Below are 288358 nucleotides of genomic sequence, written 5' to 3'. Positions count from 1 at the left end.
CTTTCTGTTGCCTGAAGAGCCGGCATTCTTCTCAGCCAAAAGAAAGCAAACAGTAATATGGAATACAGAAGTAGTTCATGAGCTGGTTTTCTGTCAGTGGAATCTTTAAAAATGAGTTGGCAAATGCTTGCGGTGGTATTAAGCAATCCCAACTCCCACTAGCATTATGCTTTCTCCCTTGAAGATATTCATTCTGTGTGTTTTTGTTGCTATAAAACACAACTGGACCACACGTATAAATCAGCATTTTGGAGAAGGGGGAAAAAAAACCCAAGAAAAAGAAAAAAAAAAAACAGGAAAAAACCCCGCAATATTGTTACTTTCAACAGCCACAGAGAGCTTTTCTGTTGAATTTCATTAAAATTTCTTCATTTTTCCTATTGGCAGTCACTCAAGGACTATCTTGTTATGGGAGCAGAAGAAAAAATACTGTGTGTATCCTTTTGCCCAGCTAGTCACCTCTCTTCCCATGCCTAACTATGTTAGCAACTGACCTGTAATATGAAAGTTACAGTAAAATACTGGTGCTGTGTTCACTGAGTTATTGGGCTACATATAATATTTTGCCTGGATTTTGGTAATGAAAACCAGCTCTCCACCCACAGGAAACACAGCTGCAGATGGCACAGTAAGCTGCTATGTTCCAAAGTAAATTAAGTTTATTTTGAAATTCTTTGAATTCAAATGCTTTCCTTCTCTGGATTTCCATGTGCTCTTTTTGTCCTCTGTCTTTTGTCTAGATTGCATATGAGTATCCACGTACTCTAGTGGTCACGGTCATGATCTGTTGGGGTTACCTGGCCCACAGCTGTGTAAAGATGGTGACCGTGGGGTTCTCAGGATCCTGCAGTACACAAGGACACAGAGGTTGGAGCTTCTGAGAATTTCTTTGTTACAAATTACTACAAAACTACTATTAGTAAAAACAAATAAATATAAATATATGCCACAAGTGACTAGGAAATTACCACTATGAAAGCAAGTATATGTATATTACAAGAGTAAAGCAAATATGTGTATATTAAAAGTTCTTGCAGAATTCCAACTAGTGAAGCAAGTATATACTTATGAACCTTTACCTGTGTGCACACCTATAAATGTATTACACGAGGTGTTACTGGCATGACACTCACCAAACCACTCCCAAGAGTGGGGATAATCGATGACGGAAGAAGTCTCACTTCAAGATGATCCACATCACGGAGTCCAGAGTCACCCAGGCATCCCCAGCAAGGGTCCAGTCTGTCCAGGAGATCTCTTGCAGACAGTCTCTTGCAGAATAACTCTTGCAGACAAGCTCATTTTGGGTAGGTAGCAAGTTACTTTTTATACCTTTTTGGCATAAATACCTTTTTGGTAGATACATAAGTGGGTGTAGGACATCAGTTCCTGGAATAGTTGTTGCTGACTCCTGTTTTCATGGAAGGTCCTTTCATTATCACAGTTTCTTTGTCTTGCACCCATCAGGGTTTCTTTGTCCTGCCGACTACTCCCCATCAGGGAGGTTTGGGTTGAATTTATCAGGGGCTGAGCTTACCAGGGATGTCCTGGGACTCTGACTAAGCAGATATCCTTTGTCGGTATGTTGACTGGGTCACCTTTGTGGCGGCTCTGGTCAGGTACCTAGAGTGTCAGAACTTCCATTCTGCTGTGTGGTGAAGTGGAGGGGAGAGAGGAGCACACAGAGGCAAAAGGTGTAAGAGGTAGAGTGTGAGGGATGCCCCCACTCTGACTGGGTGAGCAGTACTTTGGTTCAGGCATCACTGACAAGGAGGCCTGACAGAAGTCAGCCCTGCTGTGCAAACCTTGAAAACTGTGCAAGGCCTTAACTTCTCAGGAACTAAGGAGCCTAGACCATGTCTAAGCAGGAGCTAACAGTACCAGCCTGAGCTGGGACTAGACAAAACTAAAAACCGCCACAGCTGCACTCTTGCACATACACCAGACGGGGGGTTTGACTACAAATCAATCACTTTACACTATAAATATCTGTAGCCCCCACCCCGAGCCCATTGAGCTCTCCTGTACAGCAGCAGGCTGCATGGCCGCGACCTCCCCTTGAGAAGGAACGCCTCTCGAGGATACTCCTCAAGGCTGAGAGACCCCTGACCCAACATCTGATATCTACAATGAGGTAAGCAACATTTTACATTAGGCCTAAAAGTATATTGCATGCTAGCAACATTTATATGTCCAGCTATAGCTTAATTATTAGAAGTGTAATAAGTAGTAGACTGTTTGACCACCATCTAAATTATCATTTAAGTCATCATTTAAATCATTGTCAAATCATTGTTTATTTACTATTCAATGATTGTTTAATCACCATTTGATTACCATTTAATTTTCATTCTATCATCGATTAATTATCATTTGATCATGGTTTAATCATTAATAAAACCCTTTTAGTTAACCCCACAACGATGACTCCTCTTAATAATTCACATGTGACAAGGGTGGCACTTAGTCTGCACTAGGGAGATGAAACCAGTTATAAAGCCTCGCCACCCAGAAGATTAGAAGAATTCTTTGAGTACATCTACTACTACATCTTATGGCTCCTGCGAGGACCATCCTCCAGACCAGCTTCCCGGTTTGTGGAGGCCATAACTATGTCAAGCATGATACCTTGCGTAGATTCAGGGCATCATCCAGAGTGCACAAGACCAAGCATGCACAGTACCTTCAGATGCTCCTAGATAAACACAGAGGGATATCTAGGGGCTGTCCAGAATGACAGAATGACAGACAAATGAACTGAGAGAGTGTGCTGTGCTCATGGCCTTTCCTGATACCTCTCTTTCAGAGCTTTGTAAATATACCCTTTTTGCTAAGACACTTCTTAAGTGTCATTTGCAACCACCCAGCAATGATTAGACTAATTTTCAAGAGTGTTTAATAACCGGTCAGAGATAGTTCAGCCTAAACTGGTGTTGTGCTATTGTGGATACCAACAACAGCAAACAGTCCCATTACGCTTCTCAATCCTCTCCCATGGTAAGTGACTTTTCAAAATCTCCTGGATGGCTCTGGTCGCAGCTGAGAGCTGGGAACAATGAAAAGGGGTATCCACGCTACCTTCCCCCCAAAACATGTCCCAAACTAGGATGGTCCACACAGATGAAGAGTAGTTCTACAATTTTCAACAGCTCATGTGCCTGGTTTAAACAAGTCATTGTCTGATGGGAGTAAGTTAAGTGTAATGGATGTCTTCTGATAATGCTTTTAGGAGGAGAATTAATGTGATAGATAAATAGTACTTGGCTAAAAAAAACCAAATGCTGAAAATGATCCAGCTGAGCAAAGAGGGAAAGTGGGAACCATTTGGGGCTGTCTTAGGCTGTGGTTTCCTGAGAAGTTCTGGCTTTGATTTTGCTGTTTTGTATTTTAAAAAAGCACAGCCCCTAAGAAACATCCTGAGTCAGAAGAAGTCTGTGTTGTTAATGCCAAGCTTTTCTTTCAATGAGCCAGACAGAGATTTCTTACCTCTTTGTAGTAAACCAGACTAAATACAAAATCTACAGGTTTATTTCTATGCCCTGGCATTCAAGGTAGTAAAACAACTAACCAGCTTAATATTTAATGTTGGTGAACTTAAAGGGTTAAGGTTAAACTTAAGAACATATCTTATACTAAACTACTTTCTTCTTCTCTTCATGTTATATGAAGTCAGTTCACGCCCCAGGCAAATTACCAGGTTCCTATATTGCACAAGTTTTAGAAACAAACCAGAACATACATCCCGTATGCATCCTGAGTTCAAATAATTCATCGTGACAACAGATGAAAATCCTTCAAATAATTTGACTTGTCTCCACTGCAGCTGAAGCTTTTTTTTTTCATGAGATGTCAGGCACAATAGAGGGTGATAGTGTAAGAAGGCTGTTGCCAGCCTTCCTGCCTCCCAGCATCCTACTGGAGGAAACAGCTTCGTCTGAAACACCCAGACCTTTCTGCAGCAAAGTGTAGAGCTTAAGTCAACGCTGTAGAAAATAACAGTTGGAGATTCAAGTGCTGGAGTCCCCTTAATTATACAGTTTTTTGATTCTAGTGCCCCTTGCATTTTTAACAGAGCTTTACCATTATATGTATTATTTATGATCATAATTTTTATAATATTGCATCCCAGTCATGTCTTGCCCCATTATGCAAAGCAATGGGCAAACAGCTGGGATGTACACCTTTGCCCAAAAGAGCATGGAATACGTGTGAAATTAAAGGATGTTACCAATAAATTTTTGTATGGGAGGACAAAGATGGCAATAACAATAAATGCGGCCCCACTCTGTGGTCTTCCAAGGAAGACAATGCAGTTTGTTCCAAGCCCCCTGTTCTGAGATAAATCTGTTTATGTTTTGATAATTTAATTCTATAGAAAGTATTACTTCTCAACCTTTGTCTTAGAGCTTTGAAGCTCATCAGATCAGCCAGATTTGTACAAAGAAGAGGAAAATTTGAGCAGGACCTGCATGGACAGTCAGAGACAGCCTTTTGAAAAAGATTGTATTATGGTGCTGAGTGAATGGTGAGAAGAGAGTTTGTATCAGCAGGGAGAGAGGAGTGGAAGAAAGGAGGGTGGGCCAGATTTCTGGGGCCACATCAAGAAGAAAGATTAAGAAAAGTGAAGTGAAATATCATTACAAAGTATAGCAAGTAGAGAAAAATTTCCTCATGATCCCCTGCAAAAGAGCAACCAAGAGTTTTAAGAACAAGCTTGTGACAAGTGTTTGAACTGGAATCCTAATTCAAATCCGTCATTCAAATGTCATTGGGCTGCTGTGGCAGCAGGGTGGAGCGGTACAAACAGCAGCTGCAGCTTTGACTCAGAGACTAACCACTGTTTTACAAGTGAGTGTAGCTGGAGAGTGAGAAACGTGTCACTGAGCTTTGTTACTCTTTCCATTTCTTGTTCACTTCAAGGCAACTGAGCTCTCTGGATTTGGGGGGCAGGGTGTCATGATTTGTCTACATGAAGTATCAAAAAGCTGTTAAATAACCAGGGGGACCAAGTGAGAGAAATGTTGTTTGAGGGGGCCTAACCTTATTTACAGGATCCGAAGCAGCTTAAAGGAGATGGTCATTGATGTGAACTTGTTTGGGGTTTTTTTGTCTTTCCTTTTGCAAAGAAAGCTTGCAACAGGATGTAACCTCGTAACCTCCAATCAACTAGTTGCTTGCGTTCATTCAACAATAAGTGCTATCTTTTACTGCTATGATGAAATCCACTTTTGCTGATTTAACTCTTTTTGAAAGACTTGGTAATGAATTCAGAGCCTCTTCATTCACTGTTGCTCACAGCAGCCTTGATGTTTTCCCAGCTCAAAGCAACCACACTGAGACGAGGAAGGTCCAGGCCTGTGAGATTGAGCAATATAACCAGTTTAACATAACAACAGAAGAGAATTTGCAAGCCACTTCAAGGCTTTCTGCTTTGGGGCATTCCCTAAAAATGGTGCCAAATAACTGTCTAAGAGGGTGGTCGTTTAAACATTGCAGATGACCAGAATGTCTGATAGAAGAGGAGGCACAAAATCTGGATTAGGGACTACCATTTAAATAGTATCAAACTGGTAGTTTGAGCTGATTGTAGTTTAAGGTATTAAGCTGCTAATATAAACCTCTCATGAGTGCCAAGCATGGAGTTTGAAAGTGAATTAAAATGGTGTCCTGGTTTTGGCTGGGATAGAGTTAATTTTCTTCCTAGTAGCAGACATAGTGCTGTGTTTTGGATTTCGTATGAGAACAATGTTGATAACACACTGATGTTTTAGTTGTTGCTAAGTAGTGCTTATGCCAGTCAAGGACTTCTCAGCTTCCCATGCTCTGCCAGGTACACAAGAAACTGGGAGGGGGCACAGCCAGAATAGTTGATCCAAACTGACCAAAGGGCTATTCCATACCATATGACGTCATGCTCAGTATAGAAACTGGGGGGATTGGCTGGGGAGCAGCGATCGCTGCTCGGGAACTGTCTGGGTATCGGTTGGCAGGTGGTGAGCAATTGCATTGTGCATCACTTGCTTTGTATATTGTTATTATTATTATCATTATTATATTGTTATTATTATCATTACTATTTTACTTTATTTCAATTATTAAACTGTTCTTATCTCAACCCAGGAGTGTTTCTCACTCTTACTCCTCCGATTCTCTCCCCCATCCCATGGAGGCAGGGGGACTGAGTGAGCAGCTGCATGGTGCTTAGCTGCTGGCTGGGGCTAAACCACAACAAATGGACAAAGCAGCTGTGCTTTTTTAATGCTTGTTTGGGATGCATGAAAAAATTCAACTTACTGTAATGACTGATTGCCCCCTACACTCCCTCTGGCCCCACCGGGTCTCTGGACACTCTTTGGAGAGGTGGGAAGGTGATACCATGGGAGGAAACATCTCTTCCATCCCTGGAGCAAATGGGAGAAGCAGTTCTGAGCTCTGAATGCTCCCAGCCTCCCTTATGCCACCAAGTGATGAGTGAGCTTCATGTCCTCCAGATTTTGGTTTCTTGCTCTTTAGCAGAAGCCTGAAGAAAGGAAGAGGAGTCAGACCACAGCACTCTGCTTTTTGTTTCTTAAACAGGACATACCAAGGGTGGGAATTCACATTGTATACAGGCAAGCTGGAAACAATAATTTTTGTTCACATGATTCAACAGTAAGCACTCTCTTTATTTCCCCACCCTTCATTCGTGCTGTGTTGCTCAGCAGCATCGCAGGGAACAGTTTCAGAATGATGGCTTACTTGGGAGAAGGAGCAAATAAGGCAAACGATACAAGGGAAAGGACAGAGCTAAAGGAAAGAAGACAAATCTGTACTTTAGATAAGCTGTCTCTAACATAGACCTCATTGTAGAACAGGCCTTGTCTCCATATTTAGAAAGTTAAGTGCAAAGGTCCATCAAGTTAGAAAACTGGTATTTTCCCTTGTTTCACTTAGCAGAAACTTGTCAAAGCTTGTTTTGCTTTCTTCAAGAGCAGCTTTTCAAGGACGTGTTTCAGTTTACTGAAAACATTACAAATCTGACACATACTTTTATGCCGACTGGGTGAGGTTGCTTATCGATGCTGAAATGCAAGTGGCGGGGAGGGGAAGGAGCATGGTTAGCAGGCTGTGCCCCACTCGGAGGAGGCCTTTTGCCCCTCCAGGGGGTTCTGTGCCTGGTAGGTTCCTCCTCTGGACTGCCCCAGGACCTTTGCTTTATATACCAGCCATTAACCTCAGAGATACAGTCATTGGGAAAGATGGAGTAGAGAAGGGAAAAGAAAAAGCATTAGCAAAGCTGCATGGCCTTGATAGACTGCTCTGAAGGAGCTACAGTTTAGGACAGCTTTCAGAGGCACCCTCAGATGTGGGAGAAAACAGCCTGTGGCCCCGGCTGGCCTCGGACAGAGCAGTCGCAGGCTGTCTCCTCACCTTCCTTGCACTGGTATCTACAGCAGTTAGGACCCAGAATTTTCTAGGTTTTCTGGCAAGGGATGGCATCAACGACTTATGAAGACGATGTTGCAATAACGTAGCACTTCCTCTCTGATGGCACAGAAACCGAGCTCCAGGAGCATAGACAGAAATCAGATTAAACATCCTAAAAGAAAACTATTCAAAGGCCTTAGCTGGTAACTCTTAGCAAATATGAGCACGTGTGAGACGAAATATGCAGTGATTTATAAATTGGCCAAATCCACATAGCACTTCACAGAAATGCAAGATACATGTCCCTAACAAAGATTGTATTTCTGTTCCTGGCTTTAAAGCATGTAGACACAGTGTTTTTCTACTTTAACCTCATTTTAGACATTTCTGAATGGATTTAGGTGACTTTCCTTTTTTAAAAACAAGTTTAGATTACTACGAAGCATAGAAAATCTCTGTCCAAAGGGATAATTTTAACTATATTAAAAAGAGCTCACTCAGGAACTTACAGAGTTTCTATCAACCCCATCCATGATACTACCTATTAATTACTACTGCTGTTGTAACTCCCCTTCTGAAGTCTAATGCCAGCCCATTATAACAGCTTGAAATAAAACTGGCCAAAACACGTTCTATTTACAAATCAGTTGTATATGAAAGATTGGTAGGGTTTTCTGTATGGTTTCATTACAATGGCTACTTGAAAAACAGTCTTTGAAAAATGTTCCTAGGAAAGCCTGTGCTGAAGTAAGCTAGACAGCAATTCTGTTGCTTAAAAACCAGTTATTTCATCCTGGTAAGGCAACTGGTTGAAGGAGCCTCCCACAGTGCTTTTGGGAACCTACACTTGTTGCAATGTTGGTCACTAGTTTTGTTCAGTAATAATGATTTTCAAAGTAGATCGATTAGATTAAAAATACAGTTTTGTTGATAACAAATATGTTTTTAAAACCTGGAAAAAAGTAGACCACAGGGAAAACAGCTCCTCACTGTAAGTGTAAGAGTAATTTTGCATGGAAGTCACTACAACACTCTTTGAATTTCTCATTCAAGAGGTTTTCAGCCACAAGTGAAGTTACACAAAAGCAAGAGTGTCTCCTACATCAAATATAGGGCATAGTAGCAATCAGTGCAGCACTAGACTGCAACTGGAACATTACTTAAAATGTACCAGCACACTGTGCTTATACTTCTGTGGTTTGCCAGGCTTCCTGCCTCTCCCTGTAACACTCAATAAAGGAAGAACTGTAATATTGACAAAGAATAAAAGTAGCATCAGCACTTGCAGATGTTGCAAGTTTGTTTTCTGTTGAAGAGGTGATTTAATTTTACCAATATTTTTTGTTCCACATTTTCAGATATTTCATAGTATTTGGCTGCCTGGGTCCAACAGGATGCTAATGCCCTGGTTACCTACAACAGATACGTGTTAGTTCACGTCTATGCTCTACTGTGGGTTGGGTCCACATGTGCAGTATGAACGTGACCCATGTGAGGACTAGCAGCTGGGACCCATGGGCAGATGCTCCTTTTCATTCCTGAAGTTGTATTTCTTGAGCATTCGCCTTTCTGAACAGGTGGCAACCACCTGTAGTCCCTGAGTTTCATGCATCTCACCTTTGCTTGGCCTTTCCTAGTTTTTATTGTTTAGTTGATGTCATCTCTTGATGCTAAGATACCTGAAATACGTAAGTTTTACTGGCAGATTTATGGTGTGCCTTTCTTTTCTTTGTCAGTGTTGTCAGCAGCTATAAAGAGCAAAAATTGCATTCAGCGCACAGTCTTGCCCTGACTGAATTTATAGCATGAACTCACTGTGTGAAAAGAACTTGACTGCAAAGTCAGTGCTGGAAAAAAAAAATGGTGAGCACCAAAAAGAAATCCATGTAGAAACAAATATTTTCTGAGCTGGGCTTGAATAGAAGACAAGAAATAAGACATGGGGATGCTCACTGAATTACCAGGGAGAAAAAAATGCCCTGACTACATGATCATTAAAAGAGAGTGCTTTCTTTCTTGCCAACAGAGCCAAAGACTTCATAGAAGGTACAATAGTATGTGACTAAATAATTATAACGCTTGTAAAAGGAAAAAAAAACATTAAGACTGCATAAGCAACAAATAATTTTGACTCATTCATTTTGCAATCTTGATGATGTCAATCTTGATAATATTTGGAGAATGAAAGAAATGCCAAGCTAGACCATACCAAAATGTCCCATCTGGCCCAGCACTCTGTCTCCAGCAATGGCCATGGGAGAAGCTATTAAGGGACATCATGCAAATCCGGCCACTAGCTACGGTCCTTTCTTCTCATATAACCTCCCATCCAGGATTGCTGGGAGCTGTTGGCAATTGCTCTCCCTCATCCTACCCATCTCCTACCTCCTGCCTTGCATTTGGAAAAATCACATGGATGTTGCCCCTCTCCTGGGATCACCCCTCTCCCACCGCCATGGCAAATGGGTGCCTTGCCCATGGGTAGGGTGCTGCCACTGCCCACCTTCCTCTGCCGGGCTTCATGGCACCTCTGAGTTTCTCCATTGATGCAGGAAGGGGGACTGGCAAAAGAAGTCCCCAGATACACCACTGCCAGTGGTCCTTCACACCCAGGCATCCCCTCACTTTGTGTGTGGCACTATGCAGGTAATGGGGTCAGCACAAGCAGGCCAACTCAGCTGAAACTGCCTGCCGTGGGGAAGCAGGGTTCCTGGGGAGGGTGCTACAAGGGACACCCTAAAGTGAGAGCAAGCTGTTTGCAAAGGCAGTCAGCTCCCTCCCTTGACCCTTCCTCCTTGAGTCGTGCCACCCAGGATCCCTAAGCTGAGACCACTGGCCCAGACCCTGGCAGGCAGTGCAATCCCATCTTCAGGGCAAGCATAAATTACAGATCCAGGCCCCTCTCTGATGGGAGAGGCCTCCTCAACACATCTGAGGGGCTCCTGACCATGACCCACAAGGGAGTCCAGCAGGCAGAACCAGCCATGGGTGTAACAGTCAGGCAAGGGGGCAATGCCACTGTGGGACTAGAGGGCACGTTGATGTGTTTCCCCAAGAGTATCTAGACCATTAGTCTAATTCCTTTTTGAACCTACTGCTACTGTCTGCCTCCACAACCACCTGTAGCAACCATTTTCAGGTTGGTACTGACTGTGCAAGGTACTGTCTTTTTTTTAAGCCAAGAGCCAGTTACAATTAAAATCCTCTAATCTTAGTACCATAAAATTTGGTGTATAAAAGTTCTACATCTTGCTTATTGCCTTCAAAATTTTGTAAGCCCCAACAATATATTTATTCTCCCCCTACCAGCCACCTTCTCTGTAAAACAAAAAGTTTCAGCCTCTCGTCTCCTTTCATGGGACAGCTGCATCATCCCCTTAATCATCATTTTGTGTATTGCACCTGTGTCCTCAAGTAAGGGTACCATACAATTCTCAGCTGTTCAAACAATACTCCGCACAGATGCCCCAAGGTTTTATAGATTGGCAAAATGATGCTTTCTGTTTTATTCTCAATCCATTTAGCTAGGTCCTCTGGTTTCTTCTGCACATTGAGGTGGTTCCTTCAGAGAACTGTCAATGATTAGTCCAGGATTTCTTTCTTGAGCTGTAAGTGCCTCTTCTGTGTTCAGAATCGTGTAGGCATGGGCTAGATTATTTTTATCTATATGCATTATCTTACAACTACCTACATTGAGATTTATCTGCCTCCTTTTTGCCTACTTTCTCAGTCTGTGAGATGCATCTGGAGTTTCTTGTCACAGACTCTATTTCTTTGACCTCTAACCCCGGTCGTAGTCTCCTCTCATATGTAGTCTCATTCCCTTCTCCTCCTTCAAAACAGATATCCCCAGTCTCCCTGTCATTTTGCTGTTTCTGGAGGCTCCCACAGTATAGCTGTCCATGAGCTCCTCCCGAGTGGCTGTCATGCCCAGTCCCTTCACTGACCTCCTCCTTCAAACATCTTCACCACACCCTCCCTGTTTTCTAACCAGTTCCCAGTTTCCTCTTCTCTAATTCTTACACCCATTTCTTCATCTCCCACTCCCTGTATACCCATCTCCTGTCAAACTCTCCCCATGTTGTTTCTTTCTTCCTACAAAAGTGGCTAATACCAGTCTCCCTGTCTACACAATCTCCACCTCTTTCAAAAACTTCTTCTCTTTATCAGGTTCTCTTTCCTACCCACTTTACCTATTTTCTGTTATTCCTTCAAGCTACTCACCAGAGTATGAACCACTTGCTCCTAATCTAACTTTAATAGGAGTTAGTCCACTTCTCAGTCTTATGCTCCATGTCCAGCTCACCTCAGTTCTCCCACTCCCCAGGCACGGCCCTCAACCTCTTCGCTGAGATGCCTCATGTGCTCTTCTCCACTCCTTTCCCTCTGGCCCAGGTGTAGTCCCCTGTGCACTCATACAGATTGATTCCTGCTGCCTGCTTACCAGCCAAGGAGAGTCAGGTTTCCTTCTCACAGTAGCAGTGTCTAGTTTCATTGTAGGGTAGTAGAGTAAATACAGGGAATTTCCAATTTTTTTCCTAGACTGGAGGGTCCTATTGCTCTGCAGAGTTGTTCTGCCTGCTCAGCACTAAGAGCCACAAAGCAATGGAGCATGTTCAATAAGGCTGAAATCTTCGGAGTTCTAGGTTCCTAAACCTCAGAAGACTCTCCTGAACACTGTACTGTGGAATTTTCCATTTTCTATAAAAGCAGGAATTTGACATTTAACATTTGACATCATCTCACCATATTTCTCAAATGTATTTCATCAGTGAGCTATCAACACTGAAATTTTATGGTATTTTAGTTTCAAAGTTCCTAATTTCTCATAATGATGAAAACAAGCGGGGCTGGATTAAACAAATTAGAGAAGGAGAATGGGAAGGCAAACCTGATGTAAAAAAGAAGAGGGCAAAAAAGAGTATGTGAACTAGTAAGGAATTGAGGATACGAGTACAGAAATGCCATGGGCGTGTAGCTTCATCAGAGAAGCAAAATGAAACACAGAACAGAAATAAGCAAGACTAAACAGAAACAAAAGATTGTCTAAAGAAGTTACAGAAAAAGGTATTGTTTTAAAAAAAAACCCCAAACCCAAACATTTAAAATTTCATATAAAATAGCAGCTGAACATAAAAAAGATTTTTAAAAGGGAGTTTTATTTTAAGATGATAAAAAGAAAAGGAGAAATAACTGAGGTAAAGAGGAGAAAAATGGAACAGAAGGCAGGCGATGGATGTAAAAGGAACATTAATGATTCTGGAGTGTTTCAAAGTATTGCTGTAAAGTACACCAGCTGTAACTTTCTGAGAAGCCACCAAAGGACACGCATGAAGAGGAAGTGAAGCATGTGCCTTTGTGGTTAGCTGACCCAATTAGTGATAGAAATCAACCTGATTTAGTAAGCAGAAGATATGCTTTTATAGATCACTGTCTTAAATATAATAGGTATTTTACACATTTTAACAACATAGCTGTGCCGCCTTTGATGCTTGATTGTGCTTTCTATTGAAGATGGCTTGTTGGGGCATTTTTCTTGTACATAGCACTAAGCAAGCCAGTAATTTTGAATAAGAGCTTACTTCACAAAGTCTTTACTAAAAATAATAGACTGTGCTTTCATTAGGTGAAACACTTTGTGAAGTCCTTTGACTTACAGATCAGATTCGTTGTTCATTCTGAGTAGGTCAGTCTTGAATAAACATTTGAACCCATTTCAAATACAAATGTTTTCTTACTTTAATTTTACAAGAAATAGCTGTGAAGGATGACATCACTTAGTCTGAACCCAGAAGGAGAGCAAAAGCCTGCTCAAAAAGATTCAAAAGCTCTTCCTTTGTACACCACTGAGCAAAAGGTCAAAGTTCCATAATTAAAACGTAAACTATAATGGTCATTTTAATCTAGAATTTTCTTCCAGAATTACAGCAAACTACATTAGACAATGCTTTTAGGTAATTAAATGAGATCATTTTTATACAATATAAAATCCAGCTGTTCAACAGGGAAGTGTTGTGTCCAGGCTATAATAAGCACTACTTAAATCATGCCATGACATTGCCAGTACTCAACTGGTTTTGGCTAAACCTTGAAACATGTGCCTGAAGTGTCGGTCATCCCATCCCTTACGCATCCTTTTCCTTCCCCACCTTATCCTTTTCCTCTTTCTTTCATGCCTTGGAGTTTATTAACCCATGCATAACTTACAATTTAGAAACTCTGAAAAATCCCTTAGAAGTTGGAAATTGTCATTTTCACTGTATCAAATTATGAGCAGCTAAGATTGTTTTGAAGTTTCTTGAGATGGTGTTGGCTCTACCCCTCTGCACTTCTCTCCCTCATTTCCAGACAACTGGAAAAATACATAACAATAAAGGGATGTGCTGGAGATTCCTGTTTTATCTCCTTGTTTCATGTGTGACAGGGAAAAAGAGAAGATGCTGCCAAACTGTCTTCCTCTGTTTTCAAGTTCTGCATATTTTTAGATTTGAGCAATAGCTTTCAACTTGAGAGCCGTTCCCTAGCTGCCTAAAAAATTGCCAGTGTGCCTAAATATTTTCCAAATTATCACAACATTCACATCCCTTACAGGTATTCCTTTAGTCCTCTTACTGCTTCAGAATTGGCAAAGTGGCTCAGTGCTCCTTGTCCCCTCATGCTCCACATCTCTGCCTTGATGAGGGGGCCTGGAAGTGACCCCGAGTTGCCAGCTGAGTGGCAGTCCCAGGCACATCTTTGCTCCTTAGTGCCGCTGCCTCCATCAGGGTGTGCATCAGCTCAGCCTTCCCTGTAACCTGCTTCAGCCTTGTGAGAGAAACAGAGGCCGCCTACAAAATACTACATCTAAGTGATGAGGATATTTGCACCTCCCAGCAGGTATTTGTATACACACTCTAAGAGGGTGAGCAAAAATCTCTGCTATGCCTTGACAGCCCAATACTGGCAAAGTTGACCACGCCTAGCCTAATATTAGCCTAGGCTAGTAAGGTCATCATAGTCTTTATGAAGGCTACAAAGAATGAACTTACTGTACATGAGAGAGATGCAGATTGCACTTTTTGTTGCTCCAGCTGGATGCCAGTGTAATTAATGGTGTGGAATTAGCAGTGTAGCACACAGCACAAATTCTTTTTAGATGCAAAAACTTTTCTTCATCTCTACTTGGGAGTTACAGCTTTTTGCAGCTGAAGGAGCATCATATTGCAGGCTTCAAAACTGCATTTCTTACCTTTTGCCATGTTCTTGCCCTGCTCCTTTATCTTTTCTGTCATAAGAAAATACAGTTTTCTCAACAAAATTGAAAACTACTCCATAGACCTGCATCTCTGTGACTGTTCACTCAGCTCCTGCTCAGATTTCGGCTAACACACAGCTCACGCTAAGGCCTGAGGTTTGCTGGGAGCAGCACCACTAGTTCAAAGCAAGGGCAACACATAGGCAGGACATGGTGGCCAGGAAGGGCTAAAGGTCATTATGCAACCACTATCACCTGCAGCTTGCTGTCTTCTGTAGCCATCATCCTTGCATATTGATTGTCTGGCAGTTTCTTCAGAATCCAGTAACTCATGGAAACTGTATAGACCGAACTTCCAACATGGAAGGTATAAATACGTCAGCTTACCCCAAAAAAGATTTTGAAACAGATCCAACTGCTCAGGCTTTTGGGCTTTCTGGTGTGATACAGGGGCCATCCACACCATCATGGAGGAGGAAGGATGAGCACTCTCACCATCAGCTAGGTAACTGTTTTGCTCATAGGTGCACGAGTAACGAGTTGTGACTTATGAATTAGAGAACTTGTGAGTTAGAAAAATCATGAATTAAGTGATGAATTAGTGAGTTCACATGGTAGACTAGTCTGCACAAAGGAGAGTGAGGCTTGTTTGTTGGGTTTTGTTTCTTTTCTTTCCTAATGCTCATAAAATAAAGCTTAAGTACGTTGTCCTGTAAATTTGAGAGATCCAGATCAACTGTGACAATCCCCAGTTACCCTATCACAAATAAATAAATGGGCCAGAGAACAGGTTGTCTGAGGTCTCTCTCCATGTGGCTAAACTAAACTCCAAAGGGTGTCCTCAGCTTCACTTCTGACTCAGAAAAGTCCCTAGCCTGGGCTCGTCCCTGCACCACAGCAGGTATTTGCTAGCAGAGTGCTAGCTGGCACAAGTCAGAATTGTGCCAGGGAGCACACAGGTAGAAGAGACGGTCATGGGACAGCGTTTGTGCCTCTGCTGTGGTGAACCACTTTCATGGTGCTTCATGAAAGTGGTTTCATGGGCACATACGTAGGCTCCCTATCTCAAAAGGGATTTCTGAACACCACCAGATAACCTTTCAAACAAAGGCTTTTACCTGGAATTCTTCCATATACAACAGAATGAAAAATAAAGAGCAATAGGCGTGTGCTGAATTTTTAAGATGTTTCTAGCTTTCTTTTTCAAGTTTGTTGATACATGTCCAAAAGATTTTTGAAGGCTGATAAGCCATAGAAGCTGAAGCAACAACTGTTATGCTATGAGCAGCAATTACACTCCATGTTGCACCAGTAGAGAAAGTAACAAACAGAAAAATGCAGTAAGCAATACAAATCAAAATAATAACCCCCGTGTGTTTCTTGCAGGCTAGTAATGAACCAGGAGTCAGGTCACGCTGCAGCCTGTTTAAAAAAGGAGTGGGAAGGGAGTAATTTGGCTTAATATGAAAAATGTCAGGAAGTGATAAAACTCCTGATGTCCTCATCCCCTGCCAAGAACTTCATACAACTTTAGCAAGCACACACAGAGCATGAAAAAGACTTACTTGTTTGTGCTCCTTCAATAGGAGGAATTTAGGAAAAAATCATTATCAGTTTACTTCCAAGCAATACACCAGATACTTTTGCTATGCACATGACATAATCTAATTCCCAAGTAAGCAGATTTCTTCCTCATGAAAATTGTGGGGGAAAAAAAAAAAAAAAACCAAACGCAAAGCAAACCCAATGAATCCCTTTCCCAAAGAGATGGAAGAAATCTTGTCATTCGTGGTCTGCTTCCACAGCCAGAGAGCACATTGGTCTGATATTTTAGTAGATGTGAACGGATGCCATGTACAAAGCTGCCTCTGCAATATCAAAACTTTAACTTGGCATGCACATACAGCAGAAATAACAAGTCCAAATCTGTACAAGGCGCTCAACTGACGTTGATTTCCCCAGTTAGATGCTGAAACAGCTATTTGAAATGAGTCGCTGGACTGACTTGAGTTACTGCTTAAGCTCAGCAAGATAAATGAAGGTTGAAGAACTTCAAATCATCTTAATGGAGAAATAGTATGGAAATGAAAGGCGGAAATAATAAATAATTTATGGTCATCTTTTTCACTTCACTGATTAAAACACCTACAGAGGTAATCATGAAATCCTCTACATTAACCATGTGAGCCATGGGATTATATTGTGTAAGCAATAGCATCATCTCATCTGAAATAACATCTGCTTTTAATTGCATCCCTGTACATAGCTATGAATTTTGTTTTCTTCTTTTTAAATTTATTTCTATGTTTTGAAAAGAAACTTCTATTAACACAGAGCTAATACAAATTACAATATAAAAGAATGAATTACAAGTTGTAATACGAATTTTTGTATATACAGGAGAAGCTCATGAACCATTTGCTTATTGACTTTAACAATTTGAAGACATTCAGTACAATAAGCTTTTTTCTTAAAAATCTTTGAATGATCAGGGTCCTGCTGATTGGAATCAGAACCTAATCCTTGTAAAACTAACTTCATAATTTTTTCTACGTTTTTACATTGGTTTTGCTTTTCACCCTTTTAATTGAGATTTATGTGACACACCATATTTGAGATCTGACTTCAGTTCCAGTTCATTGCCTACAGTGCACTACTGTGAAGGTTTGTTGAGTATTCAACTAAAAACTTCTTTATCTTAATTTAGAAAGGAAGATCATATGAATGTCATGCAAGAAGGTTTAAGGTTAAATTGCTGGTATTCCCAAGAGGAAATGTCAGGTGTGACCAGTGCTCAAGCCTCCCAGATTGCAGAGTGTATGGTTTCTACCTGCCTTTGTTTTAAAATCAGACAAAAAGGATGGCTTGGGACCTTTCTTGGCTAGAAAGGTCCTTTTGGAAAGGGTTAAGGCATCTCCAGGAACCCTCTGTAAAAATGTGCAATATTTCTACACAGCCTGAGCTCAGGCTGAGTTTGAAGTGCTTGTAAGATGCAAGAACAATTTTGGCATCTCCCCTAGTCTGGTGCATTCCCAGGAGCCCTCAGCCAGGCACAGAGCAAACTCAGCTACCTACTGCCACAACCAAACTCCCCTGCATTAAGCACAGTAGTTCTGTGTAAGTCCTTACAGGCTGAGCCAGAAATGTCATTTTCCCAAGAACAAAACTATTCCAGCCTCTTTCAAAGATTCTGAGTTCCAGTCCATCAGTTGATTTGAACATTGCAAAGTAAACTGTCTCTCTCTAATTAGATTTATTTTTAACAAAAGCTTATAATACATAAAACAGAAAACTATAGCAATAATACAGGTTTTAATATATAGTTTACATATTGAACTGTATATTTAAATAAAGCCTAGGAAAGATTTACAGAGAAAAAATGTATCAGATCATTTTAAGCACCTTTTTTTAAAAATCTGCCCCATTTATTCCATTTCCTGTGACACTGTGTTTCAAACTTATTAAAAATAACTCAAGGTGATGACTAGACTCCCTTTGATTACACAGGGGAGAGAGAGGCTCTGAAAGAGCACGGCCAGGCAGGCAGCCTTCTGGCATTTGTAAGAAAACAGTAATCTCAAGAAGTAAAGTACAGAGCGTACAGTCACTTCAGGACTTGCAGGGCTTGCATCTCCACCCCCATGCCTGTGAATCCAGGTGAACTGAAGAACTAACAAAACCCCAGAAAAAAAACCTACTGAAAATTAGCAGAGAATTCCACAGGACACCACACTTTTCATTTTGCAACACTCCGTCTCATTTCTTTTCTTTCATATCTTAAGTACATTTAGTACTTCATCTCATCTCTTCTGACTTCATCCAAGATTCAGGGTTTTCCTTCTGAAAACACTGGGGCATCATTCAGCAAAAAGCAGCCCTTGCTGCTCTGCCATGCCCACGGATTCCCTAGAGCCTGCATGCATGGGTTTTGCTCACAGAAACCCCCACTGAAGAAGAGAGTGAAGGAGAATTGTTTTTATGCTATGTTCAGCTTCTTTCCCTTTTTAAGTTGACCTTGGAACACTTTTTCTATTCTGCTAGCTAAAACCTCATAGGTTCAGTCTCTCCCTCCCCCAGACTTTGTTCAGGGTTCAGATTTGGAGTTTCCTGTTGGACAGCATGAGCTTAAAGACTATTCATCCTTGGAGTTTTTCCATCCTCTTTCACAATCCTGATTCTGCAGTGTGTGAACTGCACAGAAAAATATATTCACAGCCCACATGGTGGGAGTGCTTGGTGCTTAGGAGTCCTTAAGCGCTCTGTTTCGTTCGGCCTCCAGTTCCAGCAGGATATATACACTTGCAAGAGCATCATAGCATCTCTCCCACATTCTGTTAACACTCCATGCCCTCAAATCCATGTCTGCTGGATGTCCCTGTGGTCACGACTCTGACCTCTGCCAGCTGTCCACCCCAAGCCTGGAAGCCCTACTGAATGGTGGACTCTGGGACTCAACCTCGTCCCTTTTTGTAGCTCTTGTATTTTACCCATTTTTCACAGAGCTTGAGCGCAGAAGACTACTTTCTGAAGTCCCACAGTTCTGTGTCCTACATTATGTCTCTTCTTCAGAAAAGATTGCTGGGACAGAAGTAGACTCTTAGAAGAGCTCTGCGGGAAAATGTAGCAAACACTATAGTGCTTTCAACTGTATGGTCATAGGCCACACAGCATGTAGAAACCGTCACAAAAGCAGCAAGGCATAAAATATGTGGGAATAGCTTGTGGAGCTCGGACTGTTAAGAAGCAACCACAAAAGCTATGCAGGTAACAAGGTGGAGAAAATGTCTGTCTGGAAAGGTCAGCCATCAGCCTTAGGAATGTTTGATGTCTACAGGCCACTGTACAGATTTTCTTAGACAAACAGACAGATCAGTATCCCTTCTCTAATATAGCTCCCTGCCAGGTGTCAGCTCTATAAAACCAGAAGATAATAAGTCAGGTCAACAGTGCTGTCTGGAGCCATCCATTCCTGCAATAGATACCCTCTCTGTCATTTGCAGGAGATGCCTCTTAGGATGCCAAATCCTACTGGGTTAAGGCAGACAGACCATTTGTTCTGCCTTTTCTCTGTTCTGCAGCCAATTCCTGGCGACTCTGACAAGAGTTTCAGTGCTACAGGCATTCTAGTTTTCTGCTTTCAAGAAAATACTACTAGATGACAACCTGTGCTTTTGCACCTGCTGTTCCGCAACACAGCATTGTTGGGCAGTCTCATTTCACAGGCTTGCAAAAGACGCTTTCCTGGTTTGACGCAATTTTCTGTGAGCCCACTGGGTCAAAATAGCAATCAGTAGTAGTGACCAGTCTAAAGCTCGACTTTCCTGCAAACAGTTCAAGCACAACGACCATCGAACTTCAGCTAGTTGTGAAGAAGTTATATAGTAGATACATAAAATCTGGAATGCACAACCACATTTAAACTATATTTCAAGAATAAATCTAATGAACTATCTAATAAAACTCACTCAAAGAGGATTTGGAGCTGTGAGTAAGAACAGTTTCCTAGCAAAGCACTCTGCAGTCAGGAAATAAGACTTTATTTGCAAAACATGAACAAACAGAAGTGCATGAAAGATATCTGAGTTCATCATCAATCTCTCCTCCAGATAGAGACAACCCACAGGATGCCGAATTTTGGTTAACCAAGTAGGTCAAAAAAGCAACACAAGTGAGAAATTGTACAGGTTATTTTTGGAGTTTCAAGAGATAAAGTGATCTTTAGTCCCCCCAAACTGGAATGGAAAATTGAACTGGAAACCCCATGAAGTGGCTCAAACACTACCATCATTCTGTTCTGTGTATTCCCGTGGGGATGGCAGCATTTCTTTCTGCACATAGCTTTTATAACATATAATTTTATAAGGTAAAGATATTAACAGTAGTGGGACCACATAAGCCACAGGGAAAAAAAAAAAAAGGTTTGTTGGAACAGAAACTCTTTTGTGCAGCGTGGCAACTGAGAGCACGTTATAGCTGTAAGCATTTAAAGTTTCCTGAGCAATGTGGGCTGATTCTTGTGGAGAAGACCACAATTTGTAAGAATTATTTTAAACTTAGCTTCCAACTGTTTTTGTCTTCCTCCTGGCCTACCATTATTGGTTTATATTGGTTTTGTGAAGACCTCTATAGCTTATTGCCTCTAGTCCTGAGGTTTCGGCACCTGAGAGTTGAGTGGGTCCCTGTGGTCCAGTTGCAGGCCTCAGCCATGCTTTGAGCCCGTATCAGGTAGACACCCCAGTAAATGGTAAGGAGACACCCCCATCCCTTGTTTTCTATGGAAAATAAACCTCACTTTGAGGGCTAAAGTGATACTCTTCCTTTATTCAGATTCACAATACGAATGCCTAGAAATCCAGAACTAAAAGAAGTGACACAGCACGTGCCTCTTGAGTCTAGAGAGAGGCTGAAAAGGTTAGTTAGTTAAGAGTTTGGGTAGTTAGCCAAATTCTGGTTATTATATTATGCGAAATAGTTCACACTTTCACCCTTACCATGGATAACTTGATGGGGACCGAGAACCAGAATAGAAAATTTTAATTGCTTGTGAGATTGAACTCATATTGGCAGTATCACGTGATTGTCCTGTGCTAATAACACAGCTGCAAGGTTATGCTACAATGACAATTTAAACATAGTAATGCGTTTATACTTAAAGGAAAACAAACAGAGTAAATCTGAGCTGACAGAAGGTGAGCTATGTGAACTTATGCAGCCCTGAAGCTCTGGGCTATCTGGTGCATGATTTGGGGTTTAAAATGGTGCAGTTAGTGTTAAATCTTTCCCATAAGAATGTTTCTGTAACACCTGTGGGTCAGCCTGTCCAACATCTATGAAACACCATAGGTCTCTTGCATCTTTTGCTCACTAGGGTACTTCTTCTAATTTTAGAAGGAAGAGTTGACTCATGTCTTGTTTGATTTTCATTGTGCAGATGTACAAAAACCCCATTAACATCTTCCATGTGTTTGTTCGGAGTGGAAAAGGACCTGGCTAGCAGCTGCCATGAGGTGACAATTTTACCCCAGCAGATATCAGGGGCATATCTGGTATCATTCTCACTGTTCGTGTATTTATCAGGTATTCATATGTCACTATGGTAGACTATCCTTAGTCTGCCTTCCCCCACTCACAAGTCACACACCCTCATTTAAGCCAATTAGCTGTATATTCCTGTTATAATGCCTACAGTGATGACAAATCACCAGAGAATATAAATTCAATTGTACATCTATATTTACGGCTCACAAATCTCATCCCAAGTCTACAGTGCAGAGGAGAACTCTACTGTCTTCCAACAGCTCTGGGTTAGCTCCTAACCAGGAGCCAGAGGACACCATAAAAAGCTTGTCAGCTTCAAAACACTCACAAAAATGTCAAATGTTTGATTAACATTACCTAATGCAAAGATCATTTTATCACAAGCAGAACAGGATCTATATCTTCACTTCATTGGTTTTTTCTTGCGTGACAGGTCTAACTTCCAGTGACGAATGCAGAGCTGTGGCTGGTTATTTAAAATAAGGTAATGACCAAATCCATGACAAAAGTCCTTTCATTCAGTAAAGATTAAAATGCCCTGTGCACAAACTTGTGCAGTCTGGATATTGAAGCATGCAGGCAGCACAGTGTCTTGCTTTTGTGACTGCTAAAAATTACTGCTGTGTTTGGAGAAGAGCCAAAGCAGAAGAGAAAGTACTGTCCAGATAATAACTCCTTCATTATGCTGCTTCATTTACCACTTGTATCCTTTAGGAAGTCCAAACAGGAAACTAAGCCAGCCATGTCTCTAAGGAGCCCCAGAAGATGGCAGAACATAAGACGTTGTTATGTTATGATAACCAGGAAGCAGCACAGTACGTTGTTCTAACCTCATTCACTTATTTGTCCACAGAATAACTGAGCAAGAGTCTGTTTTAGGCACAGACTCATGGCATTAATCTTTAAGGTAGATTTGAACCCTTTTCATATCTTCTCTCCACTGCTCTGCCTTCCCATTTTCCTTTGTGTTGATATGCACAGATAGGGCTTTATTTGGTCTCATGCTGATTCTGTACCTGTTTCTAGTGAAGCTAATCCTCACTTTTTCCAGCAGTCACTGCTTAAATCACTGACCTGCATTTGTTCTGCATATTAGCTTATGGGTTAACAAAATAGAAACATTTAAAAATTATTATAGAATCATTGAATCATAGAATGCTTTGGGTTGGAAGGGACCTTCAGAGATCATCCAGCCCAACCCCCCTGCAGTGAGCAGGGACAGCTTTAACCAGATCAGGTTGCTCAGAGCCCCGTCCAACCTGACCTTGAACGTTGCCAGGGATGGGGCCTCCACCACCTCTCTGGGCAACCTGTTCCAGTGCTTCACCACCCTCATTGTAAAAATTTCTTCCTTAGATCTAGTATAAATCTACCCTCTTTTAGTTTAAAACCATTACCCCTTGTCCTATTGCAACAGGCATGACTAAAAAGTTTGTCCCCATCTTTCTTCTAGGCTCCCTTTAAGTATTGAAAGGCCTCAGTAAGGTCTTCCCAGAGCCTTCTCTTCTCCGGGCTGAAAAACCCCAACTCTCTCAGCCTTTCCTCATAGGAGAGGTGTTCCAGCCCTCTGATCATTTTTGTGGCCCCCCTTTGGACCCGCTCCAACAGGTCCATGTCTTTCCTGTGCTGAGGACTCCAGAGCTGGATGCAGTACTCCAGGTGGGGTCTCAAATTGTCATTTGCTAAAGCCAATGTGACAGAAGAGCAGACATATAAGGCCAAATCTAGGGGCCATACAGCCCCTGTGACAATCTCTTGTCTCTGACTATGGCCGGCTGCAGGTACTTGTAAAAATATTAGCTGAACAAGGCTGATAAGAGTTTGTCTGTATTTGTTATACTCTGCTATTTTCCAGTAAAGGCATTTCAGGCATCCCGTCAGCAAAAGGTCATGCCCATATTCAGTGGTTACTAATTAACTTTCCCACCATAGCTCTGTCTAGTCCCTTTTTAAACTTCTTATCTTTCTTGCCTCCACGACATCCCATGGAAATGACTTGCACATTAATCATTAAACACTAACTTCATGCTGTGATTAAAAAAGAACACTCCACTGCTTTTTCTTAATCTGCCACTCCATAATTTAGCTAGGCACCCTTCTCTCTGATTATGTGAGAAAGAATGAACACATTTTTTGCTGCTCACTTTCTCCATTACCGTTCATGACTCAGAGGATCCTCTCAGCATTTCCAAGATGAAGAGCCTTCTAGTGAAGCCACCCCACACCACCCATCATCTGTGACACCCTCCTTGGTGCTATATTTCATTGGTGATGGGAGGATGAGAACTATATCCTCTTTCCAAGACACTGGTGCACCTGCTTTGATGCAACCACCTAATGTTATTTCATGTACCTAACCCTACATTGTATCTTGACCTTTTTAGTGCCATTCTCCATTCCTTTCCTAATGTATTGGGTTTGCGTGGCAAGGTTTGGGGGGGGTGGGGGGAGGGGCGCTACAGGAGTGGCTTCTGTGAGAAGCTGCTAGAAGCTTCCCCTATGTCCGATAGAGCCAAAGCTCCAACATGGACCCACCACTGGCCAAGGATGAGCCCATCAGTGATGGTGGTAGCACCTCTGGGATAACATATTTAAGAAGAGAAAAAAAACCCAAAACACCAGGGACACAAACTGCAGCTGGAGTGAGGAGTGAGAATATGTGAGAGAAACAACTCTGCAGACACCAAGGTCAGTGGAGAAGGAGGGGCAGGAGGTGCTGCAGGCACCGGAGCAGAGATTCCCCTGCAGCCCGTGGTGAAGACCATGGTGAGGCAGGCTGTGCCCCTGCAGCCCATGGAGGCCCACGGTGGAGCAGAGATCCACCTGCAGCCCGGGGAGGACCCCACGCCGGAGCAGGTAGATGTGCCCAAAGGAGGCTGTGACCCCATGGGAAGCCTGCACTGGAGCAGTCTGCTCCTGAAGGACTGTACCCCGTGGAAGGGACCCACGCTGGAGCAGTTCATGAAGAGCTGTAGCCCGTGGGAAGGACCCACATTGGAGAAGTTTGTGGAGGACTGTCTCCCGTGGGAGGGACCCCACACTGGAGCAGGGGAAAAGCGTGAGGAGTCCTCCCCTGTGGAGGAAGGAGCAGCAGAGACAACGTGTGATGAACTGACCACAACCCCCATTCCTCATCCCCTTGTGCCACTCAGGGGGAGGAGGTAGAGAAAAATGGGGAGTGAAGTTGAGCCCAGGAAGCAGGGAGGGGTGGGAGGAAGGTGTATTAAGATTTGGTTTTATTTCTCATTAGCCTACTCTGATTTGATTGGCAATAACTTAAACTGATTTTCCCCAAGTTGAGTCTGTTTCACCCATGACAGTAATTGCTGAGTGTTCTCCCTGTCCTTATCTCGACCCACGAGCTTTTTGTTATATTTTCTCTCCCCTGTCCAGCTGAGGAGGGGAGTGATAGAGTGGCTTTGGTGGGCACTTGACATCCAGCCAGGGTCAACCCACACACTTAACAATACCAGATAGCCCATCTGACAGACTGCTGCTCATCGCTGAGCTGATGCTTTCAGAGAACTAGTCACAGTGATATCAATGTGCTTTTCCTGAACGCAGACAGCTGTTCGTACAGCTAATACTGGTTTTCCACAGGCGCAAAAAGGCTTTGCATTTTACTACACTAAATTTAAATCTCTCATTTTATCAGACAGTTCTGTGAGAAGATTTAATAAGACCCTTCCATAGCTCTTACAGCATATGTTAATGTGTTTGACTAGCCTAAATAATTCTGTAGCACACACAAAGTCTGTCACCTTGCCTTTTTGAGAGCAACAAGCTGAAAGTCCCAGTTCGCAGCACAGATGTCAGTATGATCCCCCTGAGAGCTCTCCTGGCAGGTTAGCATCAGCAGTGACCTGAACCAGCATAAGTCAGACAGTGTGATATGCCATCATTTTTTGATTAACAGCACTCAAAGGAAACTGCAGACTGACGTACTCCTATCAACAGTGGGATGCAAAGAGGATGCCGGTCTCTTCTCTCCCTTGTAGGAGTCTGGTGCTATCATTCAAGAAGAAAAGTGGTTCCAGTCTAGAAGTGATAGGACCTTGCAGCTTGTCTCAGGTTCAGATGGAGATGAACCCCCTGTTACTCTACAGATGATGGAGGAAATTCTTGCTAGACAGAAGAAAAAAGGGGGTAACATGCAATATCGGAAGCATCACGGAAATCACATTCCCATGGCATTTCTGGAGCTCAGTGATCAACATGATAAGCCATTCTGGTGTGAATTGCATTCATCCTGCAGCCGAGTCATAAAAAAGTGCCAAGTGTGATGTTGCAAGAAGCACCAGTGTTTCCACACTGTGACATGCTGAAGCTGCTCCTGGTCTATGCCAGCAATGTTCCTGCTATTACAAACTATAAATGAATTCTCAGACTGAAGAGGCCAAGTGAGTTGTGAAAACATTGTTCTTTCTTGTTGCCTTATCAGTACAAACGGAGAGGAAATCCAAAAATATCTGTGGCAAGCCACACATTCTAATAATTCCTTGAACTTGGACATGAATTGGAAGAGCAACAACAGTAAATTAACTGAATCAGTTCTAAAAGCCTGTGGACTTTCACTCCAAAATCCAAAGAATTTACAAGGAAACAAAAAACATCCTTTCAGTGAAGATACCAAAGAGCTGGATATTTCTTTTCTTAGCATATTAGGTTGAAGAATACATCTTCCCGAGTTTTTCACCAGAAAGCTTAAAGGACATCCTAGGTCCTGAAGAAAAGCCAAAATTGCAGTGGTGAGAGAGATTCAGTCTCACGCTTCACTTGCTTTGGGACAAATAATTCAGCCCGGCTCTGAAATGTTGCAGGCAAAGGTTCTTCCTGGAAATTATTTTGGCCAGAATTAATTCATTTTTTAAACAAGTTTGGGTGTTAATAAATTGGCGTTTTCCAGTGACTAAAGCTTGAGTCAAGAAAACTCTGTTCTCAAATTACATTGGCCTCTACCATAGTGAAGAAGAATTTGACATCTTATTTTATGAAGTTGCCTAATTAAGTAATTTCCTTTCTCTCTTCTATTTTTAAAGCACTTGCAGTCAGAACAGCTTTGAATTGAGCCTGCCCATACCAATATTTACTCGTTGCACTACATACATAGCCAAAAATGATCCTAACTGCTTAAGGGCTGACGCCAGCTTCTTCTGTCTTTGTGGAGCCTGTTAAAACCAAAAAGTCCTCTGTTTTTTTACCATTTATTTCATTTGACAGTGACATACAGAAAAGAAAAAATGTACTGAGGGACTGATCTTCTCCTTCCAATATGAGTTATGAGGACCTTAAATGAGCCACAACAAAACCAAAGCTCTGGTTTGCAGTACACAAGCCCATGTTATGGCAGGTAAAGCCTACCTGGAGCAGCAATCACCTGTCCTTAAGGAAGAAATCTTTCATTCTCTTGCTTAGCTGCAACCTTCATGTAGTAGGAACTTAACAGTTAAATATTTCAAGGGCTGATAAGGAAAAGTGGGAAGCTGCCAAACCTACATTTATGGGAGTATAAGTCAAGTGAAGGCTTGCTTTTCTGCAATCTTATTGTCACATACTCCATTCATACTCATAATCTGCCAACAGGGCAATTCTCATTGTGCGTATGCATGTGGGATAAGGGGCTGAAGTTAGTGGGAGCTTTGCCCCTATTTTGAGTGGGAATAGGATTGTACCCCATTGTATGCCTCGAGTATCATTCATCCCTAAAAACTGTATGCTCCATTCAGGTTCAGCGTGGCATCTGCTCATGTGTCATACCAGTGACTGGGAGCAAGATTTCCTTTCTGGTAGCTGACTGCGTATGTTAATTATTGAGACAAACCTTTAGACCCCTCCTACGCAAGAACTGCTTCAGCAAGCTGTTCTCCAGCATGAGTCCTATTTGTTCTGAGCCTTTTGTGCAAGAGTTTTGTGCAAATGGATTTACTGGAAAAGGCATCTGCAAGGCTTCCTTATAATTCTCAGAAACAGTTGTTTAAAGAAAGAGGTGTCACATGTCACAACCAACTGCTCTTTAGGAAAATTCCCCAAAAAAATGTTATTTGTTTTTTTTCCTTCACTGTTGAAAGCCAGGCTCATTGCACAGTTCCTCTTTGCATGCGAAAGTACTATGTATCCCAGTGAAGCACACGTGTCTTTCATGCTGCTTCTTTTACTTACAGACCTGATCTGCTCTGACTAAAGTTATTGGAAAGGCTCCCATCACCTGCAGGGAGATGGTGATGGAAAATTGGAGAATGATTGGAGTTTTAAATAGGTTTGAAGTGAGCCAGAAATATGCATACCTGTATAAAGCAAGCCAGTTTCTCTTTTGCTACGTATTCTGTGAAGTACAGAAGGCAACCCTGATGCCCCTTGGGATGCTAACGCAGTGGAAATAATGAGTAACTGTGAAACTGCTTGAGTGCAATTACTAGTGTATATAGATTTTGTGCAAACTGCAGCCCACGATGATAATCCACAATTGCTCTTGAGAATCTCAGGCTCAGCTGGAAACGTGCACAGTTTCTGCTGAAGATGTTTCCACTGGTTTTCAGAAAGCCAAAATTCTCAGCCCTTATTCACTACATGTCTTTCCTGACCTGAATCTTCTAAAGCCCTTTCGCTTCTGGGTTCAAGTTATCCACTGAGCTCATATACCCACTGAGTCCTTAATCTGAAGAGAAGTGGCAATGAAGCTAGAACAGGACTAAGAAAAAAAGACCCTAGGAGGCTAATTGAAAACCTTTAGTTACCCATACTCTGATCATGTTCCTGCCAACCTGTCTTCCTTTCCTCCAGGCATTGCGTCTTTCCAGAATCACAGTTCTGGGCATGTTTCCAAACTTTTGTTTCATTCCACACTAAATCCTGGTTTGCTTTTGGACATGGTTGGTTTTGTTCTGCCTGGCCACATCTAGCACAATTTGAACAGTACTATCTCACAAGTATTTGATTAGGTACTACCACCAAGGCTGTCAAAGTGGCATGTCCCTGTCTCAGAGCCTTCAAAAGTAATGCAACTTCTGAAAAAAACAGCCCAAGAGGCTTATGAGCTGTGCTGGGACAGGGTAAGGCAGTGCTTGAATGACAGGCACATTTTGGTCAACAAGCAATCAGCAGACTAGGGATGAACTGAAAGGGCAGCTGTGTGCACTTAGGAATAGAGGCAAGCTGTCAGAAATGAAGAGTGAGCTTCTCATCTCAGTGTGTTTCAGGTTTAAGCGAATTAGTCTCAGGCCAAATTCCCACTGAACGGTTAGTGTTCAGCCAAATTACTACCAAATTACTACCGAACAACATCTTATGACACAGTTCTATTTTTTGAAGAGAAAACTTGATGAGAACTCTGGGATCTTCCCCAGCACACTCCATTGCCATCTGCATCACCTAGTCAAAAGCTGCTCCATCCTCTCACACCTTGTTCTTTCCACTGCTGCTGGCGGGGACAGCATTGCACCACACTCAGCTGCAAATCACTGCAAATTTCAACCAGACTTTGACTAATCCTTAGAAGCATTTCAGCCCCATGTAACCCAACCCGGGTTGGGTTGGGCTGGGTTGGGTGGATGCCAAGCCATGTACTTGCAGCTGGTACATTTATGGTATGTTCGGCAAGGATGCGCAGGGAAAGTGCATGTGGACAGGAGGAGGTTACGCTCTCCCTGGAGGCTCCATCTCCTGTTTTCCCATTACAAGGCTTTTCCAGAACAGCTTCTTTCAGCCCCTCAGTCCAATGTGCCAGTTCTAGACACAGCATTTCTCTCTACATGCAGGTGGGAGCTCATGGTTTGTACCATCTGCAGGTTTATAACCACAGGCCAACCTCTGTCACTTGACCCTCTGCAGAAGGGTGGGGGCGAGGGGAGGAAAAGTTCTTCTTCCTTATCACATTGTAATTGTATTTTTCCCTAGAATATGACTTGAGTTTCTTCCAGGTGATTTTCAACTTTGGCATGTAAAAGTCCCATAAATCAACCAAATGTGATAAATAAAAAAAAGGGGGAAAAAAAGAATTTTATTAAAGGAGTTTGCTTTACAATTGGCTTTGTTAGGAAAGGTTCCTCCAATTATCCGATTAGCAAAGATATTTCTTATGGCGATAAAACCATTAGAAAGTTGCATACTGGCTGTGACCATGTAGTTCTGAACTATGAATTTCAGTTCCATTTTTTTGAAACCATTTTTTATTGCTTTTTCTTTTTAATTTCTTCCAAGTGATATCAGGAGATTTACGGTACCTGTAACTGAAAACGCAAATGTGCTTATTTGAGACTGGTTACAAAATTACAGGAAGAAAGTCAGAACCCAAATTCAATAGGAAAGCCTTGAGCAACTTTTGCAGGCTGCATGATTGATAGAAGTGTCTATGTCAATAACCTAACCTGTTTTTTAACTAGCTGCTGACGTCCAAATTCCTGCAGCCAAAACAGTCATTGTGTAAGTCACCCAAAAAACAAACATTGAAGGAAAGAAACTACAGTGTTTCCCTGGTTAAAACAAATAACATAGAGTGAAAGCTTATACTAAAAGAAAAAAAAAAAAAAGCAAAAGGAAATGTTAAATAAAGGTTCTTTTGGAAATGCAAAATCACAAAGGTAATTATATAGCTATACTGTTATTTGATCTGTGAACCTGAACTTAAATTGAATTATATGTTTATATAAAATGTGTATTTGTGTCCACAGACTTAGAAAGGTAGCCTGCGGAAGAGGTGCTAAGGTTAATTTTGCATACTGCTATTTGTAAAGGTCACCGGAGGCTTCCAAAGAAAACCTCTCAGATTTTATGCCATACTGGGTTCAAACATTCATCAATGAAATGCAGCCTCACAGTACCAAAAGTACACCTGGTATTTACTTGAAGAGGTTAGACCACATATCCGACCCTAGCCAGAACTGATGGGAAAACTTGGGCTGCTGGAAGGTGCTCAGCTCTCCCTTGCAGACTGAGTCTGTTTTTTGCTCACTTAAGCTTTTCTTTTTAAGGAATGTTTCCAGCATGGATTAATGGTGTAACAAAGAATCAAAATTTTCTCTACTTCAGTGAACACAGAGAAAAGGTTAATTCTGAAGTAGTCCACAAAAACTCTGATAAAGCTGTTGGAACTACAGACAGAAGCCTGTTAAAGAAAGACCTGACAAATTAAACTGATGCATGAGTACATTGCTGCCTGGGGGAAGAGGGAAAGACTCCACAAACCCTTGCACAGGACCCTGGAGGAAAAAGCTGGAATGTAGCTTGAGGGGACTTCACAAGGCCATCTTGTCTGCGCTTTTGTCCTGAAGTATGGCTGGTAGATCTGCAACCTCCTGACAGATATTTAACATACGCATAAAGATTTCATAGTTCCCCCCCATTGTAGTCTATTTCTGCACTTAAACTAGAAAAATTTACTTCAGCTAAAGGGTTTTTCCTAATGTAGAACTAGGTTTCCTTCATATAGTACATAAATGTTTCTTTTCCCATGTAAAACTGAAGAGATTACTGATTGTCCTGATCCAGCGAACATGGAAAACAGCTGTCTGCTATCTTCTTGCCATTTTAGAAGTCTGTTATCATGTTATCAATATTCCCTTAGTCTTCTCTTACATAAAAAAACTCAGTTGTTTAAATTCATTCCCAATAAATCATATTTTCCAAAACTCTTCTTCCTGGACTTCTGTTCTGGATTCTCTGCAATTAATGCGAATCTTTCTCAAAACATGATTCCAAAACTCAATGAAGTTTGAATGCCAGATAAGGTCTTCCCAATAAGAATACAGCAGAATAAATATCTCTCATGTTACATGAAAAAGAACTCTGTTAGTACATGTCAGTACAAATTGTCTTTGTTGCAACTGCTTTGCATTATTTTTTCTTAGTGTTTTCTTTCTTGGATTTATGCTCATCAGTTTTGTACCATCAGCCCAACATACCAGACTCACTTTGACCTTTGCTGTTTGTCTTCAAGGTGTTTCCACCCTTTCTTACTGTAATTTGAAGTATAAATTCATGAAACTATTCCCTAGTCCATGACCAGCATTGTTAACCTAAATGATTAGATTAGGTAGAGTCAAACCGTTTCCAGGACTTAAATTTGCAACATTGCCTTGAAATATCCCCCGTTTCACAGAAATCCTTTGTTGACTACTCCATGAGTACGGTTTTCCAACTAGCTGAGCATCAACCTTGCATTTCCATCATCTCCACCACATTTCCTAGCTTATTTATGGCACTCCTCAAAACCCTTACTAAATCTGAGATATACCGCAACTACTGCTCCCTTTTTAACACTAAGACAGTCATCCTGGAAAAGAGGAAACAGAACTGGTGTAAGGCATGTTTTGTTCTTGGCAAACCCACATTGGTTTTAATCAGCTTTTTGTCTCCTACATGTGTTTTTGTTCCTTAGCTATTCCTTGGAATTTCTTCCAAAGATATCCTCCTACCTGTCTGCCTCACATCGACTCAGGACTTCCTTCCTTTATTTGGAAGTCTATTGTTTTGTAGTCTCCTATAACTCACATTACTGTCTGACCTCTGGCTGAATTGAATTTCAAACAGATTTAATTACTATCCCTTATCTATTAACTTCCTCTGCTTCTACAATAAAAAGTTGCCACTAACACATTCCCAGAACTTGCCACACCATCCCTGTCCTCCTGTGTTTCCCTCCCAACAGATATTTGAGTAGTTCAGATCTCCACTACTGGCAATTCCTTAACTCTGTCTTGACTGTGAGACTGAATCTCTTCTTTTCCCTTTCTATTTTTACCTAAAAACATTGAACAAGTCTGCCTTCCATCTCTTTCTGGCCTTCAGAAGAATCATATACAATCTGACTGTATAGCCAAAACCCTCTCATGTACCTTTCTTGTTCCCTGCTGCACCTTTGTATACCAGAATCCTAGTATAATCTAGTGATGTTATTAACTGGCAAGATTGCAATAAAATATCTCACAGTATATTGAGAAAAATAGAAGAGGAAGAATTATATGAAACTACAGAGTAAAGTAAAAAAAAATATGGGATAAAGATATAGGGATAAATTGTATATTACATAAATACATATATCTGTAGTGTTTCTATAGTGTATGTATATATAAAAAATAAATTCAGATGGAATGTCTTTTATTTGAAATAATGGAACATTAAACCTTTGTTTAAAATCAGATATTAACAGCTAAAGGTTTTTTTAATGTTTATTTTGAAAGGCTTTTCTCATGTGGAACATATTTAGCACTCTGACACAATCTGTGAGCCGGAAATTAACAAGCACAAAGTATATTTCTCACATTTCTTCCATTTTCTCTAATTGTGTCATTATGTATGGGGAATAACATAAGTCAGTACCACAAGTTGTGGGAGGCTGGGAAAATCTTTGATCCAGAAGAATGCAATCAGCCTAGTATCCATTTGGAAGGAAATCTAAGGCTTTTCTAGGGAAAAGTAAGGAGTATGGAAGAGCTGCCACAACTGACAAAACCATCAGACAATCTCAGTGCAAAGGAAGGTTTTAAGGTAGGTAAGGACCAACAAGGTTGCATAAGGAGCGCTCTCATGAGTTTCAAATACAAAAGGAACTGTACAAAAACTACAGGGGCCACCAACACATACGGCTGTGTCAAAGTCCAGCTTTTCAGGCTGCCCCTTCGTGCCAAATGTTTCTCTGCAGAAGTCTGAATATCAGCACAACTGTAATAGCACATTGCTCTACAACACACACTTCTCTGCACGTATCAGCATCCAACTGTAGGCACTTAGGAAATTTTCAGGCCACATAGAATTAGATCTGGAGGGTTAGAAAAAGCTAGAAATTAGGAGGTGGAGTTGTTGTTGTCTTGGATCTAGAGACCAAGGTGCAGGATGCGCAGAACTTAGACATGCTGCAAGTTCAGGGAGTCAAAGTTCACATTTAAAGAAAAAGATGGTATTTCAGTCTGTAGGTCTGGTTGGCCTAGTGCAAGTCAGAATGGAGAATGACAGATGAATTCTGTCTTGAGATGTGGATGAGAGAATATATTTCAAAGCCAAACACAATCTCTCCTCTTTGTATGTGCAGAGACATGCTGTATATGCAGTGTGGAAAGATGCAAGTTAAGATGCAAAGTGCTTAATAGTTTCTGAAAAAAGCAGCTCGAGAACCTAATGGCCTTCAGCATTAGCATATGCCTTTCCTAGAAAAAGTGTAGATTTGTTCCCAGACAAGGAAGGAGAAGTACCTCTTTATGGGAACCAAGGAGCTATTTTCCAGTTTAAGCAGTCATCAGCTGGCAGATGTTTGTGGAAAAGTTTTCCTTCTCAACTGAAGCCAGGAAAGCAGTACAGAGATACTGAGTGAGAACATATGGCATGATTTCATATTTTATGTCCTCGTAGACAAATTGCAGGAGACGGCTAGCCCAAAAACAGGAAGAAGAGATGCGAAAAATGTCAGGGTGGAGGTTGAGACTGGGTGCAGTCAGAAGCGGACCGAGGCAGGGAGTCATAAACAGTAGTCGAGGGGTCAGGATTGGTGGAAGAAGTAGTCACACAAGAGGCAAACAGTAGAAATTACACCATAATCCCAATTTTGAATAGCAGTATTTTTCTGTGTCCACCCGCAATAAATGTGTTATACACCGCAGACACCATTTCTCTAATTGACATCCTCCATCCCTTTGACTCCAGCCGGTCCTGGCTTGACTAACATTCAACTTAAAACTGTGATTTTTAATAAACAAAACCTATTTTAGAAAAACATACACACACAAAAAAGTGTTTGAAGAACATAAATAAGATTGCAAAATCAAGCCTTCTGAAATTACACAATGTAAGAATTGAGGATTCAGACACATTAAGATATATTCTTTAAATATATGATGCTTTATATTCTTGTCCCCGCCTGGCAGAGCACAGGATGGACCAAGCCATGGAAGTGAATCAGGCCTGCACCATACAGGAGGTTGTTCATGGTAGATTCCTTTCTTACTCACTGCAAAAGCTGACAGCTAGTAAGGGATGAAGCAGAGGTTGGAGAAAAAGAAAGAGAAGACTGATTTTTTTTTGTAAGGATGAGAATGTTGCCCTTGAGAATCAGATTTCATCCTTAGCTCTGCCACAAAGCTCCTGGGGAATGACAAACAGGTCACTTAAACCAAATATGCATGCGTGATTACTAATGCTGTGTCCATCCTTTGACACCCAGCTGGATCATTAAATTATTTCTTGAAAAAAATGCAGCAAAAAACCTTTGAATTTACTGGTCAAAGAAGGTTAACTGCATGTATTAGTGAATGGATACCTTGTTGTTAATGTCCCTGATAAACACATAGACATTGCAGATAAGCAACAGTTTTGAGTACCTTAAGAAAGCTTTCCTGAGTTTTTTTCTTTTTTATTCTGCAGTAGTATATAATCAGAGTTATTCTGTTGTCCAAAAAAAAAAAAAAAAACCAAACCAAACACACAGAAAAGTTTTCATAAGTTTCATCTAGGCAAAAATTAGAACTGTTGGACACCTTCTTTCTTTACTTCCATCCTGCACTTGTGTGTATTCGTTATGAGGTACAGAAATTGGTTCCCCACGTCCATAGAGCAAACATGGCTTTGAAAAACAGCATTTGATGCCCTGTCTTTAACCTCTGGAGAGCCATAAAGTCCAGGCAGTGGGTTCAGGAGGCCCGAGCATTTGTGATGTTCTGAAATGCTCTCTGGGGCCTGTGAGAGCGCAACAAATAACTCAAGTTCATTAGTTTGTATTTTTTTAAAATAATGTATTAAGCTATTGAATAGTAAGTTGCAAAAGTCTAAAATACTTCAGAGGGAAGTATATGTCCCTCAGGCTAATGGCATGCCAAACTAAAATATCCAAGCTCTAGTGTTGGGTTTAGTCTAATTCTGCTATGGCAATGAATATAAATGTAAGCAGTCAATGACTTTTGAATGCAAGGAGGTCAAAAGGTGAGCAAACAAATCACATGCAGAAAAAAATAACTGTGCTAACTTTAAAATTGCCCTTTTCTTCAACCAAAACATGCACACATTAACTGTTTGTCCTAAAAAGACAAGTTCAGACCAAGTGAAAAAAGCTGCAACTGTTAGTCACTTCTTAACAACCTACTGTGTTTCATTAGGAGTCTGACATTTATTTCATGACCTAAATTTCTCCATCTCACATGAACCTGGAGTCATCACTCTTACAGTGTATAAATGACATGAGAAATGCCAAAGTTTGAAAATACAATAGTATCAACATCTGCATTTTAAAAAAATCCATTAAAAATGCCTCAGCTCACATTATTTTGTTGTAATACATAAATAGCGTGCTGTCCCTGATCCCACGCATTAAAGTTTTACTCAGGTCACATGGAAAGGCTGAATGACAGTATATGACCACAAGCATCCGTGAGTTAGTGACATATTTTGGTTGGTGTTGAAAAAATGAATTACGTGCCCAATTTCATGTTAGTTATATAGCGAGAAGTCAAAGGTTCCCACCTTGTGAGCCAGTCTGAACGGCCTCATCCCTGAGGAAAACATCCTTATATTAGGAACTGAAGTCAAAGTAACTGCATTGAAACATCCACACAGGGACAGGAACAGCTAGGCCTGGGGCATGGTTGGCTTGACATCACCTGGGACTTTGGCTGACCAGAGAAAATAGCCTGAAATGAAGACGGGGCTATGCCATGGAGGTAGAGATGTACCACTGGTGTAAAAGGGCTTTCCCCTTTCTCACAGGAGATAGCACAAGAGTTGGGGTCTGGAGGGCAGGCAGGGTGCCCTGGCCACCATGAGAAGTGGGATGTAAGAGAATGGGAGGTGGGGGAGTTGTGCTTCTCCCAAAATAAAAGCCTATTTGTTTCAGGTTACAGTGACATTGGTCCAATATGCCTGTGTCAGCAGGCCACATGTTTTTAAATCCTTTTTCTCCCTCTCTGGTTTTTCTTTCAATGAGTGAGCAAAATGCTTTGATTTGGAAGGAAAAATTGAGTGCCCAGAAACTCAGGGGCTCCAAAGATCTGAAGAGAGAGCCTGCAAAGCTGCCAGGTCTTGGGCTATGAGGTCTTGTCTGTACCACACCAAAACACCAAGACCTGACATCTCCACTCAGGTCTCCACCCATTCACCATGCAGGTTCCTCTGTTTTTTCCCCCCATGCAGGAAGGTGGGTCCCACCATGTGCCCCCTCCCATTCTCCTCTGCCCTGACAGAGCAGAAGAAAGGAAGAAGTGTGAGAAGATGCAATGGAGTTTTCTTTCTCCCCTTGGGAAGATGTCTTGGGAAGAGAGGAAGCAGAAGGACTACCACTCACAGGTGAGCTGCTGCCAGGACTGGTCTCTTTGCTCTCCCTCCCCATCTCCATACTGAAACAGCCCCCAGGCAGGAGGGAAGGGAAGAGTCCTGTCTGCTTCTGCTGGGTTTTCTAAATGGTTGCTCTTCAGTGGAAAGTGGGTAAATGGGGATAGCATCCACTCAGAGAGGATTTCTACCTCTCCTGAGCTCATCTGCAAGAGTCCTAGCTCATCACGTAAGAGTCGTACCAGCCCCAGGTGAGGCTTCATGACCCGCATGGAAAGCTGCATGGATTTGCAACACTGACAAAGGTACACAGCTGAATAAAATGAACCCATCCCACCACCCTGAGCAGGCTCGTTGTACAGTAGGTCCACTTGCATCCACTTTGTTGAAATATATGCTACAAGCATAATAAATGAAAGGAAGATGGAGAAAAAGGAAGTGCTGAAATGGGACCAACTGCCTGGAGAGACCTAGGACCAAGGATAATCTCTGTAAATTGTTTTTTGCCTGTGCAAACAAGCTGTAGCATGCTTAGACCTCCTCAGAGCATTGCATCATAATAATTTGTTTTTAAGAATAACAAGACTGAAGTCCCATGATCCACTTTTAAAAATCATTATATAAGTAGGATTTAATTAGTTTTCTTAATCAAAAACAAATAGAATGAGTGCCTATGTTAAATATTACAAGTACTAAATCTAAACTGCAAAGTTGGTGACTGATCTATACGCAGTCTCAAACTGCCTCTGCGTAACTAGCTTGTCCCATACTGGGTAGACAGTTGATGAAAAACTTGAGTTACTTATTGAAGGAGGGGCAAGGGAATTGCTTTTGGGTAAATCAACATTCTGCTTTTATAATTAAAGTTAAAAAAACCCAACATCCAGGCACAGGCACTAATCCAGAAATGTGATCCCATAAGCTATAAAGCATTTCTGTCAAGCCTCTAGCAGTTGTGTTTCAGCAGCTGGTTTCTATGTCCTAAAGCACTCTTCCGGGGCTGGGAGTTGGACGCCACTGCCACTTATCATTACTGCGCTTTTTGCTCCTTGTCTCTAGTGACATGACATTCCCAACAAAGACTTCACTCTTGCTGCTTGCTTGCAGTCTAAGAGATCCTGCTAGCCTTAGCTAGGAAGCTCCTGCGACCGTTGCTGGGGCAATGTTGCTCCATGGTGGTTCCCAGTGCACAGCCAAAAGTGAATGCCACAAAAGCAGCCATTAAACAGTAAAATAAACAAGCAGAAAGCAACATTCATGAGACTGAGTGAAAAAGAACAGAGTGGAGCTTAAGGGCCTCCTCCTCCTCTTCTCTGCATAATGCGGGCACTTGGTCATATGAAGAGCTAACTCATCTCTTAAAACACAATTTTGTTTAGAGACTGGATCACTCCCTCCAGTAGGAAAGCCAAATCTCATTAAGAGCTATTTTCCAGGGGCAACTGGCATCTCCTGGCAGAGTTTAAAGCAGATTAGGACTTTGGATATGTCTACAAATACACATCCAGCAATTGTGTTCAGTGTTTAATTCTTTTGATCTTCCAGCCCTTACAAGCTTGAAAAGGCTGTAAATATGGGCACTGGAGATTTAACTGAGGAAATAACAATAACACAATAATTAAACTCTTAGATAGCGGGGTTTTATCTTCAGCTGCCCAGCCCTTTTTCAATGGAAATGAAGAGCACAAAGCCAGAGGACATGATGCAGCCTTGCAGGAAGACCCCCTGCTGTCACACACGTCAAATCCCTTTCATAGCTGTACCCAGCTCCAGGTTAAAAGTCATTTCTTTTCCTAGCCATTACTCCTGCTGAGAAGATCTTTCAGGACCTCACTGCTGGAGTGATTAGCAGCCAACTTAATTTTGGTTATGTATTTTTCATCCCAGTCTCCTTCATTAGCAGAAATAATTGCATGCCCTTGCTTTTTTACTTTCCCACTGGATATGCTTACGGACAGTTACCATGGCCTGTCTTTGCCTTTCCAGGCAGAAGATAAGCTCGTATTGCCTATCCTCACAAGTTCTCCTTTCCCCAAGTGTCCTTGCAGCACCTCACCCCGTGGGAAGCCACCCTCTTCCACTCATCCTTACCTTCTCCCATGCAATCCATATTTCCTACATGGCACCACATCAGCATGGTAATTAAAAAAAAAAAAAAAAAAAAAAAAAGCTTATACATTCTTTCCTAGCAAGAAGCAATCAGTCATACAGCTCTGCCACTCTTTGGCAGCAATGTGAATCTCTGATCTTTCTCTACTGTACTTCCTCCTGCATTTTACTGGCTTAGATTCAGCAGGTAACCTACCCATCAGCTGTGATCAAAGGCACAAAGTAGCTCTTGTCTACTCACAAGAAGGAGGCCCTAGTATCCAGCATCCATAAGCTAGCCATGTTATGATGACGAGAGCTGAGAAACCACTGTGGCTTGCCCACTGTCTCCTCTGGAGAGTTCTCAAACCGGCTGAAGACCAGCCATGGTAAGTCCCAGTCAAAAAGAAAAGAGTGACAGAAATGTATGGAGGGTACATGTAGTGATACCCTTCAATTACTTTGTTCATCTGTGTCCCCAACTTGAAAGCCGCAAGTTACTTGAGAGGGTTTTTTTGCAAGTAAACAAATACAGTATCAATGATTTCCATTCATAGTCTGGCCTCCCTAGCACTTATGACGAAGCATATTTGGGAGCCAAAGCAAGCAAACAGGATGATTCATTTATCCCACAGCTTAGCAGATGGATGAATCCTCTATAACCAAGGCAAAACAGGACCTCCAAGGCTTTAAACAAATAGTACTGCTCAAGCCCCGTGAGACAGAAATGCTGGCAATGCATCATTGTCTGCAAAGAAATCAAGACTCACATTTGTATGAAATTTAAGTACATACAAGTGAACTTCCTGTGGCACTACTCAACAGATGACAAACCAGTAAAACAGTGAGAAAGAGAGGACCTTCACTTCTTGCCAGGACTGAGAGATCGACTTTTTCGCATGTTACAAAGGACTTTGCTGTTTACACCTGAAGTTGTCAGAAGGTTCTGAGACGATTTAGACTGTTGCAAAAACCTAGAATTAGTAGGAGGGGCACACAGCTATAAGAGCCAAACTACACTTTGCAGTTAAAGATTCTGTAATGGATGAATTTCCCAAGTTCTAACAAGTGATCTTGGATCTATGGAGTTTTTAATTTCCCCATTATTATTAGGTGCCTGGCTCTCCTTTGAGGAACTTCAGGAAGATAATGATATGTCCTTCTTGAAAACTGACCAGTGCTATATTTCATCTGTTTTATTAAGCTCTTTACATCGTGGATACTAGCCAATGTATAGACTGATATAACACACTAAAAGCAGACTAATGAGTTATATATATTTGTAGTGGTTTTCTTATCGACAGCCTGTGTTTGTCCACTGGCAGCAGGCTAATTTTATGATATTTCATTTGTGCATAACAATATTTTTTCCGGTCTGCCGCTGTTGCCCAGCAGTGCCTGCTAGGAGCAGGCAGGAGCTGGCTGCAGTGGGAGCTGAGCTGGCTGAGCACTGTGGAAGGGCTGGCAGCCCGTGCTTGCACTGAGAGCCCCCGGCTTGCCTGCAGTCGTGCAGCAGACTTCCTCCTGTCCCAGGGAGGCTCTGTGTAGTTCAGCCTCACACACACACAGCAGCTCTTTCTTTTCTTCCTGTAATAGCTGTGGCACTTCATGACCACATGGTCCGTGAGCCACAGACATTTTTCCAAGGCATTGACCAGACATTGTCAGCCTGTCTCTTATGTTGGGTCCCGCAATACATACCTTTGTGTCTGCCTCCCAGCGTCTTACCATATTTTCATTTAGCATGAGCCTGTGTCCTTGCTCTGCACAGGGAGCTGCCAGCATTAAAGTAATTTCCCAAGAAAGCCCAGTAGCCTTGACTATATGTCCTGGCCTTAAACCTGTTTCTTCTCCAATAACCTGAAATCAAGTTGTCCACAAACAATCATTCCCATAATCCTGGGTGGATTTGTCTCACTTTAACTGGTGGAAGAAGACAGGCATCTCTAGATGGCAATTCATCCCATTTATTTTAGGCACCAGAGAGAACTCTTTCTCCACGGAGTGGAGAGTAAACATCAATGGTTAGCTTGGACCAGCTGCATTCCTTTTGGCTGCATGAAGGCTGGATGAGAGGCACCCAACCCTAGGCTATCTTTAGCAGCTCCAAGGTTACGAGTTGAAAGGGAATTCTCAGCTTCCAAACATAAGATCTATTCCTTACTTTGTTTTGCTCTCCTAAGTCTCTTGCTTTGCAGACTTGAGTCAGAAAAATCATCAAACACTTTCATCAGCTATTCTCATATTTAAATCATTATTCCTGGCAACGGTATTTCACATTTCTTGTCCTCCTGCATGCACACCATCCCTCCCCAGCTACTAGAATAAAAAAAAAATTAACCTTCTTATCTTGATCTGCCAAGATCAGCTCTGTGCACAGATCCAATTCTTATTTCCACTTGCTCCCACATTTATACAAGGGTTTAGTTTGGGAACTAGGAGATCTAGTTATTTGATGCTCTCCACATGACATGTTTACTTTGTTTTAGGTGCTACTCTGGTCAAACATTAGTTATGCTGTCTATTTAGATGAGTAGCTGACATCAAGATCATATATGCTGAGTAAAACAAGAAAATAACTGTTAACTGAACTCACGTTTCCTGGAAAGAACTACTTCCACAGGAGCAGCCACTGTCCTGGATGCTAACTCATGCCAAGACCATGGGACACCAGTCTCTTCCCCTCTGTAGATGTTCCTTTGAAGTTGTTGCAGATAGATGAGCTCTCTGGCAAATGTTATAAACTCACACAGTTCCAGGAACAAGGTGGCCTAGTCCTCCTTACATCATTAATTTTTCTGAAGAGAAACATTGTGGTGCAGAGCCCTGAATTCTTGATGTCAAGTGGTGTTCCTTAATACTGTATTTCTTTTCAGGTCCAATTATAAAGTGGTACAAGTCCTCAGTCTCAGTTTGCCTTGAGATTTAGGACATTGTCTCCTCAAAATACATTGAGGCTAATGACTCTGAACTTCCCAGGATGGACCTACACAAAGCACAGCAGCAACCAAAGATCTCTAATTTTAACAAAAAAGGAGACAAAAATTTTGCCTTTGGGAAGCTGAATAAGACAGACCTCCCTGCCCAGGGAGCACATGCTAAATTCACACCCCCACAGTGACAGTCTGTGTTAACCTACATTTCCAGAAGTCCTCCCACAGAAGTCAGTGGAGGGACATAATACGTCAATGGTTGGTAGCCAGAGAGAGAAAGATCACCCAATACCACGTGCCCAGAGTGAGCCCAAACACTCGGGGGACTGCGGAGCAAGGACAGCCATGAATGTGGTGGCAGTCAGGAGAGGAGCTTGGCCCATCAGGGTTTGGTCTCCCTTGAGTGTGACAAGGCACAGCTGCAGGGCCAGAGCAGAAGCAGCTGAAGGATGGAGCTCATCTGCAGCCCCACAGAGCAGGGGTCACTGTGCCCCCAGGGGACGAGCCCCTCTGCGGCCGAGCACTGGAATAATCACAACTCTCTGGGGAAGAGCTCCCACCGCAAAAGAGCCATCTCACATCTTCCTTCCCATCCAACTCACACACCAGCACTTTGTTTTGGTTTTTTTTTATTATTATTATTTTTCACATAACATTTTCAAAAACAATTAAACCCTGTTACCCTTGTTTATAACAGTACCAATCAATGTAAACCATTTACATTGTGTAGGTCACTTCTTCAAGTCTACCGGTAAAACATTAACACTATGTAGTTCACTTGAACAAGTCTACCTATGATGAAAGCCTTCAGAATATTACTATACCAGTAGTCAGAGAAGCAAATATCACGTCATAAAAGATAAACCTTTGCTTCTTTACATTCCCCGTGTATTCAAGATGACACTGAGCATGTAACATCAGTTCTCTCTATGCCTAATTTTTACCTCACATTCACATTTCTTTCTCCTTCTCTAGTTTGGAGGAGGATCTGAGGTATTTAACTTTCTTATGGCACCAATACTGCTTATACCAAAAGTTCTACTTCTTTTCCACTACTCAGTGAAATCCAAGCCCGCACCTACATCCAGATGTTATCACACTGCTCTTGGAGGATACAGATGGATAGGAAGAACAAACCACATTTTGAAAGGTTACACTTACTGGCAAGCCTAATTTGTTCTCTCGTTACAGACTGTCTGTTGCTTGATAAAAATGAGCATTCCTGATGTACCTAAAACATTTTTCATGTTCCTTCCAGCAATGGTCAGTTTGTCTATAGTTTTTTTCCTTCAAAGAGCAGATATCCAAGTGATTTGACTGTTTTCCACACTTGCAGCCACCTTTTTCCCATCTGCCCCAAAAATATATGTATTCTTTGTCATCATGTTTAACACCCTGCACTTGGAAACAGTAAGTCCTGTCATCTTGTTTGGTTGTCATTGACTCACATTGAGTCAGAAATCTAATCTGTGTGCTGGTATCTTCACAGCAAACATTTAGGGTATTTAAAGGAAGACTTTGGCTTAAATCTTATAAAATGTGGATTCTTGCTAATAGATTGAAGGGTTTCTTAATTCAAGCTACCTCTGAGTCTTTAAAATCCTTCCAAATATATATTGGGCTAAACTCAGAACCAGCTATACATGATGGTGCAAAGGAATTAGATTATGGCCTCTCCCAGATGGATGCGAGTCATTCATTTCTCTAGTTTGTGGGACCACATGCAGTTCTAACATTCCTACTTTACAATTTGTTTCTTTGGAGCCAACGTTCTTCCTGACTATTTTTTTTCCTGCAAAGTTTGAAAAATCTCTGGGCTGATTTACTTGAACAAAAAGCTTTATCTTCAGTGTCTATGAGAGGTGTCAGTTACAGGTCTGTAACAACCTAGACCTTAAGACTGGATCTCTTCCCTTCCCATACAGGTGGAGATAATACACATTTTATATGATGGAACTATTTCTCAGCTATCACAAGTGTTATCTTTTGGAAGAGGAAGTAACCAAGTCATTCTGCTCATTCTGATCCTCAAAGTACAACATGGTCACTGATTATTTATTGCTCCCTTCTGATTTATGTCAAGACTGGAATCCAGTTAGATTAACCTAATGGGCAGTGTTTTGCATCATGAGTAATCAATTTGCACACTTCCATCTAAAAGACACAAGGTTCCTGAAGCTGCAACAGCTTTAGACTGATGCAGACTCATTGTTTATGGGAATTGATGACAGACTTTTATACTCACATCAGCAAGGAGAATTAGGCCAGTCATGAAAGAGTTAGAGGCACAGAAGAGCAAGACTGTACATTATTACTGGTAATTTGTCCAGTCACTTCCAGGAATAAAACTTTGGTTTATGTCAAATGACTCTCAAACCCTCAAAACACTAAAACATCCCTCCAAATTCTTTTCTTGGCAAAGATGACAACATGTTGCAGCTGCCTATGAATCTCTAGCTATGAGATACTGGTAGATAAAATAGAACTGAATTCTCCAATGTACAATTATCTGTTACGCTGATGTAGTTATTCCCGGAGGAGGGAGTTAATTTAAGCAAAGAGTGATCCAAATTGTGAAAAAAATTTAGATTTTCTGTGAAAAAGTTTTGTAGATATACAGTTGCCATGACAACTGTATTTGGCTCTGGAAAAGGGAAAAAAGTGGCTGTTTTTAGACTGAAGTAAACTAAAATTAGTTTGAATGCTTAAGAAAACTGCGTTTTCATTCTGGTGTAGAATAGTCCTTCTGAGCAAGCTTTCTTAGTTTCTGTTCTTAGATTTTAGGGTTTTTCTTTTCCTGTTGTTTTTAAACAATAAGACTATTGGAATTACAAAGGGTGAGAGCACCTTCCTTTCCCTACCTTTCCCATATCCAGGGCACATTCCTGGTATTCTGTGTTCCAAAATGCTACAGATTGCACCCTAGCTGCAAGATAACAGAAGCAGGTTTCCTGCATCTAGGCAGCATAAAAATGCAAACTTTTATTTATAAGTCAATCAGATCATAGAAGACTTGGAGGAGAGGAAAATATCTGATATATCAATCTGCTGGGAAAGCAGTTTGATCTGAAATGTCTCTGTGTCTCACGTGAAAGATAGCCAGGATGATTTTTGTTCTGTTGGCGGCTGAAGAATAAAGCAGATTTAAACCTTCGCTATTGTGTATCCTTTATCGTCTCTCTGCTTCCAGCACTTGTGTATGCATATCGCCCCCAAGATCACGCAGGCCAATGCGACGGGAATCATTACAATGTACCAGGACAAGCCGACAGCTGGAAAAGTAAAGAAATGAAATATTTCCAGAAAAACTTCCCAGGAACATAGCTCTCTAAGTTCAAGGAGGAAGAGGAAAAATCACAATAAAAAGGATGTCTGCAAGTTAACCTTCCAGCAGGGCTGATCACCTGTGAAAAGAAGAGGCCTACTGATTGAGCACTCTGGGAAATGTGTTTATGAAGATGGGAGGAAGAATTGGAAAACAATAGAGGGTCAGAATTTAAAGTTCAATCCTTTTGCGTATATATGACTCTTCCCAGCTCCTGCTCAGAGCGGCTATGTGTTTTCTATCTTAATTTGGTGGAAACAGAGACACTCCAAGGAGGAAAGAAAAGCACCGTGTGGAGAGGGAGTACATAACATCTGGTCTGCCCTCAAGCTCTGTGAATAATTTTCTCATAGAGAGCGGCCTGTAAATTACTAATGATCAAGCCAAAACTCTGAGCTTTTTCCCGAAATACAGCTAATTTCCAAGACCAGTGTCTGTCCAGACCATTTTGGATTATTCCGGCCTATATTGGTTCATGGATTGCCTCCTCTGTAGTAATACCTGTGTAGCTCATGGAAGACAAGGGCAGCACGTCATCTAGCAAATGAGTACAAATCCCTCATCATAGGATGCTCGAGCGAGTCATGAGTTATAATTCATAATGAAGACTGTAAATGTTCATGTGCCTTTCTAAGACAGTGTGAGCAAGCTTTGGTGATTCATCAATGTCATGCAAAGAAACAATTAGCATTGCTTCACTTTGTTTTTACAGCTGGTTCTTGGCCAATGGTCTATCACACTGCAACATTAATTGCATTGAGCTTAGGGCTTCTCTTCCTATCACTAGGAGCCAAAATAACAACACCCATCATAATTTGCACTTCTTGTTATTTTAGCGGTAGTCTGTGCATAAGGAGAAAGAACACTCTGATCTTTATTCTGCTATTGTCTTTTTTTTTCCCTGCTTGTTGAGGAACTGGAGGAGATCTGGCCCTTCTGCACCCAGTGGGAGTTTGCCAGTAGTCTTCCTGGAGCCATCGTTTCACAAAGTGTATCTAAATTTGAGCCCTACCCAATGAACAGATATACCAGCACAGATCTTTATGCCTGCAGAGGATGTCATTGAATGACCCACAGAAATTGTATTTTGTGAACAGGCTATTCCAAAGTCTACAGGTGAAAGAGGCGACCAGTTTTTCCCCAGGCAATAAGTCATCTCGATACTAGCTCTGACAGTATGAAAGGCTTGGGTGATAATTTAGCATTAGAATAATTATAACAATTATCCCAAATAAGCAGTCAAACTACTTACCTTCCTGCTTGACCCTTGTTGGCAGTGCTTGGAATCCGTATGTGTTCTGGGCCAGACACGTAAAGTCTGTGTAAAAATCCACTTCTTCAACAGAATCAAAAATCAGTGGCACTTCAATGAAGTTTTCACCATTTTCTACAATTTCTCTGGAAGAGAAAGAAAAATTTAATGTCAAGTCCTTTTATAAGTTGGCTTTTCTCTGTTTGATGTTGTCATTCTAACAGTACATTGCAAGAAAATGCATTGGATGTTTGCTCATTTCTGAACTAGCCTCTCGGCATTAGAAGACACCTGTGTCTTCCAGCCCAGTTATGCCAACTATTTGAGTCTCAGTGGTCAGTGCCCATCCTGCACTTGAATCTTCCAGGAAAAAAAGAAGACCTGGATTTGTCTTGCAAAAATAAAGAAAAGGGAGGGAAGAAAGGCAAGCAGAATTCTGTATAACTTTGAGCTCTCTACACAGCATCATGGAAGAACCTAATTCCTTCTGTCTGACCACCTATTCATTTCTGAGGTGAATTCTTACTGTCAGCTGGAAGAGGACATATGGAGAACATAAACTTGCAAATGGTCACTCAGCAAACTGAACCACCGTTCCTGTCTATCACGTGCCCAAAGCCAAGAGCTCAATACAAGAAACTGTCTAGGAGGTTTCCAGCTTGTTTCAGCCTGATTGTTTCATCAGTCCAACTGTTTAAAAGTAGTTTTCTAACTGCAGTCAACCATTGTCTCTTGATATCATTTAGTCATTGCTGGAGAAGTTGTCCGGCTGCTCTGTAATGATCTGATCATGAGTCTGTTATGCACTGCAGCAATGGAGTTCCCTGTGTACTCCTCCAGGGACGGTACCGCAGGAATGCAGCTAAACATCAGTGGGTGATTTGCCAGAGATTTCTGCGGGGAATTTGTTTTCCCAGTGGCATTTGACCTGTTTTGCCTTGCTGCCATTCTGAGGCTTCCAGCAGAACTCACACTCCATGGGCTCTGCATGAGTCCTAGCTGGGATGGTCCCTGTCCTTGTGCAATTCTATAATAATATATAACAGTAATAATGACAGTGATAGTATTAATAAAAATAATTCTTAAAGTCCAAGTAAGAAGGTACATGTGCTGCTCTATTCTAAAGCCTGCAGAGACTATAGCCACAGTACGTTTTATGGCTCCTGACCACAGGTTTAACGTACTGTCACTTATCCATGTAAACAACATTATAAATTAATGGTCTCAATCATGCTGTGAGGAATGTGAAAACACATAAGGGCTTGGGCATACAGCTGAGTTACCATGTTACCTCTGGCTGCAGCTATGCAATAAACTAAACATGGCCAGGTTGTTATCTGGCACTGATGGCCACAAATGGCCAAAACCAGCTCACATCCATAACTGTTAAACACTCTTGTCCCTCAAAATAGGGATGCACATCCCCAGACTCTGTTGGGAGTAGACCCTGCCCCCCACTAAATCCTAATTGATAGCCAAGAGCTCTTTGGGAAGGTGCTAGCTGGTGAGTGACCAGTTTAACCATCAACAGCAGAGACAATGGTATCCCAGAGCTCAGGAACCTTCCCAGCATTGTCCACCAGTACAGGCAGAGCCACTGGGACCCAGATGAGGGTGATGATCTCTGTGGACACATCAAATGAGAGATAAAACACGCCAACTTAGATCTCAATGAAGAGATTTCAGTCGGTAGGTTTACCTCACATTTGCTAAAGCACTAGGAGCATGCCTGAACGTAGCAAGTTAGCGCTGCGCTGGTGACATGTGACAGGTACAGCAAACAGATCTTTTCTCTCCTTTCCTAGCAGGAGAAGCCTTGAGGCATGCAGCTATGAGGCAGCTGGAAAAGCCTTGAGGCATGCAGCTATGAGGCAGCTGAGAGAAGGCTCCGCAAGATGGGGAGAGACAATGGATCAGTGCAAGAGGATGTGGGACATCCTGCTTCACCTCCCACCAGCATCCCCTGCAGTGCTTCCCTGGCGCCAGCTCTAGCACTCACTGGGTGTCTCTGTGAGTCAGTTTAACTCACTAATGTGGAAAACAAGAACCCTAAGCGGAAAAACAGTTATATTTTAAAAAAAACAAGATACAAACCACTGGATAGTTTTCTGTTCAGTTAAACTCATGAATGTCATGGAGAGGATGTTGCTGTTTCACTGGCACGGGACCAAGGAGAGAGATAAGAGAAGCACTGGGAAGGATCAAGTCCCATTGCTTTCCACTGCAGTCAACTCTTACATCAGCTCAGCTGCCCATGAAAATGTGCTTCAAGTTTAACCCTCGAAGCTGGCTCATTTGCAGCATACCATCAATAAAACCCAGAGATAAAGAATTGATTTAACACTACATGGGTTGGGTTTGGGGGTTTTTTTGCTTGCCTGCCTGTTTTATTCTCAGCTCTCCCCTTCACTCCAGATCTGCCCATATGCCATTTCATTACCTAGCATTCAGCTGCACAGAGAGCCCCTGTAACACTGCAGATTAAAACAACAAGCACGAGGAAACACTTTCAGCCAGACTTACTGTCGTTCCCCCTCTGTAATTCTGCTTTGCTTGTAAACCACGTCAACGGCAGTGTCGTTTGCTAGCCATTCCACTTCAGTATGGAAGTGGCTGCTCAGGCCGACAAACACTTTGCATGGGAGAGTCATCTTAGAACCTGTTGGTAAAAGAAAGAATAAAAAACCCATTTGGATATATATGAAGAACTACTCTTTCTCTTGGTGAAAACCAACATCTCCAGCAGGAGATCAAGTTCCCACACACGTCAAGCACCACTACATTCAAAACTGAAGTCCCAGATTGCTTTTGGTCCCCTACTCCTTGGCAGCACGACCCTTCAGTTTGGCAGTCCTTCCCACTGCTAACGAAATTATTTTCCCATTGCGAGAGTTACCAACTCTTGCACTAGACACATTCCTCAGGAGGCAAAGCTGTGTTCTTGTGGCCTTGCTCCTTCTGACGTACTACAGCCCAGAGGGCACGGTGTAATTTACCACTCTGGAGCAACTGCATTAGCCAGCAGTGTAGCTTCACTCAGGGGTAGCTTCACTCAGGGGTGCTGTGGACAAGGACATTCAGCTCAAGGTGGGACCTCCAGAGATAAAGTGATCGGGAAAAAATTCAGAAATTTTGCTATAGTTACTGTAACTCAGAGCTAAGGATAAAGAGCCTACAGACTGGTGTGTATCTATATTATATGGAAAACACAGGGCTCAATAATGCATACAATTTTATTATTATATCTGTGCAGATCGTGATAAAAGGGATATAAAACACTCCACTGAGCTAGATAGGCAAAAAAAAAAAAATGACTAGGTAGTCCTACGCTGATGGAAAGAAAAGTGGCAGGGAAAACTAAGAAGTCATTGGACACAGCTGTGTGTAAATTACCCAAGTTAAAAAAGCTTAGTGTAAAATATGCCTGGCATTTTCTGGGAAAAGGTAATGCAACAGAAATTCTTTGTCATAATGTAGTCTTCAAAGAAAAATTGAGATCCTATCAAGGTACTTTCTAACTAACAACTGTCTAGTTCAAACAGTAAAAAGCAATGAAAAAATGTCTCTTCCCAGAAGAGCTAGATGGCTCATTCAAAGCCACCAGATAACTTCGATCAATTTGAAGGAATATTGAAAACAAATAGTTCTTAGTGAAGGGAGACTGTGAGCAGCTGATCTAAGATTACAAACATGCTTTTCTTGCTTTGTTAGAGGCTAAAATCTACAGCATTTCTGTAGCTTCTCCTACATGAAAGATAGCAACTAGTTGTAGACAGTAAGAAGGAAAAACTACTCAAGCACTGACCCTCAGCAAATATAATCAAAATACAGCAATTTATGCCAACAAATTACACCATAAGAGGACCTGCTCTAATTTTTCTCTGATGAGATGTTGCCAAAAATAATGTTGGGCCTTACCGAGGGCAGCTGATGTCGTCTTTTGCGTTGGATACACAATTATTGGGGTAATTCTCTTTTCTTGTTCTGGAGAGAGAAAGAGAACACAGACTCAGTGCTAGCACAACAGAAAATTTGGGCATCGCCCCAGAACTATAGATAGAAATGTGCCACGTTGCTCAACATCTTTCATCTCCTAGTAAAACATTTGATTATTAAACCCACTGACAAAGAGAGAAATTCCAATTTCAAGCCCAGAGATCTGTGTTTGTGGCGACAGACAGGATCAAGCTCACATCTTGATCCTGAAAGCAAGTCATATAGTGCACCCCGAGGACTTTATGGCTGCTGAGTGCCATTTGGAAGCAACAGTAACATTAGGCACTAAGCACGGTCTTTTTTACGAGCGCTGAGCGCCGAGAGCCTTGCACGCCCATTTCATTCTCGCGAAAACAGAAAAGCCACAAGCTCAAGCAGAGAACGCATGTGTGCGTGACCGAAAATTACACCTTCAGCACTCCCACACCAGCGAGGCCTTCGCGTTTCCAAAGTCCCTTCCACCGGCGGCCATCAGTACCCAGCCGGGGGAAGCAGCACTCTCTTGAGGCCTGCCTGTTGTGGGGCGGGGCCTGCCTGCTGCGGGGCGGGGCCTGCCTGTTGCGGGGCGGGGCCTGCCTGCTGCGAGGGCCGGGGTGAGCCCGCGGGGCGGGGCCAGGGGCGGGGCCAGGGACGCCCGGCCACGCCCGCCCCCTGCTGGCCTCTCAGTGCCCCTCCAGGCACCGGTTTCACCCATTTGCGAAACAGCGGCTTCCCCCCATCCTGAGCAAGTATTAATTGTTTTCTTTCCTAAGCCCTCTGAAGTAATTCGCAGCGATCTCCCCCCGCCACCCAAGACACGGATTACTCGGATTAACAACCACAGGCGCTTGCAACATTGAGTTCTTGCCTCCCAGAACTCTGCTGCAAGTCAGGCAAAGGGGTGACCCCAGCCCTGCTGGGGTGCTGTGGGAAACCCATCGGTGCCGAAGCAAGCACCCACGGCCTCCCCCTGTCCTTGGCAGTCCTGAGAGGCCAAGCATGAGTTCCTCTCCCGAGAGTCATTAACAAAGAAGAGATTTTTCTTAAGTCCTGTAATGTTTTCAGGTGTCAATATTTACCAACAGTCTCCAGTTTAATTGTTCTGGTGATTTCATACGTTACACCTTCATGGGGAAATGACATCTTGCAGGTGTAATAGCCAGCGTCTGTTGGCAGCACAGAAGTCATGATCAGAGAAGCTGAACCTTTCAGAATTACAAATTTTCCATTGTCGTCTTCCAAAGGCAGAGCATCCTGGAGAAAGGACAACAACTGGTGTTATGGCTCAGATGATAGGTGTGGTTACACTCTGTGTAACTTCCAGACAAAATTACTTATCCTTGTCCTTCTGTTATTAAAAGTTCCCTTATCACTGGGAAATCTGAGCAGTTCCACTTTCCCACCAAAGAGCAAGTTCTTCAAACATGTATGCATCTCTAAAATGCTCTGAGGCACTATATGAAGTGCGAAGAATCATTATTTTAATCTATCTATAATGTGTGTATAGCTTTTCAATAAAATGCACATTTTCGGATGGAAAAGATATAGTAGGCTCTTCACTGAGTTCTCTTAAGGGTAGTCATCTAACACATTCTTCTAAGACAAAACCATTTTAGTAACCATGCAGGTTTTCACAACACTATTACTTTCCATACATGACCTCATAAGAGTAATATTCTAAGACATTCTTCTAAGATAAATACATTTTAGTAATCATGCCGGTTTCACAAAACTATTAGTTACCCTACATGACCTCATAAACTGTGATAAATTCCTGCTCTGTATCACTAAGGCTCTGTTCATACATGGGTTGGAGCCCTGCTAGGAGCAATGATGTTCCTTGTCCATGAAGGCAGGCTAGCTCTTTCTGACAGCTGTAGCAAGAACCATATTGAGGGGGGCAGCCCTTTACTTAGATAAGTAAGTAGGTTATAGCCTGCTTCTGAAAGGAATCCTGAGCAGAGACATTTTGCTGGCATGGTACCAATCACGACATAGGCACTGCTGTGTGAAGCCAGCCTAGGTATTGCATCCTATGACAGGAATGATAGCTGCACGAGACAGAGCATACGATCATAGTGGGAGTGTAAATAAAAGCTAAACCAAGGTATTGTGAAAATATAAGAAGAATCCCAAGCTGCCCGGTGCGAGATTGTACAGCTGAGGATGATCGAGTGAAGGATATTTGCCCTTACAGGCAAAACCAAGCTTGCCTATTTGAAAAGCCATGGACTGGCAAGTTAGGCAAGAGAACACTATAAGCATTGTGTCATAAATCCAGTATTTCCAAATGCTGTATTGCAGCTGATTAATGAAAGCTACCCCATCTGAACAGCTCACACGAGGGAAGCGTCACTGGGAGGTCCTACTTTATGGGATTCACTAGAGGGGCCATAAAAAGAAGCATAGCACCAAAGAGAAGGGCCTAACCTGAAATGGCAAACCCTGGAGTCAGGGTAGGTAATCTAACCTTAAAAATAGTTACACTACCTGTGAAAGCATACAACATGTGGAGCACTTCACCCTGTGCTGAGTCCACTGCAGAGAATCCTTCTTAAAATACATACATCTGCCCCAAAATTCCCAGTATATTATGCCATGCTCATGGCTTTAACAGCATCATGTTCAGCAGAAACAGAAGGTGGAGATGTATGTGCCTTTACAAACAGATTGCAATCAGGCTTTGCACAAAGGGGAGGTGAAAGTCCTACCTTGTACCACTTGAGCTCCAAGCTTGTCCTATTTGGTGTAAAATCCCACAGGTCAGGGCAAACAATCTTTCCAGAGGTGAAAGTGAAGAGGACCTGGAGGTAGGCAATCTCCCGAGCAGCTGTTTTGTCCACAACCGTGAGGTGGATGGAGACCTCGGCGCAGTAGGAGGAGTTCCTGCACACAGAGTGGGGAGAGGTGAGCACCCACCAGCCACGAGGGGAACTCAAGTGACACCCTTCATTTCCTCCTGGCTCCGTCTCTGTCCTTAGCTGTTTCTAAGAGGTTAAGACTGAGATCATACCAGGAGGCATCCTGGAAAATCACTGGTACTTTTTTTTCAGCACAATCTAAACATGTTGCTGACACATGTCTGCCCCGGAGCTTCAGTTTTTTCTTTTTTTTGTACACCGAGTTTGCTGTGCACCCTTAGGCTAAGGCATGATGTTAATTTTGCAAGGAGGGGGAACATGTCTGCCTAAACAGTAGCAGGTGTGTCATGAACCCTCCACCATTTCCTTGAAAGAGCTCTTGACTGTGAAAACCCTAATGATTGGGGCATAAAGATGAAATAAAAAGCTTAAAGCATGTATTAAAATACATCTGCAGTTACTATTGCACAACCAGTAGGCATTTCCGTGAGTGCGTATTATTTTGCATAGAAAAGAAGGCCTTGGAAGTTTTACAATATTTAACTTTTCTTTCTGGCCCCAAGCAACAATCGCTTCCAGTCTCAAGGAGGACCAAGCGGGGGGAGACAGGTGCTTAAACCATGTCCTTTCTGACCTCTGAAAGCCTGCCTCGGAGGTGCCTTCAGCCAGGGCAGTGCCTGACCCCGACGGGAGCCAGCAAAGCCAGGGGGTCTGGGCTGCAACCTCCTGGAGAGCAGCCGGGGGCTGCGAGCAGACAGACTCACACTACTGCTGGGGCACTGTGACTGGCTGTCACCTACAGATAGGACATCTAAATCCAAAATACTTGCTCAGCAGAAGCAGAAATCTGTGATAATTTGCTTCTACCCTCATTTTACAGAGTGTTGAAAAAATCTGGTGGCTTCCCTGTGGGATGATTTGCAAAGGAAATACAATTTGTTTGTACCTTATTAATCCTGTAATAGTGTTAGAGGTGAAGCTATGTAGTTGGCTCTTGCATATCTTTTTCAAATGGGTTTCACAGCATTTTACTAAAGCTGTCAGTACCACTGCCACAGTGTTATAGGTTGAGGAACTGAGGCAGAGTAGTTCAAAAAGGGGATTAAAAACCACCCTGGGAGGTCTCAGGCAACTACTCTGTGCTCTAGGACAATACTTGCAACCTTTTGTTATTCTGGCCTCACTATCAAAGTCTTCTCTTCTGCCCCATCACTGCAATTGCTGCCGAGACACGCGAAGAGCCAACCCAATGTGCTGCGCAGGATTTATTAACTTGAGTTCTGCCTATCCATCTCTTCTACTGCTGACACACGTCACTCACAAGGTGTGCCTTGCCAGGAAGGAAACTGCATTCTACACAGGCAGCTCCAGGGATGTAGAGATATTTTCCACTACAGACCCCAGAGCAAGGTGCCAGTTGCCAGGGGTGTACTGGGAGGCCAACTGGATGGAGGAGCTGGCAGGGGACAAGGACCTGGGACACCTTCTGGAGTTCAGGCTGTAATGGTGACAGGTAGTTTTTGCCTTCCTTGGTCTGCCACAAATCCAGACCCTGGTACCTCTTTCAAAACTGTATAACAGGCTGCCAGACTGTAAACACTCAGAAAAAAATGACCAATGGGGCTGAAAAAAGCTGTGGCTCAAGTCTCAACCCACTGCAATATCACAAGTCTGGTACCAGTCCAGTAAATACATCTCATGAAAGATCTTCCAGCAATACCAAGGAAATGAAATTCTGGTTTAAAATGTGAAGCAGAATAAAAGTAAAGACTGGGAAGAAGGAAGCCACTGCAGAGCCACTGTGCCTTGGTATATGCTTCGTAAGGCAATCTGAAGTGCCAACAAGGCTATTTGCTTCTCTGGAGCTGTAACACGAGGGTTGCGTTCCACAGAATCCCCTGCCTGCAGCATGTCCCTGCTTGCCATAGCCCTGACTGGCTCATAAATAAGCCAGAACAAACTCTCTGTACACTGTATCCTCGTGAGATTGTAGCCAGAGCAGTAATACTGTGTCACGATTTATCCAGATTTCAGTATATATATATATATCTAGGAGACACACAATGCATTTAAGAGTTCTGACTTCCCACATTTTTTTCTCTAATGAAGTCGGTGACGAAATGGTCTTATACAGACATGCTCTGAATGTAACTGGAGTTTAGAATCAAGCTAATGTATTTTAGACATAGTCATCTTGTTAGTGCACTGGATTTTCTTTTAAATACCCACCTTCTGGTGCAGATATATACTCCTGAGTCTTCTAGCGTTGCTGGTAAGAACCAGAGTGCATCTCCTTTTGCCCAGATTCTTGGAACTTCATCTCTTCCTGATATCATGGGGTTTGAACCATTTTTATACCATGTGATATTAGGGCTCAAGGCAGAAAAATCCAAATGTTTATATCTGGGGGAAGGGCATTTCAGAACCACAGATTCTCCATGCAGTTCATAGTAGTGTTTGAAAAACACGGTGTGATCTGGGCAGTTTTCTATATAAATCAGAGATATTTTTACATTACTGTCAGTCAGGAATATTAAAAAGAAGGGAGAGGGAGACAAAGGGGAAAAAAAAAAAAAAAAAAAGCATGCCTTTACCTGTGCTTTTGATTTGCTGGAGTCTGAAAGCGGAGGCACCTGCTGTGCACATCACCAGGAGAAAGAAAAGCCCACACATTTTTTCCCAGGGGAAATCAGAATGAGAAGACTGAGAGAAAGCGTCTTGAAATCTACAGGGAAGTTTATTACAACACAGAAGATACAATGAAAATACTCAGCGTTATCTTAAGAGTTAACTGCTCTTTTCCTCACTCCGGACCTGGTGAGCTTTGGTTCACCCTTAGTGAGCAGAAAGGCTTCTTCATCCCGAGTTTATGGGGGCTGACTTGTGGAACAAGAGCATCTCACTTGGCACAAACACATCACTTCTCTCCCTTTCCTTTCACTCCAAGAAATGCAAACAACATACCACAAGATGCTGCTGTCCCCACAGCTTTTCAGTGTAACAGCTACGGATGGAAAAAATCTAGCTCTGCTTATTTTGCAATAAGATGTGACTGAGGCAGAGGTCAGCTGCTTTGAGTTAGCCGTAGTGTAGTAGCTTGGGTGAGCACAGGAGCAAAGATGCAACAGGATAGAGTTTAGCTCTCTTAAGCAGTCACTTAAGGTTGTATAAACCTCATTAAATCCTGTGTCAGTTTGTCTTCCCCACTGTGGCTACCAAAGTAGGCCAGCTAGTGTAGATCAGGCTGCAGGCAAACTTCCTGCTATAGCCAGAGCCAAGCTTTCAAAGACTCCAACAAGTGTTTCTCTTGGGACAAAAAACTTGGACTCCCATGGCATGAACACCCATCTTGCTGTTGGTGCGCAAGTGGGTTTTCAGTGTGGACACTATTACCATCTGTGCTAAAAAAAGATGAGGAAAACCCGAACAACTTCTCCTAAAAATCAGACATGGTGACACTAAGGGGAAACAGAACTATCTGCTGCCAGTCATTCATTAATTGTCATCTGTATTGGCCTGGCACGGGCAAGGCAGCTTCTGCATACATCGCTGGATGCTTTCTGGTCTGCCACGAGGTTTCAGCAGCTGCTACTCAGTTGGTTGATCATGTGTTATCTCAGTGTAGCACAGGCAAAAATACATAAAACATGCTATATATAGGCACCAGTTTATGCTCTACATAAGGTATTTATGTGCAATACAGTACACATGCACATAATGCATACTATTTCCATTTTATATACAGAAATGTAAATTGCACATATTTAATGTTAGCCTAACACTATGATTGTCCCATAGGATGAATATTAAATGACTGGACAACTACTTCAAATTGTACCCAAAAGCAAAAACATATTTCTACCAATATAACACAGTCATATTCATAGGTACCCACCTTCAGGCATCTTCTGTGTATCCCATCATGCTCATATATAAAAGGCATTCTTAATCCAAATTTCTCCCTGTTCTAGTAGCTATATCTATCTGACATCTGATAGTTTGATTATAATAAACTATTTCCAGCTTACTGTTCTCTCTACACCACCACAAAGCCAACCGCTTGCTCAATAATACTGTTTCATAACCACAGGTCATCTCCCCTACCGCTAGATCTGCAGGGGTTTCCAGGGCATTGACATGGAGCTGTAGCCCCACTCAGGGATACACCTAGACTAAGTGCTAGTGGCTTCATCTGCGACATTAACAAACCCCATGGCTCACAGGTAATACCCTGTAACAGGGGAGTTTCTCTCTTGTTTGAGCCTTTGCCTGATGAAAATCCTTGGTTATGTTGTTCAGAGCTTTCCAGTCCCTTTGGTTTAGTATCTAGCAAACTCCATAAGCCCTACACAATCTGAGGGTTTAGGGGAGGTTTTCATTCCCAAATTTCCATCAGATTAACTTACCTGTGGTTCTGCAGTCTTTCAGCCATTAGCTTCTCATGAAAAGATATATGACTGAAAATTACTAGTGAGGATCTTATATAGGGTTTAGCTCAACACACAGCGGAAATTTGTCTCTCGTTGCCCAATCAGATTTGTGTCAGAACCAAACAACATTTTAGACCCACCTTTCTTTCCTTCCGTAGGGTGAGGATGAGGGAAACAGAGACACAGAGAGAGAGAAAGAATATGTATTTGGATTTCCCAAAAAAGGGGAAATGACTGCTAAATATATGACTAAATTTCCCTTTTTCTGACGAACGGTAGTTCGTGTACACTCATGTCTTCACATGACTATTTCACGCTCTACCTCAAATAAAAAATTCTCATGGGTAACAAAAGGTGTCCTGCAGCATAGTCAGCAGATAAATAATTGCAATATTCACATAATGTGGTTTAGGAAGTTCATCATGGACAACATAAATCTTCTGTGATTTCCCAGATAGCTTGTGAATCACAAATGGGTTGATTCCCCTTTCCTTCCATAACATCCATTTTAGTGTCACATCTTACATTAAGGCTCTCCTTGCAACAGAGTATAAAGAATTAACAGACACAAGCAGATTATGGCATCCAGGCTCATGAGCAGAAGCAGTAAGAAATGGGTTATGAATGGTGGCAATGTTGGCCTCCACCCGTCTAGAAGGGGGCAATCTAGTGGAGGACTTCAGTCTGGAACTGGACCACAAGCCAATTTTTCCTGTGCCTTGTCCTGACATGTGATGCCTCCTGCAGGCAACCCTGCATTTCTTACAGTCTCTTCATCGCTCAGGGAGCAGCTGTCATGCACTGCCTCATTGCTAGCCCAGGCAGGCAGTGTGTGGTGTCCGGCTGACCTGCCGGACCTGGAGTCAGCACACAGGTGTCTGCTAGCAGACCTCAGTAACATGTCATCCCCTCCCCAGACTTCGTAAACCTCAACTGAGCAGCCCTGGTCTGGAGCACTGGGGTCCTAGCCTAAGGCTCAGGCTTTGTGGTGCTCTCACTAACCAAGTAACGACTGAGTAATAAAGACAACATAGCCATTTATCGTGGTAAGCATGTAAGAACCATATTTGTTTAACTCTAACATAATTAGTTAACTCTTTCTTTAGCTAATATCAGCCTCAGTTATACTGGAGACCTCAGAATATTATTTAAGAGATGAAAAATTATCAGGTTTTGAGACCATGCTGCCAAGTACTATGGAGAGAAGAAACGTATAGATGATGACATCTATTAATATGCTGCAATCTTTGGGGATGTGTCATATGCTTGGGTTGCACATATTCTTTTGTGCAGGCAATATCCACCATATTACAGCAAATTCAGTAAATAAATAAAAAAGAAAAAAAATCACAAAGCCCCATATTTCAATCTGTAATGGTCTTTACAGTTTCTATATCCTGATGTATGGGGTTTGCATGGCAAGGTTTTGGTAGGGGTGGGGCTACAGGGGTGGCTTCTGTGATAAGCTGCTAGAAGCTTCCCCTGTGTCCAATAGAGCCAACACCAGCCAGCTCCAGGATGGTCCCACCACTGGCCAAGGCTGAGCCCATCAGTGATGGTGGTAGCGCCTCTGGGATAACATATTTAAGAAGGGGGAAAAGTGGCTGTGTGACAGCAATTGCAGCTGAAGAGAGGAGTGAGAATCTGTGAGGGGAACAACCTTGCAGACACTAAGGTCAGTGAAGAAGGAGGGGCAGGAGGTGCTCCAGGCGCCAGAGCAGAGATTCCCCTGCAACCCGTGGTGAAGCCCACGGTGAGGCAGCTGTGCCCCTGCAGCCCAGGGAGGTCCATGGTGGAGCAGATATCCACCTGCAGCCCGGGGAGGACCCCACGCCAGAGCAGGTGGATGTGCCCAAAGGAGGCTGTGACCCCCCCATGCTGGAGCAGGCTCCTGGCAGGACCTGTGGAGAGAGAGGAGCCCACGCTGGAGCAGGTTTGCTGGCAGCACTTGTGACCCCACGGGGGACCCACGCTGGAGCAGTCTGCTCCTGAAGGGCTGCGCCCTGTGGAAGGGACCCATGCTGGAGCAGTTCACAAAGAACTGTAGCCCATGGACAAGACCCATATTGGAGATGTTCATGGAGGACTGTCTCCCATGGGAGGGACTCCACGCTGGAGCAGGGGAAGAGTGTGAAGAGCCCTCCCCTGAGGAGGAAGGGGCAGCAGAAATGACATGTGATGAACTGACCGCAACCCCCATTCCCCATCCCCCTGTGCCGCTCAGGGGGAGGAGGTAGAGAAAATCGAGAGTGAAGTTGAGCCTGGGAAGAAGGGAGGGGTAGGGGGAAGGTGTTTTAAGATTCAGCTTATATTTCTCATTACCCTACTCTGATTTGACTGGTAATAAATTAAACTGATTTCCCCAAGTCGAGTCTGTTTTGCCCATGATGGTAATTGGTGAGTGATCTTCCCTGACCTTATCTCGACCCACGAGCCTTTCATTATATTTTCTGTCCCCTGCCCAGCTGAGGAGGGGAGTGATAGGGTGGCTTTGGTGGGCACTTGACATCCAGCCAGGGTCAACGCACCACACCCGATCAATGCAGTCATTGCAAGGGTCTCTACAGCTATCAGCCCCACACATGGCTGCCTGGTTTTCCTTAAGCAATCCTGTTATCCATAAACCTGAAAGGCTGATAATGCAACTAAAGTTAGTTACTGCCCTGTAGTGCTCCACCTTCTCTGCAAAAACAAGGAACTAATTTCCATTGATGATAAACTCCCACATTTGCGCTACAAAGCCACTGGTCTTGCATTCTGGAGCCCCTGCACTTCATTCTGAGAATCTGACCCCATGAATTATAAAATTATTTCAGTCCTCCTTTTTCCAGTTCACTGTATGGCAACCAGACAGAAGGGCTGTCGTATGTTATATTAAGTCTAAGTTCAGGCGATTACTATATGAGTGACTTACGCAATAGAGGTGGGAGTCTCTAATGGTAATCCTGGTCACAAGAGCCAAGCAAGTTCCCAGCAGATAACCCAGACATTTACCAGACTCAAAAAGAACAAAACTGCAGGAAATTAGGTTTGATGTCTTTGGAAAGACTGTACCTACCAACTGCTGCAAATACAGTCATTGCATTCGCTGAGTAAAGCCATCCGACAGCAAGCTGTTCAATGAGTAGCAGAGCTGGCATCACTGGCTTTCCTGGAAATCTATGCCCCATGCCCTGACACACACACACACACACACACACACACACACACCCTCCACTGTAGCCACTTCAACTCTCCCCCCATGGCCTTTCCCCACCACACCCCAGCCCTTTCCTTCTGCCCACTTCATGTCCTCTGCTCCCACGTCACCCATGAGTAGTTTGTGTAGGCCAGGCACAGCACATCCTCAGGCTCACTCACAACTACATCGATGCTAACTGGTCAGCTTGTCATTGCCCATCAGCACTTGTAAGGACTAGGCTCTGCCTGACTTTGCCTCCATGAGGCAATGCTTTGGGTTTCCCATCTGAACACACCAGTAGTGACCAATTTTCATCATGCTTTTACAAACCCAGACTCTTTGAAAACACAGCCTCTCAGAAAATTACAGATGAAGCGGGCTAAAGGATTCAAAGGGAGTTTATAGTGCAGTAACATATGCTGTCCTGCCTTAGAAAACTAAACTAAAACCAAATAGCTACAGAGTAGCAGAGCAGTTCCCAGGTAGCATAATGTCCTCAGATACACCTAACAAGGATCAACACTTTTTATCAACTTTCTTCAGAAGAGCTCTCTCCTGGCTGCCTTTTTACCCAGAAAATGTTCTGATCACATGCACCCGTACCAGGACTTCAAGTTAAAATTATATATCTGGAGGTGCAAAAGTCTGGTTTAAAATAACTCAGGAAGAAGTGAAAGATAGAACAAGTATTTTTTTAAGGAGCTATCTGCTGAGAAGTCCGTGTCACTTTGTGGTCAGTTATTACTGAGTATTTATAAGCAGAAATATGCAAGTCTAGCAGCTATATATAGAGAGACACTCTTTTAGGGAAGCTGGTGTCATTCTGTGGTTTCTCTGTGCTCATGATTCATTTATACAGCTCAAGATGCTGGAATATAGCTGTGAAACTCCTAACTTGAAGACCAGGCTATTCTCCATATGTCTCACCCATTGCTCATCTCAGTAGATTGCTATTTCCCACACCAGGGCTACATGTAGCTGCCTTGCCACATTTGGGTGGATTTTGCTCTCCGAGGACATCCCAGTAAAATAACCAAAGTCTCAAGTAATATTTAGTGTTCTGGCAGTTCCTTGCAAGGTGTGTCTGTTCATTATCCCTAGCCCATGGAAGGGCAAATGAAAATTCAGGCACCATGGAGTGGGGATAAGACCATTTCTATAAGGGACAGTTAAGGTGCCAGATTTTTCTAGCGACTCCCAGGTTCTGCTGTCTGTCCTGGAGGTACTCATCCAAGTGGCTCTGCGGCTGATGACATTTGGCATCCAGGAACTGCACTCACATGGACTTTGCTATTTATTCTGTTATTCAGTTTGGCTGAGGCAGATTCACGCAATTAAAAACAGGAGAAAATGTCTCTGGTTCACATAAGAATAAGGTGGTGAGGCATTAAAAAATATTGAATATTGAAAGCTGATTGGCAAGAGGATGCAAAATAAACCACAACTATTGCACCAACACATGTTCTTGGGCTTATTGATATGGGAAAACCTGGGTTTAATAATCTACAATGTCCCTGTGCACGGTTCCCACATGGGCTCTTGGGGAGCACAGAAATGGATAGGGAAGAAAAGAAGCTACCCAACTCCGAGAATCACCAAATAGATGGGACAGAAAGAGAAAGACTAAATAGAGGAATTAGCCCAATGCACAACGGATGCCAAGAATACAGGAATTTGCATGCTTATCCAGAGAAATAAGTGCTGTCATACACAGGTTGTGTATGACTGACTGGGAGAAACAGGAGGACATGGGCCAAGAGACATACACTTTGTCATGAGGGAGTGCTCGTTTAGCCAGAGCAGCGACAGCTTGGTTACAGATTGCCTCCCTGCTATGGGCTCCTGGGATTTCCACAGACCCTTTCACTGCAAAAGAAACCAGGCAGTCTGTGAAGAATAATTACACTGTCAAGAGCTGGAAGGGGCAGGGAGGAGGAGACCCTCAGTGTAGAAGTCAACAGGCTGCAAGGGACAAAGTAATGGCTAGAAAGGCCCAGAGCCAGCGGCAATGAGGCCAGGAGTACTTCAAGCAACAAAAAATGACTCATCTGCCCTCATCACAAATGGAGTTTGGGTTGACTGCATCAGTCATCTGTGATGTAAACATCACACCCATGTTTGCAATACCTGTCTGGGACACTGGAAGGTCTTTATCTTGCCCACTAGTGCTGCACGCAGACTACAGCCGTAGACTGGTGAAATAAAGACATGCTTTCTAAAAAAGTGGGATTTTTATTTAAGGAAGAAAACCATCCTTGGGCACAGTCTACATGACATATGATGCCACGTGGACAAGCAGTGAAGGAGGATTGTGGCAAAGCTGAGTTTGTTGAAAGTTGTAGAGGTAAAGTGCTATCTCTGTCCCTATACACTGAACTGGAGAGGGTAATCTAAATGGATAAATAGTGACAGTCTCACCATCACCACATCTGAATGCCTCTCTAAAATTACAATAAAAGTGAAAAAATTATCTTTTACTGCCCTTCCCTCTCCCATGGATAAAGTTATGTATAGATATGCTGAATTTTGTTCATGATGTGTCAAATAGTGGCTTCACTAGTGTACGGCCTCAGATGCTGATAATTACACGCTGCAAGTGAAACCAGTAGGAGCACTGTTGAAATGCAAGCATGGATGCGTGTGTACTTCTTCGCAGATCTGCAGATGATGACTGACAAGGCAGGTGGACCACAACTTGCAGCTCAGCTTGAGCACTTCCCCAAGCTACTAGATGGAAATTTACCCTCCCCACTGCTCAGATGGAGTAAGCCTACAGCATACATTATCTACCATGCCTCAGTGCAGGGCTTTAGGCAAAGCCGCAGAGCTGACATGGTCACTCACCGTGTCAGGGCTGACCAGTGGGGCTGACTGGGAGCTAACGATGCTGAGGAGAACAGCGAGCAGACACTTCCCACAGTTATGGCATCTTCTTAGACCACAGGCAGTGAGTCAGTAGAGGCACTGGGGACATGCTAGAAAAAAACAAACCTGAGATTGCTGAGTAGCATTTTTTCCCCTCCACTTCCAAAATCACAGTGTTTGCTTGCAATCATGATCAGTCTTTTTATATATGAAGCAACATAATGTGCTCTGTGGTCTTGCATGTGAAAAGCATAGAGGGATTTAAAAACACAACAGTGATTACAAAAAGCCCATGGTAACAATAGATGGGGGAGGAACTGTGCCCAGTTGAGGAGCATGAAGTCATAGCTACATGAGCCAGAACAACAGGGACAACATAAGATTTCTAAGCCAGTTATGGTGCTTGGTTTAAGCAGCCAACCCAGCAAACAGGGAATTCCAGAAGCAAAGACAAAAATGGATGACAAAGATTTTTGTTCATGATTGCCTTTTTGTTAGCTGAACTTAAATGTAATTGGTAAAAAGTAACTTCATAGTTATGAAAAACAGTGACAAATATATGTCCTATGATTAGGGAAAAATTGAGCTGGTATGGATCATACATTACTGTAGGTGTGCTGGGAAGGTAATATTAGCCATTCATTTTTATTACATGTTCCTGAATGAAATCTTTGTCTCACCAAGAAGATGAAGTCATTTATTTAATGCAGGCAGTAAATCTTCTCGTTTATCTTAGTTTTACTATCCTTCTGAACACCTAAGTATAATTCACGCACTTGTTTTAAGAAGCAGGATTATGAAATACACTTAGTGGATACAGTTACCCAAGGTATTTCTTTCCTACTCCACTACCTTGATGTGTATGTAATTCATTATCACAGGAGCTGTGGGGGGCTGGGGTGGAAGACACAGTGCAAAACATATGAAGGTGCATATGGTACAGAAATAGACACCAAAGATTCAGTTGTACCTGGCATTCTTCCTTAGTACTTGTCCTGTGTTCAGTGTCACAATGGTCAGCAATTCTCACTGGCATCAAGAGTTGCTTGAGAAAAAATAAGACAAGATAGACTTGTTCTGGGTCAGTGATATAATGGAAGAGGGGGTTACAAATAAATAAATAATGAATAAATAGATGCAACAGATACTGCTTCTCAATGGCAGAAAAAAGCATATTTGAAAACAGGAATTAGGATAAATCAAGTCAGTTCAGAAGAAAAAGGGCCAATCCCAACATCACTGTTGTCCTCCTAAAGATGAAATGCAAGAGCAACCTAAAGTGATGCTGCAAGATCACATTTGCTTGCAATAAAGATGAGGTAGGCTTAGTCTTTCTTTTTATCTTCTATTTTTCTGTTCAGTTTATGCACATACACTGTGAAGCACTGAAGAAAGTAAGATTTTGCACCATCCATTCAGGTTAATGAACACATTTGTTTTTATTAAAACAGTTACCATCAGCTGAGCTTGGAGGGTTCTGTTATATATATAATGGCTGACCACGTAACAGGAGTACAAATACACATGGGGCAGCAAAACTAATATTAGGATGATTTCAGCCTTCAAATGCACTAAGCTAAGCCCTTCTCCAGCACATGATGTTCTGTACCAGCCAAAAAGGGAACTCATTGTTTCAGTAGCTGTTTTTTAAAGACTTTGGGAGGATTTACACATGGTGGGAAGCCAAGGCAATATTTAATGTTATTTGTTTAAATTGTTGCTATCAATTCTATTTTGAAAAGAAAAAGAAGGGATTTTTACAACAATATTTCTTTGCTATGCAAATTTGCCTTAATCACAAGCTGGAAAAGCGTTCATTCAAACTTAGTTAATTGGAAGTAGGGAGAACCCAAAATGAGGATTTACCATTTACAGGAAAATTTGGGTAATTTCAATGAAAGATTGCAAGGAATAAGTGGTTTTTTTCCTTCAAGACACCCCTGGATTGAGAGCTTCCTTCCAAACAAAACTGACATCCCTTTTGGTCCTTCTGGCTGTAAATTCCAGGATCTGTTATCTCAGAGGCATTTATTTCACTGGGGACCCAGCAGAGCCCTGCACTTACTTTAAGGACAGCTCATCAAACTTGAACTTCTCATAAGTGCTAAGCTGTTCCCCTTGTCTTCACAGGAAGCTGAAAAGTCTCTGGACCTTTACAAGTTACTATTTTGATTAAGTACAAGTTCTTGTGAATAGGCTTCCCAAGGAGAGTGGTTTCAGCAGGGTGTATGAATAATTTATATGTCTCTTGAGTTGATACCATAGTTATGGGAACAAAAGAAAAAATGGGGAACATAATTTAACCATTTAATACCATAATGATATGGCAGCACTGTTTGGAACCTTTAACCATAGTTGGATCCCTTGAAGATGCAACTGGCCAGCTCTGCACAGCAAGGATGAGGCACAGGGTATCTTGCAGCTTCTCAGTGGTTCAGAGTTGCTGCCTGTTTTATGAAATTGGTCTGAGATGAGAGGGATGTAACTACATGTCCCATGCAGAAGTCACAGGATCTTTTGCTGGATTTTAAAATATCCAAGAGAAATCCTGGAGATAAGAGATAAGAGATAAGTGAGAAGGCACATACGCCTTGGCACTCCAATGGTAATTTTTAGATTCATTAGAAACTCTGTCTCTCTTTTGATATGTAGATTGAGACAAAGAGAAAGAAAAAAAAAAAAAAGAGAGACAGACATATACATATCCATACATGGAGAAATATAGAGGCTGCCACCTGCTGAGAGGAAAGGGTTGTATTCCAGTTGCAAAAGTCCCCAAAAGAAGGGTGGAAATTAAAGCTCTACAGGGTTTCTGTTCCTGCTCTGCTGTCTGTTTTTTCATTGTCCCATGCAAAGTGGAACAGCTACAGGATGCTGGCTGTGCTCACCAGGGGACACCAGAATAATCTGGCCAAAACTGTTTAGTGTAAACTGGCAAATGTTTGTGGAAACTCAAAACTATTTCACAGCAAAACACCAGCAAGAAAAAAGTTGAATTATTAATAACATAGCTAACAGCATTTTAGTGAAGTTTACATGTATAGTGAGAACCCAAGGACTACATTAAAAAAGTATTTACTTTATATAGTTCTACAACATTAAAAAATTCAGTAGCAGCAGTGCTGTGTCATTTTAGGTCAAAATCCGTTAATGAGTTTTCTGGTGATACCATGTTTATTAGAGGTTGACAGCTTCTTGCAGGGCCCCTGCAGCTAGGCACTTCACAGAGCCATCAGAACTAGGATGCCACCCTCCAGAGCTTGCTCAGACCACTTGTCTCTTCATCTTAGGATAAATTTACTTCTTCATTTTCCAGAATCACTGCTGTAATAGAAAAGAATGATTTTTCTAGTATATCCTCAAATCATCAAGTTATTCTTATTTCTGAAGGCTTGGTGGAACAGAGGAAAGGTCTGAAATCTTCTGGCACTGCAGTCTGCCAAAGGGAGATATGCAGTGTTTTCTTAACAACGTAAGCAGCCACTGGTTTTAGCACTCTACTGAAATGAGTGTTTCAAAACCTTGTAATGTTGTAATGAACAAAAGTGTCTGGCTGAACTGTTCCTTGAGGCTGCGCTTTCTGAGAAGATGAAGAAACAGCACCTTGAGGAAAGGATTCTGTTAATGTGCCAACTTTGATGTTTTTGTAAGAGGGTTTTTCATCAGAAGTTGGTGCACAGGAGGAATAATGAACTACAGAGGCTGTGCTTTCAACAGGCTTATGGCTGACTCAGGTTCTGTCATGGGTAAATTCAAGTTGCTTTGGGTTCAGCTCTTTCACGTTCAATAAACAAAATGCAGGGTTTGCAAATCCTGTAGTATTTTATGCACATTATCAAGCCCCTTTCAGAAACAGACCTTTCTAGACAGGAAACAAGTTTACCTGCAGCGAAGTGGATGTAAATTCATCTGCACCCTGAGCCAAGTTCTGCTGTGCCTCTGATTTGTGTTCTTGTCCATGTCCTAACTTGCTCTCCTCCATAACCCTCACCTCTCTGCAGACTTCTGTCCTCTCAGCGCACTTATCAGTCATGCCCAGGCTGCTATAACTAGATCACATAGTTAGATGGGGGGGCTTTATTATCCTTTGGTGTTAAAAGAAGCTTTATTTTCTACAGAGGTAAGTTACCTACTGATATACCCACAGTAGAAGGTAGGTCATGAGCAGACGTAGGGCCAGGACACAGAAGATGGACAGTGCACAAATGCAGGAGAGGCTTTTGTTACCATAAGGAATTCAACTGCATCATTCTCCACCTTAGAGATGCCTCTCAGCCATGTACCTGGTTCATTCATGAAGGCTGCCCACATCAGAGCCAGCAGCTCTCATGATATGAAGATGTTTCTCGGCAATGTTCAACCTTGATCACAAGACCCTGTCTTTACTTTTCTGTCCTGCAAATGCATGCTTCATTGCGTGCATATATACACCTATGTACACACTACAGCTTACTCAGGAAATAGTTAACTCTTTTGCTAGTAAAAGGCTTTGTAAGCCAAGAACAAAAGGTGTTCTGGACCTTCGAGATATCAGGAGAAAAAAACAACACATACATGTATGGGAAAAAGCTTCTTAATAAACAAAGTAGTGGAAAACACCTCCAGATCTTCTAAAGACCCCATGACCCTTCATAGGCCATCCAACAGCTAGGGATCATATAGAATCGTTTAGGTTGGAAAGGACCTTTAAGATCATCAAGTCCGATCATAAGCAACACAGAGAATTATCCATGACAGCTGAGGAATATGAAGCCATAAGAATGTCAGACCAGTCACAGTAGGTCAAACTGAAAGTCCACGTAGCCGTGTATCTGGTCTTGACAGTAACCTGCAGCCAATGTTTAAGGAGATGTAAGAACATGGCACATGTAGTGTGACTTTTCCCTCTTGTATTTTCTGGCAGCCAGCAATTAAGGTCTTTCAGAGCCTCCAGAAAGGATTGATCCCAACACCACCTGGCTTCCAGGAATCTGGAATACCTCCAGCCCCTAGCCCTGGCCATATCCTCCAACTGCCATCTCTTCTCTGTGCTATCAAGTGTCTAACCTTGCTACAGGGAACACAGCTCTGGGTCCTCTGTCATTCTTGCTGCCCATGTGTGTACATTTTGTAATTTTATACTGCACTTGAAGTAGAACAGCCAGAAACACACGTATGTGTAATATGAATTTTAAAAGTTCTGTAACGATGTTTTCTGTTGTGCTCTTTATTCTCTTTCTACCGGTCAAATCCAGCACTGTGCAGCCCCAGAAGTCCAGCTGTGTCTAGTCACGAACAGCTTCCTCTTCGCCACTTAGTCTTAGTGCTGGGCTAAGGCGCTTTATGGTGGCATTGCACATTCCCCTGTCATGCATCATCATCATCTACCAAGTGGGTTAGCAAACAACAGACAGCAAATTTGCAAAGACCAAAGGCTACATGCAGGAGTTCTCACGTTGGCAGGCCATTGCAGCAAGCTCTTTCCACAGCCCAAGGCAAGTGTCTTTTGATGTAATGGAGGTCTTTCCCTGCCATCCCATCCCTCTGACCCCCAGCACTGTGCCCCTGTGCCTGCTTTTGGTTGACCCATCTCCAGAGGTAGGACTAGCTGATTGCTTACATCTTTTTCATTACCTTCAGATTCAGCTACTTGCCAGTCCCCTGTTTATATGCCTGACTGCAAAGACCACAATGTACATCAAGGCTTCCTCCATGCAAGGAGGCAGAATTTTAAAAAGGCACTCATTTGCAGGAGTGGTGGAGTTGCAGGAATGACACCAGTGGGCCCAAGATGTCCTGTGCTTTCTAGGGCGCTGTGCCGAACATGCACAGGTTTCCTGAAAACATCCAGGATGGCGCTGGAGCAATGCTTGATGGGACAGCTGACCAGAATACACAGCACTTATCGGCAATCTGTGTTCATGCAGGTCATAGTGAAATGAAACCTGTGGACACTGATTGCACAACAAAATGTACTATACGTGCACTACTCACACAACCATATGGAGCTCCAGCACAAATGTGGAGCTGAAAATGCAGATGTGCCCTCGAGGGCAACCTCATGTTCGAAAACAACTCAGCCCTTGCCTCCGTCTCATGCCAAACCTCATGCTTTGCATTCTGGCTCATGAAGTTGTAGATGTCAGGTTTTCTAGGTGAGTGAGGTAGCCATAAGGTACACAGAGTTTACTGTACAAAAAGCATCCTATTACTAGGAAGTAATAGGAAGACACACTTGTGAAATAAGACCCTGTGACCGTGTTTACTTAGGCAACATCTTCGCGCAAGTATTCATTGATCTGTTGTCCCCGGGGGCTGTCCCAGATTGCGTGTCGGCTGCCCTGTTCCGGAAGAATTGCCACACATCGAGAGGCTTCAACTTGCTTCCTCTTTACAAATTTTATTTTGATAAGTTTGCTGCTCCCTTGACAACAAAAAGCTCACCCTAGTTGAGCCGGTCCAGTTTTCAACTGGGGCAAGTCACCAATGCTGGGGAATGAGATGAGAAGAAAGCACCTGAGAACAATTAGAATTCACTTCTGGAAATATGTCCTGGAAGATACCAAGCCAAATGTCCATTATAATTACTCATGTCTTAAAGTTTAATGTGGCCTGTTGATGTATATTTTCAAATTTTTCTGCAGTCCCTAGGATATAGGAGTTTGGGAATCCTGGCTCAAATTACTAATTATGACATTCTGCAGGATGTCTATTACAACTGACTTTACCTGCATGGTTTTTTTTCCTAAAAAAAACATGACAAGGAATTTGTTCCACATTGTGGGATGTTTCCAAGCTACGTTTCTCCGATTTCGTCAGATGTGGGAAGTGTTTTCTTTTGATGGCCTCAGTCATCACTGCCTTCCACACAGAAGTGCAGAGAGCCACAACACGGCGGTTAATGTGAATGGCAGGCACGTCAATATTGTCCTAAATATGACCCAGCTCTTGTTAGCTAGACTGGGTGGTAGCATGACCTGCTCAACATAATGAGGTATCAAGGCAGAACGTTGGGGTTTTTACAAAAATTGTACACCAGGTTTCCTATATAACATTCCCTTCCAGCAGCTGAAGGAATATACTGTTCTATAAAGATTCCTGCTGGTAAGGTTATGAATATTGAACAGTGGCTGTGCATCCATCCAAATCTAGCTGTGTTTTGAATGCCAGTACAGCGGGGAAGGCAGCTGCAGAAGCGGACACACAGTGCGATTTGTCACATCGGTGTTTCACTTACCTCTCCTTTCAGCCCTGGCTCTTCACTCTTCTTCTCCTTCTTTGGGGTTTTTTTTTTTTAATGCACTGTTCTCTCCACTTTGTCAAGTTTGAATATGTGATACAAAATTAATGTTTTCTAATGGGTGGTCTTGTACTTTTTGATCCGCTGCCAGTTTTCTTTTTGTGAAAGATTCAATCAACATTTCAACAAAAAGAAGCCATGTATCATTTTTGCCTGGCTCCAAAAATAACAGTTCCCTTCCCCATCTCAGATACACAGTAAATACTCATTTTAGCATGTACCCAGAGGTTTTTCAGCAGCACTAGAGACTGAAACAACTTGAAATATTTTCCCATTTTAATATTAAAGAAAAACATACACTTTACACGAAATGCGGCCCTACTTATTTCAGGGGGAAAAAAAAAAATCTAGGTTTCATGAAGGTTTTCAGAGATATTTTTTATTCTACAAGGTTAGCAGTGTTCAGTTAAAGTACATTCTTCTTCCTCAGTTCGTATCTTAATATCTACCAAAAAGACAGCTGGTACCCATCTGTCTGTGCACAACGGCATTTACACTGCTAGCTTAACTAGCTCTGTTTTTAGCTGCTTGTTCCTGCCTCTCCTTTCACATATCACACACATCACACACTGTTCACTTCAAGGATGCCATACTTTCTTTAAATATGTCTCAAATACATCACTTTTTAAAAATAATTCCCAACAGTGATGAAATAAATAAGTTTCAGTCCATCAGTTTAATTAAATCCAACACACCAGCACAGACTTGAGGGGGAAAATAAGTCCATTCATTTCTCCACATACTCACAAAACCTTACACAACAAGACTAAATAGAGATGACCCAAACTGAGACGTTTGGCCTAAACAACGTTAAACCTGGGCACTGACAAAATCTGAACCTGACACTCAGAACTACCTGTCTCAGTGCTGCACCAGCCAAAGGGGGAAACCTCAGCCAACCATGGCCAAATGAGTTTTTGCTCAAATCCAGTTCTTGTTGTGCAGTGTAAATAATTCAGACATATCCTCTCAATGAGGAATAGTCTAGGTCTCTAGACACGGTTTATTTAGGCAGCATTTTCATTTCCCTGCAATATCTTTCAAGTATCATAAGTAAGCTTAATATCAATTTTCTTGCAATAAAAAGCAATATAAAACTATAAAAAGTAAAGCAATATAAAAAGTGCAATGGATCTATGTGAAAAGCTACTGACATTTACACTTGGGCTATTTTAAGGTTAACTTGTGAAATTATACACTCGCATTTTTACAGTACTCGAGAAATAGCAGACTGGCTAGTTACTACACCTGGAGATCAGAAACTTAGCAGAGAACAAAACACAAGATCTTTGTAGCTCAAGGGGACCCCTCTGGTAAATGATACCAATATGGACTACAAACCATCTGTTTAAAATCATGAAGAAATCCAACAACCAATGCATTCTGCTGAAAGCAGAAAGGGTTAGCCACTGTTTGGGTGCCATAGTATACTGTGAACAGCACATCAAGTCAATACGTCAAGAGCTTGCCTGCTCTCCTCAGCAAAATTAGGCACCAAGCCTTTCCAAACTGGATGGATCTGACACTCAAATCATACTCAGCTGAAGTAGGCTGAAGCTTCTAAGTGTAGTGAAGCGAGAATTTTAATCTCGTAACAGATGAAGACACCAAAATGGATTCCTAACACATTTGAATGATAGCATTTAGACAAAAACCTTTGGGGTTTTTGGTGTTTTGGGGTTTTTTTTGAAGGAATAGAAAGAAGAATCTAAAGCAGACATTAAGAGGATGTCTCTGGTCTTACCTGATGTCTCTTTTAGAGGCTGTTCCCCGCCAGCTTCTGCAGGCAGTGTTGTTCCACTGATCTTAGACAAGTATGAAGGGGGAAATAACAAGGAGCCACAAGTGAGTTTGCATGGTTAAAAGCTTGCTCTCTTGAAATTTGCTGCCACAATACATAAAAACATATAGTAAGGAGATGACTACATTCCATCTAAAGGACTAAGACCGCATTTAACATGTACTGTACTTCTACTGGAAAAGGATTGTTCCCTGCTGTTACTCAGAGTTTACCTGAACTAATCATCAAAGCAGCAGTACAGCAGTGACCTTAAGGGTCCTTCCAGGAAAAGCCTCCCTACTTTAGGAAAACCACAACAGAAATCCCAAGTGCTAGAATTAATTAAACTTCTTTTTAACTGTGGGTAAACGAAATTTTGTTTTTCTTGGAGGCTTTTTTAGAGTAGGCTTAAATGTTAAAATCTTATGAATCTGAGAATAAATACAGTCATCATTAAAACTTTCCAAGATGAGATTCACAACCTCTTCATGTCTGCATGAGACAAATACCATACACACTGATAACAAAATCGCCAGCCCCAAGCAACTCTCAAGTCTCCATGGCCTGTGTGAAAACTCTTACTGTGAAATAGCAATGAAACCTTCTTTACCTGAGATGTGAACTTCTCTAGACTGTGGCTTGAAGTTGGCTATCTTAATGTGCTCATCAAAAAAAAGTGAAAAAAAAAATGTTAAATACTCGCGACATGCAGAGTGGTCGAGATACTGCAAGAAGCAGAATTTGTACATTGTGATTAGAAGTATTTACATGCACAGCATCAATGTTATTCGCCTGACAAAGACACACTCTAGTTTTTTATCTCTAACCCATTACAACCTCAAAAAAATCTTTACTGCCACTGCCTCTGCAAACTTCAGAGTTTTGAGCATCTCCCAATCTATTCTCATTGCACAAAACCCCCACAAGAACCTATCCTGGGTGCCAGCAAGCACTCAGCATCCGTGCTGAGACATACGAGCTCAGCCCAGATCTTACTGGAAGGAAACTGGATGCACTTTTCTGATGGTCACCTCTTCATGAGAATGGTGTTTCCTGGAGTGAGATTAGAACTTGCAAAATGAACTTGCTTAATAGCACTGTATTTCAAATCCAAAAGGAACTTCTAGGTCTTTGCATTTGGGGTTTGAGAAATGTTGGCACAGACAATGCTTTCCAGAGCAAGTAGTGAAGACGGCTATTACAAAACTTCATTAGTCAAGCCTCAGAGTTACCATGGTCAACTTAAAACCAAGTCACGTACGTGAAATTATAGCATTTACTGATATGAATTTTGAAAACAGATGGCCAATTTAGAAGCAGATTTGGATTTGGCCTGTTCAAAACCTCTTCTGCAGCTTCATCCCTTTGTGCAAATACTCTATTATTTGCACAAATTTACATATTAGCCCAAAGCGGTTTGATTAAAAGCTAGAGTGTCTGCCCATCTTGGGACAGTTTGCACTGGGATACATGCACAGTTACACACTGCAGTGCAGAAATGCAATCCCAGTACCACACAGTCACATATTTTCTAGAAGTAGCAATAGCTGCATCCACTGAAAAAATCTCCAGTGTGTTGCATCAACCCATTACACTGCAAGACAAACATTGCTTTGGGCAGAAACAGAAGTATGATAGCTACTTAAGAAAGGAAGGAAGGACAGACAGCAGAAAAAAGGGAGCAGAGAGAAGGAGGAGGGAATGGGCCCAATAACACTTCTCCAAATAAGATTGAACTTGCAGCTGCTGCAAAAATAGAAGCCTCTCAAACTTCTGAGAAGTTAACGAGTCCTGCAGGCCCTAAAGGCATGGTTGCTAGAGGGAAGAAAACTGCTTCTCCTGCAGCAGATGCAGCCAGGTGTGGGATGCCTAAATGACAGGTCTCACCGAGCAGTGGGATCTGCTGCAGGGAGCTTCCCCAAGCTGGTGGCACTCAGCTTGGCAAGCCCCAAGGTGCAGCACCAGCTGTAAAGCCTCACCAGCCTCCCCAGACTCTGCGTCCTCCGGCTACGGGACGCAGCCGTGGGCAGCACCCAACCCCGGCTCCGCTGGTGTGCAGTCCTTCGCGTCCCTGCCCTCTCTCCTAGGGGTGTCAACAGCGAAACCTGAACTCTTGTATATGTGGCCTCACCACGCAGATGGCTCCCAGACACTGGGAAATCACGTCATCCTCCACCCAGTGCTGCTATCACAAAGGAATGGGAAGAAGCCTTAGGATCTGTTCTAGCCATTTCAGCAACGGGAATGAGAACACAACACTCTCCATGACTAGAAATAAAACTGAAACCGAAAGGTTTGGTTCTATTTATAGAAGTGGGGCAAAAAGAGATCAACAGCTTCACTTTGTTCATTGTCATGACCTCTCGCTCTTCTTCCTACTCTCCATGGCAGAGCTGCCAGGGGAACAGGCCCAGCCCAGCTCACTACAGCCGCCCTTGGGGCCCCTGGGGCACTGAGTGGCAAAAGCAGATCCCTCGCCCCAGCCCAGGTCACCCACTGTGGCAGTCCTGCATAAGGAGACCGCTGAAACGCATGGGTCTAAAAGCACCACCTTCCATGCAGAGGGCCAGCAAAGGCCCAGGTGGGCTTACTGGTGTTGCTCTGTGGCCAGGGGCTGGCCAGCCTCCCATCAGCAGTGGCTCCAAAGGGTCTGGTGAAGGAGGTTTGTCTGTTCTGCAGGAGCAGAAATCAGCAGATCCCAGGCACAGGGACGTCTGTGGGGGCCATCTGCTCCCTTGCTTTGGTGCGTACAGAAACTCACAAGTCGGGTTTGGAAGTAAGTGCACCGTGATCCCTGGCTGTATACTCTGGTCACAGGGTGCATAAAAATCAGACAGCACGAGATGGAGCTCACCGCCTTCTACCAGTAGAAGGCAGGTCTCCATTGCCCATTTCCTCACAGTTCACCTGAACTAACTTTCATTGGCCTGAGGTACCTGGAGTGCAGTTGACTTCAGAGAGGAGCAGAGGTTTCCAGATTTCTTCTGATTTACACTCCATCCAATTTCCTGCAGAATCCAGATTCAGAGATTTCACTTCCAGGCAATATTTCTGTCTGCGAAAAACCTGTGAGGGAAGGTTTTAACTGTCAGTCACTCTCTAGACCTGCCATTCTGACTGGTTTTTTTAGGAACAAATAGTCTGCTGCAATGAATCTCAGCTGCAAAGTGACCCCAGAGGATCAATATATTGGGTCAATCTCAGTTAAGAAACACAATTGTGAGACATTCTCTGTGAAAGCATGAACAACAATGCTGAATAACGCTCTGTTTGGTTTGTAGACACATGCACACATGCAACAAGGAGCACAAGGGGAACTACTCCTTTTGCCTGCATGTTTCGGTGTGAGGGGTTGTGCCCACCTCCCATGTCATCAGTAATGCAATGAATCACTCTTTAAAAGCCCCCAAGCAGAATTTATAGAAAAATCTATTTTGCACTGACTTCACAAAAGAAAGATCAAGGTATGCACCTTGCACCTTTAGGCAGAAGACACGTTTAAAGGCAGTGAATAAATCATCTTCCAAAGACAAGTCTGAGAAACAGACACCAGAAATCAGGGCCCCGTTGTAGATGCTGGTTTTATAGCATAGCAAAATCACCCTTTTCCCTCCTTTTCAGCCTAAACCTCCCTTTGTTCTACTGGGCATATGTTTTTCCTTAGGAAACAACCAGCTTATCTCCTCTCTAACAGTCATCTACCGCAAGCTCTCTTTTCCCTCAGTGAGTGGAAGACAGAGCTGGCTGAACTCAAAGGACTTGTTCTCCGCTTGTGTTCAGCGCACCTGAGAAGGGCTTGCATGCTTGGCAGAGTCTCTGAGTTGTTGTTGCTTCCCCCCCCCCCCACCAAATCTCAGTTGTTCTAACAAAACCCATCACTCCCAGGCACCTACCCAAAATACGTGCAACTGGCACTTGTTTGTCCACAAGTCTGCAGCTGAGATCTGCGGGCGCCGTGGCCTCAAAGCAACGAGGGACTTCTCACCTGGGGCAGATAGCAAGGCAAGGGGCAGCTCATGAGTGAAATCTTCGGCCAACTGGACAAAACATTGCTTCAGTTCTTCATATAAAAAAATCGCGGGGGGGCTATGCATTTTCTATCTGAATCTATTCCTTTTTAATCAGAAAATTCATTTGCCATTTAACTGATACTTCCCATGGGAAAAATGCTAGGCTTGCGAAATACATATACTCTAATCAAGGAAGGTGAGAGGTAAATTCTGTCTGAGGTCAGTTTGACCAAGACAGAGTATTTTGTTTAATGGATACACTCTGAAATACTTAATCAATGCCATAATATTTATAAAGCATTTACCTATCAGCACCTTCTCTCACCCAGCACATGGGTTTTTATAGGTATACCCAACCCCTCAAAAACATAAATATAACATGATGTAACATACTTCCTTCGGAGACAAACTTTGTGCGCTGGACCATTAGAGCAGTTGTCCTTTCAAAAAGCACCACATAGAGGGATGATGGATGCAGGGAGCAACATGAAAATACCTTTAATATTCAAATTACAGTTAACATGATGACATGCTGGTCGTTATTACAGCAAGCAAAATATTACAGTTATTAGAGGTGGAGAAATAAGTTTTGACCAAATACTGCAATGTTTCACTTAGACTTTTCTGAAACAAAATGGTTTTTAAATTCTTTTCCATAAAAAAATCCAACTTTTTGTTCCTTATTTCAAGTTAGGATAACAGGGGAAAAAAAATGCTTCTAATGATAACCCTCCCTCACTTTACAGGAATGTACAGAAGTTCATTAGTATTTGTGAACCATACTGAGTTGATACAATTTATGAGAAAATGAGCACTTTGGATGACACCAAGTAAGATATACATAAGGCTCCAAACTAATTAATGAGGATAAAGAGACTTTCTGAATGCATATCCCTCCCATGAGGACCATCTGTTGTAGAGTGAGTATGGCACCTCAAGAGAAGTCTATAAATGTAATTAAATGCTGAGCAGTAATAAGAGATGTCTGGGTTAAGTTTAAGTTAGGAACATTAAACCCTGTTTTTTTCCAATTTTTCAGCATTTTTTTTTTAAAAAAAATCTTTTCCTACAGATTTGTATTACAGCATCAACTGGTTAATTTGCGCAAGGCAGTACACAAACACGCAACGGATGACAAGCCCTGCACTGGGGAGTTCAGCGTCATGACAAATGTGTTAAAACCTCTGATGGGTTAAGGTACCTAAACCTGAGCATGCGGTTCCCTTCCAGATGTCCATGGTATCTGAGACAGCCCCATCACCTGGGATCCCCAGCACTTCTTTAGCAGCATCCAGGTTTTAGGGACCCAGAGTAATCCCTCTGCAAATACCCCTGACTACCTTGGGTCATTTGTAGAGAGAGTGCTAGGAGCAAACCTAGAATTCATTTCCTTGCTCCTTTGTGTGGGTTACCATGCAATGTAGAATCATAGAATCATAGAGTCGTTTAGGTTGGAAAAGACCTTTAAGATCATCCAGTCCAACCATTAACCTAACACTACCAGGTCCACCCCTAAACCAATTAAGGGTAGAGTAGCAATTTTGTGTTTCCTGGCTTGGTGGCTGGATTATTTTTAATGAAAGTAAAAGGCAAAGTCAACCTCTGTCTGAATTTTGTGTTGTCACTTGTAATGTCTGAGTTTGTACATTGGTACCAGTACAGAGTTACTCTCCAGCTGCAAAGTCTTCAGTGCCTTAAGATGGAGAGAAGGTGGCTCGCTGCCTTTCTGGCTCATTGTTTGTAATGCCACTGCCATCTCAGGTCTTTGATTTCATGAGCAGGGTTAATGGTCCTTCACACAGCACACCCACTCATGGATCAGCTGCTCACCTGCCACATTTTACAAGGGCCCTTTTAAGGTAAGGTGACATAAATGACCATTCCTCTCAGTTTTGTAAACTGAAACTTTTAGCAGCTGATTTCCAGGTTCAACCATCTCAGCACTGCGGATTGAACCAAGAACGCTGTTGGCTGCTCTAAACTGTGCCATCCTTGCTCTGAATTAAAGCCCTGGATTATCAATTTACCAAATCACTTCATCTTAAGCATGTGAAAAACTCTGTTGAACCTGATTTCTGGCTTATATGATTGGTGGTAGGCATGGGTTTATGCACTTCACTGAGCCTGAGTTTAAACGATGCCACTGAACAGCTGTGTGACATGGAATAAATCACTTCATAAAAATCCCTGGTGTTTTCACTAGTGTGAAACTGAGATCTGTCCCACTGGCACATTTTGAAAAGCACTGGAAAAATGTTTTTATCTGAATGGCAGATAATGGATGAATTCATGCTTAACTTGCATTATTCCATTTTAGAAAAATTAGTTTAAAAAAAACCCTATCATAGCAGCATAGTAATGATAATTGCAGCTTAATTACCCATAACAGATTCTTTATGCCCTGAAATAATTTATTCTCCTTTTATACTTGTCTCTGATATCCATTAGAGTCATTACAACTGTGAGTCTATAATTACATACTTTGCATTTTAACATTCTATGCCAGTTTGTGCTCTCTTCTTATCTTTCAGTTAATTTCATTACTGAAACATCGAGAAAATTTCCATATGAATTTTCCAGAAGTTCCTGTGATTTGATTTGGGTAGGCTTGGGACTTAATGAAGCCCAGTGAGCCCGTTCTTAGGTCAGAGCACCTGTACATGCGCACAAATCTGGCTCTGCCAGCTGCTCTGTGTAGTCTCTGCACCATGGTAGGATCCATTGATAGGAATTCCATGTTCAGGTTTGGGACTACACTTAAGCGTTAGGTGGAGGTTAGGACCCAACTAAGTACTTGGGAGAACGGAGATTAGATTATGCTATGTTATGTTTGAAGTTAAACAAATGCTTAAGCCTGCAGTGGAGTTGACAAGGCTCTTCTAGGAGGACCCAGGTCCACTTTCTGCCTCGTGGCACCACCAGTGAGAGACAGAGAGTTGCCAAAACCCAGGAGCCCTCCTTGTTGCAAGTAGGCATGCTCTATACCATGTATAGGCATGTGTATGCTCAGCACTGGTGAAAAACTTGGTAAAACCATTGCAACAAAAGAGAAGAGGAAAACGTGAATTCCCTGTATGCTTTGCTTTCTCACAGGTCTAGCCTCGCTAATGGCTTTCTGTCTGAATTGGAAAAGGTTAGTAAGTATGAGTATCTGGCCCAGGAAAGTGACCCTGTGTGTTACACTCTATCATCGCCTTCATCAAACACCAAGGGAGACAGCCGTACCCCAAGGGGCTAAGAAGCTTTAATGGCTGAGGTGAAAGATCTCAAACTAAAATCTCAGTTTTCTTACTATCTGATTCACTAAAAGCTCCCAAACACACCATTTACTCTCTTCAGTCTTTCAGCTTTGCCTGTTTGTAAGACTAGAGTCTTGCTAACTATACTGATGGGACTCTACCAAAAATTGTCTATAATCTCCCCATGATGAGAGCCGAGGCAAACAGTATTTTACAATTCCTTCACTCCAACTGTTGTTTCACAGCCAGGAAAGCATTTTTTCCATGGCTAACATGGCATGGGCAAAATTTCTTAGGAGATGCAAATATTAAAATAAAATGGAAGTGTGGTAATGCTTTTTAATGGACACATTACGCTGAATGACAAATACGAGGTTGTGCAATAAAAATTTCACACATAGGGCAAGTAAAATTTGAGCTGTGTACTGCAGTTGGAACAAATTAATCTGCCTTTCCCATGCCACATATTTACCCCATAGAACCACAAGAGCCTGAGAATGAAACGTTGAAGTGAATTTCCTGTTACAATTTAACAAAGGTAAAAAAAACCCCAAATGTCATTTCCTTAGCTGGAATGAGCATACTTTTACTGAGTCAGGGATTTATTTTCTTAAACAACAAAACACCTTCCTCCCTGCTCCTCTCCCTAGTTTATTATTGTTTGGAAAAAGAGTGGGATAAATCAGGGAGATAAGGAGAAGGGGTAAGATGGTTGGTATTTCTAGAACAGAGTTTTTATCCTTTATCAGAGCATATGCTGTGTGGAGCCACATGATCATGGAGTGAAAATTAAGTGCCTGCAATTACCTGATGTTCTCTAATTCCCCCAACCAGTAACCTCCACAGCATTATATGCAGCAATACTGGTGCCTGATCCTGCGCTTCCACACCTCCCTGAGCAGCACCAACACCGCACTGTGTTAAAAAAACCTCTTAAAAAAGGAGGTTAAGTCAAAAGAAGACAGTTGTTACCACCTTTCCTGGCTTTAATGGGTTGGAAATAGGCCAACATCTGGGTGCTGGATCTCAGCAATGAATTTGTGCATACTGGAAAAGAGCTGCAGCCAACGTTTTTACAGCTGCTGGGCGCACACGGCTCTTTGAACTTGCGTCCCTTACGTGCACCAGAACAGCCCGACAGGCAAGGGACTCCCTTCACGTGCAGCTGAACTCTTGGCCGTAAGGCACGTTCCTCAGGTAGCAAAACAAGCCTTCTCACAGTGAAGTTCCCAGGATTGCTTCCCTGCTGGACTGCCTGTGGTTTTTAAGGCAAAGTAAAAGCCTGCAGCAAATGCAACAGGCTGGCCATCACAAGCGCTTATGGAAGGAATACTGCACAAGCTGATTTTTCTTCAGTGAAGTTGGAAGAAGAGAGAAACAGCTTTGGGCTGAGATGCTCCAGCTCACAGGTGGGTAACAGAGCACTGGACACTAAGGTGGAAACACATTCGCATTACTGTTAGCAAATTCGTTGCTTTGGATCGTTTTGATACAGCAGAGTCCTGTGTTGAATACACTGTGCCGAGTCCCCTCTAAGCCATAGGCTCTTTTCTTGCGTTTGAAGTTGTCTCTCCAAGAACTTCAGTCTCTTTTTAGCAGGCTTCATCCCAGACCACGGTATACATACATGCCGAAGCAGCAGCCCATAAAACTAGACCTTCCCCCTTTCATATAAGGTCCTATACAATCCTAATGCTCTAGCATGTGTGTTTCAGCAAAGCAATCCCCTTAAGAGGGGTTGTTGCTCTTTGTATCTTTTCTGACTTGCAGGTTTTTTACTTTAATCTCATGGGTAAGTGTTCTGCCCTTTTCATTACTAATATTTAACTTGCATATTTAAAAGCTTTGGAAAAAATTGTTTCAAATGCTCCTCTTGACTTGATAATTTCTTTCTTTGGTTTGACTACTGCAGTTGTTAAATTTTGAAGATGCATGTGTTCTTTTGCTGTGCAATTTGTTTTCTTCTGTCCTGCGTACATCCCTCCTCCCCTCACAAGGTACAAATTTGGGCCTGTCTCACTACCACTACCTACACAAGTCCCATAGAGGAATGAGATCGGCTGCTCAGTTTCCAATGCTCTCATTTTTTTATTTCCTTCTTCCTGTAAATCACTGCAATTGTGTCTTTCTTCACCGGAGCGTGAAGGTTTTGCACGTTCTCCATTGCCTCTGCTGGTGCCCACTGTGAAGCTCACACCTGGGGTTGCTGCTTTCAGTTACTTACTATGTACCGTAACGAGCAACAGCTCGTATTTATCTTCACAACTAGCTAAGGTGCTCAAATATGCTAAGTGTGTTTAACTTAGGGAAGTCTTCAACAGGTCAAGAATGACTGAAGAAAGCCAGCAGCTCCGGAGCAGCAACTGGAGTGGAGCTGGCAGGGGCCTGACCAGCAGTTGGCTGGTCCTGCTAGTGTTTTAAGCTCAGTCAGTATCTACGCTTGCAGAAGCGGAAAAGCTGTGGGGCTTGAGGATTTCAGATACCATTGTCCATAGGAAGCAAGTGAAACCCCGAAACATTTTTCAACTTACACCACATCCCTTGCCTTCTGCAGATGAAAGTGAGAGGAAAGGCCCGAGCCCAGGAACGTGCGACTTCCTCCTCCTCTCGCAGAGACCAGTCTAGTCGGAAGGAAACATCTACTGCTTATCTCCACTTCAGAAAACAGACACAGCCCATGGAAAAACATAGGCAAAGGCCAACAAGAACCCTGGAGTGGCAAACAGCAGCTTTGCAACAAACCTGCTCAGTACTCACGGCTTATGACTTGGAAAGCCTCGAGTTTTTTTGAGCCATGATTTTATGCCGTGCAAGAATCTGGCTCAGGATTCCCGTTCATCACACTCTCTCGGCAATAAGTAATGCCAGCTTGCAAAAATCACGTGCCCGAAAGTGGTGCGGTGGCAGGGCACGTTCACAATGCACCCAGGCTCTCCTTTGTGCAACTTCTTCTTTCTGAACCACCGGACACTCGCTAACATTTCTAAGCTTTTCACTTGTCATTTTTTAAAGGAAAACTGTAATTCTCGAAAGAGCAACTGCACCAGGAGATAGGGCTTTAAGGAAAATAAAAACAACAACAACAACAAAGCCCTCAAAAGCCCACGTTTATTGTCAAAGTCTCTAAAATGACGAGATTTGACAATAAAGCTTTTGTTCTTACAAACACATGCAACTAGGCAACATGCAGCTTGATTTCTGCAGCCAGTAGATATTCAAAATACTTTCCACATACAATAGGTGTCAATTTGACTTTATTTAAGGAAAAACGGGGAAAAAACAGTAATTTCCATAATACACAGAAGACAAGTTAGATAGCACTGCAAAAAAAAGGCTGAGTGTTTTACTTGTCACCAGTCTGCTTTGCAGCTCTATGATTAGTAATTTTAATGCAGTTTGTCATTTCATATTATTGTTTAGCATCTTTATAATCAGCAGAGTTGGGGGTTATAAATCACAAAAAGTGTACTACTACTACGAAGAAAAACTAAAAAACCCACAAAAATCACTTTCAAATAAACCATAAATATGTGATGCACATTAGTGTAACAAAACCATTTTTGTAAACATTTTCTCCAACATAACATGTGCATAAGATAAAAAATAAAAACACTGCAGTCATACAAGTTAGGGTTACTTTGACTTAAAGATACAGAAAATTATTACTTATTAAAGCTTAAAACTAAACCTAGGAGCTTTTCTTTTCTTCTTTGCTTACAAAAGCACTGTTTGAAGAGTTCGATGTTGGTATACATAGTGGTTTTGTAATACTGTTTTTACCTTGCCGTGTTGGCACTTCTGTGGAGGCAGAAGCTGCCAGGCAGGCAGCCCCACCGAAGGAAGGAGATTCCTCCCCCCGGAGCCTCAAAACTTCAACAGCACGTATCCGTGACCTGGGCATCCCTACAGTACTGGAGCATCTTCCTCTAGGTGAATAGCATCAGCTTTCAAGGACTAGATTAATTTTTGACCACATAGCGCTGGAAGATTTAAATCACGCAGACTGACATTCGATCGAATCAGCTTCGGCAAACTACACTACAGGGCAGCTGTGTGATTACACCCACATCTACCATCACGTTGCGTTTCCGAGTCCCCTTTAAGTTCATTATAGTACAAAAGGTTGATCGTTCTTCTGGCTGACCACACCGGGCCTGAAAAGAACACATCCTTCACCTTCAACGCTATCCAAAAGTCATACAATAAAAAAAAAAAAAAATAGTTCTAGGTATTCCTCCGCCAGCAAATGTAAGGCTTTCTTGAGTTTTTATTCTTTTGGGGGCGTGTGGGGGGTGTGTGTGCACGCGCGTGCGCCGGCGGTACGCATTTACCACTTGCTTTTCAACCGTCTATGATGTTCAAAGGAGTCTTCAGCAGCAACGCTGATTGGGGTTGAAGGATTTACAGCAGTCAGATTTGACACCAAAGAAGGGTCTGTCGAGTCTGAGCTTTGCACACTCGGTGCTCTTAACTGATTGTGTGACCAGTCACTCGAGCCATCGGCTTGACTGAATTGAAGAATACGTGTTTAAAAAGCCCTACCTGTCATGCCATGAAGGAAAGTTAACCGCAGCAGAAGACAAAGCCCATGAAACACTGAGAGCCTGTTCACTGAATGAACAGCTTAAGGCAGCTGTCAACAAAGTACCCCACCAAAGGAATTAAAAAAAAAAAAAAAAAAAAAAAAAAAGTAGTGAAAACAAAAAGGAAAATGGCTGAATCGTGACACTGTGCATTATTACAACACCAACAGATTATTATACACTCAAGGTTTCTCAAGTAATGAACATGTAGCCATTAAACAAATTATTATTCTCAAGACATTTATTACAAATGTCAGAACTTATTAATAAAATAAAACTGACAAAAAAAAAACCACAAAAAAAAAAAAAAAAAAGAAAGAGAAAAAGCCAGAGCTGGGATCTTACATCTAAACACAGGTATACGCTGTTTTTATGAATAAGCAGTATTAACTACATTCTTAAAAGAGTTTTAGTGCATTGCATTCTTAAAAAAGAAAAACATCACCGCCCCAAAATGGTTCCTACAACATTTAACAGTTTATAGAACTAGCCTAGTTATTTTTACCTGCCTGTTACTAAGCCCACATGTTAGAAGAGTGAAACCTCTGGTTTTAGGCTAAATTCAGTCTTCTATTAAGGATGAAACTGACTGAAAAAAATGCTTGCTTTACCAAATTTTGTAAGCAAATTACATTAATCAGTGTCTCACTGCCATACCGCGACCACTATTGCCCCAATGGACCACTCTCTCCTCCTGCTGAAACTTGCTACGCAATAACAGTCAGAAACCTTTCGATCTGGTAGTTTTGGTATTAAGATTAAATTAGACATTAATGGTTTTCATCTAAAAACGTATAAACTAAACCACCTCTTTTATTTTATGCATTAAAAACAATGAGGTAGGCACAAAAAATAAACATATGTAGTTTGGATTTTATTTCTCTTTTTTTTTTTCTTTTTCTTTTTTTTTTTTTTTTTTTTTTTTTTAGTTCTGTGAGTGCAGACTGTGGTAAAACTGTTGTTGCACTTCTAGGTTTAAACAAAAATTAAACCTTTAACTGAGGCAGTGCTAATACTGTGACATAACCAAGTTCTGGCCTAACACAGAATCATTATAGAAAATGAAATCTTTTTTTTTTTTCCTTTTTTTCTTTTTTTTTTTTTCTTTTTTATCATCTGCACATGTTTCAGGCAATACCTGGTACACAGAAAATGACTAAAGTTATTGGCCAGGCCAAAATAAAACTGCAGAAACAAAAAAACCCCAAGAATTCCACCCCAAGCCCCTTCCCACCCTCCCTGTCCCCAAAAAGAAGTTATCCTAGTCACTGTGTCTTTCACATTTTATAAATATTAACTTCTTAAAACCTCCACCTTCCTCTTTGTCCACATATTGTCACATTACAAAAAAGAAATGTCAATTAAATACATTGTTAACATTACTAGACTAGATCTGCCCTCTGTTTCAGCCAGTCTGACTCTCTGCACCACTTCTCACCTTCTCTTGCCTGCCTCCTGTCCACTCAACAGCATGTTCATGATAAGTCTGGGTTTTTTTCCTTTTTTTTCCCCCCTCTCTGTTTTAACACTAACAAACAGAGTCCTTCAAAGCCTAGGAATCCTGGAGCTGAAGGGAAAAGACGACCTGTAGCTTTCTAGCGTGATCCCAAATCTCAAAGACATTGTAGCACCTGATGGCAATATCTTTACAGCACCAGCTGCGTCGCAGCCTCAGTTGAAAAACATAAAGAAACCTAACACCAGTGATGCCTGCACACACATTTACACAGAGTGCTGCATTAGTGCAGGTCTGTACTCCAGTTGAAAATAATTCCGAGTTATGAAGATCTCAGACTCTGGATGTCAGCAATTCCTCGCCAAATCCCATCGCTTCTACCAGCTCAGAAGAGAAGTCCTGCCAAGGGTCATGAAATAGACTTGACTGCTTCCACCTGACCGTACGGAGGCAAAGAAAACCTGCGGAAAAAAAAAAGAGGTTGATAAATTCAACAGGTAGGACAGCAGAGGCTCTAATTTGCCTTTACTGCCCCTGATATTTACAGTGCAATCGCAGTGCTGTGCTGGGTCTGGCGGGGACAGAGTTGACTTTCTTCACAGCCGCCCATACGGCGCTGGGCTTTGCGTTTGTGGCTGAACAGGGTTGTTACCACACCAGTGTTTTGGCTGCTGCTGAACAACGCTTGCACAGCATCAAGGCTTTCTCTCTGGCCCCCTCGCCCCTCAAAGGCCAGTGGGCTGGGGACGGCAAGAGGCTGGGAGGGGACAATGCTGGGACAGCCCACCCAAACTGACCAAAGGGATATCCTGTAGCATGTAACGTTATGCGCAGCAATAAAAGCTCAGAGGAAGGGAGAGGACGGGGGGGCGGTGGGACACACTGTGGTGATATTTGTCTTCCCAAGCGAGTGTTACGTGTGCTGAAGCACTGTTTCCCAGGAAGCGGCAGGACATCTGCCTGCCAGCGGGAGGTGGTGGAGTCCCCATCCCTGGAAGTGTTCAAAAAACGGGTAGATGTGGCACTTCGGGACGTGGTTTAGTCTAGTCTACCCTTGATTGGCTTAGAGTAGACTTGGTAGTGCAGGTTAATGGTTGGACTGGATGATCTTAAAAAGGTCTTTTCCAACCTAAACGATTCTATGATTCTATGAATTAATTCCTTATTTTGCTTGGCTTGCATGGGCAGCTTTTGCTGTCCTTACTGAACTGTCTTATCTTGATCCATGAGTCTTTTCGCGTTCCTTCTATTTTATCCCCATCCCACAGGAGAGGGGAGTGAGCAAGAGGCTGGGTGGGTGTTTGGCTGCTGGTCGGGGTCAACCCACCACAAGTACCCAGTTAAAGTACACGTTTACTGTCTTGGCAAGAAACTAGGGGGGCAGGAATTATACCTTGTCATTGCGTTCGCATAAAAACTTGAGTCTTTGCGCCCTTTTGTGCATGAACACACCATCCAAGTGTCCAGTTTCCACCGATCGTATTTCGATAGCTTTTTCTCCCCAGCCCATAATCTGGTTGGATCGGATGTACGCTTTGGAAAGAGAACACAGCACACAGGCCATTAGGACAGGTAGAGGGCAACGTGGAGGAACTGAAAAGGCAGAGGAATATACTGATGCACTCCAGTTAAAAATGACCTGCATGTACTTATTATAACTACACTCATGTTCAGAGTGCTATTTCCGTCTTCAGCATCTTCATGATGCCTAAAAATACCTTTTGTTTTTTAATTTCCCCATGGGTTTTCCACATTAGTAATACGCATCTTGCCTGAGCGTTCATGACACAATGGGAACCTTCCACTCTTCAACTAAATGGAAGGAACATGAGTTTTTATGTAGGCTTTTTCTCCCAAGTTTGGCAAAGAGACAGGCTAATTAGGTGTTGAAAAGGAGAAAGGAGAGCCCAAAGTTTAAACAGACTAAACCCATCCACCCTGATACGTCCCCAGCACCAGCTCTGTGTTTTACAGTGTTATCTTCTCTCCTTGAAGGAGTTTGTCAGCAAAAACAGAGAAAGGGGAGAGGGAAAAGGAAAAGTAGAAAAAAAAATGAGCTAGCCTCCTTTAATAGGAGTAATACTTCAAAAACCTGCTCTCCTTCTTGAGAAAGCAAATTGGTCTGAAAAGTATTCTGTGTATCTTAAAAGAGGTTCATCTTAAGCTCTCCAAGTGGAAATTACTATTATTTGTCATACTGCTTTCCTCTGTGCACAAATAAAGCAAAAAACCAAGCATTTTTCCTTAAGGGTGTCACTGGGGAAAACAGATTAGTAGTAGCATGAGGAAAAAAATCTGTTCTTGATAGCAGTAAAAAAATCAATTAAAGGAGAAAGTCACTAGCATTATGAAAAGGTATATTCAAAAAGCAATTTGATGGATAGTCTTAGGAATGCTGCCAAAAATAACATATGGGAACTTAGTGAAGAATAAGCTGTTGCCTCTGATTTGCATCCATACTTAACAGAAAAATAAAAAGAAGAACAATAGCTCTTAGCAAGCAAAATTCAAAAATATTTAATTTTGAGGTACTTCCCTTTTATAGAATTTTTCTCATTAATTTTCAGTGAAATTAAATCAAATTATCTACTACAGTATAATGTACACCTATAACATCACATATACCATCATGCTGGAAATTTACTTATTTTTAAATATGTCACTAGTGGTAACTGGGCCAAATTGCTGCTGAAAACTGTCAGATGAGATATTCAGATGGTGTTGGCTGCCTCTGTGCCATCTACTTCACAGACACTCCAGTCCCCAAAGGCTCTGCAATTTGCCAGCTGATAAACGCTGCTTGCTTTTAGATCTAGTCAAGAGTTAATCACCACAGGAGTGAACATGCTGTGCATGGAACTTCTTTAAAGTTCCTCCTCCATTATTGTTCGCGTTGCTCGAACAGCTATCAGCAGTCATCTCCCAATACATGCATCCATTCCAAAGCACGTAAAACTCAATGTGTTTGCTCGACAAAAAGAAGGTTGTGACCATAGCCCATGCTACGCTCAGCACTGAAATACGTCAACACAGGCAGTAAGAGGGATCCTGGTGGGTACTTGTGTCTGTAACAAATCTGCACCCATTTTATTACACTCGTTGCTCCCACTCTCAAAACTAATTGAAGTGAATTAAAGTAAACACATCAAATCAGATATACAGCCACTATCAACACAGAATTACCCATAATAATATCTTACCCATATGCCACCTTACATGTCTTTATACTGAAAGGTTTCCACAACTGTGTGGTTGTCTAGCAAAAATTCTGTAGCTGCCCGCTGCGGCCCTGCTGTTTATTAAACGAGTTTTTCATTCCTGAACTCCACAACTTGCTTGTTTGGATTTTGTTCTTAAAACCTCAGCACAAAACAGATCCATATGATCACTCTCCACTCTCCACTCTGCGCAGCTGTTTTCCAGAATACTACAGCATTGCTGCTTCTGAATCTGAAGTCAAACCTGATGCACCTTCCTTCTGCCTGCGTGCATACGCTCACACTCCCTAACAGCACGCTGCCTTTGACACTGCCGAGGCACTTACCAACCGAAGTCGGCATTTCTCCCCACTGTAGAACCACATCCTTGGTGATCCTTCCGTACGTGTTGACATAAACTCCTTCATCCTCATAGCAGACCAGTAGCTCCATCCCATCCGTGTTTGGGAGAATGATGATTGCATGAGGTTGGATACTGCTCTGGATCTACAGAGATGGAAGAGAAGAGGAAGCCTTTTTGTTTTAATGCCACGGAGCCTGCACTGGGAGAAAGGGTTGGGTGATTTTTTGATTTTGGCTGACAGCACATCAGTGATTCACTCACTTTAGAAGTGCTAGCCCTGCTCTCTCCAAGCTAGACACGCCACACAGTGACAAAAAAAGACCTGGAAACCTTTGGGGCACAAATGCTCCCATCTTAAGGCAGACATCTAAAACCAGCAGTGCCCATTTCTTTCCATGGGCAGAAGGGAGTCTGGGGCAAGCAGCCCACATGCAGACCTCAGACCTCTGCACTGTAGTGAATAGTGCTTGGGGAGGTGCACTGCACACTGCAGGCCCATCTGACACCTCTGTGTACAATGAACAACAGGAAACCTTGGCAGCTAAGGCCACCTGGCCTTTGCCAACCCTGTTGAACATTATCAGTGAGCTGTCATGTCATTTGTACTGCCACCTTCCCCGCAGCCCTTGCCGGGCATTTGCAATGCACTCGCCCATTTAGCTGCTACCCCTGAAACAGTCATATTTGCCCACATCAGATCTGAGTGGGCAGCCCCCACCGGAGACATACTGACCCTGAGGAGAGGACAGAGAGTGAGGCACAAGCCCCTAAGCACAGGTGGCCGCATCTGCTTGGACCCCTCCACCAAATTTACCTCTGACAGCATTTGGCAGTGATCCACAGGAACAGCCTGACATGTTGGTCATCTGAGGAAAGGAAGGGGTGGGGGGAACCAGAAAGAAAGAAAAAGCCCGACCCCAGCAGCAGCTCTTACATGTGTTGGTAGATAAATATCATAGACCGATCCTGAATCCACATCAACGGCATGGAAGCCAGCGCAGGAGCCATAGATCACTTTTAGTCTCTGACCCTCTTCTACGGTTAGATCCACCAGCAATGGCTTATGTACCAATTCTCCAAATGACTGTTAAGACAACCATCAGTGAGATTTATTTTACTGCTTAGAACCACTGTGGATATTATAAAAACATGCTCTAATGCACATATTATGGGTTTATTCCTCCCACATCCCTCTGGCCCCCATGCACCAGACCAGTCAGGCTAACATGTCTCTCATGGACAAGGACAGATTACTCTGCAACCTCTTGCATTTCAATCACGTAGTATTGTAAGCTATTTTCTGTGGGGTTTACTTTAGTTGGTCTGTTTGGTTTTTTAGTAAGAACTGTTTTCCCCAAAGTTCAGGGCAATTTGACACTCCTGTAGTGTTTACTTCAATCTGCACAACCGACAGTAACTGATTGTCTGCAAATCAGTCTGGTAATTATACCAAGCCAGCTAACTTCATTCACGCTGCATTCAAAAAAATAACAATGCTCAGTATCACTTAATGACTTGTTCTGCTCAGATGAAGATGTTTAGACTCATTTCACTTCTCTCTGCCTCATGTTTTATTTATAGAGAGATGAAACAAACAGTTGTGATGCTGTGTCATTTCGATTATTAGTTTATGCTCAGTTACAATTTAGAACTTTAAATGTACTGCCTCTTAGAGCTGAAAAAGCTCTTAAATTAAAATATAATACGAAGTTCACGGCAGATTTACCAAAGAACTTATAAGATGGCCATGATAAAATGCTGGAGCATTTTTGTAAAAGAAGTAACTGCAAGTGGATATATGAAAATCCTACATATGGCTGAAATATACTGTTACCTTAAAGGCCATAAATTTATGGTATGGCTTTGGTGCCCATGCATAGACTTCCACAGAACTCTTCAATGCAATTACCAAGAACTTGATTCTTTCATATTTTACTGAAATTAAAACAAAACAAACAAACAAACAAATTCAGCAGTAATTCCGAAGTCATTCCAGTTACTTCAGGAAAGCAGAAAATGACAACATTTCTCCATACTTCCATACATTTGGACGTTTCTAGTAACACTGCATTTTGGGATTGCTAATTCTATGTAGTTTTTTGACATATTTATGCTACAAAAATAATTATTCTTATCAGTAACTGAACCTGTCACCACGTTTTGAATTACCTAGCTGGTATACACTTATGTACACTTACTTTCTTCAACATTAGACAGTGCTTACTCATCAAGACAAGAAAATTAGTTTTCAGACAGGGGCATTTCCAATAAAAGAAGCCTATGACTGTGGCAGAATGTATTGGCAGTTCCAGTCAGAGCACTGACAGTGGTATTTTGAGCTGATAGCAAAATTCCCCAGGGAAAGGAGGCAAAAAAGGGAACTGAAATGAAAAATTAAGAAACAAGTCCATTTCAAAAGCAAAAGGCAAGTTTGATAGTGGAGCACTTTTCTTTGTCCCTGAAGCCTGAGAAAACTCATTAAAAAAAAAAAAAATCCACAGAATTTATCAGAAATAAAGTGTCATGAGATGGCTGATCCACAAATTCTCAAATAGACCTCTGTTCCCACATCAAACAGCTGGCTAAATTAACCATCAAAAAAAGCTCTGTTCACTACTTCTGTTTTCAAGAGGAGACTGATAAAGTCTAGAAACAGCCATTCAAGAGGTGCTGCTGGATCTGCACTTCCAGCTGCCGCCTGGATTTGGGGAGGAACAGATCATGGGTACTTCCAAATGTTGAGGTTTGTTAACCTCTTTCCAGCACTCTTTTTGGGGGAGAAGAAAAAAATTAGCATTATTTGCATGCCATTGAGAAACCTCAGGAGGTTTCTGGTATCTCTTTACCCCAAGTTTTAGGGGAATATGACACTTTTGCAAAACAATGAGTAATTCTGTGCAGCTTCACCTTCTGCCATTATTTCTCCCAACCAAAACTGATTTTGAAACATGGCAGGAGTGAAAATCTCAGACTTGTGAGAAGAACACTTCTTTAATAAATACGATTTCAATGCCTTTTAGATCTCTTACTACTGCACAAGCCTACAGTTGTTGTCTCTTGGTAGGCAACAGGGAGACAAAGCTACTTGCTCCCTTTTTACTCTGCAGGGAAGCAAGACTACTGAACTGTAAGTGTTAAACGATGTGACAATTTTTCAACAGACAAAAAAAAAAGTCTCTCAACCTCCACAGCTGTACCAACTGAAAAACAGAGCTTTTGTTCAGTCTTGTCTAGCTTACAAGACTTCTTGGAATTTTTTTCTCAAGGAAGAGGGGGTTGTCGAACAAAACCACCTTATCTGTGAAAGGGGACCTTTGGTAATCCTCATTCTTTGCTCTGGGTGCTATCTGGGAATTCACCCAAATCTTAAGTCTCAAAAGAGCAATTTATCTTTTAGAGGAGCCAAAAACTGCCTGAAGCAACCGAGATCCATAAATACTACTTCATTCACCCTGACATCCGAGACCCCTGTTGCATCAAAGAGAAAAGGAAGCGATCAGTGCCAGCTGCCTCGGCGGCAGCCTCCAGACCGCGAGCCCAACTATTGGCAGAGCTCATCCTTCTCAGGAACTGAAGCACAGCTGTCAAAGTGGCCTCTCACTACCTGAAGAAGCCATCTATGGTTCAGAGGGAAGTTCAGTGCCAGGCTGCAGCCCCGGGTAACAAAACCCTCTTCATCTGGAAGAGAATGCTCTTTGTATCACACGCTTCCCTGCTGGAAAGCCTCCTTTCAATAGCTGTTAATGTATTGTTAACAGGCCACTTCATTATGCTGCTGACACCCTGGGGTATGATACCAGAGAAATACATTATTAATTGTTTTTGGGGTCAAGCTCCTGGTTCAGCAGTCACTTACTGCCATCGTTACTGATTACGCCCCACTAGCAGGTTTTTCCAAGAGCACACGCGTGACAGGAGGAGACTGAGCTCAGTCGGATTGCTGCTGCTCCACATTGACTGACACAGCTGGAAAGGAACCGAGCTGGCTCTTAGGAGAAAACCAAATCAAAGGCAACATCCAGGGTCCATTAAGATGCATCACGAGACTGAAGCAGGAGAAAGAGCTCTTGGTTCATATCCCCACCTGCAGGGCAGCAGGCTCACTGCATACTCTGCTGACAGTGAATGCTACATGTCTTTCGCTAGTTTTGGTGAAAGTTTCTAGGCCAAATCCATTTAAATGACTTAAAACCGCTCAAAGGCACCTGCCTAGTGAAAACACACTTCATCCCGTAACTGTGCTGCAGTGGATATGAGATGGCATTAGGAAATTTCATGAGCTAACGGGAATCAATGAGTCATCTTGAAGTTAAACGTACGCTTCTGTTCCCAGATGCCTCCCCAAAGCTCACGCACTAGCTGGGCTTGCTTTCTCCTCCCACTCTCTTTTCTTTTCCTTTTCTTTTTTCCCCCCGGTTTTTAAAATCTACATTAAAGAGGAGACTTTTTTCATTCCGTTCCAGCATGTGATTTCATCACGGTACATCAGGGAAACCTGTTAGTGAAGAGAAGAGCTGCTGGCTGACAAGAGTCCCTCTGTTACCTAGAGGGTCTAACAGAGGTGGCAAAATGTTACCACAGCCCTCACTGGCCGTATTAGCACTCTTCTGGAAGCTGCATCCGCCACGGGAAGGAGACAGATGGGCATCTGCACCCGCTCCAGTTCACAGCCCAGCATCCCACCACAAACCCTCTCCCATGTTCAGTTTAACCCAGTAACTTGCCACCTATTCTGGCGCTTCGCCAGAAAAGTTCGCCCTGAGGGACAGGGAAGACAGCTAGAAATAAAACCCCATCTTAAGCCCAGCAGCTATGTGCACTGCAGTTCCCTTTCTCAGCCGGCTTTTATCCCGACAATTTGATTACCGGATTCGCTACTCACCAACTTTATAGTGCACACAGCCTTCCAAGTCGCCCACTGTTGTCCAGCCCTGTTTCTTTTCTACCTCAGGGTCGTTGTGAAGGATTTTATTTCTTAACCAGGACAAATAGTAGACTCGCAACTTGTTCTTCTTACCTGGCCACAAAATGAAAAAGATTGGTTTATCTCCATAGGAAGGTAAGTGCAAAACAACGCTGCCCAAGCAAACAGAAAGCCCTGCAGAGCAAACCAAAATGACAATGGAGAAGCTGCTGCAACCAGAGATCTCCCTCAGTTTTTACATCCACAACAGCTTTACTCCAGACTCCACCCAATCACACACTTTCCCAATAAGCAATGACAGAGACACATGGTAATACTACATGAACCTAAAATAACAAAATCAAGGGAACAGCTCTTCGGTTGTCTGGGTCTTAGGATGCAAACAACATTTTTAGAAAAGGGTTATACTCCCACAACAAAAGCACCAGAGAGTCATGCACTAAGATTAAAAAAAAAAAAAATAGCTGAGTCAGAAAGTCTCTTTTTTGCACAAAACTGTGAGAGAGCAGCAGGATGGAACCTGAGGCCCGATATTATCTATACAGCTATCAGAAGTGAGTAGGACTGGTTTGAAAGGAGGAAGCAGAAGTGAAGAAGAATACGGTGATGAAACATATTTTACAAATTCTTTCCAGTTAGTGACCAGGACATTTCCATCCCTTATAACATCCTTGGGGACACAAACCGATAAAGTTTTATTAAGATTGTTCATTATTCCCCTGATGGAAAAGCACATAGCACAAACAATTTCATGACGGAACCACTTTACACCAGTTCTGTTGTAAGGAAAAATATCAGAAATTGCGGTGAGAGAATTTCACACGGCCCATACAAACTTCATCCGCTTGCTAAAAGCTGACGACTGCTTTGTCAGCAGCCCTTCCCTTGTGCTGCAAGGGGTGTAATACTTATCAGGCTGCACACAGAAACTGGAAGAGGTGTTTCTTCTCCACAGGTGAGAGAATCTACTTGCCCAGGCTGCCCTACCTTCAACTGACAATGCATCTGCCACGCTCATCAAAATACAGCTGAGAGTCTTAACTCTCAGTAGGAGAAGGCCTCCTTGAATGCAGAGCAAGGTTCATGATAAACTTTATCAGTGATTCTTTCACAACTAATGGCATTTGCTGAACTAGTTAGAAGGTGGCCCTAATGCACATACTCAAAGCTTGCATCCTCCTTCCTCCAGCTGCTTTGCTGCCCGAAGCCATTACAGTCCCACAGATGAAACTGGAGGCAAAGAGAGATCGTCTCTGCTTTGACTAGGAGCCATTTAATAAGGCTCTATGAGGTCTCTGCGGAAGGAAAGGAAATAGGAGATGCTCTCAGGGACCCAACCCGTCAGTGGAGTACTCCCATGCTAGTGCTTCACCAGCCACGATGAGGAAGCCGTGTGACTGCGGATGGTGTTTTACGGCCCTTGGAGCTGAGAGGAGACAGCTGCCCCGTCCTGCAGCCAGTGCTGGGCTGGCCAAGTGCCACAGTACTGCTCTACACTGCAGAAAGCCACGACCTGTCAGGACGGTCCACCTGGCAACCTGCCAGCCAGACCCAGCTATAGGGTTTAGCTAATGCCTTTAATTTGTCTTCTAAATTTTCACACAATGCCTACCAATGGATCAGTTCATGGATGGCTGCTCATTTCGGAGACGGGGATGGGTGTACAGCATCAGGGGATACCGGTTACGGCAGGACGTGAAGCCCCAGCATTGAGACCGTCCTACTGCGCCCAGCCAGCTCTACACTGGGGGCCTGGAGCTGGCGCAGAGCCCCAGCCCTGATGCCAGGGGATCCCCTAACAGAGCTGGGCTCAATGGGAAAAGCAACTCCAAGGGCTGGGGCAGCGCATGGGGAGGCACAGTTTGCAAACAGGCTGCTCCGTGGACTCCAGCGCCACAAGTCTTTCTGTTGTGAAGACACACAGCCTGAAAGATCTTTTCATAATTATTTGGATGGGGAAGGGCAGGAGGAAAAGAGGAGGCAGTTTCAAAGTCAAAAATCTGTTCACTGGGCTTAAATTTAAAGTGGAATTAGAGACTCATTTTCAAATACTGGACCTGCTATTTAATTTTAAAAGCCCCTCTGCTCTAACTGCACCAAATGAAACGTGAAGTAACATTGCACTGTCCTTTGTTTACCTCTACTACAAATGTGAAAGCGGATTTGGCAATAAGTGAGCACCCTGATTTATTGCCTGACTTCATATTTATTAAGCCAAATTTCATAAATGGATAAAGCCCCGCCACTGCCATAGCTCTGTAAGATTTGGAAAAGGGACCAGAGCACGAAACAATATCCCCAGAAGTCCCACATCTGACCAAGGAAAAGTCCTCCCATGAAAATACTGCAAATGATAGCCACAAGGGCTCTTTCAGAAACACTGAAATAGGGAACACAGTCCGGACCAGAAGGCACTGCAGTTGTGGGTGAGGAAGAGCTCAGAGAGCACAGGAGAGCTGAAGGTCAGTACAATGCATCCAATGTTTTTAAAACAAACACGAGTCCCTGTGCACCAGCAGACAAATTCTCTCCCACATATTTCCATGGCTTTAGCTTCCCCAGTAGCTTAGTCAAACTTGAAGACTCAGAACAAACAGTACACACGGGAATTTCCCAGCACGTGCCTAATTTTTTTTTTTTTCTTTTGCTTCACATGATGTGCCAGGGTACTTTTCTCCAACCAGAAACATTTTTCAAAACAACAACAGAGAAATATCTCAAGCGTGTTCCCATTGTGTTTTAGTGTCTAGACCACAAGGAAAGTCACAAGACAGGAAATTCCTCTGCCTTTCACCAACCTGACATGAAAAGAGCAGGAGCAGTTAGTTATATAAACTTGGCTGTGTGTGTATTTTAACAAGTTATGCTGCTCTTAATATGTGTATTGGGAGCGAGGGGAGATTAGATCCTTCTGCTTGTAAATCTCTACCAGTTAGTTTAAAACGCTCTCAAGAATCTGGGGGGGCTGTGGGGGGGGTGGGGGGTGTTGGTCCAATTGTTATGGCCATGAAATAAGAATGAACACTCTGCTCCAGCCATCGAATGAACTGATCAGCCAGTGACTTCTATGAGAACTCACAGCTCTGGTTCTGCCACAGACATCGTTTCAAATGCAAAGTCCCTTTTCCTATATTGAGTTTTTGTTTTTATTGTTACTGTGGGTTTTAATTATCAAGCAGGCAGATTCCAACCAGTTATTCTACTCTGTCATCCCTTGGTACCTTCCCGAGTGCCACCATCAGCCAGCTGGGCTGGCAAAACCTTCAGGGAGCCACAAGCAGAGTGTGTTCTGTGTGCACATCATCGCTCTCTCTCCCAGCGCTTTTATGACTCTCAGCACTGTATTACCTGAATAGCTGAAACTGTGGTTTTGCCTCCCAACAGTATGAACTGAAGAGCCGATTAACTACTCTGCTTTGACCTGCAAAGCTTTCTTGGACTGACTGTAGCAGCTCAGTGTCTCAGTATCAAAAGCTTTGTTATCAATAGGTTTGATATTTGAGGTATACATTGGGGGAAGAACTGATTTCAGGTTTCCAGACTCAAAAGAGCGTATTAAAAGCAATTTTAGGTGACGATTCCCTCGAAACCCTAATGCACCGCAACTACTTCGCAAAATGTGGTGACACTTTTCAAACCTCACCACCGTCAGCACATCACTTCCCAAAAAAGACGAGGGAACATACAGCCAAGAGCGCCGCAGAGAGCTGAGCAATGCTCCCAGCAGAGCAGTAGCAGTCCTGGGACAAAGCTCAGAGGCAGCTCCGTAACCAAGCTGCCAAAACGCACCACGTGCAGAAACACGTCCCCATGTCAGCGTTTCCAGTTTGTCTGGAGAGGTGGAGCAACTCACTACAAATAAAGACACTAAGAGAAGTCCAGCGTGAGGGTAGCTTAAACTGAGCACTGAAGCACAGAAGCCAGAACAGGAAGGTAAGGGGCACCTGAGCATAAAAGCATCACGGTTCCACCAAGTGCGCTCCCCCTGCCCTGCCTCTCGGTGGGCAGGGATGCCTCTTTCCTGCCTCATACTCCAGTAATCTCCCACAAAATGCAGGAGATGGGACAGAGACGAAGGCATAAACCAGCCAAAGATCAGCTGATTTCTTAAGGGTTAATGTAGCGTGTCTCCACAGAGGAAGCAATAGTTCTGAAGGAAACAAAGAAAACGGATGTGTCAGGGTACTCAGATTGTGACTGATGTGAACGTAAATAAACCTAAAACAATTACACACAAGATTGAATCACAGACACTTGTCATCTGTGTAGGATATGCTTCAAACCAACAGATTTCACACAAGTTGGATTATACAATATTTTTGTTTATAAGGTCTACTATAGAATAAACTATCAAATGGTGCTTTTCAAACAGCTTACGTTTTAATGTACCGTGTTAGACATCAAAAGGACACACAGCAGGCTGTGTTTTTCTAAACCCTCCTTGATTCACCTTTTCATTTCACAGCATAGCTGTAGCTGAGAATGCAGCAAGCAACAAGCCAATAAAACATGGATGTTCTAGACAGAAACAAAGTCCCATGTTGACAACACCAGCATGGGCATGGTTGGCTCTTTGGACCTGTAGCAGTATAACACCACTAATGCATTAAATTGCATTAAATTCTCTAGGCGTGTCTCCTTTTGCACAAGTGCTGGCAGAGCCAGAGAGCTCCTCCCGTGGAATCAGAGGGGCTCTGGAGACTCAGCGAAATTTTGTGTGACTCTGAACACCACCACAGGGGCCACTGTGCAAAACCTCATTTAACATCCTCATCCTGTCACACATGCGCAGCGTAACAAAGGCTGATTTCACAAACAAACTAAAACAAAAGGAAAGGTAAGTGGCTGAACGACACCTGTGAAGAAAGATTAACAGTGCACCACATCAAGTTGCTTAACAGCAGGATAACCTTATGCAATAACTCTCTGGAGCCAAAGAGTCTGGAACCTCAAGCTTCACAAAACACATTTTTCATTGGCGCACACAAAACAAACACAACAATCACCACCACGCTTCATCTCCCCTTGCTTTGCCGTCTGCAGTTGCATCCAGTGAGAGACAAGGCCAAAAGCTGCACCGATCTGCCTTCTCACACTGATAATTTCCACATCACGTACACATTGTACTCCCCTCTTTCTCAAACACACACAGACTCACTGCACATCACTCTTATTTCCCTACTTCGCAAGAGCATTTCCCATTCTACAGATTTTAACACACAAGATGTCTTTAGACCCAAAGAGCAAATTATGTTTTGGTTAGGAAGAGGCCAGGTTGAAAGTATTCATGACAGAAGGAAAGAATGCCATTTTTACAAACTTCACAAAACATTAACTTACAGCTCCCAAACACTGAACAAACAAACAAAGCTGGACGTTTCCCCCAAACCCATGCAGCATTTTTAAAGGCCACCCCACGGGAGGAAGGACAGGGGGCAACCAAGCACAGGGTGTTGTGTGGAAAGTGATTCACTTGCAGAAACGAACTGTAGACTCAGAGAGGTGAAATGATGGAAAACCCGCTGACTTCAGTCAAGTCAGGACTTCCCCCTCAACACATAGGCTGCCAAGAAAAGCATTCTGCCATGCCATGCCAGAAGGGGGAAAAAAATCATGTTGAAAAGTTAACTTTACCAGAAATTGTCACCAAGACATTCAGCCCTTCAAGTACATCCATTTGCTGGAATCGTCTTCGATTGATGAGTGGATAAACCTTCCCCTGACCGCTTCTGTCCAGCAGCATCAGACCACTCTCAGTGCCCACTAACAAGTTCACTCCTAGAAGAAACAAGAACAGAGATCCAAGTTAGTAGGCAGATTTTCCACATACTCTGATGAACTGATGCTTGATATAGCAACTGTCTTGTTTCAAGCAGGTCTAACCACTGCTGGTTGGGTCTCAGCTGCCTGCAGCCTAAAAGATCTCGTGATGTAGAGGCTGTTTACATTACCTGCCTGCAGTGACTACTGACGCCAAACTGCAGTGTTCAACAGAGTGAGAGACTGGTAGACCATGGAGAGCTTTCTAGAGCACCAGTTCCCAAACAAAAAGAAACGCTAATGTTGGAGCAGAGGTGAGCCACAAAGTGGTACCCAAGCTTATGTACTCCAAAGATGTATCAGCTATTGGTAGGGACGTCGGTAACAGATTGTTCTTGACAAGGACAATACAAAAAAGCAGTGGTAGGGGCTTGGTCCCCACTGGGAGAAACAGAGTGTGGTGCAGCCCTCCTGTAAAAGGATAGGCACAGGGTTGGTCCTCAGCTTCCCAACAATCTTTTCCATCTAAATGTTAAAACTAGAAGAATTACAGTAATCTTGTGTTTCCACAGATTTCTCCTAAAGATCAAGCAAATACAGATGAGAAAAGTCAGTAGGCCAGTTTCTTTCTACAAAGGTCCACACATGCACTGGAACGCTTTCTAAGACACCACAAAACCTTAGTATTTAAAACCAACTACATTTTTTTAGTAATAAATACATATATATGAGACTAGGTTTTTAAAAATCTATTAATGTATTAGCACTCTTAAATTTCATGACTATTTAATTACAACAGTGATTCAGTCTAGGACCCCACAAATTGTTCTGTGTTGCAATCCCAATATAAAACTTGTCATCCTTAAGCATAATAAAGTAATGAAATAAGAAAAGCGGAAGTCACGCAAGGTGTTCATAGTTATATTGCTTAACAGCCTTAATCCCTAGTCAGATAATTAATCCTCAGATATAACTATACTGGTGCCGATGGATGTATCATCTGGGCTGATTCTGCAACAAACCTTTTCTAATGCAGCACGTGGGCCCAATACACAGGAATCTGTATCTCGTTGCGGTCTGCATCTATGGCAGTGACATGCCTTCTCAGTATCGAAAAAGGGCATTGCTCACAAGGACAAGGAACACTACCTAAACAACACCCTGGCCACCAGAAACGGGAGCAGTTTGCAAAAAGGAGAGCATGTTCACCCTGACCCAGAGGGCATGGGGTGTCTCCCAAAGGGGACAGGGTGTTAGAGGGGAGCAGAGCTGCAGCCAGGAGGAGGTAATGATGGGGAAGGGCCCTGAGCTGCTGGTGCTGGGGCACTCTGAAAAGCCTCTGGCTGGAGGAGAAAAATAGACGTAGCCCATGGAGAGGTCAGAAACCATCATGTACCTCTCTTGCCTTTTCAGTAAGGAAACTTCAGAGGTCCCAGCAGTTCCCGCAAACCATCCCCTCTCTCTGCTCAGATTTGCTGCTCTGCTACTCCTCTGCCTCCTCCAGGCAGGAGAGCCCGCAGACGCCGGCAGGCGCAGAGCCCATCTTGGGAGAGGGCCCGCAGCCCTCCTGGGCTCTCCTGCAGCTGCTGACACCTCCTCTGTCCCCTTCCTGCCCTCCTCCTGCCTCTGCATCCCCCACACGGGTCTGCACCTGCTGGGTCCCAGCCCGCAGCCCCACATCAAGTGTCTCCCATAGTGAGAGACATCCTCAAACTGGGAAGCGGCAGAAGGAAGCAGGGAGAGCGAGGCACGCACTGAGGCAGGGCTCGGCACAGGCTGCAGCAGCACCAAACCAGCCAGGGAAGCACCCAGCAGTCGGTCTCGTTCCTGCAGCTCCAGGACCTGTTGACTAAAGCTGCAGGTGATTCAGCTTCGATAGGTATTTTTGTATTTTTTCCAGCACGGACTACAATTCAAAAGCAAGCCTCATGCAAACTGCTCCTTCAGGGTCCCTTCCCCTCTTTGCGCATCAGGGCTCAATCGCTCCCGCCTCCACCCTCATCTCTTCCTCTGCTGCCTTTGCGGTTCAGCTGTTTCTGCTTTGAGTTTACATGCACGCCCGTCCCCGAACCCTTCCCTTAGCTATATGCATTTTGAGATGAAACTAATGAGGTACTCTGCTGGTGGCAAGCAGTGCCTGTATTTTAAAACGCAGGCGCTGTCTTTATTCACAGCCAGCAGAGCTCTTCTACTGCCACCCTACAATTAAGCAGTTCTGGTTTTTCAAACAAATGGAAATGCTTCCTGAAAAAGCACAGGCTCTCTGTGGAGGCTGGGTGTAAAAATCTATGCTACTGCATCCATGTGATTAACACTGACTTTCACCACTCAGAACTAGAAGAAACAGCATCATAGACCTAATGCCATCAGCAGCCTGCCAGATACTATGGCTTTACCACTGGTAAAGGCAAAGCGAAACAAAGCAAAGCAAGCCCCCCTCTTTTTGCATAAGAAACATTACCATGAAATGGCTTAATTTGCTTAAGGGTAAAGGAAGCTAAACCTTATCAAGAAATAAGCATGTGTACCAGCTTGCATCACCATCAGTTTGGACCTAAATGTTCAACAAGGAAGTGCTTTGTTACAGCTGTAAAACACCCCTAGGATTTTATACTTATTCTTTAAATCACCATAGCAGTCAGATACACAGATCAAAGACATATAAAACTATTAACACAAATTGCTACTGGCAAAACAAGGCAGATCAGAGAAATTATGAGTCATCTTTACTGATCCCATATGATTTCTCTCTGCCTTCACCCTCTCACAGCCTGAAAGTTTACATTTTCACAAGTCTTCATTTTATCAGAGAATTATTCATATGAATACATGCAGAAATAGCACTGGGGTAAAAATTCTTACCAGTAAATTCTAGAAATAAAGAAGACAGCAAACATGAAGATAAGGTGTCGGGAGAGCTATTTAATTGACGTGGCTTTGCAGGCAAGAAGGATAGGACAACAGTGCTGTTCTGATAAACAAGAAATGCTGGAAATAACCCCAAAAGAAAACTAAAGCCTTGGAAAGAGCTGTGCAAATGTAAACAAGGAAAGTGCACTGTGTTACCTACACAATCATCGTGTGACTCAGGAGAATGGCCAACTCTCTTCCTCATAGTTTTAAAAATGACATGCATGTGTATTTACAGTCTGTTAAGTTTAGGGATGCTAGATAAATACATACGTGATATACACAAGCATCACCTATTAACAACTAGATAATGAAAAAATTCAGGTGGGCCCATAGATTCTGTCCAAGAAAGAAATGACAAAGCAGAGAAAAGCTTTTGCTGGGTGTTGCAGCAGTGATTCCACATGGTAGCAGGCAACAAGCACTCCTCTAAGCCTTTCACCAGTGTGGGATCCTGACTAATTGCCTGACACCGACATAAATTATCCCTTGTGACAAGAAGGCCAGACACACTTGGTCAGCTGACATCCCATACCCAGCTTCCCCCTGCACTAACCACTCTTAACGAAACTAAGCCACACTCTCACACTGGAAAATGTCCCTCCTACCCTTCTCTTTTCCCTCTTCCTTCCTACATAAACTGATGACTGGGGTGGAAAGTCATCTTACGAAACACATTTTAATCAAGCTCCACACCAATACATTAGCAAGAGGCTCAAGAAGATGATTATTTTTCTAACGTAATACCCTACGTGCACCAGGTGTACAATGCAAAGATGACCACAAGTTTCCAAACGTTGCAAGAGATGAACTAATGGGGGCTAGCAAGAAAAGGACATCCTGATCAGCTGAACGAAGTCTGAACTGTGCCATCAGAAGCATATATACAGCAGTGGGAAATTATATCAAAGCAGAAGCAACATAATAATAATAATAATCAGCTCTTGCAACAGAAAGATGTAAACAAGCATTGAATAAATGCAGAGAAACAGCTAAGGTTTCAGAGATACATTCTCGAAGCCCGTAAGCTCATACTGACACGTCTGCACTTCAGAAGTGCAGGAAGCAAGGGAGGAACAGGTTCACATTACCCCATAAGGCAGCACACAGTATCTCAGAATTGAATCTCTTCTTGTATTTGCGAATCTCCGGGGTATCACTCTGTGGCCGCGTATTCGTGGGATTCACATTGACAACTGATCCTTTCCGTGTAGGGTCTTGCCTTATTGCCTCTGATCTCATTGCTTCAGTAGGAAATCCTACTGCAAAAAAGTAAAGTAAAGTGCATGTAATAACCCTTAAGTGCTAAATTCTGGCCATATTTTCTTTACAGCAAACAACCCAAATCAGTAACTGAGACTATTGAGCAAGTCTTTCTTTTTGTAAGAAATGTAAATGGAAAAAGAAATAAACTATGCAATCCATTGCAAATCAAATAAAAAGCATGATGGTAATATTCGTAAGTACTTTAAAGAGCCACTGAAGTCACTGAACCCTTTTTCAATTGTCGTCTTCAGCTACTTTACTTACCCACAGAAGTCACAGTTGTTCCACTAGATGGAGAAATCTGTAGTAATCTGGGGTCTATAAAAGGTGTAAAGGAGGAGGAAGATTTGTGTTTCTGGAGTGTGTTACTAGCGGACTGAGTCTGCAATGTAAATTTCAACTTTATTAATATTAATGACAATAAAAAGCACGGATAACAACAACCAACATTTTTAAGTCACTACAGAATTATGCTACAAAGCCTCCCCAAGCTTTTATACTTCCTTTACAGATACACAACGCACAGCAGGCACCACACCTGAACTAGATACATATGCACACTGCACGTTACAGCGAAATGTATTTGGCTAAATTGTCGTCCCTGTCACCTCAGCTGCTAGCGAAGATTTTTAGGACTGGCCGCTACAATCAGGCACAAAGCGAGGGAATGTCTCTTTTTTTAAAAAAAATCTGCTTAAACGTATGTATACTATCTTATCTGCAAGCTGTCCACTACCTACAACTTTTGAATTTATGAAGCATCTCCTAAAATGAGCTAGTTTAATAAATTATGAAGTTTGATCTCTTGGCTTGTGCAACAAAATCAGAACCATCTGGGATCAAGTGTTCACTTCTATAATGGATTATGTTTCAATGTCCACTACTGTTCGTTCTCCCTATTTTGTTTAACCTGAGCCTCTTGCCAGAAAGCTGCAGCAGGTTCTTCCACCTTTATGTGACAAAGCAACATATTAAACCTGTATCGAACAAACGGGCTCATTAGTGTGGAAGGTGTAGCAAACGGTGATATGAAGCTATGGATACGCAGTGGATAAAATCACTGGTGCTTGCTGAGTTATGTGGTCTAAACATGAAAAAACATGAAGAAAGGAAGAAGACAAATGAAACAATGAACTGTTAAAAGTGGAAATGGAATGACCTAAAAACCCTTGCCAGTTTAGTATTATAGTGACAACATTGCATACTGAAGCAGAATGTGACAAGTGGAAAAAAAAAAAGTATATATATAAAGGGCGTGCATGTGGGTAAGTTATACCAAGCAGTGCTGGGTTTTTGCTCAGCTTTATGCAAATGTAGTTAGAGACACTTCTTTATCATCAACTAATCTTCAACCTCTGATCTTTCTAAGCCTCTTACTCTCTGCAGAAAAAACAGCAATGGGTCTTAGGAGTGTACCACTCCCCTGCACAGCTCAATACCGAAAGGCTCCTTCGCCACCAGCCACTGCCACAGCCTCCACTTCCCAACCTGAGTTAACTGAACCCTGCTTATTTATTGCTTAGATCAAAGTAATGAGCAAGCATATCTCTGGATCAATCAACTGATCTCTATAACCTACAAGAGTGTCCTTTTAGAAAGATCAAAGGCCAATGAAGCATAGCTGAAAATTAAGTATTACGCTAACCGAATTTCCAGGAGGAAACCCTCCCACCCACCTGCCTGCTACGTGGTTCAGAAGCATTTTTGATTCTGTGGTAAACACGTGTATTGCCATCAGCCTACCCAGCTCACCGCAACCTCTCCTTCTCGTCACACCACTTGCATGCCTACATGGCACGACGGCTCTACCCTGAGAAGCAGCAGCTTCTTTTCACTGAGTTTTGCTCACCCTGTACCACTCCTGCTTGCATACAGAAAGAGGCTCTCCCCGAGAGCCAGGCTGGCCACCCAGCTGGGAGTGGAGCCACCACACTGGGTTCCTCGCTTATTGCTAGGGTTGGTGAGGGGCGAACGATGCCCTTCGTTCACACGTGTGCATCTCCTCTGCGGTGAGGGGTTAAACACACGTGAAGGACCGGGCTTGTCCACCAGTGCTTGGGGAACAAGGGAAGGCACCATGCCGGGATCAGCCCAGCCTTGCTTCTCCACCTGGACACAACCAGCACTGGTGGAGAACAGCCAACTTCACACAGCTGCTTTTCAGAGTACATACGTACTTGGAAAAAACCCAAAGATCTTCCCTCATTCATTATTCCAAAACAACAATACACCAGGTTTTTACAGCACTCCCGGGCAACACCTGATTTGTTCACCCAGCCCACGTGGCAAGCTTTAAGAGCAAAATCCCTCCATGGCCGCTGTCGCTTCCTCTCCCAAAAGGTGAGTTTCCACAAGCAGCTCCTCATACGTGCGGAGTTACTAGCCCAGCCTTTACTGACAAAGCCAAAATTAACCGCTAATTTTTAAGAGGCACACTGCTTGCAATTAGCTTGCTCCCGGAATAAAACAGAATTAAAAAATAAAAGAGTATTGGCTTGAAAATTCAGTAGTCAAGTTTAGTTTAAAACAAACGCCATGCAATTAATGACTCACTAAGAGGAAGCAAAAATAGTAAACTGGCAAGTTTGGCGTGGGACTGCTCTAGAGTTAAGGGCTTCTTACACAGAACTGAAATGTGTTATTTGGGGGGGGGTGGGAACAAAGGTCACAGAAAAAAAAAGCAGGGGAGATTGGCTGGAGTTCCTTTGCAAACTAGCTACTAGGCAATGCTGCTATAACCCTACGAAAGCAGCCAGCTGTGGTGTAAGACATACCTCATTAGTAGTTAGCTTGTCCTGGGGTGTCTGTGGGGACATGGTGGGTGTCGGCTGGCTGGAGGATGGGGAGGAGGAGGTGGAGGAAGTGGAGGAGGAATGGCTTTGCTGTAAGAGATCTGGCAAGAGGTGAATGCGCCCGGCAAAGCCATTGCTCTCATGATGGCTGGCACGCTTTTTGTCAACTGTACTCTGTAGAAAAAACAGGCACACTTGTCTTGCTCAAGTGCTGCTTAAAGGTCTATATCCCTAACAACCTCTCTCCTTCTCTCCCTCGCTCACTTCCTACCTTTTTACATTTATTTATTTATTTTAAAAGTAAGCTGATAATCCATGCCTTGATGCCTGGATGGAAAGCGAAAGTGGGCAGAGCTACTAGAATTCAGCAAATTCCCACCTCTTCTGGCAAGCAAAAGCTTAGTTCATGTGGTTGACTCGCACAGCCAGTTCCACTAATTAACAGAAGAGTAACTGCGCCGGTGAGTCTTCCACCACAACGCAGACAAGCACATTTATGGGGGTGACGGGAGGATTTCTTCCCCTATTGTTTTGTTTAAAGCTAACTTAAATCCTATACAGATACGAGCTTGGACTGTTTGGTGAATGCCTTCAGCTAACTATTTAAGACAATAAGCATGAAATCTTAATTTTCAAACCAGAGGGCTCAATTAAGAAATTGGCATTCAGTTGTAAAATTCAGAAATGCGATTACCGAGGAAACTCCTATAAGCTAGCACGCTCATTAACACACAAGCTCATTTAAAAGCAGGGAATCATTATCTTTCAGAGGCACAAGAATGCCTATATTTTCGGAATATTTTCAGAATCAAAAGGCAACAACACAGCACTCTAGCTCTGTCCACATTCTCTGCCTCGCCACCTATTTTGCTTCTCCATTCCCCACACTAACTATTGCATGTATTTGCATGTACATGTGTATGTGTGTATGTCATCTGGGTGGTCTGTATGCCCTCAGCTACAGGTTCAAAACAATTTAAAAACCAGCCCTGAACGCTTCCCCCCAGACCCACTCCTGAGCACCACATTTTGTTCTATGGCAAAACTAAACAAAGTTCTTGCTCCAGGTACTTGCTCCACACACCTGCAGCTTTTCTACCCTTCTCTCCCACAGACTTTGAGGTATGCTGCATGGTGCTGCCATGGGTGTCACTGGAAAGCATGCAAAACAGTAGCAAGGGGTGACGGACTACTCTCCTCTTTGCATGCACCAAACATCTTGCTCATCTGAAATTCACTACAGCTGTGTCTTGATAACACGAACAACAAATATAATGTAGAAACAGCATGGGTGAATGAGCGAGTGGGTTAATGAGCACAGAAAAGGTGCAGCACTGCACAGGGAAGGAAAAGCAATACCTGTCGGACAATTAAGGTGCCCTCCTTAGAAGGGGTCAAGGCAGGCTCACTCTCCACATCGTCATGGACAATCATGGTTTTCACTGATTCTGTTTCACCATTGCTCAAGTTCAATGTTGACCTATTTGCCAGACAAGAAATAACTGGAGTGAGATAACAGCATTTGCACCCTAGCTTTCGCTGCCCTGCACCAAGGCACACTCAAAATTAATTTGCATTGTGACTAGAGTGAAACATTTATATGATCTGCCTAGAAAGGCTCCTCTATTTTTTAAAAAAAGAAAAAAAAAAAAAAGTCAGGAGTTTGTTAAACACCACTTCTTGTTTTATAACAAATCAAAGGGAGAAGAGAGAAAGGACATAATTTACAGAAGCCTACTTTTTGAAAAGATTACCCTCAGTGTTTGAAAAAGTGAACGTACAAGGCTGCTATGTCTTGCGCAAACATTGTTGTAAGCTGAAAGAACTAATATACAAGCCAAAATACCCAACGTCCTTTTCCTTCAGCCCAGCTAAGAGGGAAAACAGAAGCAAAACACAGAAGAACTAACACTGCTCGGACATCATCTGGTCCAGAAGTAGATTCGTCTGCTCCTTCTTGTTCCATGTCATCATCTTCCTCATCTGTCGTCCCTGACTCCTCACTTGAGGATGAATAATCCGTCACTTTATGTGGAGGTCGCACATCCTCTACTGCTCGCAATTCCTTTGCCAATGCAGTTAAATCCTGATAGGAGGGGAAGGAAAAAACTGATGTTGCAAGGAAGAGAGAAGATTTTGCAAGACAACCCCACTGGATTAGTGCCTGAGTTTGCTCACTTACCCACTGCTGTGTTTCCATAGCCCCAGCAGTATTGTTTCCTTTCATTTATTCACTCCTGGTAGTTACCAAAACTCACCTGATAAATTAAAGCACTGAAAGACTCAACCTAAGGAGGCCCCGCCGTATTATAGAAAAATGTGTACACTCTGAATCCAAACTGTCTTGATTATGACTTCAGTTTATCGCATTATACCATCTGAAGGACACATATAAGCACCCAGACCCACTCTCACACAGTGGTTGACTGTTGCAGTTCCTAAACTTTGCAGGTTAATAGCATCCACCACAAGAAATCTAGGCAGCAAGGTAGCAGAAAGATCCTAAGACTTATTGAGCCACCCAAGGCACAGTTGCAGAGACCTGATCTCCTTGAAACCTTCTGATCCATTTCCAATTGCATGGATCCATGCTAAGGAGTTCATCTGAGAAGTCAGATTCATTAGCACCAGCTCAGTCGCACACGACTGTCAAATAGTATGGGACATAAGCTCCTTTTCTGTCTGCAGCTTGGAGTGTGGGCAAACCACATTTGCAGTCAGTGCAACCTGCTCTCAATTGTGTAGCCATGCTTTATTTAGCTGCATACAGTTTATGGCAAATACTTCACACATTACACTATCAGAAGTGAAGGACCAACCTCTGTGTTTCTTTAAGGAAGCAGCTTTAACTGACAGATTTGGGTGCTAGTGCAGTATCATACTGGCAAGAGAAAAAAGTTTTAAGGAAAGATGGAAATACTGTGAAAACCCACTGTGATACCCCAGATGCAACTGGACATAGAGCTGTAATCAGCTGTAACAGCAGTCAGATAAAGAAAATGTCAGAAATCTTAGAAAACAGCAAGAATTTAAGGTCTTACCACTTCTCCCTGCACCATTCAGCCCAGCATTGGCATATTCAGGTCAAATGCATGATCATTGGTCCAGCCCCAGGAAGGAAGCACAGGATTGAAAGAGAGAAAGGCAAAGGTTAGGAAGGAAGAAGACCAGAGAGCAGAAATCAATTCCAGAAGCAGCGCAAATTCTAATGTTCAAAGTCCTGTGATGTATGCAGGCAATTGCAGAGCCCAGGACATGCTGCTGGGCCCACAGATACAAACTCCAACTCAAGCTTAAGTTCACCCCCAATGGCAACATGAATGGAAGCTCACACTGTACTTTTTGTGGGCCTACCTGAAAGAGAGAGGGGACAGGGGAAAGTGGATACAACTTACAGCAGGCTTGATAGGTCTGAAGACTTCCTTTTTCTCTTCAGGCTTTTTAGGTGCACTTTCATGACGCTGTGATGGCGAACCCTCTGATTTGGATGATGCTGCAGGTGTCAAGACCCCGAAAGGAACACAGAACAAAACAGATTTAGCAGGGAGCTAAAATGTGTTTTCTTACTTCACTTTGGAGTCGGGAAGAGAGGTGAGAAGGCTATCAGGCGTTGCCTGACAGCAAGACATAAGTTTCACTGGTTCACTATTACATTGTCCCTGAAGAGCTATACAAAAAAACCATCATAAGCTGTGATCTGTACAGGTGCAGCTGACCTATAACTGAAGCCAAACTAAACTGTCACACAGTTGTAAATCAAAGAGGGGAACTCAAGTGTGGCCACAAGCTGGAAAGCCTACACTAGCACCCAACATACCCCAGCTGAGACCTATCTGTAGCAGTCTGCACCCCTTCAGCAACCACCGATGTGATAGGCAACAAGCATCAAAAGGTGCCCTGGCACATAGGAGGAAGGGAGCTATGAGAGCATGGAGACTGGGCTGTTTGCACATGGGAAAATGCAGCAGTGACTGAACATGAATCAGAGAACATGGAAACACTTTCACAACAACTTCTGCACCCACTGTCTTTCCCAAAGCAAGGATGTACAGCCAAGGGGGGTACTGGAAGCTAACCCATCTTTGATACTGCATGCTCAAAGGTCTTTCCCAGTGAGGGTTATCATCCTTCATTATTGAGCGTTGCACAACTCAATAAATTTATAAACACGACGCTACAAATGGCGGGGGAAGGACTTACATCTCATCCGGAACCGCTCTCCAGACCCACTTTGAGAGCCGGGGTGGGAGCCCGGCTGTGAGCCAGAGTTGCTTGAACCTGAAGAACTGCCACTGCCCGGTCTTGGTACGAGCTTTTCCACCCTTTCCCACAGCAGACGAGGCTCTATATTGCTGTATCAGGGGAGAGAGGAAAGTCTTTGTCAAGCACTTCAGTTTCAGATTCCTGTTTCTAAACGCAAACATCACTCTTCCTCAGTGTTCTGCTAATAACTCATCTGCTAATAACTCATCTGAAAGAGCACTTAACACTGAGCAGAGGGCATCAGTGATGCTTCACAACCCAAGCAGTGGCTCCCTTTGAAATACCTATTACCTTATTTAGGATGGTAAAAAAAAAAAAAACAACCAAAAAAAAACCAACCAAAAAAAAACTACCAAAACAGTTTATGTGGGTGTAAGCTATTCTTTTTATTTGGAACTGGCTACCTGCCACTCTTACGTACCTAATCTAAAGTGGACAGCTCTCCCAGCCTGCATGCAGCCAGTCTGAAATTGGCTCAGAATTGCCCTGGCCATGCAAGCACAAGCCAAAAAGCCAGCACTGCCTGTCCCTCTCAGAATACCCTCACCCTTCTCCAGCGAGCTAATTCTGGGGTGGTCTGTCCATGATGCTCTGCTGAGCTCTGGAGGCAGCTCCTTCCTCTCCCCTTTCCTGACCTCAGATGCTGTGTGTCACAGCTCATGGACACTTCTCCCCCTCTTAAAGTCTCGTTCTGGCTGAGAGGCCAGAAGTTTCTGAGATCTCTTCACTTCAGATGTTACAAACACTTCTGCTGCCAGTAATCCCCACAGTACACCCAAGATGACCTGTTGCACCAAAAGGCAAGATGTTCATGAATGGCCACATTTTTTCAGTAATCTTAAGGATATTTTGAAATTATTGCAAAAGTTACAGGGCAGGCAACTCAAAGCAGGAGAGGGAAGAAGAAATTTTGCCAGTGTTTGTTGGCACATGTGCTACACCAAGGGAAGTTAATATTAATCACTACTGAAAAGGGATCCAAATTCATCCTCCTTTCACATCCAGCAGACAATGCCAAAAGCACTCTGAAAACGCCTGGCTTCCCACGAGCCTTTTCCTTCCAATGCAAGAAAGGCGAGGACATGGAGGCTTACAAACCTCGTGGAGTTTCTTTGACCTGCTTGGTTATTTTGCTGCCCACTACCCTGCAGTGGAGAATCACGGCGGGACAGGACTGGTGATCGGGACGTTGTTCTCACAGGTACCTTGGGAGAAAAAAGGTTGTGTTAAACCCATGAAGAGGAGAGAGAGAAGAGGAAGATTAAACCTCTCCTGCTACAGAATATGTTCTTAAGATTGTAACAACACTTAATTCTAAGTCCAAGCTAGCATCAATGACCAAAAGCAATAAACAAACACCCACAAAACCAAGAGCCTTAGCTGGGACGCTGTTCAGATTCTGAAGAGAACTCAACATTTAGTCTCAACGTTAACTAGTGTTTAATAGTTACCACACAAACACATACACACCCCGCTACACTCCAACTACTGAGACATTTAAAAAGAATATGGCATTTTGACTGAAGCAGGGGAGGCACAAAGCAATTTGCTGAAACAGCATGAGAATTAGGAGAATAAGCTCAGGGGAACCAAACAAATGCCTGGGAATGGATCAGCAGAAGGCAAAGACTGGTGGGGGAGCAAGAATATACTCAGAAGAAGCAAATCCCAGTGGATGGGAGTCGGGGGGTGGGAGCGGGGAAGGAGGAGGAAGTATATTGAATGTTTCCTTTTTGTTCAGTTCCATCTCAATTTTAAATAAAATGTGTATGATTCATAGTTTGGGTTGCTAACAGATGAAGAGGAAAATTAACTCTGAGCAATAACCTCAGGGATATTTTAAATTCTTTCCTGAATACGGTAACAATTTGTTAGCTTTGCATAATAAATTGTCTCTCTGAAATAGCTGCATTCTATAAATAATTGCCAATTTTATATGAAGCTTCAATATTGTACTTAAGGTTCATTATCATTAACCCATTGACTAAACACCTACGTTATGATCTGCCTTCTAAAATACTGTTACCAATGCTGGCACAAGGGCACGGTCTTCCCAGTGCCCAGGGTATCACATCCTTAAAAAAATAATAATTAATAATAATAAAAAAAAAATAGCACACATCTGTCTTTCTACTCCTTACCCTTGGAGGCACCTCGTCACTGTCTGATCTAGCCCAAGCCTTTTGGGTGGGGTCGGGTACCTCCGACTTAGAGTCAGAACTCTGATTTAGCACTTCACTGCGTGAAGGTGGATATGGGTCCTGGGAACGAAGATGGTGATGAGCAAATTTGGGAGAAGGGTCACTGAAGGAATGGGATCGCGAGACAGGGGAAACATTGTTCTTGAGAGATGCCAGATGGGACCACTGTACCTTACAAGAAAACAAAACATAAAACATTCAATGCGCTCAGTATAACTGGCTTTCCAATTAACACAGAATAAAGGCAGGTGGGGCGGGCAGAGACAAATTGGTTACGGCATTAGGTAAGCGTGGGGTGGAATCAATGCACTTAAAAGCAAGGCAAGCGCCCAAAGAACGTAACAGACTGAAAATATAGCACATATGCATTTTTTGTGAGATACACTCTCCACATACACATACACTGGTGCCCAGAAGAAAAAGGGACCTAATATCTGCACTGTGAGCCTGAGTCCAAAGGCTACGCAAGACAGAAGTCGCCTTCTGTGCCCCAGTCTTCAGCAGGCTTTGGTCAGGTCTCATGGCAGCAGTGGTGGGTTGGGAAATTTGAAGCAGATATCCAATTGAAGAAACGTACAAAATTAAAGAATGCTGTGAATTGTGCAAACCGACAGACATTTATGTTACTTAATAAATTTAGGAACTAGATACAGTTCCACACTTTTAGAGAAAGACCATAACACAAAAGCCTTTATTCCTTTACAGTCATTGCAACATATATAAAAAAACCCATAATATATATTGTATATACTATACATATGTACAATGCATATTATACTTACACCATATATGTACCATATACTGTACATATATACATATTTATACACAAACTAAGCACACACGTACACACACACATATTCAATTACACATACTAAGGCAGCACAACAGTGACTCCAGAGTTAAAACTGCATTGGGATTTCCATTGAAATCCATATTGACCCTTCAGCCTACTCCCTCCTTGCGCATAAACCTGCGTTTTGGAGTGAACTTCTGAAGCTAAGGAGGAGAAAAAGTCATAACTGAGGAATACACTGTTTTCACACCTAATAATTAAGCAAAACTTTGCTTTCAACCCCAGTTTCAGTAGGCTGGTTGTTATTTGGTTTTATATGATTATTATTTTCTCAATTTTAATACACACAGCTGTTGAAGAGCCTGATTATCCTTAATATGAGTGGAAGACCCAGACTTTAAAAGTAACTGGCACAGAGAGCATGAAGATACAAGTCCAATATTTGAAATAGTCATAGAGGTTTGAATAAAAGCCAGGAATTAATGAGTAAGAGATGAAGTTCTGTCTTGATTTCTCCCACTCTCCCGTCTGTTCAAATTCTCCCGTTGCCCAAAAAAGCTGCAGTATCTAGTCACAATCAGGGATGGTTTTAGCTTGCACTGTCATCAACAGACTTAATTTGGGAGAAAAAAATTCTGCATGGAACCAGAGGAACTGAATGCAGAACTATACTGTTTAATTTAGCATACCTAAATTGCTCAGAATGTATGTGCTATGTCTAAGTTTTAGACAAAGGTTAATTTTTAAATTCATGCTGTAATTCCAATGAGATACAGATACCAAGATCTGGAGGCTCTTCATTAGAAAACAACAGAATGATGGCAGCCACACAGCTCAATGGTTTCAACCTCTTTTTGATTTTTCCAGGGGTGGTACAGAGCTCTATTTAGCAACTGTAAGCCTACTGACAACAGACTGGCTTTTCTTAGTCATGTTTCGTAAATCTCTTTGAAGCAGTGCTCATACTATTAAAAACCACTTGTTTAGTTAGCTCTTTCTACAAGAATTTAGAAAAACAAGCAAGCTCACTTCTTTCTTGAGCATCCTTTTTGGTAGTAAACACCTTGCACAGATCAAATTCTGAGTTATAAAAGCGCACTGCAACTGTCATCAGCGTTTAGCCCACCATTCCAGTGTTGCACAGATAGTAACGGAATACAATAATTCTAATCTAGCTCTAATATTTTAAAAAAAACCCAAACCAAACCAACACCAAAACCACAAATCCATTAGTTTATCACAAAATAAGCAAAAATAGACAAAGCAAATCTACTGAACAAGCTGCTTTGTGTAACAGTGCTACCATTTACATAAGACTTTCTAAGGGCGAAGATCTGAAAATTTGAAGGAAACATGTTGGGACTTCTGAATCTCCCCCAGGCTCACCAAGATTCTCCTAGGCACTTACCTGGGGCTCCATCGGCCTCTGCAGGGCAGGCTGAGCAGGTTCTGAGTTTCCATTGGAAAAGGACTCTGATCTTGAAGGCACTGGTGGCTCCAACACTTTGCCCATCTGCTTAGACTGTGCTTCAGGGGAGCCCTGATTAGTTTTTCTAAATCTCTCCTCCACCTAAGCCAAAATGAATGGAGGTTAAGCCTGGAGTCAATAAAACCAATTACAGTAGAAATATGAAAGCGAGTACCACCTTTCCTTTACCATAAAGAAACCAAATACATTTAGGGCGTGGCAGGATTTTTTTCCTACCACATTCACCAACACTGTAAAACACAGAGTTAACTACACCAAAGTGGCAAGTATGCCAATATGGAAAATCCATATTAGGAAGAGAGGATATAGCAGACAGTTGGATGTGATGTGACGAAAGACTATTAGGGGCTTCTTTCTGCCTAGACTAGTTACTATCCATCTGTATTTTCCTCACAGACAATAAAAAGTATATATGAAAGCAGAAACAACTTTACAATATAAAAGTACATTTCCCATTGCTATCCCTTACTGTATATACCCACCTTACTCAGCCAATATTATTTGATTATCTGCTTTCCTGTGCTTGTCTCTTTGGTGATGCAAGAAGAGATAGGATATGCTTCTCTAACTGGTAATACTGTTCGGCTTTAGGTACGAAATTGTAGGACTGGTCATCATCTCTTTTATCAGATAGTCCCAACATGACCTCACAGGCTGCAGAGAACAGCCCCAGCAGCTTGTTTCTGGTTCTCAGGGAGGTGCAGAAGTGATTGTACACTAACCTCAAGAGCCTGTTGAGGGGAGGACTAAGTCAGAAAGTGCTCAGTCCTCAAAAGAATATCAAGTGACGTCCCCATGCAGAAATGTCTCCTCTTCCAAGGCTGCAGCATTGTGAAAAAAGCAAGGGGTACAAAGGACAAGAGATGGAGGGAGGCTCCAGGCAGAAAGGAAATATCGTCCCATTTCCTAAGATGGTCTGTTGCTGGAATCAGGGCAGTGTGTGTGTTTCTGCCAGGGAGCTGCCACTGAGGAACGCTAAACTCCCAGCACTTTATCAAAGCGTCAAAGAACGATCAAACCGGCAGCTTGGGATGATTTCATTTGTTGAGATTCTGCTCACAAGATTTGCTTTAACCCTTGCACCTGGAGCACAAAACCAGTATTGGGGTGGTCTGCTAATTGCTCCCTAGCAGTGATGGTCTGGAGAGACTGGCTGTTCATATACTTATGTCAGAAGACAGAGGCAAGTCTCCAGGACTCCTCAGCTGGGGTGCTTTACAAACCCAACCTGCCTCTGCTTTCCAAAATTTGAGGACAGTAAGAGTTTGCCTATGGGAACAAGCAGACGAGCTTCTGCCAGGTCTACACAAAATACACCATGTCTTGGGAAATACAACAATGACGGAGGCAAACATCTTCACCATACAATCATTTTCACCACCGTGTTCAACTTCACAGAGCCATCCTTTATAGTTTAAAAACCAGGACAGACTCCTTGTTATGAATAGAACAAGGAAAAGCCTGAAGTCTTTCTGTCTGAAGGAACAGGCTTTCATGTCTCTAGCTGTAGATGATAGGAGGTTTCCTCCACAAAGCACACAAACTGCATGAGCCATGTGTCCTTAAAACCAGGGAAGAGGTGGGAAGGAGATAGCCAGTGCATCCCTGGACAGAAACAGGCCCTGTTCCAGTCATCTGACTGTCTGGACCAGAAAACAGTATTAAGCCTCATTTCTTGCTCTAATCTCCCCCCTGTTTCCCAGAGCCAATCTTAGAAGCCCTTTTCGTTACATTGTCATTGCCACTGGAATGGGGAAAACCCCCTTCATCCCCCAGTAGACTTAGCCAGAACAGGAAAGGTAGCCCACTTTAGCTTATCATCTTGACGGTCAGCATTTCCGTAGATGGAGACTTTCTCTGGAGAGCAGTATGAGGCACAGAATCCCCGCTCTCCAACTCCAATGTCAAGAATGACATCAGAGTTAATGCCTGCTTTTAAGATTAACTGGCATTGCTCCCACTGCCAGGCACCAAGATACATACCATGGCTATACTTCTACCACACATGCGCAGCAATCTCTGGGAAGATCTGACTACTAACACAATCTTTCTGTGCCTTCACTTTACTCCTTCTAGCTAGAGCAATCACAAAAGAAAAAGACCACGACAGAAAAATAGCCGAGTCAGTCGTTCTGCTAAAGAATATAACGCTTTGAATCTTCAGGAGTTTCTCTCCTTTGCAACTCTGAAAGGAAAACAGGAGACGTGGAACAGAGACAGCTGTGCATCCTTCCAAAGGCAGCCTTAAGGTGGGACAGTGCTGAATTGGCACTGTGCTTTCATGGAGGCAGGTCAGGAACAAGAACAGGAGGGCTGGTTCCATGCCTGCATCATCACATACCAGACAAGTCTGAACGTCTTCCAGGAGAGAGTAATGTACCAGGTACTTCAATCATCAAGAGGAATGGATGAGATAGCACAAACATGGTTTATTTAGAGCTTGGACAATAGCATCTACAAGAAAATGAGTTTGTGCTCACCAGCCCAAACAGCAATACTTCAAAGGCAACGAAGTGCTACTGGATGAAGGTGGACTGAAAGCTATTTTATCACGTTCAACAGCCCCAAGAATTTTTTTGTTCTTGTTCCAGAATGTATTTACCTAGTTCCCACATGCTGGTGATGAATGCCATTAAGAGCTTTGACCAGTATTGCCCAGTCTAGTGGTTTGTGGGCAGTATGGTGCTCAAGGGAAACATAAGAATAAGAGCGCTGAAAGGCAGGCAGGTATGCATCAAAGAGGCAATTACTTGCTCAGCAATGTTACCCGTGGACCAGTGAAGACAGGGGACCACTCACTGAAACAAACAGCACTCTGATGATTTCAGATCGACAGGTGAGTGCCAGAAGTCCAAGAAGGCAGCACCATAGCATTTCGTAAGAGCAGGATGTGATCTCAGAAGAGAATACTTAACACTTCAAAAATGAAACTAATGAAATTCAGGTTTGTGTACGAGAAGAGTATTTCCAAGAGCATGGTCTAAAGCACCAAACGTGTAAGCAGGTACTGTGTGCAAGCACCCCTCATAGGTTCGTGCTTTCCAGTTGCCTCCCAATTTCCAACCGCCAGTACTTCCCAGAGACACAGATCACCAACTGCACCAATGCTTCCTATGAAAACACGTCTGACGAAGTGCAGATGAGATTAACTTCCTGACATGATGCTTCCAAAATCAGGTCCCCTCAGTCTGCAGCATTCCAGAATTTCTTTCCACCATTTATATGTCAAAACTCTGAACTCCAATGATTGCAGCAGAAGTACTCAGAAGTATCCCTCGGGTTTGGAAACCAGCAGCCAACTTTTTAAAACATCCCGCCCCTTACAAGTGATGCTTTGGCCTCCGACTGTACTACAGCAGAATCACAGTCACGATGATGCCAACAGGCAGGGGCAGAGAGGCAGGTAGCAGATTGCTGCCCGCAACCAAGACTTACCTCACGCGCTCTTTCAGCAGGCTCATAGTGGGATTTTGGCTCAGGGGTATGATAGCTTTGTTTATTTCTTTCTTGCTGCTGCTGCTGCTGCTGCTGCTGCTGCTGCTGCTGCTGTTGCTGCTGCCGCCTGTGATCATGCTGCAGCGACAGGAGGTAGGCTTGCTCCTGCTGCAACTGGCGCTGGAGTCGCTCCGCCTGTCGGTGTTCCTCCATCTCTCGCCATCTGTATTCCTTTGAGAGAACGCGTGAGTAATTCAAGACATGACATTAACTGTATGGTGGATGTGTCCCTATCCATCCCATTAAAAATGCACCTTTCTGGTTGTTGTTGCCTTTTTTTTTGTTTTGTTTATTTCATTGTTAAAGTGTAACCAAGAGCTAAGTGAGACCAATATGGTGTGTGTCTCGTGTTGGGAAAGTTGAGAGTGTACTGTTAAGCTTGACATGATTGGAGAGTTATGGCAAAACTGATTTTTATTAAAGGAAAAAAAAAAAAGTGTTATTTATACTAAATCCAGTGTAAAGTTCATAAAACAATGATTTAGACCAACACTAGGCCATTGTATCCCAGGGTGGATTTACATATCATGTGTGCTTTTGATCTGCAACATAAGCACTCTAGTTCTTCACTGAATGCCAAGGTCTGTTCAGAAACTCGACCGCCACACCAGAACTGTTCCACTTTAACATAAAGCCTCCTCTTACTGCCCAGAAAGCAGTGTGACCATACAGCACTTCTCATATGTGCCTGTCAGCCCACGACGCTAGCATAAATGGCCTTTTAATCAAGCTCCTTTGTTGTCATACTGTCAGTGCAGCTGTGCCCGACTGAGGGAAGCCTAGGACTGGCCGGATAAATGGATCCTATAGCTACTGAACAAAACAGATACAGTGCTTTACCAGTAACATGGCCTGCTCCTGGAGCAGCTGCTGCTGTAGAATTTCCAAGTGCCGCTGCTCCTCTTCTAGCTGTCGCCTGATATACTCCTGTCACATAGAAATTACCCAGCAATAAATTTATTCAAAAGGAATGCATCAGAACCCCCTGGGTGGAACACCACACGCTACTTCCCCAGTTCAGCTTTAATGAGAAACGCACTTCAGGATGGATTAGTGCCTGCAGAACAATTTAGGAAGCCCTGCCTCCTGAGCATCGGATTTTGGCCCCTTCCATTCTGAAATTTGGACTCCTGCAAATGTTGCCAGCACGGGCCAGAGCTCATTTATGTATTTTGGAAGTGGTTTCAAGAAGCAGCAAAATGCACTTGAAGGTTTTGGAAAGTTAAAACACAGCAAGTCTGACTCAACATAGCCAACACAAAGTCACATGCAAGTTGTATTAAACATTAGTTTGTTGCACTGGTGCGATGAACTGTTAGCAACAGCTAGAGCCAGGCTTAGTGTAGGCAGACCTGGAGCAAGCTCCCCCAGAGGGACTCTGCCAAGTGCAGTTGGGACCTGCCCTGCTGTCTCCCCTGCCGCCCTCACCAGAAGCTTCTCCTGAGCAGATGCTGCCAGCCTTGCTGAATTATGCGATGGTTATGACACAAACAAACATCCACCAGGAAACAGGTATTAGACCAAACTCGCTTGCTCTTGCGATCTAGCCATCTCTTCACCTGCAGCCTCAAAAGGTTGAGAGGTTTACCCGCTGCTTCACCTGACCCCCTAGAAGAACTCAAACTCTGAAGCACCAAACCCAAGCTGGTAACATCCTATCATGCAATTAATGGAAGTATGTAACATGTGCATGCGCACACACACAAGCACACGCACACATTTACAGTGTATGCATAAAGAAATTAATGGATCAGTGATACAGTGATGGGAGCTATAGGAAGTCTTGTGACAGACTGATGAGGTACACTATACTGCTGTTACGCACATTGGCTGAGCCATAGTTTGGGTTAACAAAAATTCTAAGAGGGGGCATGTCTTTTCTTCTAAAAAAAAAAGAAAAAAAAAAATTCAGAGTGGTTCAGCTTGGCCACATCAATTAACCATTTGTCATTATCGGCACTGTGCGTAATTAGCATTTCAACAGTTTAAAAAGCAGCTGGGGGAATACCCGGTGTCTGCCCAAAAGCAAATTGCTGTGCTGTATGTAATTAGAGATTTTCCATATATATTTATTCCCAGTGGTTAGTCTTCTCTCCTTTTGACTCAAAAATCTTTGAAATTTATACAAACACAGTAAAATTCCCCAGTAACACAATCATCAATGATCTCAAATACAGTGACTTTATGTAAGAAAAAGTTAAGGTATATCAGGCCAAAACTAGCATTCCTGAAGTTAATGGGAAATTTACAATCAGCCTCTAGGACAGTAGTTTTGGCCCTTTATTTGGTACCAGTATTTTGCAGTACATGCACAGTAATTACTACCCTGATTATCACCCTGATTAAAGTTTTTAAAGGATTTTAAAACATGCAGATTTCATGCATAAATACAGCAGCTGAATTTCACAGTTTAAAAGGTTTCTCACCTGTACTTTTCAATGTATTAAGGGCACACTGACGCAACTTAAGATATACTTGCTGCCTGAACTGGCATACATTATTAGAGCTGATTTTAAATAGACAGAGTAAGAGAGAGAGATTGCATATTTAAGTTTTAGGAAGGAAAACCCTCTGCAGCTCAAAGGTTCCATCTCAATTTCAGAATATTCAAAGTTTATGACGAGCCTCTGACCAATTCCGGGTGCCAGAAGCTGACACACAACAGAGCTGCCCTTCCCTGGGAGGCCTTCTGAACAGGGGCATGTCCTGCAAGAACCTCTGATCAGCAAGACAAGTCTAGAAACAATTTTCAGCCCCAGTGATGATTTCACCAATTCTGATGGATTTTAGTCAAGCCCAGGGGCACGAGCTGAATTTAGAATGAGTACCACAACAAGACTGCTTTTTTTGAGGGAATATTGAGGCTGCCAGAATTTTCCATAAAGTCCTATGATCCATGTTAGTGCGTTTGCTGTCAGAGACAACAAAGATGAAAGGATCAGCATTAGGTTGCCTCTAAGCTGCTTTAGGCTTACTAATTTTTAAAAAACTAAATTAGAATTTAGAAGAAACAAACTTATTGCGCATGTATCTGTATCATGGACTCACCTGCTCCCTTTCTACCCTCCTCTTTTCTTCCTCTGCTCTTCTTCTCTCTTCCTCTTCCTTACGCCTCCTCTCCATTTCTTCCAGACGTCTCTTTTCTTCCTGTTCTCTCCGCCTTTGCTCACGCTCTTGTTGCCTTCGAGCTTCCCGTTCTCTTCTTTGTTGCTACAAAAAGGGAAAAGAAACCACAAAGTTTTACTTTTGTTGTTATCAAAGAAAGAGGTGGGGTTGTTTTCTGCTGTGAGGAGAGGGATTTACCAGGACTGGCAAGCTCTGCAACTGAGTGACAAAACATTTTATGCAAGTGTTCCACCAGGAAACTAACTCATACCCAGCACACAACTATCCCTAAAAGCAGCTTTGCTTACTCTCTCTGGTTTCTTCACACACAAACACAAAGTCATGTCCCGTATTTCTGACAACCAAGGTGTGGAAGCTCACTGCTGCTCTTCAAGAGAGGCTCACACCGGAATCTCAATCTTTCCACAACTGCTGAACTCAAATCTTAATCAAAATGACAATTTTCTTGACTTCAACACATTATCTAAATGTTGCTAGAAGGGAATTATCAGCCCCACTGAATGAGCTAAAACTCAAATGACAACTATCTGAGCTTTCAGTAAGTAGCTTCTCTCTTAACACAATTCATGGTCTGCCGAGAATTTGGTGGTGTTGGCCCAACAACCAAGCTTGATTTAATGCACTGCCCAAAACTTTGCTTAAGAGAGAAGGAAGGCTGACCAACAGCACCTCAGCCCCTCCCAGAACATCAAAAGCACCTATATGTAAAAGAGGAAAAACAGCTGAGCGCAGCTTTTACACTTACATAGATAAGCTTTCACACATGACCCAAATACCAACTGGTGCTGTTAAGTCTGCTCAAGTCTGAAAAGCACCTGGAAAACAGCTCTAGAAAGCATGAACTGACTCATTTATGTCTATAGAACACCACATGTGACTTCAGAGGAGACATTTTAAATGCCCATATAGTCGTGACCAACTCTTCCTGCACTTCTACAGAAGCATCCAGTTACTCCACCTACCTCGAAATCCCAGGCAGCCTCCCACAACTGCCTAAGTGTCAAAAGACCCAGCTGTCTCCTGTTCAACCATCAGCTGGGAATATCTCTAACAACATTTACTTCCATTACAGATTTCTATAATAGGCTAAAAAATTATAGAAGAAATATAAACAAAAAAAAAGCACACTCAAATTTAATCCCAAGAACAAAATGGAAACCGACATTGGTTATTCCTTTTCACATTTAGGTTAAGGTTAATACTATCGTCAGTTTCTGTTGAAGCAAAGCTGCCACAGATTTGGCCAGTCTTAAGGCACTCCGAGTAGTCTTGCAAGAGCACTCAAACTAATCTTTTATTTGGGTTCACAAATCCAGTTACTGGTGTGCGTTTCACAGTTGTGCTCAAGTGAACAAGCAAAGGACAATCTGCACTCCCTGCGTTACTTCATGGGATGAACATGACTACAAAGCAGTTGAAAGCTCAACAGCCTTTTCCATCTTCTGGAATCGATACTGACATGGCAGTGGAGAAGAAACATTGGGGGAAAAAAGATGGTTAATAATTAGTAGTACTTAAAGAAAACAGACTGCTTTCCGACTCTCTTTAACTAGCTGCAGTTTTGGGGAAGATGCAACGTTCTTGACAACCACTGCTCAAATACATCCACTCTGTAACTATGACATCTTCCTTCCTGGCCCACAGCGTCATCCTGGGTTCACTACCACCTTCCTGTGCCATAAGACATAAGCTCTTTTCTCCCCCCCCATATTCTGTATCTTCTCAGAAACACAGCTTCCTTGCTCTTGCATCTCCTCTCCTAACTAAATGCATCTACCAGCCTTTTCCCTCTTGCTTCAGCAAGCTCTCTTCAATGAATGTAGATACAAAAATAACAAAAGTGCTGCAAGGCAGCTACGGCACACGGTGCATTTCATAGCTTTCACTGCTCTCCCTCCTTCATTTTTTCAGCACTGTAAAAGGATTAAGTAGGCACTTTTATTCCTGAATATACACATCTGTGTCAAACAATTTCTATATTTAAGTCAATATATTCAGGTGCCTCTTGGCCAATCAAGTCTGACAGGCTCTTTGTTTAAGAAAACTAAGATGTGAAACACAGTAATTCTGTTGCCCTGAGGATGCAAGAGACAGCACACTGCTGACTGGTTAATATGCGCATTTATCAACTCAAACACTTCTTAAACATATGAAGCCTGTCTGTCTAACTATAGTGTGTTGACATTGTTAAGTGGATATATTGCAGATCTTGGGATGGCATCATTCTCACTACAAGGAAGATGGACAGAGCCTAGGTCTTTCAGATGAAACCAATTCATCGCTTCTTGAATCAATGGAGAAGTATTCAGCCATAATTATAAATAACTGAACTTAATATGAGAAAAATAAGTTCCAAATTGACTATGAGAGCTGATTTTCCAAGGCATCATGAAATAAACAGAATCAGCTGTTAAAAGACAGCCAGATTGCTAGCTCAGCGCTGATAGTAGATATTTATTACCCAGCAAAAGAAGGAAAAAAAAAGAAAAAGGATTCTCTGCCATCAGGGTACGTTTAAGTCAAATCTCCCAAAGCACAAATGTGCTACTGTCTGTACACCAAAGTACAGAGAGAGATGGGGTTTCTCAGCATCACTTGTGCCTTCCCGTCAGACGCCTCAGCTCCTCGCCAGGTGGGTGGGAAGGGAGGCACCCGGCACTGCAAGAGCCTGCAGAAACACCCCACACAATCCGCTTATTCCCAGCCCTAGCTGTAAGAGAAAGGTTTCACTTCCTTTGCACATGGCCTTTGAAACCTGAGCATCAAAGTGCTGCCCACTGACAAAGTGGAATTTAGTTTTAACAAGCCCAGGGAAAGGAAACCTACAGTGACAAGCATCTCTCAGGTCCTAGTCTACATCTTGGCAAAGTGATGGCAAAGCTGGTCAGTGGCAAGTCGTCGTTGACCCAAGCTGGCTTCAGAATTAGCCCTTTAGCTGACTTCCTACCATCCTTCTGTCGGCACAAGGTCACCTTCCTGACTGCCTCCAGCAACTCTTCCATGAGGACACACTAAGACCCTGGTCACCATGTTCTGTTTTGAAAACTTCAACTTCTGAATTTAATAAGTCTGATTGTCAGATATTGTAATTCTTACCACACACTGCAAAAAAGGTCTGATGTAATAACACGGTTCCTGTACATGCCCAATAGATAGCAGATACAGATCTGTATTCCCTGAAATTATGGATGCATATCCAGATCTTTATTTGGATATGGTATTACCAACTTTCTTGCACATGTCAGATGAAAAGCTTATTTTCAAGGAGCTAAATGTTAACCAGAAGGTAAGGGCAGCAACTCTTCAAAGAAATTTCAGAGATGCCAAAACAGAATTTTGATAGAGCCCATATTGCCTCAAATTTCTGCATTTCACAAAATTGGCATTTACTATGCCAACAACAAAAAACCCAAACAGAACATACAGTGTCAATACTCTGTCTCCTTGTCCAGTTTTAAGGTGCATTAATGATGATCTCGTAATGGTACCCAACATCTCCAAACTGGAAGACCATGCAGTAGAGCATGACTGACCAGGAGGGGGCAATGCAACTACACATGCAGTTGGTGTATACCAACGAATTCAGGACCTCCTTCATACAGTGAAATGCTGAAGATAGATCCTCTAATTTTATATTCATAAAATATTATTACTGTCTTATATTCAGATGAAGGTTGATAAATACATACATTAATGATTTCTTTCGCAAAGAATTAGGTAGCCTGTTACCAACTTAGGAAGAGGATTGGAAAGATTAATAGAGACTTTTGGTTTGCCCGCACTAGAGATAAAGCAGAAGTAGAACTTCTTACTCAGTACCAATCCAAACTACAACAATTCAAATTAAGTAGATACGAATAATCTCCCCTTCCGTAAAAGAAACAAAGCCCTGGCAAAAATCACCTGCAGGTACACCTACATTAGCATCTTGGTTCAGATCAGTAGTGCTCTTTTGAAGTGAATCATCCAATCATCTCCACTTACCAGGTTTTGTTTCGTATTTTGAAGATGTCTTGGAGTGCCAACCACTCCTTTTGGATGAAATTAAAAAGGCAGATGCACTCCAACCACAAGCAGGCACGCAGTCTAGACCTCAGCTAATCCAAAGAAATTCCTCCTGTCTTCAAACATATGGAGTGAAGTCTTTGGGTCCTCAGCACTTTAATTATTGTGCTCCACAAATCTGCTTCTACTGGACTGTACTACTTGCCAACGGAGCTATAACATACCACTTCAAAAATATCCATCTTAGTTTCTCATAACCAGGGATAGAGACATCATTTAATTAAGTTATCCTGAACTGTGGAGGTCCACGCAGAATGGGATTCCACCATGGCTAATTCTGAATTTCCCAAACCAGAGTCAGTTTTGCAAAGTTTTGAAATTTGAAATTGAAATTTGAAAATACAAATGCAAATGCCTTTCCATACCCATCACACTGAGCACTGGTGTCTCCACGCTGCTGAACAGAAACATAGACCCATGTCAGAACAGCCTAGAACAGCTAGGCTTTCTTGTTTTAACCATCTAAACACTTACATGACATATAGCTGTATTTATGCAACTATCTTTATACGATTTTTTAAAGGGGGGGGGACGGGACAGGATGAAGGGAGGGATGACACACGACACAAGTAATCCCCTCCCCAAGATGTTTCAGATAATTATCTGCACTTTGACCACATATAATTTTCACCTCCTAAGTAATACACAAATTATAAGGTTCCTGCAACAATAAGTTTTAGAAGTCACCTATATGCCTTTTAAAAAGTAATCTTTTCTCTAATACTGCTGAGAATTACAGTTTTTGGCAGATGTCCTGAACACCGTTCCTGTTGCAGTCTCGGTCAAAACTGTCTAGGCTCTGTGCCAGTATTGTAAGAACATGCCCTCAATTTTCATTTAGGAAGCTGGGGAGGGGAGGAGCAGGGGGAAGTATAAGCAACTTGTCCAGGGAGATTATCTAATGCATAAAATTCCTCACAAAGAATGTCAAACAGGTATACCCAAACACACACTTACTCTACCCAAGGAAAAATTACAAGAAAGCAAGGCTTGGTAAAAATGTCAACAAACTGGTGGAAGCCCACGGATTCAATGCCTGACATTAATCTTAACTCACATTACCAAGTTTTTCATTGTTTACTGGCTTCATCAAAACAGGGGGGTGAGTTAAGGACAAAGCGACAGCATTTCAATATTTTGGCCTTCAATTGTGTCACAACACTGATGTTTATCTAAATATGTGTCTACCACCCTTCCCCCATCTTAAAGAGCTTGTTTTCGCTGTTTGTTAAAAATCACTTGGGATCACAGAATTTTCCAACACAAGATCCAACAAACTAAGTGGGGTTTTTTTTGAAAACTCAGTGTGAGCCCTTTTCTTAATTTACTTTAAGAACAATACGCCTGCCCCATCACCTGCAAAAGGAACCCTTCATAGCTCGTAATTCGTATTCATGTTTCTAAGGGAACCAGGCTGAGGTTACAGAGTCAATAAAAGGTAAAAGCTTTTCTCTTACAAACTTTACATGGTTTACTGTGTAACCTTATTCAGTAATACATCAACCTACGTTACATGCTGTCTTGTGGTTGCTAAAGTTGTTAGTTCTGTTTTGTATTTGAAAAAGCAGGACTGATTAAACATAACTTTCAGGTAACTGCCTTTTCTTTTTAATTGCTCATTAAATTATGATTCCTGCAACATCCCCAAAAAGTTCAACCCTGTGCAGGTAAGAGGTGCATTGCTTTTGCTTCTATTACTAGCAGCAGCAACTCCTTTATTTTAAAAAGAAATTCCAGATTTTAAAGGTTGCACTGATTACTAAAGTTAAATGACCTAGATAATTTAATCGTAACCCCCTTTCTTGCCAAAAAAGTACCGCCTGCAGAACCTTAGAGATTAAAGAGCATTTAAAAGAGCTCATTGACTACCATACCAAGAAAAATTTTAGAGGCTAAGCAGTCAACTTTTGCCCACCTTTGACAATATCAATAAAGTATTTTGTTTTCATATTTTCCTAGCCTCTTTTTATTATGTGCTTCCCCCACAAAATCGCTACAGAGCCAGAGTCTAAAAACAGTTGGAAGAGCTACGATGTTTATATTGGCGATCTCAGAAGGGTGGGGAAGAAACAGAAGAGAAATGGAGTTTATATGCCTCCCCCGTGTCCCTCCTCCTGGCTTCACGTGTGGCTGAGTCTTTGCTACCAATCCCTCCTTTACAGCAGCACTAAACTCACTTGCACATTGAAAAAGAGGGATAAGGAGCATAATGTGACCTGGAAAGCTATTTGGAATTTTGTAAACACGTCACAGAATGCAAATCAACATTTGGTTCTGGTTGCATCCTCATTAAACAGTACCAGGATTTGGAAAACCAGACTGGGTGTAGTTTTTCCATCATTGCTAAGTGAACATTTGAAACAGCAACTCAAGCAAGAGGTCATTTAAGGACAACTGGAATTTGACCCTGCACTTCCTGAGGAGCCAGAGAATTGGTTTCACTTCAGCTCGGTGTCATACCCAGCTCTGTCCTGAAGAACTGTTTTGAAATTCTCCTACCTCTGAAGCTCACACTGCATATTCCATCTACATATACATAAACACACACAAGATCCTAGGAGGTGAAAAGTATGACAGAACAATATTGTACATGTACATAATTTTCTTTTATCTTTGGGTAGTGTATGCAAATTGCATACTTACCATATCACAAAAGTATGATTTACATATTTGTAATTTTTGCAGAATTATAATTTAAACACTGATTTATAAATCATATTTATAAATCTAAGTGGTTTTTAGTCATCATGCTACTATGCATGAGAGAGTAATACATAAAAAAATAGGCTTCTACCTACCATGAATGAGTGCCAAACAGAGATGTTTGAGAAAGCTTTAAAGGGAAATCTGAAGCATGTCATGGCCCCAAAAAAGTAATCTTGAGAAAAAAAATCCATCTGGGAATAATTAATGTCTCCCTTTCTTTACAGCTACCTAAAGTCTAGACATGTTGCTTCGTCTTTGGAACAGAGACCAAGACACAGCCTCCCCCCAAATACCTTCAAACAACCCAGCTTTCGCTCCTGTGGCCTCCATAGGAGCTGCTGGATATTCAAATGCTTTGGAAGATGGCTCATATTCAAGTAGCCAGACATGGATTTAAGTGCTTTGCTCTACGTTTGCCAGTGGATTTGCACATGTTGTTTTCTTTCCTGAGGTGTGCTGGGGCTACAGGGAACTCTTTTTAAATGGGCACGGGAATGGGAAATGCAAGCAGAAGAGGGTATTTTTTGCCCCCCAGGCTCCAGCCTCCTGTCTCTACCTCTTCTAGCCGCCTCCTTTGCTCCTTCTGCTGCTCAATGCGCTTCTGCCTCTCTGCCAGCAGCTGCCTCTTGTACTCCTCCTGCTCACGGAGCTGCTGCTCCTGCAGCAGTTGCTGTCTCCGAAGGGCCTCGGACCGTTCCTTGTTTTCCTGCTGTAGTCTCAGGAAATCACGTCGGAGAGTTGATTCTCCAGGCACATTGACAATGGAACTGCAACAAGAGGAAGTTAAAGCCTCCTGTACAATAAAGCCTTGATGGGCCATTAAATACCTTTCCCAAAGCTGGGGAACATTAATAAAATATAGCATGATGTTAAATTTTCATCTTGTTTCTTTCGGAGCGAAGACACTGGATGCATGTCAAATACTCGCTCTCAGTGGAAGGCGCGAAATGAGGCCAAGCAAAATAAGGACCAACTCTGACACTGTGGAGCCCCTGACCAATCGTATTTGCCATAAGTCTCCCTCCATCCAGAGCTCGCTGGCTCTAAGCCATGTGAGGGGGAGCTTTAAAACCTTTAGCGGTCACAGAATAGGTATTCAAACCCTTTGGGTGGTTTGTGCGTGCACTTAGTAAGAGACAGAAATTTAGCGTGCTCCTGATTTATAGTCACAGACCTTTAGACTTACTCGGCATGGACTGCCTAGAGCTCTCCCAAAAGCAGTTATTACCTGGGCTCTCCTTCTTGTTCAGGCACTTCCTCCTCTTCTTCCTCACTTCCACTATATTCATACTCCGTCTCATCTAATGGGAAAGAAACAAAGGCCTAGATAGTGCTTATCTTTAATTTTAGGACAGTGGGGAGTTGCAGTAGCACCTTAGTGAACCGGTTCCTATTTCCCTTCAGTGAGAAGATCTATCGCAGACCCTAGAACTCATTCTACATATACAAGCCCATCTTCCCACACTTGTAAAGCAGCACAGTGCTTTGCAGCAGACTTTCAGCAAATTCCCTGAATGACACCAGGTTTTATATGCAAGACAAGACACCTGGAGAACCTTGGCACCACCTGAATAAAGAGAACAGACTGCCCAAGACATTTGCTCCATAGCTCTTGTGATGGGTTATTTCCTGCAAGTCTGATTTATGGCACCATTCCAGGAATGAACCTACCACAGACCAAAAAAGGGAGAGGCATATATGCCAATATCCTGCTAAACTGTTTAATGCTTTTATGGAAGAGACACTGGCCCAGAAGCGAGTAATTTTATCTGAAAATAAGACACCTGAAACTGATATTCTCTCTGTAGAGGACAGAACAAAACCTAAAAGCCTGCTGATAGTCAAAATATGAATTAAAAAAGAACCTTCCAAGGGTTTTGGTTGTTTGGAGCTTTTCTAGGGGTGGGGATTTAGAATGGAAAGCAGGACAAAAATATGTATTTTTAACAAGCTGCAATACTTGATTTTTAGAAGCTGCATACCTTTCTCTCCTCTCTTCTTCCTGGTCCTGTCTATATGGTCCTTAAGCTGGATTCGGACTTGCCTTTCATTTGGTTGGTCACGTATAAAGGGATGTTTCAAGAGTTGTTCTGTAGAAGGTCGCTGCATGTAATTCTTCACTAGACAACCTTCTATAAAGCTGAAAAACTTTTTTGACCTGAGAAAGCAGGGAGGGGGGGAAAAAAACCAAAACAAAACAAGATCACAGGTAAAACTCAGCTCAAACATTTTTTCTGTTCTGCCTCAAAGTCCAATTCCTTTCCTCAAAATGCATCATGTCCCAGAAGATGGTACAAGTGCTGTCTGCAAGTGTGCCTCCTAAACAGAGCTGAGTGTGCTCCAGCTGAGCACTGGGCTAGACGGACACAGGGCTGGATGGACACAGGGCAACACCAACATACCTGCAGTGCTTAGGCACAGCCTCACAGTAATGTGCCCTCTTTCACAGGCATAACTGCCCCGAAAGGCAGGATCTATTAGTGAAGGCAAATCATGCAAACCCAGCTCTGCTACTTCTGGACCAGAGCTGGGTAGCATCCAGCTTGCTTGGAGCACAGGCAGGGCAGCTCTGGTGTGTCTCCACCTGCCCATGCTATCTAAGGGCACATCTGCTTCAGAACAGCCGTACCGAAAGCCGCAAGAACTGCGGCCAACATTCCCCTGACACAAGCAGCGCTGCGCTGCTTTTGTAGGCACCTGGGCTCACTGAGATAGGTCTGCCAGAATTCAAGATTATTTTATTTTTTACCTGAAGAGCCACACACAAAAATATCCTCGTAGAACAACAGGCAGGTGTCAAGCAGTGTTGTCTGTTCAACACAGGCACTTGGGGTCAAATTCTCACTGACACAATTTAAGGGCATGAACTGAACTGAGCTCCTCCTGCACACCACATAAAGTGACAGGGTATGGGAGTTAGCTAAGATCGAGCACCACCTTTCTAAATTTGTACTTCATTTGAACTCTTGAAAGAGGACCCCTCCAGATAGAAGTCACCAAACAAGCCGCCTTGCAAAACACCAATAATGGAAATAATCAAAACTGCATATTTTCTCATAATCTGCCACCAAGCACACTATCAAAACAGTTGAGTCACAGCAGCAGTGGCTTTGGCCAGAGTCACTTTTTGATTGCCAGGTGCTCTCAACCTGCTCCCGTGCTTGGGCAGCAAACACCTCCACTACATGGTTAAGTGTAAAAACAACAACGGTTTCTATCCATCGCTTCACTTTCCTACTGCAATCTGAGAGGCTGAATTCAAGGTAACTTTGCTGGGTTTTTTTATTCCTCAAGCCTTAAATGTTGTTATTATTCTAAGTAAAAAGGTTATTGAAAGGCCTATGCAAATACTGTATATGCATCTCTTTTCCTTTAACATGCAGAAAGCATGAATGAGAGAGGGAGAGGGATGCCTTGACAGTACAAGTGCATAAAAAAGTCAATGTAGGCAAAGACCAAGCCCAGCAAGCAAGCCAAGTTTATATTATATTGATATTGAATAGGCAGTCAAATCACTTCATTATTTTGACAGGATCACAGCATCCTTTGATCACATTCAATCTATACAAAACCTGTTTCTAGGGAGGTTTTTTGTTTCATACGCGCCAGTTGTAACCAGTAACCGCGAGGAAATCCTCCGATACTAATGGATTCTTCCAGGCTGGCAAGAAGTGCACACTCAGTTCCAATCGTTTACAATAATTATAGTAAAAGCCTTCATTAGTTTTAATAGCTCCTTTCAACTTAGCAACTAGAACACTATAGTACTGTTCTGTTTCTGTGTTACGATACATCTGAGAAAACATACTGCATATTAAGAGTGCTGTGGGAGTTTATTTTTTAAAATATGGATCCATTTGTCACCTTAATGCAGACGCCGCTTTGTCAAGAAAAAAACCTTGGTTTTTATTTTCACACAATTCGAGATAAAATTTCCCTAGGACAAACAGAACTAAATAAACAACGGACGCTTTTTATTTTGTGCTTTGATTCAGTGGCACAGAAGATAACAACAGGGTGATTTTTCCTAACTTAAATTGCTTTACAGTTCTGTGGAAGCAGTAACAAAACAGCATGTGATGAGACACAAGAAAACATCATGCTACAGAAAGGGCTACAAACAAGATAAAACTAATACATACCATTTCTTGGATTTTAACCGTGGGGGAGGGTTCCTGGGTATCAGAAAGAGTGCCCTCATGGGATGCATGTCACAAAGCGCTGAAGGAAAGAAAACAAAACCAAACAGGAACGTAGAAATGTTGGTTTAGTTGCTCTCTGTCAATACCACAGCTTCAGCTTCCCCAACCAATCCCACTGTCCTGACTGCCCATGCAGCAGATGCGGACAGCAACACAACTAAATGGAATTAGCCTGAAATGACAATTCCACAGCTCAATGTGCCAAGGGTGGCCCCAAAAAGAGAAGGAGATCGAGGCATTTATTAACCTTCAGACTCAACCATGATGGGAACTTCTATGTGCAGCCCTCCTCCAGCCCCAAGTCATATAACTTATGTTCCGGTCAATAAAATACAGGGAGAAGATGATGGTGAAGGGAAGAATGACACAGTTACTGTCTCAAACAAACTTCACTCCACCTGCCCTCCTCTCCCACTATGCAGGCAATTAAAGCAGGATGCCTCCTCCTTCTCTCCAGACTTGGAGCTTTTCTCTATTCCAAGCCCTGATGGCTTTGAAGCATGGAGGGTCTGTATCAAAAAAAGGATTCCCTGCAGAACCAAAATGCAAGCCTACGACTTCTGTCAAAAGAAGTACCCTTGGTTTCAGCAGACACTTAGTGGGAGTCCATTAAGGACAGCCTTTCCTCCTCCTCCAGAGCAAAAGGACCACAGCAGAGCCAATGCAGGGAAACAAAGGAGCAGGGAGGGAGGCTGCCCAAGAAAGGATGCTAGAAGCAAATACTCTGTTTTTACCATATTCCTATGCTTGACCTCTTGCACCATCAGTCTCAGCCTGAACGATCACCGCAGGAAGAGGTAACATTTTCCACACAGCAGAAATTCAGGAGAAACAGACTGATGTGAAGAGGATTCTGGATGCAGAAATAAGGGGCCACAATCTTGGCAGAGAAGCCCCTTGGATGCCCTTGGATGCCTGTGGACCCCACCAGACCACCAAGCTTAGAGATGGGCCCTTCAGCCGCAGCTGAAAGAGGAGGCAGAGCCCACATGCCAGAGGACAGACCAAGGCAAGAGCTGTTCAGCATTTACGTTGGATCTTTGCTAACCACTCAAATGCCTCTCTTCTGCTTTTACAAAAAGGGACTAAGCTCTGCTTCGGTTTGGAAATGAAAAAAATATTATTGTCCAATTCCAGGCTTACAAAACCCACACACACAGCTTTTAATTGAAAGCCACCTGGGCAACCCAATGCACTGAACAAAAAGGTACAGCAAAAAGGAGGTCAAGTGGTAGCTCAAATGCTGTTAATACAGTGCTGTCTGAGGTGTCCTGGGAGCAGCTCTCACATGGGCATTCATGCAAACGTGCAGTTAGGAGGGGAAAAAAAAACCCCAAACCATCAGACCTCCTAAAACATGAATCAAAACAAGAGCATTGTTCTTCGATTTATAAATTTTACATTAACAACAACAAAAATCAGACAGCAGCTATAATGAAATGACCATTTTTTAGCTAGGAAAATATCAATACTTAATTTCAACATGATTATTTCAAAGACAGAGGTTTCAAGCTGGGCTGTGGTGTGGTGGTTGTTTATGTGTAAAAAAACGTAATTAACTCACTTTTAGGTACCTTAGGCTGTTATTTTTTAAAAACAGAGCTCCAGGTGGGGTTGAGGGTAAGCGTATTTGCTAGTTCAATACGGATTTTCATAAAAATTACCACTGAAAGCCAAAACATCATGCCTAATTTCTTTTATTTTTAAATCCTGTCTTCCTTGCACCTATCTGCTGTTTGCCTTGATATTTAGAAAGAGTAAGTATGTGAGGGGGAAAATAAGCTATAAAAAGTTCTGCATTTTTGGTTTCCAGGTTTCTGTCTCAAAACTACCCATATCAGCTGATGAGTATTCTCAAGCAGGGAGCATTAAGTTCAATATTCTGTGCTGAAAATGGATTTACAGTTTAAATCATGCCACTGCTAAGGAAGATCAACACCACCCACGAACGAGTGGAAACAAAAGGAGAAGCAATGTTAGCATTACCTAGACCGACAGAAAGCCGACACAGAAACAATTGCTACAGATGCTTTTTTCATTAAGGTCGGATTTCTTGAGGCCCCACTGCACCTCTCCCCGGCTGAGGTTTCAGCATCCCAGGCCAGGCCATACACAAACTGGGACACAACTCCAAAACACAATATACTACCCATAGGAAGGAAGTCTGCAGCTCAATTAGCTTCCAAATATTCCTGCTATAGAAATTAAATTACTGCAGTCTGCACTGTATTGCTTAAACACAATCCTATCTTTATCAAAAGCATTGCTATTTATGGGATTTTATATTTATAGGGCAGGCAAAACCAAAGAGAACAGAAATAACATGAGGATACTTTCAGAAACCTCAAAACTAGGCTTAGATTACAACCAGCATCTCCCAAGTATACATTTCAGTCTTAATCAGCCCACTGGAGAAGCACACGTATCACTTACGGGGAGCTCCTTCTGCCATCTCTATGGCTGTAATGCCGCATGACCAAAGGTCACTCTGCATAAAAAGAGAGAGACCATATGTTAGTAGGTGGATCTACCCATTCAGACAGTAAGACAGTACTATTTACAGAGGCCCTGTAGGTGAGACTGAAACCAAATACCAAGGCTATTTAAGTAATATAAGCTACGGTTTTTTGGTAACATTATCATAAAATCCTACTTCTATAACAGAGACATATATATACACAAATGCACGCATGTATTCATACAGAGTACGCAAACAACCTTTTCTAATAATACATAAAAATATATATTCACATTAGGACAATGAAAAATACACTGGCCCCAAAGCTAAGTCTATGAAATTTTCAATCCTTGTTTACAAAGGACTGAACATTTCCCTGTGGTAGATTCACAGAAAACACTGTACCCGTTCCCCCAAAACAAGAGATGGAGATATGAAGACTGCGGGGTAAAAGAAACCAAACCTGGCAGGTGTTTTTCAGTGTCTAAACCAGAAAATAAACAAACAAATACAGATTAGTGGAATACATCCAGACCTGAACTTTCTTCTAGTCCCAATAATCAAATAATAGTTTTATCTAGGGGAATTGCCATCACTGCTAAACTTGCAAGAAGCCTCTGTTGGACACATTGCTTGGAGCCAAAGCAAACGTTCCTCCCCTACCATCTCAGCTTTGCTTGAAATGTTAGGGAACAAGAGTCCTTCAGTGGGAGCCTCTCAAGATCCCACCTCTGGCCAGCGCCCCTGACTAGGGAGAGCGTGGGCAAGCGCCAGGAGGGTCCCACACAGGCAAGAGCTGGAAGAGTCTTGGCGAGGAACCAACTCCAGAGACTGCCGCAGCTTAAGGGGCAAAAGACTGGAGGAGGCTGCTGAAAGAGAGCTGTTCTTCAGCAAAGCAGTCCTCATTTCTGGTCACAATAACGACTTTTTAAAAAATTAGTAAAAACTAACGAGCAAATAAGCTCTTCTTGTACTACAAGCAGAGAAGCATTTCTAATGATTGCATTTTCAGACCTAGCAAGGCAATCTTTTCTCTTGATCCAGTCCAGCCATTTAAGCTAAACTGCACAGCCTCATGATCTCACAAAATCTTTCAACCATGAATTTTTTGGGGGTGAGAGCCCTACAGGCTCCACCAGGAACAATAAACAGGTGTTTTCAGAGGCAAGAAGAGTTATTTTTTACATCAGTACTGCATTAATAAATATTGCAGAGAGTTTTTCTCCTTTATTACATCATTTAATAGCCACCCTTCCTTCCTAATAACTCCATTTGCAAAGATATAAAGCATTACCTTTAGTACAACAAGCTGATGGATGTAAAAAACGATTAAATCAAGAGAAATAGGATCAATCTGATCAACCTTAGTCAAAAGGTACAAAAACACCAATTCAAATAATCTGTTTTTTTTAAATAGATTTAGACATATACAAACACACTGATAGCTAACACCACTATCAATCTCAGCAAATTGATATAATGGATATTCAGCTCTAAAATGCATTGTAAGGCCTTAATCACAGGCTTTCTGGTATCTTTGTTGCCCTTCTTGGTTAAAAGTTGGAACAACTGCATTAGTCTAAGTGAAGATTTTTTAAAAAGCGTATTTTCACATTTTTGCTTTCCTTGTGCTTTCATGAAAGCAAGCTGAGAAGAACTTCTAAGATTACAGGATGCTTTCCCTAGAGAAATTTAACTTTAAATACACATACATAATATTCTTAAGGGCAGTGCAAATACCATCAAGCCAGTTATGGTTTTTCAGTAATTAACTATTTGGTTTGCAGCAAACTAGGTAAAACATTATCTTTGTTGAGAAATGTTGTGATGGATAAATTTTTATCAACATGTACATGTATCTTGAAATCAGGAATAGACATGGTTTAAAGAGCTCCTTCTGTACTTCACTGGCTCTCCAGACGGTGGTTCTATTTAAGGCAACACCTAAAATGCATTGTTCTGGGTTACTACAATAACTGGGACATAGTCTAACACAATTTAAAGTACAATCATTATACAAATTGAGAACACGAGCGTTTCCAGTCAAACTCTTTTTTGCCTTGTCTGAGCACCTACATCACACTGAAGTCCTTCTCCTTATGTCTCAAAGCGATGATGATACAAGTAATGGCAGCTGTTGAAGGTCACAATTTGGCAGTGAGCCATACCTTGTACTCCTGTAATAAGAATATACCTAACAAAATACTATTACTCCTACAAAGCATAACAAGTCTCAAAACCTGCCATTGTTCATGGGTGTTCATAGTGCAAGTGTAGGGGTTTTGTATGTTGGGGTGCATTTTTTCTGTGAACAGAACTCTCTTACTCTGTAATCATACGTAGCATCTGGATTTTCATCACAGGCAATAACTTCTGGAGCCATCCAGTACGGAGTTCCAATAAAAGTGTTTCTTCTGCCAACTGTCCTGTCCAGCTGAGCGCTCACACCGAAATCCACTGTGGGTGGGAAAAGAGTAAAATAAAATAAGAGGGGAAAAATAATGCAGTGATTACTTCTGTAAGGTGATTTGGAAATAAAATCCTGTGGATGTTCCACGTGGGAAGACCATGCTGAGGAGAAATATGATGATTAATACTGAGGCAGCTGGGCCCTTGTGGTTCACATGCAATGTGCTTGGGCCACAAGCATCAAGAGACACGGCAGCATACGACCACCTCCCCTGCACCTCTCACTGGCCTGCCTGTATAGAAAGGAGCGTACAGCTGCAAAAATATGGCCTGGGAGGCTGAGGAAGGGCTATCCCCTTCCCAAATGGTGAAGCCAAGCCACCTTTGCCTATAGAGAGGGAGCTGCTTCCCAAAGGTACCTCTCATGCTATGGGAAAACCACACGCATGAACCCATCTCCTTTTCAGCTGTCCACCTTTTCTGCTCTAAAATTGGACAGCAGAAATAATCTGTTGCTCAGCGAATTGCTCTCTGCTCTAATGCACTGAGCAGATGTGTCGATAGGAGCAAAAGATGAGGATTATTCAAGAGGTGCCAACTTTGAGCACAAATGCACACACGCTGCAAAAGAGATGCCCATTTCATTACAGGGCAATTACATTACAAGGGTGTTGTCCTCCCTTCAGTTCTCCCGCTCACGACAACAGCGATATATGCCTTTCTATACCAGTAACTGCATCTGCTCTAGGAGGGCTGTGTCAGCTTCACTGCATCCACCCTCTGAGCGACACAGACGAACCGGTGTAGACGAGCTTGGTGTGAGCAACGGTTTGGGAGCTACCGTGCTCCACTTCGGACCAAAAGGAGGAAAGCTCTCCCGAGAGCTTCCTCCTCCAGCAGCCGGGACATCTTCCCATGCCTCGTGCAGCAGGAAGGTGTAATGCAAAACAGAAGGGATGTGGGCTGGGTGGGAGGGCTTTGGTATGGCTCTATATTTAACTAAAAAAAGGTGACGAATGTAGCGTGATACAAATACAGAAGGTTAAAGTGTGCAGTAACTGGAAGAGACGCATTCAAGAGAAAGAAAAAAAGAGTTTGTCCACTTGGAAGGGAGAGAAGAGGCCAGGGATGAGCACAGTTTTCGGCAGGCATGCCAGAGCTGGAACTGTGTTTTGAACTTGATGCCACAGCTCCCTCGAGTGTGCCATCCAGATCATATTTTTGTGTCCAGAATCTGCACAGCAGGTGTTATTTTAATTAAAGCCAAATAAAAGAGTGACTCCCGTCACTTCCCAACTCCAGAATAAAGGGAATCAGAACCAACTCAAGTCATGCACTGCTCGGTGGGGGGCACAAAACAGTCCCCTCACCGATTCCAGCATGAAAGCCAACATCTTCTAACAAAATGCATGCCATCCCCCCCAAAGCAAGAGGAAATACGCACAGGGCCTCGATTCACATGGGAGCAGTGACAGAGCGCACATGCTACAGAACATGTCACAGGGCTCTTAGAGGATAAAGTCAGTTTGGGAACATCAGAAAACAAAGGTTGAATGAATGAGGAAGTGGACATGCATGCCTACTTACCAAGTTTCACTTCTGCGTTCTCTGTTAACAACACATTTTGCCCTTTGATATCCCTGTGAATCACATGATGGGCATGAAGATGTGCCAACCCCTGCATTAAGAAGAGGAGAGGAAGGAGAGGACATTGAGAGTTAGGTTCTTGGCTTAGCAACAGACTACCCGTACCCAGCATCCCCAAAGCCCGTAACACTGGGTCTCCGGCTCTTAGAATCATAGAATCATAGAATCGTTTAGGTTGGAAAAGACCTTTAAGATCATCCAGTCCAACCATTAACCTACACTACCAAGTCTACTCTAAACCAATCAAGGCTAGACTAGACTAAACCACGTCCTGAAGTGCCACATCTACCCGTTTTTTGAACACGTTTTTGAACACTTGAACTCTTGCTCAGTGGTTGGGTGCAATGGGACCCACAGGAGCCTTGTAGCAGCACGCCGCCCACACAGCTTTTGGTAACGGAGCAGAGACACAGGCCCCAGGTTAGGCACATGCGGTACCTAAATACAGCCAAACATCTGCACTGTGCAAACACCTCTCAGCTATCGCGTGAAGAAAGTTCAGCTCCCAGAAACTCTCCGTGCATTGATGCTGTAAATTACATCAGTGTCAGGTACGTCACTGACATCTGAAACACACAGGGTCACCCAGAATTCAGTCTGGGGGAGGGGGGTGGAGGGAAAAAGGAGGCAGCATCAGCATGCATATATGCATCCCCGGGAAGGGGGTGGGAGGGTGATGGACTGGCAGTTATGTTTGAGGGCGAGGGACAACTGATGACAAACAAAAGCTCTGCTGCAAAGTTGCAGTTCTCTTCTCCAGCCTCCATAAATATGGAGCCAGATAATTGTTCCTCAGGAAAAAAAACCCATGCAAATAAAAAAAAAAAGCAAAAAAAAAAAAAAAAGGCAGGAGCATTATACTTTCCAAAGGAAACAAAACCTCCTGGCATACAGTGCTTTTTGTTGAGACAGCACCTGGATGCATGCCCCAAAGCGTTAGCCATGTGGAGGGAGGGCTGAGGAAGACATATGTTGCATTTTACTCTCTAATGTAATTGGGAGAACAACAGGCAACCCTCTTAGCAACTGCCTGTATTTTGGTTTCTCCTCAGCTCTGTGCTCGGAAAATTGTAGTCTCCGTTGGGATCGTCTTGCCTGTTCGTGTTGCCCTCATAGGCTTTTAATGTTTTATGAAAAATAAAGAAATAGAACCTTTACAGCTGCAAGAGGTTAAGAGAGTAGTGGTTGCTGTAGAGAAATATTTCCTAACACATGTTCTTCATTAAATGATCATTTACCAGTTTGCCTACATAACCACTGGGCTATTTTCTTTTTTTAAAACAGTTAATGAGCGTGACAAAAAAAACACCATCCACAGCTCTTCCCCACACAGGTCACAAGCAAATCAAGTGAACGGCTGATGTCCCCAAGACCCTTCGCTGGCTGCTATGCTAAGTGTGGTCTCATTTTTCACAGGAATGAAGGCTTTTCCACAGCTTCACACAGGATACTTTTTAAAGCCTTCTGCTAAGCCGACCCAGCCAGAGAGATAATTGTCTGTTCTCTCCAGAGTACCATCTAACCTTACTGAAAAAACACATTTGGGTTTGCGAAAGGCTGGGAGGAGACAGAAGGGCACATCTCCATTCTCCTGCAGTCCCCAGGCCCCTCCAATCACACAGAGATCCACTGGGTCGACCCTCACCTGTGTCTCCACCTGCACCAATCTTTGGCACTTAGCTCATTTTAACTTTCTGTTACACAACCTCTGTCCTCCATCTCTGACAAACTCAGTGTCGAATCAGGTTTCGCAATGTGAGTTTAGCATTCCTTTTTTCCAGATATTCCAGTTCCTGCTAGCAAGCAATTAAGGCTCCTTTTGCAAATCTCTCACAGGAATGAGAAAATAGCTTTCACCTAACTGTTTTCTGAGGTAAATCATTTTTTCCTCTTCTCAGTGAGCGTGACTACTTTACCTAAGGAGAACCTAGGATGAATGCAACATGGCATGCAATACCTCCAAGGTCACACAGTTCTCAAATCAAGCATAAAGATCAGTCCTGCAGAAGTTAGCTTTCCTCATATTAAAGCATCCTATCCATCTGATTTGAAATACAACCATCAGTAGGTATTCAACTTTTCTTCTCCCTCTTAAACAACTTAAAATGTGCCAGCCCAAACACCAGCAGCCAGACTCTCTCCTATCATTTGGAAATACAGCAAAAGACCAGAATCGTACGTTTCCCTCCCTCCCCATCTTAAAAATCACCAAGAAAGAGCAAATGTGTAACACAGACAACAGCAGCATTGATTTATGCAAGAGCCAGTGGTGGTTTCCTTTAACACAAAGCCCTTCAGAACTTCATTTATGATGAGGCAATTGAACAAACATACTGTGTAGTGGTATGGGTAGGAGGCAATTTGTTTTATAAAGAAGCACGAGGAAAACCATACCAGATTTACTTAGCACAGCAAACAAATGCCAATTCAAAAAGCACTTAAACTGTACCAACTGGAAATTAAATATGAAGAGTAATTAGTTAAAGCTTCAGTTTTAGAAAAACTGGTAAGTGGCATCCCTCTTCCTGAGAAACTTTTGCAGCACCATCTGCCAGCACTCTACAGCGCACAGCCACATACGACGTAGCTGCTTGCTCTAGATAAGACTGCAGGAATATACAATATGCGAGCACATCGCAGCACAGAAGTCCTGACTGCTGGCCTGAGCCAACAACTCCCTTCCTCCACAGCCTTGATTAGGAGCAGAGAAAAGACGGCTGCAAGCACATTTGGAAAAGCCCATTCCACACCCTATTGTGTTGTGACACTGTTACAACCTCAGGCTTCTCAAAAACAGTGTCTTATGGACACTGCTTCACAGCTTCTACAATATGTAAGGTCACTGGTTCTCCCGCTGGCTTCTCATGACTAAAAATTGCTATTTTCTGCAAAGCTGCTGTTACAGTACAGTACAGCTCACACCGAGTTAAATGACGTGGAGGAGACATCTATCTGCTCCTACGCACTCTCCAAGTGATGACATGGCTAACGGGATTGATCAGAAACAGCTTCTTGCAGACCCTCAAGCTAGGCTACATCTCTGTAAGACTGTTTCTGTGTTTTCAAGTGGAACAGACTATTTTCCTTACCCGAAGAATCTCTCTGGAGATATATGCTATCCAGTCTTCTTTCAGAGTATTCCCTTTCGTGTTCTTCACAAGGTCTGTGATAGAGCCTGCTCCACAAAACTCCATAACAAGCTGCAAAACAAACAGCAGCATACAACCAACATTAAACACAGTTCCCAGCTGTCTAGCAAAGCAAAATAACCAGGTTGCAGCACTGATTTGGGAAACCCTTGTGAAGCAGAGAATATAATTTATTTTACATCTCTGCCTGGAAAATGGATTCAAACCAAATGTCTCCAATGTGTGTCAGACATATACGGAATATGTCTCACATTAGTTACCACATTTTCAAGGACTGATTTAATCACGGTAATTTAATGCTGGGAATCTGGATTTGCTCAACTATGCAAAATGCATTAGCAGCAACAGGAGTAAGAGCACACCCAGTGCTGAAGGAATCAAATTGATCACACCATTGCAACACATCTTATTCTTTAACTCACATTTATTTATGGAAGAACATGCACTCGTGTGTGTACCCTGCCATTCAAACCCAAACTTCAATCCTCTAGAGGGTGTAGATGAGGTGTGATGAGAAATGTAATGGGTACAATTCTCAAGTGCAGCTTTCTTTTTACAGCCACACATTCTTACTGCTCAGCTCATCTGCCTTGTTCCCATGAAACATGTTACTATCCATCTGGGAAACGAGGGAAAAAAAGTTACTTAAAGAGCAAATCCATTGCTAATAGCAAATCTTGGTTCAGCCATCCTCTTAAGGATGCACGATGAGCCTACGTGATTCACTTATCTATCTGTTCAGGCAAGCACCAAATTCTATTAGTGTGTCTTTCCATAATGTGGTATTTCTGTCATCCTCAAACTACATCCAAAAGGGAAAGGCTTACGAACATGCTTGAGACATATCTGCTTACCCACAGTTGGTCATCATGTCCTGGAGGACTTTTCTTAATGAAAGCACCATAATAAGTTGCAATATTTCTATGATGAGAATATTTCTTTAGCATATTAATCTCCAGTTTGATTTCTTCTTCTTCATCCTTTGGAAAAAAAAACCAAAAAAACATATGTCTAATACACCACGTGCATTATTTATTTCCTCTTCTCTTTCACACAAGTAGATTTTTAAAAAGTTCAATTTATAGCAGCATCCTGCTCAGTAAACACATCCTATATTCATGCCATCAAAATCCCGTCTATTGAGATGGTCTAAAACAGACCTTTACTTCCCCAAGTTTCCAGTAGTGCAAAAAATCAAATGAAGGATGCACTGGACTTCATCCAATGATGGAGCAGGACACGATCTGTTTAAAAACCCTGTGTTTGTAATACCTTAAGCAAATACATAGCTAGCAGGCTTTGATTCTAGGTAACCCAGAGAACAAGAAAACTGGAAAAGTCTGTGGATTTACAATAGAGGAGAATTATTTCCATCTTCCTCATTTTTTTTTTTCCCTTTAATTTTGAAAACTGCAACCAGTTCTATTTAAATGCCAGACAGCGGCTCAGCACAGCCGGCTGCCAAAGCGGGCCCTCCGAGATGGGTCCCTCCACGGTGGGGACCGCAGGGTCCCAACCTCGGTGCCAGCACGGAGCTGGCGCAGGAAAGCAGAGGTGGAGGTCAGGAATTCCCCTCACTGCATGGACAAGGCGTTCGCCTTGAGCACAAGTTTCCTCCTCCTCCATCTGCCTCCGTGCAGGAAGAGCAAGTGCATCAGGAAGAGAGGGCCGGGAGCCCGGGCGGTAAACAGGATGCTGGGACACAAAGGCAGAGGAAGGATTTCCCCCGGCTCCCCCCACCTCAGCGAGGTGCCAAGCAGAGAGCAGCTCAGGTGAAGGGAGGTCACCCCTTTAAAGAGCTGGAACGGGTAACACTGTGCAACCACTCCTTAAAAACACCCACAACCCGCTTCTGAAGCGACAGCAGGACGTGTTGCATGGAAGGATCCACGCACGCTTTGAGGTGATGTCTGAGCAGGCAGCCAGCAGATCCCGGAGGAGAAGGAGCAGACACCATCCCACCCCCAGCTCTCCCCTACCACACCTAGACAGCGGGAGCCTTCATCTAGCACCTCTCAAGGCAACAAATGAAAAGGCAGCTAGTTTACCCCTTTAGGCACAATCTTTATTCGCTCCACAGTTTTCTAGCCTGAGATATCCAGGGGGAAAATGTCTACCTTAAATTGATTCCAGGAAGAAACCGAAACCTCTGTTCCCTAGGGTGGCTGGCTGATGGAAACGGTAGCACATATTTTGATTATCCTGTAATGTCAAAGCTGATTACATGAGAAAATTTTAAGCCTTAAACTTCCTTGCAATTTGTACCACGCTAGCAATCAAATATTCTATTCATGACATATGCAGATGTTAATACTAAGTACATGTTAACTATTTATACGCACTGGTACGCATGGCTTTAGCAAAAGAAACCACCCTATGCTACGAAGCAAACAATTATTTCAATTACACTAATAGTGGGATGCAGTGCTTACTTGTAATTTATTATGAGAGAATTCCCAAAATGCACCAGGGATAAACTATTCTTAAATCTTCTCATGACGCATCTTTAAAGTAAAATACTGTGTATTTCTGGAACACTGAACAAAATAGTAAAATAATCTTGCAAATCAAAGTTCCCAGGGAACAGCAGCCCTGGGAGAAAGCATTATCAGGACACCTTTTTGAGCCAAAAGCTAACTTGATGCTTCCTCAGCTGCTTCAGTTGCCCTTGCTGTTGTGTGATTTTTTTTATTTATTTAGACCATATGCCAAAAAAAAAAAAGAAAAAAGAGTACAGGCTTATACCAGAAACTACCACACTGAACTTTGAATTTAGGCAAAAAAAAAAAAGTAATAGGAGATTTGTTAAACTTAATGCTTTGGGACTTAATCGCTGATAGGTTAATATGTATAATTGGAATAATCTGCTGTTTTGTGCTGACTTTTTATATAAAAATTATTTCCTACCCTCAGCACAATAGCTTTTACAATACAATGGGCAGGATGTCCTAAGTGTTGTTCATGTTTTTGTATTGTAACAGCCAAAATGACAATGCTTAGATAGGATCTATTTCTGAAAAATAAAATAATTGGCCCCCGCAAAAAAACCCCAAAGAATAAACAACAACAAAAAAGGCGCACACAGACCCAGCAGACTGCAGGCAGTTACTGCTCTTTCAGTTTTTCCTTGCAGCTGTGTCAAAGCACCTGCTCAATGGCCTGCAGCAACTCCAAGCATCTCCCTTAACTAAGGCTAATGATGGTCCTACACTCCCATTTCAGCTGTCATTGAGCATTTGTCCACAAGACAAATAGCATCTCACCTACAGTTCAATCCAGTCCAAATTCCAGCCTACAAAAATAAATGGATTCAGTAATTCTTGCAAGGCTTTGGAGGACTCCACTTACTTAGTGTGGATCAATAACTTCCTGGCACCGAGTCCCGAAGACTTTGTGGCGACAGGAACTATCATGAGGATTAATCAGCACAGAGAAGGCTGCAGTACCACTGTGGTACAGCAATTGGTGTAAGATTTAAAAAAAAAGAAATTAAAAAAAAACGAAAGAAGGTGGCCAGACCAAAATTGTTCTGTTCCAGATTCAGGAACATTTATTTCCAGGGTACAACTGATCTCATCCCAATGTGGACGTCTGAAAGAGGCCAAACAATGTGCGCCCTACCGGTGTTTACTTCTCCCCACCAACTACAAAAGGAGGATGAGGTCATTAGCCAAGATCCAGACACCACTCTTGCAGATGTCTCACATCAGGGCGAGATGAATCCCACCCAAAAATCTCACCGGATAAGACCATTTCCGCACAGGTCTCCTTATGGACAGATGCGCTGCCGGGAGGGCAGGCTGCAGCCTGCAGCCGGGATCCTCCTGTGCAGAGGGAGGTGTTTCGGCAGCCGCCTGGGAATTTGGATGTGCGAGCTGGCCTCAGGGACAGAAGGTCCCTCATCTCCTCCCGACAACACACGCGCTGCACCACCACCACTAACAGTCCCTCCGTTTGCAGAGGCGCCAGGATCACAAAAGGGGAAAATTAAAACCGACTGAGGCGAGAGACTGTCATTCTCATGAAGGAATACAAAAGTACATCCTTTTTTCTTGGAGGAGAGAGGCAGCTGGTGAGCCCTTCCTAGTGATTTTATGCAGCTGGCATCAATTACCACTTTAAGCCATTATCTGTGGATACAAACTCCCATTGAAACCTTCTTTGTCTGGCCTGTGATGGGGCTGGTGCAAGTGTTTTATACTTACACATTCGCTGTCTGTCTGTGACAGCATGTCTGATTACTGGTAATTTTTGCAGTAAGCTATACTTTTGCAAGACTCACGTGGTTAAATCAAGCTTGGAGCGGCTTTCCTCTCCCTTCCCATGTGTTTCCCTTCAGAGATTAAGTGGACGTGTCAGCATCTCTAAGGATTTCTAACTGCAAGGCTGTTTTATCAAAACGACTTTGCCTGCAAGATTAAAAACTGCATACGAGGCCCACACAGAAATCCACCTATATATACACAAAGGTCATTTCTAACCATTTGAATTAGCACATTAAAAATAAAACCAGGCGTGTTACCTCTCAGCATGCCACCTAGCGGCGCCTGATCAGCTTGCTTATGGCTGTAGCAGAAAATCTCCACACCGCTCACTCTTCCATTCATCACTGCACGCTAAATATCAGAATTTTTTTTTTTTTTTACACACAGGCAGCAAATCAATGACTTGTTTTCATTACATCACCATTTACAAAACTGTGATGATTTAAGTATCTGAATGATTTAAGTATCTGACTACAGTTGCCACTGGAGTAACTCCCAGTCAAATAAAAGCTACTAGAGCAGATCCATGTCAGGAATATTAATCTGGACAGCTCAATTATGCAATCTCAGCACATTTTCCAAAGGTAACCTGCATTATTATTGCAAGAAAATCCTGCTTATTTATACAAATTCTTAGAAGATGAAGAATTCAGAACTCCTCTCTGACATCATGGTAGGGAGGGAGAAAAAGGGAACTACAGCTTAGACATGCCAGAAACAAGGAGGATATAACCAAAGGAAAAGAACAATCACTCCACGCCTGCCCTGTTTTTATGTACTTCCCTAAACATTGTTGTGTAGGTGCCTCAGGAGCCCCAGCAAAACAGTCCCAACCTGCCCCAGCACTGCAACTGGTACAAGACCCCTACAAGAATCTGTCTCCGAGAAAGAGACCTGGGGGAGGAAGGGGGAATAACACTGTTTTCCAAGCTCTGTAGTACAAGGAAATTATTTCAGGAGCTGAATTTAAAAAAAAAAAAAACCAAAAAACCAACCCAAACCACACCTAAAGGTACAGCGAGGAAGTATCCCAGGGCATGTAAGCGGTGAGTTTCCATCCATACTCCTCTGGGTGGAAGAGCTGCCTGACCATTGCTCTTTGCCAGCTGTTGATTCTGTCCTCTCAAAGGATGGCACATGCTGGGGAGGAGAAACTCAGGACAATTGCAGAAGATTTTGTTTACCCTAGCAGTATGATGAAGGGCAAGGTGAATGATGAAACACAGCCAAGCAAGGATAAATCAAGACAATGTTCGGTGATGAAGGTAAGAGCAAGTTTACCTGCCCTGCCAGATGATTTATATGCTGCCCTAAATCAGTTTGCAGAGGAATACAAATTGGTCCCTTCAGTAACTTTCCTTTTGGATTTAAGAAATGAGACAGTGACAAATCTCAGCTCTCCCTGCACAAACGGCATCCAGTGATTTTAAGCTACAAACAAGTGTTTTAAGAATTAACACCACTTCCCAACACGAAAGCCAAAGGCTCAGGCAAAGGGGGATGGGAAAAGGGAAGCCTCCAAGCCTCCTTTCCTTTGCTTTCTCCCGCGCTGCGCCCGAAGCTCTGCCTGCCCATACCCAGGGAGCTGCAGTGCCTGGAGAACGGCGGCTGGCGACGCTCAGCCTGGGGTTTCAGAGTGAGCTGAGCTGCTGAGGATCACGAGCTCCAGCGGTGGCTTGTGGGATTTGGGAATCTTTAAATGACAGGAGAGCTGGGATCTGTGTGGAGCGGCAGCCAGCAGCCTCAGCCCGTGAGAGGGGAGAGGGAGCACTAACCCACAGATGCCCAGAGTGGTGGAAACTGGTTTGCCTTCAGAGGCACCGGAACCACGGTGACTCGGCCTTTCTTTCACTGTCTCCCCCCAACAGGCAAGTTGAAGAAAAACAGGAGAAACCCACAAGAAACCCAGTTTATTTTCCTTTCCGCTTCCTCTCACTTTTCATTTCTGCTCTCCACCCACATTAATAAAAAAAAAAGTCCTAAAAGGCACCAAATGCAAACAAAAATCTTCCTGGATAAATCACGACACCAACTTTTGCAAACCACAATTCTGCTTGTGTGTCACATCCTCCCTCCTCCCCGCACCCCAGACCTGGCCAGCATCCATTCGGAGCTGAATCCGTACAGGACAGGGAAAGTCTGAATAGCGCCTAGTACAATAGGTGACCTTTTCTGGTGCTGGAATCCATATTACACACACTCGTTAATAAAGTTCTCACACACAAGGGAGACATTTTGGCAAGAAGAGTTGGGGCAGTATTGCACACAGCGTGGTAGTTGAACCAGGAGATGTGGTGCTGCCTCCAAGCCGGGAAACAGATTGTAATTTCGGGAGGAACCTAACCACAAAAGCAATGAGACTCTGAGTGTCGGGCAAGTCCCTGCCAGCGCCTGCCAAGGTAGGAAGTTCGTATGAAGCAGAGCAGCTAGCAGTCCTGAGAGCACAACGCGGAGAAACGCGATCCGCTCCAACGCCACAGCGGAGTGTCGGAACTGGGAATATGATATTAAATAGTTCTTAAAAGAAAATACCCAACACAAGCTTCTTGGGAGGGAAAGCCTAAACTGTTTAAAAGAAAAGACTTTAATCAAGACATGCAGTAAACATTTAACAAGTCCATATACAGTCCCTCCTAAATCTTAACATCCAACTTTCTTATTACATCCTGTCTTTCTTGAGAGTCTGTTATGGAGCCTTTGAGCTTTGTTCCCCTCAAGCTAAAGACCTCATGTAAGTTTATTTCCCTTCTGTCTCTCTCCTCTGTTGCCTTCTCACCCCCAGCATTCACTGTGCCTGTCCCACTTCACATGCAAGGTCTCTCTTTCACGGACCCCTTACCCACCGACTCTTCCCACCCTGGCATCAGCATGTTCACTTCTCTGCACCGTCCTTCAAGTCCTTCCCAAACGCACACTTGCTCGAAGGCCTCCAGGCTGTTCGCCCGTAAGAAAATGCATAGAATCATAGAATCGTTTAGGTTGGAAAAGACCTTTAAGATCATCCAGTCCAACCATTAACCTACACTACCAAGTCCACACTAAACCAATCAAGGGTAGACTAGACTAAACCATGTCCCGAAGTGCCACTTCTACCCATTTCTTGAACACCTCCAGGGATGGTGACTCCACCACCTCTCTGGGCAGCCTGTTCCAATGCTTGACCACCCTTTCCGTAAAGAAATTTTTCCTAATTTCCAACCTAAACCTCCCCTGGCGCAGCTTGAGGCCACTTCCTCTCGTCCTATTGCTAACTACTTGGGAGAAGAGACCAACACCCACCTCACTACAACCTCCTTTCAGGTAGTTGTAGAGAGCGATAAGGTCTCCCCTCAGCCTCCTCTTCTCCAGGCTAAACAACCCCAGTTCCCTCAGCCGCTCCTCATAAGGCCTGTGCTCCAGACCCTTCACCAGCCTTGTTGCCCTTCTCTGAACACGCCCCAGCACCTCAGCATCCATCACACCACGCACTCAGTGACACTGGAAGAGCACTAGCCATCCAGAAGGCAATAGCATGGGTGGTGCCCACCATTGCTGTGAGGGTGCCCCTCAGAGTTTGCCCCTTGTCCATGTATGCAGCCCACGCAGAGAAAGCCCTTCACAGGCTTTACCATTTGCGAGCTTCCTGGAGCCCCTCTTGTCACTATGAGCTGCCCACCAGCCTCCGAGGCGCTTCCACCGCCGGCACAGAGCCGCACTGCCAGAAGCAGCAGAGCAGCCACACTCTGCTCAGGCAGAGCGATTGCAGAAGATGGCTGTGATGCTTTTTCAAGGGTCAAAAAAATCTTAGTTTTGTGAGAACTGGCTGGGAGAACAGGGCTGTCCTTATGACCACATTTGGTTACCTTCAGCCACAAGATTTCATCAAGCAGGTTAGAAACACACTTCCCAACACATGCAAAACAGAGGCTGCTTTGTCTCCCCTTGGCACAACATCCTCTCTACTGCATGCTAAAGGCACCATCTGAAACGAGAGAAAATGAGCCAAATTGTTCTCAACAGTGCCATCGCTGAGGCTGCAGCCATAAAGCAACAATTAAATTAACTGGACAAAAAAGCATGAGGGACAGCTAGCTCTTAAGCAGGGTCCCAGCACTGCCCGAAGGAGCCTGTGTAGCAGCTTTGTGCAGGCACAGGAGATGGAATCACGTGCAGGCAGGAAGGAGCCAAAAACCACGTGAAGACAATGCTTGTCTGTTGTCTCCCCCCAAACCACCTCCTCTGCCAATCACTCCGACAACAATATTTTCTTTCTTGCCTGATGTGCCCCTGGTGCCTTTGCTGGTCACTGAATGAGCTGGGCTGAAGGCACAGAGACTGCACTGCTGTCGACCTCCCCCAGTAAAACCCCAGGAGGCCACGGTCTTTTCCAAAGACAGCCAAGAGAGAAACCTCCTAAGGGCAAATCCCTTCAACCATTTCCAAGGCTAGTCCCTTGATCCTGATGATGATTACTTAAAAGAGTTTCCTGCTCAGATTGCGTGTTTATCCCAGCTATACAATTCAACTGTCCGTCCTCATCAAGCCTAAATTATTTACAAGTTATGCAACAAGCTAGCCTTGTACTGACATCTTCAGAGCTCTCATAAAAGAGGGAAGGTTTAATATCCTACTTCCATTACTATTATTCACACTAAAAATGCTTGTTGCTATACAATTCTACATCCAGTCTCATCTCTTTGTGATCCGAACAAGCCCTTGCTAGCAGATATGAAAAGTAAGTCTGTGTGTGAAGGAAAGAAATTAAAACAATTTCCTTTATGCAAAGCTCCGGGCTCAGACAATAAGAGAAGACATAGATGCCGGAGAGAAAACAGGGTTATGCACAAAGCCAAAGAGCTGCACAGCTTTTCTACTTCCAATCTCAGTGAGCATCTGATGCCAAGGAAAGCAGTATCTCTGGGGGCAACAGAGCCAGGGGAGGCTCTTGGCCCCCACTGCTTGGCCCCTCTTCCCCCCGGGCAGTGTGAAGCCCCAGCATGCCACCACTCCCACCTGGAGGGTAGATCTTCTTCCCAAAGGGGACCAACACATGGGTCCCTCTCTGCGTGTGCAGTCCAGACACTACTGGGCCACAGTTTGGACCTGGGAGATGGAAAAGGCTTCCGAGTCCTGCAGGTTTGATGCAGCTGAAGAGATTCAATGCAAAACTAAAGTTCTAGTTTGACACTAAGTTTTAACTTTGAGGGGGGTGGGCAGAAGGCAAACACCTGCAAGAACAGAGAAAACCAAAGGCTGAAACAACTGAAAGTAGATTTCCTATGTACCAAATGCCACACAGAAGCTATACGAGCAAAAAGGTAAGCTGGGAAGGTAAAATACAGTAAAAATGGCAGTTCTGGCATAACACAAATGTTCTTCTAGTATATATGTCATGAAAACCTATAATTACATGAAGACACTGATTCTCTTACAGGACAGATTCGTTCAGTATATAGCCTCACGCCCACACTGACCAACAAGTCTTGTAGACTAACAGTGAAGAGGGATTTACTAACAACCCTTCCTTCATTTTGTACACTGAATGAAACCCAAATGCTAAAAAACAAACAAAATACCCCAACAGTTTGCGATCATGAACCCAAAAGCTGTTACCATGCACACCCGAATAGGAACAGAACAAAGGAGGGGAAGGAAAAGTAATTCCACTTTGACGTTTCCTTGGGGCTGTTTCACATAGGATCCTTTGTTAAAAAGAGATGGGGCTGGAGAAGCAGCTGACAAGAGAAATTCAGAAGCTCCATCACATGCCACCATTTCTCTGCCTGACAGTGATGGAGGGCTCGGCAGTGCACAGTACCTAACATGATTTAAGCCAAAAGCAAACAGATTTCAGAAGCAGAGGGAGCATACTGGCAATGGTACTCCAAAATCAATCATATGTTAAAAAATAAAATAAAAAAAAACTTTTAAAAATATGGGGGAGCGCAAACAAGCACCACCACAATTACCAGCAGTGAGCAGCTGGCAGCCACAAAGCAAGCACCTCGCACTTCCAGGAGACACAGTCCCACCGGTGACCTTCACCCCTCTACGGAACAAATTCCACCTCAGGTGGACAGACCTGTCCCCTTACAGGTACCTTTCCCCCCATGCTAAATTGTGGGCGCCCAGGGAAGCTACACTGCAGGCTTCAGCACAACCCCTACGTGCCCAAAATGAGACTGGATGAATCCAGGCTTTGGTCATCGGTAGCATCAACGGTTAAGACCAGCAAACAGCCGCTGGAAGACTACAAGTTTTATTACCAACTTTGTCTTTTGAACCCAAATCAACTGGTAGGTGGAAGAACAACTTTGTAACACATTGCTAATCCCTCAGCTGTCCACATTCCCTAAGTCTTCTAGGCTTTAATTAAGCAAACCCTCCTCATTAAAATGTTGCGAATGCTGCAGTTTTTCCTTCCAAATATTTAAAACTCCGCCTGCAACACTAACAAAGCCCCGCATTTTGTCAGAAAATGAGTACTAAGAAAAGCCCTGAAAACAAAATTACTGCATTTTCTTTGCAGCCCATCAATCCATTTCTACAAAGTGCCATTCTTCACTTAGCCCATCACTACGAAGAAACAGATTTAATGCTTTTTTTCTAAAGCGGTGTACCTCTGTCTGAGGTACACCTGCCAGGTGAAACAACATCTAACAGCCATTACATCCCCAAACATCGAAGGTAATACATTGGCTTAGGAGCTAATAACCATGTTTAATGCCTGCTGTACGTGCTGCTGGTAACCTATGCTCTGTTTTACACCCACAAAAGGAAAACTTCAAATTTTGGGCTACACTACAGCCTCCAAAACCTCCTTGTAAGCAAGGACTAGTGTGAGATCATGATCTGACTTATTCAACACAAGATTTCTTTTGTGAAGCAGCCAAAATATGTAAATTACCCAGGAATAAAAGGAATCGTCCGATCTGTACATGTGTCTTACAAACACAGTTGAACGACACAGTGCGAGTGCACAAGTCCTTACAAGTTTTAATTTCAGGTAATCTTTGCCTAAAGGTTAAACACTTCAGCTCCTCTGGTCCAATATTAGTCACTGCTCAACCCCTGTTGGTAATCCACAACCTTCTCCCCTGCCTTACACAAAGAAAGTACTGCAAATGCAAAACACCAGGCATGAACAGGGAGGACGCAAGAGGTCCAAAGGCCTGTTGCTCTCACCAGACGAGGGGCAGAAGGGATCGCAAAGAAAGCCGTGACACCAGCCCACTGTGGTGTGTTCGAGAAACAGGCTGAATACACACTGTCTGTGCAGATGGTGGGTGGCTGGGGTGAGGAGAAGGGAGATCTGACCAAGCCCTACAGGCTTGTCAAATTCCATTTTCAATTTTAAAAATAACACAGAAAATACCTCTGTTTTCTTTCACTGGCATTGCAAGCAAAGACCGCTTTGAAAGCTGGCAGGAGGAAGCTTGCTCCTCCTCCCTTTGCCACCATCTCCACCTTCTCTTCCTTCTCTCTCTGGTTTGGTGAGAACTGCTCCTCCCAGCAGCAACAGAGCAGAAGATCACCATCAGGTCAGTAGCTGAGAGACAGCCAGCCCTACACACGTCTATGGAAATACCCTGTCCAAGCCCTCAAACCAGCTCCTTCTTCCTGGAGGCACAGGCTCCTTCTGCAAAGGGCAAACCCAGGCCCGTGACTGATGCCAGACCAGACCTGGGGCTTCTGCTCCTCCACGCTCTTCTGCAGCATTCCTGAAACCTACAACCCAACAGCAGCTTTGGGGGTGAAAAAGCACCACCAAGCTCAGCTACTCTATGGGAATGAACACAAAAGAAATAACTAGAAATATATGGGCTGAGAGCAGCTTTGCTGTAGCGAAGACCTCTCCTCAACTTGCTTCTTCACATGAGAATGAGATCCACACTTACAACCTGAAGGGTTTTCAAAGCAGGAAGGAATATGGATATTATATTTTACCTCTAAAATACACTTGCGCTCAGAAATACAGCTCTTTTTAAAAAAAGGAAATCCAGTACAGAATGATTTACAACTGACTGACAAGATGATGAGGATGACTCTGTAATTATCAGGTCCAATCACTCAAATTACAATTTACCAGCAGACACACAAACTACTTGATTCACAGCTAACATTTTCTTCAGCACACACTGGGTCCTTCCTAAAACAAGAGAAGAGACAGACAACCTCTATCAGTAATACACAAATGCGGCTGCTGACAAGAGGAATTCAGGGACGTCTGCGAGGGGCAAATTTCCCTTCGTGTTTGTGCCAAACCCCTCCGGAGGACAGACAACAACCAGGGCTGCGACCAAAAGGCTTTTTCCTTTGTATTCGGACAGGAACAGCTGTTAGACAGGTACAAAGGTACGGCCACATCTGGGCACACGTGATAAGTGAGTTCTTTATAAAACCAGTTGCTGAGGTTTTGATTTTCTTTGATAGATTAATGCTGACTTATGCACAGCATTTAAAATCGCCCTGCGCTGCCAAAGCTCTATAAAGGCTGTGCGCTTTAGTGTACAAGTAAGTGCATTTGGCGTTACGCCACTATGTACAAAATCATTTTCATGCAGCTGCCAGCAGAAGGGAACTATATTCTTGGACCAGATGTTTTTGTTGTCGGTGCTGCCAAGCACGCCTGGAAACCTCACAGCTGAGCGGTGCTGCAGGAGTGAATTAACAATGAACAGAACCACAAGATGCTCGTGTCCATCTATCAGACAGGGTGTCACGGCCCCCTCTCCGAGCAAGGAAGCTGCCGATAGCCAGCTAATTATTTACCTGCCCAAGAAGAAAAGCCCTTCTGCCTCCACCAGGATAAATAAAAGCAACAAATACTTGCAGAAAATATTACACCCCAGCTGCACTTACCCTTAGCTGGGCAAGTGACAAAGAGACCATGATTAACAGCCAAGAAAATAGGACTGGAGAAAATATAAATGGTCCTAATACTACAGTACATTTGTTTTTGCTGCTGGGCTGTTAACAGGCTTGCGTTTATTAAACGGTGTTTCACCTCAAAAATCAGAGCCACTATGGCATCTCACTCTCCAGTTTAAAAACAAACAGCTCAGACCCCAGCACGAGTCTCTCACTTTTGAGCTGAAACCCTGAGAGCCCTGGCTGGAGTTTGGGGACAGGAGTCCACCTCCCAACCTCGGCACCAGCTCCCGGTGAGGCTCGGCTGCCCTTCACCTTGCTGGCCCCCGTGCTGCAAAGCAGGGGCTCCCGCCAGCCCCCACCTGCCGGCCTTGCCTTGCCTTTCGCGACTGCACCACGACTAGCAGGGGGGACCCGTGGGGGCTACAGGGACAGAAATACTAAATCCTCAGACAGCTGCTTAAAACGGCGGATGTGTACGCACAGCAGGCAGAAAGCAGTCTGAACAGGAACAAGGGAGCCAGGCACCGACACCCGGGTGCTGATAAGAAAAAAATGAGGTTTACTTGGTCCAAAACTCTCCTTGACAGGCCCACCCTAAATCAACCATGAAGTCTGTAAGAGAAACCTGAGAAGCCAGACCAGCTCACCCAGAAAGAAAAAACCCTGCACCAGGCAGGGAAGAGGTGGAAGCACACCCACCTCCCCATCCTGGCTGCAGCCCTCCCCCGGGCGGCGAAGGGCAACGCTGCTCCTTTGGGTTTGTGGTGAGGGCGTCACTTCTTTGTTTATTCCACTCACTGGGCATCACAAGTGTTCAAAGCGAAAGGCGGCAGAAAAAGGATGTGTGTGTGTGTGTTGTGAGCCTGCTGGGACCTGCTTTGGGGTCTCTTTCCTTAGACAGGCAGTTCAGAGAGACGCAGCCCGCTCCTGTGCTGCAAGCCACTGTTAAAAAGCGACACTCGGCAACTTGACTGTAGAATAAACACACGCCTAACGTGTTTTACTGAAATCCTCCTACACAAAGGATGGGGAAAAGGCTGAGGTATTTAATGTCTTCTTTGCCTCAGTCTTTAATAGTCAGACCAGTTGTTCTTGGGGTACCCAGCCCCCTGAGCTGGAAGACAGGGACAGGGAGCAGAATGAAGCCCCCATAATCCAAGGGGAAATATTTAGTGACCTGCTACACCACTTAGACACACACAAGTCTATGGGGCCGGATAGGATCCACCCAAGGGTACCGAGGGAGCTGGCAGAAGTGCTCACCAAGCCACTTCCAATCCTTTATCAGCAGTCCCGGATAAACGGGGAGGTCCCAGTTGACTGGAGATTAGCAAATGTGACACCCATCTACAAGAAGGGCTGGAAGATCCTCATCCAAGGAACTACAGATGTGTCAGTCTGACCTCGGTGCCAGGGACAGTTATGGAGCAGATCATCTTGAGTGCCATCACGCGGCATGTACAGGACAACCAGGTGATCAGGCCCAGTCAGCATGGGTTTATGAAAGGCAGGTCCTGCTTGACTAACCTGATCTCCTTCTATGACAAGGTGACCTGCTTAGTGGATGAGGGAAAGGCTGTGGACACTGTCTACCTAGACTTTAGTAAAGCCTTTGACACCATTTCCCACAGCATTCTCCTGGAGAAGCTGGCCACTCATGGCTTGGATGGGCCTACTCTTCCCTGGGTAAAAAACTGGCTGGATGGCCAAGCACAAAGAGTTGCAGTGAATGGAGTTAAATCCAACTGGTGGCCAGTCACAAGTGGTCTTCCCCAGGGCTCAGTAATGGGGCCAGTTCTGTTTAACATCTTTATCAATGATCTGGACGAGGGGATCAAGTGCACCCTCAGTAAGTTTGCAGACGACACCAAGTTGGACAGGAGCGTGGATCTGCTTGAGGGCAGGAAGGGTCTACAGAGGGATCTGGACAGGCTGGATCCATGGGCCAAGGCCAACTGTATGAGGGTCAACAAGACCAAGTGCCGGCTCCTGCACTTTAGTCACAACAACCCCATGCAACACTACAGGCTTGGGGAGGAGTGGCTGGAAAGCTGCCTGGACAAAAAGGACCTGGGGGTGTTGGTAGACAGCCGGCTGAACATGAGCCAGCAGTGTGCCCAGGTGGCCAAGAAGGCCAAGAGCATCCTGGCTTGTATCAGGAATAGTGTGGCCAGCAGGAGCAGGGAGGTGATTGTGCCCCTGTACTCGGCGCTGGTGAGGCTGCACCTCGAATACTGCGTCCAGTTTTGGGCCCCTCACTACAAGAAAGACATTGAGGTGCTGGAGCGTGTCCAGAGAAGGGCAACGGAGCTGGTGAAGGGTCTGGAGCACAGGCCTTATGAGGAGTGGCTGAGGGAACTGGGGTTGTTTAGCCTAGAGAAAAGGCAGCTGAGGGGAGACCTTATCGCTCTCTGCAGCTACCTGAAAGGAGGTTGTAGCAAGGTGAGTGTTGGTGTCTTCTCCCAAGCAACTAGTGGTAGGACGAGAGGAAATGGCCTCAAGTTGCGCCAGGGGAGGTTTAGATTGGATATTAGAAAAACTTCCTTCACCAAAAGGGTTATCAAGCATTGGAACAGGCTGCCCAGGGAAGTGGTTGAGTCACCACCCCTGGAGGTATTTAAAAGACGTGTAGGCTTGGTGCTTAGGGACATGGTTTAGTGGTGGACTTGGCAGTGCCAGGTTAATGGTTGGACTTGATGATCTTAAAAGTCTTTTCCAACTGAAACGATTCTGTGATTCTACAGGAATCATCTGATCTCCCTCAGAAAGAGTATCATTTCGGTCTCCCCAGCCTCCAGCAGCCACCACATCTCCTGTGCCAAACATGGCGCCAGCCTGCCCAGCTACACCTGCCAGCCAGCATCTGCATGGGAGCCGTGCTCACCTCTAATGCCCGGAGCAGTGCCTTCCTAAGGATAAATTCGAAAGTTATGTGTTTAAGAAACAGACAGCCTCTCTTTGTCCAGACAAATAAATGGCCTCCTTCTCAGGGACTTTTCCCTTAAAACAAAAGTAATACTATCGCTACAGGGTCTCAGGAGAAGATGATTCATGAGCAGGAAAAGGCTTGTAGTTCTGTGGTCAGGGTACTCACCCCAACAGATATTACAACTTTACTATGCTAGTCCCGTAACATGACCAAGTGAGAGTCTGCAAAATCCTCTCTTAATCACACTGATTTGAAACCAAACAAAGAGCAATTAGCCCAGCCAAAGCTGGGGGTGGGGGCGGGGAGGTGGCGCACATTTACATCCAAAGGAGGAAACATGGATTGTTTGGAGAGCTTCAAAATTCAGGAGGATATGCTTTAAGGCACCAGATTTGCTCAGAGCAGAGCTGTGTGACAATGAAGCCAAGCACAAAGGGACAGGCTGCAGCACCATGCCAGCTCCACCACCAAGGCAAGGATCCGCCGGTTGGTTTGGAACCATTAGTAAGCAGCATGGAAGCAGCAGAAATCCCACACGCAGCAAATCAGACCTCTCCAATAGCTGGGGAGAGGCAGCTAAGTGAAAGACCATGTGTTGTGGAGGTCAGCTTCTGCCAGACTACAGGCATCTGAACAAAGCCCGTCACGGCTGGAGGCTCCTCTCCTGTGGTTTCCTGCAGCCTCATCCCTCCAACAGGCACATGGAGAAATCCCAAAGCCCAGTCAAAAAGGAAAGCCTCACAGACTATGTTGGTTAAATTGGTTAAGCTTGTCTTTGCCGGTTTACTAACAAATGATGCTCCGCTAAGAAAAGCCTTTAGCTGTGCTCTGGCTGGCATGAATTAAAAAGAGAGGGGCAGGGGGTGCAGAACAGGAAAAGGAAGAACAGGGAGGCTATTATAAAGAGAGCAAAACATGATTAAAAAAAAAAATTAAGAAATAAAAAAAGGAAGTTCTAACGTTTTGGGTGCTTTTTTTTTTTTTTAAATTTTGGACAACTCTCCCCAAATCAGCTCCATCTGTAGTCTCCAAGCATCTGGGGGTTTCTGCCAAAGTGATCAGTAGCAAAGAGCTAGCATTTGTCTTTGAATCACAGCCATTATGTGCTCCAGCGTTCCCACACCATGGAGAGAAATCGGAGGCACTCGCAATTCTCCCTGGGCTAACGCCGAGCCGCCGATCCAAAGCACAAGGGATGACGGCAGTGCATGTGCACTGCTGCATATAAAGGCAAGGCACAGTGGAAAAAAAGGACATTGCTGCTTTTCATGACCTATAAAACTTCCTCATTGAAAGTGGGCCTGGCTGAGGGCAACTCTCCAACTCATTGGCAAACCTCTTCAAAGCAAGACATCCAGCTAAGGTTGTCTTTCATACAATACAGCCCTTATTCCCTCACGCCTTTGGTTTGTGAGTAGACACTTTTCCCCAGGAGCTGTAGCACGTACAGCCCTGCAACAATCACAGCCCAGTTTTGGCCACCTCTCCCCAATGCCAACACTGAGGCGCTGGCCTGGAGAGTGGACATGTGCCCGCACACACCGACAACCCGCACGTCCTGTCTTCCTCCCTTCGGGGAAGTGCAGGACGCCACAAAACCCTTTATCTGCTGTTAGCTGGCCACCAGCCCTACCTGCCCCACACCTGGAGGGCTGGGTAAGGCCCTGGTTTACCATTCACCTTGTAAAGATGATTAAAAAGAGAAGGTTAAAAAGGAAAAAAAAATGATGAAAAAAGTTGTCTGAATAGAAGATGCAAAAATACTCTGTAAGCAGTAAGCTCCTACTAGCATAACTCAAAGGTCTCTGTTATGTTGCTGTGTATCAGGTTTCAGAAGAAACTTCTGGCTCTTGACATCATGGGGAAGGCAAGCAGGTTTCTCGCTATGAAGCCCTCTAGTGATGGCCAAAAGCACAGCAGTCACACAAATACTCCTTTTGAGTGCAACCAGGAGGAAACAATTTAGACAAACTCTTGCGCAAAGAGATCATTGCTCATCGGCCACACCAGGTCAAGATGGCCATGTCCAAAGGAGCACGTAATAGCTCATGGAGCCATGCTAAGCAGAGTTTTGTGACTGTTTATCCACACTCTAAGCAGCTATTTGTCCCCCAAAGGCTGATGAATATGGGTATTTTGTGAACAATCATGGGTTAGACCCCTAACCCAAAACAGGCATCAATCCATCATGAGTTGTTCTTAATTAGGACCCAGAGAAAAAATATGTGGGAAATTCACAAGAATGTAGGCTTGATACTAAACGTCTTTCTTTTTCTGATCTCAAACACTGAAATCCAACTTTTTGATCTATATTGTGCCTTAGCAATAGGCAAAATCTCTGCTGTCCACCAAATATACAGCTCCTGAATACTTGAGTTTCCACAACTATAGTCATCCCATGCACTGCTGAGCTGCAGAGAAGACCAGTAGAAGAAACATCTTTGGTTTTTTTATACGGAAAATTCCTATTAACTGCCAGCCAGTCTTCATTCCCTTCTGGATCCAGCACTGCCTCAGAGATGCTACTGTGTCAGAAGATCTTTCCTATGAAACTACAACACTCTGCCCAAATGCACCGATTTGCATTGTTCTATCAACCAGCTGTATGAAATTCACCTATTACAAAACCACCTATATATTTTTTATATCTCAAAGTGGCAAACCATTAGACGCATCATATGCAACAATGTTAAAATGAGCATTGTTTCTTTCCCATAGTAAACTCTGCTCTAACACCTTATATATCTTAAGACCCCTTTATTGCCAAAGAAACTGCTGATTTAAATCATACCTAACTAATAACTGGAGGAAGAAAGAGCGATATCCAGTGAATTAGCAACGGTACCACACAAGCATACACAGCAGGGGCAGGCTGGGCTTTTGATTCCGGACTCCACTTAAAGCAAGCAGAAGTCATTCAGAGGTAGATCTACTTTGGCTACCAGGATTAGCCCACTAAAGGGTTGTTTTCTTTTGCCACTCACTAACCAAAGCACCATTAAACTCAGGATTAACAAGGTTCTTTGTCTGCAAATATGAGCCATGGTCCAAAATGGGGTTCACCTAAGCTAGTCTCCTGTGGGTCACCAGATCAGAGGCAGCTGGCATCACACATCCTCAGCACAGGAGTTTTGGCTCCACCATTGGAACTGAGCTTGCCACTCAGCGATTCTTCGTTCTGACATTATCCTGAACACTGGAATTCAGAATCACAATAAATGTGATGGAAATGGTCCAAAGCAGAAAGTGAAGTAATTTCTGAGGCAAGCAAGCAGACTAAAAATAGCCTGATGCACAGTGGAAAGAATCAGAGGGTGGGGGAATCCCTGCAGAAGACCTTTACACTCCGTTCTTTATTCCTAAATCTGCAGGTGTGGAGCACTGCAAAGAGTCCCTCAGCGGCTGTCGCAGGTGGACGAGGAAGACGCGGCCAGGCTGTCGGAAAGGCGTCGCAGCCGGCTTTCCTCCCGGGTTCAGGCTGCAAAGGGATGGCTGCGTGGGTGCGGCTCCCCAGGGCTGTAACCCTGAGGAGATGCTGCTGCGGGCCAGCTCCCAGCCACAGCCTCTCCCACTCCCTGCTCTACCTTGACCCCTCTCACCCACCCCATGGCCAGCTTTTGCTGGGGCGAAAACAGTAGAAAGCTAATCTGTATTACAAAAAAAAAAAAAAAAAAAAAAAAAAGAGAATACTTGTTTGCCTCTGAAGGATGGGACCAGATAGATGCTGGTACGAGGGGTGCTGGGAAATGGGGAAAGAAGGGCATGGCTGCCCCTGCAGTAGCAGCCAGACATCAAATTGGCTTCGCTGTATTGTAAAACCACATCTCGAGGGAGAAGTAAATAAAAAGTAGGGAAAACCCTTAGACACCTATGTCAGGAAGAAGCACTGCTATCACAACAGGATGCCATCTGAACATTTACAAATAGAAAATGCAACTGTTCCTCCTTTCTTTCCTGCCAGTGGGAGAAATCCTTTCCTGAATTTACATGTGTGTTTGTTTGTTTACATTTGTAGGCAGGGAAAGAGAACAAGTTTGCATTTACATGCAGATCCATCCATTTTTACAAGAACAGTGCAAACTCTAACAATTTGTGTTGCAAATCAGGACTAGGCTAGGTACATTTCCCAAACTCTTTTAACCAGAATTGAGGAGCGGCAGCAATTCTGAAATAGGAACCGACTTCACCCTCAGGGACTCAAATTTGAGTGGAGACTTGTTTGACGATACAGCCCCCTCTGATCTATCAATCAGTGCAGCTCTATCGTTTTACAATTGACTCAAGGCTTTACATTTAAACAAATTGTTGCAAAGCGGCGTAGCAAGAGAGGTAAAAAGAAAAACTCAGAGTGAAAAACTGACGTTTATAGGAACAGGTTTGTCTCACAGGCTCGAAGAGAGGAAACACCAGCAAATGCTAGAGAAAAGGCTGCTGAGGGTAAAATATGCAAGAGGCAAATAAACCCCTCCTTAATGGTGTTGCCTTTGCATCACTGTTTCCACAGCAGTGACTCAGGGCTGCTGGCCGGGAGCACAGGTTAGCGCAGGGGGAGCCAAGCAGCCAGCCAGCCACCCGGACGGATGCTCGCTCTCCCTGTTGCCTGTGGTCTCTTTGCCCAATTACGTAAAATATTCCACACCAGGAACCCATTTTCAGGAATCCCGGACACTCTTCTTCCTTGCTCTCGCACGCAGAGCCAAGGTGCTTTGCCAGGCTGGTAACAGTTACCTGAAGGTCCGTGGGCTGCTGCATTTACACTAGGATTTCCACTTACTTTTCCACCAACTGCAGAAGCAAACACTAAAATTCAGTTGAGGAAGGAGCTACGGCGGAAAATATCCCTGCTCTAGTGAAACACCGCAGAAACACTTCATACATCAACCCGCACGCAAAAAACCTGAAAAGTTCATTTCTGGAACTGACCACTCCACGAGGCAGAGAGACATTTGTGAAGGTCCCCATCATCCTGCAAAACTAGGTGCAAAAGAGAGCAGGCTGTTGAACTCTCACCACGCCTTTTGCACCAGCGATGTGCTGGGTAAAGAAACTACCATTTTACCTGGTGAACGTGAGGCAAAACACAGCAGCAATGTGCTCTCCACACAGGAACAGTACCTGCTTCTGCAGCTAACTTGCTCACTTCTCACAGACACCTCTTTCAGATCAAAACACTTGAGAAATAAAGCCTGATGTGAAAAAAAATCAGCAAAGAATCACCAGAACAAAAAGATGCCTCCTTGGCCAGACTCCCATTGGTCTATTCCTGCTTGAAGCAGGGTCTTACTAGGAACGTCAGCAAGGAGAGACAGGAGAGCAAAACTAAACCGTGTGTTTATTATGAAGCACCCATTTTTGCAATTTAATGACGTTTGCACTTTTATTTAGCAGTAGAAAATGTTCTCTGCCAGAGAGGCTACACAAAGCACGCTCAGTGGGCTTTAATCCCTTTCGGATTAAACCTATCTAGAGGAATGTACACAGGCCCCTTTTTGAAAAGGACTTGAGACTGAGTTTCCAGGCTCAGGAGACAAGCAGCATCTTCTCCTACACAGATCAACTGAACTAGTTTGCACAGCATCTTCACGGCTCTTTTAACTCTTACACCTCAGCCGTGTGCTTCCCATTGCATTTTTAAGAGATTGGGCATAGGGGGAGAAGAACACTTTCCTGTTAGGCACAAGGGGAACGTTCATCGTGGTTACAAGTCAGCTCAGAGTACAGTGAATTCCCAGGTCCTTGCACATTAGCACTTGCTACCATAATCTCTAGTTTTAGGAGCTGGGCTTTTAAGACTGTATTTTAGCCAACAACTCCCTACGCAATCACTCAAACTGCGCCTTGCAAAAGAAGCATTGTCAAGGGACTTACAGCAAACATTTTTGTCTCATTAAATGTTGGAGAATAACATTGCTATTTTATATTTATATATACATATGCACATGTTAAGAAAAAGAGAAAGGGGCGGAGAGAGATCATGCAGGATAATCTCAAATGTACAATACTATTTGTGGACCTGTAAACTAAAGAAAGAAGCAGAAGGAGATTTTAAAAATGCTTAAAACGAGCTTGCATGTGCTACCCTCCACACATTCGTATAGCTGCAGCACTCACTTGAAAGCCAAGCATCAGAACTTTTTCTTTTTTTTTAAAAAAAAAAAAAAGAGTAATCTACCTCCTCCTCCTGATTTACTGCAAAACAGTGGCCAGTTGACTGATAACAGACAGTGGCTAACGTTTGCCTACCATTCCTGAAGCAGAGGCTATAAATTTCAGCCTCTCTCTTCTCCGCACAGCCTGCCAGTTTTCACATAACTTGTCAGGACTTCGTATGTTTGGAATTTCTCCTCCTCATTAAACTTGGCCAAAGTTGGCCAGCAGATCCAAAAGGTATTTGGTGGAAAAGAAGGCAGGACGCATGCACTATCACCGAGAAGCCTCATTTCCTTAGGAAGTCAAGATAAAAATACGGAATGTCGCAGCAACAACAGGAGGAGCCCACAGGCAGGTGCAGTTTATGAAACTACAATTAAACACAGTCAAGAAAGATTACATTTCAAGCAGATATATCCCCTTTAGTATAAACAACAAATTAACTCTCCTGTCTTTGATCCTAATGCCCAAGCCAGATTTTAAAGTGCGCCTCTGAAAGCCAGCAGCTCACACTGGGCCTGGGATCTCTTGCTCGCCTAGTCAGGCAGGAGGATTACGCCGCAGACCCGGGTTCAGCCTAGATACTTGCTAAAATGAAAGCAGAACGCTCTGTCACAATCCTCATTGGTTTTACTCTGCCGAAACTGGCAAGAGCACACATGCTCTAGCGCCGTATTGACAGGGTTGCCTTGTTTTCCTTGAGCAGACAATATGTCTGAATCACCAGGGGTAAACTGAGCTGTGCTGTGTGTCTGACAGAAACGATACAAACTGCAGCCCCGTACTTTTTGCTATTACTCCGCACACAAAACGTTTCTGTTTCCCATCAGAAGTTGCATCTCCTCAGACAGCTCCAACAAACAGAGCTCGGCGCTCAGCAAGGCAGCGGCAAAACGCCCGCGTTGGGGCCACCTGCACGAATGCTCCCCTCGGCTCGGAAGAAACGCTCCATCGCCAGAACTTGCGCAGGCTATTATTGCTCAAATTCATGTCGGTGCAGGTATGACCAGTAGGTTAAATATCACGATTGTGAAAGAATCCGCACGCTACCCACACTGAGCCTTCACCACTGCTAGTATTAGGGTCCAGATTTCCCTAACACAGATAGATGCTAGCAGTCATTCATATACCTATGAAATCAGATTGCCGCTAGTGACTTCCTTGCCAATGCTAACAGCAGGTTTCCAGATGACTGCAGGTACCAAGCCTAAGGATTGAAGAAAAATAGGCACAGAACTACAGTTAAATGCTGTGAGCATTGCCCACTTAAGACCGATAAACAGTGTCCAAAAGCTGGAATTCTAGCACCTGTCTTACTCATTACAACGATGGTAACAGACGTCAGTAGCTCGCTTAGATGACTTATCCTTTCCTTTTGAGTGTGTCAATGCGGTTGCACCATCAGACCAAAGGAAAGATATTTTTAAAGAAAAAGTCCACACTTGTCCAAAGAGCTCAAGACTTGCAGAGAAATCTTCTCAATACGCAATCCTGCCCTTCTGCCAATGGAAGTCAGCTGTAGCCTACACAGCCAGCCTTCTAGTTTCCATTATGCTCCAGTACTAAACATGTGCTCTCACATAGTGACAAGCAGTAACAGATCTCAGTGCCACAGCTGAGGAGTATATCCTGAGCATCATCTGTTGTGCTACAGAAGAGTGTTACGTGGTTCTCTTACAGCCAGGTAGGCAAAATTTTAAAGCTGTCTCCCTAAAACAAGGAGATTCTTCTGCGCTCCAAACTACAGCAAAGTTCCCTTTATGAGGCCATAAATTCAGTTTGTGTAATCTAAACTACATTACAATTTACAGAGCACTGGCAAAACATTTTCTGCTAGACAGGACAAAAACCTTGCACATCAGACCTATCATAAGCATACAGATGAGGAGAAGGCAGAGGCAACACAGCTTTCTTTGCACTTTCTTAACACAATGATCCGTGATCAATCTTGAGTAGGAAGCCATCTCCTGGCCCCAGCTGAAAAGCCATGCAACAGGAATACCGCTAAACGAGCACCACAAAGCCTTCACAGTCAAAGCTCTTTTGCTGTTGACAGATAGTAGATGCTGGAGAGGCAGCAATGGTGCCCTCACAGATCTTCATGGCAAAAGAAAAACACCTGTTTCTTCCAGCCTTGAAACAGCCAGGTTCCAAAACAAGCATGTTAAAATATATAGAACGGTATACCTGCAAGGACAACTGACAATAGGCTGTGCAAGCCAACAGTCTTCCACTCAGGTGGAAATCTTGCACTAAGAAGAAACCATATGCTGAAAAAAGCAGACAGAGAAACGAGTATGTATGAATGTTTTACATCTCTTTCCTTCTCTCCTTGTTGCCCGTTTTTCCCACAACCACACAGTATCAGTGTGAAGTCGCTCTTTGCTGGGACACAGTGACGCAGAGCCTTCTTGCTCGACACCAGCTCTCTCCAGTCAATCCATGTTGCGCACCATTTCCCAAGCTGCTTGATAACAGCCACAGCTTTCTGCCCTGACCTCAAACCATGTGTGGAGCTCCCTCTTCAACCTCCCTCTTGCAGCCACATCAAACCTGACATCCTCCCCTTCCCAAACAAGCTTCTCCAGCCTGACAGTCTTGCTAACCACCCTAGGACTCAGGTGAAGAGAGTGAAAGTTTGCCCTCGATCCAAACCGGTGCCAGCACTGCTCCAGGAAAGTTGCTTGGATCACGTCCAAAAAATCGCAGATCTGACTCAGGCCGGGTGTTAGATGTATTTGCCTTGCTGGGAGAGAAAGTCACTGCTCTTTGTGCGACTGTAAGGACGAAAGGCTCTCCAGAGTTAAATGTCGCTCTACTGCATTCGGACGATGAGCTGGCAGGCTAAGCACTGCTCTGCCCCCCAGGGACAGGGGTGCTGCCACATGTCTGACACCGTGAGCCCCCCCGCAAGGCCCTATGCACAGCCCTCACCCCAAAGGCAGGCAGGACCACCTCTGCCCAACCCGAACAGGGGTATCGCAGAAAAACAGGCAGCACGGAGCCGACGGGGGCTGCAGCTGAGCCCCGTCCCACACAGGCGTCAGCCAGCGCCGCCGACCCTGCCAGCACCGCAGGGCTGAGCCTCCCGGCATCAGGGCTGTGGTAAAGCAGGGGAAAGAACTGTGCCAAGCTGCTGGGCAAGGGCACGCAGCAGAGGTAGGCGCGGGATCACAAATTAAGGAGGGAAACAGTCAATTACAGAAATGCTCTGCAGCTCAAAAAGGCTGCCCCGCTGGCTGCAAAACTACTGTAGCTCTTTTTGACCTCCTCCCAAACCAGACATGACAGCTCAAGGGACCACTCTGTCCAGCTCTGTTTTCCTCTGAACGGTAACAGAAAGCTCCCAGCAGCCTTTTTTTTTCTTCTTCTTCTTCTTTTTTTTCTTTTTTTTTTTTTTTTTGACCTAATCCCTGTAAGAATCATAGAGATCAGAGGTTAATCAGCTTCAGGAGAGACTGGACAGAAGGGCTGTCCACATTGTAAATACTTTTCTTATTTATTCCTTTTCCACGGAACAATTCTTTGTTTTACCAGGTAACTGTTTAACCAAAGACTACAACAGACTACAGACTAGTAGTAAGCAACCTCACATTTGAGGGACAAGCAAGCAGAGTGCCAGTACTCCCCATGGGAACAATCTGGATTTTTAGGTCCCTGATCCATTTTCCCCAATTCATATCAAGAGGAAGGGACATAGCAAAGGCTTTTGGGAACTCTACTGGCTTCAGGTTTGCTTCGGCTGACTTCACAGTAAGTACAGCCATGGACTGCTATGTAAGTACCTTATCAGGCAGTTGCACTAAGCCAGGTAAAGCAGTGCATTCATATCTCCACCCTAAAAGGCCAGCCCATATTCAGCTTCTCCAGACTGGCTTGACTGAGTTCTGTTGCATGGTGCCATGAAGATCTGCATTTCCCAGTCTTCTAGAGTGAGGCATGAACTTTTTAATTTTTTTCTCTCCAAATAGATCAAAATCCACAGACTGTCGTTGCGTTTTCATGAAAAAAAACCACACATAAAAGTTAGGGCAAACTTTTGGTGTTTATTATTTTTGTTTTCCCCTCATTTTTTCTGCCTGCATGTGTGGGAACACACACACATTTTTATTTAACTGCAGTCTCTCTGCAGGCCGCTTTTGGGTTGTCTTACAGACGATGGATAGATCATCATCCACATGATCGCAGTTTATAATACCACGCAGGCCACAAGATATAGACCCACAAGAATCAAAGTGACTTGCCTACTGCAACAGAAAAAAGCAGTCAGCAGAGTCAGGAGGATGGCAATGAATAATTTGGGTAACCTTTCCTGTCTAGGTATGGGAGATGTGCCACATTTCTCTGCAGGCCTGGAGGTTTTGGTTTGGGGTTGTTAATTTTTCTGCAGAGCACGTACAGAAAGGGCAAGACAGGCAAGCACTGAAAGCAATCCAGCTTCTTTCATAAATCAGCAGGATACAGTATCCAGTTGTTTACTTAGCATAATTTTACACAGACTAGACTGGACAAGTCATGAAACACTGGGCACAAGAGCTGAGAAATGCTGCTATTAAAAAAGCATGCGGAAAACTTTCCCAAGGGATGCCAAGAGTGTGTGTGGGAAGAGGTAGGAGGAAGAAGCAGCAGCGTCAGGGGTTATAACAAACAGAAAAAAAGCGATTGTGTTTTTCCCTCAAAATCAGTTACTAAACCTTTCAAAGAGAAAAGCATCGCTGGAAGGGGAACACAGGAGTGACACTGGAAACAACTGTGCAGCTGCAAAGAAAGCCTCCAAAAGAGCTAAGCAGAGTCAAGCTGTCTGTTCAGGGTGTAATGCAAGTTAACAGCTTAGATGCAAGCAGATTTGCCAAGTAAGCTTTGCTAAGGTTTTAAATGTTATTTGCTTCACAAGAAAATGGATTCTTCCAACTAAACAGTGACTGCCAAATCTGACAGTGTACTTGTGTTGCATCTGATAACATCAGTCACGGCTCACTTGGTATGCTACAGCGCTGCACACCAGCATGCAGCAAGGAGCTCGTGGAAACCTAACAGCATGGTCAGTGAGTGGAAGGGGTCCGTGAGGGGCGGACTGAACACCACCTTCTCCAAAACAATGCCCCAAAAGCAACAGAGACCCTACAATAAAAAGATTAAAGACAGACTACAGGAATCTCCCAAATAATGCCCCCCACCACCACATGTGTGCAGCCTGAGATTCATCCTACATATGTACATTTTGGAAAATAATTTTTGAAGCGTGTATACGCTGATAGTTCATATTGTTCCCCTTTTACGGTCATTGGGCTCATTCCAACAACAGAAGAGCTTTCAATTGATTGGGGGGCGGGGGGGGGGGGATATTTTTTTAATTTGTTCTACGCACCAGTGAAATTTTTTCACCCTACATGCGCTCTAGCTTCACCCTCAGAAAGTGAAAACAGGACATACAAATGCACTGTTCTGTAGGGAGACCTACAGATCTTTAGATCTTACCGATGCTTTAGTGCTTGCTTTAGTGCTGTAGATCTAAAGATCTATAAAGATCTATACAATCTTCTAAGGCTTTTCTTAATTTGTTTAGAGAGGAGGAAAGTGGAAGAGACAGGAAAGTTTTATGCACATCAACACCCCCCTGACGTTTCAGGCAGCAGTACTAACTAGTCATAATATATTCAAAGATCAAGCTGATATCTTCAGCCCACCTCCTCTCTTCTCATCCTTACCACCATTCTTTTCAAAATTAAAATCTGAAGAGAAAACCACAAGAAAAGCTGAGAAGGATGAAGAGCATTTCCACAGCGCCATGTACATTACAGAGCTGTAATGTTTCTTCCAACATCTCTAGTCAGAGGTTACACTACCTCCTTTTCTTCATGCCAACGAAAACTTTTTAAGGAAAGCCTTCACTCTGACTTTGACATCCCTCCCGTTCGGGTGATCAAAGCTTTACAGCCCAGAACTGATGTAACCTCCTTGATCCTGAGCAACATGTGAATTGCAGAATTGGGGCCTTGAAAACTGAAAATCTGGGCTGTGCCCACAGAGTGTGCCAACACATTAGGCTTTTTAATTCGTTAAGTGTTTGGCAAAGCAAGCACTGGATCAGAGGTATCCCAGAAGAAAGTCTTGTGTCTGTTCTCAACGCAGGTTAGACAAAACAATCAGATATCCTCCAGGAGCAGAAAGGCGTAACACTGCCAGTAAAACATGCACAGAGGCACAAATCACCTAGAACTTCAGTAGCCGTTCATCAAAAAAATCAGAGTTTCAGTTTTGTGGAAGTTTCCACTCAAGTCTCTTTCCCCATGGGCATGGACACAGTGTTACCATTAACCTACAACAGCAGTTCATCTAACTGTTGTTCTTGAAGCAGGCGGAGAAGGTAAATTTGAGGCTGTGGTTCCTTCAGCATTTCTTTTGGGGCAGTGCCAAGGGTGGCAGTCACTGCCCCCTCTGTGCCCACGTTCTCTCCTCCCACTGTCCCCATAAGCTGTCATGAGCTAGAACCATGATGGAGCTTCACAGTCCACCAGCAAAAGGAAGTGTTGATGAAACCACCCCTTGAGGAACTGAAGCCATGGCTTGATGACATGGCCACCTCTGGCAGCAACATCAATTTGAACTACGGCCCCTTCTCCCCCATGGCCGTAGGCAGCTCTTTTCCAATTTCATGCCATGTTCTTCATAGCGACGGCACAACTGTTTGCAATGTCACGTGCTAAACTAGATCAACGAACCGATCCAGGATATAAATAACCAGGGAAAAGAGAGGAGTCAGGGTATTTTTAACCTGGAACCGGGTCCTGTTCACTGATCCAGGTCACCATCTGGCCCCGGGGCAGTTGTGCCGGCACAAGTGTTAGGAGATAGGCAAGGAATCAGCGAGCAAGAGCGGACAGGAATATCCTACAGCCACATCTGCCACTGAGAAAATGGTACACGCAATGGTATCACCCATGCCTGGTGTTAGCAACAGTATCATCCACGCCTGGTGCTAAAAAGCGGAGCTGACTTAGCACGACTTGGAAGAATTTACATCACATTTTTAGCCTCCACAGACTCATTACTTTGAAGCAAAAACACATGAGCTCCACTGGTAGGAATGACAACACTTTTAAGCTGCATGGCATGGGGCTAACATCTTCAAACTCTGACTGCCCTTCATCCCCTAAAAAAGCATGAGCTTGTGAGATAAGAGATAGACAGTGCCAATATACAACTAGCATTTCAAAACCAGCCAAAAATTACAGAGTTTCAAAATATAAGCCATCTCCCACAACATGAGCTCAGCCACGCTATAGACAGCATTTTTCAATTGTTTTCCTTTTGCTGTGCAACCTCTCCATTACAACTGTTTGTGATTAACATATGCTATTAAAAACAGAGGGAGTGTGCAGTACAGCCAACCTTAATGTTATGGAAGAAGCCTTAGTCATGCACAGTCCAGCAAGCTGCCCTAAGTAAAACCACTGCACAAATGGAAATGTTTGCGGTGCAAAGAACATTCACTGTATGTGAACACACCTTCGTTTTTCTCTGGTTTGTCTACTTGTTAACTGCAGCCAAATAGCACTTCCTCCTCATGAAAGTACCCTCCAACAATCTCCAGCTGAAAATTGATTTTTATCAGGACATCCTCCAAAGCAAGAACATCTAGCTCTTGGCAGACAGAACACCTTAAGTTAGAGAGTGGCAGTCACACTGCCCATCAATCACAAGGAGATTTAGAGATAGGACAGAGGTCCTATCAGTTGACCTAATCCTGCCTTGTTTTCCTCCCTCTCCTGCCTGTTTACCCATTACATCCCAGCCACTCGCCTAGGAGCTTGTGTCCAAGGCCATTTTTACTTGTTGGTGCCTACAAACACACCAAAATATAACAAATTTTGCAGCAACAGCCTTGTAAGAGTTTTTCTTAATAACCAGTTTGCCAAAGACCCCCTGCTTTGCACAATGCACACGTTAACATAATTTTTCCCCTAATACCTGAATAAGATCAAGGAGTTCAGAAAAACAACACACTTGGTTTGAAGAGGCACAACCTCTCTTCAGAAGTGCCATATCAGTCAATGATCTCATTTGATTTTAAATCTGAAGCTGTTGTGTTAATTTGCGGATGTAACTGTATAAAACACAAATGGAATCAACAGGGAAAAAACCCATGCTTTTCCTGATCCGTTTAAAGACTTAATTTGAACTGATTGCTTTTTGAACAGCATAAACTGCAAGACATCTAAGGATTCAAATATGGGCATATATTTTTTATTTCTTTGGCTGGGTTAATTTCCCATCTTTCCCAGCTAAAGCTCCACAGTAAATCCCCCTGGGTCAGTTACAACTACTACTTTACACTGCTGAATTCTGCCAGCAATCTGCTCATCGTTCCTGCAGATGTTTCTGCTTTCAGGCTTCTGGGAACTTTATTGGACCCATTTCCCTTGAATAAACGTATACCATTTTTAGGCTGCAAATGTACCAGGGAAACTACCGTCCTCTATGTCAAGCAGCCTCCTCACCTTCTTTTTCGGGAAAAGCAAGATGCTACATTTCAGAGAAAAAAGTGGGAAGCAGGGAATTTGGCTTTTTTTTCCCCTCTCCTGAGAAATTTCTGAAAAGGGAGTGCTACATGTGCCCATACGTCCTGGGACCAGCCAAAGCAATTTGTGAAGGCCAGAGGCCCCTACACACAAGCACACAGAAATCTCATAAAGGGCAGATGGACTCGAGAGGTCAGGTCCTACAAACAGAAAGCAAATGTTCACATGCAAAGACCATGCCTTTCAACAGAAATACAAGGTAAGTCATGTGCCATCTCTCATTATTAAATTTTGTCCATATTGCTAACAAAGCGGAATGTTCCTCTACTCACCTCAGTAACGTCCATGACTTTGATGGCTGCCAGCTGACCTGTTTTGACATGCCGCCCCTGAAGAAGAGAGAGAACTGTCAGCACCATCATCTTACCCATCTCTTCAGCATACACAGAGCAAAATATTCGGATGAGAGCTCCAGCCATGGGGTTTTCCCCAACTGTGCTGGACCCTTCGATAATTCATATGAAAAAACAACAAATACTCTAGATGGCTAAAACCAAAAAATTTTCATTTTAACATGTTCTTATACAAATCTTAGAACCCATTTCTTTTTCTCCACATTAAAAGGATGATTATCAAGATTAAGCACAGATTACAGTCACAGTTTCCCTTCTGTTTACTTCAGCAAAGCTCATAGTCAGTGCTATCAAACTACCATTAGCTTATTAACATGCCAGAACAGTTAAACTCCACGTACTGCATATTGTATTTCTATGCACCAGTGCCTGGTACCTGGGTGACATAACTAGGTAAAATGCAAGCATGTTTAGGGGTTCGCAAAAGGACATTTCTCTTTGTTTTGGTCTTCACTAGTAAAAAACCAAGTGAGGTTTCTTCAAGCAATTCATCAGACCTGCAATAGCTCTCTTGGCCTGTCTCACAATAGCTAGACAAGAACAAGACGTCGTCTCCCTTCAGCCACGCCACCATAAGGGTATGGTTTCTCAGTACAGCTGGAGCTGAATTAATAGATCCCAGCTCCTGCGGCGGGAAGCTCCTACCCTTCCTTCCCCTGCCTCCCTCCAGCCTCCTGTCACATTATTTCTCCCTGGAGCACTGAGCTCCTTCTGGCACTCATCGGATCATATGATAAGCTGATTGAGATCACTAAAATGGCAGAAAGTTAACACAGAACAAGCAAACTGCGGGGCGGGGCGGGGGATTGCAGATCAGGCAATGAAGCTGGTTTGCTGTGCAGGCAGAGCAGAGCCCGAGCTGGCAGGAGGTGGATCTCCCGGCTGGCAGGCAGGCAGGCAGGCAGCACGACGGGCCCCTCCGGCCGCGGAGGGCTGTAACTCGCTGTAACTCAGGCCTGACTTCTGACAAAAACCTATTTTTTCCCTCCAGTACATTTTTACAGGAGGTGGGGCTGTATCAATGAGCTGTTCCGCGTTTTGTGTCTAAACAGGCACTTAGAAATGGTCCTAGTAGTGGTATTTTCCAGCTCTCCACTTAACGCCCAGCAGGCTGCCCAGAGATTTCCAGTCAAAAAGCCTGGGCTCCCAACGCCTTTCCCAAGCATCATCTCCAAAGGCTCTTCCCTGAATCAGTCAAGCTCTCCAGCAAAAGCTATACCCACTACTTTTATCACAAATAATGACAAAAAAACACAACAAAACATCTCACTAAAGTCACAGTTCCTTTACCTTTCTCCTCACCAATTTCTAAGTTTCCTAGGCAGAAACCTCTAAGCAGCATCCACCACAGCCGATGGACATCAACAGCGTTATTCTTTTCCTGGACTAACTTCTTAATCTCTTTACAGATTCTTTTGAGACTGGCACCCCAGAACTGAAGCTCCCCAAACCACCAGTCTCTTCGGACAAATCTTGACCCCTTCACACCTTATGATGCCCTCCATGGGGGTAAGGGCCAGGCATTGCTGGAGCGTTAGAAAGGATGAAATGCTGCAGAATTCACAGCCTCCGCTTTCCTTCACAACTGTTATTGTGCTGCGCTCTCCCCTTATTAGCCAATCCACATGCTTTCTATAAATAAATTACTGTACTCAGGCTTCTGCCGGCTCTGTAAACTCTCTTTATTGCATGCATTTTTCTTTTTACAGCTTGGTCTCAAGCTGGTTTCGATTCTGAAACAAAGTTAGGGTTGTAACATGTGTGCAGTGGCCAAGACTGACCTCACCTTGACCTTACTACTTCTTGAACCAAGGCCTTTCAGCAAGCCCAGGAGAGGTGCAACTCCAATTTCCCACCCTGGACCTCTGCCTAATGACAAACGCCTGTGGTCTTCTCCTCAAGACTCACCATCCCACCAAGGGAGGAGGGGAAAATGTTTTACACCGAGGTAGAAAAGTGCCTCCTCTCAGCTCTGCCCTTATTTTCCACAGCTCTGCGGAAGGAACTAAAAGGCCAAGGCCGTGGGGAAGCACCCTTTGAGGTACAAAAAGAATATGCTAAAGGTAAGAGAGGAACAAGGACATCTCAGAGGAAAAAAAGCTCACAACACTAAGGAGGACTGAAGAAGAAGAAACTTTTTAAAAACCAGTGAAATACGGTTCACCATTCATTCTGTAGCAGAGTGGGGATGCGGCACACAGAAGGGCAAATAGCAAGACATCCATGGGACGCCACATACTTTATGGAAACTTTGCTCTATTTGTCTTTTTAAATCTATGAACTACTGGTGGTCTTGCTATTTCCAGAGAGAAGCCTGACACTTCCCAGGGCTCAGCTTCTCAGCTTTTCTCAAGACGACGTTCCTCCCTGTGAGACCGGCCCGCTGAGGACGACTAATGTGCACCAGCCCGACCGTCCTTCCCCTTCCCCTGCAGCTTTACAGGATCCTGCTGGTGCCTCCACTAGTCCCTGCGAAAACCTGGGCCGCAACAGCTACAGCAGAGCGCAGCGATTGCTCGTGGTTCGCTTTGCTGTTTCTGCTGTGGGGATGGGAAAAGCTTCTCCATAACCCTCCTAAGGGACTGGAAAGCAAGGGAACTGCCGACTGTGGGAAGTGTGGGCTGCTCAGTATCCCAGGCCAAATTTAAACCCTGGTCATTTCAGAATATTGTTAAAAATTACTCCAAATAATGTTTTGATAATGTATGGAACGTTCATATTCTAAGCATCTACAACATATATGGGGGGGGGTTGCATGACATTGATTTATACGAGAGAAGTAAAAGGACATTTTGAAGCCACATTCTTTTCATTAAAAACATTTTCAGAGGGAGGGAAAAAGCAAACATCACAAGCACAACATATAAGCATGAGCAGAGTGTTTATTTGTTTGTTTATCTGCTTAACAGCTCTGCTCAAGAACAGACTTGTCAAACTATTAGCATGCTGGTATAATTTTGCTTGCAACATGAAATGGCTAAGCATTCCTGTTTTCGGAAACTGATCTTCAGATTTTCATAGTCAGCTTTTGCTTTGGAAAAAATTGTCTACATTAAAAATAACAATTATAAAATCGCAAAGTGGCTGAATGTGACAAAAGGACTGCAGAAATCATAGATGGGAGAAACCCTCTGAACTCCGTCTCCTGGGATTAAAATTTATTCAAATCCAACTCCCAGGGCCCTTCATAAATGTGGTAACCATTAAGGCCCCATCCAGACACCATCTCAGCAACACCACTGGCTAACACTCCGGCGGGACAGCATTTTTCTTGCAGAAGGAGGCCCCTTTTTTGGTGCTGTCTGGAGTCACAGCGCCTCAGGGCGTCCCAGGCTCTCCTATCCCCAGGACGCGCAGAGGTTCTTGCAGCTTTGCTTCTCCCGGCAAATTGCCAGCAATTACCATCCCAGTATCTGAAACGCCACAAGATTGCAAAATGCAACCCATGCTAACTGAAAACAGCAGTTTCTTAAAATATCGCTAGACACCAAATATCAGAGGCTGGGGATCACAGGATAACCGTCCTCTCGCCAGAAAGTTAAGTACAGATATGAAATATGTAATGAAGATGATAGCAACCTAGATGCATCTCGTTAAGCGTAAAATGACGGTCTCCAGAGCCAACGGACTGAGGAGGCGGCAGAGGTTGCACTGCATAGCAGCAACAGGTAGTAGAGGCTACATCACCCCAGGAGCGAGAGTTTGCCCTCGCTAGGTCTCGGGGCAGGGGCCACGACAAAATGTCAGCACTGTCAGCTGAGGCTGGCTCCCGCTCCCACAGAAAAGAGTGCACCAACATATTCCCTTCATTTAGACCACATCAAGATGTTTATCAACCAAAACTTCCAAACTCTTTGTCATTTCTTACGCAACCTCCCCGCCTTTCTTTCCCTCTTGTCATGAGGGAAATTCTTACTAAAGTACTTGTTTATCCTCCCAAGGAAGTAATGTAAGAATATTTTTAAGACCACTACTGCACCATTCTATTTTTAAATGGCTTGTTGGGATGAGCAAGTCAATGGAGTTGAGCCTGCTGACCCCAAATCTTGTCCTGTTTCTTCTCATACGGATGACAGAAAGTTCATTTACCTATGGGGAGTTTAAAAATACAGCTCTTCTCATCAACACAGCAACACTGCAGCATTTAACTGGATGTTAAACTGAATCCACTACTTAAGCATATTCCCAGTCATGTCTGATAGCAATATGCTGTTTATTTCTCATCTCAGTGGGCTTTATACATGTTGAAAAGCAGAGGGGACAAGGGGAATCCTTGGTAGACTGCCAAGATCTGGAGAACATTATAAATTTCAAGCCTACCCACACTCTCCAAGTCAGTTAATACACCTACTTCTTGCCTCTTTCTTCCTCTGCACACATTATTACTGTAAAGTTTTTGTTTTGGAAAGGTTCAAAGGCAAGTGGTGTTATGTGCTGTTTTTCATGGTGCTTTTTTTCTCCTAAGATGCCTTAATATTATCAAAGAACTATGCAAATTAAATGCAAAAGAAATCCTATCAGCTCATTTACCTCCCACCTCCCCCCCCCCCCCCCCCCCCCAATTATCCAGGATATGTATTCCACAGTAATGTAATTCTCCTACTAACACAGTTTCCGGCTTGTGCATTAATGTGCCTTCTGGGGGACAGCACCTGGAAGCTTGCTCCCCAGCTAAATGGCATGGAAACGGAATATGGGGCAACATCACACATTAAGGAAGGAAGGCAGCATGCGTGACTCATGACTTGCAAGCTTGGATTATCCTGTGCACTGTACACAATTAAGTCTTTGGAAAAACTTCTCCAACCTCCCAGTATCCTACACTGTCAGGTGGGGAAAGAAGAGCAACTCAGTTGGGGGGGAGGGAAATCTACTAATTCACATTTCAGTTGCTACAATGTACACAGAAGCATCAGGCTAGATTTAAACATGCTGTCAAGTGAAAAACAGTACCACCTCTTAGTACTGCTGTATGATGCCCCCGTGCCAAAATTAACTTTTCAATTTGCTTCTCATTTAGTTGACTCTAAAATCCTGCCAGCCTGAGGCAATAGGCCATGGGATAATACTCTGCTATTAGGTTGCACACACCAGTGCAGTAAGTGATACCTTATTATTCCAATGCTATTTACCATCAGCTCTTTTTGTCACTCACCAACACAGAAAGTTGCAGACCAACCAACTTTGCACTGTGAATATTTGGACTCTACAAGACATTCCTTCCCACTCCCTGGTAAGACTAGGTCTACCCTGTGAAAAGCTATGGGAGTAATGCTTGATGGAGGAATCAGAACATGCATTTTTGACAGGCAAAAAGACAGAATGGGACAAAGTGAAAGCAACCTCCCCATTTAAAAACAAGTAACAAAATATAAAAAGTTTTCAGGCAAAAAGTCTACCTAGTTGCATTTGTAGCCAAAATAATGCTGTTCCTACTGATACAGCGTTCTGTAAGCTAAATCATCATAGGCTCCAGCAAGGGAGATAAATTTGTAAAAAAGGGATAATGTTTATCTGGCATGGAAGCTCCTTTTAAAATAAAAATCAGCAAACAACCTCAATACAAAAGCCTGGCAAATCACTGCAGAAATGCACAAGAAGTAAAAAAGGTCAACATCAATGTTCTTTCTTCCTGTTAGATGATTTCTAAACCCAAACCAACCAGAAGCTATTAAAGACTCCCACCGTTTAAGTTAAACACAGGACAGGGTTCTGTGTTTTCCCTCTGTCTAACTTGACATCAAATGCCTGGAAAGCAAAATAGAAAACAACATATCCTCTATCCTGCTTTAGATATCCACAGGCTCACTAGCTGTCTGTTGAAGAAATAATAATGACAATTTACTCATGCATAGTACTGCATTCTGTTAAGTATGAAAGATGCACAGTTATTATCACTCCTGTACTTCCAGGGATAGAGTGGAAAGATGGTACCTGCTAGTAAGGAAAAAGAGAGTCCTGTGCACTGGTTTTTTACTTCAATTGCTAGTTTTGTGGTAACTTTCCCACTCCAAAAGATGCTGGGTATACATTACCCAGAGACATTTCCTTCTCCCAAACAGCTCATTGCCTAAATAGGAAAGAAAGGGGGGGGGGAAGAAAAAAAAAAAAAAGGATTGTGGGAAAACCATAGCAGGGAGCCACAATCAAACTTTCCCAGGATCACAACAGGTCAACAGCAGAGCTCTGAGTTACGACGCATCTCTGCTTACTCCCAGCACCCTGGCCCAGCACCCCGGCTGCTGGATCAAGCTTTGCTGCTCTGTAGGTGGCCACCCAGAGCTCCCTGCCCCAGATTCAATGCTGCTTCTACAGGGACACTTCAGCTCACTGGCTTGAGGCCCCAGCCTGGAAAACAACCCTCCTCAAGAGCCATCCTCAAAGTCATCATCCCATCCTTCCAGCCACCACCAGGCTATGTCTAGATCCAGTGACCTTCACTAAACGCACTATCACCCATTTTCTCTTACAATGCAGTCCCCACCCTCAGCCCTCTCCAAAAACAGAAGAGCTGCCGCTAACCTTATTATTGCTTGTACTTTTTTCTGGTTTTAAACTCTCCTACTTAATTCAGTTGGGACATTACTGAAAGACATCACCCACCCCCAACTAAAACTAAAGAAAAGAATGAAACCAGAGTAGAGGCATACCTCCCACAGGGACACGATTGGCTCTGAGTACATTTGGCTTTCTCTAGAAACATCAGCTAAAAGCTGCTGTGGCCAGCTCTCATTCCAATCAGTTCTTCTCCCTACCTTAACAGTTTTACCAGTCACTAAATCCACCCCTCCTGACATTGATTTGTCTCTTTGGACCCCCTGCAATGCTCTCTTTTATGCAGAGCAATTTATTTCTGGCAACTATAATTAAAAACAAGCCAGATGGAGAACATCAAGAGAAGAGTTTAGAACAAAATGATAAAATACGTGCTTGTAGATACAAAATTACATGGGCTACAGATACCGATGATTTCTCATTTTACACCTCAGCAGCCACCTTCACTACCAAAAACTCTCTTGGCCACCGACTGAAGGAGAGGCAGGCCTGGTTTGGTGGCATGGCCGTAGCAAGTCCCTGCAGCAGGGCCGGCAATAATCAGGTTGAAGGGGACCACCACAGGTCCTCAGAGCAAGCCCTATGCTGGCCAGGTGCCACCCCACCATCACAACCACCCGGTGCCACTCCAGAGAGACGTCATGCATCACGCACTGCTGCTACCTCAGACCAAGCACAGCCCAAATCAACCCACCACGGTCCCTGCACAACCGGATGGGGGATTCATAGAATCATAGACTCGTTTAGGTTGGAAAAGACCTTTAAGATCATCCAGTCCAACCATTAACCTAACACTACCAAGTCCACCACTAAACCAATTAAGGGTAGAGTAGTAATTTCATGTTTCCTGGCTTGGTGGCTGGATTATTTTTTAATGAAAGTAAAAACTAGGAATCATTAAGGTTGGAAAGGATCTCTAAGATCATCAGTCCAACCACCAACCCAACAACACCATGCCCACTAAACCATGTACCAACGTGCCACATCTGCCCGTTTTTTGAACACTTCCAAGGACTGGAAGCAATGCAGGCGCTTCCTTAGCTGAGCCATACGGCAGATAAAGGGCAGAGTCTCCAGATCGCTTCTCCTGAGTGACATCAAAATAAGCCTGGATGAAAAGAGCCCAGGGCCACTTCTCTTTGTTTGCTTTTTAAATGAATTCATATTGACGTTTAACTCATCACCCCTGGACGTGCAAATCTGAGCTTTCTGACCGAACGGAGCAATTTACACCTTGTGACCAAGGCCCTCTGCAAACCCAGGCAAGCCTGGGCCCATTTCACTCTGCTCACCGCCGAGAAGCTGCTAAGAAACCACCTCAGTGCTGGGCACGCGCCTTCTGAAACACAAGGCGAGATGCCCCTGATGAATTAAAGTACTTACGCATTAGGTACACAGAAATGCCGCAAAAGACATACTTTTCTGTGGAAAAAAAAGATCAAAGCCATAGTTAGTCCCCGCCCCGCCATGCACCAACGCTGTTGTAAGCAGCCTGCGCTCCCTTGGGCAACGTTGTCAATGGTCGTACGCCACGAGAGAAGGAAAACCAAGACCACGCACACCCTACCAGCCTTGTTGCATTCGGTCTACTGCCGAAAACAGTGGCACAAAGAGCCGCGGAGCTGCACGCAGCTCCGTAACCAACACCAACCGAGAAACAGGCGATGGCCACCCCAGGCAGTGAGGGGACAGTGTCCCTCACTGGGCAGCATCCAGCAGGCACGGACAGCATGCATTCGGCTACGCCGCTTCGGGGGCCTGGCTGCCCGAGGCATCATTCTGCAACATCCACCAGCCTCCCTCCCAGCGAGCACAGGGAGGGCTATTAAATAGAAATCAACTTCTTTAATTTCAGGCATGCTAAATGCATGGGGGAGTTATTGTGGAAGGTACAAAATCTCACTGTAAATGCAAAAGACATGGTGGGAGGGAAAGGGAAAAGGGACAACGATTGGCTCCACTGCTTTTATTTTCCTTTTTAATACGTTTTGGGATTTGCTGTTGTCGATTCAGCCCACTGGACAAGGGGGAGCCCAATGAACACACTGCCACATTCGTCCGTCCCCACCGAGAGAGAGTCCCACCTTGTGTCTAGCTGCACCACGAGATGCTGACAAGCACACTGTGTGGGGAGGATCTGAAGCCATCGTCGGACAGCTTAATATTAATGAGGGGCAAGGGGAAGGAGAACTATTTTCATTTATACCACCCCAGTGGAACAATACAGCCAAGCAGAGCAGGGAAGTCAGCTGCATAATGAGTTTTAGTTCAACATGGTTAAAATGAAAAATTTCACACCCACGACCTTTACAAAAACTCCAGAACATTAGCAGTAAGGAAGAAAAGTTAATGAACTCTTAAATACATAAAATATATATATATATAATGAAATTCCAGTCCAACTGTCAATACTCCTCCAGTACTATAACGCACATCAAAGAAGGGCTGGAACTGTGTGGTTTAGGGCTTTTTGCTTTTCCTGTTGAGAGCAGACACCGGCTGGCATCTCCTTCCTTTAGCCATTACAAACATCATCAGTGCCCCTTCCAGTTAGTCATAGCTCCTCGCCACTATGGACTAGGGAGCCATAATTTACTAGGCAGCGACCACTGAAACTAAAATGCATCTTCTAGGGCACCAGATATGCTGGGGGAGTACTACAAGAGGAGGCATTCTTAAAAAGGATCACACCAGCCAGCGTAGCAGCCACACGAACAGGGACCGTGTTTTATACTGTGACCCTGTACGTAAGAACAAATTAAGAAATACTTGCCCAACTTGTTTGCAAGATGCAAAATACGCATTTAGCCTAAAGTTATATGTATTTTAATTAAACAAGGACTCGCACCAGAAGACTCTTTCCAGCATTTTTATCTTCTGATACCCTGCCAAGTACATCTGTGACTCTAAAGAAAACAAAAAAAAAAACACCCGAAAAAAACCCCACCACCTTGTCCTTGAGAAAATGGCACGTGGCCAGCAAGTGATCTGTAAACAGCTTTGTGTCCACACGAACTATTTTCAAATACTCAGGCAGTATTTTCAGACCTCAAACTATTTCTGCTTCGTCAGCACAGGAGCCTGACTCAGAAATCCAAACCTGTACTAACAACCCTTTCTGTACCAGACCTGCCAACAACAAAACCCCAACCTCAGAGGTCGCGGGGCCCTTTATTTATTCATTTAGCAAAAGAAGGACAAAAATGAACACAATTTCCTCTCGGTTGCTACCTGGGTAGTATTTAAGTTGCATTCCCAAAGCCTGTGGCCACCGTGTTTATTATTTGAAAGGGCCACGCGACAGAAAAGCCATTATGCAACACGCTCGGCTCACAGGTTAATCCACGGAAAATGAACGGCATTCATTAAGGAAATGGAGCTTGCACGTTCTCCCATTATTACTTTTTACTGAGTACTCAAGAACAGACCAAGTGCCTCACAAAAACCAGTCAAAACACGTTCACCACTCTTAAATAACACACTACGGGCCTTCACAGACCAAGTTGTGGCAAACAAAAAGGGAAAGAAATTCCTCGGGAGGACTTGTAAAGCAAGCCCACGGTGCTGCTGCCATTGCAGCCAGTCCCCACCCGCCCTGCAGTGAGCTCAGGGTACAAATACAATGCAGATTAAGCAAAAGTTATTTCTGTGCAAAAGTATTTGTGAGCTTTTAGTCCCAAATACACATGCCCTCTGTAACTGTAAGTAGGAGATATGTTGCAGATTTTTTTTTTTTTTCTTTAGCATTTCTAATAACAGTTGCACTTGCGGGGTGGGGGGCTGGGGGATCTTTTCTCATGACATTACACAGAAGTAGAATACAGCTCGCAATCCAACGCCAGCTATTCCACAAGTCACTCCTCCAGAGCACAACTGTCATTAGATGTAATATAGAAATTGTTAGTCGGAAATGTCAAGCTTTTGGTTGTAAATCATTCAGCAAACTGGAACAAATAGGACAACTCAGCATTGCCCCAGACTGCAAAAGAGGAGCAAGGACCAAAATTCAGCTGTGGAGGACAACTAATGCATTTTGTAATCGCTTATAGCCAGGCAGCGTATCTCAGCATCACCATCCATCCAACCTCTCTACCGCTGCACCACATCCCAGGTGGCGAAGGGGAAGGAAGAAAGGGGTGGCAGGTGCCTCAAACCCGAACAACCCCCCCAGCACAAGCAGCAAGGCCGTCCCTCTGGCCCCGCCAGCATCCCGGCGGGCATGCTATGTCAGGAGGAGATGCAGCAGGAGCCTGGACAGGGTCCCGTCTTGCTGAGGGCCCATGCACAACATAAAGGGAGCAGGCAACAGGCCAGCCCTCCTGATGACTACAGCAGGCTGACCACCTCCTGGCCCATCAGCTCATCTCCCCTAAATATAGGTATGGAAATGGGAGCCTGTAAACAGTTCGGACTGAAGTCCCAGCCCCTGGCAAACAAAAAAAAAAACTGCTCCAGCAATCATTCAGCCCCAGCTCAGGAGCGCCCTACACGCCCAAAGTTTCCATCCTTAGCTGGGTGTTTTCCAAAGAGGCAGTTGTGAAAGATCCCACGTATCTGCCCATACTCTGGTGTCTCCAAGAACAGACGCAGCTGACCGCGAGGGATGCACCCAGCCACATCTGGTTCACAGCACAGCTGGAGCCAGCACATGGCCTCCAGACACGTGGGTCTTTGCAAAATAACCGGTCGCCTCAGCCACTGCAGCTCAGAGACAGAGCCAGGTGGGCAACAACCCAGAAACCTCCAGTAACAGGGAGCAGTTTCTGGTGGGATTCACAAGTGAAACCACTGCTTAATCCTACTCGGAATTTAAACTCAAAAATTTGTAATCCTACAAACACAGATATACATAATGCTAAAGCTGTAGCCAAATTTAACCTCTTACCATTTCTTTCCACTGCTTCCAACCTTACTAAAAGAAGCAGAGAGGGTGACTTGAAATAAATAAAATTTATAAAAAGTAGAAGCCTTCCACTTGTTTTAAGGTATTTGCTCAGTCACACTTTCCTAGGATGTATGCAAACCTACCTGAGCAATGCTGCCTCAAAAGATACCCACCATTTACACAAATCACCATGCAAATCTGGAAAACAGTCATGTTAAACACAATCAGGTACTCTGACCAAATGCTACAGCCGTGACCTGAACACATTATGTGGTACGGTGGTGCAGAACAGCAGTTCCTAGAATTAAGCAATTAATTAGTTGTGTCATGCACTGAAAACAAAATTAAATCAGTTGTGATGCTGCCCTACTACTTCTTCTACTCCCTTCTCCCCACATTAGGGAAGGAAAACAAAATCCTTTCCACCAGTCTGAATGCTGTATCACCAGCAGGAGTGGATTTCCAAGATGCTGGGGAGAGGTCTATGTACGCCAGCTGTGCCTGTCCCATATTACAGCACTCTGAGGAGAGCTAAAACAAAGTAATTATTTTTTAAATTGTAATAAAACTGGATTTCTGAAAGTTCCAATGCTTTTAAAGTTTGCCTTTTAAATTTACAGCCACTTGTCTAATTACTGAAAGAGCATTACCGTTTATTATAATCATGTGTCTGCACTGAAAACATCAATATAGCATGCTGGAATTGATTGCTCAATTATACAATGCACAGCTATTGCAACTGCTGTCAAAGTAAAATTCATAACAAGTCCAAGGGCTTGTCTTTCAAAACATGAGTGAGACTAATACTTAACACTTAAAGCAATTTCACTGAACCAATGGAGAAGCGCATACAGGATAAGATTTAGCGCAACGTGCTGTCAATTATGGGCCGTGTTTGAAGGCACGCACACGCACAGACGCCTGTTTGTGCCAAGGGTGGGGCAACCCCATCAAACACACAGCGGAATTAAGGGCTGGCTCTGGCACGATGCTCTAAACCTGAGCACCAACCACCGCTTCACCACCCGCATCACCTACGCTGGGCGACAAGACCCTGACGCAAGTCAGAAGCCCATCCCACCCACCAGCCCAGCAGGTGAGGGTGCTTCACCACCCAGGGGAACTACCCAAACCCAGAAGCTACAGGGCATCAAGGGAAGGAGGGTCGGTGGCAGCCACCAAGGTGCAGCCCTGTGTGACCCCTGGCAGCCCCACCTCCAGCAAAGTTGTGCTGCAATGCTGCTTCACCGCTATCGGTGAAGGTGAAAAACACACACGCAGACACACATATACACCCCAAAATGCATTGTCCATCAGCACTCACCTCTGCCTGACTCTGTCTATGGCAAGGAGGCAGGCTCCTACAAACCAGCTTTTTCCAAGGGAAAGCTGGTGGCTTTCTGATCCTCCCAAAGGCACCACAGGGGCACCCACTACAACTACACACAGCCCAATGGAGGGCAATCAGGTCCCCACAGACACACAGGTCTGTCCCAAAAGTCTCACTCTACCTAGATCAGGGCCTGGAAGGATGTTCTAGTCAAAAACAAGTAAAAAGAACAGGGTTCTTGTGCTACTCTTACTCTTCATCTAGCTACAGCACATCTCAAACAGAGATGCCTACGAAGAAAATAAACAAAACCAGGCTCAAAGCCTCCAATGAATTTCCATCTGAAACATCAAGAAAACCCCAAAAGCTTAATTTGATATTACACTGAGCTTGAGTTCAAATAAACATGAGAATTCAAAGCTTGGAGGCATGAAAGATGCCCAGTACTGGAGAAAGAAGGAAAGGAGCTCGTACCTTCCATCAGTGAAAAGCTACAGGGGCTTCCTTTTCTGATTTTTGCCACAAACCCTAAGTGCAACCAGGAAAGAAGCAAAGCTAAGAGGATCAGAGGTAAAATCATCCAAGACCCAAAAAACTAAAACTGAGGAGCTGAAATGTTCGAGTTTCTGCAGGAAGCACAGAGCAATGGTTCCTCAATACGCAAACCAAATGGCTGGGGCAGAGAAAACAAGCAAATGCAAGTTACTGGCAAATGCCAGCACTCCATTTTAGCAAAATTAGCATGTGCTTAATTTTATTTTAATTGATTTTGATGACTCTGCTTTTTATTTTCATTTTTTACTAATGCTCCAGTAGTTCACAAGCCATGTTCTGTACACATTTAAAAACAGATAATGCACAGCTTCGATTTAGTCTGCTCATTAGTTTAAGAATTTCAGGAGACACTATTCCAAAGCAAAAGGAAAAAAAAGAAGAAAACGAACATTTCTCCATTATGTGAATAAGCCTGTAGCTAAGAGAGATTTAATCTACTTAATTATACTCTTTGCCACTTGCATTTATAGTAAGCATTGAAATCAGTGAGTGAAATTGAACAAGAAGCAGCAAGCGAGAAAAAGAGAACAGTCTAGTTGACTGCTACATGAAAATCTTCAAGATCCATCCTTAGCTTCAGTAAAAGCAATCGAAAATGATCAGGAAAACCTGCTACTGTGAATTCAAAGGAGATCACTCCAGCTTTCCAGTCTTCATTTTCAGGTTCATTGCAAGCAGAAGTTCATTTGTTTTATTTTTATGACTCCCATTAATGTGTCACACACTCAATGATAAGTACGCACTTACTAATGACAAGTTTGAGCTCTGCCTCGAGATAGAAATCATTCTAAGCATAGGCGAGTCTCTGCCAATATGTTCCAAGCAAACAAACTAGAAGATACATGATATGCTTCAATCAAGTCTGATTTCTTCAAGGAAATTCACTTAAAAGGGAGGCCTTTGGGCTATGTTTCTCCAGGCTGCCCTATGGAAGAGACCTGAGAGAGAGAAGGTCAGAAACATGGCAGAGAGGACAGATGAGCCCCAGTGAGGAACCGGAACGGAGGTCTGCATGTCCGGCTTGGCACAGCCACTCTGGGGAACCATGCTGTTCTATGGCTTTGGCAGAGCCCTGGAAGATACGAGGTTAATGACTGCAAACAAACAAGAAAGAGTATTTTTACTGGTGGATGGGTCAACGGCAAGGGAGCTGAAGATACAGTGTGTAGGTGCAAGTACAGCCTTATCTTTCATCTCTTCCTCCACGTCAGATCTTCAGCACTCCCAGCAATGACGACTCCATCTCAGAAAACAGGATCTCAAGCAAGAATACTTACTAAGTTCAAGTATTGTTAGGATTTCGTTTCCCCCAGCTAGAATCACCTCCTGAATGACGAGCAAAGCCTTTCTTTCTTCAATCAAAATTACCTGATACCGGATCGCATGTGACAATCACATGGCTACAGCCCAGGCCAGAGTGACGAGCAATCAAAAACCAACTGGGGAGGCGGGGGAGACCAACAGAGCATCTTTCCTAACATCTCTGCTCGCTTTAAACGTCCAAACTCAGACAAAGATATCTGTCTCATGGATATACCATGACATAAAGAGGTGGCACCCACTCTAGAAAGCTGGAAAGAACAGCCAAAGAAAAAGCAAGGGGGAGGAAGAAAAAGAGAAAGGGACTGCTTCCAGCACCATTAGCCCTCACAAAAGATCCCTGACTCGTAACCATTAGGAAGCCAACAGGTGACAGCAGGCCATTGTACCAGACAAGCCCAGGAAACAAGTGTGCACAGGAGAGACTATAAGGATGACGGAATTCCAGCATTTAGCAATCCCAGCTACCACCGCAACCCACCTATGTGCCCTTTACACAGGACAGTCTCTCTTCAGAGCGCCAAATTTCATTCCTAATGGAAAAAAAAAGTTGCCTCAACAGTGTCAGTGACTTACTGCCAAGAGAAAACTAAGATAATTTGGTTCCTCAAAGCTAGATTTAAAGAAGGTTTATCCATTTAATGATGCCACTAATGAGAGTTAATGACACTTCTTTCCACCGCAGTTAGAAATGGCCACTTCCAGGACTGGACTCTACTTGTCCTTCCCACCACTTTGGCCGTGACTAAAAGGTCAACATTCAAATACAGGTACCTCAAATTCAGTGTGGTAAAAAAAATGGCCTGATGTTCAAACACAGGGAAAAAAACAAATTTCTGTATTGTTTGTCTGCTGTAATACCCGAAACATGCAAGGTGCTCCCCACATCTACAAAACCCGAGATAGTTAAGGCCCCTAAAAAGAAAAGGTACCAATAACAAAAATTTTAAAACTTAAGAAACAAATATCTATTAAATGTTTTTGTGAAACTCTTTAGCAGACCATAAGCTCTCAGCAAAACTTCTGAAAGTAGCAGCTGTGCCAGAAGACCTCTGAACATATAAATTATTTGTGGAGAAACTTCTATATGCATTTAGACATTAGCATTGCTACCATCTTTGCTTCAATTCATGCATGCAGTGACAGTCTGACCCAAACAGCATCTATATTTCTCCCTTATGACCACCTCCCTAAATCTTCTCAGTTTGCAAATGTTTCTTTCTACTCTTTTCAAGCCACATCCTGCAAAGTCTGCTACTACAGAAATTAAGCGATGGCTTTCTTTTACCACCTTCCGCTTCCTCAGAGGAAACAGCCTTAGCACCCAGTAGATAAAGAGCATGCACTTGCATCTTGTCCTTTCTCTGAAAGATAAAACATGCCAACCATCTCTGTTTTCTGCTAAACCCAGTAGGTAGCTCTAACCCTCTGCTTACAAAAGAACACAGAAGCATCAGAAAGGTCCTCCCATGGCCAGTGGGTTTGGGGTTGGAAGCCAATATGGAGATGGGAACACTGCCAGGATCCAAGAGAGCTGGATTCAGATGTTGATCCCCCACCCCCAAATCTAGTTTTCCAGCTTTGCCATGAAAACTGCCAGAAGCTTCAGAACCATTCAGGGAAGAAAAGTTCACAAGGAGCTTGATATCCTGAGAAACTTGAAGCACACTGAAGGAGATGCGTGAACACACACAAATCTGGGATGTTTGTCACCGTGAGATACTGTGAGGTGGGAGAAAGCATATCAAGAAGAGAGGTCTGAAAGGAGATGACACATTTCCACTCCAGCCATAGACTTCCTGTGCAATTTTGAACATATAACTCAATTTCCTCTGGTTTTTTTTTAATCTATAAAAATACTAACTAACTTTATAGTTGTGTTGTCAGGCGTAATTCATTAATGTTTATTAAAATAAGTGCTTTGATGTTGCTGGGTAAAAGCCGTTATAGATAGATCATATATTAAGGAACAGCTGAGTATTACCGGGACTGGTGCCTTACACAAGTATTTGCAGTTCCTCTGTACTGAGCGGCCATTTGAGACCAGGAAACAGCAGCCGACGCTTCCAGCAGAAGCGCCAGGCATATTCGGTGCCTTGCCAGATCTGGAGGAGAGCGGCCGACACCACAAAAGCAAAGCAAAAAGATCATGGGTGCTGAGGGAAAACCAAGGAAACAGAGTCAGACTTCCCCTTCCTCCGGCGAGTGGCCGAGCTCGGACTGCCGGCATCCTGCGGTTTGATTTGTGCGGTCTAAATATGGGTGATTGATGCCTTGTGGGACATCCCAGGGCAGGCAGAAAACAGCACAAGACCTATTAGAGATCTACGTCGTTTTGGAGCAGGTGCTGGGGGGCAGGCAGGGTGTTCCAGCGTACCTCTCCTCGGCGGAGAGAGGCAGAGGGGAGGAGAGCGGGACACAGGTCCCATCCCACCGCCCGCGAGGTGCAATGCCAGCACCAGCCATCCCCTGGCCCAGCAGCTCGAAGGCAGTGTCCCAGCTGGGTGCACCCAGGTTTTGAAGGCAGCTGGGCTGCAGAGGCCCCTGGAAGCAGGAAGAATCCCTTGGGTTTTGAGGAAGAGCCTCAACGTGGCTGGAACAAAGCACACACAAGCAGCTTAACAGCAGGCATGGCTTCCCAACCTTCGCAAAACGGCATGCCGCAAACTGCCACAATTTGGCGGGCGGGATGAAAAAAAGAGAGGAGTGCCTATTCAGTAAGGCTACTGTTTACTATTTCTTCACGTGAGATGAGGTCCCTCCACCTTTTTTAATTTTTCACTCTTACTCCAATTAAAAAAAAAAAAAATCTCCTATTCCTGCAAAGGTGGTGTGACTTATTCAGGGAGTATATGCATTATAACTTTCAGCTTCTGAATATTAAACGTTTCCCATGTTAAATCTGGAAAGGCAGAAAGGGGTTACGGGAAGGATTACTGTTAATTCTTTCACTGCTCTTCAGTACAGCAAAAGGGACTGAGGAGGTTAAGACAGTCTCTAGAAGAAGTAGCTATTTTATTAAAGAAAGATCTGTTGATAAACATTAACAGCATTATTTGGACATCTTCAAGAGACTGCAAATCTGAGATTTGCTGATGTAAAGGAAACGCAGATCTTTATCTACAAGCCTGAAAGCAAAGCAAAATGAAATAAATTTCTGAATTCCCTCTCTGCAGAGACATTTTGTCCTTCAGGACAAAACACTGCTTCAGCACCGCCACTTCTGCACCTTGCCCGGCTTGGAGCTGGAGCTGTTGTACTTTCAAACCTAAGGTGTTCTTGTTTCCAAATTTAAAAGTCACTAGATCCTCTGAAGGCTCTGTGTTTCAGGGGTGGTGAGAAAAGACTGCCTTTAACGCAGGCCAACTCCTCCCACACTTCTCAACCGATGGCTCACTCTATGCCAAATTATTTTAAAATTCTGCAAATCCAAGGAAGAAGGTTCCAGCAACGAGGAGCAGCCCAGAGCCGTGCAGCACCCTCTGCCCACAGGGACCCTTTCCTGCGCCCTGCAACCCACCCAGCATTCCGCACAGGTTTAAACCCTCCTCTCAAACAACAGTTTTTGCAGGGCAGGATGGGACCCCAAGGAAGTCCTCCAAAGTAAAAGATCCTCAAATCCCTGGGTCATGATTTATTCAACGTTGTGATGGAGGACCACCAAGCACGCTGGTGTAGCCGACCACTCCCGTGACCCTTCAGCAGGCAGGCTTCCTTGTCCTCCTTCCGCACTCAGCTGCAGGAGTTACAGCTATTTAAAGAAACTGCACAACTCATCCAACACAGAGGACTTGTCACCCTCCTCCCCACCTCCTCTGGGAGCAGCAGACATTCAGCACATCATTAATTAGGTCCTAAACTCACCCTCTGCCTGGTGCTTTGTGCGCCTCTGATTCATTAGAATATTACTAAGGTACAACTAGAGATAATCATGCCGTTAGCAGCGTTAGCAGAGCAGTTTACAAGATTATGTACAATGAGCATCGGTTAGAGGGAAGTGCATCGTGAATTTAACAGAAGAGTAAAAAAAAAAAAAAAAAAGAGCAACAGTCCAATTATCTTCTCCCTACACCAAGTTTCAAATAAAGCCCTCTGCAAGGCCAACACTATAGCACAGTAGGGAGCAGCACAGTGGGCTAAAATTGTGTTATTCTTCTCTTTGTTGGGAAGGAAGGACTAACAAGTTGGACTGCAAGGCATTTAACTATCTATTTGATTAGTCATTCAACAGAATGACGAAGGTCACCAAAGCACCATCCAGCGCAAATGCATACCTGACCTCACATCACATGCAAATGTGAAGTCCAAGTGCAATTCCTCCCCGCACTCCTCCTCCCGTCTCTTTCCGAAGCTGGGTTTGATACCAACTACCTGCTTTATCCCATTTCTCTTAAAGTATTGGGTTTCCTGCATTTTAAAAGACGACCAAGCTTACAGCAAGACATTGCAGAGAATGCAGAAGTTACATGTGTGGTATTTAGAACTAACTATTTTATACCCCCCAGGTTATCCATTTGATATTAGTATGTCCAAACACCAACAGTTAAAGCAGAGCAAGGAGAAAATTCATGGCAAAAATAAAGCTACCTTAAAAGAAAAGAAAAAAAAAAAAAAAAAGCCAGAGAGGTCTTTTTGTTGACTAGAACAACCAACTACCTTCAGGTTTATACAGTCCACTCTTTCCTAGGCGAGTCCAGGATCAAAGAGGATCCTAAACCTCAAAAAAAATGCTACGAAAAGGAACAGAGGTTGAGCGAGAGCCTGCCCTGGATCTATGGGTAGAACTGACGACTCCCACATCCGCAGGTACAGCTGCAGCAAGCCAGAAATTAAATTAAGCTGTCTAGGGAGAGGCACAGATGGGAGAAACTTCACAGCTGGTGTCTATAGGATGAGTAAATACACCCCTGCATGCAGATGTTCTGCTGGTTACTTCCAAGGTACAAGCCATCCATAGGAATAAATGAACAAGGCTGGGTTTGCCTGGCAGTCTTTCTGCATCACCAAAAATACACACGATGTCACCAGCTGCCAAGGGGGAAACAGCCAAAACCGGACAGGGACGGTGTCATCCAGGCAGCAGGGAAGAAGGAAGTCTGCAGCCCACACAACTTCCCCACCAGCCACGTCCTGAGGACCTGACCCGGTGTGAAGCACAGGAAGCCGAAGCCCTTCCCTAAGGAGCCACGCTCCAGGCGGATGAGAGGAGCTCACAGCCTCCCCAGAGCTCGGGCAGGCGTACGCTGATGCGCGGCAGGGAGCGCACAGGGACCAAACGTAACGGGAACTCAACGGGGACTCTCCAACTAGGAGCACAAGGGAACCAGAGAACTAATTCTGCGAAGAAAGTGGGAAGGGATAAGGCTGCAAGCCTCTCCACCAGCTACCGACGTGGTCTGGGTACTGGGGGAAGCGCACGCCGAATGCTAATTAAAGTTGGAACAACAGCCTGTTGGGACTGAATGGATTTACACAGGCTCAGCGTGGGAGTGCGGCTCAGCGACAATTTATTTCTTATTTATACTGCAGTACCACTCGGTGGCCTCAAATCATGACCAAAGCGGCATTGTGTTAGATACCGTTCAGCCACCCACAGAGGCAAACCACTTAGCCCAAACAGCTTAGGAGCTGATGCCCTCATTCAGGACAGCATGTGCACCCAAGCTATCCCAGACAGCAAATACTCCGAGGGTTAAATCCTGCCCCAATTAGGGCAGAAATGCCAGTCTGGAAAAAGCCTGGCCTGAACAACTGTTGCAGCAAACTCAGCTCTTTCACCTGGCTGCGACGTGTCCAATGCTCAGGTCCCGCAAGTTCCCAGCCGCTTGGTACGCTGGAAGGAAAAACGCTAGGGTGCTGCTAATCATTAGTAAAAAGTTCTGTAAAGCAGTCAAAATGCAGCTGTGGTATTCAAAAAGAGACCATGCCATTTAAAAACGTATTAAAAAAAAAAATCAAAAGAAAACAACCCTCCCACCAACACCAAAACCAAAAAACCCCACTCCTCAGACAGAAACTTACATTGAAACAACTCAGCTTGTATTTACTTTGAAGCTTGCTCCTCCTGTTTCGAGGGTCAAAGGAGGTTTTCCATGCCCAAGATTTTGACCACCTTTATCAACTATGTCTCCTTATAAATGTAATTTTGTCAGGATTGCCACAGTTCTAACCTATAGCATCTGTGACACTATTTACGGTCCTGGTTTTAAGAAAATATTGTGAGGTTTTGTGGGAGACAGTTTCACAGGGCACTCTTCCACTGAAGGAGTGCTCTATGACTACGAGAATATTTCCACATCTCAAGAGCAGTCAAAATCTCCCTAATGCCAGTTTCTCCTCTAGTTTAAAATGTTTGCTATAGTCCACCATAAAAGAAAGGATAGAATTTAATCAGATGAGGGGAACTAATTCTTCCCATCTCCCTCCTGATTTCCAAGGCCCAAACAAAACCACAGAGCCCAAGCATTCAAAGCAATCTCTAGGGAGAACAAGCCAGATGCAAACTTTCAGCCAAAACAGGGAAGAAAAAACAAATCAGTTAGTTTGAGGGTCTCCAGTCTGAGGCTTATAATGGAAACTGTTTTACAACTTGAATTACAACTTACACTAGAACCCAAATTTATAGTATTTTCTTAGTATTTGTATATATGCCTAAATCAAATCAATAATTAAGCTTTAGGCTTATAGGATTTATTTTGTTATAGCATCCTTCTTGGCAGGGTATTTCACAGCAGCAAGTTTACATAGCAGTTCATCCATAACCATGGCTTACTTCACTTTCATTAGCTTAAAGACTAAAATCAGAAGACATTTAATTCTTCTAATTTAATATTTATAAATTAAGGAAGTAGGATCATGAGTACTGGGTTGCTAAAAGCCACTTCCATGCCAAGGAGTTCAACAAGAAAAACTTACTGCTGCCAAGGACATCACTTTCAGCATGGCTTCACAATTAACTACCACTGTGCTGTGTGACTGGAGCTGCGATGAACCCTGTCAGGAGGAGAAAAATATCTGCCATTCCCCAGGCATGTCTCGGGGGATATTCGGTGAGGTGCCAAGGAACCAAGAAGTAATTTAAAGGCTGAAGCAGACTTCTGGTCCCATGATTTTGCTTCTGTTACCACGTCTATGGACTTCAAAGACGGATGGATGGACGGCTGGCTGGCCAATCTTGTAACACGGTAAGGAGGAAGAAAACCATGTCACCAAGAAGAGCAAGCAGATTAAATCACAGGCTGGTGATTTAATAAAGACCAGGAGCTCACCAGCAACGTGGAGCTTCTCCAGCTCTTGCTCCTTTCTTTCTCGGAGAACAGCAATTAGCACCTCACCTTTTTTTGCTGTGCTCACAAAATGACAATGCTTTGTGCTAACTCTTGACCAGTAAAAAAACCCAGATAAGTAAATAAAATAAAATGTTATCTCAGCTGCAGACAATTTTATTACTACCCTACTCCCCACATTTTTACTAAAAATACTGTTATTTAAAGAAATCCAGTTATTCTGTCCTCAGCTATGAAAACAAATTCTGGTTTTTGAGGACAACATAAGAGTAACTTAAGCCTTTTCAAAACATGCCTCTCTGAAAGCAGGCTCTCTCACATTAGCCAGATGAACGCAGGACTATTTTTCCTAGCTTGACTTCAACCTTTCAGCTAAAGCTGGGGAAATAGAAAGGTTGGTACAGTTTATGGGCAGAGCAAGTCACCTTTTTTTAATGCATAAGAAACCAAAAGGTCTAGTTTGCCAAGAGTTACTTCTCTAAACATACAGGATCACTTGCAAAAAGTCATGGGTGATTTGATCACTTTCAGTAATTGTCAAAAGCAGATTTGGAAAAAAAAAAAAAAAAGTATTGATCCCCAGAGAGGAAAGCAAGAGTGGTGAAAATGCTCTTTGAAAGAGGTTTACTGCCTTGCCCACCAAAAAAAAGTGGGTGTTTAGGAGAAGGTTGTTTTTGTTTTGTTTGCAGCTTCAGCCAAGCTGCATGAAGTTAGTTCCTGTCCTTGTTTGGAGGTAAAGGAGGGAAAGCAGGGGAGCTGCTACGTGAGCAAGAGGGAACAGGCAAAAAATGGGTAAAAGCCAAGGGTAAGAAAGCATCTGAGAACATAAGTAGAAAGCAGGGTGTGGAAGCAGTGGGGACGGGGAGTCCACGGATGGGCACCAACACCTCACGAGTCCCCTGCTGTCAAAATAAGCCCATCCACCTTGGGCAGACCGTACTGCTGCAAGTCACAGCTCATACCTGCGTTCTGCCCCACCGCCAGCGCGCCAGCGGTTAACACCTCACTCAGACAAGACCTGAGCAGATGTCTGCAGGCGTGACGTAAGGATATGGCTAAAAACCCATCTAAGGGCAAGCTGCTGTCGCCTGGAGCAGCGGCCTGACGGCTCTTCTCCCCGCACCTCCAGCCCCAGGCTCAGGCACAGCAGCAGCAGCCGCCGCCGCCGCCGCCGGTTCAGAGAGCTAAATGAGCAGAAAACTCCAATTGCTCCTTTGGAGTCTCAAGGAGCAGATGAAGAAAACGAACGTCCATCGCGCGGAGGCAAAACCAGTGCTGCTATGCTGGGAAGCCGAGTGCTTGCTGTCAGCCAGCAAGCAGGCAGGGACAGGGCTTTCTGAAAAGAGGGGGTGAACGGGGGTGGCATTCCTACCAAAACCAGTGTCTCTTCTCAGGATAAGACACAAACTCCTGCTGGTTTTAATTTATCAGCCGGAAATCAGGGAGCCTGCTGCTACAGGGTCCTCCTTATTGACGACAGATAACTCCAGAAATCAGGAACTGAGCGTAAAGATTCAGGTTTGGCACTAGGAAAACCCTCAACAGTGAGAGCTGGTGGGACACGGAAACAGGCTGCCTGAGGATGCAGCACCATGAGACCAGAGGCTACACAAAATATCCATCAGGAACAGCCTGACAGACCAAAGTGATCCAGTCTTGGGGCACAGGGAAGGACTGGATGATCTGAAACTCTTTCTAGCCCTACTTTTAGATGAATGGATTGATTTATATGACTAGATTACATATGTGTACATGCATATATGTGTGTGTGTATATACACATGTACGTACACAAACACATACACATAAATTATTGATTTGGGGGCAAGGGAAGGTGTCATGCTTAATTTCATTAATACAGTTTGCAGCTGACCGAACTTGCCTGGGAGGAAAAGGAAAAAAAGTCCAAAACCCATTCAAATGACTTATACTTTTAAAAAGACCAGCAACACAAAACAGTGCCATGCATCCCGTGCCTAAGGACTGCGGTCAAAACCTTTGGTCTCTTTACATAAGGTTTGCGTCCCCTGGTCAGGGGGAAAAGAGCAGGCTTCCGTCCCCCTTAAGCCAAAGAAAATCTTCCCAAGGTTAATCTGGTGGTTGTTAAGTAACTTAGGCCAGACACGGAGAGGAGAGGCGACCACATGCACGGGATTAGCACGCTGCACAGGCGTGAACGCGAGGGCTCGTGCTGCCCCGGCACAGGCGCCGAGGGGGGCGCGTGCGCAGACCTCCGCTCACGGCCCGTGACCCCGACGGGCTCAACGGGGCACTCGGGACTGAGGCGGAGGTGAAGGAGGCAAGGAATCCCGAGTTGTCTCCCGTCCCCCTCAGAAAACATGCCCGTTCCGTGCTCCCTTCTCCCCCCACCCCTTCCCTTCCCAGCCGCCCGGGGCTTGCGTTACCAGCAGGGCCAGGGTGGCGTCGGGGATCTGAGCTACAAACTTTCCTGAGGAAATGCCACTGAGATGGTATCATCAGATCCTTTGAGAACACAGAATAGATAAGACCACACTCTGGGAGATAATTACCCATTTGCGCTACAAATATATTTTCTTTTACAATAGCCAGACTTCTACTCTTAAACCGCTAGGCAATTTTTTTCCCCCTCAGGAAGGTTAACCTGCTATTATAAAAAACACTTATGGAAAGTGCCTACTGAAAGCACAGGATGACACAGACAAATACAGACGCCTCCTGCCAGCCCGCTGGAGCAAGCAGGCTTGTGCCCGGCGCTGTGAATCACGCTCCGCTCTGCAATGCCGAAGCCCCTCTGCTCCTTCCTCCCGCTTCTCCTCCATCAGCTCGCGCCTCATCTCCAAAGGCTGCTTCTCCCTGAAGGGAAGCAGGACAGCTCTGGCAGCTATGGATGACGCCGAAAGCCGGCAGGCTCAAGCAGGGCTCAGATATTGCTGTGGCCAACCCAGGCTGTAACGCAGGTCAGCAGGGCCGAGCATCCCTATCTCCGCCGCAGCTCTCCCTCATCTTGAAGCATGTTTTCATGTTTTTTCAGACAGCCCCGACACCAGTTGGCTCCCACCACAACGCTGGCAGAAGCACACTGTAATTTTGCTCAGCCGTAAGGATTTTAAACCGTGCTTAAGCATGCTTGCTAACCACACTTAAAGGACCTACCAAAGTGCAGCCAAAAATGACTGAAGCCCTTCAGCCGGCCAAAGGGCACCCCAGATAAATAAGTAAATAAATAAGCATGCTACTACAGACAATGAGAGCCTATCTGAAATATTTCAAAACCAAATAACAGCATAAGGAGCTTCAACGGGATTTGTAAGTCAGTGCACGGGAGTACCATGTTTACAGAAATGAAAATTCAAGCGCTGATCCCCTTCTTAAGGCCGGCACAGGGACTTCTCACAGGAAGAGTGGGGTGGGGAAGAAAAAAGTGGTCAGTAACAAGGCCTGACATTTGCTCAAGTCAGGAGAGGAAGTCTGGTATTTTCAAGACGGAGCGGTGACTGGGAGCGCAAGGGGAGATGTGTTGGTAGCACACCACCATCAGCAACCTTGCTGGAGGCAGCGCCAGAGCACTGCAGGGACACCAGGGCCTTGGGACCAGCAGCTGGGTACCCAGGGGCCAACAGCGCCTGTCTGCTTTGAGCTACCCACCCCTCCACGCCTCTGCTGCCCTTCAGGGCATCCCAAAAACTCCTCCAGCTTCATCTTCCTAAAGGCCCGGACCGAAGGGGCCTCTCCGTGGCAGGAGGGGTAAAGCCCAGAAGGACAAGCCACGTCCCTCAGCAAGAGCACAGCGGGAAGGGTGGGAAACCAAGAAAGCAAGCTGCGACCCTCACCGCGAGCACCCCCGAAAACCTCGCTGCCTCTGCAGGCAGCAGTGGAAATGGTGTGACACTAGCAATGGCATTTTGTCAGCATCAGCACTGCGGAAGATTAAATAGTAACGCTCAATGTTACTTCAAAGGTAAAAAAAAAAAAAAAAAAGAGAGGGAAAAGAAAAAGAAGTGGTCAGTGATTTTTCAGAAGACAGATACTGTGCGCATTCCAAAAAGACAAGTTTCTTTAAGCCCTCCCAAAAAATGAGGGCACGTGAATAATCACATTTCTCACATCTGAAAGTTTGAGCTGCAGGCCCCACACCCCCTGGGAATTAATTTAGACACATACGTGAGAGATGCAAAGATTTCTTGTCCAAGCCACGCACACACACCAAAAAACCCCTTCCTTTCCTTCACTCTGCTTCCTCCACGCCCCTCCAAAAGCAGGCATTTTATCTGGCACAAACACGCTCCTCTAACAACACGAGGGCAGTGGTGAAAAGAGCACGTTTAATGCAATTTACCCATAATGAAAGCCAAGGTCTCCCTAACGCTGGCTTAGGGCAGCTGGAGGAGGAGAAAACTCAGCTCGCTCCTACCCGTCGGGGTTCAGCCCTGAACGCAGCCGCCTCCCCGAGCCCCCTCCGGACGCAGGAGGCCGCGCGTGCCGACAGCTGCCGAACTCGGCAGTGCTGTGTGCTGGGGGCAATAGATGGAGGGGGGAAAAAGAGGAGCGCCAGCAGCTACTCCAAGCCCCCCTCCCCAGCAGCAGGGACCGAACAGCGGCACTTTCAGTAACAACTTACAGGGCACCGAGGGATAATAACGTGCAATATTGCATTTGTAACCGCTGGCAATATCAGACGCTAACGCCTACATGGAGGATTTTCTCTTCTGATGGCACGCTTACAAAACATCCAGGGTTAGTAGCCTGCTTTCTTCCCCAAAACATAAACCTTCCCCTAAGAACCGAAAGCTTTGAAAGCCTAAGTTGCAAGAAGTTCTGACTAAACTTTAGTATAAAAAGCTGTCGAAGAGGCTTGTTTTCTTCAAAGCCCGCGGCACGCCTAACCCGTTGTGAGGATCCGCAGAGCTGTGCGAGCTCAGGGCCTCCCTGAAGCCCAGCCACCCGGAGAAGAAGATGGATGTGCTGAGCAAAAATAACCACGATACCCCACGAGGGAGCACGGCAGAAAGTCCAGCTTGTACCTGAGATAGTGCTACCTTTCAAATGCCTGGAAAACTTGTAGGCCAGGGGTAGGAGGAGAGGCTGGATCTCGCATCTGAATGAAAAGACAGTAACTAGGAGCTTTACATAATATCTGGTTAAGTATGCAACACGGGAAAGGCTAATCACTGACGCCTACTTATTTTTTCCTTAAAACAAAGCAAAGACGTGTCCTAAACGCCTAGAAAAAGGATTAAAAAAAATATATGCATAACCTAAAGCATGTATTTTCACAGCTTTTTGAAGCTGCTGTAAGCTCTGCGGATCACCAGCCTGAGACCAAGGATGCCAAGAATTCACACGCCCTTCACATATGCATTGTTCCCGGCCTCCAAAATTGTTCAAAAGCTTCAGGTAACTCTATGCCAACCCCCCCATTTCTTTTCTGACGCTCCCACAAGATAAAGCAAAAAAAGACCTGCGCTAAACAACTGTTAAGTTGTATTTTACCTCCTCTTCCTTTCAGGAGATATAGGGAACAGAGGTCAAAAATGTGCAGTGGTCCAGCTCCCTCTGTAAAGATTAATGATGGAGCTCAGGGAATTAATACCTGCTGCACATCTGAAATGGCCATGCGGCTTTAAATCCCTTAATAAAGTTCTGCTAAGTTTAAAATGTTAAAGTGAGTTCAGGTTTGAATAGGTCTAGCCATCTCATTTCATGCATTTGGCAACTGAGACTGAAAACTGGGCCTGGAAAACAGGAGGAGAAGCAGGAAAGGCTAAAAATGCAGGGGCAGCAGTCAAGCCTCAGCCCCCGAGAGCGGCTTTCCCCCCTTGCCTACAGCCGGTACAAGGTGGTCAGAAAAATGCTCAATAAAATGAGAAGCCAGCTGAGAGGATTTGTAATGTGAAACCACCAGGCACAATACCGAAAATGTTCCTGTCTGCTGAGAGGCAGTGGGGGGACGACCAAAAAAACCCCAACCCCGCTGGAGAGGTCATTAAAGACAGATGGCTTCACGTGGAGGGTTGGTAGGAGCACGCTCCCCTGAAACCCAGGCACCAGCATCAATCACCCAGGTATCCACTGGCAGAGGCAGATCCCCATCAGCAGAAAGCGGGGCTGTGACCAGGACCGGCGTGCGGCACCTTGCCGGCACCGAAAACCCAGCTCCCACCGACCCCTGCCGACAGCCCACCCACGGCTGCTGCCGCAGCGAGCGCGTCTGGACCCGGGGAGACAGAGGAGGATGACAAGGGCGCAGCCACAAATGATTTTTGCATTTAGGCTTCCTGGATGGGTATCAGCAATCTGTCAAAAAAGGAAAGAAAAGCCCTAACCAAACCATCAGCTACGCTCATTAAAATCCTAAAGACGTCTGGAGAACTGCCCTTTCTGCAGCATTAAGTCATTGGCAACTTCATCTTAACTCCGATGGAGATTTCCCTGTCCTCCTTCCCCCCTGCCCCGCGCCGAATTTATAACCACAGAAGAGAGAACTGGATCGTGCTCAACAGCAAAAATTAGCCAAGGGCCCGCAGCGGGGTGAGGGTAGGGGAGATGGCCCGGGGTGGCGGGGCGTAAAGATAAGTAAATCCTTTGCTTTGCACATGTCTTGTAGTTATTTATCCCCTCGCTGCCATCACATGAGCCGAGCCAGAGCCTGCACACGGAACAAAGGGCCTTTGCTGGGCTGTCCACAAGGAGCCCTTTAAGCATTTCTCTGCAGCCTGCAAGTATCCTTCCAATTAGCCTTTAAACTGTGACACGAAAATAAAAAAAAAAACCTTTCATGCAACAATGTTACCCCTTCACCATGCCACAGAAAGTGACATGGCCTGGGGCACATACACCCCTACCCGCCGGGAGAGAAAATTCCTAAATTTAGGCACGTTGTCTGCCCCCCCGTATCAATCAACAGATCAAGCTCTTCATTAATGGTGTTCAGCTAACTTGCTAATTTAAGGGATGAAATATCTCCTCCATGGTACCTTGAAGAGGACAGTCAGTTATTTTAGACCCCCGTTTCAGAGACAGCAGTAAAAAAAAGATAATCCTCCTTAGTCCAATGCTAACTAGCAGCACTGCTTTAAAAAGCAAATACAACTTCAGCCCAGAGTTCCGAGCTGAAAGGCGTACGAAGGATTTTTGCACAAGGACCAATACAAGGCCTGAACCTTTCCGCCTCAAAATGCAACACCCTGAGCAGCGAGCGTGCACGTGTCTGTCCTTCTGTCCGTGTGTCCGCGTGCACGCCCTGCAGCACGACAGGAGGGTCTGCAGAGGGGCAGACCTGGGCCTGAGGAGCTCAATCCTGCAAGATGCTCGAGCAACCCCCGCCTCGCCTGAGCCAAGTCACCTGATTTCAGAACTATAAAATGAGTCAAAATGTGCAGAATCAGGCTCTAAAGTAGAAAATCAGCTCCTCTGCTTAAACCACAGCAATCCTCGCCTGCCAGTTCTTTTTAATCGCTAGACTGACAGCCATGTGGTAAAGTCGACATCGCCAAGTACTTGTCATTTCATCGGTGCTGCCAATTCCCATCTTGCTGAGACAATGACACATCAAAAATAGCTTTCATCTGTTTATATACTGCATGCTCGGCAAACTATGTCACCAACTGCTGGTGTGGAAAAAAAGCCTTTTTTTAATAATCTCCATCCTGGGGAAAAAAAAAAAAAAGATAACGTACTCTTTGAAAAATATGAAAAATGTATTCCATATTTTGGGAAGCCTTCAATGCATCCCATATTTCATTTGAGATTATTATATTCTGAAAATATTTATTACAGTAAATCATAATAATTCTTGCTCTTCACTAACAAAGAGCAAAGGAATCACAACCCAAACTTTTTTTCAGCAAAATGCTGGTTTCTGAAGCTGCTGAAAGTGTTTAGAAGACAGAAACTGATATCCAAAAGCATTTTTCCTCATAAATCCGGGAGGTTTTTTGCAGGTCCAAACAGATGCCAAAAACAACATACACAAAATTTCACAGTCTTTCTTCACATTTTCATTGGCCTCCCTGGAAGACATACACTGCATGAGTCACATCCCTTTGTTCCTGTCTTCCTGGGCTCTTCAAATTTGCTGAGCTATTTCTCAGTGGACACCATAATTAGAAAAAGTCCTGCTCCCTACCGATCTGATGAACATGTGAGTTTGCATACCTAAGAATATACCATGAAATGTTTATTTGTGCAAGTTTTGCTTTGTTCTTCCCCCATTCTGTATATAACACAAAGGGTAAGAACAGTTTAGAGCACTAAACTCCACACATGACACTTTGAAAGCAGATCTACAAGCAAAACTTAGAATACAGGCTGGAGAGCCAAATTAGAAAAATCGCAGCAGATAAACCCTACAGCTGAGAAACTATATCCATCAAACACTACGTGGCACGAAATGCCTAGAACTTGCTTTAATTCTTCATAAAACTCATCCTATACTTTGCTGAGAAGTGTGAAAGGAACCGCAGAAATTCAGGAACAAGATCTCTTTCACAGCTAAAAAGAACATTTTTAAAGCCAAAATAACTTATTTATCTAAGCCCCGAATTCGCTGTTAACAGACAAATTTTCATCTGAAGTACTCTTCTTCTAACTGCAGAACACATGTAAGTGTTTCAGCAAAAATGGGATTCGCAGCAGTTTTGGAAAGGAGTCCCAGCTGAGATTGCAGGAGACTGCAAGCTTCAGGCCTGACTTACAGAGCCCTCGTGACAGCCTAATAAATCAGAAAACCAGATTTTTCCAACTTGTAGATTAAAACAAATACCAATTTGGTGATAGCATGCTTTTGAGCAGCCGTGTTTCCAAAGGAAAAAAGGACTGTTTACACTAGCCCAATAGTCTAATTGATGGACACTCACGTACCATTAATTACACCTGGCAGATGGAAGAGGGCTGCGAGAGCCTGCAACGCAACCCACAGGTCATCAAGCTGCCGAGGTGTAGGTGCAACTTTGCTATCTTGAAATGAGACGGGATGTAAGGCAGGAAAGATGAGGCTTGTGCCAGCTGCAGATGGCTCTGGGGTGCTCCTCCCCAGGCGGAGAAATCCACCCAGAAGAGCCACACCACTCTGCTTCTACTGCTGTTTACTGGGCAGCAAGTTCAACCAGTACGTTTTCACACAGCCAGACTCATTGCCACAGGATGCCAGCGAAGCCAAAGGTGGAAACACGGTTTCTACTGTAATGGCTATTTAGCGTGGATGAACTGGGTGCAACCGTGGTCGAAAACAAAAAGAAAGCACCCACCTCACACCCCCACCATCAGCTGCCAAAGGATGGTATATCCTATGGGAGGTCTCTGTCTTTGTATATATACGTTTAATCCTTTTTTCCATCACTGCCAAGTATTAGAGACAGCAACAGCAGCCTAGGCATTACAGACCTGTAGTCTGATCCCACATGGAAGCTCTTAGGCTAGTCCAAATATACTTAGATTTTTGTGTAGAAAAAGCTTAAGTTCTTGGAAACAGGCTTTTACATCAAGAGTGGCAGCTTACTGGCATCTTAAAAAGTAGGACCCAGCAGTAAGTGCAGCTGAGAGCATGTAATGCTGACATAAAGCAACTAAGCAAAGGAGAGAGTTCCTGTTTTCTCTTTATCGGGATGTAGTATCAAGTTGGCTAAGTGGAGCTGTACACTCAATGGAAAAAGCAGATTTTTCTTTTTCCCTACTCCCCTCCTCTTTTCAGATGTCTTCTTCCTTATGAAAGAAGCAGCAGGTAAATTAAAACAGTCCTCCACCCCCTCAGGAGGAGCCAGCCTGCCAGCTTCTGGGAGCAGAGCTCAGCTCTGAGCTTGGAAAAGTTCTTTTGAAACATTGCTCTGAAAGCAAAAGCTCTCCCCCGAGGAAGTGGTGATGTGGAAGCAGGTATTGATAAACAGAGATATTAGCTGCTGGTCTGTTCTCGCAGTCCAAATCAAACAAGTGGAAATAGGAGAGAATTATGTATGCATTAAGATTAAATTCATATTTTAAAATACTATTAGCAGAAGATTGGTGAGAGATCAAATGCAATGCACTCCGTGTAATTGCTGGATTCCTTTGGGGTTTGTTTTCTTTTTTTTTTTTTAAGTAAACGTGTTCCGTAAGAGGAAAGATATTCGCATATGGTTAAATTTTAATTTGGTTAGTTATATAAACTACATGCCACGATAAAAATTCTCACCAGTAGTTTCAATTCCATAATCACAAGCTGTTATTCACTTTCCATGATTACACGTTCTGCCCTGCTGAAAAGTTTCTCCTTCCACTTCAAACACGGGTTAAGCAACTCACAGACGCATTTAAATCAGACTGTAAAAGAACTTTGTGAACTTTCTGAGTATAAAACACACTAAAATTAAGCCTGACTTTGTCGTCATACTTCATCGACCTGTCATCGACTTCATCATGTACCCAAAGGTAACAATGTTCAAAACCGAGATAGGGCATAAGAACACTGCATAAAAAAGACAAGGTAAATCATCTCTCAGTTTAATATTTCTTAGGTTAGTCTACAAGTAAAAGACTTTTTTAAATTTTTTTAATAAAAATATAAAGCAAAGCTTCTATAGAAAAAAAATCCTCATGATAAATTATCTTAAAATGCCATGCAGCAACCACCCAAAATGCAGTCTTACTACAAAAACACAAAATATGCTCTTAGCATTAAATAAAGGTCTTCATGAGATGGGCTTTTATTCCAAATTTAGAAGTAATTAAAATGTATTACATGCAAGTGTTGGATGGGGCTGAGTCCATGACTCAGTTCTCATGTCACCTCCAATCACAGAGACGAATCTGCTCTTCAAGATGAAGTCTGAAAGCTATGGGTAAAACGATGTATTACTGCTAGCTCTAATTAATCTAAATCCAACTATTTCTAGTTCTTGGGTACATAAAACTAGATGCAGGGGTCTGCCATTTGCAATGCACCTAATTCAAACAGGAAACTCTTCAAATCTAGGATTACAAAAATGTAATGAATAAACTGAAATAATTTGTCCCTTTAGGCCCCTAGTCAATGAAATGATTTGTGAATGTAAACTTGAGAGCACGCCTGTATTTTCCTCAATATCAATGCCCTAGTACATTCATCCAAAACTAAAGATAACTCTTCATACAGCAGCCTTCTACATACACCAGCCTAAAGGCATGCTCCTGAGCAATCAAGCTGAACAAACATTGGGAAGAGAAATGTAAGGGAGAAGGAATAAGAGACTAAAATTGCCACTTTTTAACAGAGATTATAGTATTTACTCAGTAGTGCCTGCCACAAGAAGGTGTTTCCAAGGACTGGTTAATGTGTGCATGCAGTTCCCAAGAATACAGGCTAGGATAAAAATATTTATTTTTATTTAGTTTTAAGCTACAGAGGCACCCCAAATAATACACTTTACTGACAGCCTCAACTTGTGGCAATCAGCATGGCTTAAACCACTGTAAATAATCTCAAAGGAGAGCAATAATGTACAGTCATCCCTGAAACAGCAAACAGGTGTCGGGGGGCAAAGAGCTTACCAATGTTAAGCACAGACATCTCAAAAAGAGCAGCTTCCAGCCCCATCCAATATATGACACATTCACACATGACCTGTAACCCACTGCTGAATCCCAGGGCTGGGATTCTGATCTCACTAAATCTGGGAATTATTTAGGATTTGGCCAGTATGGTCCAGAGCAGAGTTGGATAGTAAATGCATACCTACCCTTCAGAGCAAGATTAGCCTAAAGAATTATTAGTTCTAAAAGACCAGAAGAAAACAGAAGTGTATGACAGCTATGCTGTGAAAGAACAGTACTTTTCAAGGAATGCCAAAGCCAGACAGATTTACAGTTGCTGAAAAATGAAAAAAAAACCACCCCCCAAAAAAACCTCACTACTCCCTACCCTAAACCTTTTTCTTTCTGCTGGAGCTATCCAATACTTGGACCCAAATTTTGGCCCCACTGAGACTATTCTTTTATCCATGCAAGCCTTCGTTCAGTCTTCCTGCAAATTGGCATTATAATAAAGTACCATCACACTCCACTTGCACATGTTTTAGGCTACACAAAGGGAGGATGCAAAAAAGGAGCTGTTGCAAGAATAACTGTGCATCTACCATTTCACAATTTCTGAGCAAAGAAACCCAACGTACTAACTTGGGGTTTGTGCATTTTTGTGGGGTGGGAGATAACTTCTCACTTCCGTCAACGTTACCCAAACGCATTTATTAACGGAGCCCAGACAGACGAGCTCCGGCTGGTCATACTGTGGCAGCTGAAGGTCTCCCTCATCCCAGGTGTCCACCATCCATCCCTGCCTCTGCAGTAAAACCCACCTACTGATGCCCACCTACACGCACGCTTTGCCTGCTCTGCATCGGAACGGCATCTGAGCTCCAGCCGCCTCTGTCCACAGCTGTGTGGTAATAAAAAACTGGAGCACTGTGGGGCAGGCACTCCTTCCCCTCTTCCCAGCTGCCACCAGGAAAGTGGTTCCAGCAGCACAGCAACATCCCTCAGGGCTCATCTGCAAGCATTCACAGAGGTGCCTGGCTGTCCCCTCGTATTTCAGTTTGCTCGTGCATCATAAGTGAATTAAAAAGGCAATCACAAACGCGAGCTTGGTTAGTCGCTTTGCCAATGAGTTGACCGCAGGAATCTAGTCAGGAGTCCAAAGGTCTTTATCCTGCAGCCCTGAACCATCCATCACAGCTGAGTACCAGCAGCTCAACGCACCGGCAACTGCTCCTTGCAAGTTGAATACGGGAAGCACATTAATTTTCCTACCAAAACAGAGGATACTGGCCACATGATCCCTCTTCATGCAATTAATCGGAAAGAGTTTTGAATTTAAATAAAACTATGGCAGAAATTCCCTTGTGTCATTCAAATCTCACCAGAAAAGCAAATTCTGGTTTGCTGAAGGCAAAGGATGCAAATAGCCTTGAAGTACCGTAACAAGCAAGCAAAGAAAAGGCTGGTCAAAAAGGCCAATGCCATCTGCATTCCTTTACACACTTGGACGAGACTAAAAGAATTGGAGGGCCACAGTTACGCCAGACTTGCTTTTCTATTGTCTTTTCAATCACCTTTCCTCAGAAAAATAACCTCATGCTAGCAGGGCTGGGGTCTTTTTTTTTTTTTTTTTTTGGATTTCAACCTGTAACACAGCTACCGCAGTTCATCATCTACAAGACGTCTAAGCATTTGTTCCCCTTCTGAATCCTGAGAACAAGTAGACCTTGACAGAGATCTATTAACACCCACATGATTCATGGCACCAGTCAGAAAGCAGAGCGAAACTATCATTAAAAAGATAAAGGAGAGAAGCCAAGGGGACAGTTCCCCTAAATAAAGGGATTTATCTAGGAGGTGGTTTATTAATACAATATGTAACGCAGCACACCATACTGGAAAACCACTTGCATGCTGGACAGTCCCACAGCAATGAACAAAAAAGGCAAAAAAGAAAAGTAAAAGCCATAACTTGGGGGAAAAATCAATTTTTAAGTCTCATTGCTGGCCAGTATAAATGATGCTGCTCCACAGCTGTTGTTTTACTGTTGTTTTTCGTTTGTAACTAAAGACTTGTGTTAGCACTTTTTTTTCAGAGAAACCCATGAAGCATCCAGTCAAACACAGAGAGAACAAGTTTTTCCACACACAGGGATGCCTGGTGCTTTGAAGGAGGCTGCACAGGAACAAGCATCCCAGGGCATGCACGGTGATCGGCACCGGCCCTTGCTCCCTTCACCAGGGAGGGCTTCCCGTGGGTGTATTTGGGAAGTGGGTGGAAAGAGGGTACCAGCGGGAAGGGCTGGGCAGCCGGGCTTTTGCATCCCGCAGCCAGGCTCTGGGAAAGGCAGCAGCCTGCTGCCCTCCTCGGCTCCGCTTCTGACTGCAAACCCAAACAGCACTGACAGCAGTAGGCCACTGGTTTTAATTACACAGCTGGGATCATCTGTTCTCTGAAGAACTCTTAAATTGCTCTTTGCTTGACAACCCCATCCCCCTCTCACAGCAACCAGGTCTTGCGCATCTCACCACGACAGCCCTGAGGTCCCTGAAACAAGAGCACATCATTTTTGGAGTCTTTTATTCTGTTTTTTCTTTTTTTCCCAGCATCAAGAAAGTCTAGACATACAAGTGCTGAACAAGTCATCAGAGACACCCAAAAAAAAAAAAAATAAAAAAAAAAAATAAAAATCAGAGCATCGAATATGCACACCTTCCACCCAAAAGTCTGTGTTATTTTGGCGAGGAGGGGCAGGGAAGCTATGCAAGCACCAGCACAACCTGCACCCCGTGCTTCAGCTGCGGGGCACCCGGCGCTGCCAGAGCCCCGTCTCTGCTTACCACGTCGCACCCCGCGGCTTGCAGGGAGCGTGAGGAAAGGGCTGAACGAGGGACCTCTGCCACCCCTACCCGGGGTTTCCAGGCACCGACAGAAACAGCAGCCAGCTCACCTATTTCTGTCTACTCGCAGGAAAAGATAAGGAGCACGCTACCTCTGAAAAAGCACAGAAATACTTTAAACACTTGTACTTTAGCCTTAGCACGCTCTGTATGAAAACCAAAAGTGCAGACACCTCCACAGGGAAAGGTACTTCAAAGGGGATCCCTCCCGGACAATGCCAGAAGTGGGAGGCTGCCCATCCCACGGGGTAACCCTGCATCAGGGAGGCAAGAGGGTGGGCGCCCCTCAAGCCTGCACCCCCACGCTGCCAGCCACTCGGCCCGGATTTCCACGGCGGGTCACGAAACTCGCCGCCTCCCCGCCGCCACTGCCTCCTGCCGCCAGTGGCCGCTCCTCCAAAGCCTCCAAACCACCATTTGGTGGTCACGACTGCCGAGCTAATTCTCCGTAAGAGGCAGCGTTGGTAAAGCGCTTAAAAGGCAAATGAAGTGCTGAGGAGGAAGAAAATAAATATCTGGCAAACACGGCTTCAGTTTATAGCAGAGTAGGTTTATAAACCTGTGAAATTAACTTTTTTGGTTTGGGGTCGTGTCCGTCCCGTCCCGTCCCCCCCCATTAAAACACCCACTCACACACTCACGGAACAATTCATGAATATCATTCTTCCCTTTCCCTCTGCCCCCGGTCCTTTTCCACTAGCTCTGGAGGTAGTAAATTAAATATATGAAAAAAGTTTCCACTGTAAGTTTTGGTTTCTGACTTCATTTAAAATTTCATCATGCTCCAGCTATTTCAAACATTTCCAGCCAGTCCAGAGCTGCAAATGACACCCGTCCATAACGGGAAAATTAAGTGTTTTTAAGTACCTCTCACTTAGGTCAATGAAAATAAAAAGTCCAAACACAAAATGTTTGGTGTGTTCTTTCTCTGCGCTTCGATAGCTCCTTGCTTTCAACAAACCTGAGGGAGAGATGATCCTTACTAGCGTCCTCTGTCCTAACATGAATTATTCTCAAACCATCTCCCATTATGCACCCGCTCCGGTGCAAGTGCTTTCCTCTGTTATATGAAGACTGTGAAGCTATTCAGCTACCCTCTGGTCCACCCTGCTGTCTATTATGTTAGAGGGGCATGAGGACAACCCGACAGTCCCAACTTTGATCCCCCTCACTATCTAGAAGAGCAGCCAAGTCTCCTTCAAAAAGGTGGCTGCACACGAGCCGCGGGGCAGAATATTCCTACTTGGAAAAAAATCACTTACAGCTGCACCTTCAGGGGACATAGGGTTTCACAGCCGTATCAAAGTAAAAGTTTGCACCCCTGTCACGCAAGAATCCCAGGAATATATAGAGTCTGTATCAACAAGCACACGTGTTCACCACGTACGGGGTGAGAAGGGGAAGCATAAAGGCATCTTGCCCCACTGCTGCAAGCAGAAAGCAGTGCAGGTTTACACAACCCTATTTTCACCCACCTACCGCAAGAATATTAATGCATAAATACCAAGACCAAACATACTAACGAGTACAAAAGCCGCGTAATCATTTTCCCAGATTAAATCCATCTGTCCAACAGAATCCATCTGTCCAAGGAGCTTATTAAGGCCGGAATAAGTCTTTTATTAGTCAGGTTACTAGGACCCAAGCCTTATCTCTGCCACCTTGGAGCCCTCCCAGGCGCGGCAGCCGGCCGGCGTGCAGAGCCCACCGCCCCCGGCGCAGCGAGGCTTTGCCACGGCTCCTGCTGCACCGCGTCCCCTGCACCGCCCAGCTCCACGTGGGAAAGCCGTGGAGGCGGAGGGTCCCTTTTTCTCGCCCTGCTTAATTGTGTTCAGGCATTTGATGCTCAAAGGGAAAAAGCGATGCTCTGAATGACTCTTCTCACCCATGAAAAACAGGAAGGACCCCGGTGCAGGCGCCCCAACCTCGGCAGAGCCCGAGCTTTCAGCCGCGGCACAATCCCACCTCTGTGCCAACGCTAGCTATGAAGGGAGTCACTCAAACCCAAACCCGGGCTAAAAGAAGGCGAGTAATGTCTTCATAAGCCCGCGAGGGCACGGTCCCAGTGGCCAACCTTGCCTTGCCAAAGAGCAGCAAAGAGGGAGGCGAACAGTGCCTCGTCAGTCTCCCCGGCCGCTATTCAGAAGCTGGCGGGCGACTGGAAAGCCAAGAGACTGCTAAAGTTCAGCTTTGTTCACTGCTTGGCACAGCCGGGAGCGGCGGGCCAGGGAGGCCGGCACCGGGAACATTTATAGGAGAAAGGTCTCCCAAAAATGGAAAAGAGGGGAGGAGTGGCTAAACAGAGACATATTCCCACCACGGATGCCAGAAAAGAAAGGAAATGACCAGACAGATTTTTAAAAAAAAAAAAAAAAAATTTGCTCTAAGCAATGTAAGGGAGGTTACACCAGGCAAGAAAAAAAGGGCATAGATCAGTTTAATTTGGAAGGGAAATTGCAGCAAGAGCATCTATCAGGTTGCAAGGTTTGGGGTTTTTTTTTTAGCTTGCTTACATAAAAGACATCCATCAACAGTATGTTACAATTATAACATAAGGCACAACTCCTGCCCCTTTGCACAGATACACTGGGGTTTTATTTATTCTTCCCAAAGCTTACAGGAACTTTTTGCTGTGTTTTATAAACTCTCTATAAAATAAAGAAATGTATGTTTACATGCTGACAAACTACCAGCTGATATACTGCAGCAGACAAGAAACAGGGATAGGAAGAATTAAGTAAAAATACCCCAAAGCAGCGGCATATCCACGTTTACTGCTCAGAATCTCTGCTATGGGAGGCTGAAGCACGCTTCAGAAACTCACTGCCACATCAGCCAGGGCACCGAGCAGAAGCCACCGTTGTAATTTCTGTGCTTTCAAGACAAACTACATCAACACCACCACACGCTCTGCTGACAAGAGGAGGATGATACAATTGCTTCGATTTTAAGCACTGCGCAAACAGGGCTGGGGAAGACGAGCAACACAAATCCCCCGTCCCCTGTGGCGGTGCCTCTAAGCCATTACAACGGTGGACCATTAAGACAGTGGTGGACCATTAAGACAGTGGTGGACCATTAAGACAGCGTAGACGGGGCTACGGGGAGGATCTGTAACACACCGCCAAGCCCTGAGCCCAGCCTATGTTTTCTATGGTTGATCGAGTGTTTGTGCACATCCTTAAAACAAGATCTCTACATCAAGACAGCCCTGGCGTTACTCTTCTACCCCCAAATTGCTCACCCTCCTTTGCATTTGGAAACGCTGGATGAAATGGACCGCATCCAGCATAACCACACGCCCATGAATTGCGTGTGAGCGCACGCGTACTGGAGAGAAAAGAGGGAAGAGCCCGTGTCTCCCTCCTCATCAGGGCTGGGGCAGGCAAGTTGGAAAATTTTTCTGTGAAACTCCACTGTGAACCAGGATACACATCCAAACAGCCACTATGGCGTAATGCTGCACCTGACCCATTTCACCCATTTGACTGGGCTTATTTTAGCACAGCGAGATGAGCTGAAAAAAAAAAGTTGTTTGTTTTCACACATGTATGTACCCATGCCTTCTCACCCTCCCAATTAAGAGGAAGAAACGCAAATTTTTGTTCCACCACTTAAGACACCAGAACTGCCTCTTTCTCCAAAATCTAGATTGAAAAAAAAAATCAGGAAGACACAGCCAAATTTTCATATGCTAGACCATGTCTAAAACCGAAACGACTGAGGGCTCTACATTTTGTACCAGATCATACAATTTTCCTTCTCACATTTCCTACCTCCCAAGGGGAAATAAACAGAGATAATAGGCAGTGAGATGTGATGAGGGAAATAACCATTAGAGAGCACAACCTATAAAAAAAATTAATTTGTTTCCATAATTTCCACAACACTAATCTACCCCAGTATCTCAGGAATCAGTAAGAGAATTACTGCCTCTACTTGTTCAAGATTTGTTTTTTAATGGGGTCTCTAACTGTTGAAGATTAAACATATTTAATAATACACCTACAAAACATATAGGTTCATGTATAAATAGCTCCTCCTCTTCTAAGCAAGGGGAAGCACATTCCTCAAAATCACAATGCTCTTCTCGCCTTTGGTTATGCTGTTTAGGCTGAGTCAAACCCACCTTATGCTTTGGAGGACGTGCCCCTTCCTGCACCTGGTCCAGAAGCATTTTACACTTGCACGTGACATACCTTCAGGCCTCCCCCTGAAGTCATTCCCTCCTTCCCCCTAAATTTACATGTACAGAGAGTCTTCACCAGGATGACAAAGCCCCAGTAACGTTTATTCCGCACTGAAGAGAGAAAAGGGAGGGAGAAGGAATAAGGAGGGAGAAGGAATAAGGAGGAAAGAGAAAGAAAGAATTCAAGCCAGAGAGCTGAACAAGGACTTTTTATCCTAGACTTACTAAGGGCTTGTCTACATGGGGAAGTCAGGGTGAGGGAAGCGACAGTGTGAATTTTCAGCACGCTTTCTTTCAGTGGACTAAATTAACCTGCACAACAGGCGCTCTTAGTGCACACTCAGCATCCACAGGGGGAGTTAGTGCAGAGCAGCTAGCGTGCTGTAAATTCACACCCTAGCTTACTGCGCACTAACTTCCCCATGTAGACAAGCACTAAGCTGCTGAAGCCTTCCTTTGCCTAAACGCATCCTTTTTTTTTTTTTTTTTTTTTCCCTCTCAGTGGACTAGTTCTGGAAAACTCGGGCCATCACTATACTATGGGGAAAAAAAAAATTAGCAGGCTAAAAGGACACTTTCTCTTCTCGTAAAGCAAATTACGACCACGCACAAAAGCGCTTAAAGTGGCACACAGGCCGATTCAGTTCCTCTTCCCCAGGTCTGATCAGAGCCCCAAAACCCATGCAGACGAAAGTCACTAGCACAAATGGCACCAGCAAGATCTCACAAGCCAACAACCGGTTTTCAACTTGTCCCAGGTTCTGCCTGTTGCACCAGCACCCGAGAGCAGCAGGAAAACGGATTGCACTCCACCAGAGCTGAAGCGAGACGCCATCTCCCCGTGCCAGCCGGCTGAGCTGCCGGTGCCCAAGAAAAGGTCTACGCCACGGTCGCAGCTCAGAACCCGTTGCTCCTCTCTCTGTTCATGAACGAGGGCTTTTCCCCCCGCTGGCTGACTAAAGGCAAATTTGTCAGTCTTTCCTTCTTAACGGCTGCCTCCAGCGCTCTGTCACACAAGCCTCCCTGTCCTGGTTTCGGCTGGGATAGAGTTAATTTTCTTCCTAGCAGCAGGCACAGTGCTGTGTTTTGGATTTAGTAGGAGAAGAATGCTGATAACACACTGATGTTTTTAGTTGTTGCTGAGTACTGCTTATGCTAGTCAAGGACTTTTCAGCTTCCCATGCTCTGCCAGGTACACAAGAAACTGGGAGGGGGCACAGCCAGAATAGTTGATCCAAACTGACCAAAGGGCTATTCCATACCATATGACGTCATGCTCAGTATAGAAACTGGGGGGGGTTGGCCGGGGAGCAGCGACCGCTGCTCGGGAACTGTCTGGGTATCGGTCGGCGGGTGGTGAGCAATTGCATTGTGCATCACTGGCTTTGTATATTATTACTACTATTATTATTATATTGCTATAATTATTATTTTACTTTATTTTATTTCAATTATTAAACTGTTCTTATCTCAACCCAGGAGTGTTTCTCACTCTTACTCCTCCGATTCTCTCCCCCATCCCATGGGGGCAGGGGGAGTGAGCGAGCGGCTGCGTGGTGCTTAGCTGCTGGCTGGGGCTAAACCACGACACTCCCCTTGCCCCTTCTCGAAGGGAGCACGTTCTCCATGGGTGAGACACCGACGCGGCTCCGACCGGGCGCTGGCACCCTGATGTCACTGTTTCAGAAGCCGTCTGTGCCGAGCCGGGGCTTTCCTGCCTCAGACCCACCCTGCTTCAGCCCTGCCGCCTGCTGACCCACGCAAACTCTCTGCGCCTCGGCCGCGGTCCCACGGGGGGCACGCAGGCACCCCACAGAAGCGATAGATTAACCAGGCGTCGTTCTCCAGGAAAGCAAAGCAGCTTAGCAAGTCCCAGCTCCATCCTCTTCTCTGTCATTGTTTCCAACCACGGATTTGGCTAAAGCGATCAGACTTCAGACTCCTGAACCGTTCCCAGCACTTGTTTACCCGAAAGACCATTACAAGGTTAATATTGCACTGGAAGGAACAGAGAATGTCTCCTGAATCACAACTCTGACTTTACTTGATGCCTACTTTTTGTGCCTTACTTCCACCTCAACAGTGAGAAGAATAAGCAAAAAAGACAAGGTGTGAGTTTAAGGAGCTATGATTTGAAGGTGTATACGCCTCAGGTGATCTGTACTCTGAAGAGAAAGTAGCTAGTGGCCTCCCACACCATCAAGAATTACATTTGTCATTTACTATTGCCAAAACAGAGCTACAGGAGAGACCATAAAAGCTATAGGACAGATGTAGCCCTACACAGAGTTTTCTTCATCTTAAGGACCACCGCCAAGGTCTCAGTCCCATCAGGGCACCACCTCCAGGTAGGACAACACCAGGCAAAGGGCACTGGTGAGGAGCTGGAAGTACCACTGGTGAAGGTTGGTTACACTTCCACCTCTTAAACCTCAAAAAATTAAAACTTCCTTTGAAGCAAACAAACACAAAGGAAGCCAATCTGTTAACTTCACTTACTTCTTCATTGAAAGTTCAGTGATTTTTAAGGCATGAACTGTAAATGCAGGAAAACTAATTCCTCTGGATAAGCTCAAAAAAAAAAAAAAAAAAACCCAAACCAAAACCACACAAGTGATAAACCCCATGTTTTTCACACAGCTCTGCTGTCTTCTCCCTGCAATACCCTTAGCTCTAAATGACCTACAAATTAACCAAAACATGAAATCTGACTCCACGCCTCTGCTCTGCAGAATACAATCAGCCTGCCAGAAAGTCCAAGGATAACAAAGAGGCTTCAAGGAAAGTTGTTTAAATATATTACTGCCTGTCAACATTAGATTTTCTACAAATACTGCACCGAACACGGCAGTCCCTTTTAAATCTGGCAGGAAAGGGTGCCCAATAAGGAGAAAAACTCCAAGAAAAAGCAACAGTATTTTGAAGCAGCCAGGGAAAACAAGGACGGCAAAGTGGCTTCCAGGCATTTTCAGCTCTTCTGCCTCAAGCTATAATCAAGCTAATCGGGTCAAAACCAGATCTGGTCATTGCATGCATCACAGACTGTCATAGAACTCTCAGTGCAGAAATCGGTATCAACAATTGCTCTTCTATGGTCTTCTCTGGAGCTAACAAAATCCTGATGGTCTACAATAGTGCTAGCAGGCACACTACTGCTGGAACTACCTTGAAAAAAGCGAAAACATACTACAGATTGCTACCAATCTCACCTTGCCTTTAGAAATATAAAAGCACAGCAAACAGGAGAACAATAATGTCAGCATTTTGACCCAATGCCAAATGCTTCTGGTCCCCTTTAGTCTTTAAAGCAAAACGCCAGAAGAAATTTTGCAATATTAGTTGGGAGAGTTTTGGGAGGCACTGTCACACCTCCTTCAGCAGGAGCCCACTGCCATCAGCACACCTCTCCGAGGACACCTAGGAGACACCGCATCTCAGTGGTATGGACATCCTTGCCTCCTGCAAGCTGCATTTTGGGAAACGAGCACCACCGTTTGCAGATCCATTTTCTTTGCAAGAGGTTACTCCTCTAGAGCCCACTACACGATTCCCTGTTTGGTCTCAGGCAAACAAACCTGGCCCAGTCCAAACTCAGCATGTCACTCCTTACTTTCTTAGGTGGTCCTAATGGATGGGGGGAATGGTCTAAGACAAGGACTTACACTTTTTCAACAATACCAAGAAAGAAAGGAGAGGAAGGCTGAACCACACCTAGGATCAATGCAAGAACAAAACTACCAACCAGGTTTCCTTGAATCTCAAATTTTTCCCATCTTGAAGTTTCCAGGAGCAGATGCACACACACGGAACTGAAAGGAGATATTTTGGGCTCTCATTCCTTTCCCACCGTTTCAAGTCCTGCTCTGGGAAGTAGGGTTCCCATGGCTCACCATTATGCAGAGCTATGAGCCAGTCCCTTCATCCGTCAGTGAAAAAAGGTGGTGTTCAGGCAAAAACACCAGGTCACCAAAACAAGTCTTCCACTTATTTCCACAGCTAAGAAGGAAGGTAGCAGCTCTAACACGAAGCAAGTCTTCCCACTTTTCTTCAGCAGCCTACAGAACTCCTGAAATTTGATTTCAAATTAAGGCTTCCCAAGAAAGCAAGGGCTGGGGCATGTGTTTGAGCTACCGAGTGGGGTAGCAAACATCCCATTCGTTGTGAGGATATGCAAAAACATAAAAGGAAAAAATATATATGGCACTGAGGAGGTCGAAAGGAACATATGCAATATTAGAAGTGCAGGAGTTTCACTTCCAGTTTGTTTTCTGATTCTAACTTTCAATTTAAAATGCCTCCTATGAAAGACTTCCAGATTATACAGGCTAGTATTGTGAAGGCTACAATACGGGCCCTTAAAACGCAAACAAGAGAAGGATTTTGTTTATGCTGACAGAGCAAATTGAGCAGACCAAAACCTATCTTCAAATATTTATTTTCACATTGTGAATGTCAACATTCTTTTCTCTCTTCACGACAAGTGGGTAAGGTACAGTCACTGCACAAACCAAGGTCAAACACATCCCTCCAAGGTTTCGTTTGGCTGGATACCACTGGAGGACTTATTTGTGCAAGCTCGGAGATATGTGATCAAGCAGGAGACTGCAGAGATTCCTGAGAATTTGGGGGGAAAGAAGGGTGTATTTATTAGTGTTTTAAATTATAAGCGGGTGAAAGATTAATTGTTAAAACAATAAGGGGGCCAGAGCCCAGAGGAGGCCCACAAGTGCCTGTACAGCAGGGTTCCCCCCCAAAGCACAGCCACACACACACACGCCCTGACCCCCCAGCCTAAGGAGGGAGGGGAGACTTGTGTAATGAAAGGTCAAAATAAATATCCGAGGCATTTAAGCTGTATTTTTTCTACACTTAGATTTCTTTCACGGCAGCGGGGCTGTAAAACAAGACCTTTCTGGCTTGGGCCCACCATTCTTCAGGAGGCTTTCAAGGAGCATGATTTCAGAAAGGGGTTTGCAGTCAACTCTCTGCAAAGCAAATAAATAGCCCTTGAAGTACATGCACATGTTTGTACTTTTCCGGGGAGGGGGGGAGGGGGGGAGGAGGCGTCAATCGAATTATTTTTTCGGCAGAGAGCCCGCGTGTCTGCCTTCCCGCCACGGGGATTTCTGCACACCAAAGGATCCCACCAGCTAAACTGCAAGTGCTGCCAGAATGCAAAGAATTCAAGTGCAACAGCTGGACCACAGCTACGCTGTCTGGAAGCACGGGAGCAACCTACCAGGATCCTAATGGCCGTAATTAACTTACCTTAGCACTGTTTTGGGGTTGTTTTTTTTCTTTTTTTAAATGCCCCCTAAAAGAAAAAGACACAGAGATACCTAGCACTTGCCCTTGTGTAAAATCTTTCCATCATAAAATGAAAGAATTTGGTTCCCTGGAGGAGTTCAACATTAAAAGCCCCATTCAGTATCAGAGTCTTTTAGCAATGCCTGCAATTAGACACTTTTGTTGATAACTTGAGCTTAAGCAGAAGTATAAACAGGCAGAGGTGTAAAACACAAAGACATAAAATTGCCCATTGGGGAGTTTTTTGTAGTCGTTTTACCTAAGTCAATCCACAGAGTGCGCAGGTCCCATATGCCCCAACTGCCCCCACACATACACACCGATTACACTTTGAGGTGTACCATTCTGAGATACCTTTAATTACAGATTAGCCCAGGATTCAGCAACCCAAAACATTTCTTCAAAAAATATTATCTCTTCCAATGTTGCACTGGGGAGAGTTATTAACAAACACAGCAAAGCAACCCTCCAGCCATTAATTTTAGCCAACGCTCATTTCAACCAGCTATGGGTCAGACCTTTTCACCTTCAGCTGATCCTACAGCGAAACCTTCCCTGTATTACCTCTGTGAGAGCCTCCAGTCCCTTTTCCACTACTCTTTCTTCTTCACCGAAGTTTAAAGAGGGCTACTCTGGAAAACAAAAACTATGTTTACATTTCCACTGCTTGTCCAGCAGATAATTCATTTTTGGGGTAACTTTAGGCTAATTATTAGCGCAGATACAGGCAAGCATCACGGCTACCATCTCCAGCTGCCGAGTGGCTAAGCAGGCGAGGTGCAGGCGAGAAGCGGCGGGGATGCTCATCCGGCAACCAGAAACTCCAAGCAGGTGTTTTGTCTTCAGCTCTCCTCCTGAGTCACCCATCGGAGACATGCAGCGCAGGGTCATCGCCCCAGGCAAGTCAAGGGTGATGTGTAAAGGAAAAAGGGAACATTTCAAGACTTTTTTTTTTTGTTGTTGGGGTTTTTTTCTGGTGCGTGCATGTGTGTTAATCATCTTATTTACGAGGGGTAGTCATTCCACCTACAGACAAGATCGGCGCTGGCTTTTCTCCTACTATTGCTATCAAGCGGATCTTTCAACAGTATTCGCTGATCCACCATATGAAACAGCACTTAGTAAGTCAGATAGGGGAGTGTAGCCCTAACCAAATCTAGACCTGCGCAACAGGGAGTGGAGACTGCACAGGAACCTGCACAAAAGGTTGGCTGTACGAGAGGCGTAGTGTAACACACGGGTGCAAATCAAGACACGCCGCGACAGAAACTCATACAAGGAAACACATTCATGGATGACACGGCACAGGAGAAAGCCAGCTCACATGGTGACACTTCTGATCGGTTTTCTTTTGCTCGTATCGCCACGACGTCACCGCCTGCAGTTACTGCGCTGTGAAACAATCACCTCTCGAAGGTGTTTCTGAGCGATGCCAAGGATGCCTTAAGCTAACTAAATACAACAGATCAGAAACCTTGACTTTAAAGAAAACACGAAGGCTGTGTTTCTAGGAACGTAAATGAGACACCTGCGTATCCAGAAAAATGGGAACAGTACAAAAAAAAATGGAAGTAGTATGAAGCTTCCCTACTGGACTTTTTTTTAATGAATATGCAATGCAATACTCAGTGAAAGTGAAATAGTAACCATTTGGTGAAAAAGAATTCTCGGTTAGCCGTAAGATTTCTATTCAGAGCACTCTATGGCCACCTTTTCAAGGCGAGCGCTAAGTACCACACGCAATCTAAAACTCAGCAAGCAGAGCCAGGCCATGCTACAAAGCCCTGTTAGGTCCAAACAGATGCCATACAGATCCAGGAGAGAAACGACGGCATCTAAGATCGCAGCCTGAGGCTCCAGGCAGTGCCGAGCCTGCAGCGCTCGTCCTCCTCTCGGCGAGCCGTGCAAGACCTCCCAGGGACCACCCTGGAGGGCTGCCACCGCTCAGGTGCTTTCGCTGGGAATCGGACGGCAAAATAGGCACGTTTTCACGTACCGACGGGATTTGGCCTGTAGGGCGGTTGTTATTTTTCACTGGGTGAGCCATCTGACGCCAGGTGAGAAGCCTCACGTTTCAACCTGCGTGCAAGGTTAAAAGCTGAGTTAAACTGCACGGTATTTATGAAACACTGCAGGGAAGCAAATCAATAGCATCACATTTAGAGCCATTGTTCACGGCCTCGTACGCAAAACCTTTACCGCTGCCAGGTTGGGAGACTATGCCGGTAGGCTCCAGTTCTGCCTTGTGTTCCCCAAAGCTCTAACACGAGTACCCTCACGCCCTGTGTAACAATTATACAATCCCTTTCATGGAAAATCCAGTATCTGGCATTTGGCTATACATCATCTTTTCGAAGTTCACAGTAAAAAGAGAAAAACAGTAAGATAATTAGCAAGGTTTTTCCAATACCATCAAAAAACACAACCCACATCTTTTTCTGCAACCGCGGGGCTCAGCTGTTTAGACCTTAATCACGAAAAGGTACATAGCTCTCGGACGGGGAAAAGGAAAAGACAAAACTGTATCTGTAACTCTCCTGTTTTGCTTTAACCTCCAGCGATTACTCATCTCCACAGCAGGAATCCAGAATATGTCTCTTCCTGCATACGCTTGTCCTCCTCTTGCCTTCAGTCCCACCCACCCGAGGCTGGCTCAGCTGCGCACCTGAGGGATGTTTGGCTCGCAAAAGGAAAAACCAGTAAACAGAAGGAGAGAGCATCCCTGGTTCAAACAAATACAAGGGCTGCGCAGGCAAAATACAATCTCAGGGAAAAAACCTATCAAGAAAGTTGCACACCTTTACTACAGCCTCAGGGTAAAACGAAACGATATACCAGTTTTCTGATGTAGAGTTTGCATCTTGATTTAATCTCCCATCAAGAAATAACAACAATAACCAAAAAAAAAAAAAAAAGGTGAATTCGGTATTGCACAGGCCAGTACATCCGCTATCCCACAGGGACTGGGAGGAGGAGGGAAGAGGAGGGGCACAGGTTTTCCTACCACTCTTTGGGGCAGGGGCTAGAGCAGGTATCAACTAAATAGGATTTTGGTTTTGCCTCACTCTGACAGGGCCCATGCGACATTTCTTCAGGAGCAGTAGCACACAATCAAAACTTTTCAAGACAAAGCTGAAAGCGTCTGTGAGCACAGCCCCATGGGCCGACTCGAGGGAGACGAGATGGCTGCGGGGTGTTCCTGATCAGCAGTATTAAAAACCATTTATTTGGGCTGAGCTGTACTCCGGGGAAAGAGGCCTAGATGTTTATCTTCACAGCGTAGGTGAGACTTGAGGAACCTCCCTTTGACACTCCAGCCTGACATTTTTAATCCAGGTTTTCTGTATTTGCAAGCACTCTGACTCCAAAGCTAACAGTTTCCAGCCGACCCAGAGCCCCAGCGAGGGCAACGGGGGCATCACCCGCACGAGCAGCGTTTTGCCAGGGCAGCCAGCCCGACACGCTGCATCCCCAACACGCTCTCAGAGGCGGGCAAACCCCTTTTTCGGATGGGTACGTGCCATCACGGCTGTCCCCGGGCGAGGCGAGCCGTGCAAGCAGCACCGCGTTGCAGAGGCTGCGCCAGCGCGCCCGAGCCAGCCGGGGACCGTACCTTTCCCAACGCAGGAAAAAAGGCTGCCGCCTCCCCACCCCAAAATGCTGCTGAGAAGCCAGTGGCCGGCCACGTTTCTCTTTCATTAGCCTGAGCTCAGACTCCCTGCCAGCTTTCCGCTGGCTGCGGGAAGAGAGGGATACCCAAAGGGGCACAAAGTCCCGTCAGTGGGAAGATAACCTGTTTAAAAAAAAAAAAAAAACAAACCAAAACATAAACGCGAACAGATTTGAACCAGCAGAGTGAGTTTGCATTGCGAGGACTCAGCACTTCTGATCCGGCACTAAAAGGCCCTAAAACCAGCTTTCACAAACTGTCAATCTCCAGCCACAGTTTCCCAAGCGCTCGTTTCGACAGCGGGGCCAAGCCCAGCATCCCTCCTCCCTCCTGCCCTCCCCGCCGCTCCGGCTGGTGCCGCTCCGGCACAGGGACTGCAATTCAGCTTGCTGCAGGGCTGCACCAGCCAGGCTGAGGGGATGGCGGCGGGGAAGGGCCGAGCTCTTCCAGCCAATGCTTCTGCTGAAAGAAATGCCCGAGAAACAGCTGCGTTCAAATTTGGGGGTTTAAATTTTGACACTCCCTTCCAAAGCAGAGCGTAAGAGCGGCAGTGTCTCCTTACTTTGTGACTTGAATCCTGCAAGGGTAAAACCCTAGAAGAAAAACTAAACGTGAACCCAAGTGAAGCCAACCTCACTGTACAATAAATCCCTCAGAAACCGAATTATTCCCCACATTCCACCCCTTTCCTAAGCTTGCCTAGACTGTAATTATCTGCAAGGTAAGTGCCAGCTCTCCTCCACAGACGCACCTCGCACGTCACAGGAGCTGTGTCACTCACTACTCCCAACCTGCACAAAAATAAGGCATTAGAGTGCTGCTTCTTATGAATGCATTAAGAATTTCTTCCTTACTAGATCATGTTCCTAGCGTTCCTTTTTTTTTTCTTTTTTTTTTTTTGTAAATGTTTGAAAAGTTCTGCTTTTTTCAAGAAGGGGAAAGCTGGAACGACTGGAATACAAAGCTGGTGAGAGGGTAGGAAGCTGTGGATGGGCACGTAGGCTCTTGAATGCAGTAGCTGATCACAGCAGAGGGCACACTGTTTGTGAAATAACCGTGCCATCTATTATTATAAGTATACTCGGAATTTATAATGTCGAAAACCCCATACAGATAAACAAACAAACAATCTCATCATGAGGAGATGCAGACACCCAGCCCTCCCGGCCAAATCAGAGGGAGCAGATTTGCATATCTAAGAAACAGCTGAGTACTCGAGAGCCAGTACGGTACCCTATTTCCTAAAGCCACTTGGTCTGAACCACCACCTCCCAAGCACAGCTCCCCTCCAAACTCACCTAACAGCTGTGGACTTGGTTCGGGAATTCCTGGGGGTAGACGAAAGTCACCCTCCTCAGCCTCTTCACAAAGCAATCTGAGCTGGGGAGATTATGGGGGTGGAGGAAGGGAACACGTCTGTCCTAATTTAGGGCACCTAACTGCTAGCTTCAGCTAGTCACCTTTTGATCAGGGTCTAAGACAGGTCAGATGAATCACCTGGAAGCACCTGGTCCTCTCAACCATAGATGCAACCAAGTCTGAGTAAATAGGTAAGCCTTAGACATTAATTGCAGGTGTCCAAAATTCAAAAGTGAGGAGGCTCTGTGCATAAGGTGCCAAAATTACACCACCGTATTTAGCAAAATAAAAATGGAAAGCTGTCAAAGAAAGAAAGGGAGGGGGAAATAATTCACTGGCTCTTCATAGGATGAGAAGGCATACAAACACACCAAGCAGATAAGATTTTTTTTTTTTCAACATTCATTATCTTTCTACCTTTCTTTCTGCCCTAAGTGCAAACACATTGGAAAACTGCCACATCTCGCTGTAACCTCCATAAACACTGAACCTCTATATTCAGCTATGTTTCAGTGGGTCCGCGCTCTTTATCCATTACCCCCATTAAGGCGCAGTGCATATTACAAAAATAGCCACATTGAAATAAGCACGGTTGTGTAACATTATGCAGTAAAGCTCCAATATAACCTGGTTTAGTCTTGCTAGCCTGGATAGAAGAGACAGGTTATAATTACATTAAGAAACCTCCTCTTTAACCCTGATAGAGACCTAAAGAGGATAAGCCTTGTCAACATTTGGGCTTTCTGTTCTGGTTTTCTGTTTTGCTTCTACCGTCGATTTAAGGCAGAAATGTGTATCGCAGCACTTAAGCCAACCCATAATTCATGGCAGCATCCAGAGCTGATTAGTCCTGTTGTATAATCAGGTCTCCTTGATACATCAGGGGACTGCTGTTCATGCAGGAGGAACTTACTGTGCCACTTTCACCATAAGCTGTATTAGACAGGATCCTTTTTTGCCTTTTATCAACCTGACCAAGCCTTGCATAAAGCTACTGACCGACAGAGGAAATAAAAATGAATACATGTACACGTACGTCCAAGGGACAGCTGTCACAGCTCCATACAGTGAGGGGAGGGCATCAATTTAGAAGTCCTGATTTTAAAGAAGCTAGCAGCCTGCCAGAGCAGTTAGCGTTATCTCTTCAGTATGTTAACATGCATGATTTATATTATTCTGATGTGCACTACACACACAGTTCTCTCATACACTGAAAAATTCATGGTAACGACACAGAGGAGACCAAGCAAGAACACGGCAGGGAGAGCTCTTAGTCAGAAGTTGCGTGAAATGCTTGAATAGGAATATTCCACACATGGCTTTAATTCAACACAATAGTTCAAGCTCTTTGCACTATGTCCACTTTTCTATTCCTTTTGTCTTCCTTTTGTTGTCTTATCTTTTGTAGAGAGACAAAGTTTGAGTCAAAATTAGCATTTCACGTGATTTCACCGTTCAAACCCTGGTGAAGATTTTTCTCAACGTTTCCAGCAAAGAGGAGAATAGCTAAAAGCACAGCACAAGCAACAAGGCCACTCCAGCAAACTTTTATTTGCTTTTTGCTACTTTCTAGCCCACTTGAATATTTCACTCCCAGATTTAGAAAGAAACCGTTTTGAGCACAATTTACTGTAATTTTGTAAAAGGAATGCTGAACAGAGATAACTGTTTTCTAAAGATACAGCAAGCAACTGAAGCGGACAGCAACCAAGCGTCACCCTGCTGAAAAACCCTACTCCGTGCATTGTAGTACTTTGATACTGTCAGGTGAATGACTTTGGACCTGATCTTATAAGTACACCCACATGCCAGCAAACCCTTCTCTGTCCCAGCCCTCAGCCTTTCTGAACCAAACGTTCAAGCACAAAGGCTCAGCAGCAGCTGAACATCACTCTGGTTTAGTGCTGGGCTCAGTACAGCAAGACTTGAGAACAGCTGAAATAAAAAGTGACGGATAACCTGAAACGATTTTTGGTCCTCATTCAGTCCATCTTCCTGACAATGATTTGGGGCAAACAACAAGGAGTTTTCTGCTCCCAAAGCATCACTGACAAAGGCTAAGCCAGGGCGAGCAGCAGCCTCCTTAGGAAAACAGTTACAAAGCCTTCTCCCAGTTTAGCATTTTTAATTTCTGTTTAAGTTGATTAGATTTGTGATTTGGGAGTGGGAAGAACACGAGATGAAAAGGCAAATGCTAGGCTCCAAGTCAGAATTAACCCCAATGGCAGCACAGCAAGGTAAAGGAATTAATTTCCAAAGTAGCAATCTCCCTTGGCGCAGGCAGGGAGACTTAGAGCCACTGCCTGGCACTTCTGTTTTCTCATCATCAAGGAAAAAAGAAACAAAGCAACACTTCATCACGGGAAAGTAGAGAAACACAATTAATAGTTACCACAGCGTTCCTTGATTTTTCCTCTAGTCTGTGAAAGGAAATGGTTTGTTCTTAGCTGATAGACAAGAGATGGTTTGGACTTCGAAACCACTGGGGACATATGGGCCCGATAAAAGTGGGACCTTTCTGTTCCCATCAAGCACAGTATCTACAGAAGTATTTGACGCCCTGAGTTCCTCAGTCCCTCGCTGGGGGTAAAACCAGTACCTATCAGCAGCAGCTCCTCTCTTCAGCCTCCCCTCTCACCCCTCAGCAGTGCTGAGGCACTCTTTTTTCCCTGAAAGTACACCATCAGGAGGGGCCTCAAGTAGGTACTAGCGTCCCAGTATTATTCTTAGATGTGCAGGGACTTCTTAGAAAACACTGTATGTGATGACATATCACACAAAGCCGTATGCATCTCACCATCTCCTTCCCAAACCAATCAAACATTTATTCATGCAAAGTATTAAAATTTCAGTAAGAAAGCAGGATCGATTCTACCAAGACTTTCCTATAGCACAGCGGCTGGAGCAGCCTTCCAGGGGCAGGATGTGATCCCTTATCTCCTGGAAGAGCTTGCATCCCAATTCCCAGCTAGCCAAGTGCTCTTGCTAACGCACTACAGAAGCACCACCAGCATTCCCTCTGTTTTATGAATGCTCGCGTCGCTGTTTTCAGGGCTGCAGAGTCCTCTCACAGAGAGTGATTTTCTGTAGCCCAAAGGTAAGTCTCCAGTTACAACCCTGTTGCACACAATTCTCACCAGCATTTTACTTGCCTGCATACATGGCTCTCCAGTCAGCAAGCTGGTTTTCTTAAATCCATCTTTAAGGCATCTGCTCCCCCAGAGCCTTGTGGGGGTGCACAAACTGTGCACAATTTGTGCTGATGGTTTCACACGATAGCAGGGCACTGCCTGCAACCTTGCCTGGAGTCTACTTAGGGTATAACCGAAAAATGGAGCAGATATTATGAACATAATATTAGGGAAAACGTAGGGAAAGAATTATGAGGGCTCATGTTACCCAACCACCCCTCCTTCAAACACGTACCATGTTTTTTACAGCCTAATTAGTAGAAAACTGCCACCTCCCCTATCATTAGGGGGACTTTTCTGCGACTGCCAACCCAGGTTGGCATGAGGTCAGGCAGGGAACTCATTCATGGGACACCAAACCACGTTTCACACCACTTGCATCATAACTGGAAATTCCACCCAGACTTCCCAATTTATCAAATCACTGGCTACAGTAAAGTCAATACACACAGAGAGAGGTGGACTCCGATGAGCAAGAAGAACCAACATCTTACTTTCCAGTTCCCCTTTTTCAATCTGTATTTTCCAGTCCCACTCCCAGTGACGGTAGCCCCCTTCAGAGTAGAGGAAATCCCCTGGACAAGCAGAAGAAAACACCATGTAGCATGTTTTGCAGCCCAGGCCCAGGAAATCCGCAGGACTTTGGCAGAAGAGCACGTGGTGCAGGAAGTCCTATAAATTCAGGATCAGAGTCCACAGAGGCCTGGCTGTGACCTTAAAAATGGACTTCATGAGCAGTTCAACCTTGACCGGTTGCGCACCCATACACAGGCTTGGCACGGCGTGGTCAAAGCAGTTACCGGATGACTATTATCAAGATGAAATCAGCACCACTAAACTCTGCCTATAAGGGCAACAATCAGCTTCTACAGATACCGTTTATCGTGGCTCTTACGGATGAAAGTTAAACATGCCAATCACACTTCCAGGCACCAAAGCACAAAGAAAGAGGAGATCTGCAAAGACCACTTCAAAAAACACAGTTCATATTGATGCACATATCTGCATTAATATAAAGAAAAAAACCTCCTACTCTCTCAGGCACAAGTCAAACATTGTGCAAACAGCTGGACGTTGCATTTTAAAAGCGTACTAGGCAAGCGTCGCTAAGTTGACAGGGCCTCTGCGGAAGGATGCTGTGCTTGTTAGGGGTACCCCTACGAGGTTGGGTTGACATTGCCTTCTCAGAGGAACGGGGAGCTTGCTTGAGCAATTTGCTTAATGCTGAATCTATTTTAAGAGCGGTGACCCAGATCTTTGTTTTGTCAGCAGATGACTTGTATAACAGAGATGAATTGACAAGGAGTTAAACGGGCATTGGGCAACGCCAAGGTGCTAACGAGCAGAGGCAGAGGCGGGTGATGGAGGAAGATGGCACCGCTGGGCTCTCCCACCTGAGCTTAAGCTTGCAAACCTGCAGTCAGCGAGAGGGCCGCTCCTGGCTAACATAAACCCTGAACGCAGATACATAGCCTGATCACCTATGTGACCGTGCCCCTACAACCCACGGCCACGCTGGGAGCATCTTTATGATGGTTGTCCGTAGTAGCAGAGTCCTCTTAAAACACATCTGGTCTCAGAGTAAGGAGCAGGGGCGAGCCAGAGCCCTTCAGTAGGAATTTCACCAGTGTTTTTGCACACAGCGAACACACCCTCTACCCCATCATACATCACCTCCCTGACGCTTCCTGAGAAACGAGGACCTGCCTGATGCCCCTCTTTGCCCGAGGCAGGAGGTAAGAGGGAAATGGCGGAGCCGGTGCCCACAGGTGAGCCACCCGCTGGGCCGCGTCTGAGGGGCACGAGCCACTCCATCCACGCTCGCTGTCGGAAAGAGCTGCAGAGGCCGAGGAGACATTTAGCCTTGACAAGTATCATTAGACACTTGTCTGATCTTAAGCATGTTTTTTTATTACTGGCGATTAACATGCAACTGAGCGCTTGGCAAATCCGGAGGGGAGAGACTTCACGGAGGCCCTAAGGCTGGGGGAAAAGGAGGGTTGCTAGCAGGCGGCTGGAGAAGGCCAAGCTGCTCAGGTGGCTTGTATTATATTTTTTGTCTGGGAAGGTCTTTCGTTTTAGCTGTCTCCAGCATTTCTTAAATACCTACAACCGTATGGAAAACAGACTGAAGGAAGATTAATTTCCCAAGTATTGAATATTTTGAAGGATGGAGAATGCAAAACTCAGCGAGACCAAGAAAATACCATTAGAGGAGGGGAGAAAAAATGAAATCACAGAAAACATCTCCGGAGAGGGTCTCTCAGGAGACAAACAACTGCAGACCTGGTCAAAGTAAGGAGAAATGGAGAAAGGCTGTCAACTTAACCACCAGCCTGCACCCCTAGCCGGGTGAAAGCATTTTTAGCAGCCCTACTTTGCATGGGAATGTGTTGATTCCTCACAGCAAAATATCACAATTGCTCACATGGGATCAGCGTGTTTCCCTTAAAAATTTGTGTTCTCGCTAGGAAAGATACCCGCACTGTGAATAAGCAAGCAAAGTTCTCTCTGGGGTGGATTTTTTTTTTTTTTTCCCCACCCTCTGCAGTCCAGAGTCTGCCAGCCCAAAGCACGTGAGTGATAAAGCAGCAGCAAGAATAGATTGTCTGAAACAGCTACAAGCAACTGCTTATGGCTGGGGTTTTTTTCCTCCCCTTGACCTCCCTCTCCGTTCAGTGTTTTGGGAACACCACTGCACTCACTGCCTGACATAAATCACACAGGGGGATAACGCGGGTGCATCTGCTCAGCAGAAATCACCTGTGCCCGTGGCTCCCCAGCAAGACAAGCTTATCCAAATGCTGGAAATGCAAAGCAAGGAGCGGGTGAAAGGTCCGACCTTTGCTCACCTGGGAGCTGGGGGGAGAAGCAAATAGGCACGGCAGCCGGTGGCACCTACATGCTCACAGCCCGCAGACGGGCAAATACCCTCCAAATATAACTCGATCTGGAACCCTGCTTTAAAATGCACAGGGAGAATCAGCTTCTCTCCAGCCCGGGGGAAAAAAAAAAAAAAACCAACTAAATATTTTCTGACCAATAAAAAAATAAAATAAAATAAAATACCTCAAAGAAAATAGGAGGGGCAAACACCCTCCTACCACTTCCCCCTACCATCCCTGGATGCACCGGCTACTAACAACACTCTAGCAAATTGCTGCCAATAGCAGAGAAAGAAAGGGGTGATTAGAAGCAAATACACATGCTTGCACTTTTAGTAATAGATTTTTAAGAAAGTATAGGAAGTAGCAATAAAGCCAGCCTCATGCTAATACAATAAAGTTAATCAAATATTTCTGAAGCAACAAATTTCAGGACCAGAGCTTTCTGGACCTCCCAGACTTGGATACATAGCCTTATGGCCAGCTCCACAGGGATCGCTCTGCCCATCACCAGGACGTGACTATGGCTGATTATACCCAAGTGCTCATTCCACAAAGAAACAGGATCATCATGGGGGCGGGAGGGGCAGAAAAAAGGTAAGATGAAGAAAAATGTCAGAATCTGCAGGCTTAAAAAAATCAAAAGTAATTAAAGCCATGCAGAATTCTAATCTACTACAGATTTATCAAATATTTAATACAGAAAACCCTTAAGCATACCGGCTGTCAACTGAGCTTGAGAGAAATGTGCTCCTTTCCTAGCGTATGGCTTAACATGTTCCCAGGATGACTTTCTTTACTCAGTAATTTCAGTTTAAACAGAAATGAACTGTGGATGTATATTTTAGCTAAAGGACTGCCTTTCTTTAAACAGACCCTGGGTAAAGGGGGCATTAACCTCCCCTCCATCCGCCTGTTCAGCACCGCTTATCAGTGAGATGAAGGCGCATCTTTTCAAAGAGCGCCCTTTAATCCTTCTAGTGCCTAAATGTGAAGCTCCAGCAGTGCAATGCCCCCCAGAGCGGGACGTGTGTGTCGTCCCCCCCACCCCGGCTCTAATCTTCAATCAATCCCAGCATGGAGAGCATGAAACGCAACAGGTTAAATTCAGCAGAGCAGGACAAACAGGATCTGTGTCCGCAGGCAAAAGCATCTCTCTCCTGAGTTTGTTCTAGCAATCCAAACACTTCAAGGGGTCAACTTGGAAATCTGCTTCAATTTATACCCTTCCCAAGAACGTAACCTGCTTTCAGCAATTTGTACATGGGAAGGGTCCAGATCAGTGGAGGGAAGTGAGCGATTCCCAAGTGCTCAGGCACCTGTATTATTATTGAATTTGCCATATAAGAGCGATTAACAATGATCAGAGCCTTTTGCCTACCCAGTGCGTTACAGAGGTCAGCACCAGTCCCTCTAAGAAACAGATCTGCCCATTTGCCCGGACTTCCTGCTATTTTTCATCCGGTTAAATCTTCAAGAAACACACAGTCCTAAAGTAACCATATAGCAGCCTATACCCTCCCTTAATGCCTTTTCAGCCTGCTAGTAGCGTACGCACCACATCTGAACAGTTTTCCCCTGGAGTCGGCATAGCTCCTCAGCAAATGAATCTCCAGATGGTGGTCTCAGCAGAAACTCCTCTAAGTACCTCCTAATACCTAAAAAACCAGACTCGGCTCAATCCTACAACTGTCACCTCCTTGCAGATCAAGGGAGTTGGGGGTGGGGGGTGGAAAGGAGGGGATCTTAAGAAACAGCTTGAGCAATAGATGCGATCGTGGTTTTCCTGGAAAAAAGGCCATGTGACTACAGTCAAAATTGCAGATATCCGAGTGGGAGAGTTTTGATCTTTATAATGTCTTGCCTGCCACTACCAGAAAGACCACTGCATTATTAACCAGCACCTGAAAGACTGCATAAGGATACAGCGGCAACCAGCGTACATAATGCTGGAGAGGAGATGTACCTCGGCTTCTTCTTCACCCCCCGCTGCTCACAATATGGCATAAGGCCACAGACACCCTTACGCACGCCTCAATTCATCCACAAGGTGAGAAAAATCTGAATAGATGACTTATTTTACTGCACCTGGTAAACCTGGCAGGCTGGGAAACTGTGAGTATATAGCAAGCTTGGCGTGTCCCTCAGCTCTCCCACCCACTCTGTGCCCGGGGAGGCCAGGAAAGCAGTTCCCGGGCACTATGGTCCAAATCAAAGCAAAGGGGCAGGCAACTCCCAAGGGGAACATCGCTGCTGCGCAGGGAGCCGATGGCCCCGGCCACATTCGGGAAGGGGAAGCGCAACTGGCAAGGAAAACAGTGACTAAGCTCCAGGCTCGAAGGGCAGCCAGCCACTCCACATTTAAAGCTCGCCCACCAAATGTTATTATCATCCCAAGGAATTAAATGAACCATTTCATAAGGCCATGATGCCCACACAGTCTCAGGGGGACGATCGCGCAGGCTAACCCACAGAACCAGAGACGGGATGCGGTGACGGTCCACGTGGAAGCTGCAAGCCAACAAGCTGAAGTCAGACCCGCAGGGACGACCTACTCTCCTCCCTCGGTTCCTCCGCTCCCTCCCTACCAGCTGCCTAACACTTACAGTCTTACACACTGCCATTCAGCGTTTACAGAGCCACCAGGCACCTCCTTATACCTAAAGGACCAGAAAACAAAATTCACATATACTAAATGTCCTACAGTGAATTGCACTGAGCATCTAAAAGTTGCATTGAATTTTGGAAAGCCAGAAGCGTTGCAATGGTTTAAAACAGAGCAGCTGAAACAGGCTGGTGCTCTCCCGGACGGCCTTGCTGGTAAAATATGTTGCAGAAGGAGAAAATTTTTGAGAAGGTTGTTAAAAATTAGTTGTATTAAATTCTAAACCAGTCCTTCTCCTTTTCTTTTTCTGGCAGAACATCTTTTTTACCTGCCACACCCAACCTCAAAATAAGTATCAGCTAAACTACAGTTCATCCAGCTCAATACTGCCTGAATATAATTAACAGCCACCTCCAGTTTAAAAAGAGATTCCTTAAACTAACAGCTGCCTTAGAATCAGCACTGAAATGCCTTGAGAGCTTTTGCTTAAACCCACACTTTGAAAAGTCATGGCGGGGTTCATCTTCGTAAGTCTGAAGATAGAAGAAAGTGAAATGTTTTGCTAAGATTTGTGCTGCATATGTGTAAGAAAGCTCCCCTCTGGCAGTGCATTTTGCAAAATCATGCAGAGAAATAGCATGAAGCCGTTCTCTTTGTAAAAGAGCAAACTGATTTGCAGAGGCTGGGTTTGAGGCTTAACGGGGCAATTCAGAGATAAGAAGGGACTTCAATTTTGTTTTCACATGGAGAGTTTCCCAGAACTCTGTAAGATACCTGTCCTTTTTATCCACAGTTGGTTAACATTTATCCACAAATTGGTTAAAGACTTTGCTTTGTTTCCACGCTGCACCAACACGTGCACCAGGTAGCTTTGTAAGAAAACCCAGTCCCAAACAACAAAAAATAAATCCCAACGAAGTCTACTTGGTAACTCAATAGAAGGCTGTATTTCAGCAATGGATGCAAACAGTGCAGAAGACTCAGCTACTGCCTATCCACACAGCTGGGCCAAACCTGGATTAAAAAAAGTCAGAAAACGATAGCAAGCCTTGTAGTCAATGAGAGGTGCCTGCTTTGCTCAGAAGGATGAGCGGAGACCCGGCGCTTCGTCCGGCACCAACCACAAGGAGCTGCAATCCCTTTTTTAAACAAATTTGCAGCAGACACCAGGACAATTTGCCATCCTGGACACGAACCAAAGGCCAGGTTTTGATCCTGCACTTTTTGGGAAGGATGGCGATGCCCATCCTGGGAGCCCCGCACCGTCGTATCTCTCCCCTGTGCAGCCACCCCGTTGTCCTGCCCGTGCCACAGTTGTGCCCTATTTCTTCCCTCCTCCCCCAAAAGAGAGAAACAAAGGGCGGCAGTCTCTAATGGCTTGCGACCGAGGGATCTGGGGCTTGGTTTATTACATGCTTAACGGAGCACTGAATTACTGGTGGTTATTGCCTAGTTTAACTGCTTTCCTTAAAAGAGAAACATGAGCAAACAAGCATGTGTCATGAAAAAGCCCCTATTCAGACAGGAGCTGACAAGAGAAAAAGCATCCATGGTTTCCGACCATTTATTAGCAGTTTCGCATTCAGGCACCGGCTGAGGCTGCAGCAAAGACCAATGCAAAGAAATCCCCACCTTGTCCACCACCTCCTCAGGGGGCTTGTCTGGCCCTGGATTTAGCGCCCGAGGTCAACACACACTAAGTACCCGAGGCTTTAACCATATGGACTTAGCATGTGTCAAGGGCAGCGTGCCTTGGCCAGACAAAGCTTTTCAATGCACTTTAGTTAGCATATACAAACCTCACACCTTCAATCCCGGCAGAGAGAGGAGCCCTGGGAGAGAGCATCCCCTCCCCGCAGAGCTCCTCCGACTGCCGCCTCCGCCGGTGGGGAACCCCCTAGCTTCAGGAGCTGGCACCACAGTTTTATCCGAAAGACGGGGGAAGGAAAATGCTGATAGGTAACATCCTGCGACCCCTCTGCCTCCACCTTGCAGGCAAACAGCGCTGCAAGCAGAGGTAAGCCTTCATCTTGGGCACAGATCTTCCCAACGCCCAGTAAAGAGGGACTTCAATAGGCTCTCTCCACAGGGAAGCAGGGGTAGGAGACGAGCAAACAGGCTCGCTCACTCCCATCTACCTAGTCATCTATTTTTCCTGAAACTTGCAAGGATTTTAGATCCGTACCACAAACCAAAACACAGCTGAAGTCAGCCCCAATGTTGAAAAAGTGTTGAGGACAGGGTAAAACGGACGGAGCCTCATTTCTTCAGAAAACCAGGGTAAAGAGAGACCACAAAAAAAGATCTAAAGAAGGTACAGAATGCGTGTGGAGAAACACAGTAATGAAAAAACAAACCAACCTCACTCGTCCTGGCAGAACCACAGCCAATACCAGAGGTCACGCGGATTTAACCATATCCCTCCTACTTGTTAGCTACTTTTATACCAAAAAAAGAAAAAAAAGCCACAGACAAGCCTAGAGGAAGAAATGCAAAGGGCGATGAGTGTGGAGTTTAGAGGAAGGGAGAGCGGCAGGAGGAATTCACCCCCATCAGATGAATATGAGGGAAGAGAGCGAGAAGGGCAAAACAAACCACAGAGACAGACAGAAACCTGCCACTGCTAAAAAAGGGCAAAAATAGAAAATTCATCCTACGAGAAAACATTAGTCAAAGTTGTTTAAGACATGAGGCACTTCCAAAAAATGGTATTTCTAGAGAGGATACTTTCTTCTCTCAAGTCAGACAAGGGAACATTGTCTCGAACCAAAAATGTGCAAGCCTTTGCCCATGGCTCTAGCCCCAAGGTGCAGAGCCAGGCCAATACCCAGTTTACTTCCACTGACTTCAGCAGATGGGGCCTGATCCTGGACAGCCAAAGTACTTTTAGCTTTAGAAAAATAATCTAAACTAAACCGGCATACACCTGAACACTGTAGTAAGAAGGATTACCTCTACCATGCCCTTATTCCACCACACTTGCTTTCCTCTCAAATGACATTTACGCCTCTTAAATCATAAATATATAGGTGGTCTGCATAATCCGTTAAGGATATTATTCCTGCCAGCCTAAGACAGCAAAGACATTCAAAACATTTCCCTTGAAACATTCAAATCATGACATCATGTATTTGTTGAAGAGAAGTTTGGCTCGGGCGCTCACAAGACTTTTTCTGCCGTCACACAGAACGGTTCCCGAAACTAGGTGGTTTTGCTGACGGCTGTGATTCAGACACAAGTCTCTAGGCACTTCAGCGTGTTGTTTTTATCATCTTTCAAAGCTGTCCATAGTCACTGTTAAAAGAAACCCACAGAATTCAGCGCAGCAGAGGCGAACCCAATCTGCGCCTTGCAAAGAAACTCGGGACTGAGCATCCTTGGAACAGCCCTGTCCTCTCGGGAAGAGCAGCACCTCAAGGTCAGGTTATAAACACCGCTCTCAGGGAAACACTCTGTACTGCTGCTGGGTGCACAATCTGCACAGGAAAAAAAGGAATGGCTTTTGAAGGCGGACAAGCTATTAAATTTTTACTAGGTGAAATGTTTACCGAAATAAATCTAGTCCTTTCCACTCTTGGTTATTATCATAACACATATGGTAACTGACATACAATTAATGGAGCTTTAAATCAAGAGTTCTTGGAAGGAAAACGCACTCCCGACTTTTCAGCTAACCTTGACAAAAAGCCAGATTATGGTAAAGTTCAGCAACGCAAGGGGCTTTACAAGATTCCCCGTTTATTGGGCACCTCTCACTCTCACAACAAGCACCAGCTCCAAGCAGAGGAGGTGAGAAGAGGTTCTGCCGAGTCAGCACCATCCACCACCACCGACACAGACTCAGGAGCAGGCAAAGCTCAGCAGACCAAACTACCACCTCAGAGGTTACTGTACCACCACACACCATCTTCTGCGGGTTTTCACGTCCATGCACCATTTCACATCAGCAAACACTTCAGACAATGGCACCCGCAAAAAGAATTTCATCTCCTCCTAAGCGTATTGATCCTGCAGGGTGAACGGATATTAACAGGAATGCAACACTTCAATACTCAAAGCTACCAGCTTTATTTCCAGACTCCCAAGGACCTACAAACTCAGTTGATGCCATCTTTACAGATTTGAAATGCTGCTCACGCTCCCTTTTCCCATCCTCTCCTATCTCAGTTACAGAGAAGGATTAAAAGCTACATTATGGTGCTACTGGGTCAGTAGATTCTCCAGCGAGTCGAGGTATCTCCAAGACCCGGTGCTTTCAGCACAGCTCTGTACCGTGTAAGCACGCAGGATCCCTCTCCCTGCTGGAAGAAAGTAACTGGATACCACCAGGGCATTTCAGCTGTCTGCTTAACCTTCCCTCCTCCTTTCTGCAGTAGGAAATCCTGCTGGTGGGGAGCACAAAACGAAGCCTTCCCCTTTCCCATACAGCCCAGTGCAACCACACCGTATGTATACAAAATATATTTCCTTACAACAACAGCACAGGCTGACTACACGCTTTGTTATCAAAAAGCGAAGAGGTGCAGAGCAGCAACAGAAAAGGACGCTCCAAAGTCAAACCCTGATCGCAGCAAGGACTTGACCTGCAGTGTCCGACCGAAGCGGCAGTGTCAGTGACAGCGGTTTCATTGCCCGTTTCTCTCTTCCTTTCCCAAAACGCAACGCAAGCGCTGCCACAACACTCGGTCCATGAGGGGGCACCTCCAAACTCGGCAACTTAGCTGGAAAGAAGTCTGCTCAAGAATATTTTTATTCCCGAAGAGGAAACCAGAGCACTCTTCCATTACCTCAGAGGAAACCTAAGGAAAGGTAGCATTACTCAGGACTGACTTACTGCCTCAAGCCATTCAGAAAACCATAAAGCCAGTGACATATAAGACAAGCAACTCATTCACAAGAGCTCTTTGATCTTGAATACAAATAAAATTAGGTCAATATTAAAGATTTTCATTCCTTGCCATATAAGACTTCCACAAAAGCTAAGAAAAGCTTTTCCCATCCCTTCTTTTAACACTCAAGTTATTTAGCAAGTAACATTTCTTTCACATGACTTGAAACATTTTCTCCACATTCACTTGTCATCGCTCCAGAATTTAACTCTTGTCGAGAACCTAAAACGCGCAGGGAGAGCGTTCTCCATAACCCCCAAGGACAAATCAGATCAGAGAATTTCATTGCATTTCACGGGGGGAAGGGAAGGAGCAAAGCGCACCCTTCTCAACACTCAAATTAAAAAAAAAAAGATTTTTTGGTAATTTGTTATTCAAAGCATTCCAGCAATTTTTAACAGATGAAGAGGAGAAAGCCTGCGCCATCACTATTAATAGGCTGACATTCTTTCTTCCCCCGCAAGACCACACCAGAAACACAGGCAAAGGCGACAATTTGAGGGAGCCTGGAGGTGCGCCAGCTCTGCCAAAGCCCCAACCCCTGCAGCGCAGGGACTCCTCCGAGTGCACCCCAGGGCGAGCGCGTCTGGTGCGAGGTACGGCACCGGTGTACAAAGCGCCTGCCACGAAATCAGGGAGGTCCTTCACATCCAAGGCATCCCCGTAGTTCTCAGCGCTGTGTCTTTCGTTCCTTCTCCTGCACCAGTACATGGTTAACTTAATCCGCTGAAATAACAGCGGATTGCAGGATAAGCTAAGGATATAGCATCGCCTTGCATTTTCAGTTTAACATGCTTGATTGTGTTAGGGTGGCTTTAAAATTCTATCTATTTGCTTTCTAAATCAACCAAGAGCTCTCATACACAGCAGAAGGCCCCTGAAGCTATCACTGTAATGCGATATCTGCTCATAAACGTCAATATACCAATTTTAAAGGTATTAACACCGCTGTTTAGTCATGGTAAAATATCCTAATACCTGCCCCACCTCCGCTACAGAGAGCAATACAGTTAAATGTGAGCAATTCAGTTCAGAGCTTTCTGCAAAACTCATCTAAACACAGAACCCTCACCAACTGCAAGACAGCACGTAACAATTCCACCACAAACACAAGTCAAACAAGCAGGGGTACCACGAGGCTCGCCCTATGAGATCCACCTGCCCAGTCGCCCAAGATCATTTAGCCCCTTCCTCTGGGCGGCTCTTAAAGAGACCAGAGGGACAACATGCAAAGTCTTCCTTTTCTTTGGCTTGGGTAAGCCTGAAAGCTGATCCCAGCTATCACTAAGGCAAAGAAGGGATGGCTTTTGATTAAAGCACAGAACTTCACGTCCAGAGATCTGGCTTGTACCTCTGTCACATATTTCCTGGGTGGCTGGGAATAAATTACATCAGTTCCCTGCTGCTCTTCCCTCCCACATCCTCCCTCCAAAGTAAAGCACAGTGGATAACTTGGGTATCAGAGAAGCGGCACGCAAGAGCTCCGCTTCCTTCCACGTTTATACAGGAGATTACCACACAACTGATAGTTCGGTTTAACAAATGGTGCAGAATATGAAACTTCAAGTACTTCAGGAATGTCTGCTGTAGCTGCCGAAGGAACATGCAGTATACTGCGTCAAAAAAACCCAAGTGTTAATTAGAGAAAAGATACTCGGATTTACAACAGATTGAGATTTAAAAATAAGATTCACAACCAGATTGATTTCTACTAGCTGAGCTTACAGCTACGGATAAGCAATACAACGACATGGCTGGGAAAAAAAAAAATAAGAAAAAACCCAAACAGGTTTGATGGGAAAGAATACCTTGCAGAGAAGCACGCTTTTGAAAAAATAGCTTGAATGTCAGGCATTTAATTACAACCTTTATCAACATCATCAAAAGAGTTAAAGTATTTCTATAATTCTCTCCTGAAAAACAGTAACCTAGAATAAAAGAATTCTCTGTAGAAGTATAATTTATCTGAACAGGAAAGACACCAGAGCTTCGTGCTGAGGGCACAGAGAGGAGACACGAGGCACTGACTGCTTTTCACACCGATAGTTCTTCTCAACCAGATCCCTCAGAAGTTCTGCAGAAATAAACCCATCTATATTTAAGTTCCCAGCCTTCATATAAGCGTACGGAGATACTAACTGAGGGCAACCACATTCACCTCTTGGTAAATGCACGCAAAACCAGGTCACTTATTTATGAGTCTTTTGGGAAAAGGGATACTTCCCTCCCAGTGGTGGGCAAGAGGGGTTTTACATGTCATTCACCTTCACACATCCACTTACAAAGCCATGTTCACTCCTACTATATATCCCACAAAGAAGATGGACTGGAGGAGCTACTACATGCATGGTACAGAGTGGGGTCAACCTGTCCGACCTTAGACGTCTAGAAGACACACAACTGAGACATTCATCCTAAGTTCCCATTATAATTAACAAAGACTCAGGTAAAGAGCAATTTATCTCATCCTCGGGTACTTATCTCCAGAGGCCATTCCCCCTTCCTATTTTTCTCCACTGTGAGTCCTAGAGCACACAGCTCAGATTTAGACAGCGAAAGGACAGCAGGCAGCCCACCTACTTGAGCACCTTTCAAAAGTACCATCCAAGCCCACTGTGCAGAACCAAGCTGTAAATTACTGACCAGATGCACATATCTGCAGCTCTCACTACAAAACGCATTTTTTACCTATCAGGCCACCATAAAATAACCAGAGATACACAGCGCTATCAGTTTTTTGGAGAAGCACAAAAGAAACTCAGTTAGGCCTTCCAGTCAGCAAATACCTCATCATGATATGCAAACACTGCTGCACTAGTTCCCCCAAGAATTATTTGGATTATTGCACTAGCACATGCTAGTGGCACTACAGCCAAGGGTCCCATCAACATTTCATACCCCCTACCTGCAAGGGTTTGTAACTCAGCTACAAGTATTCCCTCTTGACGACAGCCTTGTAAGATGGCACAGTTGTGCTTCCTTTTAGATATTCCACAGAATTTTCCTTGTGAAGCACAAAAATGAAGAAAAATAATGCATTGTAATGATGTTGGGGGGGGGTGGTGTCTCTGTTTTTAAGATACACAAAACCAAGTATGGCATGGTACAACTTACTGTAACACATTAAGGCCTACTGACCTTAAGCTTTTCTTCCCTGGGTTTGAAAACAAAACAACCCAATACCATTAGATAGCTCCAAGTGTCAGGGGCCAGTTTTGAGACAAGTTTATTTTGGTTTGAGCTTACTGTTTAAATTAGAATCATGAACTCTTGCCCACTGTCCTCCCCTACAGCCACTCTCACAAAATCCTGGGAAGAAGCAATACCAGAGCTTAACTGCAATTGACTCAACATTGTTAAGACGTCAAGTAATTTTTGACAGTTCCAAATGCACAAATCCCAAACAAAGCACATCAGCTTTGGTAAACCAGCAGGAGTAGACTATTGCCTTGGTAGTCCTCAGGAAGTTAATAAAACTCAGACTTGGTGCAACTGAATATTTCAAGCTGCTGACGCTCTCCTACCTACCTAAGTCAAGTCCTCCCATTTCCCCGCTGTCCTCTGGTAACACTACCAGGTGCAGGAACCAAAGCCAACAAGTCAATCCCATGGACTGGTACAACATAAAAAGATGGTAACCCAAACATTCAAACCTAAACCAGCCCAATTTTCAGAGCCCTAAAATGTCCAGTGAAGCTAAGGGGAACTCCATAGGCATATCAAAAAGAAAAGCCACTTTTAGGGATAACACAACACGGAGTGAGGAGCCAAGGACCAGGCAGACGGGTGTTACGGATGGATGTGAGGACCTGCATTTCCATGTGGAGAGCAGCACTAGAAGAAGGAGAGCCTTTGGAGGCAGGTAAGGAGTGGGGCAGCACCCGTGCCTCCAAAGCTGCAGATATAAGGTGCCCAGAGGGATCTTTTAGGACTTGTTCGGCCAGGGTGGTGGGAAGAGGATTGAGTGGACCTCGCCAGCAGCCCCAGAGCCAGGGAGTTACTGGGGCACTCAAGGCACACAGAGGCAGGGGAGGAAGCAGAGGAGAAGCCAGGGCGCACCTCCAACAGCCCCAGCAGCCGCGTTGCTGATCCCAGCCCGCAGCAGACCTTCTCCAGGGGCAGCGCTACCTCGCTCCAGGAAGCGTGCGCCTGCAGCCCATGCGGCTCCTTCAGCCGCAGGTACAAATCCATGAGTCACCGCGATCCCTGCACGGAGAGAGGCTCTTATCAACGCGCCATGGGACAGCTCCAAAGGGAGGTGACGGAAACGTACCAGATAAGCACTACAATACCAGTATAACTGCATCCATGTTAGGAATTTTACCACATTAGCTGTTTTATTACTAGACAGGCTGCTCAGGACCTGTTGGCACTTGCAGTGTCCTGTTTATATAGGGATAATGACAGCTACAGTGGCAGAGCAACCCAGGGAGGCGCAGCTTCGGTGGAAAAGAATTTTTCCAGGAGTGTTGAACAATCTCCACCAAAAGACAGCACTTATTCTGGCACACAGTCACAACACAGCTCAGTGGGCTGAGGGAGGTCTCGTCAGCCCGGGCCTGCCAAAATCAGCACAAAAACTTGTGTCAATATACCTTCCCCCAGTGTGCATAAGCCCAAAATCTGGCTGGCTAGTGAAAGCTAGTGAATTGCCATGGGTCAAAGCTAATCTCTTTCATAATATATAAATCTATATTTTTTTCATATAAATTATATATGCTGATGTATTTCTACTGACAATTAAGCTGTCCCTTACTTTTTCTTATACGAAGCACATCCCTGACTCCACACTACTTTTTGTTTCCCACAACTACGGATCATGCACTAATTCATTCTCAACATTTAAGCCAGCTTCTCCTCCTTCACCCTCTGATTCCCGCTGTAAATTCACCTTCAATAGGCTGCTTTTCTCTGAGCTGTCCCACTATCTCTTCCTAACTCCGTATCTTCCCATAGATTTGGTCCTTCACTTCTCAGTATGATGCAAGATCAAGCAGGAGTAGGGCATGGGAAAACCCCAGGGAGAAGAAGTCAACACCCTTCATGCCTGCTACAGTGAGTTGCACATAGCACTTGAGATAGGAGTTAGTAGCACTGATTTCTAAATAAAGAGGAGAGAAGCCCATTCCATCCATACGTCCACCTGATCCTTATGTGCTCCGTCCTCTGTACGAGTGGGCATCTCCATTCCCCGGTCTCTGGGATTTCATCCTTCTTCAGGTGGTGCTTCTCATAGGTTTCCCAACCAGCAGCAAATTAAAACCAACACCACTGAGGTCAAATTGTAGTTATTCATTAAATTCAGAACAACAGATTTCACTCTGTTGCAGGACGGCAAAGCGCAGCAGAGCGAGGGACTGCTCTGCCTGCAGGACTGTCGTGTCTCCAGTCTGTACCCGCTTCTCTTTCAGAAAGCTGCTCCCTCCTTTTTCTAACACTGAAATAGGTACCACAGAAGTTAGGACTGCTGAGCCCCGTGGCCACCCAGGAGGAGATACGTCATGCCTTGCTCGGGACAGGACAGGGAACCGGCAATGAGGGTTAGGTGGAGGCATCATGAACTTCACAACAGCATACTGACCACTTGGCAGCACTCTGCAGTTTGTAATCAAGTGTCATATTTTGTGCCTCTGTGCAAGTGTTTCACACCGCACCCAAGGCAGAAAATACACTTTGGAAGTAATATCGAGATGCAATGCCAAAATCTCCAGGTCCTCTACATTCAAAGCTACCTCAAGGTTCCCAAGAAGTATGCACAGTTGTGGGTTTTTTCCTCCCCCTTCCCATAGTTGCCTGGTTTTAGAGCCGACAATATCTTTTTTGAGCCTGTGCCGACCTGAGAAACAATCAGGGACCCATAATGCTACAAACGTAAGGTATTTGATAAGAAAACTCTTGTGCAAAGCTGTGAGATCCCCTCCCAAATCCACCTCTCGTTCAAGCGAGTTGAATTCTTTCCACCAGCTCCAGTGGGACTTGGACTGGGACCTAAAATAACGCCGCAGATAAGGATCTTACTGTAACTTTTGACTACAGTCAAGCTCACATTGTGCAAGTCAATGCTATTGAGCTTAAATGTCAACGTCATCCAAAGGCAGGGAGAAACACTTCTGGCGGAGCCAGAGTGTAGAGTCAGAAATGTAAAACAGGAAAAACAAAAATACCACTTTCCTCCAAGGAAAACAGATCTCGAAAAGGTAGGTACACAGCCTACCCGGCTGAAATCACACTTGCAACAGAAAGTACCACTTGAAAAGAAGATGACTAGAACATAATACGTATACACAAACACACGCTAGACCACATGAGAAAAGTCAGCTAGCATTCTAGTCCAAAAATTTATACTAAAAAATGTATACGCTGAAGGCAGGGAAATACAAAGGGTGAACAGCTCTTGTAATGCTGGATTCCCTTTGGGGACATTCCTCTACATCATCCCCTAGGGTGGGAGGCGCAGACCTGCCATCATCACAGAGGCCAAAAAAAGCACCTCTGCACGCTACCGTCGAGGCTCTGGTGCCTGCAAGTTGATAATATGTCACCAAAATTTCCATTACCAGGAGAGAGCAAAAATAAAGCAAGGAGAGGGAAGGTGGATGTTTCTGGTTTTCTCCCCTTCTTTCTTTATTATCCCTAAACTAACAAAAATCCCTATCCTGGGCCTTATGAATAAAGCTCACCTTCCCCATGGCTGGAGCAAGGTGCAGAGACCTTCACGGGGAGAACCATCCTCCTTCGCGAGCCTGGGGAAATGACCCCTACCACTGCCCACGGGGGGAGAGCACACGCACACAAAAAGCAAGGAGAGTATGAGACACTTTCAACTGAAATTTTACCCACATCAGTTGAAAAATCTTCCTACAGAAAGCAGAAAGAATTTCCTAGGAGTCAGCGTAAGACTCTGGGCTGTATTTTGTTACATCCATCACCTCGAAGCCCTGCACACACCCAGGTCCCAGAGCTGCCAGGCCCTCTTCTAATTACTCCAGGAATAAGGAGTCCCTGCCCCAAGAGCCTGCAATTCGATTTAAGACAAGATACAAAAAGAAGACGTTTTGACAAACAGACAGATGGACTGGGGGAGGAAGAATGAGAGGGACATGTGGTTACCCACAAGTGGCAGGTTGCCTTCTTTTCTCTTTTTTTTTTTTTTTTAAATAAAAATAAATATCAGTAATCCCCACTGGCCACCTGCCTAGCTTTTGTATATTTAATTAAGAAGGATTTGAGTGATGGACAACTGGTCAAAAGTTCAGCCAATTTGGGAGCGGATGGCAGGGGGGGACAATGCTACGGGCTACATCTAGCCACAGGACCCAGAGAAATGCCAGTATTCCAGCCGCTGCCTGGTCCTTCCTGATTTCTCCAACAGCAAACTCTCCCTTTGCAACATAATCCACAAAAAATCAGAGGAAGAAAGGAAGAAGAGCAGTTCATACTTAAGAGAGCTGGTCTGGACCAGTTCCTGAAAGCCAGTGACCTCACTGATCCTCAGTACAGTTTGCCTTTATAGCGATAAGGCTGGAATTGTATTCATGTTTAACAAAATCATTTGAATCCACAATGATGTCCCTTTAGCCATGAGAGAAAGAAAGGGGAGAGGGGGAAAAAAAAAAAAATCAGCTGAGTTAGTAGAGAATACCAAGCACTGTCTACTCTTCCTACCCCCCAACACAGTCACCTTGTAAGATAGAAAGTCCATTAAGACAAAAATAGAGTACCCTTAGCGTGGGAAAACATTTATCCAAGTTTTAATTTATTTTCAAATCAGCATTTAAACGATCACATCTTACATCATTTCCTTTTATGAGCCAGCAGTTAGACAATACACATCATTTACATGCAGTTTTGGAAGGCTGCAACATAAATCAACAAAAGAAGCCTTCACTATGAATTAACTATTACAAGGCTCTTAGAAAGCCACACCAGCCTGCATCGAGGGCAATTAGGAGTATCATCCCTAATTCTCTCATCTTTCTGGTGCACTCTCAGAACTCACACAAAAACATCCTTCCCCCCAGTCACTGCTGCTACAAGAGATGGCTATCTGTGAGACCTAACAGTGCACCCGCAACAGCTATTTTCAAGTGTTAGCTGCCTTTAAAAACACATACACACACCCCTAAAAAAAAAAAAAAAAAAAAGAGAGAAAGTGATGGAGCAAGTTAACACAGTTGGGTCTCAATAGCAAAATTAATCAGCTTTATGCCTCTATGAAGGATCAGATGGTAGAGATTTTAAAATGTGCAAAATTTTTATTACCGATGCCTTCAGTTCACAGGTCATTTGTGCAGTAAAAAAAAAAAAAGGGGGGGGGAAGCAAACACCCAGTTCGAATCTTATCTCGAGGCAAATTTTGGAAGTGTTTTCATTTTGTGCGAGCCAAACTTCAAATTAAGCTTACTACTGGATGTGAAAAACTAAAATCTAACCGCAGCAATGCTAAAAATGCTTCTCCGCTATTTGCAAAAGACCAAAAAAAAAGTCCTTACGGCAGCTAACCGCTTGGTAAGCCGGCTACAAGCTCCAGGTACACCGAGGTGCTCTGATGAAGCGGGACAGCCATCCCGCAAGGCGGGGGCACCCACAAAAAGCACCATTACTACACGGCTAACACCATTGTTCTGCTGAATTCTGTGCGGTTCTCATCATCCCCTGCTTGCACCTCGCTAGTTAAAGGAGGCACACGGCTACTCTGTTGCTTAAAAGAGGGCGTAGGGGCGCTGACCCCCAGGTAGGGGTGCTCCTCTGCCCCCCCCCACCTGCTGCAGGCAGGCAGGCAGGCAGGCAGGGCGCTGCTGCGGGCAAGCCCGCACATGCCTCTGGGCTCCCATCAGCTGAGAGCAACCTGTTGGAGGGCAATTTCTCAACTCCAGCAGAAGCCTGGGACTCCTTAAAAGCCTTACACTACAGACTCAGGGGGTTCCGCGTCCGCTTTGCAACATTTAACCCTTCGCTTTCTAACTGAGAAAGCGATGCAACTTGCCGAAGCGTCCCTCCTCCTCCTCCCGTGCCATCACTCTCGGATTTTGAACTAACTACGGAAGGGCAAACACCTTCCAGGCCGGCCTTTCGTTCGCCAGGATTTCAAATGAGCAGCGAAGGAGCTCTGCTTTGCCCCAGGACGAACGAGCCACCCCCGCCACTGCCCCTTCCCCTACGCTGAGCAGAAACTTCCCAAAAACATCCCATTTCGTTTTGGCACCCAGGCCAGGGAACCTCGGGCTCATTTCTTCTCCCCAATTTACCGCTGCGTAACAAGCTCCTCTTGAAACTCAAGGCTCCTTCACGCAGGAGAGGTGTAAGCGAGGTTATGAAGACGAAAAGAACGTAAACTCTACGGGCTTGAAGCGGCGCAGCTGAAAGCTTCGTGTTTTTTAATAGCTCGCTGCCAAGGTCCCAGGCCCACAGCACGCTCCACCTAAGCCAACCCATGTAATGGCATAAAATCCCAGGAGGATCCACACTGCTCTGTGACAGGGAGTAACCCCACTTGCATTTAGGTGCCAGCCAACCAAGGGCCGCCCTCCTATTTCATGCGCGTATATACATCTATATACGTCCATCTCCAGCTAAATAACCAGCTAAGGTGGAACCCTCTGTAGAAACGTCGCTAGCTAGATAGATCGGAGCTGTTTCCAGCCAGCTCAGCTACGGCGAAGAGGAGAAAATCCGGGCTATTTTCTGCTTTTCAACAGGTCGGCGCAGTCTCCTTCCCACCGCTGGAGAGGAGACTCCCCAGCAAGGCAAACGACCTTCGGTATCATCGCCGGGGTGTATGAGCTAGACAAAGAGATAACGTCATGCCCTCTCCCGCTCCCTCCGTCCTCCCCGCAGTGGCAGGTAGCCAGCCAATCCCGCTCCCCGCACCCGGGTGACATCATCGCTGATGCCGATACACAAATGTGGAAGTACATCAAACTAGCGCTGCCCCAGAGATCTCGGGGCACGGCTCCTCAAAGCCAACCTTAGCCGCCACCACTCCCTTGGGATGACAGACCGGTTAAAATAAAACCATTTGGGAAGAGGGATCGCAAGGAGGGGTTGCTGGGTAGGAGGAAAGCGGAAGGCAGCAAGCAAACAGCGTAACCACGTTTTTCCCCTCGGTTATGCAGTTCCTCCGAAAGCCCTGAAAACATACACACACGGTTTCATCTTTGGGTGTCCCTGGAGCATTCTTCCTCACAAAACAGCAGCTGAGAAAAGTTAAATACGATTGGACTTCCATTGCACTGATTTTTTTTTAACATAACTGCATTCTCTTCTGAGAAGAAAGCCAAGGTTTAATCACAGCAAGGAAGTTTTCTGTTTGGGTGGTTTTTTTTTTACATACAACCCTGTCAGGTGTCTACATTTGAAGACTATGTACACAAATGTGGACAAATGCCTAAGCAGCAGCAGTGCAAATCCAAACTCACACGCCTGTCAATCCACTGCTCTCTGAAAGGCTTTATAGCAAAGCAGTATTTACCCATTTCCTTTATTCCTGGCACCCAAACCACCATGCCCTCGGTTACCAAGAGGCAAGAGGAAACATTGCCACCGGTGTCTAACCAGCGAGGAAGGGCAGGGAAATCTCATCAGACACACACCAAAACTAGTGCCCTGACAGAAACCGCCTGCTGCTCCCCCTGCTATCAGAGTGACACCCATGCCCTTAGACCTCAGGTGTTCATTCACTCTCGAGTCAATAAATGCATGTGCTGAGTTTCATTTCTAATGCTAACTATTCCGGGCGAGTTCTAGCATATTTAAGGAAAATGAAATTTAAAAATTCTACTCTCAAGACTGTTAAACCACCGAGGACCTTGCTCATTAAGGCAAAGCATTAACAAGTAAGCCAAGAAACAATGCACCAAATTGCAATAATTAACAGGAGAGTTTCAAGTCACACATTCACGCCCTACTTTTTTTTTTTTTTTTTTTTGTAAGAAGGGTTCAGGTGATGCAAGCTCTGGGAGCAGAAGGATTACAGAAAAGAATTAAATGGTGTCATTTAATTTGTCAGAAAAAAAAGTCAGAAAAAAATTAAGTGGTCAAAGCGCAGCTTCTCACTCATCTCCCCCCCCTCTTCTGGCCTTTCGAGCCACATCCTTTCTTTCCAGCCTTCTGCCAACAGCAGCAGCCTGGTTATTCCACTTCTAGTCCTAAATTGCAACTCGCACACTGCGCAGACAGACTACTTCTCCATCGTGAAAGCTGAGGTTCACGCCCTCAAAACAAACTGACATGTGTTTCATTTGCAGAAGAGGCACCGAAGTGCTTTATTTAGTTACTGGAGCTGCAAGCAGCAGTATCTTGCCATCAGGGAAACTCACCAATTATACTGCCTTGTTTATAAGCAAAAAAAAAACCAAACCCAACCAAGCAGCTAGGCATACTCGGTTACTTTCAGTTATCTCTCCTTCCCTCTGCAAATGTGCCTTGCATTTCTATACAATATAAGGCTAGAGCCTTCCGTCTTTAGCCAAGTATTAAGCCTGTGTGAATAATTAGTCATCCTGGTAGCTAGCACTCACTGCAAAGTCATGCAATCTCGAGATTTGTTTGTTCCACCGACTGCACACTGGAGGGGGGGAAGAAAAAAAAAACAACAAGTAGGCTAGTTTCACACCCACATGGGCACTCTCTGATTTCTATTTTTTAAAGTCATACACTTGTCAAACAGGTTATTCTGGGAGTTCTGATTTTCACAAAATAATCTTCCCTGCTTCGATCGCTTCTTATTGTCACTCTGCCCCCCCCATCACTGCACAGCACAGCACAGCACAGCGGGATCGGATGCAGCACCATTCACCCCCGACTCGACAGCTTCAGCACTTTGAAGGTTTTCCAGCAAGGAAACCGGGTGACAATTTTATTGAAGGCCAATGCCTTTGTCTAAAGTCACCGCAGCAGCAGCAGTAACTTCCATGAGGACTTCCAGCAGCAATTTTGAATAAGCCCATGGACTTACTTGTATGGCCTGGACACGCTCTGACAGTGTCCACTCAGTTTGGTCATTTCTCGGGGGGGGGCTGGGGGGGGGGGGTAGGGGGGAATAGCGACAATAAAGGACTATTTCATCATTTCGGGATGAGTACTTGGGAGAGTAATTTGTGCCCCTCTGGAAAAGCAGAAGCCAAGAGGCTGACAAACTTGTCACGGGCAGCAACAATGACAAGGACAACATTTTTATCATCCCTAACTGTTCCGCTTGCCACAGCGGGAGGCTCGCCATCAGCCGTGCGCTCAGCCCGGCAGAGACACCGGGCACCCTCCAGAAAAACGACAATAATAAAAGGAGAAAAAAAAAATTCTGCCACAAACCTTGTAGACTTGCCCGTACGTGCCATTGCCAACCACTTCCACCAGCTCAAAAATCCCAGCGGGGTCCTGGGTGGGGGAGAAGGGGCGAGAGGGGGCGGGGAGGGGGTGGGGGGGGACAGAGAAGAGAAGCGGGGTTACATTTTTGTCAGGCGATGGCTGCTGGCAGAGCCCAGCGAGCCAGCCCGGCTGCTGGCGGCGTGCAGCTGTTGCGCCCTGTTTTTCCACGCACATGCCAATACATGCAAACAAAGGAAAAGCAGCCCAGGGCCGCGCTCCCCCCGCCCGCCCCCGCGGGGCTCCCCCCAACGCGGCCGCCGGCCCCCCGCACCCCGGCCCCGGCCCCGCACCCCGGCCCCGGCCGCTCCCACCCCCGCCGGCCCCGGCAAGGGGCTCGCCGGCCCCCGCCCCACCGGCCCCGGGGGGGCCCCCCGCACCCCGGTACTCACCCGCAGGGAGGAAAGGTCGATATCCACCAGACTTTTTGCAGGAGAATCGTTCGCCATTTTCCCGTCTCTTCCTTTTTTTTTTTTTTTTCCTTTCTTTTTTCCTTTTTATTTTGTCTTCTCTGTTAAATAACAGCGAGGCCGCCCCCCCTCCCGCCCTCCCCGAAGCAGCGGTGAATTGCGCGGAGCTGCGCTCCTCTCCTCCCTTCCGCCCTTCCCTTCTTCACTCCAGCCCCGCCGGGTTGAAACTCTTCAGCATTGGGAGGGGTTGGCGGGGGGGTGATGGATGGATGGATGGATGGATGGATGGATGGATGGATGGTGGGAGGAGGAGGATGGGGGAGAGGGAGGTGAAGGGAGGGAGGAAGGAGAGGGGGTGCTGCGGTCCGTCTGTCTCCCCGCGGTGCGCTGCGGGGCTGGATGCCCCCCGAGGCGGGCGGCGGTGCCCTGGCCGGCCGGTGGGCCGGTGGGTGGGTCTGTCGGTCGGTCTGTCGGTCGGTCGGTCGGTCGGTGGGTGGGTGGGTGGGTGGGTGCCCGCGCGTCCCCGGCGGCAGCGGGCTCACACCATGTCGCGGCGGCGGCGGCAGGAGCGGCGCCGGGGCCGGCAGCCTCTGGCAGCCTCGCTGTGCGCCCCGCGCCCGGGCATGGCACGGCGCGGCCCGGCCCGGCCCGGCCGGCGGTGGCGGCGGCGGCGGCGGCGGAGGAGGCGGCGGGGCGGTGCTCACACCCGGAGCCGGCAGCGGCAGCCGCGGCCCCGCTCTCGCATGGGGGGCTCACGCCCAGCGCCGCGGCGGAGCCCCCGCCGCCTCCGAGCCCTCCCCGCGGCGCTGCCCTCGCATCAAACGGCGCCGGGCACCGGCGGGCAGGGGCTGCGCGTCCCGGCGGCGGCGGGGCAGGGGCGCGGGGCTGGAGCGGGGTGCTGCGAGCCAGACAAAGATAGCCGGGGAGGAGGAGGAGGAGGAGGAGGAGGAGAAGGAGGAGGAGAAAAGGGATACAAAATACACTGCGAGCGGGGAGGGAGGGAGAGAGAGAGAAAACAGCTCCCCCTTCCCTTCTCCAACAGGAAAAACCGGCGGAAACGCGCCCGCACCAAAGCACTGCTGGGTAAACTCGCGTGGAGAGAAAGGGAGAGGGAGGGCGGCGAGGGCGCCGGCGGCGGCCGCCCTGCCAGCGCCGCCGCCCCGCAGCAGCCCCGCACAGCGCCCGGGCCCGGCTGGCGGGGGGGCCCACGCGTGTCCGCGGCCGGGCCGCGGTGCTGCGCCAGTGGGCCGGGGCCGGGGCCCTGCCACGCCGCCCGGCTGGCTGCTGCGGGCAGCCCCCCGCCTCTGCCCCGCGGCGGGGGCAAGGAGGGGGCCGTGTGCGGGCCCCGCCGCGCCTCTCGGGGGGGGCAGCGCGGGCAGCCTTAGCGGCTGACGGCGCTTTTTGGATATAATAGTGGCAAGGGTGGTTGGAGCTACCCCGCTGCCCGTGGGGTGGGCGGTGGTGGCGGTGGTATTTGCCCTTCCCATCCCCGGGGAGGTGACCAGCAAAATCGTTCTTCCCCCCCACCCCGGAGCCACCAGGCCCACAGGAAAAACGCGCCTGCCCCATCGGACATCTCTGCAGACACCGAGACAAATACCGGCCTCCAGAACCAGATCCAACAAACTCAGGGGAAGGCATTTTAACACATCCTTTACTGACAGCCACAACTGTCTCAGGCCCCGTTCCCGCCCAGAAGCATCCTCCAGCAGAATCTGAATCACGTAGAAAAATCTCATTAACCTCTCTCGAGCTAGTCGCATCAGGCAGTTGCACGCAGGTGTAAAGCTTGGCAGGATTCGCCTCTCATTGAAGTTCTTTATCGCACTGATACGGCAAAGATGTTACCTGCTTGCAAGAGGTCAAGTTACGTTTCCTGTGGGAACCAAGGTTTTCCTCTCGCTTCTACTTTAACCACAAAATTACATATATATAGCTATAAGTATCACAGAAACATACTTTTAAAACAAAAAAAACCTGTTGAGCAGAAAGTGGAAGGATAAATTACCATAACAGTTTAACGGTGTATTTCATTTTCACTTAAAGTGTCATTACAAAGAAAGGAAACTCAGGCCTGGACCGGGCAACTGTTTTTCTCTGTACAGGAACCTACAGTAATAAGAAGGCAAATGATTTAGAAGGGGCTCGATGCTGGGTCCGCCTGAGTGCATGCATACAGCAGTAGGATCAGGTCTAGAGATGCAGTAAGTTTTGAAAAGTGGATTTCCACAAAGATTTATTATCAACAGATTTATTATCAACAGCCATTACACGGCTGATTTAACTCTGCCTTTCTATGCATAAGAGCAGCCTTGATAGGTCAAACCTGTCGCCTCTCTAGCCCAGCGTCCAGTCTCCAGATGTAGCCAGTGGTGAATGCTCAGGGAAGAGCACAGGGATACTTTAACCATCCAGTGATACTTCCCTGGGGCACCCTCCCAGCTCTGTGCAGCTCAGGGAGTCCTTTGGCAGCGTGTGGTGTCACCACCTTTCATACTCTCTGGTGATTTTTTTTCCTTCCATTAGGTTGCCCGTTTACTTTGTGGGTTGGTACATAGAATCAGAATCATCGAATGCTTTGGGTTGGAAGGGACCTTTAGAGGCCATCCAGCCCAACCCCCCTGCCGTGAGCAGGGACAGCTTTAACCAGATCAGGTTGCTCACAGCCCCGTCCAACCTGACCTTGAATATTTCCAGGGATGGGGCCTCCCCTACCTCTCTGGGCAACCTGTTCAGTGCTTCACCACCCTCATTGTAAGAAGTGTCCATCTGGCAGGGAGTTCCACAGATGAACTAGCTGCTTGTTACGCGAAGACCACCTTTGTTCATTGGCTTTGAACCAACATCTGCCAGTCTGCAAGAACCCCCTGCTGGTTCTTGTGTTGGGAAGAGACAATGGTCATTTCCTATTCATTTTCTCCACTACATTCATTTTTTTTTATAGACTTCCGTTGTGTTCCCCCTCAGTTTCTGCCAGCTAGCAAGATCTGGTCTTCTTAGTGACACCACAAATGGAAGCCATTCCATGCCTGCCCTTTCCTGAACCGTTTCTGCTTCTAATGCCTTCTTTTTTAAGACAGGGGACTGGATTTCCATACTGTGTTCATGATGGGTTCCCCATGCAGCATCAGGGTGGTATCAGTCCTCTCCTGATACTCCCTTTTTTCACTGTAGTTGAGTATGAAAATTACATTTCTGTGGAACGTGTCTATTATAACTCCACAATCCCTTTCCATAGTGGTAATACTACCTCAGAGACTGTTGCTGTGTACTTCTGGATGCTGCAAAGATTTTTGAGCCCAAACTCTGAACTGCAAGTTTTCCAAACCCTGTATGTAACACCTTTTTCGTGCCCCTGCATGAAGCCTGAGTTTTTTAGAGCTGAGGCTCTGAGCCCAAATACATATTTTCACTGTTATAGCCCTGATGTGGCTCCACCATAGTGTCCCCTCTCTGCTTTGAGCTTATATTTTATTATAGTGAGTTTTGTTCTTTGGTTGGTTTTAGTATCATACCAGAAAACTGCTGAAGAAGCAAAAATGCTAATGGCAAGATTGTGAATCCTTGAAAATTGGTGCATCCCCTAACTTCAGGGGAAAAAATACTTTTCATAAAGCAGTAAATGCCACAGGAGAGCTTCCTGCTAGTTCCCAGGGTGAAGCACCGTACCGCCTCACCTTCCTTTTCCTTCCTACACAAGCGGAGGGATGAAAGGGTTGCTTTCTTGAGGAAGAAGTCTCTCTGGCTGCGGCCAAAACCACTCAGTTCACATGTTCATCATGCTCTTCACCAGCACAGCGTACTTGCCCAGTTTGCAAAGTCTAAAGGTTAAAAGACCAAACCTAAAACCACTGGAAAAAAGATGAGCGGTCTGTTTTAACTCTTCCTCACGAAGTGAAACCAGCACCCCTGAAGCAGACCAAGTGATGAGATGGCCATCGAAAATCATAATGCAGCTGAAATGCGAGCAAAGGCAATTTCAGCCCTGTGAATAGTCACCCCACACACAGAGCAGTAAATGACTGTGTCTTCTAATGACAAACTAAGTACAAGCATCAAAAAATCTGAGTCAGCTCCATCTGTTCGGGAACAAAGCGGGAGAAAGCTGCGGGGCCAGCGTGCTGCTTTCCGTCACCCTCAGAAGCAGTTGCACCCATTCCTGCTCCCCGTGTCCGCAGCGGCGGAGGGAATGGAGGAGCTGTAGTTTCCTGAGCAGTTCCAGCATCCCTGAAAGAGGGAGGCTGAGCCTCCCTTTCTCCGGCCATTTGTTCCTATCCTCTGGCATCACGTCCCTTGAGTCAGCAGAAGCATTCGTACAGCTGTGCAGTGAGGCAGGACTTACTCATAGCAAAGCTAGCCCAGGAAAGGAAAAGAATTTTTAATGTTACTATTGATCAGTTCCTCGGGCTGGTTCATTGTGTGCCTGTTTGAGCGGTGGTGTTGACAAGAGGGAGGGGGGGCAGAAACTGCGTGCAGGGGAGGAAGTGTAACCATAGCATTGCCTCTTGGTGGTAGCTGTGGCTTAAGCCAATTTCAACTCTCGGTGGACCCGTAGGGGTAGAACTAGAGAAACTTCCTTCCTTACTGGAAGAGGCACTGTGAGAGTAATGGGAACCCAACATTTATGTTCTGGCCACAAAAGAAATTCCTTGCCCTCTATTTTTTTTTTTTTCCCCCAGTTCTTTGAAACTGTCTTTGTTTTATTCTTTTCCGTATTTAATATACTGGGGCCCTAATCACTGACCAGGGATGTAGAGGTCATCGACTGCACTAACTTTTTAAGAGCTTAATCATCAAAAGCATTTAAGGAGATGAGTAAAGAGGCAGGAAGTTCTGAATTTTCATTTTGCTTCTGCTACTGATTCATCCCGTAGCCTTGGGGCATCTCGTTTCCTGCCTCCATTCCCGTTCCCTGTGTGGAAATGGGAGTGATTTTGACCTACTTGATAGTGTGAAGTATTAGACATGTGCCCCGTTGTACTGTTTAGGGAAATGGTTCTCACCTTGTTCAGGAAAGTCCACGAGGAAGGCTCAAGCTAGGGTGAGGAATACCAGAGCACAGAGTAGCGAGCGAGGCTGAGTGAGGCTTTGCGCAGTCCAGCTCTCCTGCTGCAAGTGGGCTCCCAAGACCAGAGGGAGGTTGGGAGGGTTTAAAGACTGCCTTGCTCTCCTGGTGGTGATGAGTTCTGCTCGTGCTGGTGAATACAACACGTGCTGGGAGCAGATCGTATACAGAAGCGTGCCACACAATCAGCCTTCCTCCAGCTTATGCTCCTCTCCTCCCCAGCTGCTTCCACCACCGCTATCTCACACCTCCATGTGAGGGCTGCTCCGCATGAGCGGTGCCAGTACACCCAGGCTCTTATATGCTGCATCTGAATGTCATGTAGGTGGACGTGTTCCTTCAGGTCTGGTTGCCCAGTCGTGCACGCACTGCTGCCAGGGACATCCTGCTGCTTCCCCCGTCCCCGGGATACTGCACGGCCTCCTGGACTGATGGGTTACCCTTGTCTTGACACGCAGGCAAGGCTCAGGCACAGAGCTGGACCCCAGCTCAGGGAACATGCGTAGATGTTGCTGTAGGTGACACCAAGTTGCGCAGGGCCCAAAAGGAGCAGCTTTCTACCAGCTGTAGGCTTTGAGGCCATCACTGTCCACCCGCTGGCTTCCTCTGTTAGAAGATTGGGGACTGGATTGAAAGGACTCCTGAAACACCAGGGCTGCCTAAATATAGCAATCCCGCTAGTGCAGGAAGAGTGGCAAAGAAGAGCAGAGGACTTTCCACGGCTGTTCCGTACTGGGCACAAAGGCACAGTACTATCAGCACTCTCACGATTTTAGAGGTGCCCACCTTTCCCCATCCCCTGCCAGGCTCCACATCTGTGCTGTTCTTTCAGCTGTGCCAGTACAGCTCCCCTGCATTGTGGTCAGATAGCTGGGCTGATGTGAGCAAAAAAGAAAACACCTTTTTTCTTTATGTTTTGCAGGCTTTGCTTTACCTCTTATTAATGCCCTGCTTTGAAGGAGTGGTGGGCAGTAATGTGAGAGCAGGAATTCCTCAAGTTGTTATTGCACAGAGATCTAGGTATCTTGCAGCTATGTCCTAAAAGTCATTTTGGGGTGAAAGAGTTAACTCAAATGGCATTGCAGTGTAGCCTAGGGAGACAAGTTAACCTTAGTCCTGTAATAATTAATATCACACCTGTGCAGTTGTGGAGCACCCAGCAGTTCTATCTTAATCCAGATCACAAATTACCATATGGCAATGTTCTTATGAAAACAACATAGTACAGTGTTTGTATATCTTTATGCTTTTATGCTGGCTGTGGTGAAGGAAGACGGTACCTGGCCCATCTAAAGCTGTAGGACAGGAGAAGCTGATAGCTGAAATGGTATGAAGTTTACCAGGACAATGTGCTCCCAGCGAAATCCATGAACAAATCTGAATGAGCAAAGTTCAGCAATTTGCATCACCTAGCTGGGACATTTTGAATCTGGTTCTGAACATGCCCACACAGGATTTACATCCGTAGAGCCACAGCCTCTGTTCCATCTCTGGAACAGAACGGGACAAGGAGGGGTAATTTCGTGCTGCTGCGGTCTTTCACTGACTCCACATCCCTAATTGATCTTCCCAGACTGAATTCGCAGCACAGCCCAGAATCTCGCACTTCACATCAAAGTGGGAATTGTCAGTCCTGCAGCCAGGCTTAAAGCTGGCAAAAATGCATAAACCTGGCATGAAAATACTGTTGCATGCTTGGGCTAACTGAGAAGATCCCGGGTATATTTTTGGACACTGCCCATGCTTTAAGTTTTAACAAGCTAGCTGTTTCTGGTCCTGCTATCTATCACACAAAGCATGCAATTACCGAGTGTGGCTGGCTGTCACAGGCTATCTCTGCTTGCAGCTAAGCTGGCTTGTAGTTATCTTCCCATGACCCAACTGTGACACATTTCACCTCTTATAGAGGGCCCTGAGCCATATCTGTAGTGGCTACGACCAAACTTTTTCCTCCCCGTCTGATCAGAACTCATTGGGGAGTATTGTCCCTCCTCACATTTGTCTTGATGAGCCTTATCTCACCCAGGGGCACCTGGGGATGCTCACCCTGAGTTTCTGAGATCCGTGCTTCGGGATGACGAGCAAGGCAGAGAGGCAACCTGCTCACGCCACATTTGTGCCCTGGACTAAGAAAAGCTGCTCTACCGACGTGACGGTGGCTGTGGCTCTGCAGGTGTTTCTCTACAGGCAGTGCTTGGGTAAGGGCTTCCCACTCCTTTTCCACCGAGCACCTGTGCACGTCCTATGCTTTTCCTCCTGGTCTTCGATTCCTGTCACTGTGCTGTCTTTATGGTTGTGCTGCTGCCTTTACTTGCAGAGCCCTGTGATCAAACAGATCAGAACTGGAAATAACCCTTGTTCTCAGATTTTTGTTTGGTTTATCCAGCTTGGTTATATTCACAGTGTGGTGAAAGAGCAGAAACAAGCAAAGCAGCGAGCGCGGAGGTGGTTGGGTTGCTCTTTCATAAGACTCCAGCTTACATAAAGACAGTTCGAGTCTGCAAGCCTACCAGGCTCTTGAGGAGATAGGTGGGGATTACTTCTCAAGAACTTAGGCTTTGTTTTGGCACGACCCTGAACATAGTCTTGATGTGCCACGTACTGAGTCAGAAATGCCACGGTGGCAGGATGCAAGGCACTGAACCTGTATGAATTTACTCTGTCAATGCAAATGTATTCAAAAAATTCTGAAGGAGTCATTTTGTCCCAGAACATCTTCTGAACAGAGCAGGTACTGTCAGTCCCCCTATAGCCAGGTTAAACCTGGTAAAAAAAGCATAAAGTTGGCACAGAAATATTTCTGTATACTTGAGCTAACTGAACAGAAGGAAGATTGTTGTGTGCTTACATACGATCCAGAGCAAGGTGATCCCAAAAAGCCCACAGATCTGGTAATAACCAACCTGTAACCACAGCCTGAGTTGGTACAGAAGTCATTGCATTACCAGAATGAAGCCAATGCACTTCTACCAACAATGGGCTTCTGCAAGAAAGCTGTGAGAGCATAAATTCCCATAGTCCCTGGTCTGAGTACAGCTGCCTTTAATCCTGTGAATTTATCCCCGCGTTGAACTTCATGCATTGTACAAACTCCCTGTGAATTCATAAATCTTTGAGGACTGTGGCTTAAGTGAGGTGAATTATAGAAATCAAAATTAAAGTGCAAAGCATATATTTCAAACAAACATTAAGGCTTCTGAAGCCTGCCCTTTGAAAGCTTTCTTCAGTTTCCAAGTGACTTTTATTTGAACGTTGAAGGGATTTTCATTTTGTGTTATATTTTACAATGAGAAGGGAGTTATGTTTTGGAAGTAACTCTAAAAATGAAGAGTGAATTATCACCAAAATGCAAAAGAAAGGAAAAAAAAAAGCATAGGTGAGAATTAACTGTCCTTTCAAATGAAAAATTAAAAACTACAGTGCTGTTGAAGGAAACTTAGAACAAAAATGATACCCCATAAGGATTTCCACAATTAATACACCGGCTTAATTGGTTTAAGTTTCCCTTTCATTTTATACAGCATGAGGTCCACAGAGGCCGTAATTTCGTGAAACCCTGGCTTTGTCAGTGAAGCTAACTTAAAATGTTCCCTCTCCTCCCTTCCCTGGTGCCTCGTACCTGGCTTTACACCGCAGAGCACTGCCCTCTCCGTGGGCAGCTCCTGTTGCCAGAACAAGGGTTTACAGGGCTGAGCTGCACACCGGCTTAAAAATAAAGAACTGATTTTTAGCGTGAATCTCTTCTGATTTCTGGTGTGACCCCACAGACAACTGCAGTGGCATCACTGAGGAGGCCAGGACGGCAAAGAGGAGCATGTGGGAGACTGAAATGGTGAAATGGTGAAATGGCATTGGCAACTTCTTAAGTCAGCTCCAACAGCAAAGCCAAGATCTCATGGAGTTGCTGCTGACGTCAATAGAAATGCCAGGGAAAGGTCCGTGGGAAGAGACAAAGCCTTTAGGCATCACCATGCAGCATATAATTTAACAAAGGACACCCACTGGTCATAATAGGTGGTTGAAATGAAAAGTATTAGTCACCCTTAGGCCGGTGATTGACACAATGTAATCCTCCAGGTATTGTTTTTTTAAACAAAATGTTGTCATCAAAATATAGTAAAGGGTTGAATGTTACGGGGCATTGCTGGGTTTTGATGTGAGGCAAAGTATTTTAGCTACAGTTTGTCTTGAAAGGGCATTTTCTGTTCTTTTCTTCTAGATCTTGTTGATTTACCAAGTGGCTCTTCTGTATGATATGTTTACACTCTGTGATCTGGTTTTAAGCAAGCCAATTACCAGGGATACTGCGACACAGCAGTTTGGTAAAGCTCCTCAGTGTAGCTTAGTGAAGAACTTCCTAGTCAGTACGATTACTTTATCTTCTGAAATGTGGAGGTTTTTAGGGGTCTTCTGGTCATAACAGAAACACTGCATAAAGATGGCCTACAGAGAGCTATCATCTCCAGATAAAACATGTGGTATTTACCCATCCATTTTGCATGCCTGTATCTAAGCTGATCACCTAAGCTTCCTTTAACAGCTGACACAAAGAAGTAAGCACCTCCAGGGTACAGTTCATCTCATCCTGAAACAGACAGCTAAAGCAGCTCAGAGGAACAGTATCTTAGCATTGACTACAAAGAAGGCACGGTGAGTTTGGATGCAGAATCCTGCGCTGAAGACATCTCAGGCTGGTGCGATGAATCCCATGCCTCCAGTCAATGCTCTTTCACGCAATGCCAGTTTTTAAGATTTTCAGCTGTGCAGTCCTGCATACTTTGGAAGTTGTTTACCCATTTGACTAGTGAAGTCAAAGGGACAGATATTTAACTGCCGTGAGTTAGTGTAGCTCTTCTTGTGAAACTGCACGGAAGCTCTGTTGACCAACTTCTCCCATTTAAGACTAATTTACTATAAGCAGTGATCATCAGAAACAAGTATGCTGTTAGGCAATGGTGAATAGGCAATTTGCCCTTAGCTCAATTAGCTCTGAAATGGAAAAAGCAGGAAAATTTATACAAGGCATAGAAAAACAGCACATGATTTCCCAACAGCACTTGGAAACTTTTTCTGCTGCTTTGATCATGATTGTTCCCTCCTCTCACAAGCCCAGACTGGAGCCGTTACTTGGGCTAGGTGTAAATACATAGGGACAAATGATGAGATGAAGGCGTACACCACAGGATAAAGTCCCAGTCCAGAAGGCAGCTTAAGCACTGAAGGCGGTGGGACGCTAATGGTATGCAAATGCCTGCTTCTGAATAAGGGCGTTCCCCCAGATCAGTTCCTAAGTATCTGGCAAGAGCACTTTGCAGAGTTCCCCAGGACACTGCCAGATGTACTCAAACCCTGCCTGTGGTTCCCTTGCTGATCAAGTCCTTGATTTCCTCCAGGGGAGAAAGGCTATCTTTACACTAGTGTCAGGATCTGAAATTCTTCTCACTGAGGATGAATGTGAGCTCACCAAACTAGTTTTCCTTTGCACTTGAACCTTGAAAAGGTTGGGGGGTAAAAACCTCTGCAGCTGGAATGCTCTTGACCTCCATGGAATCACTCCAGCGCAAGAAGTGGTGGAGATCATGCACCTCCACCAAGGTGGACACTTGTGCAGCAGAGAAAAAAAGGCCCAGTCTTGGTGTTCACTCAGCTCTGCTGGGAAATAACATGTAGATATATTTTCATACCATTGAAAATGCAATACCAAGTGCATGAAATTACTGAGTTTTAAATAAAGGCCAGTTACCTTAGCATCAGGCATTCCAAGCATTTTGTAACAGTTAGTCACTTTCCTCTCACCACCAAAATAACATAGGATGGAAACACTTCATGATTTTCTGATGATGAAATTTTACACCAGCAAGGTGTAAAATTACATTTAAGTATCAGCCTTCTCCCTGCATCACGCAGCAGTTTCCAACATGGTTGCGTACTACATTTTACAGGACAACAGCTAATATCTACACTTAATATCACTTAAATCTTATATAGTTATCTGACATCTCTGAGCACTTTAGAGAAAAAAAAGATTACTGTCTTTATTAAAATGCTGAGAAATTAGAGGTCACAGGTTCTTTTATACCAGGAATTATTTGGGATTTGGGGTACCTAACTTGAGACAAACTGCATTCGCACTTTGCACGTCATTTTTCTTGGCAGTTGACTTTATATACTCTTTCCCAATCCTTTCTTTTTCTACAATCCTAACATGCCAAAATGCATGCAGTTCTCTAAAAGTTGTGTCTTCCCTTGAAAAATCCTGAGGCTGAGCATCTTGCCTGAAGATGACTTGCCTGATGAAATCTGCAAGCTATACCGCCTTTTCACAGAACCCTTACAGCAACATTAAGGTCAAGCTCCTAGACTGACTGTCTAAGGCACCCAGGACGACACTGCACCCCAGCACCCATACCACCATAGTATGTGTATGCAGTCTGGCTTCCTATAGCATGTGCAGGCATCATGCTGCATAGCCAAACCACCTCTGCCACGTTTGATCAGTCGTCTGTCCAGATGCTGTCCAGATGCGTGCCAGCCAGTGCAAAAAGGGATAACAGTTTTATGCTACGTTGCCTCGTCATATTTCAAAAGACAAAACAAGGCAGCTTGTGTCATCTTGCAGTGCCCTTCAAGCATTTGACACTCCAGCATAGGGCCTATCACTGCCAAGCACATACGTTACCTCCTTGCTGTTTGTCATTGCAGGCCAAGGATAGTTTTTGGGTAAGAAAGTTCAATCAACAGCGTGATGAGGTGAAGATCTTCTGCCCCACTAAGATCCTATTGATGAATATATGCAAAGGAACCTGGACTAACAATTTCAAAGGAGGATCTAAGATACCTCCTTATGGAGGCCTCTTGTCCTGGCTGCAGTTTTCCACAGCTCTCCTCTGTTCATGCCAGAGATGGTAGCATGGACAGATCAAGTAACCAGTTCCCTAGACTCCCCTGGACTCAGGGCTGAGGAGCTCAGCCACACAAGGAATCTGTAGGGCTTGGGACTGTTGACTTTGGCCCAGTGTAGTAGATGAGGTCCCAGTACTCAAAATGCCCTTGAGCTGTACCCCTAAAATACTCACTGCTTAGAATAATAAAGCTGCCCCTAGACTGCTTGTATGAATTTTTAATCACCAGCGCTCTGGGGTTTGCCTGTCCTTTTCAGTTGTCTGTTTGTTTAGGCTTTTTGTAAGTGAAGAGACATTCATCAAATTTGACTGCATTTTATTGGTGTGTAAAAATTTACTCTAGGCAATAACAGAGAGACTTCTGCACAAGTATCAGAAGTGGGAATCATCCTAAATGCTGTAAGATGTCTACAATGTAGAAGTCCAAACTTGACCTCTTCACATCTCTCCCTGGTCATAATAGTCAGCAGAGAAAGAAAGGCACTTCTTGGGCATGATTCATCTCATGTAAAATAGGCCACATGAATCACTTTATAGAAATACCTATTTCTCTGTATTGGCTCTGAAGGGAGTCTAGATACATAACTCAGGCATAAATGGTTATACTGCAAATGTCCAGAGTTAGATGGGATGAGTCCCACATGCCTTATCTCGACTTAACACCCTATGGAAAGACTTTTTTCCTCATCTACTCCTATACCAGGTGTGCATTTGTCAGCTGCTCAGGTGTCTCTGAGTATCTGCTGCAGAAGAGCTAATTTGTCCCTTCACCCAGGAGTGCCAAACACCACTCCATCAAGATGGTTGAGGGAAAATACAAGTAAGGGTAGTGGGACTTGACCACAGGACATGAGGATCAGCAAGCAGGATCACAGAATGGTTAAGGCTGAGAGGTGCCTCTGGGAATTGTCTAGTCTGACCCCTGCTCAGAGCAGGGTCAGCTAGTGCAGGTTGCTCAGGACCATATGCAGTAGGTTTTTGAGTATCTCCAAGGATGGAGACTCCACAACCTGCCCGGGTGGCCACCCTTTTAGTAAAGAAGTGTGGGGTTTTTTAATGTTGAAATGGTGTTTCTTGTATTTCCATTTATGCTAATTGACTCTTGTCCTTTTACTGGGCACCACTTAGAGTCTGACTTCATCTTTAGTCACCCTATTGGGTATTCATACACACGGATCAGATCCCCCCTGAGCCTTCTCTTCTCCAGGCTGAACAATCCCAGCTCTCTCAGCCTCTCCACATACGTCAGATGCTCCAGTCCCTTCATCATCTTCATGGTCCTTCGCTGACTTGCTGCAGTAAGGTCCTGTCTGTGTTGTACTGGGGAGTCCAGAACTGGACCCAGCACCTCTGACGTGTCTGCCAGTGCTGAACAGATGGGAATAATCTGCTGACCCTCTTCCTAATGCAGTCCAGGGGCTGCTGGCATCATCTTGAGCTGCCTCAAGGGCAGCGGGCAGCTGCCAGCATGACTGTAATTCACTTCCCAGGAATGCCAGAAGCATGTCTTCTAGCCAAAGAGCTACAGCCTTTAGGCAAGCCAAGTACAGCATGCTAGGGAGGATGCTTCACAGGGCAACTGTGTCTGTGGGATGGCAGGTAGGGAGTTCATAAGGAGGACCACCATTCTGGTACTAGCCTTCAGCTGCAACTGAAAAAAGAGCTATATAGCATTATAGACTCATAGAATCATTTAGGTCGGAAAAGATCTTGTGGTTGATGGGTGGGTGGTAAGGAAAGGGCAGCTGCTCACCATACAAAAGGAGATTTGCCCTGTTGCTGGCAGATGGGGTAAAAAAAAGAAGAGAGGTAAAGTGTGAAGGGAGGAGAAAGTGGTAGCCAGGCACAAGCAGGTTTGTCCACAGGTGTAGGGTCTCCAAGGGCATGAAGCCTTGGACATTTGTGCAGATGGCGTTGCCTGTGGTCCTTCTTGACCCAGAGTCACATTTGTCAAGGTCGCTGCCATGGTTGTTTGCAGGTGGCTGGAGAGTCCTTTCAAGCATAGGATCCTGCCAGAGGCACTTGGATTGGAAGGGGCCCCCACCACCCTTGCCTGGACTGTGAAGAACACAGATTTACCATGGTGATCTGAAGGGTGTTCTCCATTCTGTCTTTGAAGCAATATTGTGCACAGTACTAGCAAGCCTTCAGCCTCTCTTAAAGATCTTCAGGACAGATAAAGATGGAGCACTTATTCATGCGGAGATCCTCAGGGAAAAACTGCAGAATACAAAAGATCAATGGCCATGACAGAAAATAATTTCTGCTGTCTGAAACATGCTCCTTTGCCCTATGAGTGCATCACAGTGCATAGGGGCCAAGCTGTCCATTATGTAAAGCATGGGATTATCTAAACAAATATAGCATATAAGTAATTTTGGGGATGTTTTGGTACAACACTCTAGCAGAACTTCTGAGAGAAGCTAGATTTTTGTATTACGACCTTCAGCAGGTCATTTCATCTCCCCTTGGGCCTTTATTTCTCATCTCTCTCAGAAATGCACTGTGAAAAAGAACGCATGGCCAGTGAGCGGCACTGGCAGATGAAGGGAGGCTGCTGCTCCACGGCAATCTAACATCTTCTATGATTCTATGATTCCCAAACAGGTGGGCCCATCTCCTCCCTCAGGGCCTGGTAGGTGTTGGCACAAAGCACTAGTGCGAGGACCAGAGAGCACCAAAGCTGGCACCAAGACAGAGCCGGGCGCCTGGGCAGGGAAGGGCTGGGTGGTGGCAATTCACAGGCAGAGTGGCCGAGGCTCTTTCAGGAGGGGAGCCAGCAAAACACCATTTTAATTCTTCTGCACACAAGCTATTTGCCAGTGTCCTGTTAGCTACAAGAGGACATTTGTGAAAGCTTTATCGACCTGAATGAGTCACTGAAGAATGTTGCCCAGACACTTTTTTTTTTTTCTGGTTTGCCCGGTCCACTGAAATGAGTCAGTGACTAGTGGAGGCAACGAATAGTGTTCACTGAAATAAAGAATGCCAGCCTTCAATAGGGTGGCACCCCTGCTTAGTGCGTGCTGTAAAATTCCAGCAGGCGAGGAAGGCCGCTTGGCTCTTGTTCAGGAACTGGCAGGAAACAACCCCCACTAAGCTGTGATTCAACACCAAGAGAAAAAAAAAGAAATCCCTTCCTCTGTAACAAGGACTGTGGCTGAACACGGCTGGGTTAATAAAGCAATGCTGCCCTGTCACATCTGGAAACCCAGGTTGGGGGAAAAAAGAAAAATCCAATTAGCTCCAACTGTCCTTACTATAGTGGTCCTAAATCAGTCCCTAGAGAGCCGTTGCATCAGATCACTGCATCCCGCAGTGACTGACTACATGCTCTGCAACATTTGCCACAGATGGCAGCCACCAGCCAGGAGAGAGGGGTGCCCATTAGCAGAGAGGCAGAACTCAGCTAAAAGTGCCCTCCCCAGCCTCAGAAAAGTGGTAATGGCATGAAACAGAGCTGCTTGCTAGCAGATGCCCCTCCCATGCAAAAGAGGTTGCTGGTCTAAATTTAAAAAAAAAAAAAAAAAAAAAAAGAAAGAAAGAAAACAGACCCTACAAAATATTCTGTCTTTTTTTTTCTTTTTTTTTTTTTCCTTTTTTTCCCCCTTCATTGTAAAGCACCCAGGCAAAGCCAGAGCTTATAACCTTCCTTATTCCAGGTGCTCAAGCTTGCTGTGTACAAAAAAAGCACCGTGAGAGACTGGCTGGATTCTCTCAGTTAGCAGGTGTTGGAAGCCTGCAGGGATCTGCAGGTTAATTAATCCTGACTTACCAGGGCTGGGGAGGCTTATTAGCCTCCACCCTAAAAATGAGGAAGACAGGAGGAGGCCTCTGGGGGGGGAGGCAGGTAGTGTTTGTGGGGAGAGAAGCTGAGGCAGAGCCAACTCTGGGGAAGAGGCTTTAGGCGGGGCTTATGAATTCCTTTTTCATCCCTTTTCTCTCAATAAAAGCAAAGTTCAGAAGAAGTATATTTTTACACTTTAAAACAAGCATCTAATTTGTCGACGGTTAGCGGGAGCTCCGGTAGCTGCCGTGCAGAAGCCAAATGAAATCTCCCCACACTCTACCGCAGAGCTGGGCGAGCGCTTTGGTGTTACTCACCTTTGTTGTCTCAGGCCCTAAATGAGGAATTTTTAAGGCCTGTAAGGGGGTGGGGGAGATATTTGACTTGGTGTCAGGGCTTGTGAGACCACACACTTGACCTGATAGCATTTCTGTGCTCGCTCGCCTGCGTGTCGTAGGGTATACGATGCTTTCTGATCAAATCCAAAATGTCAGGGAAGGTATCGCTGGCCAAAACCCTGTTGAGTGTGGGGGAGGGAAAGGAGAATGGAAACACCACAGGAGGGGGTTGGGCCAACTGTTTAGCATAGCTACAGCTTCCACCATCTCTGCAATTGTTTATAGTTCAAACAACTGGCTGATGGCACCCACTTGCACCTTCTTGCTCAACAATGCTTCTATCTCCTCTCTCCCCCCCTCCTCCTTGCCTTTGAGGTGTTGACACCCTGACAAACTCAGCCCTGGCCTCCCCAGGGAGCAGGGCGAGGTTTTCCAGGGAGGGCTGAGCTGTGCATCCCGGCTTCCCTGCTCCTCCCAGCTCTTGCCCAAAGCATCCTCTCACATGCCCGCCCCAGGCAGCTGGAGCAGCTCAGGGTGGCAGGCAGGACGGAGTGGTGGGAGATGCCCGGGCTGCCACCACCAGCACAGGGGGTGTGTGCCAAACTGCAGATTTGCTGCCCAGACAAATACCAGTGAGGGAGAGGGAAGAGGGACCACGGCCCTCCTGGGATGTGGAATTGCACTGTCTGGGAGAGGAGGAAAAGAGAGGCACGCAGAGCTCCGGCTACAGGAAAAAACATAAAGCCCCGCACGCAGAAGGAAGGGCAACCCAAGGAGCACCCTGGAATGAGGGCAAACAGGAACAGGAGGAAAACACAGAGGTTTAGTGTGGAGGGAAGTGAGAAACGGGGAGTAATCAATTCCTTCAGGGCACCCCTGGAAAATACGTCACGAGGGTAGCAGGCATAAAAGTCATCCTTGTGGGGATCACCCTCGTCATGTGCTGGGCCTGTGGAAGCTCTTCTCTCCCCCAGTACATTGGACTCAGACCTCTCCTCCATGGTGTGTTCTGAAGGCAAACTCGGGTCAAAATAAGCCCTTAATGATGGTAACGGTTACCTTTGATAGAGCTTAAAAGAGAAGAATACACATTTTTTTTTCTTGTGGGGGGTGGGGGGAAGCATGACTGGTATTCCAGGGAGGACTACTAGGCTCCAGGCTATCCCTTGTCCCGATTCTCAAAGAATAAATCAAGAGAAAACTCCTGGTGTTTCATTTCACATGAGAAATGAAAATGAGCCCGTTCCCATTTCAGAGGGTTTGCTGGGATGCCCCTTCCCCTCCTCCAGCATCTGCAACCAAGATCTGAAAATTACAGAAGCGATGAGGGTGGTGCTCACCGCCCAAGGATAATTCCCAAATTCCTCCCCCACGACACACGCACATCCTACTGAAAGCTGTTGCCTCTACTGGATTCAATCTCGAGCCACCTAGTGGCATTTGCTAGAAATAGATCTTACAGGCAGCATCAGGCCACGAGCCCCAAGAGAAAGGCAAGAGGTTGAGAAAGAGGCTAGTGGCAGCTCTGCGGTCCGTCCATGTCTCGCCCAAATTGCACTGAAAGCCCTTTTTGTTGCTCACTGGGTCACCCTGTTCCTAGAGCATCCTTCGGGGCATGGACCCAACACCAAGTATCTCAATAGGAGGTAGCAGGGGGTGCAAAGCCATGCAGCCCCTTTCTCCAGACCCAGCTTGTGTTTGTTGGCTTCCTTTGCTCCGAGCTGAAAGCACTCACGTGTTGCAAATGCCTTAGATGAACAGAAAGCCCTCTCTCCTGTATAGAGGATGTATGGGGGACTGCATAGGGGCCTTCATGGGGCTCTGGGCAAAGGAATGAAAAAAAAAAAGGCTTATTGTCCAGAGGCAGGGGAAGGGGAGGTCTGTCTGGTGCCGTATCTCTCCAGGCACTGCTGGGGGGAAGAGGAAGCCAGCGGAAAGGAAGCCCAGTTGGCCCCTGGGTATTTCTTAGGGTGATAAACTGCTGTGGAATGAACATCCGAGTCTGGAAGTAGCCAGCCTGCATTACTAAGTTTTGAAACATGAAGCAAAATTAAATTGGTCAATCTGACCGCTACTTGTTGCATCATGTCAAAGAATAGCTTGACTAGTTATTTTTCTCTCCTGCTTTCTCAAGAGGGAAACCCAAATCTGCAAAAATCATAATTCATTCCCCCTAAAATCAGCATGCACCAAAAAAGGCAGCTCTTAGAATTTGCTTTTGCCTTTTCAAGTTCCATGGCTATGAAGCTTTAAACAATGCAAATACTTGTTTTGCGTGAGAAGATGCTAAGATTCTCACAAAGTCATCGCTTGCCAGAGTCAGGGGTTAATGTCACAAATGCACCAAATGTCACAAGACTTACAGTAAAACCATAGAGATTCACAATATTAATCTATGTTACTTTGTCTTTTGGATTAGTTTCAGCCTTCTGAAAGCCAAAGTTTCCTTTCTTTTTTTTTTTTTTTTTCCCTCTGCAGAACATAACCCAAAATACCAAAAAGCCAAGTGAGAGTCTGGTTTAAAGAGCAAGATACATAATATGTAGAGGCAAGGGTATGGCAAGAATGCTGTGATTGGACATATCAATCATTTCTATGGCAACAGAGGAGGATATAACAATACCGTAGAACCGAGCAGAGGAGACTGGGCAAAAAAAGATCATCATTATACACTACCAATATTTTCATTTACTCGTTGTAGAGATAAAATCACAAAATGCAGAAAACCATACACAAGACATCCAAAATTATTATTTATATTTCCACATTTATAGTTTACAGAAGCAAAAAATATCTTGTATACAATGAGTGTATCCTTGTTCTTCCAGGGAGTGTCTGTAAATCCATAAGACTATAAACAAAGGATATGTTTTGTGAGAGTGTATATAAAGTAGTATAATGTACTGGGAGTGTGTGATTGCATGTGCAGACACAGAGACTGAGCCTTAAATGTCCACAAAGCTTTTGCCTTTCTATACTTCTCAGATGAAAATCATAATGTTTAACACAAAGAGTGATCGTTTTCATACTTTTCTCATAAATGTATTTATTTCTTCTCTTTTCAGTCACCATGGGTGGGATTTAGCTTACCTAAATTATAGTGCCTGGATGTGAGATACAGCCTAAACTCCCATGGCAGCCAAGGAAGACTGAGTCCATACAGTCAGTGGAGCCTAGCAAGCTACTCTCCTCCTCCTGAGGCAAACCCCAACACCTGGTCAGCCAAATTGCTCTCCAGACTCCGCTAACTATATGGTCTAGATCCTTACTGACTATACCAAGAGGTTAGACACCTTGCTCCAATGCAGACATTTAAGCTTTAGACACATGAGGCACAGTCTAGCTGCCTGCCCATCGGTGTCTGACACCATTTCAGACCCCTTTGGGTGGCTGTGACATCCCCACGAGGCTGGTGGAGGACGTGTGGGAGACTACTGGAGCAGCAGCTCAAGACTAAGCAGGATATTCAACATCAAATGCCACCGGAGCTGAGGTGACTGAATCAAGCCCTTCAGAGGGGAGCAGCAGGCAAGGAGTCAGGTCTGAAGTCAATGTGGGGAGTCCAGGGAGCAAGTCAGGATCAGCAGGGGGTGGGGGGGCACAGGTACACCTACAACATAGCTGGGACAAGGACTGGGCACCAGGGTCTGAGCCCATATGCAGCACCTGGCACAAGGGGTACGGATTTCATGCCTGGGCATCCTTTGGGAGGCTGGTCAGGGCAATTAAAACCTCCTCTAGTGCACGCAGGACCCTAAAACCCTAAAATCAGGGTGAGCTGAATCCTTACCCTTCATGTTTACAGTGCAGATATCTGCATTTGAGTCTGTCACCCACGCTTCCTCTCCAGTAGCTGGAAAGAAGCAGGCATTGCCAGGAAGCTGTATCATTTGTTCTGAAGGTATGCTATCGAAAGAGAGAAATTATGCCCTGGAAATACCTGTATCTCTCCTCTGACCATAAAGGAATCTCAGTGTAGATGGGTTTGCTGTAAAAGGAGTCAGATGAGCCCTGAGTGATGTACCTTTAAGAAGATCCAGAATGAGCACAGATGGCAATAAGCATACACGGATGTAGCCCCATAACATGGAGCCTTCCTATCCATTCATGTGCATTATCTCTATCATGATATTGGAGACAATATTAACATAAATTTCTGAGATTAAACACTGATGATGTCATGAAAATGTTTACTGTTGGCTGAGTCCTTAAAGGTTATTCCATTTCCTATCCGGAGGACAGAGAAGGTATGTGCTGTCCCTCACTGCTGTTCCCCATGGGTCTATCCTTGCTGTTATTCCTCTTGCATGGCAAGGCCATGTTGAAATATTATTACAGACTTCTAATATCTTTAATTTTAGAGCAGGGGGAACAAACAACAAACACACACAAAACTGAGATGGGTATTGAGGGTGATAAGCGGTAGACTGACAACCCTGTCCTGGAGCCCCTCCTCTGTGGGATAGCACAAACCCGCTCCCATTGCCCAGACAGCTTCCACACATGACCTTGTAAGAGGGCAATACAGTCCCATATTCCTTTTCTCAAATAGGTGGTAATTAGTTCTGCACCCAGTGGTAGCTTTGGTGATCCTGACATCTCCATAACAAAAGTGGAAATGAAAACATCAGCTCTCAGAAGGTTGCCTCTTCTCTCAGAGAAAGCTAGACATGACTGTTTTGAATTAAGGTACAAAACAGCCTCCCACACAAGGCCAGAGATGGTGCTGAAAGTCTCCTGCACACCTACGTACAAACACATACACCACAGAATAGGTCACAGAATAATTCAGTTTTGAAGGGACCTATCTAGGTACCTCTCACCCCTCTGGTCCATCCCTTCATTAGAACAGGGCTCTTTCAGATCAGATTGCTCAGGGCCTTGGGTAGCTATATTGAGAGCATCTCCAAGGACGGGGCTTCCAGAGTCTCACCAGGCAACCACCCCCCCGCGAGGTTTGGTTTCCCTTTTATCTGATGGGGATTGCCTTTGTTGCAGCCTGTGTCATTTGCCTCTTGACTTGAGCTTGGCCTTCACTGTAGTTTCTCACAGCATCCTTAGAGCCAAACTGCTGAAACAGGTGAGTGGACTGTATGGTGGGTGGAAAGCTGGCTGGATCGCTGGGCTTAAAGGTTTGTGGTTGGAGGTACAAAATCCAGCTGGCAGCTGGTTGCTAGTGGCCTCCCTCAGGGGTCAGTGCTGGGGCCAGTGCTGTTTAACATCTTTGTTAATGACCATTGCTCTCCCCTTGTTCACAAAGCCAGTCATCTCAGCACAGAAGGCAGGCAGGGTGGTCAGGCATGATTTGTCCTTGCTAAGCCCATGCTGGCTGTTGCCAGTTACCTGCTTGTTCTTCACGTGTCCAGTCACAGCTTCCAGAGGATATGCTCATAATCTTTCCAGGGACTGAGGTTAGGCCAACCAGCCTGCAGTTCCCTGGATCCCTTCTCACCCTTCAGGTGTGACATTTGCCTTTTTCCGGTCATTGGAGACCTTCCCCAATGACCACAATCTTTCAAAGATGGCAGAAAGCCATGGCTGTCTCCCTCAGCACCCTCAGATGCATCCCAACAAATCCCATGGACTTCTGTCCTGCCTGTCCTCAGACCACGTACATTTTACAATACCAAAACACCACATCCACCTACAACTGGATGTTACACAGCCAGTGCCAGGAACTGCAATCTTCTAGCTGTGTTTTTCTAGAGAATCTTTCATATCTTTGTAGTTCTGGCCTGGGAGATTAAACAGAAAACCTTTCTGATCTCCATACCACTGCTTTGCAACTAAAAGTGGCAGTGTCTGCAGAGAGACATGTCAAGCTTTTCTTTCCTAAAAAGACTTGCAACCACCATCCACCCTGCTCTTAGAAACTTTGCAGTCCTTAAAGGAAAAAATTAAATCCTCCTCCCTCATAAACGTCTCCAAAAACAACACAACACTCCCTGGAGAATCAGGAACTGGAAAGCAGGTCTGGAAGGCCTGCTGGTTTTTCTTCCTTTGCACATTCTGCTACTGTAAATAAGCTACTTCTTGTACCAAGTCCTGCTTCTTGCTCAGCCAGAAAGGTTGGGATGTCCCATGGCCGAACTAGCTGCAGACTTCTACATCTGAGCGTGTTGCATGGATCCCTTCCCAGTCAATGGAGGGAGGCAGGCTTTCCTACCTTTCCTCATAAAGTAGATATCTAAACCAGGTCAGACGTTTCTCACAGTTACTGGAATGGGACATAGAGGACCAGCACAGACATAGATGTCTACACTGAAGGTGCTCAGTGTTAGTTGAAATGGATGCTGCCTGAAATGCATATTAAAAAGTGGCACAGATCTCTAATAAAAGCATGTTCCTGGCTCCTATACTGACCCTTCAACTAAACTCTGAGTCACCAGAAGAGTCCTGGTGGAACAACTAAATCTTTGGACGTATTAGAGCAAATCTGGAGGGACGCAAATTCTAATTCTTCCCTGAAAGCACCTAGCCATTAATACCAAACCCAAGGTGTTAGCTTGACTACCTTAGATGATTTGGAAGACAAAGATGATTTCTCAGAAACAGGCAATTTGTAAAAAGGTTTTGATTGTGATAATACATTTCTTGTGCTATCTATCCTTATGCCAACTGTCAGAACATGTCCACTATATACTAGAAATTATCTTTCACTAGCTTGCGCGTGGTGATTTACAGTTAGAAGTATAAAACTCTGTGTGGCTGTAGCTCCATAGGCTTACAGACAGCACAAGATAGAAGACAGTAAGGAATCCAACCCCTTGCTCTCAACAAACATGTTCAGAAGTCGAACGCAGGGATTAGCCTAGATACTCCCTACAATATTACATCAACATCATGTTTGCATAGTTACTCCCAGTCCCAGAACAAACAGTAAGGAAATAGTGAATCAGACCACAGAGGTTTCCAGAAACCTGAGCAGACAGACTGACTGAGGTGCTTGTGCAATGAATAAAAGTACTGTCACTTCTCCCCAGCCAAACTCACTCCAGAGTAATTTACTCAACGTTGCGTGAAGCACCTGTAAAAGTTTCAACATGAGGACTTTTCTCATCCTGCTAGAGGCTTGAAGTTGAAAAAATATTCTATCTTCTGAACACACAGTACATTCAAGAAGGACTTTTGCTTCAGGACAGGTAATTCCACAATTAACTGAAACCTGTGCTTTCTCAGCTAAGCCATGTCTGCATCCCTAATTCATTGTAGGTCAAATTCTGTTATCCTGATTTGAGTCATCTATTAGGAATAAGGAGGATTTCCCCAGAGAAAGTATTGATGAAAAGTGCAGGTCTAGAATGACCTGCACTAGACATTGAAGTGTTTCCATTGCATTAACAGGTATTTTGAGGTGAATCAAAATTCCTTCAAATCGTAATATGCAAAAAGATAAAAAGATATGTGAAAATATTAAAAACAGAACCATAAATCTCTTTCGTTCCATGACATTAGTTAACATATCCCTGGTTTTACTTCATGGCTTTTAATGGACTATTGTCAGAAAGCTATAATCTGTGCTGCCCCAACTTTTTATTTACATATTTATTCTCTAGTGGATCAAGCATAACAGATTCAGCAGCTCCCGTCCTGCCTGACTTAAGCTCAGAGAAAGTAAAAGCAGCTGTAATCTGTACCTTTCAGGTATGAAACACTTCCTCTAAAATTAAAAAGAAAATGGAAAACAAACAAAAAGCACCCCCTGTACCTGTATTCTGAGATAAATCTATCTGTGAGGGTAACACACATAATGAGAGAGGAAAAGGTGCCAGTAGACAGGTGTGACCTGGCTTTCGTTAGCTATACCTTTATCTAACTGGGTGGAGACACAAAAAAAACAAAATCTTTCCATTTAGCTGTGTCATTACGGGGTGAGGCATCCTGGCTTTGGTGCACTGAAACTCTGACAGTGGGTACAGTCATGCTCTCCCACTAGCTTCAGTTGCTACATCTCTTTCCCAGCTTCTCAAACGTCCCCACTTTCCCCAGCTTTCCTCATCGCTGGGAAGTCATTATGTGTCCAGAAAGGCATATCCCTCTATATCCTTCCAGCATACCAGCGCATTACGGTACCACAGTTTATCACTCGCATCTTTCCCCTCATCCCCTTTGGTCATCTGACGGTCTGGGCAATTTGATTCAACAGACGGAATGCAGCTCTCCGATATGCACTCGCGGCTCCCACTGGCTCCAGAAGAATTTGCATGTGTGGTACTAAATGAAGATTTGCTCCAAGGAGTTTAACGAGACAGCTTCTCATGTAATACATATGCAACTCCGTCTGTGACAGAAAATATGCCCATTAATAGTTTCAGAAAGAGGAATTTAGCTTATAGCTCTTTTCAAAGAGCAAATAAAACATTTAGGCGCACAGCAAATAAAACCATGTAATTTCATTTACTGCGACTTCTAGAATAACATAATGGTTTATCTGTTGGTGGTTTGAAGCCATTCTGCATATGCTTCCTGAATTTAGCATGAATTACCTGCAGAAATGTCAAAAAAGAAGCACAGTGGTGTGCAAGTCACCATTTGTCAGCAGGGAAGCTTTAGTCCTACAGTTGTGAAACATGTTGCTCAGCCCTCAACATGAGCTGAGAGTCAAATCCAATAGCTTGCAGATATCAAATATTTTGCAAACGTCAAATAAAATATTTCATAAACAAACCGTGACTTGAATATTGTTCCAAACTATTTGGGCAATACTTTGAAATGTATCTATTCAAAGACAACTGGGAGTTTTCAACATTTCACTAACTCCAGTGGGCCAGCTCCAGCATAAGTATTATTTTTATCTGTTTCTACCAAGAGAGTACAAAAATTCTAACACTTAATATGTTTAGCAAAGCAATGCTGTAGCTGGAAGCAGCACAAAGGACATAAGGCTTCTCTGTGCTATCCAGGGATTAAACTTGGCAAATGCGTTTCACTAGCCTAGTTTTCCAACAGAGTCGCAAAGCAGAAACAGAAGAGGCATTTACTTCACCAATGTATCTCCCTCCCTGAATGAAGACTTGCTCATTACAGAGCGCTTCGTGGTGTCAGGGTGAGACCTCACGTAGCGGGATATCCACCACCTCCCGGGGCCACTGCCGGAGTGCCGAGGAGGCTCTACAGTCTGGTACAGACCTACCTCCTAAAATAAAACCTGACTTGTGGCTTAGTACAAGGACAGATTTCTGCATTCCCTGGAGTACGGAGCCAGGCTGAGGATTTTGGGGATTTTTCTGTTTTATTCCACCTACGAGGATTTCTAACCACCTCTTCCTACAGCCCCATTAGCGCAGCTAACGTGTTGTAAATGCGGTTATATGAATCACTCCCTGAAGATTTTCGGATGTCACTGAAGGGTCACAGTAACAGAAGATAGGGGCCATATGGCTTACTCACAACGGCTTACCCTCCTCAGCCAGAAGAGCAGAGCCGAGACCAACCCCAAACCCTCCAGTGTTTCACAGCCCGCAGAGCTGGAAGCGGGGGGCTCAGGACACAATTTATCGCCCATGCTTGTGTCTAAGCTGCCTACTGCAGCAGGAGCTCCTGGACTGTCTCTCATGGTACTTATATCTGGCTCTGTATGAGATGGCCCACATCTCATACAGATGAGAGATAACCCCAGATCACAGCTCTGCAGCATAGCCTCTTGTTTGCCCCTCCTTGAAAATCTTCCCCTGCAGCCAACAGGTAAGGATCGTTAATGGGACAATAATCCCAGTAATGGGATCTGGGCAGCTGCAGGCAAAAACTAACCCTCCACTGGCACTTAGGAGGGATTTGCAATAATCTGGAATATAGGTTGAATTTTCTATGTATAAATACTGGATGCAGCAATGTGATTAATGACAAAGTTATCTCTTGTGATGAAACGGGAAGGTTTGGTCCAGAGCCAGCAGCAGGAGGTGAGGGGAGCTGAAGCTCGGGCAGGGAGAAGGGCCATTACAGCTCCTTCTCCCCTGAGCTTGCAGGTCTGGCCAAGCACCACTCAGGTCTCAGCTCTTTTTTTAGGCTTTGCCAGTCAGGTTTAAGTCAAATCTCTGTTAGTCCAGCCCACCATTAGTGATCAGAGGTGGTGGTACAAGAGATGCTACGGAGAGGCACTACAGAGATAAACCCTCAGGAAAAACCCAACCCCAAGTGAAGTGTTTCGGAAATTCCTGATGATCTTTTTCTAGCATAGATCAGGCGCCTCACATCTGATCCCATAGCAGGGAAAGAGGATGTCACAGCAATTGCCTCGAGACAGACTGTCACACCAAGGACTGCCCTTCCCAGACTAGCAATGCAACATGCCGTCTGGTGAGAAACCAGTGGAATAAAACAGAAAAATCCCCAAATTTTGCAGCCCTCCCAGATTCATCAGCCCACTGTTAGGACAAGTGACCTTTTTCCCATTTGGTGGAAGACTTAAGGCCAGCCTCTAGCCAGATGGAATCAAGTCCTTTGGCTGAGCTGGCATAGCACAAGGCCGTTTCATACATCCACGTCGCCCCACTCTGTCCCTGGGGCTCTGCATCCTCCTCTCCACCGGTCTTTCCCACGGGATCTGCTGAGGCACCAGCTTCTCCACTGCCTATGCACAAAGAGCTTTCCACCAACCAGGTTCTCCACTTCCTACGTGCAAAGAGCTTTCCACCAGCCCTCACGTTTCCTTTGTGACCGTAGAGCCTCCCCCATCCTCCTCAGCTACAAACAACTCCTTTGTGGCTCTGCCACACCAGGGCAACAGCCCCCAGCCCCAAAAATGGCCTGGCGTGGCCCAAAGCTTCTTCCTTGGCCACGCTGCTCATCTGGTGGCATGGGGGAAGCTGAAGTATGACGTGATAAAACCTGTTTGCCAGAGTTGCCAAAGGTAAATCTGTTTTGCTTCCTTGTTTGCAGCACCTTGACAAGGTCAGGTTGAAGTATCCGGCAGTGAGTGACTAACTCAAGGCCGCCGTGTGAGTCAGCAGGGCTCAGGAATGCCGATTGCCGGGTCTTGCAGTCACCACTAGATCATGCTTTCCCTGTGGTTGCCCTAGCAAAGTTCTCACGGGTGAGTACAGCGCAGAAATATCTCCCGTAATGAGGATTTCCCCCTGCAATTCTTGGCAAAGCTGAATTGCTGCAGAGTTATAAGCCTCTGTTCAGATCTTCTCTAATTCCTCTTTTGAAACCCCATTACCTCCATCTGTGTTGCCTTTTGCATCAATCAGCCATTTTTACTTGATGGGCTGTTTTTGTGTTTGTTTTGTTTCTTGCAAACTCTGATAGAATTTCGCCAACTGAATTTTGTAGACTCCCTCATTACTCACATCTTGTGTGCAAACAAATGCAGCCTGCATAAGGAAAAAACACAAATCAGCACAATTTTGTTTTTCTAAGAAAGCAGAGAAGTTCTGAGTTCTACCCAAAGCAAAGCATTGCAAAAAGCAGTATTAAGAAAGATGCAGTACTACATCCAAAACGATTCAGAAACATTGCCCAGAAAAATCTTTTTCCAGCTCCAGAAGTGATTATTTTGCAGCTTCCATTTCAATTGCATTCAATGACTGAGGGTCAAATTCAGCCTGATGCTGCAGAGTGACCAAACTTAAGCCTAGCAGGGCTGCTGTGGGCCTCCATGTCCCCTCCAGAGGTGATTAAGCTCCAGTGAGAGTTTGCAGAGGGCCAGCGGATGATAATTTTGCCTTTATAAATCATGTGGTATGGGCAATAGACGGATGAACAAGTATGTAGGCAGGCATCCTCACAAATGAGCACCACCCAGGACCATTCTCTGTGGGTAAGGAAAGCTGGGATGGAGCAGCCCGCACCCGTTGTATTCAACTCCCTTTACTTCTAAAGCAAGGTTTCTGCTGGGAGGCGGACCTTGACTGTGCTAGCTCCCAAATCCACTGGGAGAGCGTTAGCCACCTGGGGCCAAGCCCCCAGGCCAGGCACTGTTTAACAGATGAGCAGTGTTGATGAGCAGGGGCCAGCAGCTGTGAGTGTCCTTGTCACCATCTAATTAATAAATACAGGAGGAGGGGTAATTCCCCAAAACACCAGCCTCACCTGTGCACTGGGCTAGGACATTATATGTTATATACGTGCACAGGGCTCGTTTGTATCCCTTCCTTGCAGGTTAGTGCCCTCTCCTCTGCGCCAGTACAATTGCTTGTGTGATTTGGGGGATAAATTGGATCATTTCAGTGACCAGCACCGATTTTAATAAGCACGTGTGATGGCACACCCGAGAGGGCGGTGAGCTAAAGTGTGGTCGTGCAGGTGAGGGCTGAAGCGGAGGGGCAAATTTCACAGTGTCAGCCAAATATTGTATTTCTTTTTAAAAAATCTTTATTGAATTATTGCCTATTTTTAGAACTTGCAGGACTTGGCCTATTCATCCAGCAAGTTACATATTTTTTTATTTATGAGAGATGCTGACATCTGGAATAAAAGAAAAATTATGATGTGATCACTTTTGAATTAATTTTGTCTGGTGACATGCCTTTTCTGAAGTGTTTTTGTCACCAGACATTACATTGTAAAAGTACTCTTGCTCATGTCAGATTATGTGGAAGTTTTGACTTTTGATTGTGGCAACTTTAAACCCCCTTGACAAAGAAGAGACTTTTTTTTTTTTTTCCCCAATTTACAGCAAAACAGTCGGATCACAAAAACTCCATTTCAGAATCTTGTAGCCAGATTTGATCATGAATTATAGAAATGCATTTCTTTCCAAACAGAACAAAAAATGTAATAGAGTTTTTGTCATGTGTTTTAATAGTAAATGTTATTTATGATAACTATCGGAAAAAATAATGTCATCTAATGGTCACAGGAGATCACTCAGCATCCTGCAGTGCTGCTACTAGTTGTCAAACCTTTTGGGAAGAAATAACAAGTTGAGACTGAGATTGAAATCCCAGCTGAAAAAAGCTGTCTTTGAAGATGGCTGTGTAGCAGTACCAGCATTGTACCCCTTTCATTACACCCTCGTGTTGTAACCACATAATCATTTGATTCCTTCAGAAAGCACAGCTTAACTAATGCATTTTTCTGTATGCCGCATGAGTTTTGATTGCTTATCCATTATATTTCTTATGTGTGGGGAAGGGGAGGGACACATTCAACAAGTAGTGCCACTTTACTTCATGGGTGCAGTGACAAATCCAGCTTGAAAATGTCCAATATGATGTTTGAATGCATTTTTTTCCCTCAAGGATGGCTCCCAGGCACAAGAAGCTTGCTGAAGTTTGCTTTCACTCCATAGTAGCAGGCATTGTGTGGCTCCTACTGATTTGTTCTCTTTATGTGACTGCTTTTTAGCGCCAGCTTTTCTCTTCCCCTGCTCCTTGGGGTACTGGAGCTATGGAACTGATTCCAGCCAGCCTTCCACACCACCAGCCCCACTGGAAGCAGTAGTGAAGCCTGGTAGTTTTGCAAAGCTTTGGTCCTTCTCCCTGCCTCTTTGTCCCATGGGTGAAGGAGAACTGGCATTACTGACAACCGGGACTGGCAATGCAGTATTGGAGAAGAAATCTTGCCTTTGCCCTTCAAGCACGTAGTAGCGTAGTCAGCTCTGGGTACAACATTTCTACCCAGCTAATGCAGAGCATCAAGATTTTCACACCTAAACAAGTTAAAGAAGTCAGTCACAAGCCATCTACAGGCTCATCTAATAAAAGTTGGATCCTAGGTGTGTCCCAGTCTGGATTCAGGACAAGGCATAGGATAGAAACAGTTTAGATTTTAAGTCAGTATAACCTAAGAAGCCCCAGCTAGCAACATTCCTCCTGCAGCTGAGGACTCGATTACTCAGCAGCCTTACGTTGGCACAGCCCTGAAGCCTGTCACATGATATAGCCCAGCATGGGAACAGTGTACTGTCAGCAATGAGATGCTGTTGCTCTAACTTAGGGAACTAGCAAGAGTCCTGGTTGCACCAAAACAGCGTAAGCTGTTCCCTGTGAGATAGATCAACTGCGTATTGGTGTGAAACTACACTTCTGTCATTTGGCCCTCCATTTTTTTGTGTTCCCCCAAAAGCCAGTGCACTTTACAGCTTTATCCAGCTCCATATGTGGATACTACCAAGTTGGACTTGTATGTCAGCAGCACATTTACACAAAATAATTCTAACTCTCTACAACAGCATCATTGCCATCAGCTTACTCCCAAGTCTTGAGAAGAGCAGATGGAGATAGTTACAAGTGAATTCTACAACAGAAAGATGTTACATTATTGTGTGAAGAACTCCAGGGACTTTCCTGTAGACTTTGGTTGAAGTTACCAAACCACAACTGGCACACTGGGTCAGCCACTGGCAAGAGCTCCAGGGGCTCCTGACAGATGCCAAGCTCTCACTTCCTACCACACCCCACCGCTTTCATTTCCAGGACACTTCCTCCCTATTCTGACAGATGATGACCTACTCCCCATTATACAATTTTTTGTCAACTCTTGTCTAGACTAAGGCAATGCCGTGTATATGAGCAAGAAGTCATGAGCTCTTAGGAAATTCCAGCAAGTACAGAAGGCTGTGACACTCTTTCTCACCAGTGCAGACTAGGACAAGTACCCTCTTTTAGTGTTTTAATACAATGCTGAGTCTAGCTCAAGTCTCTTGTCTCCAAAGCACTCGGTGGCCTGGGTCCCAAATTCACCTAAAGTTCCTGTGTGAAGACTGTGACAACCAGCTTTGCTCCTCACTTCAAAGAGAACTTCCCATCATGACAAACCTCATCTTACAGTAATGAACGCCCCCAGAAACTATGAGCAGTACAAGCCTGCATTTTTTTGTGCCAAATGCAAGACCCCTGCTTTAAGCTTCACTTTTCTACTGCATACAGATAACAGCACGTGCATTTAAAACAAAACTTCTGCTGAAACATAGTAGTGCACTGCAGGTATAACTTTCACCTTGGGGAATGGACACTCGTGGTACCCTTGTCATGACGTTCAGTGCATGGCTGGAAAGCCCATAATTACCAAACTGCTCTCTCAATAAAACACGCTAGAGAGCACAGCGGGTGCCCATGCAGCCTCTGCTCTGCTGTTTATAAGAGCCTAGATGTTGTCGTTTATAAGCATTTGTGATTATCACATGTCTCTCGTGAGCTTGATATAAGAATGCTTGAGGGTTGAACAATTATTTTGGTAGGCCAAGTAGGTACTCTCACCCCTCATCTGCTGTAGGTAAATGCACGGCAGCCCTATCCATGTGGAAACCTAACCTTAGCAGCGGTCGGTCTTGTTCCAAGCAGGGTTCAGGCAGTCAGGAGTCAGCAGACCTCCAGTATCCAGCAGCTTCTCCATGGATTAAAAGCAGGTAAGAGCATGGTGTTAACTGCCTTTGTTCACAAGTGGTAGCAACCTTTCTGATTTAGACCCTGGATATTCTGATCCATATTCAAATACTTGTAATGTTAAAGTGTGGTGACAAAGCTTTTTTTCACATGTGCTCCTGCATACATCAATGCAGCTGTGACCAAAAGGCACAAGCAAAGGTAACCACTTACAATCTGAATACTGTTTGCTGCAGGAAGGCAAACCCATTCAGGGATGTTAAAACAGTTTTAGATTGTTACCTAAAAGGGCGGTAGTCTTTTCTCTTTCTAAAACCGTGGATATGTGGCCCAGTCCTATGGAGATTCCCAAAATACATCCTCATATTATCCCTACTATTAAAGGGGAAGGGGCAGTTCTGAGAATTGATCATAGAGTCATCACGGCCTCCTGTTTGCTGAATTAACTTCCCCTACTTGAAGCTGTAGTATCACGTTCTATAGATGCATGGGCCTTCAATATGTGGCAAGGGAATATGTAGCATAATTTTTGAGCAAAGAAAAAAAAATACTTCCTGCTCCTTGATTTTGTGTTTGTATTGTGTATTTTTCCTCCATGGTCTCAAAAGACAAATGTTGACTGAAGCCACGAGTGTAGCTGAAGATATTGTTCTTAGGATGGGGATTCCTCCGTACTAGTTACTTTAATCAGTCAATTTGAGATATATGTATATATGTATATGTGAGGGACAAACAGAGGCAAAACCCATAGATCTTTGCATTTCAAGAACACCAAAGGCTTGAGCGAGCAAAATGGCAGTCAAGTGTCATTCCTTTCAAATAATCTTTGAACTATGATGTGAAGAAAGATACATTTCATAATATAAAAGATAACCAGTGATACAAAAGGCAGATAGGAACATGCAGAAGAGCAGCAGAAATAGCTTTTCTGGGGGTAGTTCTGTCCACAAATTGTTATGGTCTCAGCTGTACAACCTGTGCTTCACAACGTAATAAAATATTTCATGACCAAGTGAGGCTAGATTTTATTCAGATCCCTCCTGTACCTCCATTGAAAAGGAGGCCTTGACAGACAGAGGTAAACATTATCCCATCACTGTTTAGTAAAGCTTGGATTTTGTTGATGAAGAAGGATTGTCAGGAAATGTCATTATGTGTTGGACTCAAGTTTGTCAGTCTTATACCAATGTCACTGGATGGGGACAATCTCTTCTGGCACAGCACGGGTTACCAGGCTTCTCCACTACTTAGCACAGATTAGGAAAACAACCTAAGACTAAAGAAACCAGTTGACAAATAAATGCCTGGGTGGTAAGATACCAAAGGTCAAATTCTGAGCCTAGTCTATAGCTTTATTGTATTTGGATATCAAAGCAGATAGCTGAAGTATGCATGAGTATGCATTCATTCATTAATAAGGGGTTACTGTAGTACATTTTCTCCAGATCCTTTTTTCTCCTCAGCTCAGTACTTTCACCCATGGTGAGGTCCCCAGAAAGGTTACGCTAATGTAGAATGATAAAGACACACTGTGATAACAATGATGAGGCTTTCCAAAGAGCCCAGTTTCCATGTGGGCTTATACATGAAACAATCCAAATTTTGCTGAGACCTCACCTGGAATCGCTGGCTAAACCCAGTCTTTGAGAGTTGTCCAGTTCTGTGTACTAACAAAAGGACAACTATAAGGGCCTGATTAAAAAAACATGGCAAGTCCCAGCTGTTTCAGACTATCAGAAGTTACTGTAAGCGGCTGTGATTAAAAGCTACACTGGCTTTGCAGGATGACTAGCAGCACCACCAATGAGGCAAGCATTGAAACTGGCCACAGCACAGGCATTTTATCCTCTCTGCTTCAGAGGCATATGAAGCATTGCTTTTGGGGAAATGCACAAATAGGCTGCTTTTCTCCGAGCTACAAAGCTTGTGGTTAAACCACACTGAGCTGAAAATGTAAAAATCTCACAGGCCTGCAAAATGCTTTTCACTGTTACATGCAGAATTAGCAACAGTATTTATGAGGGGGGCTGAACAGACAAAATCTGGTGTTGTGTGCACTGATTATTTCTGCCCTTGAACAAAACTTCCCAGGTTCTTATGCTTCAGGCGTCTCTGCTAGAGTTGAGAGCAAGTCTTTTACATCTGTGTTAAGCTGCAGAAAAGTCTTTCTGCTTTAAGAGCTTAAGCAGACTTTCCTGTTTTTAACCAAACCTGGATATTGCGCCTAATAGACAACACCACCTCTCTATTTATCCAGATATTTTTAATTTCTGAGAAGCAGTCATCCACATTATTTATAATTAAAATACACAAAAAGAACAGGATTAACTGGCAGAACATGAGCGGCTGCCTACCCAACAAAAACAGACAGGGCAAAATACTGCATTTAGTAATATTACTAATAGTGAAAAATTACTTTAGATTTAACCATGCACAGCTTATTTCCCAACCTTTTATCAAAGGGCTATCAGTTTTTAGCATGCACTAATAGTTAACAAATTGGGCTTCAGGAGACTGAAAAAGCTTTGCCATACACATGCTCAAATGATCTTCCTTTCTTTCAAACTAGCAGACAGTGAACACTAACCCTTCTGTCATTAATGTGTTCATCCATCCCTTATTTGAGGTTCTTCTCAATTCATTTGATTTCTCCCTGAAGGTGATAATCCACTCTTTAATTTAAGAGGCGTGTCTTATTGCATTCATTTTTGCATGAGCAAGAAGAAAACTGAATCAATCAATCAAACCTGTGCAGAGCAACACTAAGCACAGTAACTCTTGATTAAATCTCATTTTCAAAGTAGAATTCGGCCCAAAGAAAGTTAGCATTTCAATAATAATTAATCACAGCATTAAAAAATCAACTTCTCTTTTTATGTAGTTCTAAGACTCCGCTAAATTGCTCACCTGGATTCAAAGCTGTAGATGTGGCTTTGGTTTTTGCCTGTTAAAATATGATGTTACTCCGGCCATCGCTTGTACACTTTAAACCCAGCTAAGGAGATGTTGTACAAGGAAGAACGCTACAAAGCTTTGCCAATGGCTTCTGGTGTGTTTTGTTGCAATTCTTCAGTGTCTTGACTGAGCAGGGTAGTCCACCATTTATAGCAGTTGCTCAGGAGAACTCTTACTGGAGGTCCCTGGAAATTTCCAGACAGGTTTCAACAACCTCCACAATTCGATTTCACCAAACATGATTCAGTTATTTTCTCAACAGAAAAAGGTTGCTTTCTGGGGAAACAGTAAACATTACTGCAGGTCTGAAACATGTTGAAAGGCTGAACCTCTATCGCTTGCATAAGGAATACTGTAGACCGAGAAATTCTGAAGGGCCATCTCACATTCCCAGAAAGTATTTTATTAAGAATAGTCTGAAGTCCCATCCTCACATCCTAGCTTTTTCCCATTTTCACAGTTACTAAGCCTGGTCTGAACTCAAAAGCAGCAGTAGAAAGTATATTTGCTTTTATAAACAAATCTTGGCAAATCACAGAAACTTGTTAAATACTACACAGGTAATTAAGCAGTGTGAATTCTCTATCTGAGGGTAGTAGGAGTGCATTAGAGAGAAATACATGAGGTACATTTTCTAAAATGCCCCTTAAAAAGGAGTTTTGTCTATTATTGTTCCTATGATTCCATCTTCCATGCTGGAAGGATGGTCACACTACCACTGGCTGCAGTTGCAATGAGGCTGCCTTAGCAGGGTGGCTGTTCGTTAAAGTTGCCTGGTTTAGATTTTAACTTTCAGCAGTAATGCCATTGAAAAGTAAAGAGCAAAACCCATCTCCACACTCTGAAGCGCGGAGGTACTGTGCTCTCCAGGTGAACTCCTGCTTAGTAACTAAGCAACCCCATCCTGCATCTCTAACTCACATGCGCTGATCTTACCACAGGATTTTCTTTGGAAAATTTTACCTTGAATCACTTGTAGAACTGCAGTTCATGTCTGAAATGTGCTTGTTACAAAATTGTGAATGAATTACTTCAGTGAATAATTGCAGGTCTGAATTTTGTAATGCAGGTGATTGAAATTTTCAACTGGGAATGTATCTTCTGCAATAAATCAAGTAACGTTAATTTATGCTCCATACATCTTTTGATCTACATTGATGCAGTTTTTTAAATTAACAAGTAGAGTGTGAATGTTAATTGTCCCACTGATTGTAATATTGCCTAGTTTTGCTTTGCTTTATCCACAAGGATCGTGACATTTAATTTGAATAAGTAATCAAAACAAAGTCAATAGAAAATTCTGAACCGCCTTTTGGTGACCCAACATTTGAATTAAATGTTTGCTTCACACAATTCTCACAGACAAGTATTATGCTAGTAAAGCTCACATGATCACATATTCATAGAAAATAAATATGAAAGGATTACAACCACAGTTAAATAGAAGTTCCCTTTTGAATGCAAATAAATATTTAGGGTATGTATTCACCCAAGTGAATACACTGCAGTCCTTGCTCATGCAAAACTCCATCAGTACTAACCAGAGAGCCAGTCCGATGTTAGAAATAGCACACAGTCGAAATAAGAAGTTTGCAGTGGTGGAAATGTTTTATGCAAGCCATCTGAGAAATGCTTAGCAGTAAGGAATGTATTTGTAAGTGTCAGGAATGATGGAGTGTAGTTCAAGATCAGGACCACAAATCAAGGATGTCAACCTGTCCAGAGACCCACCATGGCTGCTCATACTCCAACACCTCCCCTCCCCCCAAGCTCCTTCGTGTCAGTGCCCAACTGCAGAAAAAGCTATGGGGTCAGACTATAAAGACACAAGCTGCTCAAAGGGGGATTTCATATCAAATGTTTCACAAAGGTTGATTTTGTCATTTATTCCAATGGAAACAGAGAGTATAAATTAATGTAGAAGGCATCTTCTCATCCTAATCCATATTGGTCTAATCTAATTTGGTAAATTGGGAAAAAGAGACATACTCTCATTCCACCAGAACAATTGTTCCCAACCTTTATTCAGCTCCGTGTTTGCCACTTGCTTCAGATCCAACACAATGTGTGTGGGCCCACAATACCTGTATCTATTCTAGCTGCATCAACTGGCCTAAGAAAAAGATACTATTTCTCTTTATAAAGTTTGTCTTGGCTATATCTTTACACTGCTGCAGCTGCAGCGATGCTGCTACTAGCAACATAAATGAATGTTCTACTTATTTGAACAAAAGCCAAACATAGGCAAGTCACAAATGCTTCAGATGCAATTAGGAAAGAGACCACGTGGCAATCATGGAGTAATTTAGGTTGCCAGGGATGTCTGGAGGTTTTCTAGTCTACCTCCCTGCTC

At 44.5% G+C, this 288358-nt stretch overlaps 2 protein-coding genes across 29 annotated transcripts; both read right to left on the bottom strand.

Moving 5' to 3' along the window:
• Positions 1-45041: 45041 nt before the first annotated feature.
• Positions 45042-57800, bottom strand: LOC104029053 (interleukin-1 receptor type 2). The gene is made up of 9 exons (XM_075726906.1): positions 57763-57800; positions 55951-56081; positions 55586-55844; positions 53207-53381; positions 51575-51749; positions 50439-50504; positions 49044-49179; positions 46521-46666; positions 45042-45215 (listed from the first exon to the last, which is right to left on the bottom strand). The coding sequence occupies exons 1-9, from the start codon at positions 57786-57788 to the stop codon at positions 45088-45090; spliced, it is 1242 nt and encodes a 413-aa protein (XP_075583021.1). The 5' UTR covers positions 57789-57800; the 3' UTR covers positions 45042-45087.
• A 28737-nt stretch (positions 57801-86537) lies between these two features.
• Positions 86538-251728, bottom strand: MAP4K4 (mitogen-activated protein kinase kinase kinase kinase 4). Of its 28 annotated transcripts, none has more exons than XM_075706376.1 (33): positions 251672-251728; positions 251226-251291; positions 174447-174503; positions 144250-144375; positions 143336-143446; positions 140187-140277; positions 138517-138647; positions 136166-136220; positions 133673-133751; positions 131513-131688; positions 130759-130831; positions 130087-130297; positions 122682-122843; positions 120474-120560; positions 119574-119804; positions 116058-116219; positions 113797-114027; positions 112754-112860; positions 111593-111744; positions 110788-110885; positions 110434-110442; positions 109303-109478; positions 108752-108872; positions 107375-107566; positions 104865-104982; positions 104426-104596; positions 100299-100442; positions 94623-94757; positions 91575-91675; positions 90675-90824; positions 89724-89883; positions 87573-87712; positions 86538-86640 (listed from the first exon to the last, which is right to left on the bottom strand). In XM_075706376.1, the coding sequence occupies exons 1-33, from the start codon at positions 251726-251728 to the stop codon at positions 86557-86559; spliced, it is 4164 nt and encodes a 1387-aa protein (XP_075562491.1). In that variant the 3' UTR covers positions 86538-86556. The 28 variants fall into 28 exon arrangements, with proteins under 28 accessions (XP_075562491.1, XP_075562498.1, XP_075562516.1 ...); XM_075706383.1 differs by having other exon boundaries at positions 119574-119711; XM_075706401.1 differs by lacking the exon at positions 107375-107566.
• Between the last annotated feature and the right edge of the window lie 36630 nt (positions 251729-288358).

The sequence above is a fragment of the Pelecanus crispus genome, chromosome 1 (genome assembly GCF_030463565.1).
Source record: "Pelecanus crispus isolate bPelCri1 chromosome 1, bPelCri1.pri, whole genome shotgun sequence".
NCBI classification, from domain to species: domain Eukaryota; kingdom Metazoa; phylum Chordata; class Aves; order Pelecaniformes; family Pelecanidae; genus Pelecanus; species Pelecanus crispus.
Note: the sequence above shows the minus strand (reverse complement) of the source record. Positions and strands in the feature narration are given on the sequence as shown.

Bases quoted from the DNA above. Each gene is read 5' to 3' on its own strand.
- LOC104029053 (XM_075726906.1), bottom strand. From the start codon at position 57,788: ATGGCTGAAAGACTGCAGAACCACAG. The intron at 55,845-55,950 runs GTAAAGGCATGC...TGATTTATATAG, and splicing joins CCAGCAAATCAAAAGCACAG to AAAACTGCCCAGATCACACC. The intron at 50,505-51,574 runs GTAAATATTGAC...TTCTCTCTCCAG, and splicing joins AATTAAACTGGAGACTGTTG to AACAAGAAAAGAGAATTACC.
- MAP4K4 (XM_075706376.1), bottom strand. From the start codon at position 251,728: ATGGCGAACGATTCTCCTGCAAAAAGTCTGGTGGATATCGACCTTTCC. The intron at 119,805-120,473 runs GTAAAGCACTGT...GTTCTCTCAAAG, and splicing joins AGGAGCAGGCCATGTTACTG to GAATACAGATGGCGAGAGAT. The intron at 111,745-112,753 runs GTTTGTAAGCCT...CCCCTGATACAG, and splicing joins GGTCAAAGAAACTCCACGAG to CAATATAGAGCCTCGTCTGC.